The sequence below is a fragment of the Gavia stellata genome, chromosome 13 (assembly GCF_030936135.1).
Source record: "Gavia stellata isolate bGavSte3 chromosome 13, bGavSte3.hap2, whole genome shotgun sequence".
In the NCBI taxonomy this organism is placed as follows: Eukaryota; Metazoa; Chordata; class Aves; order Gaviiformes; family Gaviidae; genus Gavia; species Gavia stellata.
The window spans coordinates 8,373,389-8,618,967 of NC_082606.1; the positions used below are offsets into that span (position 1 = coordinate 8,373,389).

General features: G+C 38.9%; 5 protein-coding genes across 9 annotated transcripts; 1 reads left to right on the forward strand and 4 right to left on the reverse strand.

Moving 5' to 3' along the window:
• Positions 1–13,643: 13,643 nt before the first annotated feature.
• CHRFAM7A (CHRNA7 (exons 5-10) and FAM7A (exons A-E) fusion) lies at positions 13,644–55,334 on the reverse strand. Its single transcript, XM_059824031.1, has 10 exons — positions 55,280–55,334; positions 53,979–54,118; positions 32,147–32,191; positions 26,794–26,903; positions 20,411–20,490; positions 19,048–19,215; positions 18,462–18,656; positions 17,046–17,132; positions 16,264–16,373; positions 13,644–14,162 (listed from the first exon to the last, which is right to left on the reverse strand). Exons 1-10 carry the CDS (start codon positions 55,332–55,334, stop codon positions 13,644–13,646), a joined length of 1,509 nt encoding a protein of 502 aa, XP_059680014.1.
• An 18,644-nt stretch (positions 55,335–73,978) lies between these two features.
• On the reverse strand, positions 73,979–86,302 carry FAM81A (family with sequence similarity 81 member A). The gene is made up of 8 exons (XM_009809069.2): positions 86,256–86,302; positions 84,739–85,012; positions 83,841–83,959; positions 77,731–77,860; positions 76,408–76,514; positions 75,106–75,241; positions 74,534–74,729; positions 73,979–74,118 (listed from the first exon to the last, which is right to left on the reverse strand). The coding sequence occupies exons 1-8, from the start codon at positions 86,300–86,302 to the stop codon at positions 73,979–73,981; spliced, it is 1,149 nt and encodes a 382-aa protein (XP_009807371.1).
• Positions 86,303–96,722: 10,420 nt separating this feature from the next.
• On the forward strand, positions 96,723–191,873 carry MYO1E (myosin IE). The gene is made up of 29 exons (XM_059824116.1): positions 96,723–97,063; positions 126,218–126,224; positions 133,267–133,410; positions 136,118–136,207; positions 137,115–137,209; positions 144,790–144,877; positions 146,501–146,590; positions 147,549–147,680; positions 149,100–149,234; positions 150,412–150,544; positions 153,679–153,875; positions 154,911–154,991; positions 155,381–155,467; positions 156,624–156,710; positions 157,864–158,031; positions 158,778–158,863; positions 159,460–159,541; positions 160,331–160,437; positions 164,315–164,413; positions 168,277–168,421; positions 172,041–172,155; positions 172,863–173,032; positions 173,498–173,643; positions 178,753–178,899; positions 179,492–179,649; positions 180,490–180,582; positions 183,474–183,678; positions 190,212–190,381; positions 190,897–191,873. Exons 1-29 carry the CDS (start codon positions 96,723–96,725, stop codon positions 190,971–190,973), a joined length of 3,675 nt encoding a protein of 1,224 aa, XP_059680099.1. The 3' UTR covers positions 190,974–191,873.
• Positions 191,874–193,505: 1,632 nt separating this feature from the next.
• Positions 193,506–198,639, reverse strand: CCNB2 (cyclin B2). The gene is made up of 9 exons (XM_059823977.1): positions 198,570–198,639; positions 197,372–197,500; positions 197,171–197,296; positions 196,596–196,766; positions 196,364–196,522; positions 195,791–196,027; positions 194,784–194,924; positions 194,076–194,186; positions 193,506–193,783 (listed from the first exon to the last, which is right to left on the reverse strand). The coding sequence occupies exons 1-9, from the start codon at positions 198,597–198,599 to the stop codon at positions 193,682–193,684; spliced, it is 1,206 nt and encodes a 401-aa protein (XP_059679960.1). The 5' UTR covers positions 198,600–198,639; the 3' UTR covers positions 193,506–193,681.
• Positions 198,640–202,355: 3,716 nt separating this feature from the next.
• RNF111 (ring finger protein 111) lies at positions 202,356–243,539 on the reverse strand. Of its 5 annotated transcripts, none has more exons than XM_059823680.1 (14): positions 242,648–243,535; positions 230,977–231,103; positions 224,623–224,786; positions 221,670–221,867; positions 220,455–220,774; positions 219,350–219,605; positions 218,223–218,580; positions 216,533–216,556; positions 215,075–215,200; positions 214,153–214,279; positions 205,242–205,334; positions 204,208–204,303; positions 203,225–203,328; positions 202,356–202,652 (listed from the first exon to the last, which is right to left on the reverse strand). In XM_059823680.1, the coding sequence occupies exons 1-14, from the start codon at positions 243,522–243,524 to the stop codon at positions 202,535–202,537; spliced, it is 2,988 nt and encodes a 995-aa protein (XP_059679663.1). In that variant the 5' UTR covers positions 243,525–243,535; the 3' UTR covers positions 202,356–202,534. The 5 variants fall into 5 exon arrangements, with proteins under 5 accessions (XP_059679663.1, XP_059679660.1, XP_009814114.2 ...); XM_059823677.1 differs by having other exon boundaries at positions 203,225–203,352; XM_009815812.2 differs by lacking the exon at positions 216,533–216,556 and having other exon boundaries at positions 203,225–203,352; positions 242,648–243,539.
• Positions 243,540–245,579: the final 2,040 nt, after the last annotated feature.

The window sequence follows — 245,579 nt, forward strand, 5'->3', positions numbered from 1 at the left end:
ATACTTTGGTTTTGGTTTTTAGAAGAGGGAAAGAGAGAATGTGCTCAGATAACTTCTTTAAAATCTCTTACAAGAAAGAATAATACCCAGACTAAAAAGTCACTTCTGACTTACGAGGGCTGGAGGACTCTCTGAGCTCGGGGGATCTGATGCTGGTACATGAGAGTAATGACAAGACACAAGTAAATTTATTGCAGCTTTGATGTTTCTGAAGGATTTGCATGCCGTATTTACACTTCAGTTGTAAAAGTGTGCCTGAATACATCACTTGCTCAGTTGATAGCAGCCACTGTCACAGCAAGTAATTGCACCTGTGCTGGTATGATGCAATTATAAGGGTTTTCTAGTTCTGAAAATGAGGCTCAAAACCCTTATGAGAACAGCACTGTGCTCGTACCCGGCCCTGGTTCCACTTCCTTTGTTTTAAATCAAGCACGTAATCCTCAGTGTCTAAACCAGAGTCAAAGCAGCTGAATTGAGCATGTCTGACAGAATTCTGCATTGCTCTTTTTAGAAGTAAGTGCTCTTGAATATGCAAAAGGAGTGATACAACACATACAATATGTTTTCTCACTTCAGAGTTATGAAAATCCAGATATTACTGTGCGGTAAATACTACAGGCATGGATAGAAGAGGAGAAGGTTAGAAGTTTGCAAAACATACAAAGCTTGTTCAGGGTCATGTAAACAGCTTCTGTAAACTATAGAATTATCTAAATAGATTTGTACCTCAGAAATATTCACTTTATTTTTCTTAAATGAGGAAAATAATAATGATGGTAGGTTTTAAGTTGTCGGGTCACACAGGTACCATTTAACCAACTGTTAAATTGCCAGAACAGAAAGCTGCCATTAAGACAGCAATGAAACAAACAGGACTGTAGACAGAATAATAGTGACTTTTCTGAAGACCTGTCAACTTCACAAGCTAAATGGTTTATCACTGTCTTGTTGATTTATTATTGGAGTGGGAGGGAGGGTTGGTTGGGGGCAGGAGGTTTCATAGTAAGCTTGACAACCTACCGAAGAAGATTGTCTCCCTTACTTGTTGCTATCTCTCAATCTTAATATTTGAGATGCTGTGGTTAAGTTTTCATCAAAGATCGATACTGACATCTTAATCGTGCTCCACAGTTCTTTTACAGTTGAAGTTTTGCCATTAATTTTAGTAGAGGACCCTGAAGTTTTCTTGGAAGGCACAAGGCTAGATATAATAATAGGACTTAGCTAACTTGTAAGAAAATTCCCACAATGATAAAATGATAAAAAGGAGAATTATGGGAGCAGATTGGGTCATACTGTAGTGTTTAGTCTGTCATCTAATTTGAAATTCATGTACTTTCCCAGCCTTTCTTTTATCTTCCTTTATAACTTCCGCATACTAGCTCCAGGCATGTCTTGTTATATGCTGCCTATTTGGTTGTGCAATGCTTTTCTGAGAGCTAAAAGCTGAATCTGCCATTTCAGTTGCTTCAGTACTAGGAGTGCTTCATAGATGTAGTACTCCAACAAGGACTGCTGGCACCTTTGAATCATAAAAATGGATAATGCAGCTGTAGGTGCAGGCAGAATTTTAAGCAGAGTAGTAAAGTAATAGTTAATGCCCAAATAAAATTTGTGTGTGCATAATAACAACTTTTTCAACGCTATAAATAATTCATATGTTGACAAAACAACTATTCTATATGTTTTAAGTATCTTCTTGATGCTAGTATTTCACATCATAGTTCACAGACGTTTTCAGGTTAATAACACCGTACTTGTACCATTCTGTTCCACCCCCGTGACGTTTCTTTTGCGTGCAGCGTGTAATATTCCGCATAATTGTTTAATGCACAGTCTGTATTTTCACTCTGAGGCATTTCAAAATACCCCAACCTGCAACCTTTCTTGGTGAAATCAGCTGGTTTCCCCAACGTTTTTTTAACTGAGTAAATTTATTTTCAGGCATATGTCAGTTTAGCTTACAGTAATAAATTACTATTATGAAGATAGCTATTTGTAATGCACTAGCATCTGGAAGCCAGTCAGTAACCGGTCTCTGCTAAATGTATTATACTGTATCTCTTCTCTGGAAGCAGGAGCACTCCTACTCACTTACTCTTCCTGTAAACAACGTGCTGAGAGTTACAAGAGCCTTACATGAAGTCAAACTCTATCCCTTTCTTTTGTATGATGGTATAGATACTCTGGTTTTATCAGTACACATAGCATATTTTATTAGGCTGTTCTCATCAGAGATTAAAAGTGTTTTCCTGGAGAGAAAGTAGGAGGTTTGATAGCCCAGCAGCTGCCATTTTAAATATGGATGCCAGTAACTCGCACAGGAAGTACGAGGAGCTAATAAATACCATCAGGAACCATTTATGCATTTCTTACAAATCTATGTGTAAGTACCAATCGTGTTAGGCCATATAAGGCTGTCAATTGCTGTGAAGCCACAGGAGGAAGAGGAGATACGCCAGGTTAGAGGATGAATCACTGTTGCCTATGAAAAAGAACTTGTCTGTGCTCACTGCAGGACTGTAGGGAGGGACAGGATGTATTTCTTCCCCAAAACCAGCCAACCCAAGCACTGACAATAATTCTTTACAAATTGATAGCAAGTGTTGCTCAGGCTTATCATAAGTATATTGTCCAGGAGAACATCTTTCTTGATACTGATTTGTTGCCTCTGCAGAATCAGTGGTCTGTCAGTTTGGCTTGCAAGTTAGACAAGCGTTTCAGTAAAATAAGAAAAAATAACTTACTTAATGAGTTTTAGGCACAGTCATATGGGCAATAATTGAAATAAACGTTGCGAATAAAAACCAAAAATACCTTCTGATAGTTTCAGGGATTTTTCCCAAAAATGTTGTGCTTCTTTTCATGGGGCAATCTGTCATCCTATTCACAAGCTCAATTGTGTAACTCTTCAGCAAGTTGTGATCATCGAGGTTGTTGGCTGAACATTTTTGCAGATACAGTTTTTCTGGAGGTTGCATATCTGTTTCTAAAACCCCTCATTTTCAGATCTTCACTGTACTCCTTCATTATCTTTCCCCCTTTCTCCTTCCTACTAAGGTGAACTCTTGAAAACTTACTGAGATCTAGAAATTCCATCATGTGCTCTTGAAAGTTTGACCCATAATTGGACATCAGTTTTGTTAAACTTGTGGTTTTCACAGTATTTTGAACTTTTGATAGAAACCATGTATAACTTACATGGGTATAGTACTTAAAAGATTCCAGACATCATACAGACCACTGGTCCTGCTGTCTTTCTAAGGCCAGGCTGTCCCCACTGTGGCCGGTTCTCATATTTCTAATTTCTGAGGACTTCCAAGTCACTCTTCATGTCCCCTGTGAAGTCACTTGTGTTTCCCAATGGGCACCACCCCATTTCCCTCTTTGGCCATTCTTCAGAGCAAAATATGTCCATTCTCATCTTGACCAGCTATTTTTTTAGCCTTTCTTCATTTCAGAGCAGCTCACAAGAATAAGTAATCTTGCAGTGAGTAACTTCTTAAAGCAAAGCTATTTTTTTAATCTGCTGCATTCTGGAGTCTCTTTAGCGTAATTTGAGCAATGTGTGTGCATTGTGTGAATAGTAGCTAGTCTTCCTGTCTGCTCTACTTCATATTCATTCTACTTCCTATTTAAAGCCAGTATCATGATGCTGGGGATTGATCTTTATTCAGTCCTGGGACATTGTGTGACAGGATCAAGTGAGGAACAAGGTGGAAATGCAGCATTACAAAGATGAGGCAGAAAGTTGTGTGTTTCAAAGGGGTTCTAAATGCCACAGGTTCTGCGTGTCTTTTGAACACAGGAAAGATGGCACTCTCTTGGCATGCATGTCATCTTCTGGAACCAAAAAGGTACACATAGAAACATAGAATCATTTAGGTTGGAAAAGACCCTTAAGATCATCAAGTCCAACTGTAAACCTAACACTAGACAAATGACAATTGTGTGACAGGGCTGTTGGGAGAGTTTGGCGTCTTTAGGTTTTTGTTGCTTGGTTTGGGTATTCTGGTGAAATTGGGATGAAATAGCTGCAGTCATTTTGCAAGTTTCAGTATCGGGCACATAGTATTACTTGTCCTTCTTGGTGTTTGCAGATCTAGTATACGTTACCTCAAATAATAAGTAATGACGTCTTCTTTCCATTTCGGTTCCCTGATCTTTTCAAATTAATTTCCTTATAATGGATAAAAAATGCTAATAAAGAGAAAACAGTGAAACTCTGTGTCTTGTGAACCTTACCTGCAGTCACAATAAATGCAGTTTATCTCTTCAGAGACCTGGGTCATCCAAATTAAAGTTCTTGAGCTATCCTGAAAAAACAGCTTCATTGACAGGGAAAATTCTTACCCATACATCTGGTATAACTCTGCCAGCATTTGCAGTGGGGGAGTTCATGTCAGAAGGTAAATGATCAGTGTATAATCAGTACCACCTTGCTGCCCAGCTCTGTTCATCACATGACACAGTTGTACATTTGCAGTTACACCACAACCAGTGATTGTGTGACTTTTCTTTTGTGCACCTAAGCTCTGTAGTATGTTTCATGTAGTGACTTTCCTAGTGGAAATGAATGTTCACCAGACTTCTGTTTTCAAAAATGTTTTTGATCCAAATTCTTAAAAGCACTCAGGTGCCTCTGAGAATATGAGCCCTTCAGGTCTAAGTGTGCAAATCTGTTTTGAAAATTGGGCTGAGGTTCTTCAGGCATTTAAACTGCTTTGAAAGTATTACCTAAAACTTACTTGTTTGAAAAGCTTAAAGCTTTTACAGTTTAGACAAAAAATAAACAAAATGAGGGGGGGAAAAAAAAAGGAGAAAGATTTTGTTCAATATTTAGGTAGTTTATAGTAACAGACATTAGAAAGTTAAATTTGCCTCAGCTCTGGTTTTTGCCCTAGACTCTACAGCCAGTCAGCCAGTGAATTACAGGTAAGCAAAATTCATCTAGAAAAAAATCTTTTTTCTGGCATGGTTATGTGTGCATATTTCCCTTTATTTAAAAAAAAAAAAAATCAGTTTTGTACATAAAGCTTTCCAAATACACTGTGATAGAGCGTTCTTCATCTGTGTTGTCAATCTTGTTAGCTGGATAGGCAAAGAGGAACAAGTCTTGGAGAAAGGGTTGAACTTCTTGTAGAGTTTTGCCTTTGCTGAAGTTCTGCCTAGTCTTTTCCTCTTCCTTGCAGATTATTGGCTTGTATCAAACAGCAATATGACTCACTTTGCCTGCCTGCAGACCAGCATTTCCACACTCGCACATCTTCAGCAGCTTTCTGACTCAGCAAGAGCTCGTGCTCTGCTCTGTCACAGAATAGCAGACTGAGTCCTCTGCAGTGTGGGAACTGAAAATTTACTGCCTTACAGTTTCCTTTGAACTACTCTTGTGATGAAAAATACATCTCGCTTCACTAGCTTCTTTAAGTACATCTGCTTTTCTAGCTTTGGTCTGCTATCACATATGTTGGGTTCTAGCTACTCTGTGATTTCATCGTTTAGGCTAGAGGAGAGTTTAAAAATAAAAAAAATCCTGTAATAATAGTTACAGTTTGGGCTATAATCTATTGCATTCACTCATGCTACCGAAGTTAAGCAAAGAAAATATGCTTGGGGCATAGGTTTGTGTGTCAGGTAACATGAAGGAAGAGTTTCTTTCTTAAAGTGTTTTATTTTTTGTCAAGTGAATGGGAAAATCAGTGCTGCTACTGTCTGGAGAAAAGTGGTATGGAGTACCTGTAACCTCATGATGCTCCCTAACACAGATCATTTTTCCAAATCAATTATGCCATTCATGGCATTATGGAAGGACTGTTGAATTTCTATACTAAGTCTGTTCAGGAGAAAACATTCACCACCCTCACTGGAGGTGAAGGCCCCTTATGACAGTTGTCAGTAATGAGAGCTCTTTGACCAGACAGACTGAATACTAATGAGAAAATTGAGACATGAAAAATGCCGTCTCTGATATCTCAAAGAACGGGAGAATAATTTAAGTTATTTTGGGGCCCAAATGGTCTAAATTAGGTGTATGTATCAAAGGTGGCAAATACTGCAATTCATTCAGAAAGTGCTCTGCTTTCATGCAAAAAGTTCTGACGTTGTTTAGCTCTGAGAAGACATCTTTCTGTTGCTGTTATTACTCTGCCTGCTGTACAGAGACATGATACCACTATTCTTGGGGCCTTTGGAGCAAGGAGCAGAAGATTTTGAACTTGCAGAAGCTGCAAAATGAAGATATGTTTAGTATATAATTTTGGGCTAAATCTCCTGTCATTTACACTGATGCAGGGTTACTGTTAAAATATGATAAAGCCAATGTCTGGAGATGCAAATCTCAGAATTTGCACTGTGCAGGTTTTATATTGCTGCAAGTAGATAGGACATTTTCCAATGCTCTAGGGAAAGTGCATGAGAAAATAAATGGGCTTTTATTACTGTATTTAGTGGGCATGAATCCAGTCTTTCAGAACTGAGGTTGGACGCTTTAGATCTCTACAGTGCCATTCATTACGGCTTGGCTTCCGTTGGGTGCACAGAACAATCCATTACATGATTGCAAATGAACAGTGAGCTTTTTTAAAAGACAAGCTATAGTGCACTAGAGCTAAAAGCTGTGCTGGCCGTAGGAGTTTTTACTTATACCCCATTCAACCCACATTGCTTCAGAATTTCAGCAAGAAGGTTGTTACCCCCATCCCATTCATCAGCTGGCATACTAAAAGCTCTGGCATATTACTGCAACTGAAAAACTACTGGAAAGCTATGAATTCCAGTATATTTTTAGCAACAGAAACAATGCTGGTTTCGAGCTAACATACACATTTTCTCTGCATACATTTTTCAGAATATTTTGCAAGTATTTATTTGCATCTTTGAGTATGTTTTCTTTTAACTCTGTCTCCCTGCAGAAGCGCACTTTATATGTACACGTAGCAATAGGGGGAGGGCAGTGAGATGTTCTCTGAGTTAGGTAAAAGGGACGAGAGAGCTTCAAGCTATGACCAGCTCTAGGCCTTTGCATATGTATGTCACTAAATGAAGTGCGGTTCAGATAAGTTGCCACAAATGAGGCTCTGTGCATGTATGTTAAGGAGCCCAATTGAAGTGTGGCCATCTGTGACTGGCCTGTCCCCAGTCAGCGTGACCTGCCCTCTCTCAGCTCCCGTCTGGCACAGACAGCACAGGCAAAGAAAATCTCCTGTGGCTGCCTGGGCTTTGGTGTACAGGTCCGGTACTGGATAATGAGTGAGTGTTGACCTCGACTGCAGAGAAAGATGCAGCAGTTTAACTTCAATAGCTTTTAAAACTGGTTTAGCGAAGAAAGAACTACAACCACTGTGCATATCGTTAACCTGGTTTCAGCTTAGTCCAGTTTAAGCCAGCTTCTGACAGGCTTAAGAAAAGACCAGCTGGGCTACATATTGCAGCCTGTCACTTCCAAGTCTCTTACATTATTATCTTGTCAAAAGAAAGAAATATCTTAAAAGCTGAGCTAAGCACTAACCAGTGAAGACAGCATATTCTCATTGTACCCATGTACATAGCATAGTCGGAAGAACGAGGAAAACTTACTCACTTTTCATGCCGCACAGTGGAACTGGCGAGCCTCCTTCGCCCTGCAAGTATGCTGCTGCCATCTGTGAAGGCTTCCTCCACTGTGACAGGCATATGTGCACCACAGCGTTGGCATGAATATTCCACTGGAGCATATTCCTTCTAGTGCGCAACTTGGCATGATTAACGTCAAATTTTGTGACTACAGTCTCTGTTGAGTCAAGGATTAAACTTACATACTCTTCCTGAACATTGGTCCTGTAACTTTTTTTCTGGTCAAAATAGTCTGCTAATTAAGTTTCACTTGGACAGAAATTGGAAGAAGGACAGGGAGCAATATCTGTGCTGTGTCAGCAAAAGCAGTCTCAAACAGCAATTCTTGTATAGTAACAAAGTTATTACAGAAATGTTTCACAGCTCTATGTAATCCATGTGTACGGAGAGGTAAGGTAATACTGTCTGAGGGATGTTGTGCATATATCTTGCTCTAGGATGCAGATTTTTGGTTTCTAAGCCTAAAGCCAGTTTAATATAAATATTTAATATTTGGCTTATTTTTAATTCATTTGCATGCCTACCATGAACCAGAGTAATACATAAATGATAGCTGTGAGGTTTGTTGGACTGAATATGGTCCTTATCCCAGATTTTTGGACTCAGTAGAAAGATTTCTCTGCCTTTTACAGGCACTGAGGCACTGGGTTATATCCTGAATTGTTTAGTTAAGAAGAAAACCTCTATAGATGTTATCCTCATGTACGCATATTCCAAAGTAGCATTCTATCATGTGATGGCTCTTAAATTTTTGTTGGGTTTTGGCTTGGGGGATTTTTTAAGGTAAAAATATGCAGATAGTTCAAATTATTTTGGAGTTTAAACTTTATTACAGGAACAGGTCGCTGCAGCTCTGAAAACCCAGTGATTTACTAGTGATATCTTTACAGTGAGGGTATAGGTAAGACACTGATGCTAAGTTTCAGACTTGAATATTTTCATGTTCTGTTAATAAATTGCAATTTTGAATGTCATCATTGGAGTGTGAGAGATTGTTGTTCTCTCTCTATGCCATCATCTGCAAATTGCTTAATAGCACAAATAAATGTTACATAAATATTAAGGTTTTCTTTCAAGCAGCAGAAGCAATGTAAAAAAAAGGTAATAGTGAGAGGCTTTCATTTGTGGTTGTAGTCCTGTTAAGAACCTGTTTGATTACCAGGTTAGATTTGCTGTAACATGCAGATTCTGTTCACAGCCTTTTAAGATTTACTGATATTTTCGTATCATGAGGTTAGGCTAAGAAATCAGTTTTGTTGAAGCGAAAATGCATTCTGATTGTTCTTACAGGATTAAAACTGATTGGCTGATACTGTTACTCTCTATAGCCACAAGACCCAGTGCTCTGGTGGATGTTGCCACCCACAGGGCAATGACATTGGATCTGCTCATGTATAAACTCCTAAACCATCGCAGCTTTCAGTTTGCAAATTAACCAACCAGACGCCTGAGAGTGGTAGCAGGCAGCAGTCCGATTTCAATCCCCATTCACAAACGCTTCAGAAATGGAGTATGTGTGATGGTAGGTTTATACACAGCGCCAGGAAACTGCCTGGTGTATGCTGAGCTAAACCTGTCTGACCATGTTGAAGTACAACAGTAAATCTGAGGTAGTACGTCCTGCTTCGCAGCACTCTAGGAGAGAGGGTAGGCGTGTTGGCTTGGAAGAGTGAGCAGCCATCAGCATGAGCCTCACCAGAATATCTGACATGGTGACCCGTGGCAGCTCTTATCCAAGGACAGGTTGGATTCAGTAAGAATTACATGCCTGTATGACTTGGTGTGTTGGCCTTGGCCAGACTGGTCTTCATCAGCTGTTCCTTACAAGCTTGTGGAAGCAATAAGAGAATAAAGTCTTGGGTTCAGCAGCCCTTGATTTTTACTACTGGCACATGCTCAGCATGATGTTGTAAAGATAGGAAGCTGTTTCAGCATGTGAGCAGTACAAGTCATCTGTCTGCAAAAAAACTACCCTGACATGTTTTTTCTGCATCTGGGGGATATTCTGCTGATGAGATAATTTTTCACCAGTAGCCAACAAACAACATTTGCAGCTGGCAAAGCCAACAGTTTATTCAGCTGGTATGGATTTGGTTTTTTCCTCGTTTCTCTCTTCTGCATTAAACTTCAAGAAATAAATTAATACTGGCGTGGAGGCCAGTCCAAAACTTAGATGGTATTTCAGTCCTACTTGGTTAAATTTGATTGCTTATGTAAGACTGAAGTAATATATGTTTGGTGTGGGACTGGTTTGCTAGGAGGATATGAATGTATTTTTACTTATCAAAGACCTTTGTCATCGCAGATTGATATATCCAAAGACATTTCTTTCTTTCTTTTATGGCTATTCATGTTTTCTACTGCCTGAGTTTATTTCCATCTTAGCAAAATGAGAAAGAATCAAAAGTCTCTTGATCTAAATCTTTTATTTGTACTGGACTGAAAAGGTATTGAATTGCTTATATGACAATTAGTACCTGACAGATGCAACATCTCTTTCTAATGCCCTTTATGCAATGATTCTTAATGTAAAAAATAGTACAACAAAAGGAAAGAAAACCTGGGACTTTGGTTTACCTTCTTTTCTTGTTAAAGAAGGTGAAAAGTTGAATTGTCATAGGCGAACTGAGATTACATCCTGCAGCTAGAGAGAATGTATAGAGAATTTAAAGAAACCTTTAAAAAAAGTCTTACATAGTATTATCAATTCCTATATAAAATAATTTAATATTTTAAATACTGTTTAAATAATTTATCTGTATTTAAAACTAACCTTTTAAAATTTTATGTTTGGAACTTTTTTGGCATTAACACTTAAATAATTTTTTAAATATTAAAAAGTCTTTTAAATATTCAATACAAGTCAATATAAAAACAGAAAAAGTAATATACATTGTTCACACATAGTATTGTACACAACAGCTGAGCTCTAGAGTGAGCTTTTGAATTTGTCAGACAAGTCATAGCTTAGTTATGGTGAACCACTTGCTTATCCTCTCTCTGGACTCTTAAGATTGTAACAGATCCTTACCATCAATATGTAGTCTTTAATATTATATACACATACTGTATACCATATTTCATTTCCATCTCTATGCCCAGAATTGTAAATAAATATTTTTCCCAGCATTTAGATCAAAATATTGTTTAGCGCATACACAAATATATTTAAGACACACACAATTTGACAAGAAACATACCAATTTTGCTCAGCTCAGTTATGGGAAAATTTAACTCATAGATGCAAAATAATATAACTGAGAAGTTGTCACTGTTGTATTTAAAATTTATAATATTCTTATTACCAGATGTTTACAGATTGTGTTAACAGTAGGAAAATTAGGATTCATTTGTCCCCTTGGTACACGTTCATTAATCCTGCCAACAGTAAAGGCAGTAGCGTAGGCATGGTGCTGGTGTCTTACAGCTACTTTGTCTTAACACCTAGTATTCGCTGACAGTATTACAAACTCAATGTTACAGACTTAGGCAGGACTTCACTAAAGGCCAAATACCAGTCTCCAGTTTTTAGGCGTGTCTGTCATTGATAATGAAGTTTGCTGCTTTCTCCATCCTTCTGTAAAGAACTCCTGTATTTAGCAAGATTATTTCTACAGATACTGTAAATGGATTCTGGTGGAAAGAGGGGTATTCTCATGCTTCTTATATTACATGCATTGTGTATTATGATTGCAGTAGTTGTGTTCTATTGTACAAGGCAGTGCCCAAAAGTCTTCATTTCTTCTTCAAAAATTCTTCTCCAAGAGGACCCCAAAACTTTACAAAGACTAAATGGAACATTCTACGTAGCTACTTGGGGATACTTGCAGAAGGAAAAAGTACCAATGCAAATCAACATTCGCATCAGGAAGCCGAGTCTATAAACATTACTCAGAAGAGCAGCACATGCCACATGATAAGTGTAGTTATTCACAAATGAACAAAACTCACCTTTCAGATTTTGAACTCATAGTTTCCTGTTAATATGCAATCTACAAACTAGAAACTATTTGCAGGAATTATTGCATGGCTAATTCTTAATAGTTGTTCCTGAAAATTTAACTTCTTCACAGATAACGCTGAGACATGGTTTCAAGATGAGCTTTCAAGAAGGATTTGAATGCTTTGCTCATGTCTTTGCAGTGCGAGGTTCTGCATGAACCTTCAGGAAGACAGAATTCACAAACTGTGAGAATATCCTGCCTTCCTTTCACTCCTCCTGCCCTTTTCTCTGGCACGAAGGTGCTTGAGCAAGGTGTTCACTCAGGTGATGAACTGTACCTGTGGTGACTCTGGGCTTGGTTTACACGAAACTTGATTCTCCTGCTTTCAGGGGAGCAGACTCTGAAAAGGAAATTGTTATCTAGGGAGAATAAGCATTTCAGTCACTTTATTTTAATCCGGTTTAAGAGATAAACTGAGGCCTTGAATCTATTGCACAGTAAAAACATGGTACAACAGGCCTCCATTTGTGTCTCTGAAGAACTCAGCCAAAAAGTCGGGATTCTGTAGGATAAAGCAAGCAGTCAGTGCTAAAGTAATCCTCCCCCTCATCTTTTACCACTTATATCATTGGTCAGGAACACTGGTGTGCCAGCAAGAGATTAGTTCTCAGCTGTTTTGTACACACGAGGTCTCAGGTCCTGGTATTCTCACCTCAGCCCTTTTCATTAAGACGTTGAAGTCACATGAAAACTAAGCATATTTTGATAGGAGAATATCAGAATCAGAAAGAACATAAAGTGATGAACTATTAGTTTTGCCTTTGCAAATGTCTCTCTAGACTTAAGAGAATTTTTATTTAAGTCTTAACCTTTCCTTGGACGTACATGCAGTGTGTATATATAAATATATATTTATACAGTTCATAGTTTGTATCAGACCTAAGAAAGCTTTATTATTCATTAGTGCTCTTTAGATGATAAACTGAGCAGAAAAGGTACAGTTTTCTTGTAAAGACATATTATGGTGACTCAACAGAAGGAGGTCATAAAAGGCTAAGCATACAACAGATCAAACAATTTTTAAACTAAAACCTTGATCTCAGGATTTAATGGCTTCTTTTTGCTTTAGATTCTTCATTTATGCTTAAGCCTGTACAAGACACTGAGTTACTTTTTCCACATTGGAATCCGGTTAACAGTAAAGAGACAAGTGTGTGCTGGTTTTGTTGGGGTTTTTTTTTTTTTTTAATAAGTGAGGATAAAGGCATCATAAATCCTTCATTTTCTTTTTGATAGTTAAAAAGATCATCAGTTGAAAGAGTGTCTTTCTGGGTAGAAGGAAGAAGTAGTAAACACTGCAAAAATTACTGTGAAGCCTGTTTAAGAATTCAGGCCAAACTTCTAGGTCAAATCCAGAAAGATACAGAAGGACAAGTTATGTGGTGTATCATTTTAACTTTCAGGTTTCTGCTGTCTAAGACAAATTCAGAATCCTGTAAATTCACATATGCTGTATCTAAAATGCATGGAGGGAGTTACAGGTCCGACTGGTTATGTGTGAGCTGGAGAGCTACACCACAACTCAGTAAGAAGCAGTAACTGAAAAGCAACCTATTTCTCCCTTTTCTCTCTGCTGTTTGAGCTTCCATCTATTTAGATTTAATCCTCTCTTAAACATAAGTGTTTACGATTGCTCATTCAAATAGTTAAGATGGACCACCTTCTATCTTTTATAACAAAGTCTGGAAGAAGTGACATTTCTGGCATTCCCTAACTGTTATTTTGTAATAGCCAGTTCAAAAATGTGTAAGAGACGGTGGTGCAATACCCTGACATTCTGAAGGGACTCGCAGCCCTTCACATCTCCCACAGAAGAGTGCTCAGAGGAGCTGCACACAAGCAGCCTAGGGAGATACCCCTTCTGAAATGGTGCCACTCTTCTGAAAGGAACTCAGGACCAGAGAGGAGGGCAAAAGAAAGCGGACAATGAGAAGCAGTATACTCATTAAAAACAAGCAATCAAACAAAAAACACAGTCTTATTTGCTACATGTCATATTTCAGAGAATCAGATTGTAGTTAGGAGTCAAGCAAAATCTTTAGACACAGCCTCTACAAAGTTTGGTGCTGACATTAAAATACCAATTGTACAAATGATTGTGAAGACTGAAAAAGCCATCAAGCAGAGCCGATCCACTACAGAGGCTGCAAACTTCCATTCATTGCAAATGGCTTCTTCTTCATCCTGGTCTCTGAATCGGTTTGCAATGTACCTGACCTCTTCCAAGATCTTAGCCAAATCTGGGTCACCTTCAGAGGGGTGGCCACTGTGCAGCAGGTTTTCTTCATCTGTTGGTGAGCAGGTCATCCTCCCACAGATCACCCCTGAATCAGTGGTAGGTGTGCAGTGAACCCCTTCCAGCCCCCTAAACCCAATGTATAGCATATTCCCATTACTGGATTGCTGTCCACTCACAGTGTTCATCTCCACACTTGATAGGCTACATCGACGCTGTTTATGTTGACAGGCAGGACGCACTTTATCTTCTCCTGGTCTTTTCATCCTCAGAAACCAAGCACACCAGTTGAGAAGGATGATTCTTGTCTGAAAGAAAATTTTTGAGAATAAGCATCGTTTCACACAGCCACTGTCTGTGGGTGCTATTGGTATTTTTGCAGGCTGCATGACTGTCTGGTCCATGGTCTCTGCTTAGTCTGCACAGGAGTTCTAGAAAATGGTGCCGGAGTTTTCCAGCTGATTAATTTGCCAATCACTGAGGCTGCTTTCTTATTATAGCAGTGCTGTTGATTGTCTCAGGCTAACTATCACTATTGGGAGTCCCCTCTCCTCTGATGGGAGTCTCCATAGTGTTGATTTTTCCTTACACTTGAACAGCTATGTGGCAGCCTTTTCCACCTCTACTAGAAACCACAAATTAAAAGAAAAAACACTTACTGAAGAAGAGTTACTTTTTAATAGTCTTAATAGCGCTGTTTTGGATTGCAGTCAATAAATTGCAATTCTTTCACTCATATTTGTGCTCTAACATTAAATTCACATGAGATTACTGTTTGAAGGGGGCTGCTAAAACAGATGCTATACTGGGCTGGATTGGACTGGACCACCAAGCTTTACAGTGTTTTGGCTCTGTTGTTTTCATGACAGTTGATTGCAGATTTTAGAAGACAGATCTGGATATAGCATGGAGAAAAGATGGAAAAATTACTTTGATTTTAAAAAAAATACTTTGCAAATTTAATCAGTGTGTATAATTTTACTGTTTTCCACATTGCCTTAATCCAGCCTTACAGAAGGTGCAGGCAAGCCAGACGCTGTTTGAGTTCAGATGCAAGCTTCTGTAATTTATTTCAATCAGATTTTAAGAGCTCATTCCAGTGTTTCTTTTCCAGAGCACTAATGAAATATTATTGTCTCATGTAATATGCAAATCTTACACTGTAATAAATATTAGATTTGGTCCATTTATTCTGACTGTGGATTGCCACTCAGAGTAGATACTATATCCAGGCAAACATCCCAACCAGAGACAGATCTTGCCCTGTTCCTCTACTTGCACTGCCAAGCTTCACCAAGAAGGATAATATTCTATTAACTGAGGGCCTGATCCAAAATCTACCAGTATCCAAATAATGTTTAATGGACTTCAACTTCTCAACACTAAAGCTCACTCCTCAACCTCAAGTACTCTGTTTTCTGAGGATGTTTGGCTCAGTACTAAATATTTGTCCTCTTTAGGTCATCAAACATGTGTCTAAAGAGATACACCTTTTATTCTCTTCATTGAAATTTATTTTGAAATCACTACCCCAGAATAGGCCAGGGAATATCTCATTATCTCTTGTCTGCAGGGCACTGCTGTATGCATATCCTTTTTGCCTAGTAAGGATAATAGTAAGTCATTGTTCTAGAGAGAAAAAAAGAGAAATGTCTTTCCATCTTCAGTAATGCCTGATGCTGTTATGAGCCGGGTGAAGTCAGGAAGAGCAGACAGCTGATGATACTCATCAATATTTAATAATCCAATATCAGTGTAATGTTCTCTGTAAAAACAATCACTCATAGAAGTACGTTATAAAGAAAGTCTTCTGTGCTTAGAAAGAGACTTCAATTTTTCTTTGCACTTTACAGGTGTTCTTGACCAGAGATGTAAAGATGAGGATTTTCAGAGCTAGTTTCACTTCCACTTTAACAACCATCTTTAACAACTGCTTTTGAGGCTACTGATGTTTCTGTATGCGCAGCAGCTAAATATGTAGCAGCTGCACAGTTGCACCTTGAGGCTAGTGTATTTCATGCATTTATAATCTCCATCAGCACCTTACTCTTTACTTGTACCTATTTCACTTCTGACACCTGCAGCTTATTTGAAAATCACCTTCATTTATATATTTAGGTTTTAGCAAAATCCTGAGGTGCTTCTAGCTGTTGTGAAGGAGATTTCTGAATATAGAAGCAAGTTGAGATATAGTCATTCTCTTTTGCACACACACACTCTCTAAGAAGCCAACCACACAAAAGGTATCTGGACATGTCATTTCTGGTGAAACTACTTTTCAAAACAAAACGTTTAGGAAGAATTCATATATTTTTAACTTCAGGAAGTAAACATGGGTCACTAGCTACTCTGTCATATCCCTGATCTGGACATTTATGCAACGGATAATGACTGAAAATCAAACCTTACCCATTTAGGCATTTTCCCCCCATCTGGATCATGATGATGGTATTGTAGAACAATAACAGTGACAACAACAGAAAGACCAACAATAATCATAGTGCTGGCAAAATACTGAGCTGCAAAATAAACAGATAAATAAAGCAATATACTTTGGCTGATACTGCTTTGTAGCTATTATAAGGGGTGTTTATATACATGCATACATAGTGTTTAGTTCTTTTTCCAGTGTAGTGATACACATGCTACTGTAGGTACTTGTGAAAGATGTCTCAAAAGCAGAAAGAGCAGCCATTATTTTGAGATGCTCGCCAGTCTTTAGTAATTGTCTTTGTGGAACTGAGCACCTGCCTTTTCTAACCAACCTTGAAAAAAATTGTCCTCTAATTTTCTTCCACCAGCATTGTAGAGACTGGTTAGTACTTCTTTTGAAAAGTCTCTCTTTCTGTTTGAGCAATTACAATGGGAAGATTTAATCATGTTTAGCTCTGTATTCCTAATGTCTGGCCAATTGTGTTGAAACTGCAACAACCTCTTCCATGGAAAACTGACTCCCTTACGCTTTCCCAAAATACACATAGGTTCTCTATTTTGTTCAGAGCAGACAGCACAGAAGTTGTATTAGGGGATCACACCCAACAGAGCCTCTCATCAATTGGCAACATTTTTCTAATTCAATTGCAGTAGGCCATTGTACAGGTGGTAATTTGCCTTACTGCTGGACTTCATGCAAAGTCACTGCACCTCGTTTGGCAAGAAATAAAAGTGAATAAAAACTGTAGTTAGCTTACCGATTAAAGGCACAGAATCAGATGTTGCTGGCATAATTTCAGCCACAAGTAACATGAAGACAGTGAGAGACAATAAAACTGTTATACCTGAAAGATAAACATGCAGTATGAGATTAGATCAGTCGCTTGTAATTACAAGGCAGTTAAGAAGCAGAAAATTAATCTGAAGGAGTGCTCTTTGCAAGCTGCATTCCCACCGTTACCCTTGCACCAGCATATTAGTGGTACTCCTTCTTTCTTGTACTACGTCAAGTTCAGGGTAGCAGTGCTGCCAAACTAGTACCAGTGCTTGCACAGACGTATATATTTTTAGATCCTGGCAGCTGTTCAGCTTTTATCACCATTTGTTAATTGGCTGAGGTAAATCAAAGTAATTCTTGCTGCTTGTTTGCTTCAGAAACATGGTATGATTTTGAGTATTTGAGCATATGACACTTGATTAATTGGCATGGAAGCTAGAGGTGGTATAATGTAGAATATTCCTGAAAAACAGATTTGCTTGGACAGACTTTGGTATCTTTTGATATGAGCTGTTGGATTCTGCACGTGGCTGTGCCCAAGCAGTCTTGACTGTTAATTTTTGGAGTTTGACGTCTATTGCTCAGTGATGAGTTCCCATCTTTCTGGAACAAGGCTTAGCTCTTTTTCTCAGGACTAGTCTTAAACAATAAGGAGTCATTGTCAGGTGGAAAAGGATTTAGAAACAAAGAATTAGGCTTAAAATATGTGGAGGGACTTCTTGATTAGGGAGGCTACTACTCAATTAAACCATGTTCTGGAGAAATGTCAATTTTGTTTCTACCTTTTAACAGCTACGTTCACTTAGTAGAAGCCAGTGCATTTGCAGTTTTGTATGGGGCAAAAAGTTTCATTACATATTTAGCCTCCATCTTAAGGATCAAGTACTTAAAGTCATCAGATTTGTTTCATGAAGCAATACTTTAGTTAAAATTCGCTATAAAAATTAGAATAGTAGCAGTTAGAATCTATCTTTCTGAGAAGGCACCTTAGGCTTTTAATACAAATCACTATTAAAAGGAAATATTAAGAAGAATTCCATGTTGAAGTGTTCAAACGCATATTTGTAAACTTAAGCTTTACTCAGTGAATGTGGGATTTTTCTTCAGCAAATAAACGTCAAAAATGAAACCCTGCTTCTTAAGGAAGGTAGTCAGGAATTGCCATGCTTCTGCTTGGTTGGCTGGAATTTCTCCATTTCACAGCTTCAGTGTACCCTAAGCTGAGAGCAAGGGTTGAACATCACACAGCTTTAGCATCAAACAGTAAAAATAGCTCTTGAGCCAGAATAGGGCACACAAGCTATTCCTCCTTGCCTACTAAGACTGTTTAAAAAACTTTAAAAAGGACAACTTCTTTTGGTTTGGTCATATTTACAATATCCTATTAGGGATTTACCTAGTGAGATCTTTTCTCCCGAGTCTGCTGGAAGCAGAAAAACCAACAAAGCAAGTGCCGATATCAGTACACAAGGAATAAGAAGATTGAGTCCGTAATAGAGTGTCCTACGTCTCATAGTTACTGTGAATGTTACATCTGGGTAGGGTTCTTTACAACATTCATAAAAACTCTCAGTTCTCTTTCCAGGAACTCCTGTGTAGGAGGAAAAAGGAAGAAAACCAGAAATTAATGTGAATAAACTGTGTATTATGTAGTGATTATTTTAAAAAAGGATAAATGTAGCTTTCTAAGTTTTACTGCAGGTAGAACTACTTGTTTAAGCTTAATTCCCAATTAAGTAATTTTTGTCTGATAATAAAGGAAAATAAACCAAAAGATACTTACTGAATTCAAGCAGCAATTTTGTCACCTACTTTTTTATGTCGATTTTCATCGTACATCTGTTCTCAGGTTTTCAAATGCCACTAGCTAGGTCATTTATTAGTTTAATTTCTGTCTTCATTTCCCAATCGTTATTCCATCCATTTCAGCAGTGGAGACAAGGCTCCAAGTTCACAGTGTAAATAAGAAATCAAGAGCTTACCTACTAAATCCCACTCTCCATTTGAAATATAGCCAGATATATCTGCTTCTTGCATTTGTAAGTCCAAGGACCAGCCTCCGTAAGTCCAGGATCCAAACTTCAGGTTACACTTCTGAACATCAAATGGAAACCAACGCACATCTATGTAGCATGAGCTTTTAAATATGCCTAGTTTGGATTTTAAACAAGAACACTTAATTTAAATGCTTGTTCCACATAATTTCATGTACATTTTGTAACCAGACCATGTTCTACATTGCGCCCTCTGTTTTTTACTTGTAAAGCATATTTAGTCTCAGTTGTGTCTTGACATGTAAATAGCAAAAGTCAGTCATAGAAAAGGGAAAGAACTGCACCATTAATGTATTGATGTTATAAACTATTTTTTGAACTACATTTCCATTTTGGCATCTCTTGGGAGAATGTTTAGAGAAGAGCTCAGATTTCTAGATACTGTATTTCAGAAAGAAATGAAGCAGAATACGCAATCTGTTTCTCCTATTTCTTCTATTGAATAAAATAAGAAAACCTGAAATATTTTGTGCTGTCTTATTAGATTTACATGATCTTGATTTATTCAGGAAAGCTAGCTTCTTATTTTTCACTTGTTGAGTCAGGCCCTGTCATTTAGCAGCTTTCAGAATTGAATTGAAAAACCCCTGCCAAATGGAACATCTTAAATCAAAGGAACAAAATCCCCTGAAATCCTCTTGGGATCTTAGATGGAAAAACTAATTTGTCTGGAAAGCACTTGGCTCTATTGCTGTAGTTTCTAAAATTCAGATTCTAGGAAGAGTTAATTCTAAGAATGATGCTAATTGAGTTTGGGAACAAAAACAGTACTCCACTGCTATACATCCAGAGAGTCAGTGATATATTTCTGATATCAACTAAAAATCAAACACAGACTACTTTCCTTTCAGACTAAAATTTGTTTTGATGAAGCATGCAGTGAATCATTTCAAATAGAAGATACATCCAAGATGATAGTAAGCATCTTACTGTAAAGTAGACGAAACAGCTAAATTAATGAAATAAATTTTTATTAAGATGCATTACCATGGCTTTAATAAACAATATATTTTTATATGAAGGGCTTTTATTTATCATCTTTTATACTTCCACACATTTGAAATAGTGCATTATGACAGAAGAATGTACATAATTGCAATAAAAAATATATATTGTATGGTGGTTTTCATGCAAAAGTGTTAACCATGTAATTCATGATGCATCTAGGCTTAAATCTATCAGATGATGCTAGCTAGATAAATAAAATATCAGAGAATTGATGTAAAATTTGAAACTGCACCATACATAAGTAGTCTGAGTTATCAAAATTTATGACGTGAAAACAGCATACCTGGTGGCAGATATTGGCAATGTCCTGAAGAATTGACTAAAACATTAGTGTGAAATGTAGCATCAAATCTTTCATCAGCACTAGAATAGGGAAGAAACAAAATGGGTTATATGCTCTTTGACTGGCTGAAGAATATCTGAGATGAATCTGTTCTTCATAAAAGGATTATTTCTCCCCAAAAACTTGACAGCTTTTCTCCTGTCACGAGTTTTCTGTGGCCTCAAAGTAACTGGACTGATACTATCGGATTTGTTCCTGATTAACAACTGTAAGTGAAGGTGAGCCACCTCATTCTCGCTGCTCACCTGTCCCACTGTATTCATTACAGTGCTTTGGCTCTATTGATTTCCATTTGGAAAGTAAGCACTTTTGAAAAACTCAAGCAGCTGTACAGGGAAATCTGTTCTCTTGCTGTCTGCATTAACAGCAGGTAATGAATACTGAGTAGATGGATACTCCAGTGTCTCATCCTACCCCTTTGCATGGGTGAACGTTACTACTACGTGTCATACATAAGACTGTTTAATGCAGCTTCAGCCTTCATTATCTACTTCAGACACAACCTGGGTTCAGCAAAAAAAAGAAACCCTATTAGAGGTGTCAGTGTAGTGGTGCTGGCCAGGACCACCCTGGTGTGCCGTTCTTACAAGACTCTAGAAAAGAATCATAATGTTACTTGGAGAGTGCTTCAAATTATGAATTGGCAGCTTCTGCCAAGAAACATCTCAACTACCTCTGACACTGTGACCCAGGAATTTACTAGGCATTAAAATTTTAAGAACTTCTAGATGGGAAACAACCTAATTTCAAATATATAGATGATGACATAAAGACTCTTTCCTATGAAAAGTTTAGTAAGTTTGATGACTTAAATCACTTTATGGAAGATGTTTAGATTACTTAGCATTGCAATGGGTATATACTTATATAGTATTGCGCCTTATTTCACAGTTCCCATTTACTACTGCAGGTTTTTGTGGTAAGGTATTACAGATTCTGATCTATACACAGCCTTTAAAGTTTGGGGCCTAGGTATTCAAGAAATTGTCATAGTTACTGAAATTGGTGCCTAGATTAAATTGCACAGAATATACTGGGAAGGTACTAGCAGTGAATGATCTTCGCGTCTCAAAATCATTTCAGGAACTGCTGTGTTGAGTTCATGTCTGATGGTTGTTGGCCCTGATTATAGACATAGGCTCCTTTCTTGGGCTTTCATTTGGGCAGGGGATAAGCAAAATGAGACATAGGCTACTGTACTTTATATTGTTTGTAGTTTCACCTTGTGGGGACGGGTTGGCACACAAGGCCAACCGCACACAGCGTCAGCCACTCTGGGGCAGGGCAAAGGCACCAGCCTCAGGGTCTGGCTTCTTGCTGCAGTCTGTGCTTTCGTTGATCCAAAACCCTCTGTTGTCTCTAGGCTGATTTGAACATGACAAGTCTCCGATGTCTCTTTGCCTACTAGTGGTTTAGTATCTCATAATTTTCTAACCCCCTTCTAAAACATCATCAGAAAAATACAGTAAGAATCTGAGATGGGGAGAAAGTGAAATATTCATAGTTCTAGGAGAAAATAAAGTGTAATAAATGGTGTATTTTTCCAGCAGGAAAACCTGTATTGAAATACTTTTTAAAAAAGAGGACTTTAACATTTGATCTGTTCGGAAGCAAATTTTGTATCTCAGAAGCTAAAATAAAGCAGTTGTTATTTTAGTTATTGTTACTTTGCATTTTATTTTCCCCTTATGTATTTGAAGAAATTACAATTTAAAAATATCTGGACTAGTCTGTGAAATATGCAGACAAGAAAAAACTAAATCCAAGTAATTACTTGCCCATCTGGAGTTGTACTTTTTCCTCTGGTGAGCAGAAGGCTCACAGTGTTGAAAATCTTTGCGACTATTTAATTTGAACTCTGAAAACAAGCAGAAAAGTCTAAATATTGTGTACATAGCATGAATGGATTCTAGCACTTTGAGGAGAAAAGGCAATTAAATTCTAAGGCGGTTGAACTAATGTAGGCCGCTCTCCTTCAGCTTCACAGCTCATGGCTGGATTCTCTTGAGTTTGCGTTGCAGCTTCTCTTCCAACTGGAGCACTCATTGTTCTCCCTCCTCGTCTTGGCTGCCTGGTTTCTTGTCATTTGTAAGAAACTGGTACTGCTAAGATTTCTACTGATTACACTGCTAAATTTGGCAGAAATAAATTTAGAGTGTGCTGGTTTTGGCTGAGATAGAGTTAATTTTCTTCACAGTAGCTAGTATGGGGCTGTGTTTTGGATTTGTGCTGAAAAAAGCGTTGACACACAGGGATGTTTTAGTTACTGCTGAGCAGGGCTCACACAGAGTCAAGGCCTCTTCTGCTTCTCACACCGCCCCACCAGTGAGCAGGCTGGGGGTGCACGAGAAGTTGGGAGGGGACACAGCCGGGACAGCTGACCCCAACTGACCACAGGGATATCCCATACCATATAATGTCATGCTCAGCATATAAACTAGGGGAAAGCTGGCCGGGGGACCGCTGCTTGGGCTGGGCATCAGTCGGAGGGTGGTGAGCAATTGTTTTCATTTACATCACTTGCCTTTCTTGTTTGTTGTTGTTGTTATTTTCCTTTTCATTACAATTTTTATTATTATTATCATTATTATTACTATTTTATTTCATTTCACTTTCTAAACTGTTCTTATCTCAACCCACGAGCTTTCTCACTTTTACTTTTCCGATTCTCTCCCCCATCCCACTGGGGCAGGGGGGGAGTGAGCGAGCGGCTGTGTGGTGCTTAGTTGCCAGCTGGGCTTAAACCACAACACAGAGGATATTGGGGAAAGGGGCAGCAAGAAAGACATACATAAACATACATGAGGAGGAACTTCTTTACTTTGAGGGTGGCAGAGCACTGGAACAGGCTGCCCAGAGAGGTTGTGGAATCTCCTTCTTGAGATACTCAAAACTCGCCTGAAGGCATTCCTGTGCAATCTGCTCTAGGTGAACCTGCTCTGGCGGGGGGGTTGGACTAGATCATCTCCAGAGGTCCCTTCCAACCCCTGTCATCCTGTGATTCTGTGAAACACGTATTCACGCAGGTGTGCACACACACACACGCGCGTAAGTCTCGTTTCCTTAGAAAACCAGACTTAAAGTCCTGCAACAGGTTTCTGTATTAGACATAGACAAGTAATTGCTTTGACTTGAAATTAATAAGGGCTACATGATGAAACTCAAACAAGTAGTCAAATTTAGGATGTAAAAATATCCATGCTGCACAAATTACTTGTAAAGTGGAAATTAATGACTAGAAATAAAAATTCTTAGCCTGCTAGGCTAGATTCTGTTCTCTTCCCCTTGAGTGGAGGGCAGTTAAGCACCAGAGGGTTGCTTCTAAGACCTTGCTGCTGTTTCTGGTAATTGGCAAAAATAAAATTTTTAAAAGGACACAAGTGATCAAGGAACCTAGGTTTCATTGCCATGTGACTTTGCCTTTCGTAAAACACATTCTTAAAAGAATATCAAGAGGTACTCAGACTCAAATATGAAATTCTTTTTTCTGAAAAGGGAGCGTATGTGTTTTTCTACACCATGGTTCTAATTGTTTTTTGAAATGCAGTGCTTCAATTGGGAATGCACCAAGTAGCTAAGCATTTGCTTGATGAGACTTCGCGTTCAAATGTAATGATAGAAAACCATTTCTGCTACATTTCTTCTTTAGGGTGTAACCACTTGAAAGCAGATATTGACTGCAGTACATTGAGATGACGAAGCTGCACCTAGCAAATATAATCCCACTGGGACCTATCTGGAGAATCTCAGGTTTATAAAACTGGAAAAATGAAACTGTTAAAATGAGACATAACTAGCAGAATTTTTGTTATTCCATGAACTGCTGAACACTGTGTGGCCATTTGGAAAATAATACCACTAGAAATGAGCGCTTTTAATAAGTCTAGTAAAACTAACAAAGTGAAAGAGAGCCATACATGACACTAACACAGTCAATCCTGGAATTTGTACATAGGCCAAGATTTTCTTCCCTCAGAAAAACTACAGAGGAACTGGCCCTGCTCTCTTCACAATAGACTGGTTGTAAAATTTAATACAGCTGCCACAAGTTTCTCTGTACTAGGCTGCAGCAAGATGCATAAGGACTCAAGACACAGTGAAACATGCATTCATTAAAATGAAAAATTAATTTATAGTTCATTAATTTCTTTGTAACTGCAGATGCATGTCCCTAGTGAAGTGTATAGAAATTGAAAACATCTATCTCAAAATACCATGTCACTATAAGAGAACATCATAACATTCCCAATGCAATTTCATACAGGAATAAGAATTTGTTTTAAATAGCTTTTCTCTCTGACTAAACTCTGAATAAGATTTTGGATTCAATATGTATTCAAAATAGAAACACTGTAGAATCATTACTTCATGACTGTGCCGTAGTTAACAATCCCGAGATTCAAAACCCTATATTAACAGAAAACTAGGGTTTTCAGTATTTCAGGTTATTAAGTTACCCTTCTCATTCTATAATGCGCTTCTGCTACAGTTAGCATGTATGTATTAATATTACTAATTTCTAAAAAAATTACCCTTTCATTTTGGATATACTTACTTAAATATTGAAGCATAGATCCTCAGACACATTGAAAGTCTCTCTCAGGTATGTGATATATGTGAGGAAGAATATTGTCATAATTCATTCTTTTGGAAACCTCTAAACTGCTATTGTAGAGTACCAATTTTATGGCATACACAGTGTGTTGTTATTCAGCAGAAAAATAGAAATGAATGCATGATTTGTCGGATTCTCCCAAGAATGCTGTCATTTACGGAATCAAGGTAGCTAGGAATAAATGCTCAAGAGAACAAATTTGCATTGAAAAATACATTGAGCAAGAATAATGTTGCAAAAATACCTGTCCAGGTTGCATGCTGCTCCATTTTGTGTACAGAGCACTTGAAAGGGTTTTTAGGCTGGTGTGTGGACAACTGAAGAACTAATTGCTATGCTTAAACTAGAAACAAGAAGTAATCTTGACAGGCAGTTACCGTAAATATGGTGAACTCTAGTGGAGATCACCTCAGATCATTTAGTATTACTTGTACCTTTAAGTGAAGCACTGCATCATGCTGTAATCAAAGCAGTAATGTAGGCCCCAGAGAAGAGTACTAAGTGGCTGACAAATGCTGTCACTGGGTGCTGTTATCACATCATTACAGTTCAACACCACCTGTGACAGTGACATTGATCATACAGGTGATCATCACGTGGCAAAAGGGAGCATAACTGCAGCTGACATATTGGATACAGCTATTCTCTAGGTCCTGTTGCAACAAAAAGCAACTCCTGAAGTGGGGAGAGGGAATCAGGTTGATAAACACAGCAGGGTTGTCTTCTTAGTAGACATATGGCAGAGAAACAGAGAAAAAAAGCCATCAGGAAGACAAAAGGTTCATGTCATCTGCATGGGCAAAAAAAATAGCAACGTACCCTGGCTACCACAAAAGAGCCAGTGCAACATGTACAAAGCAGATGTAAGGTCTTTCTAGTACCCGGGGAACAGCACACAGGCCCACAACAACTGCGGAAAAAGGCAAGTTGTTAAAGAGCAGAAAGCTCTCAGTGCTTTATCTTTTTAAACTAAATAAATTCCACAATGGGAACTACCATATAATGGTGCAGCCAAAGAATCTCTCAATGTCAGCCAAAGGTTCTGCAGTGGATTGATGGCAATCTGTCTGTCCCTGAAATAAGCCCAACTCAGAACAGATAGTTTGAAGAGGAGAGCAGCAAATATTCTAGCTATTTTTATAGCAGGAAGAAAGAGTGACACTAAAACTGGACGTGGGAAAATGCAAACATACTGGCATTTACCTATCCTGCCTCTAGTGAAACCCAAATTAAAGCTAGACAAGCAGTCAAAAGTCAGATTTGAATTTACCAGTAAACATTTAGACCAAACAAATAATTTAAGAGGAAATTATCACTACCTATGCCATTAAACACAGCCAGAAAAGTTTAGTTTTCTAATCTTCTCACAAAACCTAACTAGAATTAGTGGTAGGGAGGATGTTGTTGTTTACAAAGTATTTGCAATTATGACCTTCTCTTTTGTAAACAAGAGACTGGTAATTTTCCAGTATTCCAAAAACCTAGAAAGTTTTGGAGAAGTATTTCAAAACCTAGGTGTTCTGATGAGATGATTATGTCATTTGCCTTGCCTTATCTTTACGATTGGACAGGGTGCTAGATAATCTCATTTAGGCCCTCTTTCCCGCGAAAGGTTGGACCAGTTGATCTTTTGAAGCCCCTTCCAACCTGGGCTATTCTGTAATTCTGTGATCTTCTCTCCTTCCCCACATGAAAAGAGTGTGTCTACCTGTTATAGAGAAGAATATCTGGCTTCCAAATCAGTCCATCAGGAAAACGGACATTCTTCACTCCCGGGTATTCAGACACGTTCCACTGTAGATAATGATCTGTCCAGTACTAAGACATACACACAAAAAGTAAGTTAGGTCATCTCATCCACTGGTTTACTGTAGTTCTGTAGGGACTGGATAGTCTGAAACAATAGGTGTTCTCTTGTTAAAGAGGTACTATTTAGTATCTATGTTTGGAAATGGTGAATTAGGCCACCTAGAGCTCCATGGAAGGCATAAAAATCTCATTTTCAATTCACACAGCAGTGATCATAACAGCCTATAAAAGAAGATTTGGGGTGCTTGTATTTTATTGTTCATGCTGTCTCAGGTGCCAATTTGGGATAAACAGATTTTCTTTTACAATTCATACATCAATGATGTGTGTACAATTCATACTTCAATTATGTTTATCTTCATAGACAACTTTGTTTTCTGTTGTTGGAAATTCTCAGGTTGCAATAACTTGATTATAGACATGAGGTAGAGCAGCCAGCAGTCACGGCTGACAGGGAAAAGAGCTGAAATGGCAGAACGGTTAATACTAACTTAGCAGGTCTTAGCAGCTCCTGTGGCCTGAAGTTAGGCAACCTCGGGGGCAGAGTTCAGCGGCACTGCACTGTCCCACAGGCTTCCTTCCTGGCTGGCACTGACTACACTGGAGGCATCCGCTTGTGCTCCTTTCGACCTGTCCTTGACTTCCAGTATAGGCAGGAAGTCTGTCGCAGTCAAACCAACAGCGTTTTGATCTGTGTTTAGTGTTGCTAAATCCCAGATACTGTCATTGAAACATACAGTCGTGCGCAGTCATAAACAAAAGCACTGCCCCAGGCTGCAGGCAGCTGAGTACCGTGGCAGCCCTAGCAAGCTGGTTACCTCCTGGTCACCTGAGAAACACTAGCATAAGCTGCTGTATTTTCCTGAAACTGAGGTTGCACTTCACCCCTTACTAAGCAGATGACTTGTCGAGATACAAGGGTGGTTACTGTTGTGAGCAAAAGGTATAACTAAGAAATAAAGTTCATTTTATTTCACAAAATTAATTTTTTCTTATAATTTCTATGCTTCATTATATTGTGCCTCTCTCTATCCCCATATTATGTTATTTACATTAATTTCACATAGCTGTGGGCATCACATAACTTACAGTGAGAACTGCTCCAGATTTACAGTGCTGTTGTAATGCCAAATGTTAGTCTTTTAAATGTAAACTTTGAAATGGGTGAGTAAATGTGCAGTACTTACCCCTTCAACAATCTAGTGGCCCTTGTCAAAATCTTTGACAGACAATAAGGTCAGAAAAAATTTCTAGTGGGTGTGTGGAGGGAATGTTATTGATCATTCACATGGGGTATTCACATGAAATTGTTCTATATAATTCCTTGCATTACTGTCACAGGCAAGTTTCAGTTTGATACACCAATCAAGTCCCCAGTTAATCTCATGCTGCGGGTATTCAAATTCATTCTTGTACCCCTAGAACAGTGTTTGTAAGTGAGCGTTTTGCTGCATGCAACACATCTAATAGCATTCATCACACATCTTTTGTAAAGCTTTTACTATACAATTTCTTAGCCTGGGCTTCCATGTTTATCTCATTCATTTTTTACTATGAATTTGCAGTGCCTTGTCACCTGGACAAATGATCGGAGTTGTGCATTGCTTTTTCCTTCTGCTTTACAGATAATAGTTTTTTACAGAAATCTTAAATCAGAATATCTGATCAGCTCTGTTGATAGTTTTTCTTTTCCATTGCCTGCTCCATTCACGGTTCTCTAATTAAACTATATGTATTGCTCACCCTCATCTATACACAGCTTCTATAAGCTGATCAACTGCTTCTTATCTTTTTTTTTTTTGGAAATTTTAGATCCATTTTTACAGTAAATTGTTTTACATGAACTTCCCAATAGACAAATGTCACTGTATTTTTTACCATTTCATCTTTTTGGAATGTAGAAATACCTCATGATACCTCCTTTACAAAGTCCAGCAATGCAAACCAATCCGACATGTGGGTTTGAGGGATTTAAACCCGTGGGCTCTTGTTGGCTTTAGGCGACTCATGTTCAGGAGCTGACAGAACACTTTCTGAGTAGCAGTTGCAGGGCTGGGGCTGGTGGACTGTGGGCAGCTGCTGCAAAGCTGGCTGCCCACCGGCTTGGTTGTGTGCAGCAGGCTCTCCTGTTCATTCCCATCTGATTTGCATGACAATAGTTTACATCAATATACCAAATAATTTCTTATTCTAACTTCTTTTAGGAGTTATCGTGGCCGATGTGATGTAGCATAGGATTACACTGAATGATGTAAAGACAGTCAAAGGGTGATAGAAAACTTAATATTAAAGTCTGTATTAGAGATAATGTTAAGCAGATTGTACGGTTGCTCTGTTTAGCCATGTGTACAATGTGCTTACCCATCTGGCTAGACACAAGCTGCCTCATTTTGTTTTAACTTTAGAGCTGCAATCTCCACTGTAGCTGAAGTACATTTGATATGGATTAAAATAGCAAACAGCTCAGGGTGCTTGGGTTAGCATTAATTTGTGTGACTAGGCAAGGCTCCTGCTGTAACTTAGATCAAGTTAAGATTTTGATACTGAACAATATTGCCATGGAGATAGTGATCAGGGTCAAAGAGTCTGCATGTATAAATACTAGATTTATATTCCCCTTTCTCGCAGGTTGGTTTTTGTATTTAAGTATTTCAGTGATGATTAGATAAAATACATTTAAGATACATCTCTGATTATACACACATATATATCAAGAAGGGCAGTGGAGAGGGAAATTCAGGGAAAAACTTACTTCAGACTATTTAGCATATTAAAATGACATATGTTTGCCTTAAGCATACTTTGAATCAGTCTAGTAGACCATTAATAGACAGTTAATACGCAAACACTTTTTTTTTTAATGTGTACACAGGCCATGAAGAGCGCCTACATTTTTTGTAGTAATCAAGTGATCTGCTCATTGCAGTCTTAACATGCTCCACATACAGTATGTGCTAAGGTGAATAAATCAAAAGAAATACAGAATATCTAAACAAATCAGGAATTTCTTTAGGGGAAAAAAACCAAAATAATCTCGAAAAGGATAAGGATGCTGTGGGATAAAAGAGAAGGAAAATAAGTGATAGCTTCTTGAGTATGAATTGTCATCTGTTTTCCTGGTAAGAAATCATAGCATAGTTGTGATTGTAGCTCAAAGCCAAAAACATATTATATTTGACAGTTTTAATCTTACTGTACTACAAGGCTGTAAAATAACATGAGCTGAATGCTTCTTCCATGTCAACTTTTCTTTGTGAATAAATGGAATAGCCATGCTATCCTTTGTAGGGGATCAGAATAGTCTTTAATTTGTTTCCTAAGGCCTACCACAGTGCAAGAGAGGTGCTCTATAAAAAATGTTACAAGAAAAGAAAAAAGAATACATTTAAACTGAATGAGCTGGTTAAAGAAACTGAAAGGTGTGAAGTTTCTGTGGAAGCAGCATGCTTATCTTGAATAATAAAACTCTTCTGTAAACATTTACTTAACTCAAACAGTTCAGTTTCTGTAATACAGATGGGAATTAAACTACTGGCAAATTTTCATCCTAGCTGCTGTAGTATGGAGAAAGCTTCCCATATCACCCTGTCTTTGTAAAGCACAAACTTATGGTAGAAATGTTTTGTGGAAGCATTAGGAAGCATTAGTAGTCAGCATGGTAAGAAGCATCTTGTTAATTCTAAATCTTAGCATTAAACTAATGCAAAAAAAAATAACCAATCAAGTCAGAATAAATGTGGGTAGGCTGCTTTGCTCAGGAGCAGCTCTCTCGCTAGTTAACCTTACAGAGAAAAGAAATTCAAAATACTCTCACAAAGTTCTTGAATATTCTATTATCTGATCCATTTATTAAAAAGTGAGTGAAACTTACTCGTTGCTCAGCGATGCCTGCCATGAGTTAATGGGGGCAAAGTTCTCTGCTGTGGTATGTAGTGGTGGCAGTAGTTACGGATAAGTAATAAGAGAGGATGTGAAATTCTGTGACAACTATAGCAGCTAAACATTGCAACAGAAGGTAAAATAAAGCTACTGTTTGAAAAATGAACACCTTATGTGGGCAAAACAAACTGGAAAACCAGGAAAAAGTATATTGTTCCCAGCTGAACATTAGGAAACTGAACTGATGTTCCAATACCCATTTTAGTCATGTAAACTGGGGTTGTTCAGCCTGGAGGAGAGGAGGCTGAAGGGAGACCTTATCACTCTCTACAGTTACCTGAAAGGGGGTTGCAGAGAGGTGGGTGTTGGTCTCTTCTCCCAGCTGACTAGTGATAGGACAAGAGGAAATGGCCTCAAGTTGCACCAGGGGAGGTTTAGGCTGGATATTAGGAAAAATTTCTTTACTGAGAGAGTGGTGAAGCACTGGAACAGGCTGCCCAGGGAGGTGGTGGAGTCACCCTCACTGGAGGTGTTCAAGGAATGTGTGGACATAGCATTGTGGGACATGGTTTAGTGGGCATGGTGGTGTTGGGTTGGTGGTTGGACTTGATGATCTTACAGGTCTTTTACAACCTTAGTGATTCTGTGATTCTGTGACTGAGATAAGAATTTGGAGAAGTAATGTAAATAACCTCTCATGTTCACAGTTAACTTCTGATGATGACCTATGTTTAAACAACATTTTGAACAGCATGGGAACAGCATGGCCATTTTAATTAAAATCCTTTTGCGGTTTCTTAAGAAGATAGACAGAAAAGCAGGTAGGATGGCAGAGACATTCAGTTAGGAGGACAGTGGCAGCAGCTCTCAGGAGAAAATGAACCTCTTTGGATCAATTTTTCCCCTCTATCAGAACCATCTGGCGATTTTCAGAGTGCTGATCAGAACAGCTATTACAGATGAAATGCATTTCTTGCATGTATAGTTCTCTTTCACAATCAAATGATTTACCACAATGTAATGGATTTGTTGAAATGGGTGATAAGGCACTTGCACCTACAGTTACTCTACCTGGAACTCTTAGGACACCGGTGTCTTATGACGATCAAGAGTTTAGCGTGACTAAATCAACTACAATGAGTTAGTAACTTACTTAAATGCAGTGACTCAAATTCTTAAAACTTTTCAGAAATACCTGAAGCAACATCAAGACCTAAATCTCAGCCTTACAGTTTTCCATTTAGCTTAGCTTTGTCCGTTATGTAGCAAGAAACATAACAAAAGCTTGAAAGGTTCCTAAAATTCAACCTCCTCACCAGATTAAACTCAAAGACCAAAGGGGAGAAAACCCCACACTTTGTTTCAAAACTCACCATTTGTAGCCAGATGTTTGTTGTTAATACTTGATTCTTTTCATCCTGAGAGGAAGGAGAAGGAGAGGAAGAAGAAAAAACCAAACCACAGCTTAGTACCATACAGTTAAAACAACACTGGTAAATATATTTGACTATTATGAAATAGCCAGTTGTGCTAAGATACCTTTTAAAGCAAAGGGCATCATTGCCTTGAACTTACTGCAACAGAAGTTTTCACAGGTACTTTTTAATGTATTTCGTATTACCACAGTCAATCAAACTGTTTCCTGAGGGTATCCTTCTGTCAGACTCTTCCCTGGGGCTCCATCTTTAATAAAGAATCTCAAAAGGCAAAGCACATTACAGTAGGGGTTGCCTGTTTCACCTTTGTTAGGAGCAGCCCTCTCACTAATTAATCTTACATACCAGACATACACAGGTAATAGAAAAAATACTGAACAAAGGAAGTGTGACTAAGCTCAGATGATGTGTGTTGAGGCCATATTGAGTAGCTTCTTAACAGGCAAGTAGCACCACTGATATTAGTGGAATGATACAAAAAGTGGTGTATCAGTTTTACCAGAAAACTGTTGTCAGGGCAGAACATTATTATTCTGCCTGGAACAGTTCCAGTTTGAAGGTCTTCCCCCTTGCCTTCTGTGACTATTTGATGTAAGTTCATGTGACACAATAGGCATCTTAATGCTGCAGCCAATTAAAGAGTTTAATTCTTCACTCCTCAGACACAGGAAAACACTGGTGACCTTATTTCTGTGGAGGTACTGTATCAGTATCCACCTGGGTTGTGTGAAGCTAATGGAATATACTATATATACTGTTGGTATTACACATTCTCCAAACTGAACACACAGTCCCTGTCCCAACACCAGTCAAAGCTTTGTTTCCAGTCTACGGAAGTGTCGTAGCAAGTTTCAGTCACCGGTACAGCAGCAACTATCAGAGTTGCTCATACATCTAGACCTCTGAACTTAAATCTGTCACTCTTGAACTTAAATGTTGTTCCTAAATGCCCAAATGTGGCCCAAAAAAAAAGGTTTAATCACATTTCACACAACAAAAAGCTTTCTTTTTTTTTATAACTCTTTACTAGAGGTCAATACTCTTTACTCTTTTGCTGTTGTTTGTTGGACTTCTAACTGAACAAAAGTCCTGACAGACCTATAATTGAAACCATTCTAGAGCAGCACAATAGTAAAAAGTTACACAGCATGTAAAATCAAATACAGTGCAAGGGACAATGGCATTCTTAAAGCAAGTGAAGCCTTTTGAGGAGCTGCATCAGTAAATGTATGCCAGTGTTACTAGGTCATGTATAATCACAACTAAATGTACAACATACAGACAAATAAAAAGATTTTAGGTAAAGATCGCTACTGTGCATGAATAAAGTCTGCCCTCAAATGCACATTCCTACATTCCTTTAAAATGAAAAGTAAAAAAAATATAAAGCAGCACAGACCACAGCTAGTGATTCAACACTTTTCCTCTCTATTTTCTGCTTCATCACCTCCATGAACCTTAGTTTTTCAAAAGTATCTCAAGTGAACAACTCATTTAAATGGCAACCTGGGGAAACTGATCTCTTTAACCCTTTGGTTTCAGGAATAGTTTATTAAGCTGCATTGAATTAGCATACCAAAGTCATTGCTGAAGATGTCAGCCAGGCAAAGCAGTAATTAATTTGCAATAGTAGCTGTTATTCTCTAGCCATACAAACATTAATTTGGTGCCTCTCTCAACAACCTGCTTATGGTGTTAGAGCACAACAAAACTAGTTTGCATGGGATCTTTAATTCATGAATGAAGAAACAATCCTTAAGAGGTCATTCATATCGTCATGAACTAAAGAATACAGACAAGTGTTGCAAATTAAGGACCTGTAAAACCTATATATGTTTCTATTAATCATAGCCATTTTTAGGTTAGATGTAAATACCACCAATGATAACTTGTCATTAAAAGTTCGATAGCATTTTCTCAGAGCTCTGTGTGCTGTCCCAGATGAACATGACAGGTTCCTATAACACAATGTCCCATTTATTGTACCTGAACAAAGCCGAGAGCACCACAGCTGTGTGGTTTCTCTGCAGGACAGACAGTAGTTGTGTTGCTTTGCACAGGCGTAACTGGCTACTCAAAGGTGCAGAGCAATTCAGAATCCATTATGTTGTGGGAAGCTTGTTTCAGGACTGTTAGCTGAATGGCATGTACTCCTGCATGGTTAAATTCAGAGTTAAACTCACATTTTATTCCCAGTGTGATCTCTTTCTACACATGAATGGCCCCAGCCTTAGATTAGTGATGTTTCAAAAATTCCCTTTTCAGTAGCAGGAAAAGATTGTACTAAAGCTGGAGTGCTGCTGATGCTTAAGCTAATGATATACCGTGGGGATTTATTCCGAAGCCCTGAGCCCACAGTATAGTCAGATGAACTATTTTAGGAGTACAAGAAAGGAGCTCTACTATCAACCAGCACACATCACCGAACCAGGCTAGAGAGCCATCACTGAGCAGTCAGACTAGCAGAGCTGAGGGGGACAGTGGACTTTTATCCAGCTGTGCTGCTGGCGGAATGATTCAGCTGCCTGCCACACTGCCAGGCATCCGGGCACATGGCAGAGCCGTCTCAGGTTTGCCTGCAGGAGACTCTGCAGACATATTCTGAAAGCCAAGAGTTATTCCCAAGTGTGATCTTTCACTCCAGCCTAGCTCCAAGAGGGTATCCTGAGAGTGTTAACTCAAAAGTAACTGGTACAGTGAAGACAAGCCCTAAATGAAGATGCCTTATGCTGTTCTTCTGGTGTTTCTTTCTGATATTTTAAGCATTTAGAGCCTGAAAGAGTATACTTCAACAAAATAACTCCCACTTAGATCACTATATTTAAGGTTCCATCAGTGTTTGAATCATAAATCCTATTATTGCTCCTCAGCTATAAAAACTTTGGTGCATGCTGAGACTTGGTTTAGAGTGGGGTTTTTTAATAGTATTCGTTGGAGCAAATGGCTTCCAACATTTCAGTCATTACTGGATTGACTCACCCATCACTAAAGGAAAGATTCTGATTTTAGAGGGTTTGTCCCTCTCTATTGTCCCAAGTGAAGCTGGTGAAAGGTGGGACAGGAGATGCCCTGCAGGGTTTCTCCCGGCTAGGAGAGGTTTTTTGACACTTTTTTAAAAGCTTTACAGCAAACTGCTTTAATGCTGTTTTTCATCAGAGTTCTGTAGTACTTCCCCATAAAATGATGAGTGGGCTTGAAATGCTTCATGGAACTTCACCAGTTTTTGTCACTTTGCAATATTTTGTAAACACTTACTTACAGAAAAAGTGTTGAACACAAAAATAAGGCAGCTCCTATTACAAACCCCTTCTACTATAAAGGAGCAAAGAAAAAGAACTTCACAATATATTCTGAGATGCTGGGAAAATTGTCAGAGAATGAGATCAGAAACTGTATCATATTGTTTGGATTGGTGTGGTTTTTTCCCGTACCAGCTACTTTTGGTTACTTGCTGTTCAGACAGTACTGGCCAAGTAGCGCAGCTAATGAAGAGCTACGTTTCGTTCGCGCAGTGGGAGGTGGATGGGAGGTTACTCTCGTCTACTTGATTCGTAACTGTAGTCAGGATCTGTGAGGGCAGATGGCAAATTGGTACTGAACTGCTTATCACATTATTTTATGGCAGTGTAGCTAATAAAGGGAAAGTAGCTGACATCAGGAAGACTTGAATGGTCCTTCATTCATTTTTGAAGGTAGAGGTTAACACTTTCTGGAAGTTTTTGAAGGGAATTGCACTGTCTCCGTTCTTCCAGTTCCCATCTCTGGTTTTGTCTGTCTTTTCAATTTAAACCATCTATCAGACTGATCACCTTTGGAAACACACTATCAGATTCTCACATTATCCTTCCCTTACCCTGTGTTCAACAGAATAGATAAAAGAAGAGATGGAAATTTGACAATGCTTTGTGAAGGGCATTAACCTGGATATCACAAGCTTTGTAAGGAACATTATCTGCTGACTTTCAAAGGGATGTCAGCACACCTAGTATCCACACTAGAAGAGCTGTACAGCAAAAAGCAAGGGGAAAAGAAGTAAAATAAGCCTGCATGCCTATAGACTGGCATGTAGACAGTGACATGCAGCACCTAGCAAGAAACACATACTTCCCAGAAGACTTGCATAAAGTGATATCCTGACTAAAATCTATTAGCTGTAACTCTTGCACTTCACATCCAGATTCTTCATTTTTACATGATTGAATCTCACCTAAATTACAGAAAAAGTAATACCTCTTTGAACTGGGCTTCAATTACTATGAACCTTACTAAAAGAGTTTGTAGAAACATTTTAAGACATCCCTTGTTACAGCAATAATGCTGGGTTTCTGACTGGTACCCTGAAGCAAGACTGAAGTTAATAATTGTAGTCTGAAGTTAAAAATTGTAGTCTGAAGTTAAAAATGGGCTGGCAGCCACTGGCACTCCCTATTCAGATTTTCACTTGTTTGCTTGAATGTCATCCTACTGAAACCAGCAGGTTAATCAGTTCATTAGCTCTTATCTCATTGTCTCAGCACTTGCTCATTAAACATTCTCAATATCTTCTGATCCACAATGTCAAATTACTAGCACCTAATGATGGTTTTTTCCCCACATCATTTAAAACCCTGTTATGTTTAATTTTTACTTCACACAGCTTGGGGTTTTCTTTCTCTTCCTTTCTAGGATGCACTGAGATCACTAAACTGTATAAAGTGAAAAAGCCTGAATTCTTGTAGGATTAGTACTGAGAGAATGGGCTGGAGGGTGAGTTAAGCATTCATAAAATGGCCAGTTGACAGAAGATTGATGCCATGGCCATGCTTTAGGCAGCCACAGTGACAAGTATGAATCTGAGCTCCTCAAAACTTATGGAGAGTAGTGAAGGGGCTGGACTTCTCTGTTCCTGCCCATCGTGCTGGTGCGCACCAGCACCCTGTGTGGCCACCCTCCAGCAGAGGCCAGAGCAGCATGTGGTCTGGCTTCACCCAGCTGGAGCCCACCTGAAAACACCCTAGTGACCTCGCATTCTTTATAACACTAGGTCAACGTGGGGGACTATTGCAATTATCCTCTCCTCATGTGCCAAGGTTAATGCTAAACTTCTGTATTAAAGGTGGCTCAAGGATTCTTAGTGGTGCAGGCAGAATTGAATTTTGCTATCTCAGGGGTGAGGATAAAAATCAGTTACTTAAAAAAGCCAGCCTGATGCTTCTGCAAGGACACGGAAATGAAAACTGCAGCTGCTTGCCAAGGACTACCTCTAGTCATCCATAGGTGGGGGATGTAGCTGCAGCAAGTCTTGCTATTGAAGAATGTAGTACAGGGTCAGGCTGCCCCGTAATGGGTACACATTCATTACCCCTGAAGCATAAGGCATTGCCAACATTGCATCTGCCAAAAGGCAAGATTAATTAAAATGCAAATTTGGATGGAATTAAGGAATGCTTGGGTTTTTTTCATGGGAATAAAAAGCTACACGGAGAGTTGGCAATGTGAAACAGGTTTTTTAGGCAACATAAAGGTGAAGAAAAAGGCAGTGTACAGGATTTGTGAGATGAAAGAGATATGAAGTCCTGATGCCTCTTCCCCACCTGACTTCCCTTTCACCACAAAACGAATAGGTTAGTGCAATTACCTTTCACTTCTCCAGTAGCCAGCAATATGCCTTTTTATAATAGTAATTTTTTTTTTACTCAGCTTACAGCACATATTTCTAGTTATGCAGAAAATGCTGTATAAACAGGCATTACCAATGCATAATAATATTAATAATATTCCATGATCCAGATGTGAGGCCCAACACCAGGAACAGGCCACAGAATGTTTCTGATTTCTTGAAAATAGATGCAAAAAGTGCAAAATGATTCAATAAAAAGTCAGAAGTGGAAAATACAAATCTTCACTGTTTCACTGCTTTTTTCTCGAGACCACTTCAAATTTAAACACACATTTATATTTGGTGTTCTGACTTTTGCCATATCAGTGAGATTTTTATATAAAAACAGCTCTGACATCTATGACTTAATCTTGTTGCTAGGAAGCAACACTCCTGCAAAATTACAGCAACTGTTGCAAAGAGTTTGAACAGAGTTTAAGATGATGTGTTTTACTACACAGCCCAGTCAGCATGGTGCGCCAGTTCTGCATGACTTGGCCTTGGGCTTGTGCTTGCGTTAGGCCAGCTCCCTTTACATCAGCTGCTAATTTGCTCTGATTCTGTTGGTTCTAAAAACCTCTTCATTATTTTATACTCAGCCACTCCGCGCTGCTAGTGACCTTAGTGAAAGTTGAAGGCATTTAGGACATCACCCTTTCTTCTCTTCCACATTCCACTTCAAAGCCAAATTCAGCCCTGAGGCACGTGCACTGCTAGGATGATATGTGACTCCGCGACTTTCTCACCTTCCAACTCAGACTCTCTCTGGCTCTTTCAGACCTTTAGGGATAAGGTATTGCAGCTATGCTCGGTATTTAGCTAAATATCTCCTGTAGCATTAAGGTGAGTTTTGCAGTGAAACCTCTGAAATCCAGCCTGAAAATGTCTTCCTTACTTAGTGTGCTTCTTTATCTTTGATTTAATTTCTTCTAGCTTTTTTTTAATCAAAAAATTAAAATCTTAAGGCAAACCAAAATGTGAGTAGTTAATGAAAGTGAAATTTGAAAAGAAAACTTTTCTGTTGAGCTCTTAGGATATTAGATTTGTGATGGATGGCATATGAATTGCTCTTCATACTCTCTACATGCTGAAGGTCTTTGTGAAATAGAGAACTGCTCTGTAGAATTGCTCCTGACGGGGAAGGCAGAGTTTTGTTGCTGGAGATGACACAGACTGGCACAGATTGCTGCCACTATCCGTTTTTATTTTTTACTAAGGCTGACTTTGGACTGTAAATTCAAAGAGGAGCAAGGCAATAAATGGCTATTCTGGGACTAACTGAAACACATCGAGTTATATGGGAAAGAGACAGAGTTTCCCTGTAGGGGAAAGAGATCCCCTCCTTGCTCCCCTCCCAGTCCCTGCTTTCATTTGTGATACAGTGAGTGAAGTTTATTGAAGTCCCCTAAATCTCTAGCCAGGAACAATGCAGGGCAAATCTTTGGCATATTCCCAACACAACCTGCTGTCCTAAGCACTTTCCATGATCTTGAAGGACAGAATGGCAGTACCAGGCCCAGATACAGTGACAAATCCTCTGTTTCCTATTTGAATTAAAAAAACAGCCTCTTTGCATCATGTGAATGGTGCAGCAGAGCTGAACAAGAACCTATGCTAGAATGTACAGCTGAAAGAGAATGCAGCTGAAGAGTATTTGTGAAAGAGTTGAATCATCCATGCAAAGTGTTTGGGCTAATGGCTGTTGTATATATTGGCTCAATTTTATAAACAAATTTATAAATACTCGTAGGAGAGGGCCACTGTTAATCTAGTGAAGTTTCCTGCATGAGACAGGTGGGATTAAGGTCTGACTCTGCACTCTCGTTCTATTTATTTATTGTTCTTGTTTTGTTTTAGAACCATGACCTACTACATTCAATGATTCCTCTGTCTGGCCATATTTAGTAGAACTATTTCTTGTACAAATTAAAGAGTGGGCCACACTTGCTAGAAATAATGCTGGATAAACAAAACATTCCAGCTCAAGCTACCTCTCTTTAGCAGATAGTGCTCTGTGAGAGCCAAGACCTCATCTTGCTATTACTTCAATTCTGTGCAGCTTCTCACCTTCAAAATACGACCTATCTTCATAAATGTTTACTTAATCAGATGGTAATGTTTAAAGTTCAAGATACAGAAGATTTATTTCAAAGCAATATCTACTTATGTCATCTTCCTTTGAAATGCACACATCCAGGCTGGCCTACGTATATATGTGTAATGCCATTTTCTTTATTACCTGGGCTGTGGCGTAAAACAGTGCCATCAGAACTTAAAGCTAGCCAACTATGCTGTATTGGGTCCAGCTTTTGGGTATTACTCTTACGGCATATGATACTTAGTATCTGTAGAGCATTTTCCAGCGTTGACAGTTTGTAAGCGTGTCCCTTCCATCAGGAACATGTGTTCAGAATTTTTGGGGTTTTTTTTATTGAATTATTATAAATGTGATTAAATGACTAGAAAATCAACAAATGCTTTTTAAAAAATGACTGTAAATATTCCTTCTAATCTACACGCACATTATTTTCAGCAAATTAAACACAAGGAAAATGGTGCCTAGCTACAAATAACAATGCAACAGTGCCAAATGAATACTTTACAGTACTGTTACAAAACTATTACATAGCATTACAGATTTCAGCACTGCTATAAATATCCTTAGCAGTCTTTGCACACAGTTACACAGCTCAACGTGTAGCAGCGTAGACTGCCACATCTGCTGATATTAATTCCAGATGTTTGCATGTAGTAACAAGGACAAGCAGAAGAGACAGGCTGAGGAACAGAGCAGAAATAATGCAGAGTGTTACCACAAATGGAAACAAGCATCTGCTGTTGGGTGCAGAGGGGTCCTGGGATAGGGTATGCAGAGGCGCAAGCTTTAGCCATGCTGAAGCCTATGATGGTGAGCTCCTGGTTTCATGTAGTGGAAACTGCAGTAGGATGGTCTGCAAGTCCCTGAGCAACACTGGTGAGAAGCGTCATCCAGCAGCTGGGAGGAAGGGAATGAGAGAGGAAGAAAGGAAATCTCCTGGTGTGAATAGTGGAAAGATGCCCTGAGCACTAGACTAGCTACGGGTCTGATCTGTGTTTAATGCTTGAGCCAGCACGTATTTAATACAAGGTTTGCTGTGAGCTTACCCTCAGTTACAATTCAGACTTGGTGACTATAGAGCTTGACTTATGTGTAAGTCTGAAAAAAATGGGGATTGAAAATGTGTTCTGCATGGGTATTGAAGCCTGGAATTCACCTGTCCCATGCACTGTTCAGGTGCACAAGGAGAGAAACAAGAAAGCGAGGAAGTAGATAGACCTGAATACAACAAACAAGTATGCTTCTGCATCTAGCTAAAGCTCTGTGAAAGTTTTAAAGGTTTCTGGAGTTAAAATGCTAAAATGTTACTAAAGTATTCTGTACTGCTGGGATAGGAGTAGGTGTTCATTTTTGGCCATTTGAATGTCTCAATTTTTTATTTAAAATAAAAACTAGAAAAATGACATTTGAATTTTACCTGGGTTAAGGTTGAGTTTGGAGTGTGAGATGAGGTGTCTGATTGCTTTGCTTAACTTAATTCAGGTGAAATTCTGAGGGGGGTTGTTTGTTTTTGTTGTTTTTTTTAAATTGTGCCGTGTGTGCTCTATTTTTCAAGTCTGAAAAACTGCAGTGGTTTCTCCACACCAACTAATCTTATGTGCTTTTGCAAGAAGCATTTGCTCCCTCCCCAACTACTTTATCTGGCTTTAAAAGAACAGCAGAGTTTGCTCAAAACGTACACAGGTCTTCCCAGATGGATGCAAATCTTACACAGCAGAAAAGCTGCTGGAGAAAGAGCGTAGAAGAGCCATCTTAATTCTGGGCAGAGCATCTGTGCAAGGAGCCTCCTTAAAATGTGGGAATGTGTTTCTGTTCCGTATATACTCTGACGAGGTCTGACAGTTGTATTTACTATTGCCTGTAATAGGGCTTTGTCCTGGCAGTGGGCTTGAGATGTATTTTTGCTGAGTTTCACAGAAAAGAAGCGGAGATTATAAATATGTGTAAGAGCCTCATGATGCACCCTGTCTGTTACCATGGGGACATAATTGTAATAGCAGTCTTTTTTCTTCTTTTTTCAGTACGTCATTGTTAACAAGACATTGTATTCAGATTTGAACACATTCATCTTTGCAAAGACAAGCAGGGATCAGGCATATGAAATGAGCAGAGTACAGCATAGCTAATAACATACTTCAGCACATCTTGTGTGGAAAAAATATTCTTTTAAGAGCAAGAGGGGGGAGGTTGCATTTTTTCAAGTTATCTTATGAATTTATATGATTCACTGTAGGTTTCACTCAGTTCAATTATTAAATATAGTATAGAGCTTAAAGTGCAGTTACATTTATTGCAAGCATGCAAAGTAATAACTGTGTTCTGTTGCTTTATTTACAGATAATTCTTGATTCCATTGTATTCCACAGCAGACTCCCATTGAGAGGACTGAACCCTGAATTAGTGTTAAATACTGGCTCTAGGTGCTGATTATCATTGCCAGTCTGACACAGATAGGCATCCCAGCTCCGAACGCATGCTGGGATCTGGGAACTACCAACCATTCCACAGGCTAAGAGGGAATATTAGAGCCCTCATAGCCCCACTCCTTAGACAGCATTAAAACAAGAGGGAATCAAAGCTTTTGAACTTGATTTATTTGCCTAGAGGTTAGCTGCAAAACACAGAAGTTGAAAGGTCAGGTTGTTAACATCGGGATGTACCAGTAATGCCAGGACAGCATTATATCAAAGGGTTTGACTCTGGTTTTATTCTTGCTGATCTTAAAAAAGTCTTATTTGACTTTTTATTAAGCCTTTCTCCTCAAAATGTTCATAAGTCATATGGAAATGCTGTTCTAGCATGTATATTTAGCAAACTGAAGTGGAAGGGAAGTGGGTGATTTCTTCAAGGAGAGAAGAGAAAGTTATGAAAGAACAAGGAGCTGAACACAAAGCTGTCTCTTCCTCTCCCTTCATGTGATCAGAGTACACAGCTCCAGCACCAGCCTGCTGCTGGCATTCTTCTCTCCTATTTTTGTGAATAACAACAACAGAAATTTCCACACCTGACCAGAGCATGTTGTCCATGTTTTAGCATCAGTTCACATGCTGAAACTGCAGAACTTTTGAGGAACATCAGAGCCACAGAGATAGAGGCATCTGACTAGGACACAACCATGAGGAATAGCTCTGTCCACTACAAATGGACATAGTTAAAGCCAACTTCAGAGGACCAGTTAGCAAAGTGCCATTACTCATCCCAGCCAGTCTCTCTAACTATACTATCTTATCTCCATCTTTCCAAGCGTAGGCAAATTAAGCAAGAAGGAGTAGCTCCAAAATTCCTGTGATACATAACATAATCCATTATCCTTGATGTCTTGGGGTCTCTGTTTAATCTAGGATACAGCACAGACATCACCATGGCAATTAAAAAATTCCCTGAAGAAGGGTATAGTACAAAATACATCGCTTATCCTGCTGAACCTCTCTGCAGCTCTTGACACAGAAGTATTACAAACACACCTTAATAACTCAGGAAGAGAGGATGAATCAGCATTACAGAAATTCTAGTTATTCCTTACCCTGCATCCTCTGAGGGACAGGTTTGAGAGTCCTCTTTTATAGGGTCTTAATTTTCAACTTTCCCTAAAAATCCGTATGGTCCCCACTTCTCATTAATGCCTGTAAAGAATCACTGACAAAGGTACTGAGAAACCACAAGCTTGGCTGAGAGAAATATATTGATGAAAATCAACTGTGTCTTTTTCTTCACAAATGCAACAAGCATCGTGACTGAAATGTCAGCACACCTACACAGTCCTTCAGGCTGCTGTTTTCTGCAACACAAAAGAGCAAACTCCCACCTATGAAAAGAACGTTTATGTCTGGTGGGGTCAGAGATGGAGTGAGCACTCCAAAATCCATAAAAATGCTTATTTGAATTTCTTGAGCTCAGTTAGGGGTTCAGACAAACTTAGCAGTGCTCATTATTTTTTCTGTCTTCATTCTTGCATTTAGTGGCATTGGTGGTAGTGGGTAAAAGGCCTGCTTCTTTCCTCTCAATACTTAACTGACACAGCTTTGTAGTAGCTGGGAGTAATTATGGGGATGCCGAGCACAAAAATATGTTAGTATTCATGGCTGAACACAGAAAACAAGCCAATAGAAGTCCAAAGTAGTAGTGCTATATAATTAAATATGTGCGTGGGGTCCACCAACTCTGCACATGATTATTGGTCGTCTTCCCTTCCGGCTACTCCACTATGAGGCTCATATAAGCAATATAGAGACATGATTATAGGCCATGCAAATATGGCTTCACATCACTACAGAGGATTTTGGAGAGATGAACTGGATAAATATCATATTCTTATGTTGCTGCCAATGAGCAGCAGCATCATGGCTTCATGCCATGCTCTTAGCACGTCCCAGTTAGCTGTTGTTGAAGCCAGTGTTAACAGCCTTTCCTTTTTACAAATCAAATTCTGGTTTCAGATAACAGGCATGAATGTGCAAGCATAAGTGAAGGTTAAATCCAAATATGAGTTTACTTCAAGCTTTTTCTCGTTATTCTTGCAAAATAATTCTTTTAGTTTTGATTAAATTAAGAATTCAAAATACATTAGTTAACACAGTAAAAATAAATTATTTAAGTAATTAAAATTCTAAGTGAATTTTAAACAATTTCTTTCTCTATATAAGTGCTTGTACAAAAATGCTCCCTGCTGCCAACCCATTGTGAGATCTTCTTCCTGGTTTTTTTTTTTTTGCCTTTTTTGTAACTCAGAGATACATTTAGATTGGGAACAGTTGGATTGTTTAGTAGTCTATTCAGGCAAACATGGTGAGGAGTTCAGGAGAAACTGAAGAATTCACATCTGTATCATTTCAATTTGAAGTAATTAACATTTGAATGTTTCTATGTTAATACACTGTTCACAGATAGAAAAGTTGTTGCTTGCAATCCATTGACAATACTTTGTTCAACCACTGTCAGTGCTATTAGATTTGTAAATTACTGCAAACTTTTTATAGCGTGTGCTTTTCTGAGAGAAAAGCAGGCAATGTATCTGCACGGGTCTGAGCATACAGCCCTAAAATGAAACAGAGAACAGAAACAATACCACCTACTCGATTGTTGAGGAGCCATAGCCCATCAGGACTACCATTTAAAAATGTTAAACCACAACCGGTAATCAAATCTAGTCCCCAAGCTCCTCTGATAACACAGGTGCTCCCAAGGATGGTCTGAGAGGTTAGGTGCATTGCTTTAGCAGCACTTCTGACTTCCCTTGCCATCATCCCTGAAATTGCTGCAGCACCTTTCCTGCTAACTTGTGGACCCACACAGCTCACGTTACAGGAGCGGGGCAGAAGCCGTGATGGTTAGGTGTGGGTTGCTTTTCCCCAGATAATTCATCCAGCCCACAGCATCTTCCCACAGCACTTCCAGAAGCCTTCCCAGAAAAGAAACGGGTCCAGCAGGGGCAACCAGCTGCATCTGAACTCCTTCCTCAGTGCCCGTTGACACTGCAGTCAGAGGCAAATCAAATCCAGGAAGAACCAAGTCAACTCCCATGTTTATGTGCACAGTAAAACAAGCTTTCCCAAGAAGCACCAGATTTATAGAGCATGTAATTAGTCTGTGTGTGCACAAAAACCGCAGCAGGCAAGCAGAGAGACTAGACTGCGCACGCAGGGTGCATCAGCTCATGCCACGGCTGGGACTGAACCTGCAAGTCTCCCGGGAGCCTGGGAGCAGGGAAGTAATTTAACAGACAAAGAAGGTTTGACAATGCTGATCTAATACTTTACTTGTGCTTTATAGAGCCAGATCCTCAGCCGATGCAGATCAGTGTAGCTGTGCTATCTGAGGACAAGAACATGGCTAAAGAAAAATACGGGCTTTCAAACATTTCATACAAATTTCCACAGACTGTAACAAGCTGATCCATACTGGTGGAAACAAAGGATATGAACTTGGGTATTAAGTAGTGACATGATGTATTGTCTAGCACTTGAATACAACAGAAATATCGTCATTTTAACTGTATATAGTCTTTAAACAAAAGAGGAACAATTCTGAATATTACAGGGAGTATATTCAGTTCAGTCCCCAAACTTCTGTGAATTAAAAGCTTTGTGTAAGAACAGATACTAGTTAGCCAGACCTGACTCCCAGAAATTATGTCTTGTGCTGTAATTTTGTTTTATTAACTGATTACTGAGGACTATTAATAATTACTAGATGGTGTGACTTTGCAAATTCTGTTGTTCTAGTAAGAGGTCCTGTGTAAAATGTGAAAGCTTTACGTTCTGGTCCCTGTACTCTACAGCAACCTGCCACAACAGAATCTATTTTCTAGGACGTTAATCACACTTTTCACAGTAAGGATGCAAACATTCTTCCTCACAAGTGGAATACCTGTAGGTATCTACTCACTTTTTAAGTTAATGGGGCATCCACACCAATATACTTAGAAAACAAAGAAATGAAGTATTGAGCTTTTATGATACGTGCTGATTACTTATATCACAAAGGATGAAACAAATGTTAGGGAAACTGCTTTGCTTTACTGATATTAAAAACCAAACAAACAGAAAAACCCCAACTGGTTTGTATTGCAATTCCAAAGACCTCTCCTGTGGAACCAGAAAGCAGAACAGAAGTTCTGATGTTCACATACAATGAACATCTCTAATGTCCTCCAGTTAGCTATTATCAGTTTTTTTATAGCCTTTAGTCAGTCCTTTTTTCCTTCCTACAAACTGCCTTAAATTAGTTTAAATTCATTGCTTCCCATTCCGTCGTACAGAATATAGACTGTGTTTAAAATATCTTTCCAGATCTAATACTGTTTGAGAAGATTAGGTAAAAGAAAGATGCTGAAGGAAAAAATAGTCAAAAAAGCCAGAAGATACTTAGAAGCACAGGAAAAATGGACAAATATCACAGAAATAAGGTTGCAGTTTCTCTTAGAATATCAGTATCTCACCACAGTAGGGTAGGGAGAGGTCTTGTCTGCTTGTTTAAATAGATCAATTATCAGAATGTTTTAGACTGTTATTTGAAAAGATCTGTTCTTCATATTTCATGGGGAAACAGAATACTCTGTTTTCTGTTATAATCCAGTAACTTTCATAGGTATTAAACTAACTAAAAATATCGGAAAGCGTATCCCAGCACGGTTCCAGTTTTCTGATCTCTCAGGAATAAATCATGGTAGAATAGAAATGGCTGCAAGATGAGAGTGAAAATAGTTTCTCCTTTTAGCATGGAGGGAATAACAATCAAGCAGCAAAGTGAGAGAAAAATAAAGCTTGGAGAGACTTTTTCTAATGTACACAAATGAATGCTAAAAATTAGAAGAATAATGCTGATTTGATGAGTTTCTGCCACAAGCATTGTTTGCAAAGAGGCTGCTGAGGTTTGATAAACAGCTTAGGAACTTCTTTAGCACCATTTCTCAACAAGCCTCTTGATTTGGTTGTTCTATTCGTCTTTCGAGATTTAAATTTCCATTTTCCTTTTTTTTTTTTTTTGGCGGGGGAGATGTTTGTTTTATACTCTGTTTCTTTAGAGAAGCTGTTCTGCTTCTTTGAATGACAGCATAATTTTCTTTTAAAAATTTCAAGATATTTCACATTGCTATCTTGCCTGGTGGGTCCAGGGTATTTGGCTGCAAATACCAAGTTGCAGATTGTTACGCAGAGGCTTTGTTAAGCACTGTATGTAAGTCATTGAAATGAACTGTATCACTTACACTGTGTAAAATGAAACAAGGACGAAAGCCCTTGAATATATAAATCTTAGTCATACAAGTAACCAAGGGCAATGTAGGATAAGCAAACTTTGACTGAGTTCATATAAGCATAAAAAAGTTTGCATGCTTTCATTTTTCCTTTGGTCTGCACAAGTGAGTTGAACAGCCTAAAGGAACAAGATTTCTCTTGAGATTCTGCTGCTGCTCACTACATACAAACAACTATTCAGCACTTTTCTTTCCCCTAACTAGAAATTGAAAAAAAAAACCAGGAGAAACTGTAAAATAAGCGAAAACTGTTGTGTAGTAAATGATTTAATTAGCTAGTCAATGTCTGGAGGAACAATGAAAGATTCCTGACTAAAAGGTGTTATGCGACATAAGTAAGAACTTGAATATTCACATAAATAAATAACTAAATTCAGCTTCTTAAATAAATTATTAAATGTTGAGTCTTCTGCTAGTTAAAAAAAAAAAAAAAATTATGGTCAGAGTTGACCAAAACGGACGCATTCATACCCACAAAAATGTTTGTCACCATAAGTCTTGCTACGGAAGTCACAAGCTAAGATAGTATTGATCCAGCATTTTGTGTTTTTTAGTGTTGTTCCCAAGTTGGAACATGGGAAGTTCTGCTTAGATGTTAGGAAAACAAGTCTACCATGATGACAGTTAAATACTGAAACAGGTTGCCCAGGGAGGTTGTGGAATCTCTCTCCGTGGAAGTGTTCAGTATTTGACTGGACACAGTCCTGAGTAACGTGATCTATTTAGACATATTTGGAGCTGGAGGGTGGACTAGATGACCTCTGGATGCCCCTTCCAAACTAAAATAATACTGTAGGATTCTTCTACTTGCTTAGATAGCAGTAAAAACTGATTTTGAACTATCACTGTTTATCTCAATGTATTCCAGTTCTTCATGTCTGTGTCTCTAAGCAGTAATTTGCAGTGTAAATATATGATCATTTTGCATTCATTTCTAAGGTTTCATCTTCTGACTTTTGGGGATGGAATTCCCTCAGATATGTTTCTCTTAATTATGTTAACTTAGAGTAGATACAAATATGTCTATTGTAAAAATGTCAGGCTAGGCACAAAACTCATACCTTTGTGATCACTATATTTGTTTATCTGTGACATTCACTATTCTGCATGAGACGTAGCAGAGTAGGAACAGCACTGCTGAGGTGTCTATTCCTAGTGTTCGTTCTAAACCCATAGGTAGCAGCTGAATATTCTCCTCTGATGCTATTATTGGGATGGATGTGACAAGAGAAAATAAGAATGTTAGAAGGTGTTTGCCTCTACATAGTGTTTAAAAAAGTGGTGGCTGTCATTTCATCCAGTGTGGGAATTATAGAATATCAGTGTATTTCAAGAATCGATTTCTCAAAAATGCATATGCTGGAAGTTTTTCCTAAGCATAAGTTAAGTTCATACTCCATGCCAACACTGAAATACTAGACAGGTAGAGGCCAAAGACTAGCTTTCTGTGCAGGTAGTGAGGATTCCATGAGGTGAGCTGTAGAGGAAAATAAGTAGCTTCTCTACATCATGTTCCTTATTTTTTTGACATTGTACTGAAGCTATGACCTTGACCAACTATGACCGTCCATTAACCCCTCTTCCTCTCCTGCCACTAAGGTATGCAGATACCCTTAGTATTTGTCTGTTAAGATTTTTCCTTCTGTGCTCTTTAAATTTTGTTTCATTTTCTTAAGTCAGATATTTCCAAACATTTTCTGATCCAGATCCAGAGAGATGTTTATTATCAGCCTATTCGTTCAATATACACTGCTTTCCTGCACGGAGTTTTGAAACAAGATTTCAGCAAATCAGAGACGAAGTAGGTTATTTTTCATTTCTTTCATCAAATTGCTTGGCATTTCTCATTTCAAGAAAATTGAAACAAATCATCATAAAAAGCAAAAGAAACCTCTTATTCCATCTTCTGATATTATAACAACTCAGATGTCCTTGAAGAGCACTTCTGGCCAGTTGGCTGTCTCCACTTTGTTTTCACTTCAGGTTGATTTAATTGCAAGATTGTTTGCAAAGGTTTAAGAGCAGTGATTTTTCTACTAAGGAATGTAGGAATAAAGCGCACTGGAAGATACTTAGGATGTCTCTCTTGAAAGTTCTTACTGACTTGACACAGAAACTTTTTTTAAATCCACTTCTTTCAAACCTCTATCTTTCCATTTCACCCCCCATCCTCTTCCACCTAAATTCCACCTTTCTTCCAAACTCCTTTGCTGCCTCTCAGGTCTACCATGCATTCCCACTTCTCCTCTAAATACTCCCACAGTTACCTAGCTCTCTTCTTCATTTATGTGTCCCCAAACTGCATTTTTCTCATGCTGCCACTCTTTTCCCTCCCCATTTAGCAAAGCTTTGTATAATTTATTGTGCCAGCTTGCGTTCTCATTAGACAGTTCATTAACTCTATTTTCTAGTGGACTAAACTAAGTTGGGGCAATCGGCACTTAACAGGTCTCTCATTATGTAGTCCTGATACTAGCATGCATATTAATATGCAATACCGATAAAAAAAAAAAATGTGCAAGCATAGGGTAGAAATAATTGCTAGTTTTAGAAGGAAAGGGTTAAACTAAAACTATAAGGTAAGAAACATCCACTGTATTTGGAAAAGGTTTCATATACTGTCTCCCCCTTCCTATCAGGAAAGTCAGAGTGGAATGGAAGAGACTTCAAGTAAGGAATAGCAGCAGCCAGGATCCAGCCTTGCTCAATCTGTTCTGGCAGGGATTTGACATATCTGCTCTGGATAGGTCTAACTCCCAGTACAGCTTGTATCAGCTGAGAAGCCATTAAATTGAATATATAAACTACAGGAAAGTATGATGGTGACATGTTTTGTTTCTAGCTTGTTAAACCAGTAATTGTTATTGCAAGTAGCTGTCATTCCCACCAGCATTTACTTCTTGTTGACAATGAAGAAAACTCATTTGTTTTATAGTGTGAAGCTTAATTTGCTTCATGGTTGGTTTCTTTCTTTGCTTGTCAATCCCAGATCTCTGAGAAAGAAATGCAGTCAGTTTTACAGCAAGCAGAATGAGCTGTAACTAAACTGCCAGTACAAAAACTATGGCTTCTTACTGAGTATGAAGGGATTTTTTTTGAAAGGCACATAGGATCAAAAGCTCCTTTTTGAATCATATTAGCCAAGACTGCCAGTCATTGACTATACCCAGCCTGGCTGGTGATCTGTGGGTATTTGCCCTTCAGTTTGTATGGTTTTTAATTAAACTTGACAACTCCAGAAGAAATTAACTCTGTGAAGTTGACTGTCTGCTGGCCTTTAGCCATTTGTGTCTCCAACAGCCAACTGTTCATACAGTAATAAAAGACATGGTTATAGCCATGTCAGGAGTGTGGGGAAGAGAGAGCCCCACTATTAACTCATAGAAATGCAAAGGAAACCTTGATAGTATAGATGCAATTTAAGTAGGAAAAAGTCTCATGGACATTCAGCTTATTCTATTCAGGAAACGTTTTTGATAATGTAAAGAAGGCTTCTGTAAGCTGTGTCATCACTAGGAGGGTTTGGCCATACAACAAACCTTTTCCAGGGTGGACAATACTTAAAAACATGTTAGCTTAACCTATTTAGGCCAAATGTGTCTATATAGAATGACACCAGAAGTGCAATTTCTGAAAGCAGGGGAAAAAATTGGGCTGTTCACAGCCCTGTTTTATTTTGGATCAAAGTGCTTTTTTGAGCTCTCCTGTTCTGAAATAATTCTGAAATGAATTGTATGTAGTGTAGCGCTAACAATAACAAAGCCAACCAAACAACAAAAACCCCACAGCATCAGGCTTTTTACCCTGATTATCAAAATAAACCGAGCACTAGAGAAATGTTTCCTGAACACACAGTTGTACAAAAATCCTTTGAAGGGAACTGTACTGTCCTGTACCAAAGCAAAAGTTCCTCCAGTAGCTGTGAGAAGACACATACTGCAGCAGGAGGTCATTTCTCAAAAGGGAGCTACAGAAGAAGGCCTTGTAAACTTAAGCCTATGGTTGGGAAGGGGTTTTATTGAAGCCTGGTTTAAGATTCAGTTGAAGCACCATGTACTATGCTGAGTTCTGCAGAGATACAATCACAATGTGGAGTTTTGTTCAGGTGCTCAGTTTGAACAGGCCTTGAAAAGACTGGCTAAGCTTTCCTGATCATACTGGCCTATTACTACCAAAGATAAAAACCTAACTAAACCCAGAGATGGACAGAATGTATAGCTACAACTGAAGACTGTAGCCAGTCTGCTGCAGAAGCCACTAAGGGGCCTGATGCACTGGATAGAGGAGCTAGACCAAAGCTTCATCACACAGATGATACGGGGCCAAGAGAACCAAGTGGTTATTTCTGTCCTGTCTTCCCCATTCCCTGCTGTATGTGGCAAGAGACCCATGAAGGTTTGAGCCAGCGAGAATAGCTGCAGCAGTAGCCCAGGTGGGGTCCTTCAGGCATTCAGACCTTTGAAGCACTGACTGTCCCATGCTGCCCTTTGTTCTCTTCGCGTCAGCTTCCTTCTTTTACTTTCCTCTGACCTGCTCTGTCCTCATGATTCCCACTGCCCTTCGAATGCCTCTTTCTTTGTGTTACCTTGACACATTCTAAAGGAATCCAATTAGAAGATGAATGCTGAAATTAATGTATCCCTTATTAACACAGTATCATTTATTCCTTTTGTGTTGTTCCTCGCTTTTACGCTTTTTTTGTTGTCTCTGATTGTCCAAAGGCATTCTTGCTTACTCGTCTATTTAGACTGACTCTTTGTGCCAGGAGTCACCTACTACTTGTGTCTGCAGAACATTCAGCGTGAGGAGATCCCCTTTTTTCAAAATCTCTAAGCTCACCCATAATGTACATCATCAATAACAAAAGCATGCCCACATACAATTAGTGGGATGTTAGTGTCATTTGTTATATCAGCCCACTGGTACCGGCTTTTGTCTCATGTCAAAGTTTTGGTCTAATGCCTGGCTCTCCTCTCCTAGCTCTCAGGTGCCCGTGCAGTACAGCTACAGTCTGCATCGAGTTCAATCTGCCAGCACCTTTTGAAATTGTTGTACTCTACATAACACATATTCTTCCCTTGCCATCATTCAAAGAATATATGACACTAGATAGCTTCTGTTCTGCTCGTTGGTATCATATATATTAAAACTCAACTGCCATAGACAAGGATAGAACTGGCATATTTTGCCTGTTGGCTTTAGTGGCACTGACACTGAAACAGCTGACTGACTATGACTGCCTACTCTCACTGTAGCAAATATCACACTGGAAATACACATTGTAGTTCTCACCTTAGGTCTAACAAATCTAAAATTGCAAAAATGTGCATAGAAACTGTGAGCACTTAAACCTGCAGGGTTCTCTGTGTGTGCTGACATTTAGATACTAAATGAACAGCGTCTGGGTTTTGGCAGTCGGCAGCTTGTAAGGGAACAGAAAGCACGCCACTTGTCATGAATAATCCCATCTTTCTTTCTTTTTTTAAATTTTGTTGTGCCTCAAACTTTCAGCATCTGATGGAAAGATAATGGCATTTTGAGGTTAACTACTAGCTTTAAGTAGTTATTAGTAGTTACTCTTTATTAGTGGCCATAGCCAGTCGAATTCAGAAAAAATTAATATTGTAAACCCAGTTATATGTAGAGTTTGATCTCTGGGCTGCTGTGACAGAGTGAAGCTTAAATTACTCATATTTGAACCCAAAAGATCCTACAGTATGTTTTACAAGCCTGCCAAGCACTGCACAGGAGTGTCTATTGATATACCGAACAACTGTGGTTGCAAATAGAGCAGCTAAAATTTAAGCATATAGAAGTAACAATCTTGTCTAAACAAGATAAGAAGCAATATAACTTGGATTTCGGCCAGGACACCCCCTTCCTCTCCCCCCCACCCCTTCCAAAAGTAAGATCTTTAGTGACCACTAGAAAACAAGAACTTTGGTTTTGCATGTCCCGCCCCCCCCGCCCCCAACTACACTTTTTGTTGATTGTAAGTACAGTTAAGGATTCAAAAGGCAAAGTATGCAGTTTGAGCTTCACTTCAAATATTTCATACTGCTAAGAAGGTTGGGAAATATTGACAAGAGATCTAAGAAAGAGGCAAACTTTACTTTTAAATTTACGTCTTTAAAACGGCAGTCAAAGTTTGGTGTCGTGTCTTGAATTATTTGTGCTTTCCAGTATCTTGCAGTCTTCCTTCGCTATCACAAATCTCCATTCTAGGAAGGAAAAATCCACCCTTTTAAAGACATAGTTTCCTAGAAGGTTACAGACTCACCACATCCATGATCTGCATGAGGCTGAGAGTGAAATAGACAGTGAGTGGCTGGGAATCATTTGCAACTGGTCGCTCCAGAGGGTTGTAATTTTTCAGCAGCTCCTTGTAAAGCTTCCTTTGGAACTCTCCCTGCAGAGACTCTTCAGGCACAGGAATAAACAGATAAATAATTAGAATAAGCTAGGACATATGCTCTTTTCCTGCTATCAGATATTACGTATCTATTATTTCACCTGCTGCATTCCCAGAAAAATGCCACTGTAATTCATATAGTTCATTAGCTACTACAAAACAATCTCATCACAAATGTATCACTCTTTCTTTTCATCCCAGCCTGTAAAGGGGATTCCCTCTTTGATCATTTCTTGGCTGACCAGGAGTGATAAATTCTAAATGCTAATGATGCTTTGTCAACATATGCACCCTTTGGTCCAGCAGCAAGAAATGATGAAGACGAAATACACTACCTGTATTTTGACACCTGTCCTGGCATAGCTATAACCAGCAAAGCAGAACACAGGTACGGCAGAGGGCATCAGCAAGGCAATGGGAGAAAAATGGCCACAGGTTAGACTGAATCCTGCTCTCAGACTGCTTCAGATTGAGAACTCTTTGGGGCAAGTACTCTATGCATGCAGCTATAAATAAAGTGGGGGTACAGGGTCCCTGCAGAGATGATAGGCACTACAGTAATGCACGTGATCACATTCAGGGATTTCGGCCCTTTTTTACACCTAAATCCAAGGGAGGCTCTTTATTCTGCCTTTTTTCTATGGCGGGAGAGGGAGCAGGGCTAGAGCAGAGTAGACCAGGGACAGAGGCAGTTTCAGAATGAAAGGAAATCTGGGTCTGGGTAGGATCAGCTCCTCCGGATGCAAGCCCTCCCTGTCCCCACTCCAGACGGACTTTCCTCTTGCCTATTTTCTAGTCCTGAACTCCCCCCACAAAGAGCCACGGGCTCTGCCCTGAAGCAGCGACCATTTAAGTGCCTCGACGGAGTTTGCTCGCCCATCCCCGCGGCTCTGTCCATCTCCCACGTCCCTTCCCGGCAGCTCCCAGCGCTGGCCGGCCCGCAGAGCGCCCCGGGACAGAGGACAGCCCCCAGCCGCAGCGGCAAGACGTGAGGAGAGGGCTGAAGCGACGGCGAGGTGCCGGGGACCCGCCGTGCCGTGGAGGATCCCGGGCAGCTGTCGCTGCCCTCCCGCCCGCCCCTGCCGCGTCCCTCCCTGGCTCCCGGCGGCTGCCCGCGGAGCTCGCGCTGCCCGCAGCTGGCAGTCCGCGGGAGCACGGCGTTCACTCACCGCGCACGAGCCCCGCCGCCGCGAGCAGCCACACCGCCAGCTCCTGGAGGCCCATTCCGCGAGACCCAGCGCGGCGAGGGAGGGTGACAGCAGCAGCGGCGGCTTCTCCCGCCGCCGAGCCCCGCCAGCCCCGAGCGGCGCGGGCAGGCGCCGAGCAGAGCTGCGGCGCGGGCCGAGGCGCGGATCCGGGCCGCGGAGAGCCGCCGGGGACCTCGGGCAGCTCGGCCCCTTCCTGCGCCCGCGCCGGAGCTCGCCCTTCGGCGCTGCCGGCTCGGGCGGAGCGGGGGAACGCTGACGGCCCGCCTCCGCGTCCTCCCTCTCCGCCTGATGGATTTCCCTCCCTTCCCTAATCCTTGAGCGTCCCCGGGCCGGAGGGGAGGGAGTGGAGCCGCTCGCGGGCTGTTACCGCAGCCGGAGCGATGCGGTGCGCTGAGCAAGGCGGCCCCCGCATTATAGAGACGAGAGCGGGGGCAGCCCCCTCCCCTGCCGGGCAGCCGCCCCCCGCCCGCCCCCCGCAGCCCTCCCCGCTCCGCAGGGCCTGTCCCCGAGCCTTGCCAGCTGCCGCCCTCCCGCAGCGGCCTGGGCTGTGGCGGGGCGCGGGCTGCCGGCCAATCCCCGCCCGCGGGACGGAGCCGCGGCGAGCGAAGGCTGCTCCGGGCGGGGCAGGGAGCCAGCCCTGCCCGCCCGCCCGGCTCCCGGCGGGGCAGCTGCGTGCCCGGCTGCCGCGGGGATGACACCCTGCCCGCGCTAGCTGGAAAGCCAAAGGGCATCAGGTCCCTGAGGGCCATGGAGCTGCCCTTCCAGCTCCCCTGCCCTCCTCAGCCCGAGTGCTCCGTCATTCTGCTTTGCCATCAGCAGTGGCTGCTGGTGCGAAAGGCATGAATTAACCCAAAGGGCAGCAGAGGGACCTGGGCAGGACAGCCTCTGCCTGGGGCCGGTCAGGCAGCGGGATGGGAAGGCAGCCAGGCTGGGGATCCATGGCAGGGCCAGTCCCTGCTGGCCTTAGCCAGGAGTTTGGCTTCGGTCACATTTTGAGGAGGAGGGAGATGGGCAAAATGGTCTTGCACACATGGCTGTTAAATCCCCAGCAGAGATGCAGGGCTGGGGGGGCTCAGGTGCTGGATGTTATGTCTAGATACAGGAAACACAACCATGGCTGAGGGCCATTGTGTTTAGTGCTTGACAAACGCGTGACTGAGTAAAATGATGCCTGAGCTCCTGCCCGGTGTAGGTATAATGCACCACAGTTGGAAAGCAGGCCTAGAAAATTCAGTGCATTTTGTTGATTGTCTGGTTCCCATTTGCAAGTTTAAGCACATTTTTGAGATCATGTATGGGTTATTTCTTTCAGTCCAAATCCCTGCCCTTCAAATCCAGTTGCTGCATTAAATGAATGTCCTAGGCAGCAGCATTTAAGGGAGAATGGTGTTGGAGAGTGTCCTCATTTGCAAGGGGTAACTAAATGCTTGTTTCTCAAATCACCCAGCAAACAGCAGTTTATTAGTCCATGTTATTTCTCAGCTTTAAAAATCCAGGCAATCTGTTTTGGCTGAAGCACTGATCTAATTTATGTAGTCACCGTTTAAATACTTTTAAATGTTGAGCACAGGACCAGACAAAACTGGGGGCAATCTGAGTAGCCCAGCACGTCGGTGCATCTTGTGTTCCAGTCGTAACATAGAGGAGGACCGAAACATTCCCCTTTGCAAATGAGCCAACATGCTGAACAACTTTACCAAGTTTACCAAGTGGAAACCAGCAAGTGGCAATGGTACCTCTCCAAAAGCCAAGCCATAGCTGATGTAGGAGCACATACACTGTCAAAGTTCTCAGGTTTTGCTTTTAACAGTCCCTCTAGGTTGAGTTTATTATTTCTCTGTTTTGTTTTGTGGTGGGTTTTTTTTCTGCGAGTTCTAGACCTTTTTGGGCCAGCTAGCAGACAGGAGAGGGTTGCTAGGGGAGCTCTGTGTTATTCACAGAGAAACCAAGTGTTATTATCCATTTGTACTTCAGACCTCCCATGGCAGTGCTCTTAGTACCCGGATTTTTGCCTTGTCTCATTTTGGGAAGGAAACTCATTTTCTTTCCTCCTGCTCCTGTTATCCCCTGCTGTTTTGGCACAGGTGCCCCACATCTCTCTGGGTGTACAGTAAACAGCACGAATTGTTCAGGGAAGAAATCTGGAGAGGAAAACTACAGTTCATGGCTGACCTCTACTGTTGGCTCATTTTTTTGCTCTGCACAGTGCTTTGTTGACCACAGCCTCACCCCGGGTGGTGAAGGCAGGGTCAGCAGTGAAAGCGCTGTAGAAGTGTGCACAGCCCAAGGTCCTCAGGGCTCTGTTACAGGCCTCAAAAGGTAAACCCTTCAGAGGATGGTACTGAAACCCCAAATTCCAGTAGTATAAGCATTGAAAGAATAATTCGTAACTATTTGATAAACCTTGACTTATTTTTTGTTGGTGGCAGTCTCATTTGTTTTTTATGTTAGCAAATTAAATTTTATAGGCACTTCATAAGTTCTCCTCTTTAGATATTCTTTAATAGCAATCAGCAGCCCAACTCCTTGATTAATCCATCTTCAATCAGGTGCATTCCTTCTAAAGGGTTTACCTTTCTAGACAGAGATTCCGGTGTGAATGCACTCAAACGGCAGGAGGGGGTTACATTTGCTTTATGTAGACATCCTGGCTAATAAAAGTTAATTTCACAAATATTTATATGAGTTGATTGTCTAGATACTAGCAAAGAAAGATTAACAAACACTATACTGAAGTCCTCTAAAAGCCTTCATTTACGGCACAAGTTACCTTTGTAAAAGTCTATTGTTTACACCTTAAAAGCAAGCTGTACAGTCTGTGGCCAGCAGAGGCTCTTTTCTTTGCCTCCAATGCCCACCAGAGATAAGACCCACTCTTCTCTGAGCTTTAATTCTTCTCTCTGTTGTACGCTGTCCAGCCAGGTCTTTTGGAAGGAGCTGTTTCCCCTCCCCAGATAATAACTTTTTAGACACAATGATGAATGCAAGTTCATTTTACGATTACAGACTGTAGAAACTATTGTGGGTCTCCCAGCCCACCTCCCACAGTTGGGTGTTTACCAGAACATACGCAAGCCCTTAATACCAGTCTGTTTCTCATATACATTGGACATAATTAGACATAGCCAATTGTGTGTCTGTCTATTTGTGAATACTCAATATATTCAGGGAGATAACAGTATGCACAGATCATATATCTTCACATGAAGCTCAGGCGTAAGAAAACGTTTATGTTAATCGTATGTATCTAATACCAGCATGCTGTCTATTGTTCCTTTCTCTGGTAAGCGAAGAAGTAAATATAGCCTTGTACAAAAGGCAAAAGTCCTCACTCAAGTATTTTGAGAGTCTGACTGAGGCACAGAGCTATTAGAGAAACAGCTACAGGATTCTGAATTAATGCATCTGTAGAAAAGACCCTCATCATAATTGTAAGATGTTTGCTTATACCCACGGAGTATCTTCCTAGTTTCATGTATAAGGCTAATCTCATACATTGGTCAGGTAAAAGAACCAAGGACGGAAGAACATTCAGAATGACTTGTGCAGTCATTGGAAGATGTTGCAGTTGTCCAGGGGTTATAATATCCCGGAGTATGAGGAGTATCCTCTTTTTCTCTTTGCACAGATTTACAGATGAGCAAAAGCGTGCACCTTCCTAATGTGACAGAAGATGATAAGATAGCCCTGAGATTAGACTGATAGTGAAGAAGTGACCATCTTATGCTATATGCAGCTAAAGTGACTGCAGCGCTTTCTAACTTTGATCTAATTATTGTGCAACTGTAATGACCTGGGACTTCCATATCAGAAAAAAAATTGCTTTTCCTTCTTTTTAGAGAAGAAGGTAGAATAGGCCCGGATTTTAAACGGTAACTTACAGCATATGTTAGATGAGACACGTCCATATTTATTTGAATGTTATTCAAATTAAATTACTTCTTTAATTGTTACCTATTTTTTTTATTTTTATGTAGCCTTAGTAGTTGCATCTCATGTTATTAGTTAATTTCTGTTGTTTATTTTGCACAACTAGTAGTCTCACTGATGAAGAATGTATATGTGATAGCCTTGATTTTTCTTCTGTAAAATGTCCTGAAACAATATATTGCTTCTTTGGCAAGAGGTAGCAGGTAGTTTTGATGTTGAGTTTTCTATTGAAGGACAAATTAGTGATCTGAAATCTGGTTAATTTTGTAATTGAACTTTATATTCTGTACATCCAATCTTGAACAGAGGTTCACAAAGATAATCTCTTCCCAGATTCTTAGCTCCTACACCAGTATGTGATTTCCAGAAAATGATCCATTCCCCAAATGGTCTTTTGTTGGGAAGGATAAAGAAGAGCACAAGCTATTCTGTTGTTTAAAAATAGCAAAGCTGCTGCCCTCCCACTTTGTAAAAAGTAGCTACAGAGAGACCATTTCTGAACAGTGCTCAGAAGTAAAGAATAAGGATTTGTAAAATTTGCCTAATGAATTTGCGTAACTAACGAATAGGGCCCATGGTCACTTCTATAATGCCAACATCTTTCAAAATGCATGCTTGTCTTTTAGTACTCTTAGCATACACTCACATTAAAGTGTGAGCATAGTTATTAAACAACAGTGGCAACACCACTGTGGTATTGTGAATGAAATACCTCAAATGAAATAACTGCAGAGATTTCTCAGCATATCTACTCTACAGGTGCTTTTCTCTGTCAAAAAATATCACAAGTTTTCATTGACGTCATGCTTAGCACATTTCCACTTTGATTTCTGTATAAGGAATTACTTGTGCCTCTCATTTCGGCCTCTGTTAGGTCCTTCTGAGTCATTTTGTAATTCCAGGGGTTGGCATTCGTTTCTCACTGACACAGATTTCACAGGATTAGAGTCACTTTGCCATCTTTTTGCTTGAGTGCGAACAAGAGAAAGCTGGCAAAACTGCTTTTCTTCAACCTGGTTGATTTAAAATAACTACATAATTTAGGGTTCACAGAAGCTAATTAAAGTTGACAAGAAATCTGCATTTTAGGCCTGCAGCTTTAACAGATCCTCATCTATAAGCATCTGACAATCGATCTTATTTATCTTGTCCTAAAGCAGCACACTAGAAATTTTTCTGTGCTGAAAAAATTACCATCTGCTACAATTTAAATAACTAGCATGAATTCCACAAAAATGGTCATTTGATCTGTAAAGACTGTGTTCATAAGGCCTTTGACCATAAAGCTAAGCTCTAATCATGACTTTTTTTCCTGGCACTGCTAAATAATGCTATATCAAAACTGAGAGTGAATTCATTTAAACTTCGGAGTTACAGTTGAGGCAGGGGATATGAAACAGGTCAGTCTTACAAAGCCAAATTTCTACAGGTAAGGCTTCTTTAAAGAAAAGTAGTCAGGGTGCACTCTCCTGCTAGAGAATACTGAATTTTGTCCTTTAGAAGTCTAGTGGTTAAGTGTTGGTTCATCAAGTACATACATTTTTAATATGGCTAAGGGGAGAAAGAATTTTTTATTTTTTCAGGTCTCTGCCTTTTGTCTTGGAATGCATGGATTGCAAATTTACAGCTGTATTTCTTACACTGCATCAAACCAGTATTCCTTAATATTCCCTCCCAGCTTCTCCTGCAAAGTCTCAGTATCACTCCCAAAGTAAATCAGTCCAGTCCATGTATGATTTATTTTAACTGATCATTGGTGAAGGTGAAGTTGATGTTTTTCAAGCATGTGGAACAGCAAACATCATGTATCATCTTCTGTTTTGAATGAGATCTTGTCCTTTCGCTATAATTGCATCCTTTATACTAGCACAGCGCACTGATATCAACAACAGGCTACAAAGGGGCACATGCCATGGTGAGTTGCTAGAGACAGGAGAGGAGTTCATCGCTCTCGGCTCCATAGAATGGCAGCCAGTCATGGCTCAGTGAAAAATGCTGTTTGTCTCCAAACAACTGGTGACAGCTCCTTCAAGGAAAGTGTCGCAAATGGTAGCGTGCAGAGAATGGAAACAAAAATTAATAATTTTTGCTGTCGGAATACAGCATATTTGGAGGCCATGGATCCTTTGGAGACAGGGAGGTTTTCAAAATGCGATTCCTCACTGAACTCAAGGGAACTCTCAAAGCAGCTACCGGATTGTTTCCCTGATGAAGAGCTGTAGACCTCCTCAGGGAGGAACTGAAACTACTTTAAATATATGTTTTGATGGAAAATTCACTACAAATAATTGAAACCACTAGATGTGATCGGTTTTATCTGGATCCCTTAAATAGAGAAATACAGACGTAAGTACTGCATGTGTAAAGTGCTGAAGAAGACCGGTTGTGGTTTTGCCATATTCAGGAGTGCAGGCCAGGTTTTCCGCATGGGCAGCACAGCACAGAGCAGACTGTGCTCTGACTTTCCAAACGTGGCAAACCAGCAGCAAGCGCCTACTGGTTCCTAGGCTTGCTGAAAGGGCCAAGTGTGTGGGACTTTTCCCTACGCATTCCTGGTTTAAAAGAAGTCCAGCCACTCTACCGATTACATTGACTGCAAAGCCAGCGACTGTAAGTGGGTGTACTAAGTGTCAGTAGCATAAATCACGAAGCAGAGGAGTGCACTCTGGCTGTTACAAATGAAAGTGAAAAAGCAAATCGTCAGCCCCCGGTCCCCGGCACTTGACTAAAATGAGGCCTTGCTGAAGAGCTGGGTTGATCACCAGGGTGGGGATGGCGTATTTGTATGAACGATGTCTTGTAATCAGATACTTAAGTAATACATAGAAAATATAGCTCTCAGTCAGATGTGATTCATCTCCTCAGCGCTGAAGAACCTGACAGAATAAATGACCGACTAATGGTCCCAGCATAGAGATCTGAAGTAACCAATTTATGAGCAAGCTGTGTGGTAGCAATGAAAACAGACACATGCACAGAGGAAAGACTTTTCCAGTAATAAACCTGCCTTTGATTTTAGTGATAGTTCTCAAAATAAAACTTCCCTGTTTTCCAGTAACATCAAAAGGGTTTTGTTAGTCACGAGTGAATGCAAATCGCTTTCAGTGTGTTTTTCTTGAACTAGATTTAAGAGACCACAGTTGGTTCATACAGTTATTGTGGACATTTTTTTCTAAAACTTCCTTTTAAGATGACAGAGAGGATGAAAAAAAGGAGAATGGGGCCATAAAGTAGAGAGGAAGGAACTGCCTGGTTTTTTCAGTGATTTTAATTAGGTTGGAGGATTTTTCAAGCTTGGATAAGCTTTCAGGTATTTGCTTTAGCATTTGTTTTGCAGGAGGACTTTTAGACCACTGGTTGTGTTAATGATAATTATAAGATGAAAGGTATGATAAAAATAACATAACAACCTGACCTGAAATTTGTCTACTAATTAGACCAACGTACTTGAAATGTCTTCTTACATTCAGAGATAATCTTGCTTCACACAGCTCTAGGACTTTCTTCTGCATGTCTTGCTAATGCAGACACAAGAAGCCAAATCCCTCTACTGGAATTGATTTTGTTCCATTTGGTATGTTACTAGGGCATGAGAAGAATTATCACGGTTACCTGAGCCAGGCAAATAAAGCAAGAAATTTACGGGAGCTTATTGAATGTTTTCTATTTTCATATTTCAAGTTGATTTTTAACCAGAGATGTTTGGATACCCAGACTTCTTTTAGTCTTAGAAACTAAGCTTTCAGAGATTTGTCTATTTTTGCTCTATACATAGAATGTCTGCCTAACTAAAACATTGTTCCTGCTTTTGCTAATTTACATAAGTGAATCTTAATTTTTAATTGAAGCTATTGCTCCTAATAAATCCTCTGAGATGCCTAAATACAAATGCTGTGGGTCTCTTTAATGGCTGTAATTCAAGGCTATTTTTTATCACGGTCAAATTTGTTATTCTGGATTCCCGCTTAATTATGAAGATAATGCAATGTGGCAGGTCAGAGGCAACAATGACATTGCTAATGCCAGGCTGCAAGGATAGCTTGAGATGACTTGAATATTTTAAGTAATAATTTAATTTATCAGTTTCCTGATGCATTGTCTGTGTTACTGATTTTTATAACCCAAACATGTCAATGTTTTCACATGATGATGAACAGAAGGTAGAATATGTTAATAATAATACAGTTTTCAAAAGCACTGCAGTGATTTAGAGCCTATGTCATACTTTTTAAAGAGATTCTGATCACCTGGGAGCTTAAGTCTGATGGGAACCCAATGAGTTTATATGCCTAAGAGTGGGTTTTCTAAGCAGGCAGCTGCATTTTATTCTTAGGTATAAAATAAATAATTAATCACCAGAATGTTTTTGAAAATTTTACCCTATCATTTGTTTTAATTTTAATATTTAAAGTTTAATTACTGTGTAACAAACTAATTTAAACTGTTGATTTTGAAAGTTGTGAATGTCAAAGCCCAGAAATCACCAATTAAATGTGTTGCAAGAACACAATTTCCTCAAATTTCTGAGCTGAACGTGTCTTGTGTAAGCCATGCACAGGTGCTAACATCCTGCTGATTGCTTTAGGGTATTCTGTGACAGAGGACTGGTAACTAACTTGGCAGCGTGAGCCTGATAGTTCACTGAACAGCAGTTTGGCAGTCACACATTTTTCCTCACTGTTGACCTCACTGGTTTGAAGTTGAGTCACTCCAGTAAATCATTCTGTTTCTCTAATGGGTTCTGTGCTGCTCTAGGTTTTGTGCTGCTTTTTTATCCCCATGTAGCAGTTTGTTTGATTTGTGCATTACATTGCCAGATTGAGCCCCAAATCTTAGTTTCGTTGTATCATTTTTGTAGTTTTTAGGAGGAAGTGGCAGGATTCATTCAAGCAGGAGGAAATAGAGTTGTTCTGTGAATGTAGAAGTGCCCAGGTGATACAGAGCAGGATGCTGATAGGGTTCCCACCTGGGGAAGACTGACTGGGTTTTAGGATTAAGGACAAGAACAGGAGAGACAGAGGTGCTTTGAGAGCATTGGCTTTATTAGAGTGCTAGTGTGCTCTCTCTTTATACATAGATATTTAATTTTTTTTTCCTTTTTGACTTGAACTGGTATTTGCTTAGACAATATGGCTTACTTTTAGTGGGAGGATTAACTCAATTTTGAATGAGATTTTAATATGATATTTGCTTTGTTAAGGAAGTGAGTAATTGTAGAACTGCTGGTTTTGGGTTTTTTTCTCTTTTTAATGAAGCCTGGGGATTCATATAGCATCTTATTGTTGGTGCTGGCATGCATTTCGGTTAATCGTTTAAGAAATGTACTTTTGTAATTCATAATCCAGTGGGGATTATTGAAATATTTCAATGCATCCAGTTTCTTCAACAGGGACTGCATAGACCGTGAAGAAAACAAGAATATCATTGTTGAACTGATGAGGCTGAAACCCAAAGCAAGTTGGAAGAAGTTGACAGCCAGGTAAGTTTTGAGTTTTTCTCTTTGAACGTCTTGCTAGAGCCCTATGATCCTAGAGAGGCTTCCTTTAGGAAAATTCTGTTAAATTCAAACAGATAGGATTAAAATGAAGTATGGCAAAATATTCATCAGAGCTCTGCTTCTGAATCTCCACTTTCTTAGGCCTGCAAGGCTTAACTGCGTCTTTCCAATGTTACCTTGAGTTATGTCATTTCACGGAAAGTCCATTGCTTTAACGACCAGGAGCTAACAAAAGGAACCCAGCCTCATACAAAGCTGTGGTACTAACCTGCAAGATCCCCAGCTTCATTGAGATGCCTAGTAGGTACATGTGGAAAACTTGGAGTGGGCTCTGTGAAGAGCAGTATGTGGGTAGAGAGCCACCCAAGGCAAAGCGGTGTACCTTACAGAAAAGAATTCAAAATTCATTATGAAAAATTAGTATGATCGTTTCAATTGATGCTTGTATTACTGGTGGAATTGAGTCTTAATTGCAAGGCATTTTTATGTGTATGACATAAACCATCACTAGTTAAATGATGCCATTGCTAAGGCAGTAATATACTTTGTGTTATTTCAAACTGCAGATTATCCTACGTAGAATAATTTTGCGGATGTTTCTGAGGGACTTCTGCAAGGTTTAGGCATCTGGGACAGAAGCATTTCCCTTCCTGAATACTTTTTTTTGTAAGAGTGACCAAAGAACCTGTTCTTTCAATAGGTTAAAAAAAAAAAATACTGTCTTTAAAAACAGTTCTTTCCCCTGGGAGCCAGAAGGTTTCCTTGTCACAAGTTTTTCTTTTTTTTTTTTCTTTTTTTAACATAGTGCTACTTATAAAAATTCTTGGCGTGAATCACTGAATTCTCAGCTTTGAAATTCTTTGCAAATAGCAGCAATGAAACTTGCCTAAAGTGTAAACCAGAAGCAATTTAAATATAAACTATCAGTTGATATTTCACAATGCTTCCCACATACTCATTTATGAAACACTCAATCTGCAAGCTTTGTATAAATAGCATTTATTTACTGCCATGGTATAATTGAAAGTTTGATGTTTGAGGAAGGTTAACACTGGTAAGGGGGAATTAGTAATGACTGTTATCTACTTGCTGCGTCATGTAATCTTGCTGTGTAATCTTGAGAGGTGACTTAAGTTAATGGTGTGCCGTTTCTTCTAACTTGAATTGTTATAATCCCTATAAGGCCATTACTTGTCTGGAACACTATCTTGTAATGGTTTTGTTTTCTATCGGTACCAAAGTGGGAGCTGAAATCGGTCACAGTTTGGAAGAACTAGACCATTGCATTACTTGTGGTTGTTTATACTTTCGCTTTTTCTCTCTTGCACTAACTCCATTAATGCCTCTCTATGTACTTTTTTTTTTACCTTGCACAAAGATAGTGATTTGGCTGATGTTAGATTGCCACAAGAAGCCTTAGCATGAGTACAAACTGTTCTGGGATTCTGGGATATTGGCTAATGGTTTAATTGAAACCACAGTCACAGAAAGATGCATCCCATGTGAGCCAAGCATTTAAAATATGTCTTATGTGAAAACCAGGTTCATCATGCGTGAAGCTACAAACTTGTTTCGATTCAAAATATGAAATGTATTTTAGATGCCACATATTTATATGTGTAGGCATTTCAGTATTAACCACTACATCACTTGCAGGTGATCACGCCACGTGGCATTGGGCTGAGAAGACCCTGAGAGTCAGATCCTCTGCCATTTATTCCAACAAGCCTTTCCTTGTTTCTCTGACCGCTCGTGAAGTGAAAGGCTCTCAAATGAGCATACCTGTGCATTCTATTTATTTCTCCTTCTTAAACTTCTGAATGATAATTAAAATATCTTCTTAGGGAAAATCTTGCTGTTCTGTTTTTAATACCATAATTTCCATTGCCCTTGCCAGATGTGAACACAGATCATTACCTTGCTGTAGAATAGATGACTCTCTTCCTGTCCCTGTTGCTTAAATCTTGCCTTGAATCCTCAGTTGTTCCCCTATCAGCTTGACGAGGACTATTCTGAGGACCAGTGACAAGCAGGAAGAGCTTCACAGTCATCGGGAAATGTATGAGGTTCTTTGGTCTCTGCTTGGGCTTAGATCTTGTGTCAGACAACTATCTTTTATTCATGGAGTTTCTCCTACTTCTTTATGCTTTATTGGGAACCAAGCTGTAGTAATGCAGGTGGAGGAGGGCTTTTTTCCCTGATGCGGTGTCTGCCATGCAGAGCTCCTGCCCATTTGTGTGTGCACAGGGGTCAGGCAGTCCCAGCCTACCCCCAGCAGACCGCAAGGAAACTCACGCTTAACTGAATCTCTGTTTTTGCCTTGGTCAGTGGATTTGTCTTAACAACTGCCGTCCATATGCATGATCTTTTGACTTACTGAAATAATTTGTATGACTTCCCTAAGTGCTTCCTACCTGCTGAAATCTTTTCCAGAGCTGTCAGTTCTTGCAGATAAGCAGCCAGCCTGCTGCCTGCCTTCACCTGACAGGAATAGAGACATCAGGTGGCAGTAGGGCCTCAGGGACAGAACAATACTCAATTCCTTCCTCACTTTTTCCTCCTTATTGTTTGAATTTAACATGGTGTGGGAGTTACTACAGCCAGGGCAACCTAATGAATGTAAATAAACAATTTACCACTAGGTAGTTTACTGAAATGAAGAGCACAAAGCTATAGGTAATGGGCCCAAACTAGCCCCAAATCAATCGGGGAAATCCAGTATCCCACCACTGTGCTCTGTCTTGTGGTGTCAGTATTATTTGGATTTTCCTAGTCTCCCCTCACTCTGGATAATGGAGATACATTACTACAAATAAATGGTAAAAATACTACACTATTCATTTTTTGTCTCATTAGTCTATGATAACTGGAAACCCAAACCGTTAAGTAATGGTTGAGATTTTGCTATTAATGCGTCAAGATACCAGGAGACCGTATCACAGACCAGCAATCCCTTTTGTTTTGCAACATAAATCATTATGCGTGTGAAGAGGTAAGCAAGCAGTTTACACTGTGAGCTCCCACATTCATTTTAGGGAGATTAATCTCAGAAAGGAAAGCTTATGCAGAATTGGGTCACAACACTTCACATATTCAAACTTGCATAACATACAAAGCGATCAATCACCGTAAGATCTTTGTAAAGTAAATAAGATTTATTATTTATGGTAGTAAACAGGTTAGCATTTATCTTTTCAAAGCATGGCAGTAACATAAAATATGTTTTAACTTCTGTTGTTTTCAGTTATTTGCATTTTAAATGCTCTACTTTGAACTATTATACCTTCCTAGAATTTAATGGTTTATATAATACAATCTACTTGCAGTGTACTGAAATTAAAATTCTCAAAGCTAGTGAAGAAGAAAAGAGCATGGCACAACATGGAAATTCAGTGTTATATATGCAGACGTGTATATATATATATTCTAATATGCAATTATTGAACCTTTTAAGTTATTCTTAATGGAGATAGTAAGATCACAAAGGCCACCTAGCAAAGTGGATGCCTACCTTGCAGTCCTGATATCATCAGGAAATGGTAGCGCAAGAATGAGACAGCGAAGTCAGTAAAATCTGTCTTCATTTATAGTCTGCTTCAACTTCAGTTGCATATAATGGAAGCCTTTTTACTGCAATGGCATTTGAAAATGACCCTTAGCAGAAACTGAAGTCAGGTTTAATGACGGTAACTATTTGGAGTATGTGCGGCAGTGGATGATGTGTGTTATTCTCATTCCTGTCACTCTACAAGAAGCAAATCTTTCTCCTTTCTCACCAGTAATTCCTACTCATCCTCTCATACAGTTCAGGCTTTTTGTATTATGACAATTACTACTTCAGTCGTCTTCTTAAACTAGGTCCTGGTTTGGTGTACATCACTGATGCTCTGCTGAGCTCAAAACATTTTTTTCACTGATCTATGCCAGCAAAAGTCACAGCTCTCCCACGTTATTTTGCAATGTTTGAGGCTATTCCACTGTATTATGTATCGAGATAATCTTTGCATGGATTGAGAGCAGCCTTTTGTGGAGGCCCAGAGCTTCATCTCATAGTAACTGTTCATATTATCCTGGGGTCTTTCAGCCAAAGTCAGTCTTGGAGGGGGAGACAGTGCTGGGAGAGGAACCTCTCCTGCATGTCTGCAGCAGCTCCTGGGACGATCAATGGGAAATGCATGTTGCTCTTTGAGCTTTGCTTGATTTAAGATCTTGCGCTTTAGAAGAACTGCCCCTGATTTTTCTTCTGGATTTGGGATTTGGTTCTTTTATGCTTTGTGTTGACCAAAGTTCTGCTGGCAGAAAAGGTAGCAGAGAGCTTTGGTCCCCACTCAGCATTCCTCGCACATTGTCTGAAGGACCATCACAATCACTCTGAGAGAATTTTGCTTAACTAAACATCTGCCTTTATTGAGATTTTTAGAGTGATGTCTTTAGAATGTTCCTTTTTTTGCCTTTTGTCCAAATGCATAATACTGTTAAATACTTCCAGACCCATCTCAGTGGTATTGCAGCATTTATGGATCACACAGCTATATTGAGCATCTTCCTCTATTTGCCAAGAGTAACAGTGACGCCCTGTGGCCAATTCAATAGAGGACTTGCACCGAATTTCCATTATTGTTTTCTTTCAAATATGCCTATGAATTTCTTACACCATGAGGAGTATCACAGGAGGAATCCCTCCTCTACACATAGGAGTGCTTCATCAATTTGTCATGTGTCTCTCATTAGACGTTTCCATTATTGGAATACATGTCTAATGAATACTTTAATTCTAAGATACAGAGAACATTCTCTAACTCTGATGGCTAAATACTTGAGAAGGTAGAGCAGGAAATGTAGAAACTGAGAAAAGAAAAACAGATTATGTTTCACTTTAAACTGATGTTACAGGAGTATACGGCTGTTCACTTTCTTTCGTACCTGTTTTCTCTAACATGGAAACTGTCCACTGCACTATATTGGTATGTAATGACGAAATATCCACAATGTAAAACTGTACTACATAAACAACTAGATGTTGAAGTTGGGATCATTCTTTTAACTTCTTACTTGCATCATTACTTTGGTTTGCTTAATGAGTCTAAATTACACAATTGCTCTGTAACTACTGACATAATTTTGTTTCCAGTTAAGTTCTTTACTGCATAGTACTATAGTTCTACTGTGTTATCACATGCTAATGTAAAAGGCATGTACCCCAGTTAAAGGATAAACTTATTAAAAATTTTTTGACACTTGCTGTGTCGTTCAGGCAACATAGCTGACTGAATACTATGATCTGCACACTGCAAGTGATTTAAGCCTCATGCATGCTAAAGAGCTGACAGAAGAAAGATTTTAAAACTTTTTGAGAGGAAGTCTGCTTTTGGCTGGTTTTGGTTTTGTTGTTGGTGTGTTTTTTGGGTTTGTTTTTTTTCTTTAGGGATGAAAAAAAAAAAGTTTAAGAAATATTGGACAAAGATCCCTGTGAAACTTCATCTGAATCTTCTGTAAAACACAGATTGCTTTAAAAAATTAATGGACATGCAGGGAAGAATGTAATAAATTAGGTTTTATGTTCTCTGTGTGTGAAGTTTAAGTCCATTATGTCTTGTCCTATCAAGAGTCCGTTTAGGTTAGGAGTGTGTTCTTTAAGCACTGGAATAGATTGCATTAGTCAATGGTTTATTCTTGAAGGATTTTTGTAAGCAGGTTAGACAAGTGACTATGACAAATATTTTGGGCAGAGTTGGCCCTATTTTGAAGCGGAGAGATGGAGCAGATGGCTTCTCAAGGCACCTTCCAGTCCTTCTTTCAGTGAGTTTATGGTTATATCAGTGTACTTTGTGTTTTAAATAGTATTTTGTGCATATTCAGTGTTACACTGTCCCAAATACACTAAGCCTCATTCGGTTTGCTTGACGGTCATACAGAAAAACACTACCTCTTCTCACTACCTTTTTCCATTTGTGGGCTCTGGCAGACCTGTGTTTGGTGCCGTACAGATAGTGACTCATAGCATGACTACTTACATTGAGCAAAGAAAGCACATTACTTCCACCATCAAAAGCCCTCTGTATCCCTGAAGGACTGGCACACAGGAATGCCACTGGAGACCAGCATGGAAAGAAAAAATAAAGGGGCAGCTCCACTTTCGAGCACAGCTATTTCCTTCCATCTGGTTTTACAGGATCTCTGCAGGTCAGTTTTCAGAATCAGTTTCTGCTTTGCAAAATCAAGCTTTTGTAGACCATAGTGTCTGTAATAATGTCTTCCTGGCTTCATAGTTACTCCCCTGAGGGGACGCTGTTTCTGAGGAGAGGATTTTGCCATACAACTTTAAGATGATTGAAAGATACAGGGGCTCTCATTCTCCCTTGAAGAATTCAGCTGTAACTTATCAGATATGAGCACCCCCTGACAGACTATGCAGACAAGACATTGTTGACTTATTTTGTGCAGAAAACTTAAAAGAAAAAACAAAAAGGAAAGTAACTGAAGGGAAAACAAAACAAAAGGATTTACTTTTCCAATTGTTCAAGCAAAGTAAAATGCAGGGAGCATGAATTGTAATAAATCAATGAATGTGTCCATCCTTGTGGGATCTGTGTTTTGTATCAAATATATTACTGTTTGTAACTTTCAGCTCTTCCTAAAATCTTCAAACCCCTTCTGTGCTTCATCAGCAGGTAGCTACTCTGCCTTGCCTTTGCCCATGCAGCTACAACTCCATTGTGCCGCTCTTCTGACTTACTCTTTTTCTATGTTACTTCTCCAGATTTTTCAAACTTTCTTCCTATATTTTTTCCATTCTGGCTTTTCCTCAATTTTTCTGCAGAACTCTCTTGGTCTGGAATATGTGACTTCCTTTCACAACTGACTAGTTAAAGCACTCTGTGAAAAGGATGGACAACGGGCAGGCTACACTTGTGTGTGTGCGTGTGTACATCTAGGTCTAGCCCACTGTTTCTGTCTCTTCCCAGCATATGAGTCCCTGTAACCTGTGCCTCCCTCCACACAGCACTTCATATAGTTGGAAGGCACTGGTTGACAATAAATTGCATTTCAGTATTGGTTTATTTGGGCTTTTAGTTACTTGTTTTAGCTGAGATTTGGCAAAAAATATTTTCAAAACAACAAAAGTAAAATTGGATGGGGTTTTATGTGGTGTTTTATATCTGGATGAATCACACAAGATTTTTACAAGAGAAACATTTTATTAAAGTCCTACGTAAACTGTTTCTCTGATTCCTTGTATGCTCTTCATATCGTACCAGATTCTCTCAGGTACAGATTTCCAATTACAGGAGAAAAAAACTGTTGGGTTTTTGTTCCATCTCTTTTTGCTTCTTTCTTTGTTCTGTTCTTTTTTCTTTTTTTTTGTAAAACATCAGTGGTAGCCACACATAGTGGAAAAGCTGAATATTTAGGAATAGGTAAGAATACAGACATGAAGAAAGAATAATTTTTAAGACTACTTTTAAGAAATAGCTGTAAGCATTTCATTGTCTCCCTTCGGTGAACTGGGCTTTCCCCTTAGCTGCCATTGTAAATATACTTCACAGCACATGGATGATACAAAACAGGAATAACAGAGGCAGTTCTGTTACTGGAGTGCACTAGAAGCCAGCGTTGCAAACACTTCATGTATCTTTGATACATTCAATTACTTTCAACTATATACGAAGTGAATATAAACTGAGGTGCTAATCCTGTAAAGATGTATGCATTTTTCTTGATTTTGACACACTACGCTGTCCTACTGAAACTAATGAGTTTAAGGTTTTGGCGCAATTTTTTTTTTTTTAAATATGGTGACTGTGGGCCAAACCTTCTTTCATGGAAATGATGAGAAATTGGCCACTGATTTTTCCAAATAGGAATATGGTTTTGCAATACTGGCCAAAAGACAGGTCCATTAAAGGCAGTGCAGAGATATCCTATTAATTTATTTACGTTAGCAGTAATGCTTGTGTAAATTAATAGTATTTTTGTATATATGAATTGCTGTTTATAGTATAAATTAATAGGATACTGGATGAAGTCTTTTATTCTTACTGAGTGCTTAATCCTGCATGACTTACAAACATGAGCAGCAATATCAAGCTATGAATGAAGATATAAAATCAACACTTTTTTTTTTTTTTTCCTATCTAGATTAATATGCCATATGGGTGCTGATTTTCATTATGTAATCTATTCTGGGAATGGAAATAAGCACCATTATTATTTGGAAATACTGTGAATGCAATTAGCAGTTTGAATCTACTAAATTATAAAGTATACTTAAATTTGAAGAATCAGTTGTGTTACTTCAATAAAAATTTCTAAGCAGATCATAAACTGCACTTCATTTTACACGACATCCTCTGGACTATGTTAGATTATCACCTTCTCTTTTGTTTTCAAACCTTTCAAAGTTTTTACCGATATAATGAAACAAGTCACAGGAACACATGCCTGGTTATAAAATATTCTATATACATCTTTTACCTTGTCTCAGTTCCACTTGGTTAGTCATTTAAAAAGGTCACAATACTTAAGACCACATGAGTTAAGTTTCTTACGTTGTTCATGAATCATCTTAGTCTACAACTACATTATATAACACTATTTAGTTTACACACACACACACACACAGGATATTTGCAAAACTAAACGAAGATTTTCTGACCGCATCTAGGTTTTGCAAATTGGTCTGTTTAGTGCCAATTCTGTCTCCCCAGGAAGTCAATAGTAGAGAAAGTCACTGTAAAAATGTCCATTGACTTCAACTAAGTAATTTGTATTAGGGTGGAGAACCTTGCCAAACTAATATTAAATGAATGATAACGACTTGTTTTGGTGTTTTTTTTAAAAAAAAAAAAAAAAAAAGCAGGGGGTGTGCAGGTGCTTTTATTTTTATATATATAAAAAGCATATACCTGCCTGCTCAAGCCTGCAAAACTGGGGAGCACTGGAATGCCTTTAGCAAATTAGGTGCCAGCTTCACCAATATATTACTCTAGTTTTACACTTAATCTCCTGAGAGCAACTAGAGTAGTGCAGCGGCAAATCAGCACCTCAGCCCTAAAACCTTGTGTCAGTTGATTTGTGAAGAGCTTGCATTTACCGCTTTGAGTAAACATACGGGCCTGTGCAACAGCAGCATGTCGTTTGGCACATGCAGTTAATTTGGATTACAGACTGGAACAAGATTAGTCTGCCTATTTAGCCAGGTAAACATTAACCTCTCATACAAAAGCTTGCAGTCATGGTCCAGTTTCTCCCCATGTTGGAACCTCCTGCTTCATTTGGTGGATCTGCTTCTGTAGTTCATCTCTGTCCAGCTTCATTTTCGCTTCTAGAACTTGCCGTAGGGACCCAATGCTCTCATAGATAGCGGCAAATCCTAATTGCAGGTGAGAATTAAATTAGTTCATACTCAGAAGCAAGAGTATCGCGTAATTACTATCAGAATGGGCTTCCTACCATAACACTGTGCTTTACACTAGGAAGATAGCAAAAGTTCTGAAGAAAAATAGGACTGTAATTGTGTGCTGATGGCAAAAATGCCCCCGATCGCAGCAAAGCTATACCAATGTATGCTCTGGGGAGAGCACTTCTAAGCTAATAAGATGTCACCTCTTGTTGCTGTGAATTTCACACCTAGTGAAAATCCTTTTTAATGCCACAGATGCAACCATTGCATCTGGTCCAAAAGTGTTTAAACTGCTTCGATACAAGCAAAGGCATTTTGCATATTATTATAAGTCAATCATTGTTACCACAATTCAGAATAAAGAACTTGATAACTGTGGTCTTACCAGCATTAACTTCAGCTTTCATTTCTTTTATGTCTTCATTTATCTCATCTTGAAGTTTGCCAATGCGAATATTTATCTTTTCTTCAGTCTGTTTTGCTTCATGTGCTTCCACGGTTATCTTCTGTATTTCTTCTATTTTGTCAATTTTCTCTGCCATTTGGTTGAATTTCACCTCTATAGCTCTTTCACTCATTTCCTGGAGCCGGGAAAAAGATTTTTTAATTATTTACTCTGCATATGAAATTACAGTGGTCTTTCCCAAATATGCAATAGAGATTGATTTAATCCTCCGTTATGTGGAATTCAAAGGTGTAAGGAATTATAATTTTTTATAAAATGGTTTAAACTGGCTCGATTACTGTAGGCTAAAATACTGATCTATTTAGAAGTGATCAGATTTATTTGAAAACTCTCAGGCTGTGGGGATGTTATACTTGACATCAGTGAAAACAGTTATACAAATATTGAGGAGGTCTGAAAACCTCAATATCTCAATTACATTATCTTAGTTATTAATAATGCTTTTGAATACTTCCTGAGAAGAAGTATTAAGACATTTTAACAAAACTTACAGTGTTTTCCTTAAAAGTCAATGAGAGTTGGTCAATTTTTTGCACAAGCTCTTTTTCAGTCCTTTCATGCTCCTGTTCCAACCAGCTACGTGCAGACAAAATCTGGCTGCTGAGCTCCTCAATAGCATTTTTTAATCTAAGAGCATAATAGAAATTAGCAGATACAAAAGAGCAGAACTTCTGGTCATTCAGCAGTGACTTTCTTATGAACATGTTCATGTTTAAAAAAAAAAAAATTACTGACTAATACATTCTTGACACCATATTAAGGTGACTCTTTGAACTTTAAAGCTACTAAACTGGATAAGGTAACACTGTTGTAGGAAATAAAGATGAAAGCACAACAAAATAGCAGTTACTTGTACGAAACATATCACAACATTTTGAAGCATAGTAGATGCAAATTCTTTGCAGCACTGAAAACGGAATAGGGTCATCCATTCAGATTATAATCTTTGTGTCTGTCGGTCTTTGATCTGAACAAAGATTTGATACACCATTTATTTTGGTGGCAATGCTGGTTCACATAGCTCCACTTACATTGCCTATGCCCACCTGAAGTTTACACCAACCAATTGTGCCAGTGAAACTGTTTCTTTAGGCAGTCTTTTTTCCAGTGAATATATGAAATCTGGATCTATTCTTTCATCTGGTTTGCAAACAGTTTTACTGACGTAACTGATGGGATTGCATGAGGATGGCAGTAAGGAGTAAGAATGGGGATGGTTTAAGACAGGACTGCCACTGAGTGAAATACCTGGAGAGAAGTTATAGGGATATATTCAGTTCAGATTATATAAAGTCTAGTAGTAGCACAGTAACTTATAATTAATAATTTAGGTAGTTGAGTAATATATTCATATCTGAAGCCAATTGAAGGCAGTAACACTGTGTGAATGCTGTGCCTCGCTTCCTGGTTGCTTGAGTTGAACTCTTTGCCCTGCTCTCGACAGCCACTTCCAGCATTCGTTGCTTCGTACAGTTCTTGCAAAAAGGTACCAGGCCACCCTTACAAAAATCCTTAGTTGTCTTCTTTAATACAAGTTGCCTGAATACTTAACTAGGGACTTAACGGGCTTTTCAAAATTGCCTAACCACATTAGGGGCAGAATTTATGTTGAAAATGAGTCCCGCTTGACTGACATCTGTGCTTTTGTAAGCTACCTGTTGAGCACACAGAGACATATTTAAACAGGTTCATGCTTTTGTAGACCTGAAGATTACAACAGTGAAACTTGGAAAATTGAGGCCCTGTTAATTTTGCGGGGCCCATGGCAGCAGCGAGGTTTCCCGGGCACTCACTTCATATCCAGAAGGTGGAGCTGTTGGTTGCTCTCCTTATAGGCAATCTTCAGCTTTGCTTCTTGTTGCATTATTGATTGCTCTACTCTGCTCAGAAGATGAGAAATCTGAAACGAAATTCAGAATTTACTATTTTTCCACAGCATTTTGTCACAGTCTCTTTTGGGATGTTTTCATAACAGTAGAGGAGATCTTAAAGAATGGCTGTTTTTGCTGACATTTCAGAAATTACTGAATCTGCACATCTTACTTTATCGTGAAAAATACACTATTTCACAAGATGAAGGTATCAACATGGTGAAAACTATAATTTTTCAGCCATAAATAATTTGAACAGTCTTGCCTTGAAACCATCTGCCTTCTCCCCCCCTTGAGACAGCTGAATTACATCTCCATGTTGCCACAGAAGCAGAGTAAACAAATGGCAAAGCAGTCCACCAACACTGAGTGATATTCTTCATCACTTCATGTATAATGGCTACAGCAGTGATAAAAGTGCTGGATTTAACTGGGGATAGGTCATTCCTAACAGAAGATGTTTCTCACCAAAACAATCATCCCAGTTTTGTAAAACATGCTGTTCTGTTTTACAAGATTCATGACAATATGCTTCTAGCATGCTAATACACTATACTGAGCCTTCTCAGAAAGGTGAAGTGGATTTTAACCATTTACCTACTGCAAAATGAAGATGTAAGATACTTTTGTTGCCCCAAGAAAATGGAAAGACCTTGAGATGGAGATTTGAAGAATCCTCTTCCTTAATGTCCTAAGTCTCTGCTTGTATCTAGTGCTCACTTCCATTCTCATACCCAATGGAAGAGAAACCTGACAGACGGATTAATGGATTCACAGAACCCAAAACCAGTTTTGTTCTGCAGACCTTCAAAAATTGTGTTCAAATACATACAAAATCATCGTGGGAAGGCCAAAACATACAGAGAGAGACACTGATGCTTGCGTTGTTCTGGTAGTTTTGTAGAGCATCTCTGTCATGTTCACATTGCAACCTCAGGAAGCCATTCATTCAGGCCAGTAATCACTGACTTTTGTTCGTTCCTGGAGTCCTTTCAGGTGCCTTTAAATACCAGCCCCTTCTACACAGCATGCTAAAGGCAGCAATTTATGGACCTTTTTTCAGTTAGACCAGTACAGTAATGCAGCTAGGTACCAGTGTTCAATCTAATAAAGACTGTGAGCAGATACATGTCTCCATTTGTACGTCTGTGACCTCCCAGGATAATAATTAACTGTAACGGAGTCTGTGTCAATTAGACTATAACTCTTACCCATACATGGATTGCTTTGGCCTAAATACTATACCTGTATTTCTGCCTCTTTGATTTTAGATTCTAAGATCAGCTTGGACGTGTGTTGGTCTTTACTTAGGCTCTGAAGTCTTTCATACGTAATTTTATGCTCTGCAGACAGTCTGGCTAACCCAGCATCACACCTGTTTGAATAAATAAATAACAAAGCACAGCTGAATATAAGGTCCAGGCTTTTTAATTACCCATTTTAGACTGGGCATTTCTGTGAAATTGCTGGCTGTCTAGCAAAACAGCGTCTTATGAGACTGTAAGAATGGGGATATATCTCATAGTATTCAGGAAACTGCTCCCAAATGGGACTAGAAGTCAAATAGCCTGACACATACATTCCTGTCTTCTTGGCACTGACATAATATGTGTAGGCTGTGTTGTTATCAGTCGGGGAAATCACATTAGAAATGCAAAGATGCAGAATTTCAATACCTTGTATTTTTTTCATACCCCAAAGATATCTGCTACGGTGTGTATGATTTTGCCTACATGATTAGAAGCCTAAATAATTGAGGACCATTTTTTCATTATTGTAGCTGTGTTCCTCTGAGTTTTACATTCTTATTTTTATTTTTACTTGTGAAATAGTAGTAGACAATTAATATGTGTAATAAACAATGTGGGGCAAATTTTACAGTTATTAGTCTTCATTTAGGTAAAACTGTCATTGAAAGCAATGGCAATTTTGTCTCACAGAAGACTATGAAATGCAGTCCTGGAACATAATAATTATTGTTTCCTTTCTTCACATTGGAACATTTCTTGATGCTGTAACATTTTCAGGATAAATGTGCTATAGAATATGTGCATTTTCTACTACATTTAAAAAATATTTTGGTCAGGTGGATTTCATCTACAGTAATACAATAAGGACATTAACTGAGCTGTAAAAATATAAGTACTGTAATTTCAGGAGTAAGACCTCTGTGAAGTATGAGTCATGTATATTTTTTTACTAAGGGAAATACGTAATTGGCAATGTTACCAAACTTGATCTGTGAAACTGATGGAGAACAGACAGCAGTTACAATTTGAGGGAGAAAAAGACAGTAAAATGGAACAAGTTAAGGCAAGTTAAGTCATTACCTAAACCAATGACACATTTTAACCTCTTTTTAGTCACATTTCAGTTCAAAGGCTTTCATTTCAACATGCATGTTTCATCACCTCGGTTACAGTAACTACCATTATCATTAAACATGAAGGGAAAGTAACAGCTAAAATGACAAATGGATCATCTGCTTTGTGCTACGGTACAATTTCAATATGAAAATAATCAGTAATGCAAAATAGCACATGGAAATTATAAAACTTGTGGAAATTAATTTATAGTTTAGCAGTTCAGCGTTGTGAAACCAATTACTAATATCTGTAGGAAGACCAGCTAAGGTTAACATAGCAGTGAACCATAGTTGCAGGTCTTACAATCAGGCAGTTTCTTTAAAAGATGAGAGAAGCCACATCTCTCCATGTTGTTACAATCAGAGAGAATCAGAGGAATGAAATCATCTTCTATCTAGGCACCAAAAGCCTATGGGCTCAAAAAAATGGTTAGTTTTGTTTCTCTGAGGCATGACAGAAAACAGAAAAAGCAACAGCTTTGACACTACTGTAGCAAATGTAAACAGAAGGCATCTGTAATTGTTTTTCAGGCAAATTAGTGTTTTGGGTTTAATCACAGTGCATCTCTCTTCTTTGTGGAACTCAGTTACGTGATCAAAGGGATCATATAGTTGCGTGGTAACTGAAACAGTAAAATTCTGACTGTTAATTTAGCGTCGGCCTGGTACGTATTAATCAGATTATTTTGGTTTTCTACAGGGATACTGTAATTGTCACCCTTTTAAACAAAGTTGGAAGAAATTTAAATTCCATTGTCTGTAGTTATGGAATGTTTATCCTGCTATTTTTTTCTAAACAATACTCTATATACTGAAGTGCTCAAAGAGAAGTCTCTTTGCTATATATATTGTACACACTCACAAACACCTGATTAGTTACCTGATTAGTTTTGACCTGGAAGAAAACATTAGTGCGCTGCAGACAAAGAATGAGATTTTGATACTAGTTATGTGAGTATACATTTTGAGTTAAAAACTTACAATTAAATAACTTCAGTCCATGCTTCCACTAGCTTTCAAATGGGGGGGAGGCAATAATAAGATGAACATATGGAAAACCACAGGCTTTCTAACACTTTTGATTCAGGTTTCTCCTACATGATGGGTCAGAAGCATTCTAAACAAAAGGGCACATTATAGTTCGGAATTTTTTCCGTGTTTAAAAAAACAGGAGAGGGAAAAAAAAAAGCACACTACAATCCCCATTGAATTTCCCATGCCTCTGAAAGTTCTGCTTTGATACTTCTTTGTAGATTCATGTTAAAATGACAGTAGAATTCTTCTTAAAAATAGAAATAAATATTTCTCAACACTGAATTTAAGTTCCTGGGTAATTTAATCAGACTGTCTATCTAAATGAAACCAGTGGACTATGGATATAAAGACAGTTGAAAACAACTTTTGAGGTTTGGTCATCTTAAAAGCACAAGGAAAGAAGTGAGAAATAGATTAAGATTTCTAGGAAGAATACTAGTTTAAAAATAGAAGAGCTGTATTTAAAACCAGTTTGTACAAAGAAATGCACAATAAATGATTCTCTGTCTTCATGTCTGAAATGCTGAAGCTGGCCACACAAACAACCCAGTGCAGTTTTTCATGTGCAGTTGCACACGTGCACTGTTGAAATTCGGGGCAAAGATGCACTAGAATGTGTTCGGTTTACTACTGTTTAATTTTTGGAGGACGTTTTCTTAACGTTCTGGTTGCCAAGCTATGTACTTATGTGCAATTAGTAAATGAAGACTAAATGGAGAGATTTCATAATGCCAAGTATTCTTAATTTCAGAATACAGTATAATTCTAGAAACCAGTAATGTTTAATGTAAACAGTGAAATTATCAAACAACTGCCTTCCAAGTCGTGGTAAGCAAAAGCAGTAGTTACTTTTTCTGGCGCACTGAAGAGCATTTTTGTTGTCTTCGATCTCTTAAGAAATCAAAACACAATGGGTGCTCTATTCAGTATCACCAGGGACTAGATAAAGCTGAGAACTACACCAGTACTCTGCAACAGCACGCTATATAAATATGCTATAATGGTACACGCAGATTTTTAATGTTCCTCATTTTTTATAACAGGAGATGTTTCAATTAAAATACCAGTGTTTCAGTGAAAAACAAGTATCTGAAGAACAAGTAGTGAAAAGCAAGTTGATCCAACCAGGGGATCCACTGGGCAAGAACAGCAGAGCTGGTAGATTCTGAATAGCCTGGATCAGGGAGCCCAGACCAGTCCTCACTGTGTGCATCTCCTACAACAGCCAGAGTGCAGCAGATTTATTGTACTTAGGAAGTTCGTAAATGCAGTGCATCCCAGATGCATCAGACTCATTTTCTGTGCAGTGTAGGAAAATCTGCCTACATGTAATGAGTCCAGGGTGTCTGAAATGAATCAGATCTATAATGTATATAAAAAAAATCATCTATATATGCAAAGTAGGCCCAATTTGAACATGCATGGTTGCCATTTCTCTGTTTCAGCTATCAGGAAGCTTCTAGAGACAGCTACTGCTATGGTTCTGACCAGGCTGCTGATTTAAACTTTCCAGACAAATGATCATAGTCCATAAGTTATTCTGTAAATAAATGATAAGGCACTACTCATGAGTTTTATGATCTAATATCACTAGAAATAGAATTGGTAAATACGTGTTACATAAAATTGCCAGTATCAGGGACAGGAGGCTGGAGTAATGGGTCTACTGGCATCTGTCTAATTTTCTGCTGAGTACGTCACTAAATTTAATAGAGGTAATATTTTCCTTAAAGTTAATGCTGATTCTTAGGAAAACGTACAGCATCACTCATGGTGAACCCTGTAACGAAGCATTACAACTGAAATTTGGCCAGAATCCTGAGACTGACACTAAAATTATTACAGGACCAAAAGGCTCAGACTTAGGTGATTTACTATCACGTGGCATATATGAACTGATCTGCACTGATTGTCCATCTGCACACTTCTAGGCTAGAGTAAACGTGGTGTACGTAGAGTTAAATTAGCCTACTGTCACTATAGCCTGAGCCATACATAGTACCTTGACTGTGGCTGAGAGCTGATGCACAGTAAGTTGGTAACCCACAGTAACTTGATCATGTTTCTATGGTTTCACTCTTTGAACTCATCTGAAAGCTAGCAGGGCTAGATGTAACAGTAAAATTACATTAGGCGAGTACAGCTTATTTTCCATAAGGAACATTGGCTAGAGTAATCAGAAAGCGTTTATCCCAGGAAAAGTTTCTGGTAAGTATCTGTACAGTGCTAACAGCATAACAAACTGCCATCTTGACCATGATCTCCAGATATTACTATAATCATTATTCACAGGAACACTAATTTTCAAAGTAGAATACATCTGTAAATAAAGGCAAATAGCTTTCTCCCATGGAACACTCTTTTAACTTTATTTCTGGTAAAAGGAAGCTTATTTTCTTCTTCGTTCAGGGAATATTTTTATGTAGAGAGCATAATGCTGAATAGAAGGAATAGAAAGTAACAGTTAAAAGACGGTAAACTGATTGTCTTACGGTAATGAATACAAATATCCAACATTCATTGCACAGTCTGACATACGGCAGATTGGTATAATCTTATACAGTTATCAGATGAATTGCAACCCAGACACAGCACAAGGGCGTTGCCTTAAGTAGATCCTGGCACAGACTGTGCTAGTCCGCCACCAATCCCCATACCGAGTACTTGGGACAGGCACAGGCCCCATTGTGAAGCTCATGCTGGCACGTGTTTATTCACTTGAGTTCTGTTATTGAAAGCAAAGGCACTATATTTTGCTTTACAAGGTGTCAGTAACTGTGTTGCTCCAAATATAGACCTCTTTCAGGATATAGTGTGATCTCTGAGTGGACTTTTAATATAAAGAAGCAGGAAGATGCAAGTATGTACATTTGTCAGGGATTTCTCAGTGAGATAGATAGATAGATAGATAGATATGCGTGTGTATATCTCTCTACATTTTTCAATCAGTTTTCTGATTTGACAAAATAAACTTGTGTGGTTCCTTCCTGTTTACTAAAGGATAGTGCATAACCTGCTAATTTTTAATTTTCTTTTAAAACCTCTCTAAAGTAGTCTTTACAAAATGGGCTATGAAAGTTACAGTGGAAACTTCAAACAATCGAGTAATTTATAAGAAGACTTTAGTTCAAGAAAAATCCCTCCCTGATTATTTTTGTAGGCTCTTGAAGGTTATCATGAAATCAGTTGAAGTACAAAAAAGAAAGAGAAAAATTATCTGTACAATATAGACGATAGGTCAAATTCAGGACAAGTATAATTCCACTGAAGTTATTGGCCAAGCTACTTTAGGCCAGATTAGGTCCTTTTTCTCTAGCTGTACATATCCTCTGTCTTTTGTCCTCAACTTTACAGACACTTAAGCAAATGTTGTTGAACTGGGGTTTGTAAATGTGTCATTGATGGCACAACCAGACGTCTGTGTAGTTGCACAATTGTAACCTGGAGTTTCAAGTAGCCTGTAAAAACTCTATTATTTTATAGTTTTCTGTTCCTTACGTGTCAGGTAGCCTACATAGTTTTTAATATGGCTAACCAATAACTGAATGCACAGATTTTTACTTCTAAAATATATGCAAAAATGTGCAACTATTCTGTTCTTTACAAGTGCGTGCATATTGTTCCATGCTGCCTTTATAATTGTGCTAATGAATTTCTTTCAAAGATAGTCTAACCATAGTACTTTTTAAAGCTGAACCAAATCCAAATTCCTAAGGAATTTGAGGTAACTTATTAAAAACTAATTTCAGGAATTTCAGGAATTAAGGGTGATATTAAGTTTAATATGTAGTACTGGAATGCAAAGGATTATTATTCATTTTCTTGAAAACAGCGAGCAAAACTATCCTGGGAATTTTGCCAAAGTTGAATTCAGCCCATTATCATTAACATTCATATGTCGAGATTAAAACAACACTAGCTAGTCCCCAAAATATACTTCCATGTTGACTTTTACCTTGCAACTCTTCCCCGAAGATCTCCTAAACCAGAAAGCTGCCGCATTTCCAGACTCTTCAGGGTAGAATTTGTTCCGTAGCTGAGATTGTCTCTGACACGAATCTGTTCCTGCAGCATCTACAAAGCATTCATATGCAAATATAAACTCAGTATGTCACATTTAATGTACGCTTAAAATGTCACTCATTATTTTGTAGTATTTCAGTAACATCAGATAGCATTTTATTATTACTTTATTAAAAGCTTTGTCTTGTATCGTACTAAGCCAGAAACCTTTCAGGTCATTTATTATTTCTTATTCTTAGCATCCAATCTGCACATAAATGCCATAATATGTATAAAGTATAACTTGACAATGGAACGGAGACTTAAATATTCCTTTTTATCCTTTCGTTTTCCCCACCACACCCCTGCTGCTCATTGCAGCAGAGGTCAGACGAGAAGTCATGTATCTGCATATGATTAGGTCATACAAATGAGCACTTGGGTTTGGCTACTTGGTGTCGTCAGTAAGTCGGAAGTTAAAGAAAGTTTATTATGGAGCTAAAGCATTTCCTAGTGTTTATACAGCACAGCCTTTGGACTGAAGTTGAGCTGGGTATTAGTGTTGCATTAATTCTTTTTTTCCAAGGTTTTCCAGTGCAGCTTTTGAAAGCAAGCTTATTAGCACCACAAAGGTTTCTGTGTTTATATGCTAATATCTGTGCTATTTTCATAGCCACTGAAAGAATTATGTAATTTGCAAACAGTTTTTCAAGTTACAAAAACAATTTATAAGCTTACAGGATCTTCAGACCTTGTCTGACCTTTACATATCCTGTGGTAAACTTTCTTATTAAATTAGAAGGAATGAGTAGCTGAGACGGCATTAGTCCTGTCAAAAATTCTTAACATACCTCAATGTCCCGATTAAGCTGCCTCACTATTGCCGTTATGTTTCGGATATGTTCTTCCAAGAGTTGCCTAGCCAACCGGTCACCCCCCCCTTTGTTCTGCATTCTGTGCAGAGTGGAAACAATGTCCTCCTTAATGCGAAAAGCGTGTTCCACAAGAGCCGCCGTTGTTTTCTCATGGCTTAGGATTCTGTCTTCCAGCTGATCCACCAGGCTTGCAGATGCCAACGGGACCGCTGTCAACGCCTGGCTATGCAGCGGTATGTTTCGAACCCGTCTAGTGAAGAAGAATATCCAGATATTGTTAAGTTCTCACACAAAACTCTGCAGTGTCTTTCCACTGGAGACAGTGTGATACTGTCTTAGTAGCCATACTGGGGAGAAGCACCAAAATACTCACAGAGAGAGGGCCCAGTGCTACAAATAAGTGGATGCTGTGTTGGCTACTGGGTTTATCTTGTACAAAGGCAGGTCAGGCTTTTTTTCCTACTCTTTAAGGAAGCTTACAAAAGCATAGGATCTTAAGAAAAGGGCATTAGCATTATAAAAGTAGTTACAATTCAGAACTATAATTTGATTAAGAAGCCGAATTCAAAACCCTTTTATTGAGTTTCAGAAGTAATGCTATCTGTCTCTACAGTTTTCAGGCTTAATCAAAGCAGTAACTGTAGAAGGTAGATACTGCAAATGAAATGGAAACAGACTGAGATTATAAAGGAGTAGCTTGTGCCCATTCCTTTTATCAGTCTCTATAGCTATCCCATAATACCTTACAGAAGCTTGTTCCCCCATGAACTGGACAGGAGCATATGTAGATGTAGAAACTGAGGAGAGACCAAAATTATGACAAGCTTCTCATAGTCTTAGAAATCAAATTTTCCCCCAAAAGAGCTTACATTTGGGTACCTTGAATAATTGTCTGGATTTTTCAAGAGAGCTCTGTATTGCATAGCTTCCATGGAAAGCGATAGAGCTCATGGGTGCTCAAAGTAAAAAAAAAAGGTTGCTAATGCATGCCATCTTTTCCTGCTGCTATATTCTGTAAAGAACAAAGAAATTTTTCAGAAGCATAAGTAGCAGATACAAGTTCAACCCCACTTTGAAAGAGGAGATCTTTTTCTTGGAACTCAGTTATTTACTGTGTATTCTCCATGTTGTTTCCTGTTAATGAGCCAAATTAACAGTTTACTTTCTCCATGATGATATTGATAGAGATGTATGAGGACTCCAACAAAGGTTACTTCTGGCTCTGAGTTTCAACACTCATTCCATGCTATAAGTAGACTGGCTGAAGTATAGTATTCTTGGACTTCTACTCATTAATTTCTTTGGGAAAGGGTTAAGTAAAAGCTGAGTAAGGAATTGTGATTTGGGCCATGATTTGAATGAGTCTACAGTATTTCACTTTGCTTTGCATACAATGCCGAAGTCCCAAGTCACAGCATTACTATATATAGGGAATTGAGAGACACATAATACTCTGCAATATGAAGATTTATTTTTTGCATTCCAAACTGTACCTTTCAGAAGGGGCAAGAGTTGGGAAGATTGGGCTTCGCTGGGCCATTTTCTGGTCAATAATTTATGTCTGTTGAAAAAGTACACATTGAATTATTTAATAGTTTATATCTGGCACTGAAATGACTTAATGCTTCTGCTTTAAGTGAACCTTTAAGTAAAGTTTAAGATTACACTGACAGTTCTGATCTTGGGAGTTCATATATTGCTTATGGAATAAATGCAAATAAAAATAAGTACAAAAGAACAAAAGAATGAAAACTAAAAACTGTTAAAAAGCTTTTTATAGTGAAAACGATACTCCTGAAAAAGGCAAGGTTGACAGCCTTGAAACTGAAATCTGCTGTTGACCCACAGAACTGGTTTGGCAGGACAGAGGCAAACAAACTTCTTGTCCCCAGTCTGTCTACTGGTCTCAGACATCATCAATCAATGACTAAAAAGTAAGATCTACAGGTTATCATAAAGCTTAAGAAAGTATTGGCTAGAGAATGAAATTAAAGTATTTAATGACAGCAGATTATTAGGGGTAAGGTGTTTTTCAGGTAAAAGCATTGGCAGTCAGAAACCTAAATGAAATGTCTTAGACATCAGCATAGTTTAGCAAAACTGAGTCTTTTATTAATTTGTCTTCAAATCAAAATGACCACACTTTATGTTGTAAGTAATTTCTTCTTCTGTGGTAGAGAATATAGATTCTGTTTCTAATTTTTAGACATAGCCAGCCAGACTGTGACAGATGTTGCAGCAGGGTAGGTCTGTTAAACAGCTTCAGAAAGACATTTTAGATATCTTACTGTAAGTGAGACCAGTACCTGACTCAGTAGCTTTTTCTGCTGACAGTAATTAAATTAATGAAAAAGATGGTAGTCTCAATCAGATCCAACTATTCCACCCTATATAAAACGAACAAACATTTTTAACTAGAAAAAGAATGAGCATGGCCTGAGTCTGAATTCCTTGAGAACCTAAAATCTTCACTGAAAACTAAAGACTGATTTATGAAAAGAATTTTGCAATTGCTGATGACATCCGGTGCAATATGCTGTACAAACAAAAAGAGAAAAATAGGGTTATTGAAGCAAAATAGTCGAATGGCGATTGTAAAGTGGTGATAGGACTGTCCTCCGAGATCTCAAAATGCAAAGCATGTTTGTGCTTTAGAAATGTGTGAAAGCACTGCCTAAAAGCAGAGAGCAAACATTGTCACAGTATGTGTGTTCTATTTATAGTACGCTGCTTCAGAAACTACAAATTAGAAAAAAAATAGTTTTAAGAGAAGCTGGGTTGCTGAGCAGCAATGACACTAGACTGGAATTCAGAAGGTCTGATTTTAATCCCTTGCTCAATCTCTGATCCTGAAGACTTTGGACAAGTTATTTCTGTGTCTAATGACTCCATTTCACTATATGGAAGACAAATAATGATAGCTAACTCCTTGTTTAAGTTCTTACATGCCTCTAAGTAAAAAGCACGGTATAAGAGCTGGGTATCATTATGATGACTTTGCATACAAAGTCCTGCGCAGACACTGAATGTCCAGTCCTGCAATGTTCCTCACACTCGTAGTTTCCCTGTTGTTGTTTTCTTTTTTTAATAATGCCACCGCTCTGCGGGGTGTCCCTCCTAGCTGTACCACGAGGTTCTACAGTAACCGGGCACCCAGTTCTTAATAGATCTGAGCTCATTTACTCTTAGTCCTCTGGGCCATAACACGTTTTAATGAACTTGATGCAGTGAAGCATTTAAACACAATTTAACTATAAACACAGGAATATCCCACTGATTTAAGAAGAGCTATGCGTATCACAGCAGCAAAGCACTGGATGCTACCTAGAAAAATGAAGAACAAATATTAAAGTCTGTACATTTAGCAGTATCTTAGTGAAATACACCTTATAAACACCAGCCAAACAAAAAATCCTCAAGTGTTTTAATCTTACGGCCTTCAGAATCCATTTATTATTGATTGAAAAAAATGTTTGCAGCAGACTAAGTATAAGATTGCTTTTTACTTTTTCTGCCAGACTACCATTAGACAATCAGCTAAACGCAAACGTCTGGAGAAACTGTGCACATGAAACAAAAGTTACACAGATGGACTTCTCATTCATTTGTTATTGCTAACTTAAGCACATCACTTGACACACAGTGAGATACCTCATCATCAATTATCAGATTTCTTGATCTGATCCAACATCTGGAAAGGCTGTGTTAAGATCTTGGTCAGCAGTTGTACAAAACTTTTCTGCAGTTTGTAGGTATTTGCGGTAAACAAGAACAGATAGGTGTCAGAACTAATGACAAATTCCCTCTCTATAGGTGTGTGCAATACCGATTTAGAGTAATAAATATAAAAGAGAAAATAAGATGTTCTGATGCTTACATTCAGAAGAGTGTAGTTTCACGTGGCTCCAATTTTAATGGCGGTAAACTGGGATCAACTTAGATACCAGCTGAAATACTAGCTTCAGGTGCTTAATTTTTTTTTAAATGATGTTGTCTCCTGCTTGATACTGCTATAGCAATTTAAATCATGATATATTAACCCAGTAAATTTTGGTTGATTGGTTTAATTTATTGAATATTCCAAATATACTTGTCACATGGATGAGATAAAGATTTTTCCTAGTTGTAAGTGGTATGCCTGATTGCCAAAAATAACAGTTCACTTGATACGTAAGGCGGCTTTTCCATACACACATGGGGTACTTCTTTATTGTTTCTTTAAGTCACTGACATCAGACATGTAAAAGCTTGAAAAAAAATCAGACATGGGACATGCTGAAGAAACACTTTTAGCAACGCAAAGTTCACTCCTTGCTATTTGTAGTGCGGCATCCCTTCCTCACTTCAGCATACTGCCTTGCGTGTTTATTTTCTGCAGGTTCTCCATTTCTCCTGTTTTGAAGGATAACCACATCTGTAGTGTTCAGTTCTCCATCTTCCATTATAACCTATGTTTAATACTTGCTGTTTTCACATTCATTTTCACATTCACAATACGCCTGTGGGGTAGGAAAGCATTATTATCCCTGAAAATACTATTTTCCTTATGTTGCTGGTAGGGAAATGATGGCGGGGGGGGTGGGGTGGGGTGTGTGCTATGTGACTTGCCACAAGTCACACAGGAATCAAAGCAGACTACCTGCCTGGGCAAACACTTTAATCACCCTTCTCTTCTTAAAATAGAAACCGCTTTGGTTGCTATACAGGGAGCATACGACAGCACCACCCCAGGAGCCGCAAGATCCTAGTGTTACTCTGAAGCGTTTTGGGGCAACACTTCGGAGTAAGTGGAGAAGTCCCTGTGTTGCAACTCAGCAAAAAGATAGGTCAAAACCTGACGGCTTCAGTGAGTCACAAGAAACAAACCCTTGCAAAACCCCTCGGCACTAGTGTGACAGTTTGCGACCCCGTCCGCGGTGCGTGGGGGAGTGCCGGGAGGAGGCTCCCCACGGGGAGAGAGGTGACCATGCTAGCGTGGCTCCGAGCCCAGGCTGAGGGTCCTCCTCCGAAACAGGTCTGAGCAGCTCAGGTGCTTGGTTGTGCTAATGCGGCTATGCAGCATTTGGGATCCGCGCCGGAACCCGTGCCTGTGCCGTGCCAGGCGGATGCACCGACTCCGCCTGCGCTCTGCCTTGCCCGCGGCTCTCCGCGCAGGCGGGCCCGGGACCCCGAAGGGACCGCCGCGCTCCTTGGCGGAAGGGTTATCGGTAAACGTGGCGAAGGTTGTGGAAACAGGGGGCATACGACAGCTGACAGGACATCACAGCGCAGACACCACTCTATGGCCATGCAACACGGAGGGACGGAGCTGGGACAGACTCTCCGGCGGGCGCAGGGCGCTGCGCTCACTCACCAGTGCTGGATCAGGGCAGGACGGGGCTGCCCACCTTCCCCCTGCATCCCAGCGGCCGGCTGAGCCCCGCTCTTTTAACGCGCTGCCGCCGCCAGAGCAGCCGTTCGCGAAGCGTCGTGACTGCCTCTACGCAGCCGGGGCGTCAGTCCGTCCGCTCGCCCGTCCGTGGCGCGGCGGCCCTCCGTCCGCCCGGCTGCGCGGAGCGGGGCCGCCGCCGCAGGCCGGGCTGCGGGAGCGGGAGCGGTTGCCAGGACGCCGTCACCATGGGAACGCGCTCGGCGGGGGGCCGCGCCCGCAGCCCCGGGCGGGGGGGCGGGGGGGAGCGGCTATTCCAGCCGCCAGGACGAGCCCATTTAATCATCGCTTCCTCGCAGGTATTCCGTAGCAGTGTCCGCTCCTTGGGAAGGAGGGAGGGGAAAGACCCCGCAAATAACAGCCGCGTTCCCTGCGGCGCGGGGGATGAGCGATGGAGACGCGGAGCGGGGGGCCATGCCTGCGGCTCCCGCACCAGCAAATGTCGGCCTCCGTAAAGAAAGTTTGGTGGTGGCAAAACAGCAGTTACTCTGAATTTCTGAGGGTGCAAAAGAGCTGAGAGTGTGACCGAAAGTACCGACTTTTCCAGAGCATATAACAAGTCCTGGCAGAATACAGCATCGTTAAAATCAATGGCGAATAATAGTTTTGTTTGTAAGGTGATATTCTCAAACAAGACCTAAAATGTAGCTTCAGTAAAACTTCATATATCGCAGAAAAGACTATCTGTCCATTTGCACAGCAGAGGCGTGTGAGCTAAGAGAAAGTATTACTGGAAAAACAAAGTCCAGAGAGGGTGTGTCTGCCTTCACTGCTGTTTCCTGCTTGTGTCATTCTTTGGACTTTGGTACAACCACCTTGGGTAAACAAAGGGCAAGTGCAACCAGAGACAGACTTACTGCATCAGTTCACTCTGAAATAGCAGATTGTCTCTGATTTTGGTTAAAATATATCCAACATCCCATACTGCTGCATAGGCAAACCATTGCAGGACTGGGTATCTGGCAGGTGCGAAGGATAAAGTGCTATAGCATGCAATGCCATTGCAAAAAGCAAGGCGGGATCTGAATCCACGCTCTGATTGACCTATTTATTTTAAAGTAATTCCCACATCAAAGGACTGGGCCAGAAACAAAACATGCCGTAGGTGCTTTCAAAATGGGATAGTAACCAGCTGAGAGTCATAGGATTGTGGGATAATTCAGGTTAGAATGGACCTCAGGAGGACACTCGGCCAACCTCCTGCTCCAAGTGAGCTCATTGATGAGGCCAAATGCAGTTGTTCGGGGTTTTACCCAGCCTGCTCATGAAAACCTCCCAGGATGGAGACAGCCCAACTTCTCTGGGCAGCCTGCTCCCATGCTTGATTGGCCGCTGGGGGAAGAACGTTTTCCTTACTCCCAATCTGAACCACTCTTGTTTGCATTTATGTTGTTGTCTTCCCACCGTGCACCACTGTGAAGAGCCCAGCTTTGCCGTCGTGATGACTTCCTCATAGGTACTGGGGGGTCCTGTTAGGTCCCCCCCAGTCTGCTTTCATCAGGCGGAGCAAACCCTGCTCTGCCAGCCTCTCCTCAGGGGCCGGGGCTCCAGCCCCTGACCATCTCACTGGCCTCTGCTGAACGTGCTCTGGTTTGTACACAGCTGCATTCTCTGACCCGGCAAATATCTAGACTGACTTCATGCACCTGTGTAGTTTTTGTGCATCTATCTAGTGATTTTTCTTGCTAAAAGACTGCTTGGATACTCAGTGTTTTCTTGAGTATGTATGTCTACAGGAATGGGGCTGGAAAGCAAATTGATTAAAGTTATTTTAATTTAAAAACATGTCAACATTTGTACCTTTTACTGCAGTCTTGAAATTAACATTAAAAGGTACCTCCGTACTAGCTCTCAGTCTGCTTTCTCCCTCTAGCCCTTGTCTGACAGCAGCGTTCAGCATGACCGGGGCTGAGAGATGGGCAGGTGACATGTAAATGCTTGTCTCTTACGCTCTTCCCTAGGCATCCATACTGGCCACTGTCCGACACAGGATATTGAGGTGAATGATCTTTGGTTTGACCCACAGAGATGTTCCTTTCATCCTGTGTTATTGGAGATCATCATTTTTGTACTTATGTCACTTCCTTAATGTTTCTAACTATTCAGGTCACTTTCCTTATCAAGGCACAACACCAACAATAATGTTAACTTACTCTGGAGTGTTCAGCTGTCTCACTCATGAATTGAACCCCATTTTAAATAATCGTAGAATTACAGAGTAGAGCAATTTAGGCTGGAAGGGACCTCAGAAGGGAATCTGGTCCAACTCCCTGCTCAAAGCAGGGCTAATGTTGATGTTAGATCAGGTTGCTCATCATAACACGAAGTTTGATCTTAAAAGCTTGTGTAATGTTTCAAAAAGTCTCCCTCTGAGGGAAAAAAATACAATCCTTGTACTTTTGTTGACGTGAACCTACATAGCCTAACTGATGTCAGTCACAGGAACATAGGAGGCAAAACTCCTCGGTTACCAAGTCCGTGTGGACTTCTTCCAGATTTATACCAGCTTTGCAAATAACAACATTATTCATACACCTTGGTTTGCAGTTGGAGAAAAATTCAACTCCATGAATTCTGAGTATCTCTTACATCTGAGGCTTCTCTTAATCAGATCTAGAGTAAAAGAGTCACATGCTGTTTTTCCTCAAAAAAAACCCCAGTGGGTGTAAAAGGGCTGTTGACTTTGTTACTGCACTTTTTACTCTAGTGGTATTTTAGATGGACGTGTTGAGCATGTTAAGAAGCATGTTTTCTGAATAGGTATGCTTCTCTAAGGTAAGGCCAACAAAAGAGAGGAAAGAAGGAAGATGCTGTCTTAGATACAGAGAAAGGGAGTGAAGGAAAGCTACAATTATTATACTGTTTTCCAGCATGGAAACCTGTCCTAATCATTGGAGTGATTTCATCACATTTGAAGTCATAAACTTCTGCCTTTGTTTTATACATGTCGTTTTGTTTCTCCCTACATTTCACAAGAAGAAATTGCTGAATCCATTTGTTGGTTTCTGTAAGTGGAATTCTCCATTTGCTGAGTGTAACTGAAGGCAGAATGTAGCCATCTGCATTTTAGCAGAAAATGTTAAGATTATAAAGTGTCTGTTTATTCTTTGGAAAGCAGATACAGCAAAAATTGCATTGAATTTTTGAAGTTTCCTTAACTTTATACCATTTGTTTTTCTATGACACAAATCCTTCATCTTTCTAAGAAATACCAGATTGTGTGGTTTTCTAACTAAAAGTATGATGTCCTGTTAAGGGTATTAAGCCTTATTTTAGTGGCTTTCAGGCATTGATTAAATTATTAATTAAATGATTCTGATCAACAGAAGACAAATATGTGTCTTATAAAACTTACTCTAAATATATTTTGTAAGTAAGAGAAAAGCAGTAATGCCTTTTTTTTCTTTGCTGTCAGTTTTAATCAATTAGAAAGCAGTCAGGGCAGTGCCTATTACATTAAAATTTCTAATCTTGTCCAAATTGACTGACTTCTCATAAGAGTTATTTCTTTCTGAAGCCACAAGAATGTTTTTAGAATGGAGGGCAAGGGAAAGTTGTATTCTGTGGCATTTCCAGAGGTAAGGACCATGTTCTTTTTGCAGACAGTTCAGTCTTTCAGCATCAGCCTGATTGCTGTTTGGTGCTGGCACACGGTGTCACTTAGGCAGAGGGGAGGTGGTGGGAACACACGCGTGAGTTGCCAGCCGCACTACGGGGGCAACAGCTTCTCTCTTGTGGCACTGCCTGGTGCGGTGTGGGCTCCTAATCAGGTGGTGGCAAAGAGGCTGTAGTCGCTCCCCTCAGCGCTGAGCCTGTACCCACCTCTGAAATGAGTCCCGAATGCTAAGTCAATAAACCTCCTCAGGCACTGAAGCGAAGCTTGCCCTTGAATGTTTTCCTGAAGCTTAGCACTAGTGATCAATATCAGGAGGATCAGGCCAGAACATATCCTCAAAATAATTCTTGATGTTAGCACTTCTGTGCCTGAGCTAGTAGGTGTTACTAACCAAACACAACGCTGTCAGACAATACCTGCACTGAAAAAACTGACGAAAGTTCTTGATGCAGAGAATTTTTCTTAAATCTTGTCAAGTCAGGTCTTTTAAAGGCAACCTGTCCATATGAATTTTATGACAGAAATGTCGCCACATCTAAGTTTTGTGCATCATGTAAAAGTACAGAGATTCCTTTTTACTCTGCCGGAGCTCCTCAAGACGGAAATGTGGGTGCTGCCTTTCTCAGAGGTGGCTATTACACATTGTTGCCTGGAGGAGCTCAGGCATGCAGAGCGTTCAGGCCCACCACACTGACATTCGAAGGGAAATGCCTTCCCCTGCTTCTGAGCATGGATGTTGACTAACTGTCATTCACTTGATATAGTCAGCTTGGGAATTAGATGTTTATCATTAAAACAAGCAGAATTAAACGACTATGTTTAAGTGCATGAAAAGAGTTCATTGTGAATGAGACTGCGCTCACTGCACACAGTGCTTAGCAAAGGTTCATGCAGATGCAGAGCACTGATGCCGTCGGCCCTAAAATTTTTGTTGAAAGTCATCTTCTAGTCCAGCTAGAGTAGATGGACTCCAGTAGCACATGTAAAATGCAGTGAACTCGGGACTAGTTTTTCAATTAGCTATCCAGCATGAGTGCACTTCTTTACTCTTCTTCCACAACCTAGTTTCTCTACCTTTTTCACAACTTGTTATAAAGATGTTTGTATGTATGTAAACACACATACATACCAATATATGTGGCTTAAGAAAATGAACCTAGGCATTAAGAAAGACCCACATCCAAAGCAAATAGAAGAACCTACAAAACCTGTATATATTCTGTTGTCGGCCCTATATGTGCTCTCTGGGTTCTTACAGGTTTTTTTTGCTGCTTTTTATCATGGTCTCATAAATTTATGTAACATTTCCATGTTCAAATGAAATACTAGGCAAACTATTTTTGTCCTATTTCCATAAAACTGCTGTTACTCACCTTCTGTTGGGAATCCAAGTGTGAAACTCATCTCCTGTGAAGTTCTGCTTACTTTTAGCACTATCAGATACATTTTTTTGTTAATAGCTGTTGCAGCTCATATTTACCACCCAGCTACTTTCTCAATGAAAATATTTCCTACCCCTCGTATCAATGTCAGTTAACATCCAAGCAATCCGCTATGGAAATCCCAAGCTTTATGTGATCAGTAACCATACAGCGTAAACCCAGCTGGGCTGAGGAAGTGTTTTGGTATTCTTCAAAACCAAGGATGAAACATGGCCAAGGGGCTGTTGTGTTTCATCCAAACCACCAAAGTTCGTGGGACCTAAGAGGGGGCCAGATGAACCGTTTAAGTTTTGCCCCATTTCTGTGTTGAGCGCATCAGGGTGGTTTGAATTTGTAACGCTTCACCAGCCATGTTTAATGTTCACAAACCAGCATGCGGATCCTGCAGCCAGATCCATGAGGACGAACCCCTGTGCCTGTGCCGCGCAGCACTGCCCTTCCTCGGCACCCACAGATCTGGCTGCGGAACCAGCACCTGCCTCGCAGCAGCCAGAGCGGTGCTCTCCTCCGAGAAGCCGGAGGCGAATCTGCTCACACCTCATCTCTAAATTAGTTTGGAAGCGAGTCTTTATTTTGTTTATAAAAGCAAACAATAAAAATTGAATAAATATATTCTGTATAAACTACTCCCTATTTTTTCCAATAACTGCACTTAACTTTTTAATCAGAGATAAAGTAAAAAACAGTAGTACCTAATGACGAAAACCAGGAACTGTACCTATGGAGAGTGCTTTTCTAGGTAGTTTGGAAGCAGCATTGGCATGTGACTCCGGCTCCGGCTGTTGTTAGGATTGTTAGCTTATGTTGGTTCCATGTGATTTCTGTTCTAGCTCAGAAGTGGTGGTTAGAAGTCCATTGAAGTCAACAACAGGGCTTCAGGCCTGAGGAGGAGTGTGTTAGCAGGACTACAGTCCTCAGCTGTGAATGGGTCTACTTACTTGGTCCCTTGGAAAACACAGTCCCTGGCAGTTGCATTGATTGTATTCCGGTCAAAACGACGTGAGCAACGACATAGCGCGGGTGCCCCCGGCCAGGCAAACGCCTGGGTTTTTTTGCATTGGTGGGGTACACCTAGGGCTTGTTTCAGTATCCTTTTGGTGTCGAGATGCTTTGTGCTGTCCGGCGTTTCCAGGGATTAGAAGCATCTTAGTTCTGTGGGTGCTTCTACATGGGAGGAGGAAAGGGCTGGGACGGTGCGAAGCGCCAGCGCGCTTGCCGGGGTGTTACTGACACCGGTTTGCTTCGAACGTCTCATACCCGACCGCAGCAGTGCAAACCCGCCTGGCCCCAGGGCCAGGCCGCGCTCGGCGGTGGGGTGCTTGCCCAGCACGGAGCGCAGGCGGGGGCGGAGGGGGCGCACCAGTCAATGCCGCCAGCAACGGTAGCCGCCCCAGAGCGCTTGGCCGCGGCACGCGGGCGGGAGCGCGAGGGGGCGCAGGCCGCGCGCGGCGCCGCGCCGGGATTCCCTCAGGGAATGACGTCCCGGCGGTGCGCGGCGATTGGCTGCGCCGCGGCGAGTTCTCCATTTATGGACACATCGCCCGCGCAGCCGGCACGGGGCAGCCGTTGCTGTCGCCGCGTTCCTTTATCCTGCCCCCGCCGGCGCGAGACCCAGCGCTCGCGGGGCCGCCCCGCCCGCTCGGGGCCCGCTGCGCCGGGGCTGCCTCCCGCCGCCCCGCCCCGCCCCGGCGGCGAGCTGCGCGCGCGGGGAGGGCGGGCTCGCTCGCTCCCTTCCCTTCCCTTCCCTCCCTCCCTCCGTCAGTCCCGGGGCGCCGGCGTGTCTGGGCAGAGCCGCGGGCAGCGGAGCGCGGAGAAGCCGCGATGGTAGGCGCGGGGCTCGGCGGGGCTGCGGGCGGCTCTCGCGGGCTGGGCTGGGGGCAGCGGGGTGGGGGGGGGCGCCCGGCGGCGGCGGCGGCTCTCGGCGAGGAGAGCGTGGCTGCCTCCGCGCTTGTCTCTTGTTTCCTCGCGCTTTGCCGGGAAGGGGCTGCGGGCAGCGCTCCCCGCCCCGCGCTGTGGAGGGGCCGTGGCGAGGGGGCGGTTGTGTAACCGGCGCCGGCGTGTGGGGAGCGGGGCCGTGCCAGGCACTTGCCGGGGAGCAGCCGGCCAGGAGCTAGGGGCTGCTGGCTCTGTGGACCCCGGGTAGGTGCTGCCGCCGGGGCACGGCGGCTTCGCTCTTCGGTCGCGTCCCGAGGCAGCCCGGGGCCGTCCGTCCCACCGCGCGGGGCTCGGGCAGGGCCGGCGGCCCCCGGCGCCGTCTGCAGAGTACAAGCCTCGTCTCTCGCCGTTTGGGATCTAAAGAGGTTTTGAACGTTGGTGTCCTCAAGTAAGAAGAGCCTTGTGGGAAGGTAACGCGACGGCGCTGTCGAACAACAGGTGACGCGTCTCCGCTTCAGAGGGTGCTGCTGCGGGGAGACTGCTCCTCCCGAGCTGGTGTTTTCTGGCGCCCGTGTCCGAGTATCGGTGTCTGCTCCGCTCCGCTTGCGAGCGGATGGCCTGGCGACAGGCGCCGAGAAAACTTACCTGTTGTGCAGCAAATGCAACTCTTGGAGCTAGAGTATTTGGGCCCTGCAACTGCTGGCTCTGTTAAATCTCTGGTATGACAAGAGGGTATGGTATCAGTAGAACACATCAGTGCTAGGTTAAGGAAAAACTGAGGTTCAGCAGCTGAACCTGGTTTATCTTTAGCAATTGACTTCTGATGATTGATAATAACTTTCATCCTGACGTAATCCAAATAATGGTTATGACTACCTGTTACATGAGAACTTAAGTAGTGAAAAATCCTGTGTGGTAATAAACTAGGCTAAAATCCATAGCCCTTAAACAAGTAACTTATTAAAAAACTGTTCTAAAGTAGAATACTAAAGATCAGAGAGTTGAGATACTTGAAAAACTTTTGCATTATTCCTACTGAAGCTTAAGTAAGGTTAAGTTTTAAAGATTGACCAATCTAGTCCTTGTGTACTCAGAGCTTTATTGACTTACATAGAGTGTTAGCTTGGGCCCTTCACTCCCAGTATCTTTTAAGGGATGCCCCTCTTATTACCAGTGCCTGTGCTTTGACTTCCTGAGGCAAGTACAGTTGTGCCAGGTTATACCTACGTTGAGCACAAATCTTTGCAGTGCTTTATTTAAAGCAGAGGTTAGGAAGCTAAAATTCCTGTCACAGTCTCAGGGATAGTGATACCACCAGCTCTTAAAGTTCTGTTATTGGTAAGGAGCTTTGAATGAGGTAGGTACATGTGTTTCCTGTGAGTTGATTGTTTAGCCAGGTGGTTCAAATCAACTCTTTAACCATAACCTTTGCTGCTCAGTACTTGCTAGGTCACAGACACCTGTGGCACTTAGGGACTTCCTGGTAGAGATCATATATCATTGTGTAGGCTGCTGCTGTGTTAAATGGGGTTGGAAGTCCTTGGTGCAGGTCTGCCAGAGATACCTACCTGTTAACAATAATACTTCGAGACCAGTGAGTCTGTTAGTTGATCTGCTGCGGACTCCATTAATTCCTTTTTAATGAAAGGTTTTAATCAAAATACAGGTTTTGTAAATACACATAACTAATTGGTGACATACTCAATGAGCTTTACTTTATCAAAGAAAGAACTAGTTTCTTCCATGATACATCCTTTTCACGGAGCTATTCAGGCAGTTATTCTCCAGCTTTTAATTTTATACTGAAGTAGTCTTCAATTAATTTTTTCACTGTGAGATCTCAAGCTAATGTAAACTGCATTTTTTAAGATTGTCTGTAAGTAATGATTACAACAAAACCAGAAAAGGTTGTTTCTAAAAGTACTGCTTTTTCTAAGAATTGTGCCCAAACAATTGTTTGATAATCATCAGAAGGTAGTATTTTGTAACTTAGAAAGCTGTCAGAAGGAAGGGTTGCCTGGCAGGACTTGCAATGACTGCTTACGAACATAAATCACACTACTGATATCCTGAAACTTTATACTTATTCTCTGTGCTGTATAAAAAATTCACATCGTTTCCCTTATTTTTTGTCTTGACAATTTTGATTTCTGTGGAGGGGGAGAACTCTAAGTTAAGTCTCTTCTGCCATATTGTCTCTATAGACCTTAAAGTGAACTTGTCCTGTCCCGAGAGGGCCCACAGTGCAGGAACCCCACCACAGTGCCAACTTACAACTGACATCAGTTGTAGTTGTTTCATGCTTCTCAGGCAGTCTGATACAGCAGAGCATATAAAGGTGATGCTGGTGTAAATGTGCCACCTTCTATAGCCTGTGTGCCATGGTGCCTTGCCCTGCTCAGGTCTGCTGGCAAGACTGTGTAGCTCTGTGGAACTTAGTAATAAGTATGCACTTTTTTCCTGGTTTATTCTTAATCCAGATCAATATCCATATCCAGTTAACAGTGTGGTTTTAGGAGGAGATCTGCAGACATGGAATGGGTGACCTGTTTCATGGCTGTATGCTGCAGTACAAGGTGGGAATGAGCAACAGTGGGGCAAAATAGCATTCAAGCTGACAGTTTTAAGGAACATGTCACAACTTGACTTTTTTTCTTGAAATGTATCTGTCTTTAACTTTACATTTCAATTTTTTTAAATTCAAAATTAACTAGAGCCTTTAACAGCTTAGCTACAACTTGTAAGTCTTCAAAAATGTGTATTATGTAAGTGAAGGTAGTCTCACTCCAGTGAAGGACTGGATCCTTAATGTTCAGGAAACCTCTCAGCAAAACTAAGCTGAAACTTGCTTGAAGTAAGATGTAAGGTCAGGTGAATGTTATGCAGCTCTTCCTTTTATACTCTGAGTTTGGATCTTCATAGTGTCATTAGGTAGTTCATGGAGATGCATTGGGGGATCTTATCTGGAGTTAGATAGAGGATCTGCATCATATTACAAAAATAACCTGTTAACATTAAGGTGACAATGTGATCTTGAACCTTTCATGTAAAGTAGCTCTGTAGTCTTCAGGGAAAGGTTGTTCCCCTGGGTACTCTCAGCTGGCTTTGACTCTCTTAAGGATGAAACATTGAACATTAACTAGCAAACATAATACTGTTTCTAAGGCATAAACTGCTACCATATTTATTAAAAAAAACCCCAAAACACAAAACCAAATAAACATCCCAACACAAACCCATCTGTGATCAACTTCACCTGCTTCTGCATAAGCTGTTCTAGATTGCTTCTACAGAAGTTTTGTACCACTTCGTCAGGGAGAACGAGAAGGGAAGGCCCCAAGAGAAAGCTGGTTCAGCAGTATCTGGAGTAACTCACAAATTGTCGAGCAAGCCAGGGTTGTCCAATTCACTTATGTTAAGAAAAAAGAAGTGTTCATATGTTGCCTTTAACCAGCATTTCAATGCTAAGCATTTTTCTCTAGCACTGCAGTTGGTATGTGCATTTTATCTGGGCCTGTTTGGTGTCTTCCTGTTTCTACCTTTCCAACAGAGATGGAAGGTTGATTCTTAAAAAGGAACCTTTTCATAGACATTCAACATAGCTTGCCATCAGTAGAGGTCAGATGTTTATAGCCCGATCCAGCAAGATGCTGGGGATGTCTTGATTACACGTAATGCCTATGAGAGTTTGCAGAAATGAAAATAACTCAGTTAGCCTGAAAGGACTTGCTAGCCTTTAGGATTTGGTCCTAAAATTGCTAATGTGTCATGTGAGCTGGAACCTTAACTATATTAAGTCTTTTTCCTGTAAGGAAGTCACAAGCAAGGCACTGATGCATCTGTGTTTGAAGGGTGCTTTTCTGTCTAGTGCTGCAGACAGTAGCATTAGCTCAAACCTTGCTGTCTGCCAAATGTGGAATAGTAGAGAGGGCAGCAGCATGTGCTTTGCATTATGTCTAGAGGTGTGTTAATGGAAAAATCTTTCAGCTATATGGTGTTTCTGTCTGGCTGATAAATATAATAAAACACAGTAGCATGTTCAATAGCAAATCTAGTGATTTCATAATTCATGTGTTTTGTTTAGGTTTACACTGCGTGTGTGTACTTGTCTCTGTTTATGGATATATTGTGTATGTTAGAGCACTTTTTCAGAAAATGATAATGTATGCAGAATGTTACCTAAATGCAGCTTTTGCAGCTGAAAACTGAACATGTGATTGTGTATGTATGTACATCTTAAGCATTTTTATTATAAATTCTTTTACCTTCCAGAACTGCTTTTTTCCCCCTGCTATAGATAACTAGCTTGTTGTGAAGGAAGTGGCATGACCATGTTAGTAGTTTAACTAAACTATTTACAGTGACTTTTTCTGAACTTGAAGGGATAACTTTCCCCAGTCTTAATGCCTTGTCTTAAAGCATTGCTGCATGTGTGGAATGGGGGGAAGTTAAAACAAGCTTTTTAGAGCCTTTGTGATAGCTAGTCAGTGAAATGTTGTCAAGCTTTTACTGTGTTCTCAGTAAAATCTTAGTAATATTCTCATCTTAACATGGAAAGTATGTTTCCTTGCTTGAAACACTAGGAAGTTGCACATCTTTAAAGAGAAGTCTTCTCAGCTCCTTTTGTAATAATTTTAAATATTATTCCTTAGTAAATACCAGTTTAATCTCTTACCAGTTTTAGGAGCTAGTGTAAAAGTAACATCGATCTAAATGGTGATGCACTGCTCTATCCAAGTTATACCAAAGAATAAAGGTTTTTGTACTTTTCTATTCCCAATTTCAGCATAAGGGATCAGAAATGCCTGCATGTTTAGATTTGCCTTCCAATATAGTATACATGTATTAGTAATGTATAGAGAACATGTAAATAAACATCTTCAGAGCTATAGAAGAATACTTTATATCAATAAAACCTAATTAGTTTTAGCTCCTGCATCTGAGGAAGGGAGCAAAAAGGTAAGAGGTAATCTTCCCTTCTAAGCTCCTAGCTGTTATGCTTACCTTGCCAAGGACCCTGGTAACCCTAGAATTGAGCTTACTGTGGTTACATGAAGAGTTCTGACAGATTGTTATAGTTCTGCTGATAGAGACTAGCCTGGGATCTGGCTTACCTTGTTGGCCTGTAAGTTGTCAGGTTTTTGCTTACCTCTTGGTTCTGGTTGTTGCCACAACACATGGCTTATAAATGACAAATTGATCTGCTTTCCTTTTCAGTTTCCTAAAATGTTATTGTAATGCAATACTTAAGTCTGCTTTTTTTTTAGGAAGCTGGATTCTAGATCTAGATGGGGTGTGGCTACTGGAAAGCATTAAAAGCTATGTTAGAAAGGGATTTTGCACTTAAATTAAGACAGGTTTTGTTCTGGGAGTTAACAGTGCAAGAGTAGGAGGAGTAAGATCAAAGAAGCAGTTCTCAGAACTGGGAAGAACGTGTGTGTGTTGCAAAAATAAGGATTTTGAAAATAGCGTAGTCCCTCTGCAAACACAGAAATCACCAGGCATAGGCTTTGGCAAGAAAGGGTTTGCTTGCACTGTTAACTTTTTGAATGATGCCGCTTTGTACTATCTAAAGCCTCACCTTGAATATGAGCAACAAAGATTTACATCAGTGTAAAAGGCTAAACCTTTTGGGCAAAATCATATAAAGGTTCTCTTACACATTTTCTCATCTGTTGGAGGTCATTAATTTCCTCGCTACCGGATTGTCTGCCAAGGAGTTTTTCTGGTCGATGCTGGTCACTAGCAAATGACCAGCATTCCTATTACTCCTGTGGAAGTGTCTTTTTTACTGCTTGTGTATGGAAAAATATTACAGGTGTATGGACTGCTTGCTAATTTTTGAAACTGCTGTAGCCAAAGGACTCTGTTAGCTGTTGTATGTTTGGCTTTTATTTCTACTACGTGGGTGTAAAAGTACTTAGAAATATCAGAGAAACATGGCAGAAAGTGAACAAGAATTTTCTCCCTGTCTTAAGATCAGAACAGAGAGCTGTCTCTTACTCTGACAAATTGTTTAGACATTCACCTCACCTAATCGTTAGGACTCTTGTGCAATTTTAGCTGCCTGTTGCACTCCTGAGGGAGCTTGGGTGTGAGGAGCTATATTTCAGTCAGACCTTCCTGGGCTCGATTCAGTCTTTTGCATCTCCTGCTCCCTTCCCCCACATTCCTGAGATGCTGATCATTGTCCTGCCCAGGAAGTATGGCTATCGCTCATCTCCTGACTCATTCTCATCTTCTAGCTTTCCTATCCTCCACCTACTGATTTCTTCCCCTTCTCCTACCCTCATCTCTTTAAAAATGTGAATACCCCTTGGGGAGACCAGGTGTGCAGTCATGTCCTGGCAGTGCACAGGATCCGTTCTCTCTGCTTGACTAAGTTATTACTGTGGTAGGAAGAGGTTTCTTAGTCTAGAGCACTTCCACACACTGAAGCTTACAGGTGTTTTCTGCTTATATTAAATGTTTCATACAAATGTGTAGATGGCTTTGGAGTTTGACTGCTTCATGTACAACAGCAAGTACATCTAAGCTCAAGATTTTTTGATGCAAACAGCCTAGGAAGGGGGGTGTGGTCAAGGATCTCTTTCCAAAGACATAGCAGCATTTAATTGGCATTAAAACCATTGGTGGATTGGGTTCAGAAACTGTAAAGTGTATTTCTAAAAAAATTTCTGAATTAAAATTTTTTAATTGAAACTGAAAAGGCTTTTTTTAAACAAAGCCAATGGGAGAGCTGACAGGGAAAGCAGTATTGGTAGTTGGAGCATGAGTCAGAGTTATCATCAGAAGTGATGCTTATTAGGAAGTATATTTAAGAGGTGCTTTTAAGTATGGAGAATTACCTACTAACACAACTTCGTAAATTCAGCAACTAAATGTGAATTTTGATGTTTAAGCCAGACATTAGCAGATCTCGAGTGTGCTTCATGATCAACACCATTCTGGAAGTGCAAAAAAGGACTATAAAACAGGTCCTGTGTTCTGCTGTCCTGTCATCTGGGTGATTCTTCAGCTGCCAGAAGTGTCTCTGGTGAAAGCCGCTTCTGACTGTTAGAGGAACAATGCAAAAGGTGATGGCTTGGGGTGGGATGATGATAGATCTCTTTCTTCAGTCTGCTTCATTTAAAAAAGGAACATAAATGGTTTATGCAAAAGCCTGTGCTTTCAGAAGCTATTTTGATGCTTTGTTCAGCAATCTGAAGTATAAATGAGAGGTTTTTGTTGGCATCCTTCAAACGTGACTAGCAATGTTGTAGTGACTAGCTGCACTTGTCCCTGTACAGGAAGTGTGAGGGGTTTTTTCCTTGCCAGCTCAGAACCACTCACTGAATCACCTTCATCAGCTGAGCCTGAGTCTGTAACCAGTTCTCAGTCAGCCTTGTCTAATTTAAGTGTTGAAGTCATAGTCAAGTCTGAACAATGCAGCCTGATGTCCTTTATAAAACATGTCAAATGATCTTAATGCTCAGGATTTGAGTCTTTCATGCTTGTGTCTTATGAAGTAATATGCTGCCAGATGTTTGATCCTGCACCTAGGACCGTCTTCTGTTTTCAGTCTGACATTCCACAACCTTTGTGAGGCTTTAAATTCTAGGCAGTTTATCAGTGTGTGCTGTTATCTTTTGTATGATTTATGTCTTTTCCTGTGCTTTGAGTTGTATATTGCTAATAGCAGGAATACAGAAAGATGGAAGTTGGGGCCTCTTGTCAGTAATATACTTGCAGTGCCAAGCAGTAGTCAAGAATTTGTCTCATCTTGTTTTGGTTTTTTTCCTGCCTTGAAGGGTACAAGTCTGCACAAATGCCTAAGTGCTTCCAAATTTGCTTTTGTAGTAACTCTTAACCCTGTGTTATTCCCAGCTTTGTAAAGAAGTATGCTGATACAAAGTGTATTTGAATTTCTTTTAACAAAGCTGCCAAAACATTTAAAGTCCTTTGGTTTGTGATCCCTGTACAGTCTGATGGCTCGTTTGGTACGAAAATACTACTGGTCTGGGGGGTTAGTAGGAAGATTTCAAGGACAAAAATTTACCTAGGTATTGTAAACATGTATATGTACAGCATTAGCATTCTGTTAGCTGTTGGCCTTTGAACTGTTTTGGTTCTTCTGGAATGTATTGAACACCTTTTGATCACTCAGGTTTTGGACTATCTTATTGCAGAAGTTTTGTTAGAAACTGGTATTTGGTAAAATACTTCATTTGTTAAGTGGAAGCAGGATTCTTGAGGCATATTCAAGGAGTACTGTCATCAAACGTAATATGAAAGGCCATTTCATGGTACTCAAAAGCAAGTGCATGCTTTTGAGTGTTTGTTTTTTCTTTCAGTATTTGAGAAGAACTTAGGTTGTCTGTTTATCATTCATGAAAGAATTTGTTTTCCTGTACTGCATCCCCAACTGTATTCAGTACATACCTAAAGAAAGGGAAATGTGCAAAAGTATTTATAACAGTAATTGAAAACAGCCATAGTACAGATACACTTAAATTAAATGAGGGATTTCAGATTTGGTGAGGTTCATTCCAGAAAGGATATAAAGCTGCAAAACCACCCATCCTTGCTTTCTGAGCATAGAGGTACTAGCTGTCTACATAGTCTGAATTATAAATAATTCTACAGGATCTTCTGGTGAGGCCAATGAAACATGGATTTTTGTGTAATTAATTCTGCTGTCTTGGTATTGGCACTTAGACATTGCTATTTAAATCTAGATCATGTTTTTGAAGGAACTAGTGATAGGATGCGCTGATCTAGGGGAAAAAACTAATTAGTCACGGGAATCCATCATTGTATTAACTCTTGTATCATATTTAGTTCTACAATTATTGTTTATTCTTAATTGTGCGGGTTTTTATGGAAGGAAGTTAAACAGTCCCAGTACTCCTGTCAGGAAACTTCTGATATCTTTCCTACTATAATTTGAATTAAAAAATTGGATACTGTGGAAACTGATGGTATTACAAAGCATGATTGTATTACATATAGCTTCTATACCATGTAATATTCTGCTGACAATGTTCTTGTTTAAACTTGATTTGTTCCTGAATTCTGAATTGCTTTAATCCATGAAAACAAATATTTGACTTTACCATTTAAAATACAGTAGTCCCACTAAGAACATAATTACTTCAGCTAGATTTTTCTCCACGTAAACTGTGCCTTGTGCACAGTCACATTTCCAGGACTTGATGCTGTATTGTTTGTAGTCTCCAAAGCCTTTTTCAGTGCTTCCCCTCAACTTTAAATATATGCTGGGAACTACTATATTTGTCAATAATTGCTAGATTCAGCAAACCAGAGATTCCTACAAAAACATTCTGGTCTTTGCAGTGGAAAAGTCAAAATAACTTCTCAGGGTAGGGCAATTTAATTTGGATGTTTTCAGTTTTTGAGGGTATCCTGGGTGTTCTTTTTGTAACCTGCACGACTTGAATAGACTGGTGCAAGGTGCCTTTGGAATTGATTGGCCCTGGTGGAAGGGGAAGTATAGGCTTACTGCTACAAAGTAGCAGCCTAAACCTGCCGAGTTGTCTATGGCAAAAGAGCTAAAAATGCATAAATCTATCCTGAACTGCATCCACACTGTTAGCCATTTACTTGCTTTGCAGTGGCTGTTGGCTTTGCAAGGCATCTCTTCTTGCTTCTTCCTTGAGTGGCTGAGAGTTCCCAATTAGATACATAAAGCCCCCATTTGCTAGTGGCACTAGTAAGGGGTGGTGGCATTAGCACACTGCTTGTGTGAGGAGGAACACTTTTCTTCCAGGTAAGTGATGGGACTCTGGGTCCCTCAGGATTCATATTTGATGGCCAGTGTCACATTCTACTTACCAATGGTTGAAGGCAAAGTTCCTGGAGGAACAATGTTTTTAGAACCCTGTAAGGACCAAAGTACCATTCTGTTGGTGATCCTAGGCTATAGGAATAGACTATCAGCAAATAGACCTTGCTCTTAAAGTTGGAGTTGCAGTAACTTCTACAGACTGTGCTATTTGTTGTGGGTTTTCTAAAATGAATTAGACTTGACACAGGGGAAAAAGTGAACTCAAATGTTGTTTGTAACAAATGTAGGTCCTGTTATGATGCTGCTTATGTCTATGGAGGTCTGATTTGAGATTTGGCCTTTAACGAGCAAAAACTCGAGTTCTATTTAAAGCGGGGAGGGGAGCGCGAATGACTTCATTGTAGGAGAGGCCACTGCTTTTGCTATTTTGCTGTGTTTGACTTGTTTTTTGTCTCTGGGTTGCAAACACAGAGTCAAAGGCATGATCATTTTCAGATGAGAGGATAGGGATAGGTCTTCAGCAGAGCAAGTCAGATTAGAAGTGTACCTAATCAAGTGAAAGAGGACTTGACAGTGCTTGAATATCCAGTATGTGGAACTCAATAAATATGTTGAGTACCTGTTTCTAGCAACTAAGTCTGGTTTCTTAAACAGCTTAGATATTTGTCTATAACTGTATTTCTTGTCTTGCAGCACTATGTAATAATGTACATCTGCATGGCAATAAAGGACTAGATCCAATGTATTGGAGAAAATGAGAATTTGCCTGGTTTCATACTTGCTTTAAATAACAATTAAATCAGTATGTATGATGCTACATGGTTAACAAAACTTATGTTTGATACAAGTGGAATGGCTTCTGTTGTGGTTTAAAAAAAATACATACAATAATGGAGATTAATCTGTTCTAGCTTAAAGCTTCCTTCAAACACACAGAATACGTATTCTCTACAGAATTTACTACAGTCTCCACTGACCTTAGCCTCAGTCTCAGGAATGTTTAATGAAGTGTGTGGGCTTCTTGTGAGGCTACAAAGTGGTTAAACTTAAGTAGCACCCAGTAGTAGAGAATGGATTAATTATTTCATGTTGGTAGTACTATTGTTAACTGACAGTTTTAATATTGAAAGGAGTACTTGGTTTACTAATTCCTAGTGTCAGTTACACAGCTGACTTCTCAACAACTCTTAAAGCTGTTCCCATGAGTACTACTCTTTAAAGCTTTTCTAGTGGTAAATAGGAATTCTGGTTCCAGGGCTCTTAATGCCTGAAATACCAGCACACCCAGTCCACAGAGACACTATCTCAATACGCAGAATAAGTTCATGACCAGCAGTGGTTTCTTCCTGCAGTTTACTTGGTGTTTTTATTCTTGGTTTGTTCTAGGAACACTTGAGAGGAAACAGAAGAATAGTGGCTACTTATTCCCATATTTGGTATTGTTCTAGACAAAATGAACATACTTCTTCACTAGAAGAGAGGGGTGATACAGTGTTTCTGGACAATTTAACCTTCCTCAAACCAGGAGTTAATCTTGGCAGGGTGACATTGGGTCTATTTTCTTTATTGCTGTGTATGGTGTGGTTTCCTACATGGAGTTACAGTGATATTAAGCAGTTAAGTGGCACTAATGGGATGGATTAAGAGAAGTGGGCCTGCATCTTCACAATACTAAAAGCTTGTCTTTATGTAGTTATAAGTCCTTGTTATACAGCAGAGCTTCCATTGGTCTATACATTAGTAGTGATGTATTTTAAATTATAAAGGATCGGAATTAGTGGAGGTTACAAAGTGCTTTTAGTGAAATGAACACTCAGCCTTTAATTGCTGATAGTGGAAGAAGAGAGAATAATTAGAACATCAATGTCAGTTGTACCTCCTAACTTGCTCCTTGGCTTTTTTCTTGAGACCTGTACTTGGATGGGCTTGTGTTGTATTCTGTATTCCCAGTACAGATTCGGGGAGGGGGAGGACAGGACCCCAAACCCTAAACCTGATTTCTTAAACAGTCACTAATAACGCCATATTGAGAAAGAAGCAAACACAATGTACTTCAGAAAAGCATTGTAATCACTAGTAATGTACTTTCTACTTCCTGCTGAAATAGCCAGCTGCCTTACCTGCTTCCACACAACTCGCCAGTAAACATACAAATTAATTCTGTGACAGCAGATTTTGATCTTTAGTTTAGGAGTCCCGAGTTTGACCTCTTCTTGTTCTTAACTATTGCACTCTGTGCTTTAACTCAGACTAAAAGTTCAGCTGCATGTGTCAGACTGCCCAGAATTAAGCCATTATGGATGCAGTCTTGACAGAACTAAACTTCCAATTCTGGATAAGAAGGGAATGTCTGAAATGCCTGCAGAAGAGCAGAACGCAATACAAAACTCTAAATACCTCTTCCGGTGACATAGGATAAGTTTATAGACTTAAACAACTTTTTCCTGTCTTGAAAGTTTCTTTTGTGGAAAGGAATTTAAGAGCTGTTTATTCTGACAACAGTCTCAACTGTGTGAAAGATGGCAAGTGCTGAAGCAAGTACATTTGGGCTGTATTGACAGTACAGCCTGTACCCTTAGTGTATAGGCAATACTTGTTAAACCTTTTGCTGTCGCTAAGGATGTTCTGATGAATCTGTTCTGAAAGTATTAGTTTGAATGTAATAGAGAAGCATGTTGTTACCACAGTTAATGAATTAGTCATGAATAGCTATTTAGTTTGACACACCTTGAGAGTGTTCACCTACTGAAATCAGGTTTTCTTTTGTTCAGATAATTTCTTAATTATACAGGCTGAGGCATTTTTGCACCTGAGGCCATTAGGTAAGTTTTTTCACTTGACTTGTCCAGTATGTGGGTCTGTTCTCAGACCAGAATACATTTAAAATTGAACAAGTGGTTAGCAGGCTTATCCTGCTACTATATAGCAGAACTTTTCTTTGTGCTGAGTGTGGCTAGAGTCCAGGCTGGGACTGCAAGGGACAAAGCAAGCTGAACTTGTCCCATCAGTTTGATTGTAAGCTGCCTATTGTGGTTTGTACTGCATCTCTGATACTCAGGAACAGTTAAATAGCTCATAACTTAGTATGCAGGAAAAGAGACTTCAATCAAAAATACTGGTGGTAACTTTCTATTGTTCTAGAATGCATTTAAGACTTTGGGGAGTTTTTCCTAGTCTGCACTTCAAAATATGTAGCTGGAGAGTCAGTAATTGGGATGTTAACTACCTGTTGTGAGGTAGCTATGGTCATGAATTTCACATCTGAAGCAGACACTATTTTGGAAGAATATCTATTTTTATTTCAAAACTATTTTACCTGGGGACCACAACTAGATCTTAAAGTTAGAAGTCAAGGTTATTGGGTTTTTTCCTAGGGCTTTGAAAGTATTTTGTCATTCTGCTGTCTACAGATGTAGAGTAGTAGGCTAACTATAAAGTACTAATCCTGTTGCTGTTTGCTCATTGAGAGTGCAGGTGTACAAACAGGAAAAGAAAAAACAAACGGGAAGTTAATACTGTCTGATTGCCAAAACAAAAAAGTCCCAATTCAGTAGCTAAAATTATGTTCAAGCTGGTAACAGGATACAGTGAACAATGAAAAATGTTTTTTACGTTCTGTAGCTAAATGTGTCCTTTTAGGGCTTGTTTTGCAATTATTCTTGACCAGTTGAAACTTTTGAGGCCAGTAGAAGTCTACCTCATTTAAATGAACCCTCTTACTTTTTTGACATACCTCAATGAGATGCCTAGTCACTTACTTTTCATTCTTGGGATTTTTGAAGACTTGGGAATATACTCAAGAACTAAAACTACTCAGTTTTTTAAAGACTTTTAAAGTCAGTTAGGGCAAGTCAGGATGTGTAAATAATAGAACTGGCAGGTGGGGGAGTACTTTCTGTTGTTCTATCCATTTGCTACTGTAGCTGTAATAAAACCTACTGTTTTCCCCTTTATTCCTGTTCCTGTCTTCCATTCTCTAGTGTGACAGTGTGAGAGAACCTCACTGAAGTACCAAAGCTGTGCAGAGCCTCTGTGATCACTCTCTCTGTGGATGCTGTTTTGTTCTGGTGCTGTTTTAATAAGGAAGTACGGGGGAATATATCTAAGGGGCATATTCCTAACAGCTGTCATGGTCTCTGTGTTGTGGAGCTCTCTTAGGAGCCTAAATAATCTATAGTGTGCGAGAGGGCTGGAATCCTCTGCTGGTTTTCACAGACAATGTATCCAAACTACATTGTGCACTCCGTGATGGAAGTATGACTTGGTCTGCAATAGGCTGAGTGACAGATCCTACTTTCTCAACTAGGAAAGAGAATAAGGGGAATAAATCTAAGAGGGAATGGTCTGGGTTGGTGAGATGGTGGGAGCCTAGTCTGATCCAGGCAAGCTGCTTCCAATTTAAATGTGAAGATCTGCTCCTTCAGTTTGACCTTATACTCTTTCCATCTGTTTATAAGCCTTCAATATTACTGATGAAACTGGTTCAGTCTAACATTTGCTCTGATTCTAATCTTGTATAGGACACCTGTGCTTGTCCTCATTCCATTTATCAGCCATGTGACTTTGAAATACTTGGCCTGACTCTGTAATCTTACCTCTTGGCTTCTGCAGTTGTCTTCCACAAGCTTTCCCTTCTATATCTTACCTTTCAGCAAGCCTTTACAGAGGTCCTCTATCTTCAACTGCAAATCCCAAAGGACATGCTCCACTTCATTACAGAATTCCAGTGTGATTTTTGGGGTTTGTCCCTTAAACGTTACCTGTCATACTATGTAATGTGATGTATAAGTTATGCCTTTATTAGTAGTTCTAAACAGGTCTAACCTTGCCCAGCCAATGGTTTTCTTAAATGGTGTGAGTAAACATTGGAACATTTCTCTGGTCCCTTTTAAAGTGCAGATTTCTATGGTAGTGCATACTAAAGGGAAACTTGCAATGAAACGCACTGTATAAAGGCAAAGAAGTTCTATTTTTACTTTGCAATAAGGTATGGAGATGAAAATGGATATACAAATGTTATCTCTGTTCATGAACCTGGTTACCTGAATAAGTCATGTTATTACTTAAATGCCTGTACATGAAACATGTGACTTCAAAAGTAGATTAAAAATTCATTTTTATCTTCATAGTACTCCTTACAGTTACTGCTACAGGGTGTTTGGGAGTGCAATAAATCTCCAATAGGAATAGTTGGTGTTAGATACTGCCAGTATTCCACAGACCACAAGTGTGTATTAAAAGATGCAGGAAAGCCCTTCTGTCATCCTAGCTGTTACTGTATGACTTAAAATGCAGAGTGTTTTTTTTCAAAGCTGCTGTCAATGCTACCTAAAAAGCAATACAGCTACTTTACAACTGGACTCCAGAGTAAAAAAAAACCTGTTCTTGCAAAATGTTCCATGGTACCTTTAATCACTACAAATAACTGAAACCTCTTTGACGCTTTATTTGAAAGGTTTTTTCATTTTGCTAGCCCTTCTGCTGAACTAGTGGGCCGTTACTGACTTATCGATGACTAAATTACTAGTCGTGCTCTCATTAGAAACTCTGCATTTACCTGATGCTCTTCCATGCAAATGCTGTGTAAATCAACCCTTGCTAAAGACTGAGATTTGACAGCAGCAAACTCCAAAGCAAGATAACTGCAGCTGCCTCCTGTTCGTTCTTACTGTGTTTCTGTGGAAACAAAATGATTCTGGCAGTCAGACATTGCACAAGGAGTATGCAGAAGCACATCTAATGGTCTGATTCTTTAACCTACAGATTTTAAGAGGTGCTTTCATTAACTGGCTGAAGCATGCTTAGCTGCACAATATAGTTTTTCATACAGTTGTTCAGATTAACGTTTTGTAGGGGAAAGAAAGGCACAGACCAGGATGGTTGAAGATCATGTGCCTGATGTGTGATGTATTTTTCCACTATTGCTTTACTAGATGATACATAGAACTTTGCATGTTAAAGGAACCTTGTAGAAAACAAGCTTTTCTCACTATACTTCAAATAAACCAGAGCATGTAATGGCATCAGTGGGGGTTTTGAGTGGGAGTGTGAATCCCAAAGCTACATTGCTAAAGGACCAACCTTACAGCTTCAAATCCCACCTCATTTCCTGAAATGGCTAAATCATTTCATGCTTTGTGTCTTTATCCCCTTTTCCATCATATGTTTTAAGTCATATAATGGGATAGTGTACTGCCCTCAGGTGACCTTGATGGGGGTGAATGGCCCACACCTTATGAATACCAGTATTATACCTAGTAGCATTAGAAGTGGTAGGAGGTGACATGGCTGTGAACTGTGTACTCTGGCCTAACTTCACTCCTGGTCTACAGCTACTTCTAAATGCTGCAGTAATGTGAGGAAGTGTTACGTGTTAAAACCTAACAGTTTTTCACTGAATTAAATTGAAGTGACATCAATAGACATCTGAAAAGATAGAATGAGATTTTATGGTACTGTGTATAAAACCTAAAGATTTAATAGGAAACTGTAAAGTGGATTATTCATCTATGTATTTAAAAACTTAACTGGATGAGGCATTCTAGTGTGCACAGACTTTCAGATGCATGTTTCTGCATTTAAATGCAATACAACATACAGGAGAGGCATTTTGTATTGCTTATTATAAAAAATTTACAAATTTTACTAAAGAACAGTTTCTACTACTGTTGTCTTTTTTATTTTGAAAAACTTAAAGAAAAAACCCTGAGGCTTTCCTTAATTAACATATGTGATTCTAATAGCTTCTGTTAAGTGGATGTATAAACAATGGAGTGAGTCTAAAATACTAAAAATTGTATTCTCAATAGCAAAATAGCAAAGACTTGCAGATATATTTCAGTTGCTGGCAGTGCTGGCATCTTGCTTGTTTAAAAAAAAAATCTGTTTGCATAATGAGTTACTTTAGTCTTGTTGGATTTGGTCTTATTAGAGTTAATTTTGTTGATATTCTTTTGTGTGTGTTTGTGAAAGGTTACCTTGGAGGATGTCTGAAGCTCCAATTCCATAAACAATGAAAGAAATGTCTTTCATTTTAGTGTGGCAGACTAGCTGAAATCTGTAACTTTAGGTTTCAGCTAGTCTACTGAAATGTGCAGGCAAGGAGGAAGACTTAAGATGTGTGGATTATGTCCTCTTTTTTTTTAAACTTAAAGAAAGGACACTATCTATAAAAATGGATAGGCTACCTCAGAATTGTCTTTCCTTACAGTCCTGCAGGGGCAAACATTCACAATTGGACTAGATACTTTTCTCAGAAGCAAGGGGAGAATGATTTTCTTTTCAACAAAACCTAACTAGTGTAAATAAAACTGGCAGAATAGGTTGGCAAGTTATTACAAATACCTGGATATTTCATGGTTCTTTGTTCTTTTTTAATTATGTGTTCATAATTAGAAGAATTTTGGTTTTGAAAGCCTCTGAGTTTCACTATTTTGGGTATTGAATAATTCATGCTAAATGTTGTTTACGCATGTTTATGGCACCGAAGAACCTCAAGCAACTGATTAAAAAAGACTTACCGCATTCCTTTATTCACAATTATCCTCTGGTTAATAACAACATTTAGACACAACTATCTTGACAAAATCTTAGCTATGTTTACGTAAAGACTGGTACTATGCTGACCCTCAGCATTGCATTATGAGGGCTGCCCAAATCTTTCCCATTCCTGGATTTTTTTTTTAATTCCATGGAAAAATGTTCCAACACACTTTAAGTTTGTTTCCAGTTTGGCTTTTTCTTTTTTGTAAGGGCCCTTTTCTTTCTTTTCAGGTTTGTGTGGATGCTATGGCCAAGTACAAGCAGCTTGACTACAAAATGAGCTGTGCTGGAGTGTTTTATTAGGTTTATTCATAGAGGTTAAAGTGATGTTTGTCCTTAAGAAACTTTCTGAGCACTGACTTCTTCAGACTGTGCTAGAGTGATAGTTTGTGGTAGTATCAAAGAATAGCTTAGTTTTCTGTAAATAACTATTAAATCCGGTAACTGATGTTGGTCACAAGGAATTGTCTGGGATTACATAGAGAAAAAAATCTCACCTGAAATTGCTTGGAAGAACTTGGCTGTAAGTTGATATCTAAATTTTTTCAAAGGAAGAAAAGAGATTTTCATAAAAATCTATCTCATAAATGTAGAAACATGTACTGCATCAGTGCCTTTGCTTCTCATTTGTATTCAAACATCATAGGTCAATGCTCCAAAAGTTTATGGCATTGACTTAAATTGTTGGTCATCTAAGAATCTCACATAATCATATTGTCATAAAATCCAGGGAAAACAGCAAGTACACAGTAGTAAGAAAGGGCAGTAGTTGTGGTCTGCAGACCACGGCAGTGTCTTTGTTGCTGTACATATCTAGCTTTCTGAAGTAGCCGAAGGTTGAAAGTCTGGCCTGCTTCTTAGCCAGGACTTAAAGCTGCCTGTTGTGAACCATTCTCAAGAACCAGCTGAGCTACAGATGTCTGCTGCTTCAGAAACCAAAGGTCAGCTGAGACAGGAATGAGTGTTGCTCACAGGAAAAAGGGACAAAACCAGGCAGCTGTGTAGTAGCAGAATTAGAGGTTGATCTCAGACAGTATGAAAATGGAATAAAGCTCTTTGTCCCTTCAGCAACTGCAGTGAAAGCCCTGAAAATGGACCAAAAGGCTAATACAGCATGTTGAACCCTTAGTCAGCACCAGGGAAGTCCATAGAAAGTGTCAATATTTCTTTCTTAAAAAGTTGGCTTTTGGTATTGCTTCTGACACTTTATTTTTTTCCTTCTGGTTCTCGGTCTAACTTACAGGTGCCTCAGTTTTTCTAGGTGAGGTGTGAGGTAGGCAAAGAAACTGCTGTGGAAGGAGAAATATATTGGAAGGGTTTGTCAAAAGTTCATGACAGCCCCGCTGGAGTAATAGGAAATAACACTAAGCTGAACTTTTAATGGGTGCCTGTTCACTGACTACTTCTGTCCATCTGCATGCCTCACTCATGATGATGGTGCACAACTGAGGGGTGCGTGGCAGAATATGCTCTTACTGATGAAGTACAGGCTAAAGGTATAGCTACTGGTATTGCATTTGGGTCACATATTTTTAGCACACCACTTTAAATTGTATTTGTGTTCAGCAAGACAAAATCAAAGGCAGCATTTATAGCACAGCTGAAAGACCCTGAGCCACCCCTGCAGTCCCCACAGGGTCATAAGGAGTATGTTGCTTAGCAAGCTGACACGTAAGCTTAGAGGAAAGCTACTTAGAGTGCAAGTTGGGTTTTGAGCCAGAACTTGATTTTTAAAGGACCACAGATCTTGGGTTCAATATGGAGTGTAGAAAAAGGTAAAGCTGCCTCTAAGGGCTTCAACAGTGTAATGAATTGCAGCACCCAAAAGCTTTAGCTTTGGATATTGAGGGAGAGAAACAGTATTCACCTAACAGCTGTCTTTTCTGAATCGGAATGCTATGCTTAGATGAAAAGTCATTTAGATGGTTTTAGTTTACATTCAAAATTTATTTTTTTAGTTTATGTGGGTTTGACTTGGAGCTCAGAGTTTGAATGAGTCCAGAAATTAAAAGCAAGGCACATCACAAGCATTTTAGTGTGGTTTTGTGTTGAAGCCCTGCAAGCCAAAGTCTTCAGCCACAGTTTAATATCTGAGACTTAATGTTTTTTGCTCAATTTCCCCTCCCCCCAAATTTTGAAACTTGGTGTTTCAGCTTGAATTTTACATGTTCTGAGTTTTCATTATGAAGTTTAGCATTTTGCTTAGGATGATAAAAGCTAGCTAGCCTTCTGTTTAGGAGAGAGGATGCTAAACTGTTTTACTGTTAAGGAATATAAAAAAGTAGTTGGGTTAATTGTGTTTAAAGTTATCTAGCAGAGAAGTTCTTTGAAGACTTGAATGAGATCTATGAGTTGATGGGGATGAAGGGAACCTGATGTAGAATGTAAAATCATGCAAAATACAGGTTTGCATCAATACGATTGGGGGAGAGAGAAACACGTATTTGGATTGGGCTTCAATTTTTGGATGCTTTGCATTTTTTTGCTATACTTGAGTGTTTAAATGAAAAAGACCTTTAGTTAAATGGGTGTCTTCAACAGCAAATGTTAATAATTTTCTGACAGGAAGCCAGGATGAGACATAGAAATAGAAAATTAAAGGAAAAAGAAAATGCAGCATCACACTGCCCCACTGCAGAGATTCTTTTAAATAAAATCAGGGTAACTTACCTGCTGTGGTATGCAGCAGTTTTTCTTCAAAGCTGATACTTGGCTTTTCACTTGGTTTCCCTTTAACAGAAATAGTTTGAAACCTATGTGTATTTATGATGCTGATATTGAATTACAAGTTGTAACAGAAATTTAAATTTGGTCTTTTGCATAATTCTGCAAAATTGGTGATAAAGTTACAGGTTTTGTGAAACAGCAGCAATTTAAGCCTATAGGAGTGCATTCAGAGCTTCTTTGGCTCGCATCTCTGCTCAAAGCATAATTATGCCAATATAACATCTGAATGAGATGACATTCTGACATATTAAAAAAAAAAAACTGGGAAAATAGCTGTGTCTGTGCTAAAACCTGCCTTTTGTAGACTAATAGGAGCTATTACTTATTAAGTGAACTTTTGCCTATAGGTTAATAAAGATACTATGGATGGAGGGATCATACACATGTATTGGTGCAGTCTAGATAATAACCATAAAGACCCAGTCTCCTAGCTGTTGAAGATTATATTAAAAAATGTTGGGCCAGACATTTCCCTTACATAATTCAACTAATAACCGTGGTGTTCCACTGGAGTAGAATGAACTCTTCATATTCCCAATGCATTTCTATGCTTCCACCTTTTTGGGGCATCAGCTTCATTGGCAGAATGCAGTGATCTACTTAGCCAGTAGAGATCATGTATATTAATTTTTAGTTTTATTTTGTTGGGTGCCTTATGAATTATAATGGAAATAGGAAAGTCTGCAGAGCCAGGATAGGAACTTAATACAAAATCGAGTAAATAATTTGAAGCATGGGATCTGACAGGAAGAAGATGAGGTCTTAAGGAGGCTGGGTTATTCAGAAAAATGTTCAAAGAACAGCATTCTCGTCACTGACTAGGAAGGTACTGTAATAAAAGCCAGTGAAGTAAAACTAACATATTCATTAAATGAAAATAAGCTAGTTATTCTATACAACCAAATTGTTACATCCTGTATTTTTACTGTAGCTTCTTCACTGAATGGAGCCTGCTTGCCTTGGCATTGTGTAATTATTGGTTAAAGTAAAAATCAAACCCTGATAAAGGCTGAATGAACCTGTGCATGAAATTGTCCCCTGACTGTTAAGCACTTTAATTATCCATTCACTAAGTTCCCACTTTTGTATCTTTACTTTGAGTAGCTTAGACTTTTCCTGTTGTCACCATGTACTCTGCAGAAGAAAGATCTCTTTGCCCGTGGATTGGTCCTTACATGCATAACTGAAAACCTGGAGTGGTCTACAAAGTTTTGTGTATTGGGTCTGAACATCCTTGCTGTAGAGTGAGGGGGGGAATTGGACTGTCAGAGTGGCAGGGGAATGTGCTTTCTGATGGGGCTCTTGTGAGCTTTCGAAAGCATGTGCTCCTAAACTACAGTGTAGTTGTGTAGCTGTCTTCAACCCTTATGCTGAAGCAGATAGTAAGCACTTTACAGATCAGGCCGGAGATGAATGTACACCTGAGAAAGTGAAGTAGTATCTGTTTGAGTCTCCTACACAGTGCGTGAGATTTGTCGGGTCTGATGTTTACGGCTCCTCCCAAGATTTTGCTTCCTCTTGCTTTTTGATTAATAGCAACTTTTTGGGAGTTGATGTGAACTAGCAGATTTGGTCTGTGGGAAAGATGTGTAACTAATTCCTGAAGGGGAATGCTCAAAGGAATTCTTGTTTGTATTTATGTAATAATTAAAGAAGGAAGCGTTTGTATGTGCATGCACTGAAATAAATACTGAGGTTGGATTCTTTTAAAGAGTTAAATTAAAGGTTTAATCAATGTGTCAAATAGTCTATCTACCACAGTGTCTGAAGTCAAATCTGGTTTCTTGCATGAATATCCAACTTGAAAGTTAATAAAAAGGAATTTGTGGGTTGAGCCACATGGCTCTTACCACCCCGGTGTCAGCTCCACCATAGGTGAGTGAACACCACTCCCTGAGCCTTTCCCCTATGGCTCTGAGTCAGTAGTGCGGAGGTAAACAGGAAGCTGCTCGAAGTCCTGGAGCTTTTACTCTGTTTACTCAGCACTCTGTGAGATTAAAATAAACATAGAAAGCAATTTTTACTTCGGAACCTCCCCCAGTGTGGAGCTCCTTCTGGCCCCCCAAACAAGCTCCTCCAGCTACTGTCAGCAGTGAGAGGAGTTGACAGCTCACATGTGAAATGGGGATATTGGTCTGGGGGAAGCACTCCTGCTTCTCCCTGAGTGGGCAATAAAAGCTTTTCAGCTCTTCACTGTGTATCCTGCCTCCCAATGCCACAGCTATCCAGCACTGCAGGACAGCAGTTCCTAGGGCTCTCATTGTTCAGGTAGTCCTCCCAATACAGTGGCCTGTGTAGGAGTCAAGTCATCCGAACACAGTCCAAGGACAGATTATGCAACTCTTAATCCAACATGAAAGTAGATATTCTTGAAGCTGCCTAACTGGGGAAAATCCCAGATAAACCTAACACTATACCTTGAAACTCTGCAAGCAGGACTTTGGCAAATGAACTCTTACCATGCAGCACCACCCTGGTACAACACAGCAGTCATTATCTTGTACTGCCCTGCTCATCCCAGTTGAAACAACACTATGCATACAGGAGGGCAGGTCCCAGTTACAACAGTTGGGAAGATCAAAGCAAGTATCTCAAAAATAGGTTAATTTGAAACCAATGACTATTCCAGGGCCCACGTTAAGAAATGAGCAGTTGACTGCATGTCTTATTTTTTGGCATCTGAGCAGTTAAATGTTGTAACTCTGAGCAGTGCATTATACTAATAAAGTTTTGTGGTGTCAGCACAAAGGTGCTTTTTGGTACATACTGTTGAAAAACCAATCTTCGCCACAGTTATCTGCTGTGTTGCAGCTTTTGCTGTTTTATCATGCCTATTACAACAGAGTGTTTTTCTTTAGCCTGAACTGCCATAGGCATGTGACTACATGACAATTTCCACTTCAGGGGAAAAAAAAGTTTATATTCCCTGTGGTTTGTAAATAAGCTCAGAAAATGTCTGTATTTATACTAAAAGGAAGGGGAAAAAAAAGAAACACCAAAAGAGACTCAACTGTAGTTTTTCTAAATTTTTTTTAAATTCAGATGTGATTCAGGGGCATGATTTAGCTCATGTGCTTATTTTCTAAATCAATCTTTCAGTTTTTGCGGAATTGCCACATACTTTTACTCAACTAGATGAAGCTGTTGGAATAAAAACATGTAGTTTGATATTATTGGTTAAAAACAACAGTAATAAAACAAGGTCCATGCTAACTTCTGTAATCTGCCTAACCTGTTGTATTCTTGCTCACAGTCTATTAGCAATTGATGAGATGAGGACAAATACACCCAAGAAAACTGTAGTTATTCAATAATTTATTGAGAAGACTATCATATTCCTTATTAATGCTGGAGCATGTTAGTGCATCACATTGGAATTAAGTTGTTTTGTATCCAGAGGTCTTAGGAATATGTGCTAAGCAAAAAAAAAAAAAAAAGGTTTGGGGTGATAGGCAAGTAGGAGCATCTCCAGGGGTAGTGTATTATTAATGAAATGGGCATGTTGTGGCATAGGTGTTTTTATTTTTCAATTAAATCTCTAAGCCAACCAAAAGTAATTTGTTTATTGAGATTGTTGAGTTTCTTTACATATTTGGGAACAATAGTTTTGCTCTTTCTAAAATAATATTAAAAAAATTCATTCTGTCATCTGTGTACAAGAGCTGGTACATGGTATTAAAACTGTATTTTTAAAGAGGTTTTTTTTACTGGACTGTTCAGGCAGTAAAAAATGGTGTTTGTAGATCAGAGTTCAATACCCAAGAATCTTAAAAAGGGCATATTGAGGTAAAATTTTAGAATGCATAAAAAGAATAAAAAACAACACTGAAGTTATTTTACTGCAGTTACAGTTCATCCTTTTCTAAGATGTACACTGGACACGGTCTTAAAAACAGAATAGATAAAAGCAGTCTTGGGCTAAGCAGTAAAGGCCGTTGCAGGGTTAGAAAGGCTGTCATAAATAGTTATTTGGTGACATTTGGGTTTGTTATTCATGCCAAGCAGCTCCCCTCGGTCAGTTGTTTCAGGAAAGTTTAGGCAAACTGAATCGCAGCAGCTGAAGAGCCAGTACAGCTGGTGGGACAGGGCAGGGTGGGACGCCTCGCTGGGCAGGTCTCCCGGGGTGTCCCGGTGACTGCCCTGCCCCAGGGCGGGGGGCCGGTGGTCCTCGCTGGCCTTCACGTTGTGGGCCGCTTAGGACTTTTTGTATGAACTGCTTTGCTATTAACTAACCAGGTAACAGCAAGTTACTTAGTCTTCATCTTCTAAAAGCAGCGGACTACAGATTGAAAACAAAGTACTAGATTTTGATTATTTCTGATTTCGTTAAGCTCTTTCAATGCTTTAGTAATTTTAATGGCAAAAATAGAGCTGTCTTGTGTGCAGAAAGAATTTGAAAGCCTTAGCAGCCTGGGAAGAATAGGTTATGACCCAAGTTTAACATACCCAGTGTGTTAAAATGTGTAGAAATATATTATGATCTTAATGAAAAATCAAAGCCAAAGTTTTACTGGTAGACACATGGTTCTTAATCCAAATAATATTTCTGTGCAGGACAACACACTATTTAAGATGCTTACTATCATTTTATTATGTAAATGTTTCCTTTGGCAATGTTGTTTCAATAAAATTAGTTGCTGAAAAGTAAATACTGTATGACAAGAGAATAATGTTACAGGTAACAAAGTTTTATACTAAATTCAAGGAAAGATTCAAAACTGTAATAGTTTGACACCTCTCTTTTTGTCATGCTTCATGATTCCTGGCGGTATTGCTACTGAGAATGTTTTTCAAAGATAAATCGCAGTTCATTGGGGTGTAACTAAAAGTACGAGCTGTAAGTTTTAGAGCTATAAGTTTTAGAGTATAGTACCCTCCTGCTTATAATTAAAACATTGAACTGTTTATGTAAACGTTTGTTGTTGGGAATGAGATCTTTTCAGTCATTTGAAAGTGCTAGTGACATAATTGGAAATTGATTCAGTAGATGCAGAGTGGATTTCTTGTAACTGATACTCTTCGGTTGCAATGGAGTAGTAACTAAATGGTGTTTTCACAGGAGCGGTTCTATTCCCTGGAAATTCTACAAATACTATAATGATTTCTACATCTTTAATACTTGCAAAAATGTATTGATTTATCCTTTCATCCTTCAGTGTTGCCTTGTTGACTTACCAATGTAAATACTAAGTAATTAATTCGGAAATACTGCCGTCCTCTTCATTTTCTATTCTGCATAGATAAAAAGAAGCAAAACCTGCAGGTAAAAATAAGGTTAAAATAATTGTTTTTCTTCTCTTGATGTTTGCTAGTACACCTGAATCCAGTAAGCTTTCTACAGAAAGGGAAACCATGACAGAAGGAACAGGCAGCATTAAAATGCAGTCAGAGACCAGGTCTTCCAGAAGGCATAATAGCAAGTGTTTGGTCGTCTTGTGTAGGTAACAAAGAAAAATGGTATCATTCAGTTTAAGATTACTGAGCTTCTGTGTCCCCCCTCGCCCCCCCCCAAAATTTTGTATGCATTCATTAAATAGCAAAGGCAGATCCTCAGGTGCCCAAAGGAGTGAGTGAGAGCAGTTATCTACTGGTTGTGCTACTAAATGCACACTTGTATGCCAGGTGATTGGATCTGAAGAGATGCTGTAGTCATCCTCTCATTAAGAGCTCTGTATCTTCGTGGAAAATAGATAATACAGGGGGGCGATATGTGGAGAGTCTGGGCTAACCAGCCATTAAACTGCTTTCACCAGCTAACTTGGTGAACTGCAGAATCAATGTGCCCTTAGTCTGCTGACGGAACAGCCATCCTTGAATTGTCATTGTAAAAGGATAATTGGAGGCTCCAAGAATAGTCAGGCTGCACAGAGAAGTCGTTTTCCAATAAAACCCTCTGTCACAAAGTCATCAAGCAGGGGTTCTGCTGGGGACAGACTTTGGGCTTAACCTTTCAGGTTCATGTCTTAGCAGTCTGATGAAGACACAAATACTTTCATTTTACCATGAAACAAAAGGGTCAGTAGAAGGGGGGAAAGGAAGAGCGACTTCCGTCTGCTGTTCATGTGGAGTCCTACAAAGAGGGCAGTGACTGAGCAGAAAGGAATTCACTGGGGTGATTGTGGCCTGTGCGTATGGTTTGGTGCTAAAGTCTGAGATTCCAAAAGCTGGGAGATGGGGCAGGGAAGTGAGCACTGACATCAGGTAGAACAGGACATGGCTGAGATGGCATTATTGTAATATGCCACTGGTTTTACTTTCTCCAAAAACTTCAGCTGGCACCAATATAGCGTGTACCACACAGCATCAAAATGCTGTCTTCTAGCAGTGCATATGCGAGACGCTGGTCCATGCGTAGAGCTTCTGAGTCATGCTGTTCTGAGATTCCTCTCTCTGGAAACCAGATGGTAAGCTCCTAGCTGACTTCAGTTTCTTACTTAGTTTCAGGATGATGCTATAGGAGAGGCAGTGGCATTTTGTATGAATTTACTGATTGAGTTTTCAAACTACATATTTCAATTGAAGACCGTGATAATGTTTTTTTGTAAATGTGACACACGGAGGAAGACTCAGAATAAATTCATCATAGACAAATTGTTTTTGTTGTTTTAAAAAACAAGCAAACAAAACCAAAAATCCAGGGTGAAATCCAGCTGGCAGCCGGTCACAAGCGGAGTCCCCCAGGGCTCTGTTTTGGGACCGGTCTTGTTTAATGTCTTTATTGATGATCTGGATGAGGGGATAGAGTGCACCCTCAGCAAGTTTGCAGATGACACTAAGTTGGGCGGGAGTGTTGATCTGCTCGAGGGTAGGAAGGCTCTGCAGAGGGATCTGGACAGGCTGGATCGATGGGCTGAGGCCAACCGGATGAAGTTCAATAAGGCCAAGTGCCGGGTCCTGCACTTTGGCCACAACAACCCCAGGCAACGCTACAGGCTTGGGGACAAGTGGCTGGAAAGCTCCCCCGCAGAAAAGGACCTGGGGGTGTTGATTGACAGCCGGCTGAAGATGAGCCAGCAGTGTGCCCAGGTGGCCAAGAAGGCCAACGGCATCCTGGCTTGTATCAGAAATGGTGTGGCCAGCAGGAGCAGGGAGGTGATCATGCCTCTGTACTCGGCTCTGGTGAGGCCGCACCTCTTAATACTGTGTTCAGTTTTGGGCCCCTCACTACAAGAAGGACATTGAGGTGCTGGAGCGTGTCCAGAGAAGGGCGACGAAGCTGGTGAGGGGTCTGGAACACAAGTCTTATGAGGAGCGGCTGAGGGAGCTGGGGTTGTTTAGCCTGGAGAAGAGGAGGCTGAGGGGAGACCTTATCGCTCTCTACAACTACCTGAAAGGGGGTTGTAGAGAAGTGGGTGTTGGTCTCTTCTCCCAAGTGACTAGCGACAGGACTAGAGGAAATGGCCTCAAGTTGCGCCAGGGGAGGTTCAGGCTGGATATTAGGAAAAAGTTCTTTACTGAGAGAGTAGTGAAACATTGGAATAGGCTGCCCAGGGAGGTGGTAGAGTCACCCTCCCTGGAGGTATTCAAGGAGCGTGTGGATGTGGCATTGTGGGATGTGGCTTGATGGGCATGGTGCTGTGTGGTGTTGGGTGGGTTGGTTTTTGGTGTGTTGTGGGGTTTTTTTTTTGTTTGGTTTTTGTTTTTTTTTTTAAGGTTGGACTTGATGATCTTGCAGGTCTTTTCCAACCTTAGTGATTCTGTGAAAAACAAAGCAAAAAGAAAAAGAAAAAATACGATGTTCTTGTTCCTGAAGGGGTGGAGGAGACTTTGGGAGTATTGCAGTTGTGGAAAATCTTGTGATCTTTGGCCTCTGAGATCCCAGTTGCTATGTAGCATTTTGGGGGGAGGTGGTATGCAAATCATTTCAGACCATCTCTTTTCCAGGGAGATATCAGGAGGAGGAACCAGCACCCATCCTTTTTTTGTAATGATGGTGAAGGAGGGAAGAAGTTGTTCACATATGCATATATGCCCCTATATTGTACAGGTGCCAAAATGAATTTTAATACTGTATGGAAAGGTGATAGCAAGTTTGAGTTGGAACGTACAGTATTTTGTAGTATTACATGTAAGATGTATGATTGCATAAACCTGTTTTTGATGGAGAAGAGTGACAGATATAAAAGCTTTATTATACATTAAGGACTGATACAGCCAATGTGAAACTTGTTTTTTGTAATTGTTCACTTGCATTTTCGTAACTTGCAGAATAAGTATATACAGATGCAAACTGCGTATACAATGTACAGATCAAGAGTTAGCGTGCATGGATGCTGCTCAGTGAAATGATTGGAATGGTGCAGGGGGGTGTTGTTGACTAAGTGTTGCTATTGCAAGGGCTATCCTTAATCCACCACAGTCACAGGAAATTTTGCTACTCATGCCATGAGGAACAAGTCAAACTTAGAACAGCTCTGGTGACTGCTTAATAAGTCTAGTAAGGCAGTTAATGTCTAAAAGCAAGTCAACCATATTAAGTAGTTAACAGTATTGTATTTTCCTGAGAAGATTATTTCTTGGAACATTGGGCCACAGCCACCCAAAAAGCTGTGGGGTAAGCAAGCGTGAATTTACAGTTCATTAACTACCTTCTGGTATCTGCCTACTGTCTCTCTAAGTTGTGTCAAAAACTTATGTGCGTTAGCACAATCTGCTCTTAAGCTCGTTCCCGTCCTTATTTTGTTCTGTCGAATAGCTGTGCCTTTTTAAAAATAACCTTTTAAAATATTAGTGAAAATTAATACTGATGCAGTACATGATCCTCACAGTCAAACACTGAAGTTACTTTTATTTTGGTAATGTTCTGTTATTTATCTTACAAGAATGCTGATGTCTTTCATGACTCCTGAAAATGAGCATAATGTGTATACCCTGTAGACATCTCGCGTTCCCGTAACTTGTATTGTGTTCCAAGCATGAGTTTGCTGTTCAGGTAAGCAGGCTCTAGTTTCTGTCTCTTCCCCTCCTCCCGGCTGCACTGGTGCTGGCGTTGGCTGCAGGGAGGTAGAGCCATGGCTGCTCCCTGGCTCCAGAGCGAGCGTGATGGTGGGGAGCTGCCCTGGGGCCAGGCCCTGCTGGGGCAGGCAGCACCCGCATGGGGGCTGATGGGAGCAAGTGTTTGGGCAACTGGGATCTCCCGCAGCCTGTAACCAGCTCTGGAGTCAGACCTTCTAGTCACATAGGGCTGAATCCACCCCTGTCCAAGAGCAAACAGTGAGAACTGATGACTTTTCCCCCCAGAAATTTTTTTCTCAGTATTTTATTTGCATAGCTGTGGTTTTGGGGATATTAACCTGCTAGTAGTTTCCATTCCTTAATACATTTGTGGTATTTTTAGTTCTCAGTATAAAATGTCTGTCCTGCTGCTAGATGCTCAATATTTTTACTTTGCTATTTCCTCAAATCTTAACGCACTGCTTTTTGTCTCCCTTAATATTTCCCTCATGTTAAATTTAAATAATTTGCCTTTTATCTTTGTCCATCTAGCTGCTTCTGCTCTCTTCCTTTAATTTCCTTTCTGAAATATGGTCACATCATTGCAGCCAGTATATCTATTTTTTCTAACATCAGATATACAAGAACTATTCTGGAGCACTTCTGTCTACTATGGCTTCTCAGTTTGGATTATCCCAGTTAAGGACCAAAATTACCATTAAGTGTTTCTGTGATATTCTCTACCGAGAACAGCAGACTCTTTATAGAAATATGTGAAAGATTCCTTGTAAGTGGATTATGAAAGTTTTCTATTTTGATGAATGGTATAAATGAAAAAAGTTGTGTTTCTTTTTTTTATTTTCTTGTTAGATGGAAAAACTGGTACAAAATATGCATGTATGAGACTAGTGATATGCCTCCATTGGTAGAAGCATTGACGCCAGATGTAGAATAAATGGTATGCAGCTTTTTCAGTTTTGTGGCATCTTTGGTTAAGATGATGGCTGTGTATCATCTAGTATTGTATTCATAATACTAATCTGAGTAGATAGACGCATTCCTCCAAAACTACAAGGATTTTATGCAATAGTACTCTGTCGTAGTTGAAAAGGGAAAGAAAAGGTCGTGCTTGTGATCGTTTGACACTCTTACTCCCTCATGGAGGCCGAGAATCCCTTCTGCGCTGTGATGGAGGATTGATGTAAGCTACTGAAAAAAGCTGTCAGAGATTCATGATGGCAATTTTTCCCTTTGTGGGAACCAAGAATGATTATTTATGGCATGTAGGTTGTTGTAGTTTAGACAGAGTTCTGATGGAGAGAGAGAAACAAGGCTTTTTCTCAGGGGCAGAATACACAGTCTCTTCTGATCCCTTGTTTTCAGTGTGTTATTTTTAGACGTACTATTTTTAAACAGCTTGAAATACAAAAATATTTGCTTTTTTTCCCCAGTTAAAAGAAAACCCTGTTGTGACACAGCATGACTCAGTCTTTTTATAGCCACATAAAATACGTGTTGCTTAGGATAATGTAAAAATATACAAACAATAATAAAGGCAAAAATAAGAAATCAACATTGCTATTGTGACACAAAGTGGAGGGCGGCAAAAAAATGATATGTAAATAAATGTCTCATCAATCTTTATTATTCATTCCAAACAAAACAATAATATGCTTTAACCATATCATACCAAAAGTAGTACAGAAAGTATAGACAGTATTTAGTACATGGGAAGTATTTTACATCCCCTCTCTTGATATTAATGTAGTAATTGTCCTGATCTGTTAATGAGTGGGTGTTAAGGGAGATGTACAAAGTGAAAGTAGAATCTCTTTTTTAGGTTCTTTAGAGTCTTGAGTGTTTTGATGCTGAAGATAATAAAGTTGTGGAGGTGGAGAGGACGGTGCTGCCTAGTCCGTAGCCAAGTGGTAACTGTGTATGCACTCCTGAAGCAGTACAGCTGGGAAACAGTAGGCTCCTAGCTCACAGGGTCATCTTGTGACTCAGAAATATTCCTGTCATTGCAAAGCAGATCTGATTTTGAGCCTAAAACAGCAACCAAAGGAATAATAACAGCTGACAGCAATGCAGTACACGCCTTTAATTCCAGCTTCACCAGCTCAGCCTCCATTCCCTGTGAAACATCAGGTGCTGGGTTTGGAGCTCAGGGAGAGCCTGAAGGAGGCCTGGCAGCCAGGTTGTTCAACACTCCTCTTTCCACTTTTGTGGCTTTTAGCAGGCTGTTGATGTGTGTTTGTTTTTTGTATTTTTCCTAATCTGCTAAGCTCATCTTTTTTCAGCTGCTTAGGCATTGTTAGTGCTGACACAAAGACTTTCATTTGCTTATTTATTGTACAGTTAGATCCCATCTTTCACTGAGAAAACCTAAGAGAAGCCAAGTTGCTATTTGCTGACATCCAAACTGCATGGGTAGGCCTGGGGATGGACTGCAAGCTCTGAGCCTCTCTGTTCACCCAGATCTGACCATGCCACAGGGGAGCTCTATTCGAGGTACTGACTCCTCACTGTGGCTAGTGCTGACATGGGGGTGCTGGGCATCTCTACCACAGGCCCTTGTTCTGCTGGCTCTGAAGTTCCTGGTCAGTCCCAGGAGACCCAACCTGTCCATGGAGCAGGTGGAGAGGGGTGGAGGAGAAAGCATGTGTGAAGGGCAACAGAGGACAATTAGCAGCTGAGTAAATTAGTCTGAGTCCTTCCTGCAAAGCAAATTCAGGTTAAGGTGGACACCAGGTAACTAGCTCAGGTGTAACTTGTCTCCAGATTAGAATACTGCATTTTTACGTGGATGGTAGAAAGCTCTTGCTAAAGTAACGGTTGAATTCTCAAGAAGTATACAATAAGAAAAGAAAAAAAATTAGTCTTTGCAATGTGGGCAATTGAAAAGCATTGTAATTTTTAAATATCTATCCTTGACCTTTAGGGAATATGCAGCCTGGAGAAATATGAAGAGTTGCTTTTACAACTGCGATGATGTGGAGTTTTTTCAGATTATTTATGACAGGAAGATTTTCTTTAATTTCAAAACTATATAAAAAACAGTTAACTGTTAGCGTGACATGGTTATAGTATCAGCTGGAAGTGACTGAAATTGATAATTAGGTTAGACTCTGTAGTCATCACTCATGCTTGGAAGAGCAAGAACTTGAGGGTAGGTGGTATCCTGTAGAAACAGCACTGCCTGTTTTGTTGCCCAGACCAAGGAGGTGCTAGCCACTGCACATGGCCATCCTACTAGTGTTAGGCTCCTGGAGAAGGGAGAGTGAGAGCAAAACTTAACCACAGATGCAGTTAGGCACTACTAAAGCTTGGGTTTATTTCTAGATCCTAGGGAGAAGCCTGACAATAATCTGGTGATGATTTACTGCTTCTCGGTATATTTGCGTGTAAGGCCATGCTTTAAGGGAAAAAAAGTAGTCCCAAACTACTGATAGAAACTGCCATTTAAAATGTGATATAATATTAATGTGAACTACTTAGTCCTACCACTCTCAGCTGTCTTCCATGCTATTGCTTTCTTGGATATTTAGGCTGCTGCCTTTGTTATTAAATCTCTCTGCATCCTTTTCCATTTGACTGTATGTGATACCGTAGTACTCAGACTTGATTACAGCTGCATGTTAAAGCAGTGTGTAAGTGCTGCGGAGACCTGCTCTTAGGACAAGCTGAGCCTTCCTGGTGCTGCCCCTCTTGCTTATGTGCTGGTTCGCAATGCTTTTGGGAGAGAACCCTTTGGCCTGGTAGTGTGCGTGGCTTAATCACAGTCAACAACAGTCACTGACTTTTATAAAGCCTGCTGTTTTGCAGACTCTGTGCGTGTTTTCCATATGTGCCATGGCTTTGTGACCTTTGTCCTCTTCTCATTGAATTTGCTGGGTCTGATGCCATAGCTTCCAATGGGAAGCTTGATTGTTTTCCCACTCATTTCTTACACGTTTTCTGTAGCTTACTCTATTATCTGATACTAAACCACATTCTGTATAGCTTTGTGAAGAATGTAATCATCTGTATTTATTTTGATACTGTACCTTTTTGTCCATCTTGCCAGTTCCTTTTTCCAAGTGTAATATCACAAGTAGCTGATGAGTACACTGAAAGAAATTGTGGACTGTTGGACTTCTGTTTTCTCCAATAACCTGACCTTCAACTGATTTTTTTCAGTCATGTGGTTGTGGAATTATTGCTGGAGGTGACTTAGAAATTAAATCTATATCTGCATTTTAAGGAAAGGTACAGCATTGAAGAAACTTTCAGGGTGGAGTGTGGCGGTCATGCAAGAGTTCCATCCTACAAAAGTTCCCTAGGCAACCTTAGGTGTTGGCAACACCAGGGGAGCTTGGTGAGCTGACTCTAAGAGAAACTATATGGAGGGTGGAGCGGAGTGGAGGCACTGCGGCCAGGCTCTGTGATAAGATGGGAACTGGAAGGTACTATGGAACAATGAGGTGGAGACTCACCCTGATAACTAGGATACATACCTGGTCAAAGACAATGCTATTGTACAAAGATACAATAACCTATTTAGTGTGTGTAATGGTGTGTAGTGGAGTACCTGGGAATGGGCCCACAGTTTGTCACCTTTTGACAAATACTTATTATAATCTCATTATAATACTAAAAAACACACCTCCATCCCAAAGCTACAAGGTCGCTCCAAGGTGTGACCACCCCTCACTGAACCTGTGCTCTAAATTTTTCTTGGTCTATACCTTTAAAAGCAGAGTGAAAAACTTCTACACCAATTACAACAAAGAAATATATGACTAGAGTTACTCAAGCTCCACCTGTAAAGTAAAAATAGTATAAAAAGTCTTAAGAGAGGAGGGGTGTTAGGGCAGGTAACATCGCAAACCTGCTCTGACATCTGGGATCAGTTAATGGGCTGAACCTCTCTTCCCCCCAATAGGGACACCTTTGGGTAAGATTCGAACACTTAGCTATACCAAGTGTCGTGTGTCGTGTCCCCCCCCCCCCCCCCCCCCGGGAGATTTAGCAACCTCTGTAGGGTTGTTTTGTGATTTAATGCGCTGTAGCCAGCTATATTTCTCACGTTAACACCTGGCTATACTAATTGTTTCCCCAGGAGATTTAGAAACCTCTACAGAATTGTTTTGTGATCTAGCGTGCTTGTAGCCAGGCTATATTATTCATATACTTGCTATTTGTACCATCTTTGTGGGCAGTAGTTCTATCACCGGCAATCCAAAGAACTTGTGCATCTGTTGCTTTAATAAACTACACTATTAGTTAATCCAGCCATAAGAGTTCTAATTGAACGCGACCAAATTCCTTAAGGGTGGCCGTGATAGTTCACGCAACGCGGCTAGACTGAAAGCGTATGGAGTTACAAGTGCATTCGTAATCGTTAGGATTCTATATATATACATATATGTGTGTACATGTGTATATATGTAGAACACAATCGGACTTGTAATACAGGAAATTGGGCATCACTCAGAATCTAAGCCTAGCCACCCCCAGCCCCTCTGATATCTGAGGACAAGCTGGAATGCAAGGGGGTTTATTTTCTGCCAAATTGCTCAGTCCTTTAACGTGACAGTGTTTTATAACAATTTCCAAAAATTAATTGGTTCCTTCATTTTCTTAGTGCTTCCAGATCACTGCTTCCATTGTGCAAATATAAAATTGACAAGGTTCACGCAAACTAAGCTAGTTCAAGATTATTATTTTACTTAAGCTCATGTAAGGTTGTGGATGTTCAAGAAAATTGCTGAGATTGTGTGTTTTCAGACATACTTACCTCTGCTGTACTGTATTTAAAAGCATTTATTTAATTCAAGTTTGCAACTGTTCTTCAGTGTTCTTAGCAGTGACAGAGCTGCATCACTGGTAGTAACGGCTGGAGACTGAATAGAAAACATGTAAAGCCTACAAGTTCTGTATTGTCTGCAGTAGTAAAATGGGTCTGGTTTTAGCAAAAGTTAATTTAACTTGAGATAAAAATCGAGTTGGTCCTTGGTTTTTATGCCAGTCAAGTTGAGATGAGGCTAACCTATAAGCCTGACTCCATTTGCTAATATACATTATGCATTAGGTCTGTGTCTTCATTAGTTTTTCTTGGGTTTTCCCCCAGTAAACGCAGTGAAGCTTGTGAAGAACGTCATCTGAGACTAGTTTAATGAACACTTTTTAGCCAGCCCAGCTTAAAATAAGAACCTTGTGCTTGCCTGACTCCCTTTGTATTTCCCACTCCTATGCCTGGTGTTGGTACAAGTGCTTGACTATTTACATGAGGAAACAATTCGGCAGACGAGCTTTTGTGGTAGTACAGTTACACAGGTCATTTGCTAGTGTGGAAATACGTACACACACAAGTTGCACCTCTGTAAATTGTTGATGTCCCATTTCAAAATGCTTGAGTGCAGCCAAAGCGTTCAGAGTACCTAAATTTTCTTATTAGATTTCAAATCAGCTGGAAAAAAACCATATTTTGATTTCAAGTGGTACAGCTTGAATGTCACAAATTTTCAGTAGCATCCTGAAATAGTAGTCTCTAAGTGTAGGGAGAGAGTATCTATTTAGATGTCAGTTAAGCGTGGTGACTAACAGATCAAAAGGGACTGTTAAAACGGGCAGCCAACAAGCTGCGTAACATAATCTGCAGAACATCCCTGAATACTTACTGCATCAGGCTCACAGCTTCCGTTTGAGTAACAGCATATGTGCAGGTTTGACTTAAAAAACCATAAAGGGTGGAGAATCCACTGTACCCAGTTTAATAGTTCAGGTGGTAATTATCCTCACTACTAATAGTTGCACTGTAGGAGTGTAATTTTTGCATCCTTAGCTTCCAATAACTGCATCTCAGTTGGAATAGTTTTTTTTTCTGCTAGATTTAGAAATGTCTCCCTTCTGAAATCCCTTCTGTGTAGACATTCACAAAACCCAGTGGAATTACCTTCTGATTTTTGAGAGCGGTGCAATTCTTTAATAGTTCAGAGGCAAGTCAGTTGACATAGTTTATGTATGCTTTTTTATAATGCCTGGATCAAGGAATAGAATTCAAGGAAAGAAAAGTATTTTGGAAGTTGGAGTTTGAATAGATTGTTTTCAGTTATTTCATGCTAATGAGAAATGTGGTAACCTTTTTGATACTTACTGTGCTTTCCTGCAGGGCAGCAAAGGACACTACAGATATCACTGGCAGAGCCACAATGTCAAGCACAGTGGAGTGGATGATATGGTCCTTCTTTCCAAAATCACAGAGGATTCCATAGTGGAGAACCTAAAGAAACGATACATGGATGATTATATTTTTGTATCCTTTATAGTGTTGTTTTTAGTGGGGCCTGTGGACTTGCTGAGCCAATGTGAAACTAATTATATGTATGTATTCTATTTAAGCAGATTACTCAAAGATGCTGAGCATTTTATGTGACAGTTCACCTGGGATTACACAAAATGCTTTGGAAACTGAGCTAATTATGAATGTTGAAATTAAGATCTGAAAAATTATTTTAAGGTATTCTTTTTGATATTTGGAATTGTTCTTGTCATTGTTGAAGATAGGCCTGTGGTTCCATATATTTATATATATCCACCTGACCCCTGAAACTACTGCAGTGATGTTACTTCTAAGAGCAAGAATTAATAGGTTTAAGGCATATATATGTGTCTTGATACCATGTTGTCTTCTGTATGTCCCAAATTGTAATGCTTTCAAAATAGCATTTCTTTTGTGATATAACCCCATTTACAGCTTACTCTGGAATTGTTAATACTGTGAATCATGGGCTGATGGAAACAGGTGAACGTGTGAACATCTGTAAATCTACAGCGTTCACACTTTAAAATTTTTTTCTATGATTAATGAAAACATGAAAGATTTAAATACCTGAACACATAACCTAACAAGAAATACAGATTTTGGCACCAAAGGTTTGCTTTTTTTTTTTAATTTCATATGAAAGGAATTTCTTGAGATAAGAATAGTCACTATTTCATTTTTAGCTTTCACAGTGTAACATGAGTGGCAATAATGAATTTGGTAAACACTAGTCAATATGATTATTTACTAGGAAGTGATACTGTTTCTTCTGCTGTGGCCAGGTTTTCATACTTCCTAGTTGTATCTGGAGAATAGTTTCCTTGAAAAGTTTAACTTTTTTTTAGCAGAAAGGGTAGGAAATATAACATCTCCTGGCTATTTCTATATATTCAGATAGTTAAGAGCTAAGTAGCAGCTCAATTTAGCAAGGACTGATAGAGGAAAATTAATGTTGCAGTTGAGCTGACATTTCCATCCCAAACTGCAGAGTTTTTTAATACATGTGTGCACGTGGGTTTGGATGCTCTGTGCAATAAAGTACCACACCATTATTAAATTTGCCTTATAGAAACATAATAAAGTTGCACAATATTTGTCAAACTGTACTGTTGGGGTAAACTATAGCACTCTTCCTGTTAGTAACGCGAGTGCTTTTGTCCCTGTGGAACGCTGCATCTTCTGTGCGGTACACTTACAAAGTCTTCCGTGCTCTGTGCTGAAGAAACTGGTTTATGCTTTTTTCTGATAAAAATAAGTGAGATTAACATGGCAATGGTCTTTGTACTGAAGCAGGAATAAGTATGTTTTCCAAGCGTACTTGTGGTCATGTGAGGGATCAGAGCCTTCTTTTTAAGCATTATAGTTCCTTTGTGTAGGGAGAAAAGATTCCTTTTGCAGTTCTGCGAAGGCTTTTCATTCTAAAATAGAGATCATCTCTTGAATCTTTCGATTGTTTGTACGTCCACCCATGAATGAACATTTCTCTGCACTACGTTGCATAGAGGTTACCGAATCATCCCAGAAAATGCTGGTATTGTTTACCAACAGAAAACTGTCACTTTATGCAGACACAATGAATGCTTGATATATTATATTTGAGACCCAGATGTTGTCACTCTTCTTTGAATTAAATTAAAAAATGTATGAAGAAAGCATTGCAAATTAACAATACAGAAATTATGTTTACTGAGTGAGTTACACTTCTCTAACATGTTACCGTTTTGTGCTGCAGAACCACAATAATAGATTCTTATGTAGGATAATCCAGCAGGATAAATTTGTTAATTTTCCGACTTCTGCACGGAAAGCTTAGATAGTAAGTTTGCCTATGAATAATTCCATATTGTTACATGAAACCTGCAATACAACATTTTGGACTCATTGACATGGGTACACTGCTAACTCCCAGCTCAATGAACTAGTCCTGCCTTTAACGTAGTATCAGTTGCTTCATATATGTAGTCTGCAATTCTAATTCCAAAGGCTTCTAAAGTATTTTGTAAATGTAGGTACATGTGCAGCTGAATGCAGAATGGTGAAATACTGACATTCAAAATGTTGCAAAAAAGCTTTCTGGAACTAATAACAGCTTGAAACTGAGTGTCTTCTTACAGGGAAGCCTGCAGGATAAGACTCCTAGGGACTGTTAGTAGTTACACTAATAAAATAACAGCACATACGGAATTACCTAATTCCCTTAGCTCCCCACTAGTACATGCAGCTGAATAATTGTCCAATTTAGCTCAGGAGTGGCTGTTTCCATCCGACTGTGCATGCTCAGCAGTATCTCTGAGAGATCAGAATGTGTCACTGTACTATATTCTGCAAAGGTCAAAACAGTCTTTCTAATACTGACAATATGACCTCCTCAGTTACAAAGGAGTAAAACAGTTTAAATATGCTGTTTCCTTTCTGTATTTTTATTCAACGTATGTCATGTTTGGGCCTCTAATACATGTTTAGCTTGTCCTAAAATAAATATTTGGATAATATGAAAGTATCCCATTGAATGATACGTTTATATTCCTGTAAGCCTGCTCATTTAATTTTTATTAACAATTGTTGTGACCTGTAGGTTTTTTACTATTATTTGAAGCTGTGCTGTATTATGTAATAGATGGAAAAGTCATTTGGCAGTCACTAGTGGTAAGATAATACTTTACAAAACTGTAGTTACCTTAACTTCTTTTGAATACAGACATATATTGGTTCTGTATTAATCTCTGTGAATCCTTTCAAGCAAATGCCATATTTTGGGGAAAAGGAAATTGAAATGTACCAAGGAGCAGTAAGTAAAACAGTCTAAAATGTACTGCAGTATTCAGGGGCATGTAAATATTCTACATGGTTAAACTCTTGGAAGCATTTGTTTCTGGGTTTTGGTAATGTTGCACTAGCCTGGGAGAACCTGGGCTGATATCCATTACCATACACTGAGTCTTCAAATTGAGTTCCCTGGAACATAGGATTAGTATTTCAAGAAAATACTTGTATTGATTGACTCTAATCCATATCATGTCCCTCCTCCTCCTGCAAAGGCAGTTTTTAAGCTATTGTATGCTTAAAGTGGGGTGCACAATACCAAATGGCCATTAGTGGATTTAGAGACTATGACTTGAGAACTGTCAAACTGGACAAGAACAATAAAAAAATTGAGATGCCATAATTAGATGTAACTTTTAAAAATATAGCTTGAAGAGTGAGTCAGCACAAGGACATTAGGGACTTAAAATTCAGTTTGCCACTCTGCTTGAGTTGGGCGTGTCCATAGATTCAGGAAACCATTTGGTTTGAATGGACTCAGTGGATGAAAATGAGACATACAGCACCAGGCTCTGTGTAGTGGTTTAGGTAGTTTATTGTTAGCATATGACCACTGGTGGAATAGGCTTAAATTCTGTGAGTTTCTCTTGGACAAGTAATGTATTTCAAGCTCAGACCATTTTTGGAACAGGGTGTTTACGATAGTTTAGGAGAAAATTATAGATGAGAGAAAGATCAGTAACAAAACCTAGAGACTTTGGTTTGTTTTTATTAAATGAACAAAAAAATTCCTGGGGAAAATGCAGTATAAAGTGGGATTCGGAATTGTTTTCCCAGGAAAATAATTCTTCCAACTGAAATAAAAATTTATATTTCTCTTTCTGCATTGTTTAATGCTGTGTTGAAAAATTATTCTCTGTTTCCTCTCCTAGGCACAATATGAAAACCCACCACATATTTATGCTCTTGCAGACAGCATGTACAGAAATATGATTATTGACAGAGAAAATCAGTGTGTCATTATTAGGTAAGAAAAAGAGCTGTAAAAAAAAATTTTACCATCTTCTTTCGGTGTTTTAACTTCAAGCAGAAAAGTTTATTTTTTATTATATCAATAAAATTCTTCTGTGTCCATGACCACTGAACATTTTGGGGTTACCTAGGATAACTAAGTACTTTTTGACCCTCCCTTTTGTTTCCCAGTGAAATCCTGATGATAGCCGAACTACAAGAAATCTCTTTCTCACATAGCCAGCTTCATGCCCAATACCAAAACCGTAGTAGCTTGAATGACTACATGAGAGAGATGGATTAACAACTGTAGCAGCCACAGATACTGTTAAATCCAACATTCTCACATTGACTGCATTTACCATATTCTGTTTTTAGTACTATTTCTTTTTTTTTCCCCCGTTAAAAATAAATGTACTTTTGTTCCTTTTGGAATTTTGCTTGCATTCAGTCAGAGACAAAAGGAGGAGAGAGATACTGGAAAATTTTTTTTGTCTTCATTATTAATCTATTTTAATTATTAGGCTGAGGGAATTCACTGTAGAATTATTACTGAACTTCTTTAATGACAGGCATTACTTAAGTCACAATCAAAGTGAGTTTTGGGTCCCGAGGTATGCTTCATTCTCATCTGTGGGTTTATAGACAGTGTATGATCAAAGAAAGTGTGCAGACAGCAAGAACTGCAGCATATTTGAGCTGCTACACTATACCTCTTCTGACTTTCCTTCTTGCTTAGAAAACTTCAGAGGTTCACTGTAGTGCACCTGGAACTGCAGTTTACCTGTGGCAGTGGTCTCCAAAGTGGGGTGCATGCATCATAGGGGCTGTGCAGTGAAATCCATTGGGATGCAGGAAGAAAATATTAGACCTTCAGTACTAGATGTATGTAATTTATAAGTAGATAAATGGTATACGTACATTGGGAGTGTGTGCTCAGACATATTTTAATGATGGTGTGTGTGATCAAAAGACTTTGGAGACCACTGGCCTGTGAGACTTTCCCAAGAACTAGGGAAAAGAAAGAGGAGAAAAAGAAAAAATAATTTGAAGGGAAACTGATGTTATTTTATTAATGACAGCTTTTCTTAAGCTTTCTGTCATTTCTCTGAGGAACATGCTGAGAGGCAGCACTATGAATTAAACCGCTGTTGAATTTAACAAAAGAGAAATTTCAAGACTGAATGTTTTCTTTGTCCAGGGGACCCTCTCTGGTCTTCTCCCTGGGGTGGCTGTGTGCCCTGCAATGTTACAGCCCCAAGGGGGCAGGATGTCAGTGGTGATCAGATCAGATGCCATGGAACTTAGTGGGCTCAATCCCTTAGGCTGGAACCTGCCAGGAAATGGTGGATGGTCACTGATGATTAAGCTTAAATGCCCTTGCACCAGCCATTTACTAATTTAATGTTGCTGCAGGAGTATTACAAAGAACTGGGCTTAGTATGTTGGTGAAAAGATTTCATATATTAATATATCTCACTGATGAGCTGCTGTGAAAGCTTGTGAGGAATAATTGTTTGAAAGTTATATTCACTGTTTTATTTCTTTGACTCTATGCCTGGGGGTCGTCCAGGAAGAGCTTTCCTGGGCAACATGTTATAGTAGAAAAGTGCACAGCAGTGTCCCTCTTAGTATCAGCAAAGTATATGCAGGTATGTGGAAACTGTTGATTTTACGTGTAGGAAGGTCAACCAGGCATTAACAGTGTGCTACACTGAGCTTTACTCCTGTGAGGGCTTCCCTATTCCTGGGCCCCTGACTACAGCATGGTGCCATATCAAACAAAATGCCCAAAGCTCATATTCCTGTCTCTGATATATCTGAATTGTTCCCTGAGCTCAGTCTTCCTTTTTGGAAAACTGATGCCTGTTGCCATGCTGAAGGTACTAGTCCTATTTAGTCAAATTAAGACATGTTAGGAATGGGTAAAATTGGGATTTATTTTGCTTTTTGAACAAAGTAACATCCCAGAGCCTGGGATGTTTCACGTGAAGCTAAATTTATAGTGAAAACCTTTAAACTGTGGTGAGCTGTGATTTTAAAAAACATTTTTTGGTCCATTGCTAATGCCTCAAAGTGCAGTGAATGCAGAGGGTCACATTTTCAGACAGCTGAGATGCAGACTTCGAGGTTTAAATTCATGTGAGAATTCTTGTGCTTGAATGATGGATGATGCAGTCTTTGGAGTGTCTGTATTTTGTATGTGCAGAGGGAATTTTCTCTCTGTGTGTGCACAGCCTGTTCAAAGTATGCTGGAGCTATTTGAAATCTACTGCAAAACTGAGACAAGAAAAATCATGTTTGCCAGGGACCTTTCAGAGAATTCCTCTTCCTTTCTGCACATTTATTTTTCCTATGATTATTCTTATTACAAACACTGTAAAAACTGCGGACTAGACTTACAGGTAGTTTTCATGATGGTATTTGATTTTTTGGGACACAGAAATTATTTTTATGAAATTAAGTAACTCAGCCATTCACAAAATCTATTTTGTTTGATTGATATTTTAATCCTTTTGACCACATTTTGTTTAAACTGTAATTTAACATACCCTGTATTTTCTGATTTTAATGTCATCGCTATTTCTAACGACTAGAGCTGGCTTAAGAATGAAGTTTCATGACGTTTGGAATTTGTTTGCTTACGTTTTATTTCATAGACCAGAAGGCACTGAAATTGCTGGCAGACTAGAAGCTCCCAAGATGCTGCAGCTCTTAAGTGAAATGAATGTTCTAGCTATTTTCATGACTACCCCCACACCATCAGTTTCACTTAATAGCTGCCAAGGACTTTACCAGTTCTGCCCCTAAACTGGTGATTCTCAAAAAACAGAGATATGGTTCTGTCTGACTTCGGTACCACAGAAGTTGGGTAAACCTAAGCAGTTTCAAATGAACTTTTGCGTTCCACTGAACCATAGTTTTTGCCATAAAAATTTGTCCTGTGGAAAATGAGTGATGATAACAATATGGTTATTATGAGGTGCCTACTTGCTTCTCTACTCCACAACTAGTCTGAATTTGGAGTGACTTCACTGAAAATCCCTGGTGGAACAGAAGGAACAGAGCAAGCTAGTACAGAAACAAACCCAGGTTTTTCCTTCTTTCCCCATGCCACCTTCCCCCTCCCCGATGGCAGATTTCACCACTAAAGAAAGGTTTGCAAAGAGAGCAGGTAAGAAATAAGGTTTAGACTGGACTGATTCACAGTCAGATCAAAAAGGCTAGGCCTGGCTTATGGCGCACATGGAATCTCAGGAATGGAAACACAAGGATGATGGCAAAGGGGTTGGTGCTCACCTGCGTCTTCTTCCTACAGCATGTGGTTTGGGCACCTGTGGCATCTATCTACCTCTGGACCTGGGAGGGGACATGCATTCCTAGAGACAAGACCTAGATTTCCAGGCAGGTGAAGAAAGGTCCCTGCAGTGTCCTGCTGTAGTCAGGACCCTGTGTGTGTGTGAGGATCACACACCCTTTTGCCAGGACGTTTAATTCCAGAACTCCAAATAATGCATTTAGACACTGATAGAAAAAGCTCATACTCTTCAAAGTCAGTGAATGAAGTAGGAAAGCAAATCCAAAAGAAAATACAGTTCTTTGGAAGGATGTGTAGATAGCAGCCAAAAATAACCTTTTTGTGTGATAATACTAATGTAAAAAGAAAAACTGCTACCAAACAACCTTTCCAGGGCCAGGGAAGCCTGTTTCATTAGTGGAATAATTGCAGCATATATGCGTATGTGTTAAGAAAATTACATGTACGCATGTCTAATTACAGCTGAGGAGCCAAGAGCTATTTTGAATGACTGTTAACAGTGTAAACAATGAGGTTATTCATGGGATGGATTCTGGCTGGGCCGAACGCAGATGCAGAGTGTGTGCTTAGGTGGGAGGAGGGAGCAGTACCCGCAGTCATCTTCCCTCGTTTTGTATGCACCAGGCAGAATTACAAAGGAAGTTTACTCATATGAGTAACGCAGTTACACTGGAGTTTGATTTCTCATTAAGTTTATGTTTTATTGAGGCATGATATTTAATTTAGGCCTCTATTGAACCAAGCTCATAAATGTCTGCTATAGAAGGCTGTTCACATTTCTTTCTCACTTGAAATGGCAGCCCTTCCAAACTATCAACAAGTTGTCCAACCAAGATTTTAATTTTGAAGGATTGTCTGTTGTGGCTTTTAATTCCTTCTGAACTATCATTGTCCTTTAAGAGAGTGGAGGTTATGATTAGTATTTTTCTATTATGTAGCAATAAATGTGTTTCTTAAGAGTGTTCTTAAGGTTTTACCTTTCTGTAAAGCTGAGGACTTTATTTTTGCTTTCTTTCTGTAATCTCTGCCAGATGTTTTAGTTGCTTTAAAACAGTTTTTCAGTCCTCCTTGTTTGTAATTTTAGTTTACATTTTACATCCATGTGGCAGTGTTTGAGTACAGTAAAGCTATGTATGATGATTGCATACCTGAAAAGACAATACATCTTAAATACTACAAATATATGTTAATGGAAAGATCATTTACCATCACGACTGTTTTTAGTGAACAACTCCTCTCTGTCTAAGGCCTACTAAGTTCGAAATTTGATATGAGCTTTCTAGTCAGCTTCTGTATCTCAACTTTCCAGAAGACTCAAATGATTGATCATTCTAAAATGTCTGTACAGAATCTGGTTGAATTTTAATGAGGAAGTGGTAGAAACATAGGTCTAGTGCAGTAAGGAAAGTTAGGTAAAAGCTCTGTTTCAGAAGGGAAAAATATTTCATTGAAGTTATGCTACTGAGGTTTCTCTGAACATAATTAAAGAAAGTAAATTTTCTATGTAAACAAACTAAAAAGCTTATCCAAACACATCAGTGGATTTTACATATGCAGTGTGTTTTACTGGCAGATCCAAGAGTTCTTTACAAATATTTATTATTAAAATTTCTACATTGTCCTGGCGATGTAGATGAGTATTACTTGTACTGTTCCACAGCCAGGGATACTATATTAAATTCACTCATACAATTAATTTTAGAGAGAATGATGAGGCTATGTATCAGATCTTGCTTCTCTACTCTAATCACTGATTATATTTCCTCTAGGAAGGAAGGAGCAAAAAATTTTCCCTCTGTGTTTGTAGTCTTATTCTGATTTCTGCTAAGTTTAATTGACTTTGCTGAACAAAATGTCACTTTTCTGAAGTAGCAAGCAGTGCTAGAAGAACAGTATGTCTTTCAAAGCATTACCTTTTTGTTCGTGATTGAGGCTATGTAATGCTTTTATTTTTAGTAAGAAAAGTCTCTAAGAAAATTGTCAGTACCACAATCCACTTACTTTAAGCCATTGTAATAATTTTTTCAACCTTTAAAAACCTTCCTACTTCCAATGTACTTAAAACTACCAAACTAGAAAATTATTCTTACATCTTATTAAAATAGTTTTAATAGCAGCAGAGCAGTAAGATATATGTAAAAAGGCTTCTGTGTGAGAATCATTTGGCAGGAATGCCACAATTTCCCTGTTACAGTTGACTACCTGAGCTTTTCTGGGGGCAAGATACCATCCCATCAGATAAAGTTACTTCGGTTCATAAATAATGCATTATCCTGTTTTAGTCTAGTTTAATTGGAGCAATTTACTGGTCTCTGATCAATAAAAGCATAAAACTGAAAAAAAGCGTATGCATGCATAAATTTAAAGCAAACTCTGAAAGCCAGTCTTTTGGCCAAATTAATTGAATATGAAGGACCACTTATATCGAAACAGAGACTAACAGTAAAATGGTACCATATTCTTCCAGATCAATTTCCGTGGCAGACACTTGGAATGAGAAATGTAAGCCACACTTAATTTGAACAAAGAGGAGAAGGATGATTTATGCATCAAAGAAAATCTTACAGAAATGTGTTAGATTTTTACCGTGTGATAAATAATACCTGATCAAATTAATTCAGTGTTTGGCCTTGGATCCTCCTCTATATTCAGCTGAAAACCGCATATATAAACTCAAGAGTATGATTCGGTTTAGATTGGTTTGTCTGTCTTGTTTTACAGCAGGATGAGCAAATTTACCGTGAGAAAATTTTGAAGAAATGTTATTTTAATTATCGAACTATTGCTGATTTGAACTTCTAAATACAGTTTGCCATCCAGCAAACTCCCGCCCTGTGAATGTAGTAGATACCAATAATACAGTCTTTCTTCTTGATGCTTAGGAAAAGATGACTCGGAATAATAAAAATCATGGTCTGCACTTCACAGATGAGATGATCAAGAAGTATTTTTTTCACCTTTTCAGGTTTCCTATTTGATCTGTAAAACTGCAGTCAGGAGAAGACAAAAGCATGAAAACATTTCGGGGCGGGTGGGGGCAGGCGGGCGGGGGCGGAAAAAAGCCTCTCAGTATTTCTGTACTGTTTGGAAGCTTTAAAGATGTAAAATGATATTTGCAGCTTGGCAGTTCGGGGAGCTTTTTCTGAATTAAACCTTTGGAAATGACTCCATTACTCATGCTGATAAGGAGCTATGAGTTGACATTCTCAGCAAGTCCTTTTCCTGTGCAGGACGTGCTGATGTTTCTCTGGCAAATGTAGCTAAAATTTGTGCAGGAAAAGATGTGCATTTGATCCATATCCAGGAACAAGTAGGCACAGGATAGAAGAGTCAACACCATTTACTGAAATTACTCAGGAGCTTAAAGATAGCACAGATTTTCACACAATAAAAAAAATATTTCAGATATCTTCATGACATTGAACTAACATCCATGTGTTGTTTTTTTGTGTTAGTATAGTTGTCCAGGTCAGGGTAGATTCATTAAGGTCAAAGGTGACTTGCACCAAGATTTATGTAAGTCTGGAGGAATTCTGTTGAAATGAGGTTAGCTTTAAGGTATGAAATAAAGCATGATGTTGGATTGTCTGTCATGCCAATCTTCTTTCCCTGTTGAGAAGCTTACTAATTGCGAGAAGGCAAATCTACTGATTCTGTAAACATTATTCACCATTGAATTGAAATATTATAACAGAAGGAAGAAATTGTGAAAGCTAGTATGGAATATTAAGACTTCTTGTACCCTGTGTCAAGAGGCATAGGAACAGGAAGGTAGCTCTTCCGTCATTCAGGATGTGATTAATAATGTCTCATTATTTCATTCAGGAACACCTAAAACAAAAGACTCCTGAAATGAAGTAGGTATCTGGCATGGCATTCAAAGCTTGGATTTTCAAATGAGTTTTTGTGTTAAGATCTGAAATCCACTAAATTTAGATGGGAATTGAACACTTGTTCTCTTTTGAGCATCTTGGTTTAAGTATATTTATTTCTCAATCTACATAGTTTTCTGACTTTAAAGTCCCATAGAAATTCTGGTGTCCATGCAAGGTGATGTATTCAAAATTATTTATTCACAAACATATCCAAGTACCATGCTACAATACTATATCACAGTGTCTATATTACCAGCTTATCCAATGTAAATATGGTGTATATTTATTATTATTCATTGTTAAGGTTCCTAGTCTTGGTTGAACAAGGTAAACCTCAAATTACTCCATTCTAGAGTTATTTAAAAACTTAACAGGTACATTTTTGTGTTCCTTTTTTTGTAGTGGGGAAAGTGGTGCTGGAAAGACTGTAGCTGCTAAATATATTATGAGTTATATCTCCAAAATTTCAGGAGGTGGCCCTAAAGTACAGGTGAGTTCATATAGTAGAGTAATACTGAAGCATAAGCATAGTCTGAAGATTTACTTTAGAAGTAGAATGACAAAGGTCTGTCTTGGCAGACACTGGCAGCCAAGAGGCACTCTACCAAAGAAGCTTGTGGGTGAGCAGCTAGAAATACATACAGGCCCTCAACAGCACAGAGACAACTGAAATGCTTGCAGATTGCTGGGCTGCCTGTGTGATGAGAGCCATATGAGGGAAATCCACAGACCCAGAATCATCAGTGCTAAAATTTTTGTACCTGTCACGTTGAATTATGTCCACAAGCATTTTTTTTTTTAGTTAAGGGGTAAAAGGTACTTCAGTTATTGTTCTTAACCAGATCAAGAACAACAACCAATCTCCTTCTAGTAGATGTGTGGCTCTTTTTCTCCTGTGTTGCCATTCTGTTGCAAACTGAACTGGCTTTTCGGGTTTTTATTGCTTCCATTAAATCTCTGATTTGTATGCATACGTCAGAGAGCCAACAGCAGGAACATCGTCTTGTTTTATGAGGTTATCGAAATTAGAGTATCTGGAAGCTAGCTGAAACAACAAATAGTTGCTTTTGTTAGTAACTATACTACCAATGTCTGCTCTATCTATCAAAACCTATTAATTAAAGCTAATTGAGTGAATTAGCCATAAAAAATCTCTTAATGACGTTGCAGTGTCATTCATTGACTGACAGGTCATGGTAGGTAGGACCTGCTTTTACCAGTCCACTCTTTTTGAGTGCTTACTGTTGTTTTTTGCTTTATTGCAGTCTCTGATGTTGAGTATGTTCTTTCCGCTTAGTTTTGTGCAACAGTGATACTGGGAACATTGCAGAGAATAATTCAGTAACCGAGAGAATGATCCAGAAAAAGTATGCATTGTGTTGTTTTTGGAATAAACATAATCATACTTTAAAAGTAAATATTTTGTTTTAAATAAAAATTCCAGCTTTTTGTACAGAATTAAAAAATATTCTCAGTGATTACAAAGTTAACAGTTGATGAAGTTGGTAAGTTGCCTTGAGCATTTCTTTTGAAATAAAATTAAATCTTTTCTTCACAACCCAGCATGCATTGGGTTTGTTCCAAAGCTAGTATCTTGTCCATACTTCCAACTTCCAGGATCAGATAAAGAGACAGTAGTAACATACTTTATTGCTTTATAAGACAGCTAGATAGCAGCCTCATTGATCCTGCAACAGGTTGCTGAAGCACTTGCAGATTCTTAAATTTCATGCTGCTCTGACTTCACTGGTTGTGGTTCCAGACCCCCAAAAAGATTTAAATGCTTATGTGCAAGTAGGAAATTGTTTAAAACCAAGATGATTAAAAAAACAGATCAGTTTATTCACTGTGTTGCAGAACAGTGAGCAGAAGGACCAGGTTTTGGCCTCAGGCTTTTTGTTCAATTTTGTAGGGTTGTCTTTAAAAAATAGGAACTAGAAGCTCTGAAAAAAATATTCTATTCCTTATCTGATCAAGAGGATTTCTTACAGATGCAGGCTTTCTTGCCTTTTTTAATATATAATTTAGATGTCATGGTTTTCTAGAAAATCTGTAAGAAATTTAAAAATGTCTATTTCTGAGTCTCTATTTCTCTTGTTTCCTAAAATTTTAGCACGTTAAAGATATTATTCTACAGTCCAACCCTTTACTGGAGGCCTTTGGGAATGCAAAAACTGTACGGAACAACAACTCCAGCAGATTTGTAAGTCCCCCTACCTCAAAGATTACTTTATTCTTCCAGCTTCTGTGCTGTTACAGAGACAGTATTCAGGAGTATAATATAAATTGACTACGAATGAGGTAAATCAAAATACAAAGTGTGTTTTAAAACATAAAGTACATGTTGAGAGGCCTCTATTTCATTCTGTATAGGTTGCGCATTTGTTGCTCTTAAAATATGTACTGGTCGCTATTTATAAAATGTTCAGTCTGCAAGCAAATAACTTACCAGCAACAAACTGTCCAGTTTTCCAGATCAGTAAAATATACGCAGTAATACGTGTTTAAAAAAAATATAAAAACTGATAGCTTTTTTAAAAAATAGATGAAACAATCCTTAGAGTTGTTTGATGGAAAATGCCTTCACAGAAAGTAGGCAGGACTTATTTTCAGTCTTTCATTATGAAATACTCAAGATAACATTGTGAAATGACTGTTCACTAGGTAACATACTGTAGGTTCTGTTTTTAAAAGTTACACATAGGCTTTGCAAATTTGAGATTTGTTCCTCAGCCAACATGAGTGTTAATGCAATTAATGTCTCCCTAAAAGAAAAAGATAATTGCTTTACCTTGCTTCCAAGCAGAACGCTATGTTTGCCGTTGGTTGTAAATCTGTTAAATTTACTTCCCATATAGGTGAGCCTTAGGGTTTCCTTTACACTAACCAAGAGTCTCAGCAGTGAAAAGAAGCCACTGACTTCCTCTCTACATTTTCATTAACAGATGAGGTATTATTCAGTCTAGTGCTGTGTAAATGCAGAAAGAAAAAAAGATACGTGATAGTTCAAGAATCTAAGTTTAGGTTGTATCTTGAGGCAGCTGTGTCACTGCATCCATAAAGATTAAATATCCTAGTAACCTTCCTTGAGATATGGTTCAAGTGCATGATTTTGGATCTGTATTTACTAATGATTCAACAGCTTTAATTATGTATTGCAGGGGAAGTACTTTGAAATCCAGTTTAGCCCAGGTGGAGAACCAGATGGAGGGAAAATCTCCAACTTTCTACTGGAAAAATCTCGAGTTGTAATGAGGAATCCTGGAGAGAGGAGTTTTCACATTTTTTACCAGGTCAGCAGTGCACAGGTCCTTTCTGAGTTATTTAAAATAACTAGGACCAGTTTTTCCTTTTGATTGAAAAGTCGTTCTCAACACAGCGCGATTACTGAATGCATACTCAAGAAGGTAATCTGGATGTCACTGAGAAGCTTGATAGCATGTTAAGACACCATGTAACATAGACCTACCTAGTTGCCTTTCAGCTCCAGAACAAAAATACTTCAGTATTTGAAAGCCCTTGCTTCACTGTGAACTCCTATATGGAAAAGTCCAGTGGAATATAATAGAAAATGAGAGCTTCCCAACAGATTTCTTCTTCAACTGGCCTATATAATTATACCTTCTCCTCTGGAATTCCATAGCACAGCTGTGAAAGAGAGATTTGATTCTCAGTTAAGTTTTCTAGGACATTTAGGGTAGTATCTATTTGTTGAATCCTCCAAGAATCCCTGCTTTTTTTGTGTTTCAAAAGGCTTTTCTGGCCTTCACTGGTCCTTGACATGGGAGTTCCTTATCTGCTGAAGTGCTGTTGATCAAGCTCTACAAAACTAGAGTAAAGATAGTGGATTGTAAGTGACTGTAAGCAGCTTCACATAAAGTTGTAGTGCCATTGCTGGGATGGAAAGCTGAGTTGGAGCTGGAATTGCTCCAGGAGCTGTACGTTCCCTTCTTCCGAGGTATATGAACAATTTGCACTGTCCTGCTGATGTTTGTCTGTGGCTTGGAGAGGCTTTTTGACACAGGAGTTAAAAGACTATGGGGTTTTGACTATTCTCTTCTGAGGTTAGTTTGTTCATTCCTTCCTGTTGCAGCCATGTCTGTGCACAACTGTGTAGACTTTAAATAGGTCTGAGTAGCCTCTCCTCTGGCATCACACAGAGTACAGGAACCTTTTTTAACTACTTTGTTATTTATTCTTGGCCCTGTTGGCCTAAATGATGCAGAGAGGTGTGAGTTGAGCCATGCTTCAAATCAACATAGTATTGCTTAACATAATTCATTATGCGCATAAAGGATGCTTGGCCTCACAATTAGGGTCACAAATAGTGCTTTCTTGGTGTGTTCTTTCATCTCTGCCTACCTTTCAGTAGGCATGGAAAACGCACTGCTCCTGAGTATAATACGTTGCAGATTGGAAAATCTGCTTTGCCTTATCTTTATGAGGTAAAGATAATTGAAGCCATTCAAGTCAGTCCCCATTTTTGCTTTTTATGAGATGTGGAAGTTAGAACTAAACCATTCATGGGAATGGGAATGAGAATCTGGTCTTTTGCGTTAAACAATTAACAAAACATAAAAAGGATACATACCTGGCACAGCACTAGCTGTATCTGTCCCAGTAATTTCAGGCTCAGTCACCTGTCTCAGACCTGCCTCATCTCTGCTGAACATCACTGTATGTTACCTAGTTTGGGGATTTTTATTCTGCAGCTAATTGAAGGGGCCTCCTCAGAACAAAAAAGCAGTCTTGGCATTACCAGTATGGACTACTATTACTATCTGAGTCTCTCTGGGTCTTACAAAGTCGATGACATCAATGACAAATCAGATTTCCAAGAAACACTGGTGAGTTTTTTACTCTTATGATTTGCATAGTGGTGGATGTATGTTCATTCCACTGTCTATTTGTAGCAAAGACATTGATGTATTAATATGGGAATGAGAAATTAATATAGATGTAACTTATTTTAATTGTATTTTAGCCTGAGGAGGAGGTATGTTACCCTGAAGAGGTTCTATGTCGCAGCCTAATAATCCTGAGAAGATAGATATTTTCCTATAGAAAGGCATTTTATAGAAAGTATTCTGTTTGTTCTTTTTCAGAAGGGTGCAAATTTAATGAGATTTAATTGAGTGCAGATAATCTGCAGTATGAAAAATGTGAAAATGCAAACACAGTGAGGAACTTCCATTAGAAGAAAATACAAAAGAGTGCAACTTGAAAGGCTGGAGAAAGGGACTTAGAAAGCATAAATCAGAGATCTTTATCCAGTGCTGTTGCCAATTCATTGTGTGACCCTTATGCAAGTCATGTCAACTTGCTGGTCTGCTGTTACTAGAAATTTACTATTTAAAATAAGCATATTAACACATCATCTTATTCATACAGGTAGCACATTTAAAGGACTAAAAAAAAAAAAATCGTTACTGTTGTATTCTAGCTAATTTGGTATTTTAGAAAAACAGTCAGTTGAGAAGACACTCTGTAAGTTACCATGTACTCTAGACTCTAAAACCCAATGTTGTCGAGGATTATTTTCTAGTAAGTGGCTAAATTCACAGCCTAAGCCAGACAGACTGTGCTGCTTTTTAGAGTCATTCAGTACAGCTTCACAGTTCTTAGTCTCAGTGGATAAACTTTGTCGAAGGAATAAAATCGTTGTCTCTTAAGTTCATTGTTTTCCATTTTGCAATGAAACTATTTATTTTTAGTGTGACACTTAAGAGCAGGTGCTTCTTTTTCAGTAACTTTAATTTTTCCAGAATTTATTTTGCTAACACATCTTCTAAATGGTGTAGATGCTTCTGTATTTAATTAAAAAAAAATACAAAATTGCTGAAGTAGGACATCTGGTACCTTTTGAAATGTCCCTGCAGGCTGTAATGAAATTTGATTGCCTTAGGTATTTGAACTGTTTTCAAAAACTCACATTCTTAACATCAAAATTTTAAGAGGACTTCTATGACAAGAGTCATTGAACAGATTCTTTGACTGATTCAATTTTTTTTTTTTACTTCCTAGCATGCAATGAGTGTGATTGGGATCTTTGCAGAGGAACAGGCATTGGTGCTGCAGATAGTGGCAGGAATACTGCATTTGGGAAATATCAGCTTCAAAGAAGTTGGCAACTATGCAGGAGTGGAGAGTGAGGAGTGTAAGTATCTCTGGAAACTGTTACAGAATTAGCAGTGCGCCAAAACCCAGATGGCATAAGGTGAACTGAAATCTTGAGCTCCTTATCTAAACACAGTGCATCATTTCTTATAGTGCAAGGCTGCTAATTTAGATTCTCTTCCAAAACCAATGATACTGAGGCCCCTGTTTTGTCTTGTACAATGGCACTGACATAACAGGAGTGCAGTTTTGCATTTTGAATTTAAGAAATTCTTTTCCAGCCTTTGAGTATGAAATAATAGAAACTGAGAGAAATGCTTTCAAGCAAACTTGAACTCTGCTTCTTTCAATGTATCAGCACGCATTCATAAAAACACCTGTTTGTACCTTGCATCTAATGTTAATTTTATACTGCCTTGATAGTTTAAGGACGGAGTGGATAAGCACAACATATGTACTATCTTATACATATCTGTCTGTTCTCTTAACTCTTACTTCAGAATGGTCCTTATGTTTAGGAAAACCGCATTTGTTTAGTTTTAGGTAAGTTAAATATGAATAAAGTATTTTATGCAGTTTACCACTGTATTAGTACTCTCCTGCTATTTTTTTTTTTAAGAAATTGGGAAATAAAAATTAGTAATTCTTAACCTTGATTAAGTAAACCCCAAGAAGAACATTCTGTGGCATTTTATACATCCGGAGAAAAGTGTAGGAATTTTTATGTGCCTTACGATTCCAAATGAGCTACCATGCTTCCATTTAAATCAGAGTATTAAATCTTTCAATGAAATCAAGACATTTAATAGCCAGATGAGATAGATACAGTGTGTTGCATCAAAAAGTAACAAACTGAAAAGACATGAGTTGAAAATAAGTTGGTAAATGTGAATGTGTTTCTATGATGAGCCACGTACACTGTATTTCTCTTGTTCACTGGGATATAAATACAGAAGTTGTGTATGAATAATACATTGAAAAAATTAGCGGGTAGAATGAATATAGAACTTACTCATAAACACACTGCATTTTAAAGAAGCCAGAGAAGAAATAGCAGTGTCTAGTACACTTTCTGCAATATGAAGTTGAAAGTTGGGTTAATTTCTCTTTTTCCATTAATCCTGCCCCCCACCCCGAGTTTACTGTTTGTCTTACTGTTTGTCCTAGCCAGCTAAATAGTAAAGCATTTATAGCCTGGATAGCCACAAAAGATAAAGCACAATGAAAGACCACTGATAAGTCATGCTTTGCGTAAGTCTGAAGTAATAAAAAGTTTAAGAATTTGGTCAATGGTGTTCTTTTTATTATATAGCCAATTACAGAAAAACATGCAAAGGCCAGTCTTCAAGACACCAAAAACTCTAGTCTCTTACTCTGAGTCAGAATCAAATTTATACAGACTGTTCTTGACAGACATTTAGACAAATACTTCTTTAAAACTGCTAGTGATTACTCTACTGTCTTTTACAGTGCTTGATTATCTTAATAGTTGAAAAAAAATGTTCTCATTATGCAACATCTTCCATGTTGCAGATCACGCCAAATACTACTTGTTCTCTCCTGGATGCAGAAAACAATTTAAACCGTCCCTCTTTACACTTGCATTGTGTTGAAAGATTTGTTATACACTTTCTGAAAACCGATGAAGTGAACCTACTCTTTTTCAGCTTTTCTTCACAGATTGCATTTAAAACTATTCCACAGAATGCTATTGATTACTCTTTGAGGATCATTTTTTCAATTACATGCATATCCTGCATTATAGTAATTTCTAAACAGTAACTCTGTCATCCTTAACTAGGGAAAATAATCAGGCATCTTAAGAATGTGAAGTTATATCAAGTTATGTCCAGCTATTCTTCCTTTACAGTAAATCATTAGCACTGTGAAGGAAGAGTTTCTGAGGTATGCATGGTAGTTCTTATCATTATACTGTCTTCATAAATTCTTACAGTAGTGTTGGCTAAATACTTATTCTGGCATCTTCACAGTATATGTGAGCATATTTGGTCTATAATTACCTCCATTCTTTTCCATTTTAAAGCATATGATATTTGACCTTTCTATGTGCTCTTCAACCTGAGTTCTCAGTGAGTTACCAGAGGTGTTGCCAGTGACTCAACTTTGGTTAGTTGTGTGGTTCCTAGTACCCTAGGATAAATTTAATCAGTTTGCTGATGGTAATAAATCAGATTTCAGAAAGCTGGCAGTTATTTGCAGTTTTAAAAATAATTTTGGATTAATGTACTGAAGGGTTTAGCAAAATCATGCTGTGACATTAAAGGTGTGTAAAGCACAAGTGGCTGCTGCCTTAGTGATTATTTTACATCCTCCTCACACCAGTAAAGTAGATCTGAAAGCAATGGAACATAGAGAAAACACTGTCAGAGGATTATGTGGTTTAGTGGAGCTGCAATACCAACTCCAAGAGCTGCCCTTGGGAGCTGTTTCCATATGCTTTCAATCCGTTTCTCTTTTTCCATTCCTTAAGGTGTGTGACACCTGCAGCTAACATCTGCACCATGCGCTAAGAATGCAAAGAATACTAGACTTGTGGCTGCTTGTTGCACAGATGTATTTTTCTGCTTTACTTTTAAACAAGGGAAGGGAAACTAGAATTTGCAAAGTACTTCCCGAATAAGGAATTAAATAACCAAATAAATGGCAAGGCAATTGAAAACTTTTTGCAATACCTTAACTTAGAAGAAGAAAAGGAAAGAATATTAGGAAGCAGATAGCATATTCTTTATTATATTTTAAACATTCCATGTTTTTATAAAGCATTTTCATGGTATCAGTTTTAGTTAATGTGTGAGCTCTATGTTTTATTTCCATCTCCTCCAAGAGTGATTTGTTTGAACCCTGTAGTCCAAAACTATGACCTAAGCCAGCTTACATGTTTGAAGGACTGAAGGTACAGAAATAGCTGACTATTTTACTTCAAGGTGGTTTATCTTCATTGAAATCCATGTAAGTAAAGAGTTGAAAATGTCCTTAGGGAGCTTAGGGAAATTTTAAAGACATAAATCCCTCCTCTTTTTCTTTTCAAGCTGCATGCCCCATGAGGTTTATTACTGCTGATTGTTACTAGAGATACAGCTAATTTTTTTTTCCTTCATTCTGTATTGGTTTAGTCTGTAAGTCATAATCCATCAACCCCGATCTTTCTTGCAGTTTTGGCTTTCCCTGCTTTTCTCCTGGGAATTAACCAGGACCGCCTAAAGGAAAAACTGACCAGCAGACAGATGGACAGCAAGTGGGGAGGCAAATCTGAGTCCATTAATGTAACGCTAAATGTGGAACAAGCCTGCTACACCAGGGATGCACTGGCCAAGGCCCTTCATTCCCGTGTTTTTGATTACTTGGTGGATGTAAGTTGGATTTGCTTGATTCTACTGAAGTATCAAAACAAGTACACTAGGAATGTTCCTTGCAGTGCTTTCCTTGTCCGTCATTTCTTTCACCCAGTGTGTTTCTTTGCCTAAACCTGAGCAGTGCAGTGGGAACATGACCACAGATATCAAATACAAGGCACTGTTTATATGACAAGTGCTACATTTTCTTGGAAGCAATTGAGCTGTGCTTTCAGCACTGTATTTGCTCAGTCTCCTGCCACAACTGTCCCATATGATATTCTGACATCTCCTTCCTGTCAGCATCCATACTTCTCTGAGTCTTACTTTCTCCTACATAGTTGAGCATTTTCAGATGAGCAGAATTAGTGGGTTATGGTCCCCTGCTCTCTTACCCCACTCTCCTGCAAAGAAACTCCTTCAGCATCCTGATGTTGTGGCATTTGAGCAAATGGTCAAATTCCATTCTCCATGCCTAAAGTACTCTCGTGTTCAGAATGATACCCTGGGCTGGATTGGTGGGGTAGAAGCCTTACCTTTGGCCAGAGATGCTGGCTAGATGAAGCAGAAGTCTCCTCTGTGGTGGCACTGCTAGTGTCTCAGAAGTCTCCCTCATCATGACAGCTCTGTAATTCCCACCGATGTGCCTATACCAACACTGACGCTGCAAAGTAGGGGAATACAGAAATAGGTGAAAAGATTCATGGTACCATCTGCAAAATGCATCGAATATCAGACTTAAAACTGTTCTTTTTTTGTTGGGTTCTTTTCTTTAACTGAGCCAGTTACACCAAAGGGGAAAGATTTTAGAAAACAGTAGATCCAAAGGCTCACTAACCTGGAAAACAGGATAGTATACTGTTCATTTCCTAGCTGTTAATAACACTTTTTAATAAAGTGAAAGTAAAATACCCTATTACATATATTTGTGTTCCATTCAAATATGTTCATTTTGAAGGAACCCAGTATTTTTATATAAAGATTTAAGCGTATGAATATATCCTTTAATATATAAACTATACTTTCTTTTACATTTTGTTTCTGTTTTATTAGTCTATTAATAAGGCTATGGAGAAGGATCATGAAGAATATAACATTGGTGTCCTTGATATTTATGGCTTTGAAATATTCCAGGTAAGGCAATGCAGTACTCAGGGTTTGAGCTGATCTGACCTGGGGGAGAGCTTTTTGTTATTTAGAGGGGAAAAAAATCCAAAACAAAAAAACCCAAATCCTGTGGTCAGAATAAAAAAAAAAAAAAAAAACCCACAAAAAACAACCCAGCTTCCTGGACATTGAGTTCTTGCTGGTAACATCTCACTTAATAAACACAAACTATTGAAGAAACTTCAAAGAAACTAGGTCACTGATCTTAAAGATCTGAGATTACACAGAATGTCTGTGAAGTCAGCAACCCATCCATCATTGACAGTGTTTCTTTGAAGTTTATTGCCAGCATCAGAACTAAGAATTATTGTATATAAAGCACGAGACTAATTTTTAAATTGTTTCCTTTTCTATAGAAAAATGGATTTGAACAGTTCTGTATCAACTTTGTTAATGAAAAACTACAGCAGATTTTTATTGAACTGACACTGAAGGCAGAACAGGTAACCAGACATTTATTATTTTTGAATTCATAAATGAGCTATTGGCTAACCCTAAAACTGTAAACCACATCAGCTACAGACACTTATTCTCTAACACAGTGGTACAGAAGCGAGTCCATCATACGGTGTACTAATGCAGTCATATGACTCTGCCCAGACTTGCTGCACATTCTGACTCATTGACAGAAATGGAAAACTGCAGCTTGGTTCCATCCCTGTGCTTTCGTTGGACATGACACACAGTTAAATGGGAATACTTTTCTTCATTTCCTCCACACCCTATTTTTTTAAAAATACATATAGGAATAGATTACTGAGACAAATGCAAAAATACTTCTGAAAGTATTTCCAGTTCTCTACTCACAGTCTTACTGCAAAATCTCACTTTACATGAATGTGAGCTTCTGCATGGGAGGGCAGACAGAATGCAGCTGAGACAGAGCATTGTGTACAGTATGAGCTCAGGCCTGGCACCAACTTTATGACAGTGTTTTCAAGAATGCACATACACGATTGCCTTTGTAGAAAAGTAACTGATTATTGCAGTTGAGCACACAAATGACCTGCTATAAGTGTCTAGCTGAACTCATATGTATTCAACTGAGTGGGTCAATGTAATTGAATTTTAGTATTAATTTTTCCCCAGTCAGTCTCTAGCTGTCTTTACAGTTACAGGAATTGCATACAGAAATAAAAAAATAGAGCTGTGTCTCCATGTGCATTTCTAAATGTGTTGTTTTGGGGGTCTGATCCTTGAGATGCCTGTCACAATCTTGATTTTTAAAATAGGTTAGGATGTGGATGCTTAGGTGCACTGTCAAGATACTATAAAAGTCACTTTGTTACTATTTACGAAGTGCTTTGACAGCAAATGCACTGATGAAATATTCCTGCTCTTCTCAGTAACTTCTCAGGGCTATGAATGACCAAAGAATGTGTGGGGAGAACAGAGAAGGATTCAGATTCACCTCTTAAGCAGTAGAGAGATGGATTTAACTATTATTAGGGTCATTTCTTCCACCTCTCCCCAGTCATCCATTTGACAAGTCTTTCTGAGCATGAGTAGTGCAGAGTTTGTGTATATGTAGTGCATTGTAAATCTAGTGTTACATCCACAGTGCTAAAGAATATTTGCATCTTTCTTTTTACTTAACAGGAAGAATACGTGCAAGAAGGAATTAGATGGACACCAATAGATTATTTTAACAACAAAATAGTGTGTGACCTTATAGAGAACAAAGTGGTAAGTATTTAGAACAAACAGATGGAAAAAACAACAAGATTTTTCTCTAAAGTATTTGAGCAACTGCTTTGCTGTCAAGAACGTTCATAGGAAAAATGCAAATACTGTTGTTCAGTTACTGAGTCATACTAAGCCTATATATAAATCTTACATAAGATGTCTTATAAGAGCACTAAGATGTATGTCATCTAAGATAAGTTACCTAAGATCTCGACCAAAAAGAGAACCATAAGATAGCATAATTGATGTGTGACTTAAAAAATACAATGATCGAAATTAAAATTTTATCCATCTAAATGTATCATGAACTTCATAACATATTGTGCTGTACATCAGATGAGGCTCTGTAGCTGGGGGATGTATTTCAGTTTGGGGAAGCTACAATACCAGCTTCCTTTGAGGTACCGTCGCAAAATAAGCAGAAACAAGTGACGAGGAAGTATTAGGAAGTGTTGTAGATAAAAGAAATTTTGTGTCTTTGCTCCACAGAATGTTCTGTAGTTTAAAGTCTTTATGTTCTGATTTGGGGTGACAACAAATGTTGAGTTGTCGTTTAGGACAGATGTAGGTTGTTTTCCAGCTAGTTCTTTTGTCCTCACATAAGCCAGATAATTTTAAGAGTAGTTCAAGTACTGTAGTGACTTGTGCTTAAAACGCGCATCAGATTTTGCCTATCTCCTATCTGTGTCAATATAACTAGGAAGAGGATAGGATTTCTGTCACGATCTTAGCTATTTAGCTCTAAGTTCGTCAAACTAGCATGTGAGTTTAAATACATACCTCAGACACAGGCTAATTTTTTGATGGAATGAGAAAGAAGATTGCTTTGTGAAGGAATTAAAAACTAAAGCAAACATTGGGCATTCTGAGGTTTTTGTTTTGTTTTTTTAACAGCAATCATTGTTTTCCCCATCATTTCCCACTGTTGCTATCATTACACAAGGTGGCATCTCTCCTTAAACTATTTGCATGCTTGTGTACAAATTAATCTCTACTGTGAACTCTGCTGATTGGGGGAGAATTCTTCATGCTGTGGCTTTGCTCTGGTGTTTTTGTAGCAAAGACAATTTCCTGTTTGGGGGGAAAAACTGGCACAGTAATTTTTTTTCCTCACTTTTTTTGCTGGTTTTGTTATTCTTCTCCAATGCATTAGAATCCCCCAGGGATTATGAGTATTTTAGATGATGTGTGTGCCACAATGCATGCAGTGGGAGAAGGAGCTGATCAAACACTGCTCCAGAAACTCCAGATGCAGATTGGGACCCATGAACATTTCAACAGCTGGAACCAGGGATTTATCATTCATCATTATGCAGGAAAGGTAACGTGGAAAATCATCACTGAATTCTGCTTAATGTATTTATAAAGAACAGTAATGAAAGGAAGGGGGAAGCCCTGGAGAGGGCTGTTTTGATTTTAAATAGCCAGATCATCTCAGGAGACAGTGTCCTCCTTTTTACAATGTAGGGAGCTTAGACAACATGTGTCCCTTACTTAGGAGAGTTGAGCCTGGGCCTTGCTGCTATCAAACATACTAACCAGAACTTAATACTAAGTATGATAAATAAATGCCCAATGTCTTTTATTAATTGTAATCTTAATTGTTGGTTATAGTAGCAGTAAATTTAAAGACTTCAGATACAAAAATGATCCTTAGGTGATGATATACCAATAAAACTGGGAATATAATGTACAGTTCTATCTTCTTTGAGTATATTTCTCAGACTATTCATTATTTCCTGCAGTTATAGTTAATAACAGTAAACCATGCAAAAAAATGTCTTCAATAAAATTCAGTATTAAATTCATTTGTGTCGTATTCCATTCACTAGCGCCATAGCAGTCTTTTTCACTGAATTTAAATATATGGATAAAATTCCTTCATGTTTGTTGTGAAAGAGTTAACTAATAATATATGTAAGGATTTAGTGATCATTGTAGTATCTTTAAGTTATATCAGACTAGCCAAAAAGTTCAGAACAGCTACTGATGAGGACAGAATTTAAGTTTTCTTTAATTATTGGGTTCTCAACTTACCACAAACAATCAATTTCCACCTTGGCCCAGGTATCTTATGATATGGATGGATTCTGCGAGAGAAATCGGGATGTTCTTTTCATGGACTTGATTGAACTCATGCAGAGCAGTGATTTGTACGTAAGCAAAACTTGCTTAAAAGTTAGGATTAATGTGTTAGTTCGGATGGATGCAGAGGGCCTGACTACTTTGCAACTTCTGAACTCATTTCTGTAAAAGTGGAAATAAAACATCACTGCAGTAGAACAGTATCACTTGCATTATAGTGACCTTTATTTTCTGCAAATCTGAATAAGTAAGGTACTGCAGTGTCAGAATCAAATGGTATAATGACAGCCATTTGTTTTGGCCCCAAGCAAGGCCATCAGTGATTTGGCATTCTCTCAGAACAGGCACTGTTTTAACATATAAAGTAACACTTTTTTATTATGTATTTTAATTAATTGATGCTTACTTTTTAAGAAGTGTATGTTTCTTCGAGTCTAGAAGTCTGGTATCATGTCTTCCAGGGCTCTCTAAAATAGCAAGGAATCTCTGTGAGGAATGAAGCTCATGGAAAATGCTAATCTTAAAATAGATTTGATATAACTCCAGATTAACAGAAATAGCTATTTATATTCTACTCAACTATCAACTTTTACAGCATATTCCTTGACATTCCTGCATTGAATTGTCTTTCTATGCCAACACTATTTTATTAATTCTTTCCTAGGCCTTTTATAAAGGCTCTGTTTCCTGAAAACCTTCAAGTGGACAAGAAGGGCCGTCCTACCACTGCAGGCAGTAAAATCAAAGTATGTCTAGTTTTGCTGTGTTAGTATGTGCATATGAGTGTGTGTTTGTGTACAGATACCTAAAAAAAAGTAGTCTCTGTTGTTTTTTACTGTCCAGACATTTTTAAAGACAGACATCAGAAGTACCTTGATTGCAAAGTGATAACATTGTTTCAGCTGCTAGAATCATGTTTTATTCAGCTGCATTCTACAGCAGTAAATTTTGCAAACGAGCGATTGATGGTACTGATAATAGTACTTGCATGTGCATAATGAATGAGCCCCTTCACTCAGTCACTTGATGTCCTACAATTTACTACAGGTAACTGGTCTCTTTATAGTGCAGAAATGCAGTGGGGCCTGATCCAAGGCCCACTGAAGTCAACAGAAGTCTTTCTGCTGCCCATAATGTGCCTTGAAGAAGGCAGCAAGTGTTAGAAGTCAGGCATCTTTTTAGAGACTGCTTGTAAAATACATGCTTAAATTACACACTTGCAGACTTTGGAATTCAATATTTTATCAACCTCTTTCCTCATATTTCACCCTGACAGTCAAGTTCACCTGATGCATTCCTTGTCACTCTATATTTTTATATAATAGTTTAAATATATTACATAGCTGGAGGTAATGGTGCCTTCTATTTACTGATAATTTTTTCATGAGATGCATGTTATCCCAAGGCACTTTGGTTGCTCTGGAGAAAGACCAAAGTCAACTGAATCATCAGCAGATGGTTGATAATTTTTAGACTTCTCTCACAGAATTCACCCTGTTCAGCTCAGATCCTATTGTTTTCTCTCAATTTTACAGAAACAAGCAAATGACCTTGTTGGCACCCTGATGAAGTGTACACCTCATTACATCCGCTGCATCAAACCAAATGAAACGAAGAAGTCTCGAGACTGGGAGGAGAGCAGGTATGGATAAGCAGATTATGTGATGAGAAACAGTGCTGATAGTCAAAGAGTCACAAAACTCCATAATTTGCAATCATACAGCCTACAAGCAAGCAGAACTAGACACTCCAAAACCTTCAGAAATTAAATCTGGCATGACCTTTCCTAAACTTTGAAGATAAGCTGTGGTCACTTGGTCTAAATCAGCAGTTAGTATATGCAGTTCTTAGCTTTTGTCTATCAGTTATGAATAACCAATATTTGCATAACAGTAACACAATCGGTATATTAAACTCAGTTTTCCATGTAGAATTTGCACACCAAATGCATTATACATCAATTCTAACTTTTGCTTTATGCTTTGAAAACAGTTTCTATTAGGTAGCTGAAAAACCACAGCAAGATGTCTGTATCTGCTTTAATGTATCAAACTTACCAAAAAGTCTCTATAGCCAGGAATGTAGAAGGTTCCTTGCCAGCTCTTTAAAAAGAAATCACTGGAATATCATATCAGGGGATTATATAGACATTAAATAGATGTCTAAATTATCAGTTTGGTTTATTGAGTCTGTTTTGAGGCACCTTTAACTATATGATGCTTTATAGGATCTTCCTATTATCTGAAAAAAGATACTCTTCTTTTTTGCACAGAGGAAGGTGATCAGTACAGTATGTATGCTATGTGACATCCTAATATACGTAACATTTATTACTATACACCAAGTACCTTTGGTATTGGTAAAAGTGCTGATAAAGCAAGTGGTTATTTTTATCCCAGTGAAACAACTTGCAAAGTGATAAAAAGCATCCTTGACCATATCAACAACACACCAGAATTCACTTCCTGCCATTTGGCATGCAGACTAACACAATTACATGCAGATGTAGAGCACTTACAGAAGCCACAGTTGGGACTGCACTTGAAAGTGTCATTTAGGTCTTGGCAGTAGATGTAGACCCTCTCTCTCTAGCTTTTCCACCCCTGAAAATCCTACTATGCAGCATTTAATTTTCCACTGACGCTGGGGACCGAAGGAGGAAAGTAAGTGATCCTGGAAGTAGTATGTCTAAAACTTTTAACTGTAAGTTGAGGGTCTTTAAAAAAATAATTTACATATTGGAAAACAGGCCTATTATTGTGGAAGGTGTTGCTAGGAAACCAGTGAAACAAACAAACAAAAACCTAGTCCTGAGAAAAGGCCAGCTTTCAGGAAACCCCTTTTGGAGCAAAAATGGGCAAGATTTCCTCTTTTTTCCCCATAATGAGGATGGTATTTGGCAACTGCAGCAGCTACTGATAAGAAATTAAATACAAAGGATTGTATACTATCAAGCTCAGACACAAATGGAAGTAGTTCTTATACTGGTAATCCTTCATCCCTGCTTAAAAATGCTAACATTCTCTCCCATTTCAAACTATGATTTCCCATATATTATACTATGACCTTACATAGGATACATATGCTGTAGCAGTTAGTGACATGTCTGGGGAATAGAAATTTATACGCATATGACAACTCAAACTTAAGTTTAATTTTGTTGTTTCGTTATTTTACTGTGAGAGAGTTCTGTGTTGAAGGAAATATAAAACATAAGACTTTGTGATATTTTGCTGAATGTTGGTTTAGGATTTTTTTGTTTTCTTCTGTGATCACATAATGCTGTATCATACACGTGCTGTCATAGTCAATGTGATGGAGGTAGTATATCTAATCTGCTTATTAGTAGCATGTTACTAAACGCTGAAAATGTTACTGAAAAAGGAATAAAAACCTTCACAAAGCCTGGCTTATTTCATGCTCACAGAAGCCATGTCACTCCAGCTTTGTACTGCTGTTGAATAATCCAGAATATTTAGCACTGAAACGTAGACCTTGTGTAATACCTAAATCTTGTATAATACCTTAGTTATTCCAAAAATTGGGGTGTTCTTGAAATGTGTTTTTGTTCAGGTCCTGGCACAGCCACTTGGACTTGTATTCAAAATTGCTGCATTAGCTGAATTCCCAGACCCTGACCTGCTTGAGGTTGATGCCTGGACGGAGATTTTCAGTGTGCCTTTTCTCAGAAAGAAAAGGAAAAACAGAAAAATGTCTCAAATTCTTTGTTGCTGGACACTAATACTGGCAGGACAGTACGAAAATGGGAGTAATACTGTTGCTCCAGTACATTATTCCAGATGTGAACAGGAGGGAAAGCTATAAACAGGAAAATGTATTTTAGTCCACCAACTTTCTACTGTACCAGAATTCTTGGAGTGGGTACAAAATATACTTTATTCCTTGAACACAGCAAGATTAAAATGAGCAGTATTCTTCATTATAAGCTAAAAGAACAGTATCACTCATCATTTAGTAAAATACCTCTCAAGTGTTCTTTAAAGGAAGAAATAACTGAAGGGCTTTTGTCATTTGTAGCATGGGATTTCAAAAGTTTTTTCCCTTTATACTATGAGTCATATGAAAAGAATGTCTCAACCAAAAAAAGGAAAAAATTAATGGGCAATACATTTTATATTGAAATTTAACATATCAAAATAGCTAGAGAAATAACATAAAATTAACTGAGAGTTTTTCAGGATTTGAAAAATCCTTTGTAAAATCGGAGAAGTAGTAAGCAAAACAAAATTAAATGGCTCCTTACAGGCTCACTTTTTTTGATTATAATTAAAGAAATGCTCTTTTATATACTGTTTGTTAAACTTGCATGACTAAAATCTTAACAACTCCGCTATTTCTGACTGAAAGCTGAAGCTTCTGTAATTTGCCCTATGAAAGAACAACAACAGAAGCCCTTGAACACAACATTTCAGAGTTAAAACCTGACATTGCCTCTTACAGCCACATGACTTAGATGAGGAAATTAAGGAAATGCAAAGGAAAACTGCAAGAGTCATACATTGTTAAGGAGGAATCTAACTGAAATTCTTCAAATGAAATCTCCAAGCATTAAATAGTAGACTAGCAGGATACATAAGAAGGAACATAAAATAATGTAGCACAGCTCCAGAGAAAGGAAAAAGTGCCCAAAGGAAGCTTTTTTTCTTTTGCTGTTTTTCTGCTTTGAGATTCATGGGGGCATATTTGTTCCCTGTTTAGAACCTCAATGAACATGTTTTGCCTGAGGGAACCATAATGGTGTTAGGATAATGATGTTTCAGTTCACAAGTGCAGCGGAGTCCCTCCACAGCCATTAACACTTTCTGTGGTACTGGTACCAGCTCAGGTTTTGTTTTTGATTAAAGCATGCTATGAACAAGCTTACCAGGCATGCTTCGGCCAGTCTTACCCCTGTTCTCAAATCCTTCCTTTGCAACATGGTAAAATTAGGAGGAATTCTAGCTTTTCATGAATATACTGGCCTGGCTTTCTTCTTTCTGATTCTTTGTGTAATGAAAGTGTGTCATCTGGGGCTTTCTCCAGCCATCAGATTTGGTCCTTTCCCTAGAACAACTGGAAAATAGCTACTGTGTGCTACTGTTGATGTTTGAGCTATGTAAAACATAGGTGAAACCTACAGTAAAAGAACACAAAACAATTTACCACTTCCTTGGATACCAGCCATATAGTTGTATAGGTAATAGTTACTTGGCCTTTTATGGGTAACAACATTAGTTAAGAAATTGATACATAAATGAGTTAGGAGGTGGGAAGTTAAACTTGGAAAAAATCTGAAGGTAAACTTGCTACATGTATTTCAGTAATGTAGTCTACCTGCCTTGAATATTTTTCCTACCATGCAATGTGCATGGTAATGTGCAAGAATAGATTAATATACCTGTGCATGAATTTTAGAAGTCAATAGTCTGTAAACATGATGTGGACTTCTAAGAATACCTCAGTCCACAAATATGCTGAAATAAAATGGATTGTAAATCTTGCATTGTTTTTGTCCACAGGGTAAAACATCAAGTGGAATACTTAGGTCTGAAAGAAAATATTCGAGTAAGAAGAGCTGGCTATGCCTACAGGCGGATTTTCAAGAAGTTTTTGCAGAGGTAGTGTAATACTCATTTTGAAGTATAACAGCACAGTTGTTTACATGATGAAGAGGAAAACAAGAAGTTGCAAGTTTTGAAAGCTTCTCATTTCCCACTTACCCTGTCCTTTTTCCCCATTTACCTTGCTCACGATCTAGGTTACAGAGAGATTTGAAAGTGTCTTAAAGACTGGCTTTGTGTCTTTGAAAGTCTTTTCATTTTTCTGTAAACCTGCCTAAGGCCTTAGTTCTTTTTGTAATGCTATGAGAGGGTTCCTCAAAGTTAAAAAGAGTTAAGGAACTTAGAGTTATGAGCTGCAGAGCCTGGAATCTGAGTGTCTAGCTGTTAGCCTTTGTTTAAAATGTTACTGCTCTAGCTCTCCCAACTCTTCTTTTCCCAATGACAGAAGATAGGTAAAGAAATACATGTCTGCCATTCAGGTGTAAAGAGTAACCTTAGCTTAAATTACTTGTTATAGCCTTCCACTGGTGTTCAGACAGCTGGGAATGGTTACCACTCAAACCACTGCAGCTGCTCACTGAATGAAAGCAAGTCAGAGCTCTGTAAGACCAATCCTTTTTTCAGTGTCTCAGGACCAGCTGTTACGATGATTAACTACCTCCACTAGCTAATGAAATCCTCTTAAATAAGAGCAATTTCAAGATTTATACAACATTCAGCTTCTGTTTTTTAGAAAATTGAGACATACAGCTAATAAATGCCCAAACTGGGGCATTACCTGACAAATCAGCTTTTGTTGGAAGTCTTTGTGTTACATTTGAGAATATAAAACAAAAAACCCAGTCAGTTGTTGCAAGGGATGGAATGTAATTAATCAGACAGCACAGAACAAAGCCACTGAAAATACTTCCTGATAATACAGAGAATGTTCTAATCATCTAGTAATATACAAACCTAAAATATCTTGAAGTATGGACTGAATTTTCCCTATGGAACAATTTTAAATCCCTTTTTTCTTCATGATCTTCAAGCCCACACATATAAACATGAATATGCTTCAGGTTGCATTACTAACACAGAGTGTTGCTGAGACAGAATAACAGATTAATAATGTGTATTAAATCTAGCCTCCACAGTTGTTGAACACTTGATTGTGAGGGCTGTGCAGGTCTAGAAATCTGCCTGAGAGGTCTGCACAAAGGAAAGCTATATGGTACTTCTGGAAGGTGAATAGATTTCTATACTTCACTTTATGTATAGAGATCGACAGGCAACTGAAACCATTCTTTATGGAATTCATCTATTTGTTTCAAATTAGTCTTGTTAAATTTAACATTTTGTTATGAGTAAAACTCTTCCTGCAACCTTTCCATTCACAGTTCCCTAGCATCCAGAACAAGCTCTGTTCTGACACCCTGAGTCAGTGTGAGTAAAAGTGGGTTGAGGCATGGGATGGACAGGAAATGCATGCTTGTACACTTGTTTTCATTGGGTGTTCCTTGGCAGCTCCATATAAGTGGAGATTTCTGGGCTGAATAGACTTTTATGTACAAGATTTACATTTGCATGCAAAAAGCCACAGTCACTAAAAAGGCCTATGTGTTTCAAAGCATAACGAATCTGAAAGCTGAACTCCATACTCCCATATTTAGACATAGGGCCTAACTGCTTACTGTGAATTTAACACAGATAATTTTGGGGGGCAGACATGATTTGAAGTTGTTTCAGAAGCTTTTCAAGAACACGCTTACTACTTGTGCCGATATCTTCTGTAAGATCAAATTACACAAGCTTGAAAAACCTAGATACATGGATATTGACATGACCAGTTTCATGGGAAGCATGCAGAGTACTTTAGAGGAAAGTGCTATTTCTAAACAGCTGTGAACAATGATAGAATTGTCACATTATATTGTGAAATGCTTAATTGGTGCAAGTTCATAGAATAATCTGTTTCTTCTGTCCTGTAGACTTGTCAAACCAGTAAAATACATGGTTAATGTGAGTTTATGAAAAAAAGAGAATTTCAAATGTGTTCTTACTTTGTACCTGAGAGCTTCACTTATATTAAAAGGTCTTAAGTCATGTTTTTCCCTGTGCCCTCCTTTACAGCTCAGAAGATGTAGGAAAGAATTTGTAACATGCTAAAATGTAGTGTCAGATTCTGTTGTGCGGAAGGTAGCAGTTTCAAATGCCTTTATCAACATCAGCTCCTTAAAATTTAGACTTGCTTAGACCCACCTATACAACTATACTGGTAGCAGTACATGATGAACCTGCAAAAGAGGCTGTTAATTACATAAGCTGGGAGTTACTTTAACTTACAACTCCTTACTAGGTTGCATCTATTTATCCCATAATACTGATAGGTTACATAAATACGTAAGTGTACACATTGTAAACATTGATTATGTATAATATACTTATATATTTAAGATGGTACAAGAGCTACTTTGTTATACCATCATGCATAGTACCTGAGCATTTGTTAATTAATAATAGATTGGAACATGATAACATCAGTAGACGTTTTTGAATCCTACTGAATTATTTAGTTAGCTTTCTCTTTTCATATACTTGCTATTCAGGGGTGTTTGCTTTTTGTGATATGTTCCTTTTTAACTGATTTGGGGGGGGGGCGGGTTGTGTGGTAGTGTTAAGTTGCATGACACTGTTTCTGCTTCCTGGCTGGATAACATTTTAGGTAATGACAAGAATGAGTAAAGAACATTCCCTTAATGGATTTTCTAACAATTCCTTCTGTGATTTTTGAGAACGTTTTATTAGGAGCTGCCTAAATCTTCTTAAGAAAAAAGAACTTGGGAATTACAATAAACTGAACTCCATATTTAATCACTTTTTTCATTAGTCGAATAGTTTTACTAATAAGCATGATGTAGTTTATATAACTCAAGTACGCTTAAGACATTAAAAATAATGTCAAGGACAAAATATTTGGGGGAGAAATTTGTCACAACATATTTAGCTGTTCTCCAGTCTCATTGTCAAAGGAGTCTAAATAGCTGCTGCTAGAGAAATTATTTATCCACAAACATGCTGAGGCAGCTAAAGCCCATCAGTGCTCCTTGGTGGGCAGTAGAACAAGGCAGCTTTGTAAGTCCAGCCTGGCAGTTCCAAAAGCCCAACTTAAGCCTGAAAAAGTGGACAGTTTAAAAGGGGCTGCAACCTGGCATCCACCTCATTTTCAAGGCTTAAAGAGAATACCATGAGACAAAAGACTACTCACCTCTTCCTATCAAAGGCATGGTATTACAAAACTTCCTTGCCTCCTTCCCTAGCCCTTTGTGTGGTCAGTTCCCAGTGTTGCCTCCAGGTAGCACCAACAACATTAATATCTTCCCCCTTGTACCAGAGCCAAGCCGAAGGCTTTCTGGGATAAAGCCAAGAGTGGTTCCTTGCTAAATGCAGACCAGCTGTTGAACAGGTGGGTTAGGAGCATGGGCTGGCCACTTGCTTAGAAACACAACAGGCCTTTGTAAGAATAAGACAGACAGAGAAGGCTTGAGTGGGAAATTAGACACGTGCTTGGGAATGAATCTAGAATACCAAGGGTGTAGGTACTTAAATCTGGACCATAAGTCATTGCTAGTAAATAACCTTGCCCTGGAATTAAGGAGGTCATAGCAGAACTTTCTGTAATTAACTACTGCAGTTACCAAATAGTAACTTAGCATCTAGAAATGGGAGACTCCTGGACACTGTTGCTCTTCTCATTCCAGTTGTTTGGTCTTGCTAAACAAGTAACACCTTAATAGCGTGCATCTTCCCCCACTCCAAGCTTCTGTAAGTCCTGCCAAAATTGTCAACCCTCCCCCCAGGGTAATACTGACTAAGATTCAGTGGTATCCCGCTGCTGCTGTTTGATGTCAGGTTTTAATATCTTCTCCTTGATGGTTAAGGTACGCCATTCTGACCAAAGCAACCTGGCCTTCCTGGAAAGGAGAAGAGAAACAAGGAGTTCTCCACCTGCTTCAGTCAGTCAACATGGATCCTGACCAATACCAGCTTGGTAAATCCAAAGTCTTCATCAAAGCTCCAGAGTCTGTAAGTGTGGCAGACATGAGTCTGTAAATATGAAACTGTTTTGCTGAAATAAAAGGCCTGCCCACTCAGAAGTCAAGCATGATATCTGCTAAGGTGGGAGAAACATAAGAATGTAAGTCAGTCTGGGCAGGTCTGTCACAGATGCCTCGAGGCTGTACAGGGGTTCTAGGCATTTTTATAACAGGCACAGTACATGAGGACCCTGCATGATTTTGACACTAATACAAGGAGCATTAAATACATCGAGAAGAGGAGAATGGGGTATGAAGATGCATTGGTGTCAGGTTGCACATAGTGACATTCCATCAGAGAATGTCATATGAAGGAATATCATAGCATGAAAACATACCTATGATGATTAGCCCAAGAAAATAGGTCCTCTTCTCAGTAGAAGAACTACTGATGAAAGTAGAATGGCTGTCAGTTATAGTAAGGATATGTTATGCATCATTGATTTAATCAATGTTCCAGAATGACTGCAACTTGAAATCCCATTCAAAGAGAATATTAGGGAGGTATCATAAGGCTGTTTTTATCCTGTGGCTGCTAAACTGCACAAAATCTGTCAGAAAAAAGTTTTCTTATGTCACTATTCAGGACAGTTGTCAAGGAAAAAACTATGCTCTACATACCTTTATCAGAAGCAATCAGGCCTAGTTTGCATAGCATACCTTGTAGTTGAGCATTAGCTGGTTTCTTGGTGCTTTACCTGAAGTTACATGACAAAATAAAAGCAGAACACTTCTATTGCTATCATTGTCTTTTCCAGAAACATACTTTTTTGCTCTGTAGAGCAACAGTAGTTCAGGCAATGACACTGCTGTGCCCAATCACATGGGAAGATCTCTGTTAAAGGGAAAAAAATAACACCTCTCCAAGCCATAATAGAAATTGTGTTGTTTCTACCATAAATAGGATAAGATAGTATCATCTCTGTTCAGGAATAATGGGACTTCACATTTCTGCCATCTGAGAGAGATGGTTATATAATAAAGCATATAGCGTTCAAGATTTAGGTTATTAGAATACTTAGGTGCATGTTGGCAGAGCAGGAAATTCTAGTATAGGATTAATCCTACTTAGTCATTGCAAGCAACACCTTAGCTAGCCAGTTATGGGGAAGTGTGAGCTTTATCTGCCTTCCTCTGTAGCACAGGCCATGATTTATTTCCTAAGATTATTGGGGAGTTTTGTCTTACAAAGTTGGTGCGATAGCCTTGTGTGATTGCTGTTTTCTCGATGTTATGCTACTTTATGGATAAATTAATCCAAAATTTTGAAGTATTTTTATTTTCAGTTTTATGTAATAAATCATATAAGGAACTGTCTTCCTTTCCTGACTGCTGAAATACCCTAAGCTTGGTATGTTTGCCCCTTACAAAAGCACAGATTTTCAGCAGACATATCTTCACAAATGGGGTGGGTCTTACTCATGGTTTTTTTTCAAAGAAAGAAATGAAATCATTTGGTGGTGTCTGTCTTCTGTTTAATAGCCAAGTGGCAAGTGCTCAACATAGGATTGATGGATCTAGTTCTCCTTCACTCTGAAATGGCCAAAACGTTAATATTCTGTACCCCAACATCATATGCTATTAGTTTGTTTCCAAGAGGAAGAAATTGTTTTCCAATGGATGAACCTTCCCATTCTAACACATTTTTGTAGTCCTGGTTGTATGTATTATGCTATTTAATAGCATATCTGAGTTTTACTGAAGGGCGGTTCTGCAGGTTAAGACAACATGAGGTTGGTTGGAAATAGTAAAACTTTTCTTGAGTTGCATTTTGAGTTTAATTGAAATTAATGCTTTCAATTGCTGTATACATTTTCTTTAAAAAATATTTTTTGAAGAAAACATGAAATACATTTTTAAACAAGTACTAAAAATAGTCTGGACCTTTTTCATTTTAAGTTGAAAAATTTTATATGAGCTGAATATTCTAAAGCTTGATTTATATTCTTTAGTATCAGAGACAGTCATCTCTCATATTACCAAAGTATTAGCTAGGCTGATACTATTTTTGAGAAAAATAATCTTTTAGATGGTAAATGAAAATTTTTCTTTCGACCACCAAAGAGAGCATCTCTTGTGGTTAATCAGATGAAAAATGATTTGCTCAGGAGTGTGAGTAGAGGCTTTATAATACATATTTTAGGAAAGAATTTATGCAGTATTTTTATTTTATTACTTATGAACCATATTTTACAGTGTTTTCATTGAACTTCCTTAATTGTGATCTTCAGCTGCAGGTGATAGACTATTTTGCATTGAGATTTTGCAATTAGCATTACTGTTAGAGAAATAAATGGTGAGTGCTTACAAGAGACAACATCAATATTGTTACTGTAACCTGAATTGCACAAGGGCTTGATTATGCCCCTGCTGAAGCTGAGGAAGTTTTTGCATCAGGAGCACTCATGCCTGTGTGCTGAAACCCTATTTAGTGCTTGTGTGTTTGTGAAGAGATTCCTTTTTTTTTTTTAATAAGTTTGCTGTAGGTGGAGAGGTTTTATGGGTGGCAGAAAGGAGGCTTCATTATTTACATTTCTATCAAACACCTGAATAAGTAACTCTGTACAAGAGCGAGGTTCTGCGGAAATGGTTTGCACTAGCTCAAGTTTCCTTTTTAAGATCAATATGAACAACAGTATTTTTCTAGATTTGCATGATTCAGAGCAACAAATTAAAAAAAGGATCCTAAAGCCCAGGTTTGCTTCTTGATATACCTGGTTTTAGTAATTGTATCTCTCTGGAAAGCTAGAAGGAAAGTCCTCAGGAATATTTAACACACAGTAGAGAGAAATAGTAAGCAACAGTCATGTCAGTGGACTGATCTAGTACTGTAATTGTTAGCCAAATGCTTGTGCTTCTGATGAGACAAGAAAACATTTAACTAAAGTATGTAAAAGGCTACAGTGAAATATGCTGTATCCTACAATAGTTGTGAAGTTGTTCTAATGCATTAAATTTACATATATTTCAGTTGGACCTGGGAAATTCTCAAAAGAGGGGATGCACCTTCCATTTCTATTTTGATAAATCAGCATTTTCTCCTTAATTCTGACAACGTTTTAGACCCCAAAATCTTATTATGTCATACTGAAATACAAGATCATAGTTGTAAATCCTGCAGCCAGCCAACAAACTTCACTGCGGGAAAAGAATGGAGCCAATGGACATGAGCGTATGAAATTCAGACAGGGGAGAAAGTTGCATGTGAATACAGTGTGTTATGTTACACGTTGCTCAGACATGGTAACATTCTGACAAGAGAAATGTGAATTTTGGAGAATGTGAAAATGGTGGCTGGATGGATGCCCAGTGGCAAACGTTGAGTTGCACTAGTAGAATATTTCGGGGAGAATCCATATTCCTCTTCCTTCATCATTGAGTATCAAGATTATTGGGTAGACTGGTAAGAGCCAGAACTATTCAAGCATCAGAGATGTCTTCCGGAAAAGGTTACCTTAACATTCTGATTTCAGATCCCATAGTTGTGGTAGAGGCACCAGCTTGGATCTAGAGTGAAATGCACTGGAAAGTTGTTGAAAGTAAAATACAGCTTTTTCTTGAACTTTTTGTGTAAAATAATTGACCCACCATACTGTCTCTTTGTACAGCTATTTTTGTTAGAAGAGATGAGAGAGAGGAAGTATGATGGGTATGCCAGGGCCATCCAGAAGGCATGGAGGAAGTATGTGGCCAGGAAAAAATACGTACAGATGAGAGAAGAAGGTAGGTCGTAACTTCTGATAACAGATACTTCACATATTTCACACATGGTTCCAGGAACAGAAAGAGTGCCACAAGAGATGAAGGAAATATCTCCCTTTCTATAGAGCAAACTGTTGCATTGCAGATGACTGTCTAGGAATGACTGAAAATTTTTGGACCCCGAAGGTACCAAGAGGTGGCTGCTCTGCACACATGGATTTCTTGGACTACCTAGTGTTTTGCTCTCAAAACAAACCAGACTGAGTAGGACAGAGATCAGGGATGTTCCAGGGGAAAGTGAAAAAGGAAAAGCTTCTTGCAGTTACACAGGACCTAGATGGTCTGTAGATGATACAAATCAGTCCAGGGACTGTAATGCTTAGTTGCATGTGTGACCTGGGTTATGTGAATGAAAAACATTCTGGGTTTGGAAGAGTTAATCTTTGATTTCCAGCAATGAGTGAGAAATTGCTTAGTTCCAGAAGGGCTCCAGATTCATCAGAACTGCTGAGCTTGCTTAGTGTATTTCATTAGGTATGGATTTAATAATCACATGGATCCTTATGTAAGGGATTAGTAGCAGTGCTTCACTATTTTTTCCATATTATAAACTATTTGGTTATCACTTCTTCCCAAAAAGTTCTGCTTGAAACAGTTAGCTCTTTCAGATCATGAGTTTAGAAAATTTAGTAAATACTATTAGTCAATGGTTTTTTTTGGTATTTAAGCATCAGATCTGTTGCTGAACAAGAAAGAGAGAAGACGGAACAGCATTAACAGGAATTTTGTGGGAGATTACATAGGCATGGAGGACCATCCAGAGCTACGCCAGTTTGTGGGCAAACGGGAGAAGATTGATTTTGCAGACACCGTAACTAAATATGATAGACGGTTTAAGGTAGGTTTAAGACCAACATTCATTAACGGTAAGTTCTGCTATGGAGTTACAAATGTCTTTACCATCCTTTAATAGAAACGCCACCACGTTAGTGTCATACTATCTAGGATACCAGCTTAAAAAAAAAAGTCTTTGACCCAAAAGACACACAGGGAAGTAGTTACACCCTTGTGATTGGAACATTGCCATTGTCAAACCTGTTGTCCCAGGATAAAGGCTTTATGGGACTTGCTGGGCAGAAAGCTACATTAGTTAGGAAATGGGGAACAAAGCTACTTTCCTGTCCTGTGCAATCTGACTCTGAGGTCATGTGATTAATCACATCAGTATTTTTTTTACTTGAACCAAAGACCAACAGTATTGCCCCAAATCATAGTACATTATCTATCTTTGGAACAGCATCACAGCATTAGTTCATTGATCTCCGCATAGCTATGTATTTTTCAAACAATTTTCGTGTTTCAGAGTGTGAAGCGAGATCTTGTCCTCACTCCAAAGTGCATATACCTGATTGGGCGTGAAAAGATAAAGCAGGGTCCAGAGAAAGGCCAAGTGAAGGAAGTCTTAAAGCGAAGGATGGAAGTGGAGAGAATTCTTTCCATTTCTCTAAGGTCGGTACCTTGAAAATATCTTTCCATTGACAGAGAAATTTGTGTAGGACAGGGGGGAAATAAGTTGATTGATGAAGAGTGAATTTCTTAAGCTGTATTAATTGAATCTTGTAAACAAGGAAAGCTGAAGCCTTATTTTCACTCCCAGCCCTAGTAAGTGTGTTATAGCAATAGATGTTTGTGTTTATAGCCAACACTCAAACATTTTCTGACTAGTTGTTAAAATGTTTCACTTACACTGGGTCTCACCTATCTGTTACATCCCCCAAAATGTATTCTTTGAAGCATATATTCACCATGCACAAGCAGGTTCTAGTAAGTTTTGGCTCAAGCTTGTATCCTGGAAATAATTCTTACTTACAGAAGTACACCTTGTACATGTCCAGTGCTTCCTAAAGGGGTGTTCTTTCTCTGGTGAGCTACTAAAACCTTTATTTCTAGTTGGATTTCACATCACTTCTGTTGTCTGAATGTCAAGCCAATCCCAGATTGCAGGAGACATTAGAGTTGTCCACACAGAGCTGAGAAACCCAGTTAGGTGAGCAAAACCAGGAAAAAACTGCTCGTGAGACCAGTGGATTCTTGGCTATATCATTTCATCCCTTTGAAGATGAGTGAACAAAGTCCCTGGATACCTCTGCATTTGTTACTGCAGTTTATCAGAGCTGGTAGCTGAGTGTAATTTAAAACAAAAGAATACTGATTCAGGGTGACAGGTGTACTTTCAATATTGAAATAAATTACTATTTTAGTGGAATACAAGTCTACGCTTGTACTGTGTAGTGATACCTACTGCAAAGGTTTTTTGGTATATGCTTATAAATTGTTCCCATTAGCATAGCCGGAAATCTTCTCACAGACATTATCTAGTATTTAAAACCAGCAGATTTCACATTTTTGCAGAATTCTTCACAGCCGTTTCAAGATTAGGGAAAGCTCTGCAAGATGTGTCTGCTCATAGTACCATTTTCAAAACTTGTGTTTTATTTATCATACATCTTTATAACGAAAGCTGCAACAAAATAACTGTAGCAGGTTTAGGTTAAAGGTGGGAGTGGAACCTGTGTTTTTAGTGCTCCAAGTTTGGACTGTGTGCTGTGCAAACCTTGAACAGATTGCAGCCAGGCGCTTGAATTGGGCCTGTAGCATTCCAAAGGCATAGTCACATTGAGTCAGCTAAAAGGATGGCTGCCTGCCAAGTTAGTGAAAGCTGTTACACTCCTCTCACATGTAAATAGCAGTTCCACAGAACCTTCTGAAGCAAAATCAAATGTGCTTAGTTCAGAGGAAGTATGTATGTTACATTATGTCTAATAATGTTTTGAACTTGGCTTATTGATTTTATTTTGTTGTAAAAAACATGGGGTTTTTTATGTGCTAAAAATAGATTCAGAATTACAAGCTATCAAACTGTCCAGGTATTCCTCCAAAACCAAACCCTAAAAAACCTATGGGGGCAAGAGGGCTTTTCCCTGTTGTCATGATAGTATGGCCTGAGTTCAAAATGGGTCTTAATCAAGGGATCTCTCAACTCTGTATTGAAGCAGCTTAGTAGTAATACAACACTCTGGCTACAGAGGCTGTAAAAGTAACTGCTTCTCTCTAATTTGAGGTAATCTTGTCTCCATGACAAGACTTAGCACTTGTAATATTTAAGTCTTCAATTAGTAAAACTAGAGTCAAACCTTTATTTGGTATAGGTATTACCTACTATGTATTTTTTGGGGGGAACCCCAAACCCAGCCAAATAGTTCATCAGACATCAGCCTCAAAGCAAAAATTGTGTTAGCTCTAACTTGCATTGTCTCATGTGTTTTCAAACTCCAGTTTGTTGTCCCTGTAGTTTAAATTTTCTACACCTCTAAGATAATTGATTTCTGACTGGTTTCGAAGTGAATTTCAAACCTCTGTGCTGGAAGAAAATAATTGCAATAACATTCTTCATGAGCTTACCCAGAATGGATTTAGCTCTATTCTGTATTGCAGCCTCATAGTTTTAAAAGTTTCAATTCTTATTTGTTCTATTTTTCATGCAATATTAAATTTTAACTAAATTAATACAAAATGAAATATATTTTAAATGGAAGGGGGAGAGAGGATAACTGGATTCTTGCATTGCTATCTAAGCAATAGCTCTCAAGAAACCCATGCACAATATATTGATGTAAGCTGGTATCAATACACTTATACACAATAAAGGCAGAATAATCAGCACTACTGACATGTATTAACATCAATTAACACTACGTAACAAATTACTAAAGGAGTTGCAATTTAAAATGCAAATGCCCAACTTGGAATTTGTTCAGGGTACTGAGAATGACAACCCCTACTCTCATGGAAATGTTCTTGCATTTTTAGTAACAATAAATAACTGAGCTTTGTAATTCATCTGATAAGGAGTGACACAGGACATCCGAGCAGTATTGTGAAATCAGACTCTTTGCCAAACCAGCAAAAATAGGACCACTGACTGAATATTTACTGTAGGTCCTGGTCTTTTCTTACACGTCTCATTCAGAACCTTGCTGAGGCTCTAGATTTGCTTGATGATAGGAAAGGAGATCATGCTCTTACTCTATTTCTATAGACTTCTTATTGCTATTTTGAATATTAATAAGGTAAGTTTGTAGTTTCATACACCCTTTTCCAAACTGTGGGAAAGACTTCAGAATTTGAAAGGAGATTATGGAGTGCATAGGTGGTGGGTAGATTTTTAGAAGAGGAGGGAGTGATACAACTCATCCTTTACCTAGTATCTCAAAGTGGATTAGAACTGTATTTTCATACCTGACAGTCAAGAGCACCTCTAGCAGCACGATGAAGCTATTTTAAATTCTGCATAAAAAGGTACTTACAGTCTGTAGAGAGAGTCATAGTCTTTAGTAACCAGATGAAAAGTGAGGATCAGAAACCTAGGCCTGGTCCCCCCTTTCAGATTTATAGAGTCAGCAATCAGGCAAACCAGCTGGGAAAGGAAAAGGGAAGAGCATGCTCAAAGTGGAAAACTGTTGATTGCTAAGGAATTAGGATCAGAAAGCAATGATGAGGGCAAACAGACCTAATTTTGTCTCTAATAGAAGGTGGAGGTTTTTTCTTTCTGAGCTGAATGTTCTTTGAGTTCCTTTACGTGCTATAATTAATTTACTTTTGGAGTTACTCTGAAATGTTGAAGCAATACATATATAGATTTAGGTGAGATATCAGCACCTTCTTTGTGTGATGTGTTGCTATGCAAACCATTGAAAGAAGCTGTTTCTTAGTGATAGGTATGTAACTTTGGCTTGCCCTTCACCTGGCTGCCAAAGCCACCTTCCTGGTGGCCACACTTCTGAGTTACGTATACTGTTTTTTAGAAAAAACAGTGAAAACTTGTCATGAATGTTTCTAAACCCATGTTTCATGAATTCTAAATCCAACAGGATTTGAAAGGTTCATTTCTCCAGAGAGAAATGCAAACTGAGAGTGCCTTTTTCATTTAGTAGGTGATATCTAATGTATTGAAATAAATTGCTGTTACAAAATAGTATTTTCTGATATTAGTAATAGCAGCAGAGGTTTGACCAACAACATTGGACAAAAAAGCAGAGCTTTGGCTTCAGACTCCCTGCAGTGGACTAAACAACCACGAAAAGGAGCCACACATTTTCTGCGAGGAATACTTAACAATATCTTACTAAGGCTCCTTTCTTCATTGGTTGTACTCCATTTTGTGAAATATCAAGCTAGTGATGTGATAAGGTTAAGCAATTCTCAGTTCTGCACAGTTGTCAAAAGTCCTGTGCTGTCTCTTCTCCCAGCCACACATGTTCCTACACTAGCTAGCACCCAGGTGGCTGCATGGGGATATGGATGAGACATTGAAAAGTAAGGGAAGCAGAAAATTATTCTACCAGGAAAGGGCAGGCGATGGATTCTAGCACGAGGGAAGGAACAGAAATGTGCATGAATAAAAAGGGTGAGGGGTAGAGGGAAGGCTGCTTCTTCTGACAGCACAACAATGTTAACTTGATTTGAACTGGTTATGAAATCACACATGAAATTAGAAGTTTCTTCTTACATCTAATCCAGTGCAAATGTGGCTGGCTGCCCAAGGGGGACTCCCCTCCCTCTGTCATTATGCACCCACCATTTTCTTGTGTCTGATCCAGCATTGCGCTCCCATGCAGTGACCGGTTCTGTAAGCTCATCCAGTGGGATGCTAACCGGCTTCAAAATACAGTTAGTTTACTGTGGGATCAGCAAATTGAACCAGAGCATCCTATGGTTGCTTATATGCTATTCAAGTCAGGAAATAAAGGGAGGATCCATGGCCTCCATTTTCAGATCTCAGTTTTATTTGGAAGGCTTTATACCTCCTCTTTTTAGAGAGGATGCAGAAGCAGACAGGCACTGATACAGCTAGGAAGTATGCCAACATGCTGTTAGAAGGAAGAACGATACACATATAAACAAATCACAAGCATGCTGGAACAATAGTAATCCTGGCTAGGACATGACAGAATTGTTTTTACTGTGGGGACTCTGGAAGGGCAGAAATCGGCCTTGCAAATTACTGATGTGGATATAATTTTTTGTGAAGTAGTTTGCAGCATCTTCAGCAGGTATAAGTAGGAGCTGATCCAAAGGGGGCAATGGAACCCAACATGTGTGGTAGGTTTTTTTATACTGTGATAAACCAATCCAAGCTAAAGCCAATGGAAAGTTGAAAGCTTTCATTCTGAATTTGCTTGCTTTGGGTTTCAGACTTACTTTAGTAACCTTCAACTTTTCAATTCACCTCTAATCACAGGTTTTGCTGTTATTGAAGAGATGGACTTTAATTCTAACTTTAATAGCACGTGTTCTTTTGATAACAGTAGTTACTGTAAAATTACTAACTAGTATTCCTGTCTCCCAAAAAGGATTGTTTCAGATATTCCATTATCAACTCCTGGAAAAAAACCCCAAACTTGTTCTCAGAAAGCAAGACTTTATAATTAATGCTGCTTGGACTGTCTTATGTTTTTAAAAATTAACCATGAGTACTCTGCAAATGTCATTATAATGCTGACTGTATTTGCTAATGAAATTTTAATCTGAATGGAACATGTTCTGATTTCTTTTCAGCACAATGCAGGATGACATTTTCATTCTACACGAACAGGAATACGATAGTTTGCTCGAATCGGTCTTCAAAACTGAGTTTTTAAGCCTCTTATCAAAACGATACGAAGAGAAAACACAAAGAAAACTACCTCTGAAATTTAGCAATACGTGAGTTATGTTTTTTCCAATGGGTTTTTAAGAACAAATAATCTTTGTTCTTGCTGCTAAGCAGATGAGTGAGTGCTAGTTGTTGAGCTCCTGACACTATGCTTTGTTTTAAAATAGTAAGAGGCAGCACAGTGTAAAAATCCATATGTGTAAGGAGACCAGAATTTCTGATTAGCTCATCAGAATAATAGGTTAGGATTGTACCTAGGCCATCTGCCACTTTCCACTGCAGTAGAGTCTGCTGCAGAGGCAGTGATGTTTGATGGCAGACACATCTCTTACTCAGACCTTTGCACATTTTTCCTCAAAGCTTGCTGTACTCTCCATCCTCTCCAGGGCATCTTAAACTTCCTTTGAGTAGCTCTACCAGGAAAGTTAAAACATTTTAAGAACATTTTAAAAAGCATGAAAAAGATATTTAATTAGGTGTTCTATGTCAGGTAAGTCACTCAGGGAATACAGATTCTCATTTAAGCTTTTTATTTTTATATTTCGAAGTTATCTGCTGCTTCTAAGTTACCTGCTGCCAAGTGATACTGTCCTGATTTGACATAGAAATGCTTTCTGGTTTTTGTTCGTGTGCTTATATTAGACTTGAAGTGAAGCTGAAAAAGGAGAGTTGGGGGCCCTGGAGCAGTGGTGGTTCTCGACAAGTGCAATTTATGCAAGGTCAAGGAGATACAGCCATTCTCAAGCCAAGTAATAAAGTGCTGCAGATCAGCATCGGACCAGGACTACCAAAGAATTCCCGTAAGTATGAATTTCCTTTACAAATTGGTGAATGGTTTAGAAATTCAGAGAATGGTTGAATCTTTCTCTCCTTGCTTGCCTCTAGCCTCAGCATGTTCTTTATTATTTCTCTGTAACACCTAAAAGAAGATCCAACTTACAGATCCTAATGATACAGCAGAATTCCCTGCTCTACAGTTGTGCTGGAATTTTGTTACTTTCACTATATACCATTTCTGAAATGTCTGAAATTCTTTGCCCTGGGGCAAAAGAAATGAGGGCATTTAATCACATGACATAGTATAAATGGCACGATTAGCCAGGCTTTTGGGGAAGAGTCTTTCACTCTGCTCTGAGGTCCTGCAGTTCCTACAGTCTTGCTGATGAAGAAAGGTCTGCATCAGGACAGGACAGGTTGTGATACAAGGAAAGGTAACCTCTGTACATCCCTGAAGACTGAGCTGCAAATATACCAACCTCTCAGATTTTCTTGTTCTACCTTTTTCTCATACTAATTGCTGATCAGAAGCAATATAGTCAAAAGTACTGCTGTGCCCCAGCTATCCATGGTTTAGAAACAAGTTCATAAAGCTAAGTCTTTTGGGCCTCGTTTACTGTAGTCTTGAGACAGCTTTACTTTATATCCTGTGGCTGAACTGGACCACAAAAGGGAGAATATGCCTAAGTCATCCTTGTTGCACCTAAAGCTTTAGCACAACCTGGCCAACACTGTAGGAGTCAGATTCATTATTCCTGAGGATCAGCTCTTTCTGATCACAGAGTAGAGGTCTGGCAGCCAGAAGGACTTACCTAATTAATGTAATCGTGAAGGGATAACAAAATGTTGCTGGTTTCTTTTAGGTCCTACTAGACGGAACCTTACCCACAGTAGAGGGTATTCCAACAGGTCTCAAAGTCAGACTTATCCTATGAGAGCCGCACCGCCACCTCCTGGTAAGTCCTCTTAGCCTCAGGCAAAAACAAAATTCCAAATTCAGGCTTTCGCTTTACTTCTGTCATCTGGTAATTTTTACCTATTAAAAAATCATAGTAAAGGTTTAAAATCCTCTTTAAAAGATCCTGTCTGGAAAACATACATGGTAGGCATTTTATAAAGTGTATTGGAGTCTACAGATAATCAAACTGGTATTCCACCAGACAGATCCTGGTTGTCATGGATGCTGGCACATTCAGCCACTTAGTATAAGACACTCAATCTAAAGCTAACCCCGTAGCCTTCTTCTCTTTCCTTTCTAGGGTAAAAGCTATACACTTACCAAGCCGTAGGCAGTATTCGCAGTGAAACTGCTTTCAGTGCCAATAAACAACAAAATGCAATTTATGTCTCATTGTCCTACCCTGTTATGTAACAACTTTTGTGTATGCTGAATGCTGAGACATATCAGCTGTGCCAGTAAGCAGCATGGCAGTTTCTGCATGGGATTGATGTCATTAGGGTGTTTCACTTCTGCCCTTGAGAGATATGATTAATTTAGCCTGTGAACTCAGAGGGGAGAACAATATTCCATTGACTCAACATTTCCCAAGTGTTTTTTTTTTACTTACACTCCCAGAGTAATTTTTTTTTAACAAAGGGTTCTCTTTCAGTCAGCTGCTGTTTATTGAGAAGCACAGTGCTAATGGTGTAAGTTGGGTGTGCAGTCAGTCTTGGTCACCAAATTAACTAGACAATTCCCAATCCTAGTAAAACCTCATAGCTGTATGAGTCAAACTAAGACTGCATGATCTGCAAGAATTGCTTGTAGTAAAGTGGGAGATTACTGTAATTAAAGGCGTTAATCTGTCTGCAAACACGGATAGTAAATATTCATACAGGATGAGTTAAAGCAAGGAAAGTATGTTTGAATATTTTCAAAAACACTTTCAGCAGTTTTATAGCTACATGAAAAAGGCAAAAACATTCGTTGATGAAGGCTTGTGCCTGCAGGCCAAGCCCAAACTTGCCTCACGTAGGTAAAGTAGTTTGGATGTAGATTTGCACGCAAGTCCAAGACATCGGTGGATGCCTATACCTACAGTATGGCCTTTTGTAATCATATATCCCCCACTGCTTATGACAGCTCCTGAACAGACATGTCAACAGGGAGTCCTAATTAGAAGAGCCTGGCTCTGTGTGCAGCAAGACACTGGGTTAACTTTCTGCCTGGGATTGCTGTCAGGGTGTTTCACCTCTGCCCTAGAGAGAAAAAATTAATTTAGGCTATGAACTCCAAGGAGAAAACAATATCCTATTGCCGACCATTTCCCCTGTGTTCAGCTGTGGAGTTGAACTAGATGTTCATGGACCAGTGAAACCACACTGTAGTGTCCAGGCAGGATAAGTATAACTACTGAAGTTAAATGCTGACGCTTACTCATTAGGTTATCTTGTTTAAAAGGTGAGTAGAAGTCTTTCATACGGACCTCAGATCAATTACTGTAACATGTTTTTGGGGTTTTGTTTTGTTTTTCTAATTCAAACTCTTTTGTAAAGTAGCTAATTATAGCTGGGAAAATAAGATTGAAGACAGCTGTTACAAAAGAGTTCCAATGAGATTGTCACGCATTTCAAGGAGTCTGAGGCAATTGCATGATTTGGGCACATTCCTCCTTGCAAGTCACAAACAGTTCTCTCCATCCTGCTCTTATAATGTGGGGAAGTAACACTGTGGGCCATCATCCTTGATCATTTGAAATGTATTCTGCTATTTTCACATCTGTTCTGAAATTAATGGTCCAGTAGTTGAACAGACATTATGTGTATGTTCAGAGTAAACCAAACCTTTATTTATATAACCATAATGTATGTGCCATACTAGCTTGGGTCCCAAAGTGAGTTTTATGTATGAGTTTATGACTGCTTAAGCTCTGCCACAGTATCAAGAAAATATCAGAAGCAAAGACCAGCTGTTGAATGCAGTAAGGTTTTCCAGGTGTCATGATAATGAATTTTCCTTTCTGCACAGCTATTCATTCAGCTAATTTTCAATAGGCATAATCACAAGGGAAAAAGGAGAGGATCACCCACAGCATTAACCAGTCTGATTTTTAATATAAGCATAGCTCCCATTTTATTCAGTGGGGGTTTTAGGAATGTAAAGCACGCAGAATTGAGTTTCTTAGGCCCTGATCCTGCAAGTAGCTCAGACATGGGTGGGTTTGTTTTAAATTCAAGTTAGAGGCATAATTATTTAAAGGCATTTACCCTTGTCATCACCTAGAAAATTCAAACTCCATTTGAGCTATCAAAGTAGCAGCAAGGCTTTTTTAAAAAACAAAACAAAACCACCAAAACAAACAAAAAACCACCACCAAAACAGAAAAAGAAAAACACAGAAAAAACCCCTTGCTTGTTAAAATAGACAAATACTTACAGCAACTTAAAAAACCAGTCTACCCAGTATTCAGGGAGTTGGATGGAGTTTGAACATTAAAAAAAAAGAGCGCCCCCAGCAATTCTGGCTAGCTTTAAATTGACCCTTATCTAGATAAAATTTTATGCACTGTTTTAAATAGAGGTGTGGTCATTACATGCTGGCTAACGTTAGTAAGGTTGAATTCAGCTGAGAGCTAGTCCTCTTGCTTGCTTGTAACATTCAAGGCAGACGTCTCAAACTTGAGCACAAGTCCATGAAGACATGAACCCTAAATAGATTTCCAGCAGACCTGAAACTCTGTATAAATAAATCACACTTTAAGATTTCAACATTATTTTAAGTTCCTTGATAGCTAAGTCTCACTGACAGCTGAATCTAACTGACAGCTGAGCCATCAACACAAGGAAGAGGTTACCTTTATTGAGCTGTAGTTTGGACTCTATGTGTTCACACTTTATTTACTTCTAGGTCAGCAGCAAAATGGAGTAATAAATCCCCCACAGTTTGTACCACTTCCCCATGTCCCAGGAAATCAACGGGCCAATCAGAAAAACCTGTATACAAGTATGACACGACCAACTTTACCACTGCAACTGTCAGGAGGATCAGGCAAGATTTCACAGCAACCAGAAAGCTTGGATTTCCTGAAAGTACCTGACCAAGGAGCAGCTGGGTAAGATTTTACATTAAATCTGACAAAAAAGTGTCAATTTCTGTAAACAGCTACACACACTCAAACTGTTTATGCCTGATAAACTTATATTGTGTACATAGTTAACCAGATTGCATTATGGAGTTGTACTCAAAGGTATCATTATTTTCCATAGGATTTCAACACACATACTCCATCGTAGGCCTTTAGGAATGAAGATGAACCAGTTCTAGTTTAGTATCTTAAATTTGCATGGTACCTTCTACTTAAGGATATTAAGAAACTTGGCAGAGTTTAGCTAGGCCTTCTTTCCCTTCTGGTTTATAGATCATAAACAGTAGATGTAGTATTTTATGGCAGCTGTCATGCCCAGAAATGCTGGCTAATACTCTTTTTGTTTCAGCTTTGACTCTCAACTCATATACCAAACTTGCCCTTCTTTTTAGGAGGAAGGCTTGGCAACATGACTATTGTTCAGCATCATTTGGACTTCTAAGCTGCAGCCTTCCAGAATATGTTACTATGATGATCCTACAGGATTTGGGGGTGGGTGGGTCTTACTGTTGTAACTAGGTATTTCCCAATAGCCAAGAGTCAAAAGCATCAAAACAATCACCAGAAGTAGCAGAAAGACAGAATCAAGAAATCAGGGCCTTTGTACAGGGAAGCAGAACAAATTGTTCTCAACTCTGAAACTAGCTGTTCCAGATCTTGACTGAAAATCCAGAAGCAGGCAAAAACTCTGATTTGTGGAAATCATGAAGGCAGAAGTCTTCTGTCAAATATTTATGGGACCTTAGTGCTCCAGAATGTTAAAGGCCTTGCAAAATTTTAAGTTTTTCAATGACTGAACAGTTCCTACTTTAACTCAGCCCTTATATTCCACTCTCTTGCAGAACATGAGTGGAGCTTTACTATAGTGGGAATTTCAGTGCCACTTAATTGTCAAAAACTGCTGCCTATTCAGCAATTCTAGCAAAAAAGAAATAATCTGGTTTTGAAAAGGCAGTTTGTGTTTCTCCTTGCTGATGACTTCCTATTTGTGTGATTTAATTCTGATGTAACCAAGTTTCAGAGAAATTACAATTATTAGTAACAGCTGGTTGTCTGAGAGCATATTAAATCAACAAGGAATGTTACATTAGCAGATAGAATAAAAATCCACTGTGGTAAGGTGTAATAAATACCTTTGCATAGTAATGGTTAGTGCAGACGCAATTCTATAGTTCACAGCTCTTCAAGTAAACATACATGATAAATACCTCATTGTTAAGTAGGAAAGCCCTGCGTATGTTGAACAAGCCATCATTCTTAAATCTCTGTCCAAATAATACGGAGGGGAAAAACAAGAGGAAATTCAGACTTTTCCTGCTGAGAACTGTATTTGAACTGTAATTTACTAAGAACTTGCAGTGTCCTCCTCAGTGTCTCTTTCTCCAAATGGCCTCTCTCTTTCCCTCCCTTCCAACAGATTGTGACCTGCCGCTGTAGGGAGATAGCCTCTATAGCTGAGCCTTCGCTTACCACAACAACTAGAGCACCACATATCCCCAGAAAGTGATGTAGAAGTTTGAAGTAAAACGAAAGATACTGCTGTAGTAAGAATTTTGCCTAAGGAAGAAGTGCCCTAGTATTTCAGAATCTGCCACGATCCCATTCTAATATTGCATTCCTTCACCCTTATCATACATTGTCCACTGAAGTAATGCAGCAGTGACATGCCACATTCAAGGATTTTTGTTATGCTTGCTAACACTTAAGCAATCATGATATTTTTACTCTGAGCTGTCAGTTGTGACCCAAGCTCCCAGGACTGACAGCAAATCATTTTGCCAAATATGGAAGAGCATGCACATGGGGTAATCTGGGAGAAATCAAGATTAAGTCAACCTTTCACCAGGTTTCCAGTTCCACCTTCTGCAGCCCCTTAACATATTTGCCCTCAGCCCTGGAATATTCTGAGGGATTCGAGGGAACAGCTCAGTCCCCTTCTCCAGAGATCCACATGAATGCAGGTTCTTAGAGGCAGCAAAAAATTATTTCTTTTTAACTATATCAAGATCAACTTTTTGTACTAACAGACCCTTCTCAGCTGTCAGACAAGCTCCTTAGCAGATGTTCTGCACTAAATTCTCTTGTTGGCCCAAGCATGCTTTTTTGTGTGTGATCCACCTGGCTACAGTACTGATTTAGCATATTACTTACAATGTTGCTTCTAGGGAACATTAGACACCTCATAGAAAACAAATATATAATAAGTGTACACAGAGTTGATTGATTGATAGATTTTTCAGTATCAAAAGAAGTGCACAGGGATCCTAAGTAGGGGCTTTCCAGTTCCTAAACACGAGGAGAGATAGTCAGCCCTCCAGCAAAATTAGGCATGTACAGAGTGTCTTTTCAGTTGTGCTAATGGCAGTCCTTTTTCCCCACTGTGCACCAGGTGTTAGCCATAAGATATAATAGGCATATTTAAAGCATTTTTCCATTTAAGAACAGTCTTCAAGCAAGAAAGAAATCAGAAACAAGTGGCTACTACTACTTTAACAGTTTCAAAACTGTCAGCACACACTAACACGTCAAGACACATTTCCATCTTTGTAAACTAGAACTTCTGTGCCTTTAAGTGGTGAAATTTTCTCATTGCATGTCAACTTACTCTATAAGCTAATATTAGACTTCTGCTTTGTCTTGATACTACGGTTCATGTAACAACAACAAAAACCCATAAGCCATAGGATAAAGCCATTGTGATTTCTGTCAGACAACTGTGACTGTACATGCGTTGCTGTAGAATGTAGCAGCCACCAAGTACAGAATGAGATAGGGACTACCATATTGGATTAAAAAGATCAGTTGCACCATACCACAGTTCCTAACTCTACAGGTACACCCCAACAACCCCATCTGTTTCAGTCTTACACGTTTACAAGGATGATTAGCACTTACTAAAGCTTCTATTACTTGGTTACCATTTTAAATGGCAATTATGATCAATGTAGTCCAAAGGAAGAAGAAAAACAAATGACAAAACACACTGTATCAGAATGACATCTTTACTGTCTGCCCCAGTTTTCACTGATAACTGTATGCTCAAGAGCGGTAGGAAAAAACCCCAACAGCCACAGCAGTAATTGCAAGCAGAACACATAGGGAACAGGCATCCATCACTCTTCTCTGGATGGATTTTTGCCAAAGTCAGGCTTTTCTATAGGAAGGCATGAGTAAGACAGAAGAGAACTTAGTAACATAGCTTATGATTCAGAGGGAAGAGGATGTTGGGGAGCAAGGGTTGTTTGTTGTGTTCTTTGGGTTCTGTTGTGGTTTGTTTTTTTCTTTCAAAGCAAATCAAGCCATAGCTGTAGGCAACATGCAGCAGCAATATGGATGCTACTGTGCAAGGTAAGGGACCGTGTAAAAAGGGCCTGGCAAAGTAATTTCTTAGACCTTAACATTCCACTACACAAGTTGCTGCCTGTCCAGTACACCCTGCCAATTCATGGAATTGCGTTTCCTAAAGTGTAAAATAGTATTTTTGTCAGAAATGGTGGAAAGCACCCACTCCGAGAGGAATAGAGTGCAGCCCAATGAGGATAACTTCAAGTAGGCATTGAAACAAGTAGGTAGTAATTTGATTTTACATCTGTGTGACTTCAGAAAGCGGTAGGCTAGTCTAGGAATTGGAGTATTTTGGCACAGCAGTCAATGCTGTGTTAATGCCAACAATACTGTATTCTGAGCACACAGTCAGAAGACCCATTTCTAATTGCCATAATATTAATACAACACAATTTACTGTCCCTGCCAGTACTAACCGTTTTTGAGGCGTGTATTTCAGTAGATGTTTCCAGGGCCATTTTACAGTCTTGCTTCCAAGCAGAAGAGCGTATTGCCTGCCACACTATCACCAGGATCACTTTGTAAGCGGAACTTCTGTGAACAGCTGTTGCAAAGGCAGTTCGAGGACAAGTTCCTGGGGGTAAACGGGGGAGAGAAAAAAAAAAAAAAATCCCAACCACACAACCCAACGGCCGCGGTTCCGGAAGCGCAGCGAGAGCTCCAGCCCGAGGCCGGGGCCGCCCCACTGCCCTACTAGAACCGGGTCGCTGCCGTCCCGGCGGCAGCCCTGCGCTGAGCGCGCGCCGGCCGGGGACTGCGCGAGGCGCGCGCCCTCTGCTGGCAGCCCCGGGGCGCCGCCCACAGCCCGAGCGGGACCTGCCCGCCCCGAGAGCGGCCTCGCGGCCGCTGGGCACACGCGCCCCGCGCCCCGCACAGGGTCCTGCCGCAAGCGGCAGCACGAGCGTGCCACGGAGGCTGGGCAGGCCCAAGCGTGCTGCCGCAGTCGGGCAGAGAGGCCCAGGCCGGGCACGTGCTACCGTCATCAGCCCCGTCGGGTCAGCTCTCCCCTCCAGCAGATGACCTCTAAGATACCTCAAAAGAGTTGACCTGGCAGCCGCTTAGTCTCTCATTTTCCTAGTCCTGTACATACATACTCTTGGGGACTGGCAGCGACCTCAAATCCATGCCACTGCATGGGAACGACATGGATTCATGCACACGGGTTTCTGCACAGAAACCTGTGCAGAAGGGAGCCAGCTAAGCACCACAAGGCACCACCATAGGTCAGGTTTTAATGTGCTGAATACTAATACCTCACCATCCAGCATCACCAGCAAAATACATGGTGTTCCTTTTCCATCACCTTACTTCTCGCTTCCTGCAAACTGTTGTCGCCTTTGGCCAGCACAAGTATCAGGGACCCAACTGGACCCAGCACTAACCTCGCCAAGTTAGCCGGTCATTTTTCACATAGATCAATTCCCAAAGCCAGTCAGAGAGTCAGGCTGACAACGGAGTGGAGGAGGCAGCTATGCCTGACCCCTGAGGGGTTGTACCTGTTCTTCCTCCTAGTTCTTCCTGTTCAGCACCATTCCCAGCATCACTAGCCTCAAGTTTCTTTAGCACATTCACCACTATGAAAAACAAGACATCCGAGAGGAGTTTTACAGCTGTAGCAGACCAAAGGAAGTACTCATACAGAAGCGACATTTGCAAGGCTGCCTTCCTGAGTATTATGATGAGCTCTTTTATTAACGTGCTAAAAAGAAACAATATTACTATATTCAGCAGTGGGTTTCAGATAAGTTTTTCTCTGTGGCTGTTCTTTTTTCAAAAGGGAAAGCTCTAGCATTCCCTATACACAAGGCATGAGCTAGAAGAGTTGTGAATGTAGTACTTCAAAACCACAGCCATTATAGATACAATTTTTTTAAGGAGGGTTAAAATTAGGTTTATTTTTAGCAAAACTGCCAAGAAAGACACACTAGTACTATGACAGCTTTAATTTCTAGCTATCACTACACTACAAGCCCAAGTTTAAAAAAAAAAAAACAAAACCAAAAAACAACCCACCATGCTCTTACCAGCAAAACTATCTCATTTAAGATGTTCTTGTACTACTGTAGTTGCAAAAAAGCCAAGCTACTTTACTTTTCTAAGACTTGTTCTGAATTCTTTTATTTCCATACCTAGGTCTCTGCTTCACAACATAACATATATCCTATCCATCCCAAGCAAAGTCAATTCATGCTGAACAGGAGAAAAATCCTCTCTCCCAGTATGTAAATTTAGAACTAAAATGTTCTTAACCCCTATCTCAAAGCTCATTTTCTGGTGCAGTTCACTACACAAACCTAGAACTAGACAGAGACATATTGACAAAAATTAAGTCTAGGACTTTGTGTAAGCAACTATAAACCTTTTCTGGAAGAGCTGTGCAATGTTAGCATGGCATTACATGACATGATCACAGTTCAGTCTCCTCCATACATCACTGCAGCATTGTAATCATTCAGCACATTTACTTACTTATTACTTACCTTAAACTGACATATTGCATCTAATACCTGTTCTCTCTTCCAGCCTTTATTATCTGATGAGCTGGCAAAATGCGTTTCTTCCCTCTTTCCCCTTCCCAATCTTTGGAGTGGTCACAGCTGTGACAAAGAGTTTGTGCAGCATCTCCCCTGCTGCTTCAGAGTTGACTATAAGAGAACAAGTCCATAGACGGCCCTGGAATCTGAGGCAACTTAAAAGAGATGCTGTCTCTCTTACAGCTTAGTCACAAGAATGGTAAAGTAGCAAGCCTGCGAGCTAGACCTTTGGGGTTTTTTTAATACTGGAAACTGTATCCCTGGTGAAGTTGGGGCAGGGGAAGAGACAGACTAAGCTGTGTAGATGCCAAGATATGCATGAACTGCATGTGCATATTTGTTTACATTCCAGCCTGAGCACCCAAGTGTCTTCTATGTATTTGAACCGCTGTTTGGAAGTACCCATTCATCCATCAGGAGGAAAGAAACAGCAACTCACTGTGTCCCTTTCACAGGGAAGCCTCACATTGCTGTTTCTAATTGTTGTGACATTTAAGCAAATCCTTTTTCCCTTGTTCTGTGATACTCTTTAGAATCAATTCATTAGGACAGAGGGGTTGATAAAGCTTAGGTTCAAGTCATAAGCATTGAAGCACATTAACACTTTTTTTCTCCCCTTAGTGTTCGAAGGCAGACAACAAACCGACCCCCACCAGCTGGAGGAAGGCCTAAACCACAGCCGAAACCTAAGCCTCAGGTACCACAGTGCCGGGCACTGTATGCATATGATGCTCAGGACACAGATGAACTTAGCTTTAATGCCAACGATGTGATTGATATAATTAAAGAAGGTACGTAGGTTGTTACTTCACTACTAATCGCGAAGGTACACTGTCACAAGTAGTTAAGACACAACTTTTTGAGCCACGCCGTAGTTATCTTCCCTTATTAGGCTTGCAAATTTCTAGGATAGCCCAGGGAGCAGAGAAGTCTCCACACCCACACCAATTAGACTTGTTCACTTAAAAGCATGTCAGAGACAGATCAATGACACATACATTACTTGGTACTGCAGATCCGTACATTTAGTTAGGACAGTAATTCTGTCACAGGCTCTGGCTAAACCACAGCTATAGCACAAGAACCAGAAAGCAATAAAGCAGTTCCAACTCTCTGGGTCTCCAAAGCAACCTCATATAGCATAGTGATGCAGCCAAAAGATCAGCAAGCTCAGGTTCTCCAAATCATTTCTCCTCAGTCCTTCACACAGGCAGCTCTCACTGTGTGGAACAGCTTTGCAAGACTGCCTCAGAAAGTATACAAAAAAGGTTTACAGAACCTCACTACTTTGCTTTCTTTGTCATAGATCCTTCTGGCTGGTGGACAGGAAGACTACGAGGGAAACAAGGTCTGTTTCCCAACAATTATGTCACCAAGATATAAAAGACTGTCAGACAGAAATTGGCATGAAGTTACCGGTGGCTGAAGATGTTTTCCCTCGCTTTCAGGTCACTGTTCTTCAGAGATCTGTCCTTCTCAGCAGTATTTTCACCAGTAAAGTTGTGTATGAGCAGGAAGAAAATTACCTACAGCACAGACTTTGATCTTTTGTCTCAGAAGCATACAGCAATGGACATACTGACCCATTATTTATTATATTTAAAACCTGGTTTTAACACCTAGTAAGTGAAGAACGCTCAAACCTACCATCTGGTGCTTTGCAGTCCAGGACCAGGGACTTCGAAAGGGGTTTATTTAATAAGTGCCTTCAGCTGAGTATCAATAACCTTTTAATTATCTACTGAAGATAATGTTAAATGTACATTTCCTCTAATGCAGATCATTCTGGGGAACATGTTAAGTATGCTGCTACGTGTCAAAAAGATTTAGGCACATGTGGGATATTACCATCATAAAAACCTACTGTGATGGTATATTTAAGTAATTCTGTACAGAGCTGTAATGGAACTGGTTTGTGTTTGCCGATGTGCTTAGGGACTCCAACAGGCACTGTAAGAAGTTAAAACAGAAAACCATATAGTACTGTATGCTAAACAATGTTGCCTTCTTCAAGATTTATATTATAATATGGCTGGCCCATGTTGGATTTATGTTTAATGCTCTACTTGTTATAAGAGGTGTCTTTATGCAGAGCTGTACATTTATAGAAGCAGATCATATACTGTATATAAAAACTAAATATAGTAGAAACATGTATGAATGTATAACGTAGTATTCCACTGTTCTTATTCATGAAGTAGTTCTACTAGAATTTTTATGCCAGGTACTTACAGATACGCACTACTCCTTTTAAATGGCAAAAGCGTTATTGCTTAAGTCTGATTGCCTCCCACACCAGAGTGGCTGTTGCTTGCCATACAGTTATCAGCATTCATGCTTTGCCTTCTGAACCTCCATAAAATAAAACACAAGAAGCAGTTAGCCGAACAGGTCTGTTCTCTGTGCAGTTTGTTGTCAGTTACGTATACAAACAGATCCCTTCACAACAATGTCTCTTGGATTTTGCTACACTGATTTCTGTGGAAAAAATCCCTTTCCTTTGCTCCAAACCAAATCATTTTCACTATACCCAGCTGCAATGCTGCACATTACATTTTTTCTTAAGAGCAGTTAAAAAAACCTGCCTATGTTGACACTAAAAAGTTGCATAAGCTTTAAGATACAGCTAAAAGTCTTGAATCCCCTTCCTCCTAAACCATTGCTAAGCCTAATTTAGGCATACTTAAACTCCATCTCCATTAAGAGATGACTGACCACAGAACCTGTTTCTGGAAGCTAGAGCCTCAGTCCAGGGGGGAATCACATACACAACAAGGGATCAAGCATGTTTTTCAAAAGACCATTTGCAGTAGGTGCTACGCTTACCCTATGGGAGAGAAAAGTCTGCTTGAGAAGATAAAAACCAGTAGCTTCAAACATCCTTCCCACAGGGGGAGCAGAGGTCTAGGCTATTTTTGTAGTATTAGGTTCTTGCCTTCTACATCAGGGCCAGCACACTCATGAAGAGGAGACACTAGGAGGTAATGAGTTCCGTGTAACTAACTTAGATAATACCTAAGAGTGTGTAACTTAATATTACTTACATGTGACTAAGTTAACAAACAGGCTTAAATGACGTATTGAGGCAGAAAAGCTGCATTACTTACATGCTTGTATTCCTTGAGCATACAGATACCAATGGTTATTAGAAACAAAGACAAAAGAAAGCAAAATGTTAAATGATAAGGAAGACTCTTCTTACTCTGGGTTTGACTGTATACTCCCAGGTATAGAGGGTTGGGGGTGGTGGGGGTTGGGGAGGGTGGTGTGAGTGAACAGGCAATGAAAAGGTAGGGGTTTTTTTGTCCAAGAAGCAGAGCAGGTTTTAAGAGCTGAGCTGGTTCAAAAGGTCTCATCCCTATAGTTTCACACCTAAAGTCCCTGCACACAGTGATTAGCAACACAGGAGACTGACTGACTTAGAATTTTCCTACCTTAGCTCCCTTTGTTTAGGTACACAAAGGGAACACATTGTCTTACGTTCACCAAAACACAAAGATTTACAAGGCTAGTATCTGTTACAGCCAGCCTACTTCTTTCCCCAAACTTGAAGGCAACAAGCTACAAAAAAAAATTAAGTTCCTCTATACTTCTTTGGGACAAGGCACTGAAATAAAATACATATTTAGTATCCTTTAAGGTACACCAAGAAAAGATGACCTGCTCTTCTGCTCCTTCTTACCTTAAGAGCAAAAACAAGTTACTAAGTACAACCCACTGTAAAGCCTGGAGATTCTCATTGGAAACAACTACTGAGAATAATCATGCACATCTTACTGCAAGTTGTATCAATCACCTATTTAGTCAAATGTCCTGCTTGGACATTAGACTGCAGACATGTCTAGGTAGTGCCTTAGAGATTCACAGTCACAGTACTTTTTTTTTTCTTTTTTTTTTTTTTTTAAAAGAGAGGAGCTTTATTTCTAGGTAGAGAGTTGTATTACAAAGCAAGTTTAAAATTTCACCCTCTGAGCCAGTCTGAAACATCTGTGGTAAGGCTAGAACGCTATGTACAAAAAGCGGTAGTTTTGCCTCAATAGACAAATGAGGACAAAGTCCATATACCATCAGTGCTTGGCTGCCTAGGGTTATCATAAGAGCGATAAAGCCAGGTCCTTGATTATCTTGCCGCTCAGTTGAGGGATTGTGCTGATCGTCAGTAGTTTGCTACTTGCATACTTGTTCTTTATAGCCTGCAGAGGTAGAGGAACAGTGTTACAAAAGATTTACACATACAGTATTTAAGTTCAGGCAGATAGTTTTGGGTTAATTAGCCTGACAGGTTGGAAAACAAGCAAACAAACCAGGTTAGAAGCTAGAGAAGAGTTTGTCTAAAATGTGTTGAAGTTAGTACTAATGCAACATCCTCTCACAGGCTTGCCAGAATAGCATATGCTGTAAGATAACGTACGAAACGTTTTACCTAAGGAGCCACAATAGGTATTTCTAAAACACTAAGAAGAAGATGTAAGTAATTATACTTACAGTGTATTTTGTTAACTTCTCATTTACTTTGACCACGTTCTTGGCCATATGTTTCATAGTCAGCACAAGACTGTCTTCTGTATACCCACTGTAGTACTGCTGCTTTGTATCCTGCACCATGACAATAAGAAATTTGAGATTTATGAAGTGGGGATTTGCTGCTCAAGGCACAATCACTTCAGGTAGCAAATGCCCTAAGCTTCAGGAGCTATCCTTGAGTGCTAAGATCTGTAGTATGTCAGTTCAGGCAACCGGTCCAGATTAACTTCTGGTGTGCAGTAGAAGTTTGGACACATCAATGCCAAGCACCACATTTCTACACTGCACAGAGGATAAAAGAAGCAACCACTGCAAGAGGAACCTGAACCTAGCTGAATTACAATTCACTATTCATGGCCCATGATTTCCTCGCTCTACATGCACTGCAAGAATTATGAAAACCAACCTTTCTTTACAGTGTGGCCTTCTGTAACTCAACACTTTCAAGAGAAAAATGCTTTCATACCACAGTGTTCACATAGAAAAAGATAGTAAGTTTTTAATGGTATGTTCCTTTTTCTACCTGCAATGATGCATCAGGCTGTCCAACTGTCATTTGATCACCAGCATTATTACAGACCTAAACGCAATTTTCTAAAGTAGTTGTTTTAATTGTTCAATCGACTGAAGGAAAAAACTACTAACAACGAGTTTGGTCAAAACACTTACCCATTTGTTATATCCCAGAATCTTTTGGGACAAGCATAATGCAGCAGCTGCAATCTCTGAAGGACGATGGTGAACCATGTCATAGTCTACCAGTGTCAGCTCCATTAGGTATTTTGCTAGTGTATGTTGCTTAGCGTCAGCCTACCAGATTGAGAACTTGTTAATCCACAAAAAGTTTCACTTCACCTTATCATAGTAATTCAGGATTGTTTATTGTATTCATTAACTGACAAAGCAGAAATAGTCAACGAAATCTTTATTAAGGTCTAGGGAACACACTCTCTAACAGGCACTCATCTCAAAACCAAGACCAGAGCCCAAACCAGTCTAATCTAGCAGCCATTTAGAATTTAGACACAAAGTCAAGTGAGGGATTTTAACAGAAAACTGCAGTATCAGGCACTGCTGTGCCCAACTAGGGATACAAGTGCTCCCTCTGTAACACACTAGGGGGGGGGGGGGGGGGGGGGGGGGGAATGAAATATAAAATGACTTTAGGAGATTCTTATTAAATCAGTCAGCTAACTTCAAAAGTGGTCTATTGAGGTAATTGGGCAGTTCACTCAAGTGTAACTACTGAGGTGGAAAAAAAGGGTCAAGTCAAAGAAAAAGCTTATCTTTTGATTCTTAAATAATACGAGATTTCCATCAAAAAATTATGAGGAACTGCAACACTGCTCCCCTTTTACTAGGGAATACCCTGATCACCAGACAAAAGATTACTCTAAAAGCCAGGGTTCTGCTCTAGGTATGTTTAGTTTAACAGTAAAATTACTGCCACTAAGACTGAACACAGGCCGCAGTAAATACAAACACAAACTGCTACTGGGTGCCACAGTGATGTTGTCCTATTTATTACTCCACATGGTGGAGTTTCATAGCTGAGTATTTCTTGATCCAGCGTGTAAGCAGAAAGTAGTAAGATTACGTGATAAAAATACCAGAAGCAATCCTGGTAAGACTTCACATATACAGGAAAGTTCTAGATAATGATGACAAGTACTCACCTCGCCAGCTTTTGATGCTCTTCTTAAGAAGTGAATTGGAAGAGGTCGTCCCAAATCGAAGTTTAACTCTTTAAGAATCATAATCTCCATTTCTCTGACTTCATCACTGGTGTAGGCATTGTCAGTAATGTAAACAAAGTCTGCTACATCAGGAGACAACATCTCTTCGTATTTTGAAGCTAGAAACAGCGCTGTTACACCCACCAGCTGAAGCCTCTTACGAGGTACTGGATGACTCTGCAATATAGGAATTTAAAAGGCAAACCCCAAAATGTCAAACTCTAGATAAACAGATTCTAATTTATCAGTTTAAACCACCGGTTTGACAGTGCTCATTCTTATAACATAAATGAGAGTTTCCACTTTGAGTCAGAAGCATCCCTGTAATGACAGGCTCAAAGAGGACCGCAGCCTCAGAGTTAAGACGCTACATTATACAGAGCTCCTACACAAAGAGCAGATTTCATAGTTTCTTAGATTTATAAAGAAAGGATAAATCCTAAACTCCTTTAAAAGCGTAGCCATTGAACAAGTCTCATAATCCAAACATGAGTTGAAAAATATCTTTCTTACTTGTAAGAAGCGATCCATAATTGCAACACACATATACAGTGTTTCCTGCAAAAGCTGGAACCTTGAGTGGACCTGGACAAGCCAATCAACTAAAATTGCACGCATACGTCCATTGATCGTCTTCCCATCAAGGTAATGCGGGCGGATCGATTGCTGCAGCTGTTGGAGAAAGAGCTGTGTGAGCAACAAGATAAACACTACACTGCAGAAACACAGACTCAGTATGTCATACCTCAAGCTCCCTCAGATACAGGTAGATATCTTTTACATAGTCACTACACAGCTGGGGATTCCCCCAGTCCTCAGCATCAATGTCTTCTACATTGTTGAGCAACACATCAGAAAAGGCTTGGCACAAATCCTCCTCTTGCATAGATACATCCATAGGGACAGGAGACAGAACCTAAGGAACAGATCATAGTGCTTACATATCCACTGTTTAAGCTGCAATGTTCCTTCATTTCCACATTTTTCCCAGTTACTAATACAATTGCTGAAGATAAAAGAAGTTGAAACTGAGCTTACATTCCAGCACAGCAAGCTTTCACCAAGATGCCATACAGACAGAATCAGAAGACCTTCTAGTATTTGCCTGCTAAAGCAGAAACTTCATCCAGTACTTCAACAGCTAGTTCCGTCACTTTAATGTTAGCCTTTAAGCACAACATGCATTAAATCAAAACCTCAGTAGGGAGGCTTTGCTTTTTCAGCAGGGAAATGAGATACATCTACAGATAAACTATTCTGAAGTTAGAGCTCTAAGTTGCAAATCAAATTAAGAATCAGAACAGTATCATTACTTCCTACCTTTGGAACACCAGTTTCTTTGCATGCTCGATTTGCAGCCGCTGGAGGTTTAGGCAGTACAATTCCATTTGTCGTCTTACTAGGTGCTTTTGTAGGCTTTATGGATGCTTTCAAGCATTCTGTTTTCTGTAGTGAAACAATTATTATTAGTACAGAGCTAGTAATCCATCTTTTCTTTATGGATTTCAAATGTTCCTTTACCTTAGCTACATGTGCTCCTCTTGTTGCAACTTTATTTCCTATTTCTTCCAAAGCACCCCTTTTGCCAGTGAGGTGAGTTTTGGCTTTACTTTTAAGTTCAATCACAGCATTCTCCGTCCCTCTAGTGACCTAAAACAATAGAATTGCAGCTTAAGAGACAGAGACCAACTTTATTTAGTTTTCAGATGCATAACTCCATTATACAGTTACTAGCAGTGTACCTCTGTGTGTGCTATCCATTAGTCAACCAGTTTTTATTTCCTACCCATTCACACATACTCTGAGGAAGAACTCTCCTCTGCATAGGTTTCAGACAGTATTGTACTCTCTGAAACTGTGTTGCAAGATTAGAGTGATACACCCTATCTCGTTCTTCCTCACTGACAGCTTTTTAACATTAGAGTGCTTACCTGCTACTTGGCTATTTATTGTATCTACACACTTTGTAACTATAGCAGTATTCCCATGAAGACAAACAAAGCCATTTCTTTGTTACATACATACCACGTAAATAAAAAAGTTATGTTATGCATACAAAAATAAACATCCTTTGACGTTTATTTTCATCCTTGAATCCACTAGGTTTCAAGATGTACATATCGAGTTTCATTTAAACCATTAGAAAATGGTTTAAACGGTAGAAAAGTGGTTCTTGTATTCCATTCCCGCACTTTCCCGTTAAGTAGCTTTAATTTTCTCCCTTCCTCCCACAGACCCTCCCCACACTTTGAGGGGGAGGAGCAGGCGGCCAAGGCCAGGTGCAAGCTGAGGGCAGTGCCAGGTGAGGTGCCCATGCCCTCCAACCCCAGAGGACGAGGGCTGCGCGCGCACACACCACCCCCCTCCCCTCCCCCCCACTCCCTCAGAGCTTACCCCAGCTCATCTCCTCCCCGCCCCCCGCAGCCCAGCCGCACGCCCCGCTTCACTCCAGCTGCTGCTCGTACCCGCATAAGCACAGGGGGGCTCCTGGCCAGACACAGGGCCGAGAGCCGCCGCCACCTCCCGCCCTTACTGCAGGGCAGGGCCCTCCCCAGCCCGCTCGCGCCGCGGCCCCAGCGTTTAGCTGCCTGAGGGGAAAGAGCGGCAGGGCCTGCGGGCGGCTCGCCCGCTGGCTGGCTGGCTCGCTCGCCCGTTCTCTCCCTCCCTCCTTCCGCCGGACCGACTCCCGTCTCCCACCCGCGGCGCAGGCAGTACTCACAGCGGCGCGGCGCGACGCCGGCAGCGCCATCGGCACAGAGATAACGGGAGCCGCTAGCGCTTCTCCTCACAGACCCGCTTCTGCCTCGAGCGACACCGGCGACTAGTATCTCGCGCTGCCGCGGCTGCCCTTAAACCCCCTCCCGCTCTCCTATTGGGCAGCTTCGTACGATGCAGGTGCTCGATTGGTCCACTTCCTCAGGCCCCTCCCAAAGAGGAAACGGTTTTAACAACTTCCGGCAAGGCAGGCCCTGTGAGGGGAGCGGCGCATGCGCCCGAGCGCTGAGGTGGAGGGGGCAGCGCAGCGCAGGTGGCTCAGCTCAGCTCGTGTTTAGGCGAGCCCAAGGTCACGAAACAAGAGCTTTTACCTTGAGAAGTAGATACAGCTGTGCTGCCTGTCGCGAAAAACACTTGACGGCGAGAGTTTGGGCAGTTAAAAGCCGTGCTGCAACCGCCCCCGCGCTCTCAGCTGTTGAGAGGCAGACGAAGCCAAGGAGGCGGCCGCGCTTCTCCTCACGTTCACTGAGGGCGGCTGGCTGGAAGCGTAACCGCCTTCAGGGGCTTCTGCCCGCGGTGAACCAAACCTCAGCAACGCTGACTTACATACTACAGAACCAGTCAAACAGAGCACGTGCGGAGGGGGCTCGCCTCATTCAGAAGAGCAACTCGATACTCTGCACTGTGGGGAAACTAGGTCTGAACAGATGCATGTTACAGCTTTTACTTTAAATTTCACCTACGACTTTAGGAAGGCATGTCTTCCAGCTATTAACAAACTAGTAACAGTCACTTTAATAACCAAGTCCTGAGATTCAGGAACTTCAACTCCACAGTAGCTGCCTAAACTGACAGAAAAGTCTAATTACAGCTATTCTGCAATCTCCCAAAATTGGCATTATATATTTCCTCACATACACACAGGTTAATATTTTTATATCCTTCATAAGGGCAGTTTTCCTGAATTCCTAAGTTCCAGATGGTTCTGTTTATCGTATTTAACTGTGGCTAAATGTTGAACCTTCACTGAGAATTTTTTTTAGGCAGTACCAGTAAGAATACATGTATGCAAAAGAATTTACAGACTTACAAAGGCAAAACAAGGCAAAAGGAAAAAAAAACTTCCGTAAGAAACAGATTTTGAATGATAGCAGTCTAACATTTTATTTATTGCATACAAAAGGATTTCTTTTGACAATGGAATTTTATATGAAAAGTAATTTGATGCATACTGTTGAGAATCTTACCTTCTAAGTCAAAGATGCTGCAGAAAACTTAAGGCAATGCATCGAAGCATATAAAGCACAGTAAGTGGTGGAAATTTTCAAAATCAAGAGCCTATTCTTTTCCCTTCCCTTAAATTATGGTTAAGTCACAACTTTCTGGAATAGGAGGAGGCTGCAGCTTTATTAGCCCCTGCAATAGCATGTAAGATCAGCACACTGTGATTCCTGGAAAATACCTAAGTGTTCAACATCACATTACAATGCTATGCATACATTTAAAAGCAAGACAGTATCAGTAGCAGTTACAAAACAAGTCAATTCATGGACCACTAAAATACCTCTAGTACCAGGCACCCAAATCAGGCGCATAAAATATTTCCTAAAAAAAAAAATAAAATCCCCCAAACCTGTGCTTCTTTGTCCTGTAAGAAAGCCAAAATAGATTCTATCACATACCCAGGGTCTCAATTATTGCAGAGGCCCTGGGGTTTTTTTTGTCCCATGTCTCTCAAGTACCTTTTTGGAAACTTTTAACAGTGAGTATCATCAGACTTCAAGCATCAGTGGTCGACTAACCTCCCTCCTTTTCAACAGTCACTGAAGAACAGAAAGTGTCTGTTCAGCCCTTCCAGTTAACTTCTATTCATTTTTACCAATGCAGCTTCAACTTCATACTCACTTTTCTGTCTCCTACAGTCACAATGTTCAAGAAGCTTTAGCATAAAACCATGTCAGGTTTTGAAGCAGTCAAATCATGTGTTGCCTCTCTCCCATAGCCCCCATCATATAAGCACAAAGTGGTTTTAAGTTCAGTTTTAGCAATGCAATTAAGCTTGAAAATGTCCATTTATCACACATGCTGGAATAAAATTTCTCTCCACTTAAAGCCTCAGTGCCAGAGGTGTTAAGTTTGTTGCCAGCAATAGACACTGCACTGGCAAATGCTACTCCTAACAGATTAAAAAAAAAATATATATAAAAGGGAAGCAGCTTTATCCAGACAAAAACAGGCATCAAATTAGATAAGGTAATATTTATAAAGGGATCACTTTTTTTAGTGTAAACATAACAGTTCATCTTCTAGGTTTACTGTAAACCATTTTACACTTAATCTGATGATGAAAGACAAAGACAAGAGAAACTGAAGGTATTTATTATTCAATCCACTTACAAAGCAGGTGGCTTAATGCAAGCTTATTGACATGTTCATATATGATCCCCAAGGAACATCCTTCCCAAAGCGACAGTAATACTGTCTCAATGTTTTTGCACATTTGCATTTTGCAATGTTGAGCACATTTAAATAAACTATAATCTATTATATGTGAAAGAATGTTGATGAGCAACTTGAATCCTGATGTGGATTAAAACCTCCTCCAAAGGCGAAATGTTAGTACATTATAACTTAATTCTATATACTATATTATGCAGCAAATCTTAACTATAGAAAATATTTCAATCAGTGATGGACTGTTGGTAATTTATAAAGAGGGAATCTATGATCAAGGCAAATACTAGGTAACCACACAATTTGTCTCAGTTTCTACAGAAATTTACAGGCTTTCCATTTACTAATGAAAAATAAAACAAGAGACAGGTGGGATTTAGCTAACTTTATTAACTTTAAAACTAGTAAAAATCCCAAGGCAAGCCTGGAATCCTTAAAAGTTCTACGAATGCATGTATATCTGCCAAAAAAAAAAAAAAACCAAACCAAAAAAACCAAAAACCCTGCAGCTCTAAGTCCTTATTGAATGGGTTTATATTTAAACAAAGAAAACCACGAACCAAAAAAAACCCCTCAATGTGCGCAGATACTTCAACTTAAGTTAGAAGACGACCAAACAGATTCTAAGCTCTTTTGCCATTTCCCTAATAATTCTTTCAATCTCAAGTATCTACAATCCAGCTAACTGAAATCAACATTTAGTGTTCACTAGAGCTGTTTCACAGCAGCAAATATTTAAGGTAGGGATTCAAATTTCTAGACATAGGAGGAAAATGATAAATACAATCTGAACAGCAGTCTAAATGTTTAATATTGACATTCAAATATATCTGCATTGTGCTGAAATTTTAAAAACGAACACAAAAATCTGATCAGACAAAAACTCTGGTGATGAGTATGCTATATGTATCAGTCAAACTGAATATAGTTCATATTCTGTTCCCAGTATTAAGGATGTTATTTGACTCAGAACTGATATTGTAAATATACAGCAGCCATTTTTTCCTAATTAAGGAATGTCTCAATACTTAATATTATCCTTTTCTAGATGATCTTTATACATTTAAACTAAAATATATGATCGATTAAATTAAGGAATCCGAGGTTAGTAATGAGTGAAATCATACTTTCAAAGCTCGATACTATGTAAAACAAACCAAAAAAAGAGACCACACAATTCTACTTACTAAAGCAGCTAATCTTGCCTGCAAGTTTGGGGTCACAAAGCCCATAATATGTGCAAACAAATGCAATACAAGGAACCATGCAAAAATACAGTAATGAATTAAAAGAAAAAAATGTAAAACCTAAAAAAAGTTTTATAAATACACTGAAACTCAACTGTCTTCTACATAAACTGTAGGTCTAGCATTAGTTGTACCATATAGCAGAGCCAGCACTCTAGGTTCAATGCTTCCAAATCTGCGCAGGTAAGTCATGCCATCTTTGGTTGACTGCAGTACCAGGAAGGATGAGAGGGAGCAAGAGGGAGGACAAGAGTTCTGGAAAGCGCTGTCAACTTTCACTAGGCAGTTGAGCCTCAATGTCCACTCTGCAAATGGGGCACTTCTTGTTAGTAATCAACCACTGATCGACACATACTTGGTGGAAAAGGTGCATACACGGAAGGCGCCTGTCATCAGAACAGAAAAACATTAGTGTTAATAAAGCATTTCCATATCAACATACCCACTGGAAAAACAGTAATGTGGGTTTTGGACTGAGGTGTCTATTCTTTTTGCATGTGCATGTTTTTCCACAAGTTTCACTAGCCTTTCCAGTTAAACCTGCATTTTGTCTAGTTCTAAGAAGAAATGCATATGGGCAATGAAGTCAAGCATCAGCTAGCTTCTGCTTTATTACACTGATTTAAACCTGTTACAGCTTAAGTAGCATTACTCCAGAAAAACTAAAATTGACAGTCCTGATTAATTCAAGGTATCAGCTTGGGCTCATGTTATCAGACAGACAGTCAACTTATGGAAGACCATAAGAAAATAACCTACGTTCTACCCAAAGACAATACAGACTGAACAATGTGTGTTTTGAATTGCTATTTGTTTTATTTACTGGTTCAATGACAGATAGCCTTTAACTATAACTGTTAACCTAGGGAGTATTGCAAAGAATAGTGTACCATATTCAAGTACGGTCTCAAAGCCAGAACATTAACATTATATTCTAATACTCAGTGGTACTATTTACCTGACATCTTCACCCTCCTCCAATATAGACAAACAGATGGTACACTTTTCCTCTGTGTCTTCTTCTGTTCCTTCCTCCCCATCTTGTTTGCAGTGCAGTTTCCTCTGTGAGAACCAATCAGTTGTTACCTTATTAGTAGAGATGACATTATTGACAAACTGAGTAAAATCTGTTTTTAATACATATTCAACACATTTCTTTGAAAACATTTCGTAATATTTATTCAGATGGATCTGAACCAAAATGAATCAAGAACTAGCACTTGGAGCAAAATCACAGAACAGTTCAGATTTATTTAACTATTGTTAATTACAAAAGTCTACTGGTCTGTGAATATATTAATTTCACATTGTTGCAACCAGTCCTTTTACTTGTTGTCTATGTATAGATATCTTCATTTCATTCATGAAGAGGCAAAAAAAAGAACCCTTTCAAACCTAATATCTTAAGTCACTATTTATCAAGCGTGAAAGAACACTATGTAAATACGGATGGGATTCTATACTATGATATAATAAACTCCAGTTGAGAGACAAGTTGCCAAAATTCTGTACCAGGTTCAAAACTTCCTAGTGTCCCAGTCTTCCTCATGTGATCAGAGTAAGGGTTAAAATTATACATACCAAGCAGGTAAGCATCATGAACAATTTATTGCAAAAATAAAGTCTTACTTTATTTGATGAGTTACCACTGAAGTCTGTTGACAATTTAGCTATTACCAATAGTTATTTCATTGCTCAGAAGGCTATTCATAACCGCTGGACAAGTTATTAAATCATATCAAACCACTTGTTTATCACATTACAGTAGCTCTTTATCTAAGGACCAAATATTTCACTTTCTTTGCTTACAATCCTTGAAATTGCCAGATACAGAAAACACACTCTTTGAAGCTGACATTTCTGCACATTTAAACTAAACATAAATGTTACTACATTTTCAAGGAAATATTACAGACAGGCCACAACCTGAGAAATCCTCACCTTTTTGTATTTATGTGGGTATGTGCATCTTTCTATAGTTCCCTGTGTTGCTCCACGATTAACATTGCCTAATCGTTCCTCCAAGTGAATCAGCTCCTAAAAAATTACCAAGGAATAAACAGTGTAAGAACTGTTATTTCAACTACCTTGAGTAAATATTAATTTTATTTTAACCCATTTGCAGAATGACAAACTCTAAATTCCCAACGTATTCAAATACAGGCAAAGCAAAAAAGGGTATGTTATGTGGGAAGTGATAGGTTTCTAAAGAAAAACCCACAAAACACTGCCTGGTATTTTAAGTTACAGGGCAACACTATTTTACTACTAAAAAAAATTAGAAATTGTTTGTCAGCTAGGAATGGTTATCAGTATGTTCACACATACTTGCATGTCTAATGAGGAAAATGCAATTAAAATGCACTACATAAATATTTGCTTTTTAACAGTCATTAAGGCTTAGAAGAAAAAGAAGTTGCTTAAGTTGAAATAAAATTACTGATTTATTTTTCTCCAGCAATGAGTTTACTAGAACCATGAGATGTCACTGAAGATGTTTTCAGTGGTCTAGATCATTAACTCTCTGCATCTGATACCTTTTACTTTCTCCCTCTTTTTTTTTTTTCTTCCCTCAATTTCAATTCCTGCACTACATAACAAACAGGACGGCACTGTTAACATTGCCAAGTTTCACCCTCACTAGGAGGATGCTGGCACAGTTATTCAGACACACCACTACCTTTTACCAACATATCATGTGAATACTACATCCTACTAACTGGGATGGTGGGCAGAGCAAGATGTACTGTCAAGTTAATAACCACCTAAGCCTACACTGTCCAGGGTACCTTTTATTGACTGACTTTTCAACATGCTTTTATCCCAGTTCACAATAGTGAGGTCATTCTACAAATAAAGGGTATTGTCTTTATGATTCTTTTATATCTATATATAGAACTAGCTCTACCATACACCCTCCCCATGTTCCCTCATGACACATTTTGACATATATCTAGTTTTATTCTATTACAAACCTCAAAATTGCCCCTGAAAGGGCCTCTGAATGATGTTCCATCCAATCCCGATGAAATGTAACGGATGTGAGGGTAGCCCGCCATGTCTGGTACCTATTCAAACAGCAGACGTTAAGTTAAACCTATTCAGAACAGTTTCAGTATTCTACTGTTCACTTTGTAAAATTTAAGATCCTTTTGCTTTTATTGAATCACTTATTATTTATACTCCTCAGCTTGAGCAGACAATTCAACTAATGGCATAACACAACACCACTCTGAGCTCTCTAAACATAACCAGAAGCAAAACAGAAGTGAGTCTAGATCCTCTATTATAATCTCTCCACATCTGCATTATGTATCGCTTGGTCTCACTTCCCAAGTCTCAAAATCCCAACCTATTTTGTATAGATCGCCATAAATATCTACCTATTTTTTGTAAACAAAACACCTAAAAGCCACACATGAAGTTATGAAACGGGCTTGCTATAGATTCTTAAATGTAAGTTTTTGGTACCACAGAAGAAACAAGGCTAATACTCAGCCTGGAAAAAACAGCCAATATCCTTATCTTACCCAAGAACAAGTGAACATCTTCAAACACACTCCAAATTTATAGGCAGATTAAAAAAAAGTGACACTCAAAACTCGCATCTAAAGCCACAGGCCACTCTGTATACACTCTATATTCAAGCACCCACTGACTTCCTTGCATATGAAGAGATACAAGCAGTGAACAAAATACCAGTGTCCAGTGATTAACCCTACAGGCACTTCAAGCACCAGCGCTTTTCATACAGGAAAGCAGAAAGGTAGTTAATATACTAATAATGAATGAAGGACCACCTTGACAGCAGGGCTTCTGTGTTCCATTTTGACCCCCACAAGATGAATGAATAATGGCATTGACTTTTTTCCAGAAACATATCAGCAGCAATTTTTAATGATCAGGTGAAAAAAACCCTAAAGTGATCAGCAGATTCAGTCTACTTAATCACGTGGAGTGCACGAATATGAGGACTGTACGCAGCAGTTCATTTGGAAATAACGTTTAGTACTTGAGAAATACTGTCTTCCTTTCTGTGCTATCAGCTGGTAAGGTCTACGCTGCTGTATATGACAGCTCAAAATTAATCTCATGAGGCTGTAAACAAGTCAGACATCCCAGGTATTATTCATGAAGTCAGGTGCTCATGTGTGGCTTTTCTTATTTCCAGCAGACATTTCTAAGCTCAGCATATATAAAGGTGTAAAACTGAATTAATGCATTGTGAGAAAGCATAGGCCTAGACAAAGTTACTCACATAATATAACAGACCAATAAACTACCTATATTTATCAAATCCAGTCTGGTAACTCAAAACTGACAGGGATAGAAAAGATTTCTCTGCCCTAAATATTTTTTTTTCAGAAAAGAAAAACAGAATCTGATTATTTTAAAGCCATTTACATGGTGCTTGTTAAATGATGACCATGTAGTGCCAATATAAGCCACAAATACAGCCACGCTATTACTATTAGATTTTTACAAACCAGAGTAGTAGAAGATTTAACTTTCAGAATATTTCCAGAATCCCAATACAGGGGGTCCCTCACTCATAAGCAGCCATATATATCTGTTGGTCTGGTACCAATTAGAGCTGGAGATGGGAAACAAGCAAGACAGTATGACTGCTGCAAACTCCAACAGTGTTATCAATTTGAAGATCTAAGTTGTTATGCATTATGCAGAGTGTATTTACAGAGACTATATACTAAGACATGAATTCAATATGATTGCAAATACAGAATTCTATATCACGAGATACATATATTCATCTGCATACCCAAACATTTCATGTAAGTAACCTCTGTTGATGTCACATGTCTTACTGTTTGGCAATATAAACTGCGACTCTAACAAAGGAATTCGGGAGAGTTCATTAATAATATGGTAATTTGTAAAAACTATATCATAAGAAATCTGTCTCAGACAATTGGTGATTTATGATCCATTCTCCATTTAAGCGTGTAATTCTACTTCGTCTCCCAATTACAGAAAACGCTTTTAAAGAACTAGGTCACTCATCCACACTACGAACATATCTGTTGTCCCAGGTTTTCACTAGGCATAGACCTGTTTGGCATCATTTGGAAGTTTCCATTGCCTGTTACTACATTGTGAATGGATTGCCTCCACTCAGAGGAAAGGAAACTCCTGACAAAACCTAACCCAAGACTCAGAAGTGACTTTCACTCCTTGTTTTTTTGATTCATCAGGATTTGAAAACAGTCTGTTGGAAAACAATGCATCTGATAGCACAGATACTGCATCATTACAGGAGCTGTAAAGTCACAGTGTATCAGTGTAATGCAGTAATTACAGTTCCAATTGCCCCAAAGGTCAGAGTTTACCAACTGCAGTGACATGCACCCAGACAGGTCTCCCATTTGGAACAAATTCTGCTATTGGAGACTATCTATTTAAGAGACCTACTAAATTTAATTTTAACACTATAAAACCAACCAAGAATTTCTCACAGTACATACCACAACAAACTACTGAACATAGGCACAGAAATACTGGGTGTGACAATACATTTTCATGCTAATAAATGGGCCTTCATATTATCCTGATGGGGAATGGCATAATAACCTCTGCAAAGTTATCTGAAAATACATTATGTACAGGGTCTTTTATAAAATACTGTGAGAGCGCAGCTTACATTTCTGGCCAAGTAAAACACTATCTTGAAAAACCATCTCTGTAAGAAAAAAAAAAATAGTTCTTTTATTCCTGCAGAATAAGCAGTCTGCTAACATAGCAAGATTTTAATTAATTACGTTTGTGACTACAAGCTGGAGAAATGATGTGCAAGAGAGAACTGTCAATAACGCCTAACTAACAACAGTCTAACTAAAATCCCTTTGACAGTTACCATCAAGCTTCAAATGCAAAGACAGGATTTCAGCTCTCTTGAAACAGCTTCACGCACAAATGGAAGTGTTTTTTCGTTCAGTTTTCATATTGAACATAAGAAAAAAGAAAATGCTTAAAGCTAATGAAGAAAGTAAAGAGTGAAAGGCAATGCCAGTCTGCAATCAGTGCTTGTACATATTCCTTTGGATACAGCCAAATTATAATATATACTTTAAAGCAATACACTCTGGACCTGCAAATTCCAGTACAAGTTTGCCAAGAACTGTTTGTTTCCTGTAGAACAAGTATCATCTGTTTCTGGTTTTGTACTTTGTACTGATACTTCCCAGCACCACAAAAATTTGCAGCAACTAAAAATTCAAGGCTAAGTCTGAACCATTTACAACACAAACATTCTGGAACAGTTTTAAACAGCTAACCTGCAGGAAAGATTTTCTTCCTTGCTACCTTCCTTTAAACACTTTCCCTCTTTCCAGGATCTTTTTGCCTTTCAGTTGCCACAGTCAGTGAAGAGATTCTTCCATTGTATGGTACTACTTATCTCGTCCACCCCAACCTTTTTTCAGTGGTTCACATTAAGTATGATCTTCATACATATTAAAACAAATCCCAACAACAAGCTTAACTGTATAGGTCCACATCAATACTCAAAAAGAAGTAAAGCTGATCAATTAGTATCTTAATAAGCCAAATTCAAGCAAGGAAAAGCTGCAGTTTTCATAGAGAGACACTGTGCAAAGCAATAAGTAATGGGTGCTGCATAGTTAAGAAGTAACTGTCTCAGTGCCTGCGGGGAACATAAAATGAGAGCTCTTCAGTAGCCTATATTCTACAAAAAACTGAAGAATAATAATTCATGTTTATATTAAGAAAAAAGTAGCAGCTGCATTACAGAAGTCCATTTCTTATTTGAAAAAGGCAGTTAAATTTGATGCAGCCAATCAAGGCTATTTCAAACCTTAAGTTCACCTTGAAATATTACAGCAACATGAAGTTACAGCCTTAAGCTAAGTGTTCAGATATTTTACAGGAAGTTTGTTAGCTTTTTTTGTATGGAACAGTTGCACCTCTTAGAACTGATACCTGTATAATTACACTCGGAGTGGTATTATTCTGACCAGCAGACATCTACCATCATGTCCTGGGACCTACTGGCCTATACCTCCAAATCCCACCCAATTTTTACAACTAAGTGTAAAGATGGCCTCAACCACTCTGAGTCATGCAACAGTTAAAGGAACAGAACAGTAAGGAACAGTAAGGATCTGAAATAGTAGAGAAAGGGGGGACAGCATATGAAAGCTGGATGTGTAACACCTGAGAGAGGTTAAGTTACCATAGGTAACTTTTTTTATTAATGATCCATAGAGCTCCCTCTGACTGGCAAGCTGCAGTCTAGGTTCACAGATAAATTAAGGAGTCATCTCAAAGCTTGCATCAACCCTATAGAGATTTATTACATCATAGCTAGCAAAGCATGAAGTCCAGATAATTTCCCCCCCCTGAAATTCACAATCAACAAGACACTATTGAAAAGGGCAGAAGAAGCTGGAGTCAAGAGACTGGAACAGCATATTCCAGGAATTTCTTTGATTAACAGGTAGCTGAAACAATTTGAGAGGCATGTAGACAGCCTCCATTATTTAAGATAATGCATAATACGATCTGAAAATTCTATCTATGACAGCCTTGTGTGTTTTAAAAACAAGCCAAATAGAAAGTCTACCAGTGGCAACTTTGTTGCTAAAGTTTTAAATAGTCAAAATCCCAGACCAGTTGTAGTTAGTTATTCACCTATAAAAGAGTCAAAGTATACTAAGTTAAAAGGCACAAAGGGAACACTGCTCACTTCAGGTCTATATTCCATTTAAAATTTAGTTATCAGTTTAAAGCTGAAGAGATTTTGTTTTTCTTCTTTCATCATGAAGAGAAGACGGAAGGGGGGAGAAACAAGACCTTCTAGTTTTAACCTTCCACCCCAGCACCCATTAAAGGACACAAAGGAACAAAACCAATTCATAAAAATAACCCTTTCTTTAACAGAGCAGATTTAAAATATAAAGCACCGATTTATTTTTTTTAAGTATCCTAGTAACAAATTCATATTCAGAGCAAGTTACTGTTTCAGAGCTGAACTAGATTACAATTTCTAAATGAATGTCTGCAGACTTTTGAAACTTTATAGCAAGTAACACATTACTCTCAATTTTTCTAATTGTTTCTTATTTTTTGAAGCCTGAAAAACGTTAGAAATATTCTCATCTTTGCAATTAGCTGTAAAATCGGTTACTTTTTGTAAACATAGCATTCTGGTCATTCAGGTAAATGAATAACATCTGGAAAACATGAGACACAGGAGGGCCAGCGGTATAGAGAAGGGGACCATTTCAGGGTGCCCTCAGGCCAAATTTAGAAACATCTTCTGGAGATTTCTTTCTGGACTTTTCCCCTTCCAGATTTCACTACAAACTAGGATGCCTTTTCTTTCCTGAAGCATTACAGCCATAAGTATGGTTTGGCTAGTCAGATTTATGGCTGGGATATAGTTCATTGTGAAAAAGTCACATTCCTTTTACCATCCATTTCAGCTTATTAAATTACGGAAATTCTCATCCTGTCCATCCAGACGTGATAATTGGTGCTGGGCACTCTGAGTCAAAAAGCCATTCATCAACAGTGCCAAAAGAGCAGCCAAAGTCACTCAAAGTCAACAGAAATTCAAGTGGCATCTAGCAACAAGCACTGGCATCAGAGAAGAACAAAGGAACAGATAAAGCCTGTCTCCTATGTCCTTCTTGTCTGCTGTTTCGTAAGTTATGCCATGCATTGATCTTCAGTTAATTCTTCCTAAAAATGTTGTTCAAGTTTGCAGAATAGATATTTGTCCAGAATGGAATCCACTGTAAAAATCACTTTGACAGAAGATCTTTCCTCAACACACACACTGCATTAAAGCAGTAATGCTGGGAACACAAACTACTCTAAGCCAGGGTCACACTTAAAGTAATTGTGTTAAATCAATGAGGGAAGCAGCCTAATCCTTGTCTACATAGATAAGAAGGAAGCTCTATTTAAACTGCTTTTAATCTAGGATTCCTCCTGAGGCAACATATAAACAGTTGCAAGTTTCTTTAACCAAGTTAATAGAAAAGGAGATTTTGTTTCCCCCATCCTCTATTTGGACTGTCAAAGCTGCTGAACACTGATTATCTCCCCCAACATATCTTCATCATTTTCTCTTCCTGCGGATTAAAACTTCAGTCTACATTCCAGCACTGACTAGATGAAGATTAGATTATCTGCATGCAATTAAAATCTGAAATTGATGTATCAGAGTACTAGTGTCATTAAAGCCCAAATATTCCATTATGCCCTTTACAGTGTGGTAGTAGTTTGAAGGGGTTTTAGTACTCCAGAACAGAGAGAAAAAATGCACACTGCCTATTGGGTAGCATGCTATTTCACAAAGTGGATTCAAAACAAAGGAATTTTTTTAGTTGAGCTGCTGAATGAGTTACTTTAAAAGATTCCCCCCCCAATAAAGAATGGTCAACATCAACATTTGATGACATCTGCATCAAAAATACAACTAATGAGCCTTGTAAATTGCTATTTAATACCCTCTGTACTTACTGAAAGAAAGCACTCCTCATAACATTAATCACTTAGCAGAGGGACTCTCATCATAGTTCAGCCTCTCCTCCCCTGCCCCTATTCCTAAAGTTACAATGAAAAAGCCCAGGTGACAGCTGCAATTAATCTGTTGCTCTTTAAAAAAAAAAAATGGCACTTTTGTTTAATGTCCAGTTAAGTTTGTTCGATGAAAAACTTCACTGCTTGCTCTATATTCAAAGTAAATTTTGCTGACAGATCTGCTGTACTCTCACATACATGCAAACGAAAAAAACTTGGCTTTCATTATTGCCATGGAAGGGGTAGAATCATCAAAAGGCATTTATAATACTTTGAACTCATTGTATATAGAACTTCTAGCAGTGGTCTAACCTGCCTTTATGTTCTTCTAGTGCATGTAAGCTGAAAACACTTCAAATCAGTCAGAGACTTCAGAACACAACTTCAAAGTCAAAACACTATCTGATCACAGCAAGGTTCAAAACAGACCCCAAACATTTGAGGACGTACCGCTTACAACAGGCCACAAACTGTAAAAACGTGTGTACAAAAACTCAAAATACAAAAAACTTCTAATTCCATTTCATCCAGAGATTCATGAATTACTGTTATGAGGATTAGATATCCCTACACAAACACATGCACAAGTTTCTATAAAGAACCCTATTTCATCTGACACTTTTACCAACTAGTAACAGCAGTTACTGAGCAAAGGGCAAAACTCCCTAAAATATTTTATCACACATTCAGGAAATACTTCTGAAGATTCTCTATCACAGCTTTCTTCCATTCTACTGCTAAAAAGAAGATAAACAGTGGGGTCCCAACTACTTGCTGTGTAACATTTTAGTTGTAGGAATATGCCTATGAAAGTTAAAATACAGTTAAAAGCCTCTCATCACACTGTAATATAAGGATCAGCTGAACTCTGAAGTTTCTAGAAACTTCACAGCAATAGTAAAAATAAATCCCATAATTGACTTATTAGCCCTGATAGAAAATGAGATAAAATAGGTGTATGTTTAACTTAGTGCCTCCTACTGCAATTGCAGTTCCCTGAACTATTAGGAGGGCCCTTTCTCTTTGAGAATCTAAAGCAACTGATGTTATCCGTTACAGTAAAACACATGAAATAAATGTGAGAGAGGCAAACCATTTTTCATCCACTTGAAAAAACAGACACCTAACTGAAGAAGAATGCAGAAAAACTTAATTTGAACAGATGATGCACAGGAGAAGGTTATGAAGCAAGAATCTTGTTGGCTACACTAAAATGCCAAATTCTACAGACTGCTCTAGAAAGTCTGTGGTTAAGTATGCAAGCTGTGGATCAATGAATTACCAGCCCTGATGTATCAGGGAAGTCCTTGAGATTATCACGTTTGTTAGATAGCAAGGAACAAGCAATGTAAGACCAGACTCTGAAGAGACAGCTATTACAGTATTGGTTATAAATTTACAGTTCAATCCCAAGATGTCAATTCTGGCTAGTAACAGAGGAATTCTGGATGGAAAAGACTCACAGGTGGATTTTTAATTACAGTTTTAACACTCATTTACAGATGAGTCCACAATTTTCATTAGATTATCTAGCTTTAAGAGGGTTAAATAATATGGGTTAGCCACACAGAATACCACACAGAAACACTAAACATACTCCATTAAACTAAATGTCTCTGGGAATTTTCATTAAACAAAATTAAGAATATTTTAAATAGAAACATTCTTTCAAAAATAATACTCTGTAAAAGTCAGAGAGTTATGCTGATTTTCCTTGGTTTTCTACTGTAGATTAAAAAAAGTTATGTGTAACAAGGGACTAGTTTACCCTCACACTTCCTGTTGCTTATAAAACTTCACACTACAAAATTATACACTTCATCACACAGAATTAGGTTGATGAACACCAAATATTGTTTGAAAACAACCAAATCTCTAGATGGAACTCTAGGTGTGCTGTATACACACCTTAAAAATAAAGCACCAGTGCTAATCCTCACGCACTGGGTGGAACGTTGGTACCTTTACAATCCAAAACTCATTAAAGAAGAATCTGAACTTTAAAAATCAGATGCAGAGGGTCAATGCATTGCAATGCAAATGACAATTTAATTCAAATATGTTTCATTTTACAAGAGCTGAAGTTAGAAATATTAGTGTCCTAAACTGTTTTCTCTTATTAGATATGAGCCTGTTTTAGCTCCCTATCTGGGAGCAACACACAGAAGCACTGGAGTATTTTCTTCTTCAGTTGAATGACTAACTTTTGCAGCAATGTTACATGTCCAATTAAATGCAGTAAACCTTAAAATAACTTTCCTGACAAACAAATAATTACAATGACCAATGATCATCATTTTTCATAAGCCATCTTCTTACCATTAGAGGAAGAGCCCCTATTTGCAAGTGATGAAGTCGAGGAGGTGCATGGTAGTGGGCCAAGTGAGGATGCAAGGGCCCTGGAGGGTAAGTAGCTGCAGTCACACCAGCTTCAATTCCCAGTTCCCTGTCACATGAATGAAAGTTACATTACAGTAAAGGTACATCTTGAGTCCCAGATACAATTCCACTGCTTTGGAAAGCATACAACACAGTACGGCTACCATAACAGTTTACATAAGATTTTTTTTTTTAAACTTATTTAAACTTTGCTAAAGAATCATCTTAATCCTACCATAACTAAAAGTTGTTTTTAAATCAGCTGTGATGATTTAGTATGATAAAGCAGTAGAGACAACTCCACATTTATTGTGCCCAGGAATATTACCAGTGTGGTATCTTCTCTGTAGCTCACACTGTGGGAACAGCAGCTGTCACGCATGCACGTCTTCCCTAATGGTCAAAAGTATCTTTTTTTAATAATAAATATATTGTGGAACTTAAATGTAACCCTCATGAGTGGGCCTGATGCACTTTTAAATAAGTTCAGACAAAGAGGAGAGAGAATAAATTAGTTTGTAACTCAAATCCAAACCTCTATTTTACAAAGAGCATAAATATAAGGATAGTCTTCAGCAACGTTTTACTCACCTATTATTTTAAAATCAGTTCTTGAAATAATTACCTAGAGTCAGTAACACTAAATTCCATTTTAAAAGCAATGGAAAAAAACCCTTGAAATATATTTAAGATATCGAGTACTCAAAGCAGTATTTCAAAGCTGTATCAACATCTACAAATCTTAAATCACAGGTGCATGCAGCACTTTTTAAAATAAGCCAGCATTATCAGAACTGTGATCAGCACATTATGGTCTTTTGTCCTGAGTCCCAAAGAACTAAAATAGTATCTGATTACTAACCAGGCAGATCTCTCTGGAGCTTGTCGAGGATGGGAAGACATTGTCTGAGGCACATGAATGTGATGCCCATGACCATAATTGGGATGCATTCTGTGAGGATGTGGAGGAGGCCGTTCATGAGCACGCCTAAACAACATAAAACAGCAACAGTTAGTTTCACATACTCGTTAGTATCAAGAAAGCAACATCCATAATCAAAACGTTACAGACTGAATTACTGGAATGCATTTAAAATAAAAAAATGAAACTCCCCATACAGTCTTTTCATTTCAGCTTTAGATGCAAGTGAGAAACTAATTATAATACAGATTTCATATTCAGAGACAAAGCCAGCTTCAGCTACTGTGATCTGCCCTTCACTTGGCAGACATGACTACAGAAGGACTGACAAAAATGTTTAATCGTAACCTCAGACTGCAGATAGGAAAGCAAAGGCCACATGATGGTCAAGTTGAGATTCAGAGTCATTCACAGCTACGCTGCAGTTTATTTCTAGTAAAACTATACCAGCAAAAGTAATTAGGGGAAACTTAATACACTAATCAGAGGACAGTTTTCTTGAAACATGTTTGCATCATAGCTCAAGTAATAAAAGCACACAGTTTTTTCCACGCCAGCTGGTATAGAACAACTACAGTTTTGGAAAAAGTCTTCTAAACACCTGCTGGCTGACTTATGTTACTTTACAGCTTCCCAGTTACAGGAAGAAATGGATTGGTATTTTTCTTTCCATTGCTTTTGATGCAGGAAGTATCTTATTTTTTTATTCAACCTAGAAACTTGGATTTTGCCAAAAGCAGTAGTACACTCTCTTCAGATTCAGTACTACCTTAAACTACCTGACAAAGTAGACTAGACATTTTGTAAATTTACATGTCTAGAGAAGTAAAAATTTACTTAACAGCACACTATTCTAATCAGTGTAAATGACACTTCTCCAGAGAAATCTGTCAAACTTTTATAAATTACGTTAGAAGTATTCGTTTTCTGCAATGGTACAGACCAACATGGGAACAGACCTATCAGCAGAACCTACTCCTAGTCTCACCTCCGTTCAGTTTATCAAATTACTATGGGGAAAAATCTGGAAGAACATATTTTAATAAAAAACATAGCAAAACAACTTCCATAGTTCCATAAAAATTGGGTATCATGTATGCACATTTTTCCTAAAATGAGTCTTAATTTTAAAGGAACACATTTGAAATTATTTCTATGAACGTAAAACTCCTAGGCTGTCTGTTCCACAATCTTAGTATAAAGTGGGTGATCAGATTCAAAATAAACAGAAAATCCATGTTATACAAATGCAGTAAACCCTCATACACTGCCTTTTGCACATTTTGTGGCTGATTCCAAGACCATGAGAAAGTTATAGGTGTTGCACCCACACTTGAGATGTGACAGTGAGAAGAGAACTCTAACCATTCTCTATTTCCAATACTGCAAAAGTCCCACATTGTTAGGCAGAAGGTATACAAGCTCGGCTATCCCATATGCTATTTCTAGAAATGAAGGATGAAACATCATCTTAAGAACACTTTGAGATGCTGGGACAAGGAATGGAAGGAACCACAAGTCTGCTGGCAGTCTCAGTCTGTGTATTAAATAACAGAGCAAATATATACAAGTTTCTGGTTGTCAGAGTATAATCTGATTTATATGACGTTGGGCCAAGACACCTACAATATTGATTTTGCATGTAATTTGTACGAGTATTAGAGGGGAAGAGAAAGACCAAGGCTGGAACAATTTCGTAAGATTACAAACCAGAACTATAGAGGAGAAACCTCACTGAGCAAACAGTGACACTGTCTGACCTGACATTGGTGACTTCAGAGAGAATGTCAAGGAAGAACCTCTTATCAATATTTGACTACAGTTTCTATAAATACAAAGAAAATTCACTAGGCTAAGAAATGACAATATTCACATTTTCAATCCCCAAAATTCCAGAAAGTTTCCAGAACTGATAGGATAGCTACCACTATTATTCTTCCTTAAAATGCTATCTTGCTGTCTCACATTCACTGGCTTGAATGTTCCAAAATTAATTTTTGGGTATGACTGCAAAATCACGGGCATACACAAGCTGTATGCTTGTATGTTTAGGTTAGGGTGTTCAGAGGTTATGCCATTTGCATAGCAAAGATAACAATAGAACAGGTGTAGGTTCAGACAGATCAAAATTTTAATGACTGAGAAAGCAGGGTTATGTTTGACTTTCCTGGGGGACAGGGAAAAGTCTGTCATGTACCACTTTGTGAGCAGTTACTGCCTATAGATATTTTTATGAATTACCTGGAAACTGCCTCAAAAGTTGCAGCTAAAGCAAACTTTTGTTTAAGCATTAACTTCTAAATCACTTTTAGGTTAGTTACCAGTAAACTTAGTGTAACAAAGTTAGGAGCAACAACTAGAGAGCCCATTCTTGGATATTTAAAAGCATTATCTCCAGAATTAAAATAACTTCAGTTACTTTGTGATTGAGTACTACCCCAGTACTGACCTGATTTCTGTTGAGACTAGTGTCATGAATCTAGTTTAGCAACAACAGTAGCATCTCAACCAATATCACCAAAGCTACATCTCAACATCAGTCACATTCTCATACAGATATTATTCAGTCTCTTCCTTCTCTTTTAAAAGGCATAGCAAATCTAGATAAGTATCTAAGGTTAAATCTGAATTAAACCTGGTAAACAATCTCTTATGATAAATTGTTCATTTTGTTTTAAAGCATTAGTTAGATAAAAAGAATCTTAACAGCATCATCAAGGCAAAACACACTGTCAAGGAACACATTTGAAAGGAGCTTATGATATACTTTCTAGGCTGTCCAGCTTGAAAAGGAATTCCTGCCTGTTATCTGAAGGATGAGTAATGGGCAAGAGAAACGTAAGCTTCCTTTCTCTTCCATGCCCCATTTGTGCCTTACCTGGAAACACTGTTGAGAGATGTAACCGGACAGGTTCAGTCTTAATGCTCACACGACTGTGATGGTATGTAAAGACACTTCTTACCACGGTTTATACTAACAGTTCCTAACCACGCAATTAACAGTTGGAGATTCACACGCAACATTTTACAAACCTGAGGGAAATGAATTATATGTTTAGATATTGTTCCGAGTACATTTGTAACATACGTTGGGTGTTGCATCATTCTTCTTCTCTGGACCTCCATCCTCTGGATCACTTCATGAGGATGTAGCCTCTGCGCTGGAGGTGCTGTTGCAGGGATGTGATGGGATATAGGCTGGTGTGTTGCGGGAAGATGCTGTGGTATTGGAGCAGCTGCATTGGCTAAAGGATGAGTTGGTGGTGGAGGCGGAGGTGGAACAGGATGAGAAGATGCATGAGAGGATATTGAAGGATGGAAGGGATGCACTGGATGAGGGATAACATAATCTACTTGAGGTGGAGGTTGTGGCTGTGGAGGAGGATTTCCATGAGAGTGAGGACATGCAGAAGCTTGATGGTGAAGAGGTCTGGCCAAAGAAGCATCTGCAATGAAAACATCAGGTGCTTTTAATTTGGTCAGTAGCAGGTTTTGACTTAATGTATTTTAAAAAGTATCTTCACACAGGTGCTTCAATATTATTACACCAGTGTAAACATTAGCAACATGGGAATATGTGTTTATACAATTTTTAAAGTGATTCCAGCAATATACCCTACAAGAAACCCACACTTTCTGCAGCCAAAAGTATTGCACTTGCCAATGCTGGTAAAAAGAAAAAATAAATAAATACCTGTGTGATGCATGCTGAAAAAGATATATATGGTGAGAAATTTTACTTCAAGTTTGCTGTTTATTTTTTTAAAAATTCAATCCCCCCAAAAGTCCACTATTCTGTAGAGACAATAAAATCCAAAAAAAGAAATCACAATCAAACAAATGAGTTGACTCTTTGAGCTTGCTCGAGCAGAACTCATTGGGGGGACAGGATGGGGGATGGACTAAGGAAAAAGAAATAAAAAGGCATTGCTAAAATACAAAGAAAATGAAAAATAATTTCATAGTAAATACAGTTTTTGAAGTCTGAATGTTATTAAGGTCACTCAAAAGAAAGTATTTTAACTTCACCTTGATCCCGTTCAAATTCTCTACACAAGCTGAACTGTTTAAACACATTTCTTAGTAAGTGTTTTGCTAGGTCAGTTCTAAGATCAAAGCAAGCAGATAGTACGAGTTTTCATATGTTGTCAGGGAAGCTTTTTTCTTGTTTGTTTGAACCCTCCCCCCAGGTACCCTGTACTGATCAGTACTTACAAGGAGAATGCATATAATGCCGACAGGAAGAGAGCGATGCCTGAGGAGGAGGTTGGGGCTGTGGCTGCGCAACCATACTTGATCCATATCCGTCTATTGTTATTGACTGGCTTGGGCCAGCACCAGCCTGATGCCCATAAATTGCAGTTCGAGATGAAGAACCAGGACAGCAGGGGTCAAAAGCAGATGTTCCATGAAAAGCACCACTTCCATGACTTCTTATACCACTGCTGCTTAAGTCTACTGGCAATGCCTGCTGTGTAAATAAACCATCTTTTTTCAAGTAATTCTTCAGACATTGAAAACAAAGTCACCCTCACACATAATGTGATAAAAATAAATACTATCACAAGCAACTGGGATCCAAATTTTTACGTTTTAAGGCTCAACTCTAGAACATTCTTTAGATATCGTTAACGTTTCTTATTCCTAAGTTCTTGAAGCTGGTGAGAGCAACCAAATTCATTACACCAGACTGTGTAAAAAACCCAAAACCCCTATGATGGATAAATCGTGATTATATTGGAGCTACATGCATTGAAATATTTGGAGGCAAAAAACAATCTTTAGCATTTTCAGTTTTGCTTAATGTATTACACTTAAAACAGAAACCAGACTGACAGTTCTGCATGTTGTAAATTAAGTTTGCACAGTATTGTTCTTACTTAAAACTGCAGAGTTTAGTTACTTAAAAAGTCTTAAAAAAACCAATGCTTTTCGAAGAGCAACTCTTTTACACCTTTTATAAACAGAATATTAGACTTGATTTTTTTTCTTCCCTTAAAGCAGCTCAATTATTTGCGCTGCAAAACTGCTATGATCAGCAGAGTATATTTCAAAGTATTTATGTTTGGTTTACTTAAACAGCCACTATCATCTTACAGTCATCAAGAGTATGTCAGCTGTCAATGATTACTTGTTGGATTATGAATTTCTGTAAAATTTCTATTTTTTGTGTCCATATAGTATAGATCGAGTTTTCCTTTTAGTTCCCTTCTATAATGCCTGCTATAGAACAAGAGAATAATCCACAATTCAGCATCTTATTCTATTCTCTCATAACAACTTCACATCGCAAAGGGAGAGCCACAAGAGTTAAACATGCCTGGTCATAGTAACCGGTGCCAGAACTGCTGCTTGCTCCACAAGGTGCAGGCACTGGAGGAGGCCTTTCAACAGGGCAGCTGGAATCACTGAATGAAGGAGATAGTGGAACAGCTGGGTGAGGGTTGTGGTGGTGGTGGTGGTGATGTTGAAAGTGGTGGCCATGCTGCTGAAAGCAGTTTGTATGCGGGTGCCCCAATGCATGGTGAGTCTGTGAAGGTCCTCCACAAGGAGAATGCTGAGGGCAGCAGGATGGTAACCTTGGCATGGCCGGAGGGCCAGTTTCCAGTGTCGTACTAGATGCAGTTCTTCTTATATCATCTTGAAGATAAAGAAAGTTAATATTGAAGCAAAAGAAATTAGTAAAGCTGATCACCGTAACATAGTGCCTTAAATAGAAAAAAAAAAAAACACTGTCCTTCACGATTAAATAATTAACCTATTCAAAAACAGATCTAGACTACAACAAAACAAACTGGATACAAAAGAGAAGATTTAGCTATGCCTGCCAAATGAACCAAAACTGAATGGTTCAGGTGGATGTACTCATGGGAACCACTAGAGGACATGAACTGACACTTGCCTTATTCCACTAATTTAAGACATGTTATCAGTAGGGAAAGGAGGAAGGATTGTCCTTGTGGTTAGTGTGCAGAGACCTCAAATTTTAGTGCAGCTGTGGTCAGCTCAGGTTTTTTCGTACCTCACCTGACTTGCAGATGGGGGCAGAGCACCCATGTTTCAGATATGTTATGAGTGCTACCTGTATATAGGGCTCTATTATACGTCAGTATCTATACAGGTCTGTATAAATGTGCTTCCAGCGAAGTAATATACAGGGAGAGGTTCAAGGAATCTATACACATCCTTCACTTTCTTATAATACACATTAAAAAAACACCCCTGCAACACATGGCAATGGGAGACTTCATTCCCTGTGAACTACATTCTACCTCCTCAAAAAGCAAGGATGTGGTTCATTAATTAGAACCAAATCATTCCAATAGCCAAAAGCAGAAGGCTCCAGCACAACTTTCTTCATCTTTGGGGAGAAATCAATGATCTTTTCCAGATTCCTGTCCTCTCAAATTATTACTGTTATGTTCAGTACTAAAAGTTCACATGCCATTTAATCTAGAGAATGCTGATTAACTTCCTCTACCTCCTGTGTACCAGGAGGCAACACAACAGTTTAGAAAGCTCTCTTATTCTGTACCTCCAGCTGAAGTACCAGCAGTGCCGCCACTGGGAAGACTCGAAGTTGTCTCTGGTGCTGCAGAGGGCTGGCTGTTGGAGACGTTTGGAGCTGCATCAGAGGCCTGCTCTGAGGTAGACGTACTAGAACTGTTACTGGAAGCAGAACTCACAACCTGTGGCTCCACTCTAGCTGATGAGGTTGGCACAACTGTCGGCTCTAGCAAAACAAAAAAGCTTTCATGTTCTTTAAGCTTTAAAAGCTGCTGTTTTTTTTTTTTTTTTATTGTTGGTGCTGTTTTTTAATTATTTTACAAGAAATTCTTGATTCTGGTCTTGCCAGATGCTAGGAGTCAGACCACAAAAGCCTGACAGGTACAAAATACAGAAGTTAATTCTGTTTCATTCAGATTTTAAGAATTAATATAAAATCAATTCCCAACCAAGTCTGACATATCGAGTTTTATTTACTGAATAAAATACTACTATAAAGGAAATTAAATTACTTTGGTACTTTATGATGAAAACACTTGCTGAAATCTTCCATAAATCCACAGGCAAACTACTCTATGACTAAGTACTACCCTTACCATTTTTTTAATGCCTACAAAGTGCAGAAAAACTTTTAGATAACTAATCAATAGCACCATAATAATATCTAAACTAGCAGTACTACTTTACAAATGTCAATCATTCTAGATGCATAGTACTAAAGGCTACAGCAAGATAAACTTGGTTTCTAGTCTCAATACACATTAAAAGCAGATTCGATCAGTATTTGAGACTTCTGTTAAAAGTACATACATGTTCATTTTGCAGATTGTAAAGGTAATAGTCAGCAATATATTTAATTAGATCCAGGGAAATACATCAAACACTGGATAATTCTTGTTCTCTACTAGACAATTGTAAACAGATTAAAATTTAAGAAGATACCTGGTGGAATAATTAAAATTTAGTTTTTAAAAAGTCTGCCTTTGACTGTAAATTTGAAATTTCTCTCTAATTACTGACAAGGCAATGACATGACTAGGAATATGAGATACCATAAGAGGGAGTATCATCAAAAACAGCTCAGGTTTTTTTAGTAAAAATGTCTGCATGGATATCAGGGGGAAAAAAAAGCATCAAGACACTTCAAATACTTCTCTTACACAAAGTCTCAAAACAAAGTATGACTAGTTTTCAAGACTTCTCTCTATATCTAGTAGGTATATCAGCAACTCAGCAAGTAAGGGAATAAATATATCTCCCTTTTTGAAAGTCTTCCAACTCATCACATTAAAAAAACCACGATCTGATATCTACATTTCAATTCCTTCGTATTTTAATGTGGCATTCCAATATTCTGATTTTATTTAAAGGAAAACATTTTGGGAGAAATGTAGTAACGTTTAAATTCAGAAAAAAACAGCAAGTATATAGGACACATATAGCCTAATATTGGTATGTGATCACACAGTGCTCAAGACTGGATGCTAATACATTCTGAAAGCAATCCTGCAGTTAGACAATTCTCAATTCTATCAGCCTCAATCTCCCTGCTAGCCTCTTACTCTTTTAACTCACCATCAGCAATACAGACGGTTCTGTTTCTCTGCCCCAAAACCAGTAAAAGCCATTGTGCATGGTCAATCTCAAACTACTAGCTAAGAGAAACTTAATTTCCACACACTTCATAGACATTAATCCAGAAATACAGATGGATATATGATCCTTATGCTCATGGAAGTAGCTAGCAAAGTTTTAAGACCAGTATCTTTGAAGAAGACATCAGCAGAGTTATGATAAAGTGCATAGCTACCTTGTAACAGTGTTAATTCAGAATTTTTATCGGTTTACACTAGTTCATGTGTGAAATTCAATGCCTAAACCCAAAAATATCATCCCTGAAATCCTGGAAGACTCATCTTAGAAAGGTATTTCCTCAGAGGGGGCAGAAACAGCTAGTCTTAAATATACACATTACAGAAGTAGAAGTTCATTCAGCAATAATCTTTTTTACAATAATTTACTTCCTGGATTTAAGGCTAAATTCTATAATTTGAGTTTAAAGAGTAAATTAAAGCAACAGATGCCTATTCCCCTTCAATGATAAAGCTGTTGTGATATTTCACAGTAAATCCATAAAGAAAAGAATCTGTAAATCAACCCATCCTCTTCCTTAAAAAACATCCAACAGCCAAAACCAATTCCAAACCAATTCTCCAACCCACCCCAAAAATCAAGACAACTGGAACGGTAAGATATTACAAGATACTAGCTTGCGATGCACTCAGGGATGGAACCACAACAGGACAAAACTTCCGTTAAACATTACAAGTAGCATGCACCTAAGAAATCCCCAAACCCACCACCTCCAACAAAAAGATAAACCTGCAAAAACATACATGAGCTTTAGTTTTTCCTTCTCTCAACTTCTGACAATACCTGGAAGTTGCTCTTATGATTTTCAGCAGGAATAGACTTAATAAGTGCCAGTAGGTTTTAATGTTAGGAAACAATGAAAGGTTACAGCTTCAGAAACCTAACATACTTTACTAGTTTGGGGTTGTTTTTTTTTTCTTTTTTTAAAAATATTTTTACTCCAAGGCCTGAAAGAACAGTAACTATTCCAAAGCATAGGCAGCGATACATTTTCCTTTTATAGTGTGGTATTGAAGTAAGTGCATATTTTTAAAGTAGTTCCAACCTGTTCTGTAATTTCTGCCTGGTGAGTCAGTCCTCAGACACACACCCAAATCTGTTTTGGAAGAAAAATTAGATCTAGTAGACCCCTTGGGAATGGCTAAACTTTTCATTTTAAAAGGAAGGCTGCAAGAGGATTTTCCGACAGGCTTGGAAACTAGTTTGTTTAGAATTGAGACTTTTTCATAGAATGGTACGTTATAACCAATGCAATTAATTCCACTTCCCTTTCACTGATCATCCAGCCTCTGGAAAGAGAAGCAATTTCTCAGACCAATGCAACTTACCATCTTCATCCACTGTAAGGTCCACTACTTCCGCTGCATTCTGTCTCAGTGGCTGTATGACTGTGGAAATTCTACTGCGGTTCCGCTGTTCTTGAGGTCGTGCAGCATGAGAACTAGAGCTTTGTCCCCAGTGTGACCTTGCGTGTCCAAGTGTTGAACGAGACCTTAAAAAAGGTAACACCTTAAGTATTGACCTAAATTTTGCCATTCTTAAATTTTTCTCCTCACTGTTTGAGAACCTATTTAAAAGTATCTTTTTTATTGTTATTAGAAAAGCATTTTGTTATGTTGAAACGCACCACTACTCCACATTCACTAGATGCGTACTTATAAACATTACTGCAGCCTTTACCAGGTAACATAATGGCAACTACCCAACACGTAGAGTTTAAAGGTCTTTAAACCATGTTCCTATGAAATACACACAGGTAACTTACAAAAAATTCACTGTGAAACCCTACAACCACAGTCACGCATCAATTATATCTGACCTTATGTTTTAACTTTCTTAATACTAAATGAAGAGTCTCCAAATCCTATACTACTCCTATGCAGTCTGAAAGAGCAGATCTATGAATGATGACCGAAGAGACAATAAAAATTTGTAAACATTAAGTTCTTTTGCATGTTAACTTGTGACAGAATATTTTCAGAGGATAATTTCTATACTTGAAATTTCCAAAATGTCCTGAAAGTGCAAAATCACTGGACTTTTCTCTCTTGAATATTATTCCCCCACCCCCCCCAAGAATGAACACAGCTTTGTGTAACAAGTAAATGAAATGTGGCTTGAGGAGAGGAAATCATAAGCCTGTAACCATACCTAAGGAAAGGGATGGTTTTATCTCTGTAATATAACACTTAGCACCCGTTCTATTCAATTCAGCCACACAAACCCAAAAGCTCAGATCAATGATGCTTTGGAGTTTAAGTTAAGAGGATATTGTCTTTAATTAAGGGAAGAATATTTTTACAGTATTGTATTTACCAGTTCACTCTCGAAAACCTTTGACTGGCCAGTATTTACATAAGTCAAGTGGCTCTTATTTTCCGATTTGGAAAAACAATGTACTCAGACTTCAGAAATTCAGAAGAGGAAAATGTGAAGAACAGGGAATGACTTCACTAAAAACAAACAAAACCCACTGCACAAATCACCACGGAGCTGTCTACATTTCTGTTCTGCCTGTACTCCCTTTACCCCTATCTGCGTAACTCACTAAGAAAAAAAAATCAGTATGTTTCGCTGTAGTGCAAAAAGCATGCTTGCTGCAGTCTTCTCAACTGGCTTACACTTCAATTCCACTTCCGTAGTCACTGCAATTTAAAGATCGGGTTGGTTCAAAAAAGCACATTTTCTTTAAAGGTTGGATTTACATAATGTCCAAATTGATTTGTGTGTACTTTATGTATGTCCTACTACACTCTAGAATGAAATTTACCTCCCAAGCCCCTTACAAAAACTTTACTGTTACCCTCTGGTGACCCAAGGTGCACTTTGGTAATACAAAGAGAGGTTAAGGTCTCACCTCCTACTTCATCTTCCCCTCCCCTTCAGTTAACTAAGAGTTAAGGTTCGTGGGAGCACCTTGAGTCTGGTAGTAATTTATTCTTGCACAAAAGAGCAAGCAGACAACATGACAAAGCATCAAACTAGGTACAAAGAGAAATAAGGCCTAGCATACAACTGTACAGTAAGCTAATAATCTCCCAGAGTTTTTGAATCAGGTATGATTTCAAGCAAAGATGGAGATGGAAACAAAGGACTACCAAATTGAAACAGTCTTAAAGTTAGAGGTCTGAGTCTTTATTTCCTTGTTATGATTAAATACATTTTTATTCTGAATGACTAATGAATGTGTTAGCTATATGGTGCTGTGTATATTCAGTCTGTGTCTGAGTCCATGTAATTTCAAAATCACTACGTTAGTCCATCTCTGAAGTACGTATGACCAAATTGTTTAGTCTGTTTAATGCTAAGATGACTCTCAACCAGCTCTTAATAGCTTTTTCTTAATCAGAAAAGGACCGTCAGTGAAGGCTTCATAGCATTTTGGTAGATACTGTCTATCTCATCCTCCTAGCTATGATTCCAGCTGCTACACTGCTGCTTCAGACTGCAGTTTATTTCACATCAAAAATTTACCTTCTCTATGCTTTGAAAGTGGCCCTATCTTGATGGAGGAGGAGGGAATAACCATCACTACATAACAATTTCTTGATGGATTATGGCGCACTGGACAAAATGAAAGACATCAAGGAAGAAACTAACACATGGATTTCTGTATGTAATTTTCTCAAACCTGAGACCATGTCCAACATAAAAAAAAGTGACAAATTTCTATATACATGTGGCCAAGTGAGGATTTAACATGCTACCAACCGCATCTCACCAGCAACCACTCAGAAAACAAGCAGAAAAGCGTTAGCATCTTGATTTCAAAAAGCAAATAAAAATCAGACAAATCATTAACCAGCTCTGGTAACTGGGTTTAGTAAGTTTCAGAATAGTTTCTTCAGGAGCGAATGCAAGTAAAGAAGTGTTTTTCACGTGCACTCTCCTGCTTACTTCTAGGAGAGCAAAATGAGTGGCTATCCACTGGACAATTTTACATTGATGTTACTGATAAAATAGACTACATGTGGTTTAGGATCAAGCACTATGTATTCACTGCTAAGCAATATTGTCCCATTACTGCCTTTTCCAGAGTCCACTGCCAGTTTTATCAGATCTCCTTACTGTTAGGAAAATAGCATTCATCAGAGTAGGATTTCACTAACAGAGGGGAAGAGGATGACATGAAATAAATGCTGTAAGGGAGGAAAAAAGAAAAAAAGAATTCTCCAAGCCTATACCATATTAAGACAAGAGACAGCAAAGCTTAAAAGCGAGCACAAAATTGTACTATTTGCTGTCAGGACAAGCAAGGCAGGACCTGTAGTTACCCAAAAAGTCTGGTTGAAGTCACTGCAGAAAGAAACCCTTTCTCTTGCACCAGTCTAGCTCTCTAAAGCTTTTTCTTTATCTTCTCCCTATTTAGCAGTACTACCTTTTTGTTTGAGAGGTTTTTCCTTCTTAGAATATTCCATTTCTATGTTCTTTATCCGTTCCCTATCTTCTCCTGCCCACAATACATCAATAATAGTGCGAGATGATCTCATGCCCACTAACATGTTCTTGGTTCTACATGGCAACAGATGCTTTCTTTGCCTCAACATTTTCAACACAAAACTATTTTTTTTGTCTTTAGCTTTTCCCAGTCTAAACACAAATTTTGAGTTTCTAAGGGATCCAGGTGTGTTGTCTGAAGAATGCTGGCTTCCTTCTTCCTTCCAGTAGTTTTCTTCTCTCCCACAAAAAAATCTGTATGACTGAAAGGAGGATTCAGGAAGTGACAGATTAAACACCTCATGAATTTTCTTTCCTTCTTTTTGATCTTTAGTACTAAAATGCCCAGTAAGCTTGTATGCACACTTAACCACAGCTGACCTTCAGGTATTAGCAAGTTCATTCATACAAAAAACCCTGTATTCAAGGGCATCAATTCCTTTCAAAGTATGTTTCACTTGTAAATTGTAAAAAATTAAAATATTCCTATTATCTATACATGGCCACTTGTTTAAAAGTATTTTTAAAAAAATAATGCTTTTTATCTTCCATTTAGGAACGTAGAGAAACCAGCATTAATATGCTTAAATATCCCAACCATAGATTCTTACTGCAGCTTAAATTTAGAGCCTAGTATTAGATTCACCTTTTATTTATTAAGGTCAAGATTAACACTTCAGAATTTTAGGTTTTTTGAAATTGTCAGGTGTAAAGTTGAACTTGCCGACAGAATGCTTTGTATAAAGACAAATGTTGAAGTGACAGCCTCCAGAATTTAAGTAAACTTTTTCAAATCTACAGTCTTTTTCACTACTATTAATTTGTATTCTGTAAGTCCATATATTACTATGGGGATATACACCGCTACTCAACTAATAATTGAGTTTTGAAAAAAATAAAGTGTTAGTTCTAGAGTATTCAATGTATGTAAGAAGCATGAAAAAGCTTAGCCTCAGATTTCACAGAAAAAAGCTGGCAGTACTATGAAATGTCAAAAGAGGTATCTTCATTTTTTTATTTGATTTTTTTTTACTTCCATCCAAAAATACACTTTTGACTTTTAAAAAAAATACAGTAACCTCTCTCATCTATACACAAGTTATAAAGAATAAAAGCAACCATTTATTTAGCTCTGAACAGTATTCTGAGTTTGATAAATAACCTTCATAATGTTCAGTTTGCTTACAGCATTTATATTTATAATCTTACACTGAACTACCATTTAGGTGTCCAAGAGCTGCCTTTGTTCCTTACGTTGTGGTTGGCAAAACTAATATGCTTGAAACACAAGAAAACCTGCATAGGAAGTGCTCTATGTTCAAAGACTAGTTTAGACGTTCCTGACATTTCAAGCTAAGATTTGAATTTAAGACTCCTCCCCCTCATAGCAAACTTCCTGGAATTGTTTTCTTACTGTAATTTTTTTTTTTTTAAACATAGAATCATGACTTCAATACAAAATAAAACTCAATTATTTCTTCAGTCTTCTCAAAAAGTTTTCAGCTGAGCATTTTCTGAGAAAAAGATGACTGAGAGAAGACGGCTTTTCTTAACAATTGAAAGCAAGCACACTAAATAGTTAAAGAGCAAAACTTAATTTGACCACTCTGTTATGATTTTAACAAAGATAAATAATCAAATGCCTTTGAGAAATCTGCATGTTAGAAGGTCTAACAAACTGAACAGGACACAAATTTAAATTCACCAGGAAGTGTTCTTTGTTCAATCTCCTCCTCACTTAAATCACCAGTAAAGACACCACTGACATCAATAAAAAGGGGGGGTGGCAGTGTGGGACGGGGGGGGTGGGGTGTGTTTGCTGCTGCTGTTTTGGCTGTAGCATTGCAGAAGGTAAGGGAAGAAAGAATTAATTTTTTCATCTTTTATGGCTACTACACAAAACATTTCTTACTGATGCTAGGAAGAAAGTTGTTTATTTTTTAAAAGCTTCTTATCTGTTTTTAATCAGGTTTGAATTAATGTTCTATAAGCACAATCACTTTCATCTAGCCTAATTTTTTACCCTTTAAAGCTTTACGTGAAGTTGTAAGAGGCTAAAGCATTAATCTAGCTCAAGTCTTTTCAAGCATACACGTTGTTTCACAAGTTGTAATGATTATTCTCAACAAATACATTCATATGGAAAAATCAACTATTTCTAGAAACATGTTTCTAATCACCTCCAGACAGAGCATCTGTTGATTTTGCAGCTTTTTTTTTTATTAAATAGAAGAAAATATAGAGAAACATATTGTTGAAGAAATGAGTTTTTAAAATGTTGATTTCTCTCATCTCACCCTACTTCCTTTTTGCTATAGATTTGGGATACATATTTTTGTGAGTATGACATCCTTTGCATGTCAGAGTTTAAGAAAAAATTTAGTTAGTTCCAAGTGTTCATGAAATCTACATTATGCAGGCATTTGTCTTAAACATAAAATTGGTTTGTTCAATGTGATATTTATTCCAATGAAAGTGATTTTTGCAGGAAAACTTGCCTGTTACTTTAAATTTAAAATTGCATTAGTGAAAGCACTATCTGATGACAAACAGATGGAATGTTTTCATAATTTACTGCCTGTTGTTCCTTTGTCATTATTTTATAAAAAAATGGATAGTTGTTCTTCATATTCTATAATTTTGTCTTTATGTTCACAAATATGAAAACATGTGTAATAGGCAGCCATCTCCAGCAGTCCCATGCACATGACAACTTCAAGTTTTCTTCTTCAAGGAACTTCACTTTAATAGAGTCTGCAAAATCTGACAAATATGGAACAAAACTTCCAGAGAGGCATGGAAGAATGGGAAAGCATACACAGCAGCAGCTTCAAAAGAGTAGGATGCTTTCCTGAGAAATGCTCAGCTAATCCCCAGATACTCAGTTCAGCCTAAACTTGCTCTCTCTAGGATCTCACTGTAGTGCTTTGCTTCCCCAAAATTCTGCCCATCAGTCACAATAACTACAACCACCTCAACAATTCCAGATTAGTTGAATCGTCAAGCTGTGGCAAAGCTGTGGTTTGGGGTTTTTTGTGTGTTTCTTTGTTTGCGGTTTTGGTTTTTCAGGTTTTTTTTGTTGTTGGGGTTGTTTGGGTTTTTTTTTTTTCACGTCAAAAATGCATACTATGCAACCTGGTTAGAATTTCTCTGACATTACCTTATGAGCTTTTAATGATACAGAGCCTTGTAACAAACTTGGAGTCAAGCAAGATCGTATTAATACCAAGAGATGCAAGCCTCACCTGTAGCTTTCACCAACTGTGACAATCTCCACTTCACTATCTGTTGAGGTAACATTTATTTCTTCATTAGCAGTGACCTGGGGAGTGGAGGATGCTTCAATCACCACAACATCTTCATCAATACTTCCTGATGAGGAAAAAGGAAGAATAAAGTTTGTATACTTCATCTATCTCAGGAGCTGTCATTATAAGAGACTATTTTTTTCCTAGACTTAAAATATATGTAGGTAGAGAATTTCATAGTGTCTGTCAAAACTTCTAGTGCAACTGTGCACTACATGACATGCAATACATGACCTAACTATTAAAGGGAGCAATTCTGCTGTAAATATTGAAGTAAAAAAAGGAAGGAGACAGAAGATGGGGGGCAGGGGAGATATACAAGCTTACATTCTACTGTGTATTGGAAGCAATTACGGTGAATTTTACTAGCTGTAACACCAAAAAAATTCAGTCACTTAATATAAAAACAAACTTCAAACTAGCAAAGCAGTGGTGGTTTGTTATCATTAATAGCTTGCCTTTTTTTTTTTTTTTAAAGTTTTTGCAGGTATTAAAGTACCAAGGCTAAACAATGGCAACAGGAGAAAAATCATGCACCAACTAATATACGTTATTTATTTCTACAACAAAATGAAGATCACAAATTCATTGGTGTTTATAAATGTCTTTACATCTACACTTTCAGTGGCATTCACAATCATACTAGACAGAGGAAGTTAAAAAGAAACTATCAATGGTAAAAAACAACAACACAAAATCAATTTAAAGACAAGTTTTGATAGGAAATAATTTCCACTTCAGGAAGAATGATTCAAGTTCCAGCCTAATAGCCAGACTCATGGAAACACTTCTCTACAGCTGTAATACTGACAGTGACAAGATTGAGCTATCTACAATACATAAATTATGCTATGGATTATTCACTATATTAATACCACTGAGCACCAAAGAACTTACTAAATAAATGAGCTAGATAACTTAGAAATAGCAAACTACCATTTTGAGATTTGCAAATTTCTTAAAGAAAAGTTCTTCAAGAATTTGGTCTCATTCAAGTCAATACTTAGATCCTGTATGGACTGATTGTTCTCAGCTGCTCTACCCAATGACGAGGTGGGCAGGTTATTCCCCCCCACCCCCGCAAGCATCAGCATTTTTATATTTTGAATAAACAAGTTGCATTACTTATTTTCCAGCGGCCTTTCTTTGTTTCTGGTCATACTTATCCCAGAGAGACTGCTGGGTGAAGACTGAAAGAGTGATACTTCCAAATAGTGATATTCATCAAATTCCCACGATTGGAAGTAATATGTGACAAAATTAATTCTCAGAACTTGCATGAAAATTTTGGGAAAAACTGAACATGTTACAGTGTCTAAAACAAAGTCACATGCTAAAATTGCAAATACAGAGAGGCCAATTACTCAAAGTGAAGAAAGGCAACTGAAGTCATCACCACATTTGAAAGAATATAAATCACATGCTTTTGACAACTTGCAAATAATGGGCAAATAAGCAACAGCTTCCTTAAACGAAACTGTCTTAGCTGCTTCTCAGACAAAACCAGCTAGCCAAGCAGCTGGTGAAAGGTCAGTTAGAAAAAAAACCTACTATTTTTCCCCTATGTCTGTGCTTCTAAACATGTGCTTCTCTGAATTACAGGAAGTTTGAGAACAGTCCTGGCAGTCCACATGTCCTCAGGCTCAATATTTATTGAAATTTATGACAGGTGCAAAAGCAGGAAGATTTAGGCTTAAGTATGATCTCATTACTTCTGAAAATAGATAGCACCTCCTTGAGGACAAAATCATATGCCATGTAATTCCAATGTGCATCTCTACCTAAATTCTGACACAAGCTTATCTCATGAAAACAAAAGGAATTCTCAACTGAATATCTACACAATTCTGATACTCACCTTTGTCATGGTTTGAGAGTTCATTTTACTTAACCCTTTTTTTAAGCAAATCTTTAGTCAAGATGTGATTTTACAGACACAAGTCAGACTGTAGAAACCATCAGGACTGTTACTGGATGAACAGGTTTTATGACTTCCAAAATCATAAAGAAAATCTTTAGGAAAATAGTCAAAGTTGCTATAAGTAGGATATAGCGTAAATATAGTTCAACCGTATGCTATTTCCTACTGCTTATGCTTTCTAATAGCACCCTCCAAGTCAAAAGCACAAACTGATTGGGTTTTCCTCCCATGGAGTGCTTTCCTATACAAGGAGCCAATAATACACACTTTCTTCAAAATGAAGTAGAAAAACAACTCCTCTAAACTATGTAAATATTTGTAAGGCATTTAGCAAGATTATATTGCTAGGAAAAAACTATGAACATAAGTTACGACCATACACAACTTTGTACCCCTTTTAAATAAAAAGAGCTTTCAAGTGAGTTCCATTAGAAGCACACCAAGGGGAAAAGTACATGTATGTGAACTTCGCTTATTTCAAGAACATTGCAGTACATACACATTAGACTATCGGCAAATACAAACTGGCTTCATTACATTTATCTGAACAATAAAAACTCAGCTGAATAGCAAAACTTCAGTAACATAAGCAACACTGAAGTAATGTTCATAATCCTCATCAAGTAGGTCTTCCATAGTCAGACACTAGCCATAGAGCCAGTAGTAGTAAGCGGTATGAAAACCCGATCTTTCATTGTCAACAGGATTTACTGTTTCTTCTTTGCCTCTCCTCATGTATTACTACAAGGCAGAGAACACAGCTTTTGAAACATCACAAACAAAACCACACCGGTTTACTCTGATTTAGACAAGCTCCTACAAAGCAGAACAAAGGATAGTGTTAAAACAAAGAGAAGTCCCTGAAATAATCTGTCAAAATGAGGTCTCAGAGGACAGCCTCCTTGACAGACCGACAGGAATGCAGGGTGCCTGCAGCCCATGAGCAGCAACACAGCTGTCAAGGAGAGCCCCCTGAAACTTCAGCAAGCCCATATATAAGAGATTTATGCTAGCATTAGAGCATTTCATTTACAAGGCAATTAAGAATTAAAATTGCACCGATACTAAAGAACTAGTGAAATTTAAGATGTCTTTTTGAATGTTCTGCAGTATCAAAGCTGAAAAAAAAAGTTCTCTGACAAACGCACTTAAAATTCAATTCTGCTGGTTTGAACTACTCCAAGCCTAATCCTAGCAAAGCCATAATGTTTTGCAGTTCCACACAACATAACTTTCCAGATTGAGTTAGAGTCTGAAGGTGAACTTTACTGGTATGTCAAGTAAATTCAAGATGGTTGACTTGAATTTTAAGAGTGCACAACCCTGTAAAGCAGAAGGAAACTTTCTTTAGCGAGAAATAAACAAATGGATTTTCTGAGGTTTTGCTATATTGTTTCTAAAAATATTAGCTCAAGACAATTTTGAGGTACTTGCACACCTCAAATATTCACCACATACGTAACTCTTGGGAGCCATCTGGTGAATTCAAGACTACACATTAGCAGTAAACAGCTGAACATATCTTTAAGGTGTCTACATCTTTAGATCTACATGGGACTAGACTTGGTATATGCACACACATGTAAAGTACATTTCTTAGGAAGGGCATGAAACCAACAGAATGTGATACTTCAGTAAATCCCAGTTCTGAAGTACTGCACAATTTACAAAACAGACCAACAGCCACGGAAAAAAAAACACAACAAAACAAGCAAAAAATCCAAATCCAGAAATACACCAGATGACAAAATACTTGCACATCTTTCTCAGTATTAATTTTCACCCTCCAGTCCACTACACAGTATGTTTTCATGTAGTCCACCGTGACAAGGTATACTTCATTTATTTGCTTTTGTGCACGTACCAGTCACTGACCAGTCATCATCTGTCTGAAATGAACTTCAAGAAAATTTGATCTTAAAGTATGAATATGAATATCTTACTCATCAGTGTATCGTCTAATGATTGACCCTGTAAGAGAACAGTTAAACCTGTATAATGAGAGTGTTACTATATTAATCCTATACTTGAAGGTAATCTCCCTTCAAGGAGAAGGGTCACTGGACTGTTGGCAGCAAAATAGTTATGCAGATCTATGAGAGGTACTTTATACTACTTTCAGCATAATACCAACGGCTATAAAACAAACAGAAAATCATCCTCCTGCAGGTATACACTACTTCTCTCTGTCATCTCCTGAATAACAAAAAGCAGCAAGCAAATTATACTCTAGTTGTTTGTGACTAAATTAGCCTTTGGGCTACCATTGAAAGATGCATTCTACATTTTAAATGAGCTGGTTAAAAACAAAACTTCTACTGAAAGTTACAGCAAGAGTTTTATTAGTTTCCACTGAATTTTGGATTTTCCCTACTCACATCCACAAATAATGCATGCAAAACACCAAATTTTAGTTTGCAAGTTTTGCATATCCCAACAATTCAGACCCATCAACAGCAGTTAGTAATTAGGTTTTGTACATGACTAGTCAGTAATAATCAGTAACTTCTTTACAGAAGCCTCTCCTCTCTTTTAAAAGCCTGGGTTATGACAGAAAGCTAGTGCTCAGCCAGCCTAGAGGAAGGGATAAACTACACTGTCTTGAATCCAAATTTGAACATGCTCAAAATGATAATCATCCCTTAAACAACAAAACACTCCCTCCTCCAGGTCCTACATCACAAACAGAGTAAATCTGTCAGACTGTACTTTATTAAGCAGAATATAACTTTTAAAATAATATAAGGCTGTGTAGTCCCAATATTTACATCAGTAAATGAGGGTATCTTTTTGCCAGAAAGTTGTAAGATTATTTCAGAGCTATAACCGCTAGGTACTGTTGATAGACCACATGCAGTTCTGGCAACCAAGTTTTAGAATCAAATACTTTAATAATCTAGAAGTTATAAGCAAGAGACTAAGCTTTGCACAGTATAACGCATATAATACATACAATTATACTCTGTCTGTAATAATTACACTATTAACTTAACTCTGAAAGATCATGGCATAACTCAGAGATTAATCAATCATCATCAACACAAGTACCCCACCAAGGACATAAATAACACTGGTATAATATCCAACTTTATGTTTGGCTGATTGTCATCCTTCCTGGAGGATACTTTACATCCATTTTGCAATTAACGTGGGGTTTAACTAGTTTAAATATTACATGTAAGATAGTGAAGCAGTTTTACAATACACAATTTCAAATGAGACAGTCTGACCAAGCTGTAAGTGAAAACAGAAGAGATTTAAAATAAGCAGTCAAGTTCCAGTGACAGAGATGACTATTTTGAGTTCCAAGCTTTCACTGGATCAGACCAAGAGCCTGCTGAGGCCCACATTCTTTCTGCCAGCTGCAGCAGGCAAAACTATGCGGTCAGAGTAGAAACTTTAACTGAAACTTCTCACACCACCCAGCATCCACTAGCGTTAATGAGTACTCCCTTCTTCAACTTTCAAACTTTGTCAACTAGATGTGACCGGTACCCCCTGCTCCTGACCCCTGGTAAATACGGTTAGCATAATTAATGCCATTTTATTTCTGGAACACAAGTCTTATGAGGAGCGGCTGAGGGAGCTGGGGTTGTTTAGCCTGGAGAAGAGGAGGCTGAGGGGAGACCTTATCGCTCTCTACAACTACCTGAAAGGGGGTTGCAGAGAGGTGGGTGTTGGTCTCTTCTCCCAGGTGACTAGTGACAGGACTAGAGGAAATGGCCTCAAGTTGCGCCAGGGGAGGTTCAGGCTAGATATTAGGAAAAAGTTCTTTACTGAGAGAGTAGTGAAACATTGGAATAGGCTGCCCAGGGAGGTGGTAGAGTCACCCTCCCTGGAGGTATTCAAGGAGCCTGTGGATGTGGCATTGTGGGATGTAGCTTGATGGACACGGTGCTGTGTGGTGTTGGGTGGGTTGTGGCTTGTTGTTGTTGTGTGGTGTGGGTGGTTTTTTTTTTCCTTTTTTTTTTTTTTCCCAGGTCGGACTCGATGATCTTACAGGTCTTTTCCAACCGTAGTGATTCTGTGATTCTGTGATTTATGAGGCAAGCAGCCATCCTCTGTGACTGAGCGGGTCATGTATTTGTTCCCTTTCCCCTCATTCTCAGGCTCTGAAGGTCCTGTGAACCACGTAGACAAATCAAACAGATTTCTTCTTCCCCTCCCTATCAACCTCAAGATTCCTGGGCACCAGGAAGATTACTCCCTTCCTTGCTGGCCTTGAAGGTCCCAGTCCCAGGCACCTGGCCAACCAGGTGTTGTTGATGACCCCATCAGAGAAGAGGGAAGCATAACAACACACAGAGCACTGCACTGTCTATAAAATCAAGCAGTTACAAGTCCTAAGTGGGAACCTGGACCAGAACTGCTGCTGGACAGTGAGAACTGTGATCCTTCTGTGGGCAGGGATGCCCCCACCATCGTCTGCTTCCTCCAAGGACTGAGTAAGTGACTCGTATTCTTTTATATGTTTTTTTTTTAGTCTAGATTATAATTGTTATATTGATACAGCAAACCACATATTAAGATTTGACCTGATCTGCAGGGGGTCCAGGCGATTAGAAATTGTCAGTTAAGTTGTATTATAAATTCTGTATGATGTTACTTACAGCTTGTACTGTATTGATTCTGCTTGTAGAAATCCTGTGCCATTCTAATCATAACTTCTGTGCTATACTAATCATAATATCCTGCTAAGAAAATAAAGCTTTAATTAAAAGTACGATTCAGTGCCATCATCATTCTGCCAAAAGATCCCTAAAAGAACTTGCCTGTCCCCTTAGTGTCAGGTGACACTAGGTTAGAAGACAACAGTTTTTCTATACCTGAGACTCATTTGGAATATACTTTGAATAGCTGTGCATGATGGGAGAAATTTTCAAAAACACAGAAATTGCTTAGGAGTCTGCACCCTGGTGGAAAAGACAGTCAACAACCAGAATTTAGGGGATCTTGTCCAACCATGAGCCATGCTAATATGCACTAGTCCAAAACCCTACTACCTGTTCTTAACTGAGCACATAAATCTTAGTCCTCTCACCAATGCTACAGCAAGCCAATTCTAGAAATAGCATCTTTTCAGCACAGAAAGCTGCAGCAGCTACAGGGAAGTGAAGTTAATTCCACGCTAACTTTTATTACTGTACCTATTTAAAGCTCCAATTCACAGCAGACAGATACAGCAAAAATGGTTAATGTCGACTGCTTACCAAGCCAGGTGCTTCTTTCCTCACCACTTCCCAGTTCCTCCCCAAGCCCCCTCTAGTAAGAGGCACAGTAGAAAGGGTATGTATTCACTTCCTTGTTCACTAATGCTATTGAGATAAAAGCTCCGAATTATGATCTGCACCAGTTACTGCGAGAGAAGGAGTACATGCTGTAGTCTTAGGAGGGATCAGGTAACTGAAAAATAATCAACTCTAACAACTGGCAGCTCATTTCCACTTAATACATGTTTATCTTGAACCTGTTAAAATAATCTGAACATAAAGTGGTATATGTTAATTTTCACCAGCCTCTGGCCTTTAAAATATCGGATGTCTATATTCAACACTTTTGGGAGACAGACAACAAATACATTAAAGGAATCAAGAGGACAGTAGTGAATAAACTCAGTCTTATCATTCTAAGCAGTTTTGAACAAAAAATTGAGCAGCTTCTCATCAGCATTACATTCTAAGGAAAGAGGCAAGGCCTGTCTAGCACTAGCTGCTCAAAAATATAAAGTTAACATGTCAGACCCTGAAAGAATTTTAAGTGCTACTAGATGAACAATTTATGACAATGCAAAATTCTACCCAGCTTTTTTTATAACAACACTTTCCCATCTGCCGGGGTCCAGTTTTACTGCCAAATCAGGAGTATGTAAGGCTAAAAACCTTTTCCAATTTTAGCTTTTGCTTGATTTCCCTCCACAGATTGGCTGTCTCTAAATGGCACCCCCAGCCCTTTAAATCCAAGCTGAAAATCAAATACCTGTACAAGCATATCAGAAAATTTGCATTACGTTAGAGATCCAATTACAGTAAAAGCTGAAATTTTGCCACCTTTGACAAAGACAGTCGAAAGAGGATTATTCCTATAGGTGTGTATACAGGTCCTCCAAGGGTTAGAGAAAGGTTTCTGAGCTACCTAAACCCAATCAAAATTTGCGTTTCACAGCAAAAATGTTGCTGCTTGCAGTTATTTTAACTGTAAGTCCCGTATTTCAATTAAAACCAACTGATCAACATTCAGATTAGAATATATACCCCTGAAAGCACCTGCACCTTCAACTGTAACTGTATCAACTACAGTTATAACTACATATAGTTGTTTCTACATTGTCCTTATGCCCCCAACTCTCCTCTGTCTCCTGAATGAGCTTCATCTGATCATTCCAGATTGAATGAGGACAACTGCCTTTTATGGCAAACAGTTGGTAAAACAATATAATCTATTCCCAGGTGTCAGGATTTTGTACTCATTGAATACTCTCCCACTCCAAAAGCACAAAGTTCCACCAGAAGAATATCTGAAGCCCTGATAGAAAAGGAGGAAAAACCTTATATGATGTCATTTGGGTTTTTTTTTGGTAAAGGTTTTGTTAAAAAAAAAACCAAATAACCACACACACAAACAAACCCCCCCAATCTCCATTCATACAAAATAGCCAAGTTAGTTTTATTAGCTACAAGAACTAAGCTACTAAACATTCATTTTTGTTAAAAAGATCTGTTACTTTAATTTCTTGCAATAATCAGAAAGAAACATTTTCCAGAACAGTATACACTAATTAAATTTACTGGTTCTTTAAATGCACTGTATCTTTAGATAAACATCAACATTCAAAGCAATGAAGTATTTTGTGACATATCCTTAATAGAAACTGCTATTAAGTAGGCTACAAGACTAATCACATCACTTTGATGCCTGCTTATTAAAAATTCAGTTATTACCATATCTTCTTAAATTTTATTTTCTTTTATGATTATTATTATTATTCTCCTCCTTTCTTAAGTCTATCCTGTAGTACTTTTACACATATGCTGTAGGCCTCAATATTCTAAGAAGTTTTGTCCTTCAGTGTATTCTGTAATTTCAGCAGATGCATATGTAATCTTCACATGCCAATCTAGAGCAAAAAAATTTCTTCCATAACATTAACAGGCTAATGTAGCATTTCTAGCAATACGACCCTTTCCTCATATAGAAACACCATCATGCTTGCTTGCACACAGAGAAGTTGCATAGCTATCTTCCCAGCTGGCCTCTTTTCTGTCCCAATTAACTCAATAACTAGAAATGCCGTACATAAACAGCAGAAAGCTACACAATCATTAATCACACTTCTACTTACTAAAAATAGGACAGTTTTATACAGGAAGTCTGCTCAACTTCCCATTTTATCTGCAATGTAAGTAAAATGCTCAAAACCTTCCCATCAACACGTATTTCTACTGCGAAAAAACCTACAGTATTCACATACTCTAAGCCAGAATTACTTCTCAGCTCACTCCAAGTGTTAGTCCTGAAGTACGGCCACCATAATACACATTCTTTAAAGCATACCTTATTTCATTTACAACTGATGTCAGTATTTTAATCTAAAATTAACTGGTGCAGAGCTAATTGATTTTTCATTCATGAAAGGAGAATAAACATAATTTCTTAAATGAATTAGGTGTGCTTTTCTAGTAGTATAAAAATCAAACCATTGGACAATGCACTTTTCCACATAACTAGATGAAAAAAATCAAAAGTTCAGTCTTCCTACCATCAAAATAACATCTCACTGAAACACTGAATTATCAGAAGTTACAGCTTGAATATTCACTGATCATTACATCAATTTTTAAAGACGTGTTTCTCCAAAAAGATTCTTTTGAAATGGGAAACCTCACTATGGAAATACTTGTTCTGCACTTCAAGGGAAATAAAAGCACAGAAGTGGTATTAATTGAATTTGTGTAAAAAAAGGGCAGTGGCTTTTACCAGTTCAAATATACTAAAAAAAAAAATCAATTTAACATTCTCTCTTTAAATACGTTTATCATGGTTAGAAATAGATGGTCGCCTAAGAAGCTGTAACCTACATTTTCTCATCCTCATATCAGTTTCACCATTGCATGGTGCTCTGTGTGGAAAGAGAGTTGTTAATGGTCCTACATTTTACAGTTACATAAAACTCCCTCCTCTCTAAATAGTTTCTTCTCATTTTAACTGGGAAACAGAAGTGTTAACACAGTAGCTTCCCAAATTGATTTTTAATATGAATGTACGCATATCCCCATACATTAAATATTTACAAATCATACCCTTCAATATGCTTGAACATGCATGTCAAATGTAACATTTTTAGGCTTAAAAAATACATTTCTGTCCCCACAAATACACATGAAAATAATTAAGACTGTGCAATAATTCTTCTATTTCAGACTTATTTATGCAGCCCTAGCACTGCAAATGTAAGATTTTTGTGTTACAAATTTTACTTATTGTATTTAAATAGTACATTAAAGAACTTACAAATTATTTCCTGCTTCAATGGATAATAAGCAATAATCTAGTCTTTAGTACTCTGGTTCTGTTCAAGCATAAATCCTGCCCTAACATGAACATACACACTTTTTTTTTTAAACCCTGTCCTTGTATTTTCATTTTCAGTAATTTTTTCTTAGAGGAATGATCAGCACAGTCTGAGATATGGTTTCACTTTCTAAAACATATTTGTCACTAGGCAAAAAGCACGGTTGCACAGATTAACACTGTGCTGTGGTCTATGTATCTACTTCCCCATGCTCTCTAAAAAAAGCTGAAATGATAAACAGAAGGCACAACTACAACACTGTGAACATTACTGGTCCCAGTCTTGGGACTGCCTTTCACTTGGCAGATTTAAGATGAAAGAAGTCCAAGAAAATTGGTAGATTGCAAAAAACAAACAACCAAACAAACAACACAACCACAAAACACCAACCAAAAAAACCCAAAAACACCCCCCAAAAAACCCCACTCCAAACATTCAAATACCCTCAAATACTGTGTCAAGACATACTAGAGAAACATCTATGTAAACCAACTGCAAGATTATTACATAGAGTTTATCTAGGTAAAACATTTGGTATACATACAATACTTTGCTTTCCATAACGTCAGGCCTTAGAATTTTCTCTTATTACTGCAATACTAAAGCTACCTTCAACTGAATCTTATTTCAGGCTCTTCTCACAATGACCCATTTTTAATTTTTTTCCTTATTTTTTTTTGTCAAGTGCAGTTAATTATGTATTAGCAGGTATTTGTACATTCTGAAACCAGACAGAACTGTTATTCCCACAATCAGTTACCAAACCGATAATAATTTTAATACAATTTAACAGCTAAGGAAAAAAAAAGGAGCAACTCCACAGCATGTGACTAATCAGATTCAGCAACCTTCCAGTAGGTTGTTTAGAAACCATTAACTTTACCTTTTACACTGAAGTTAAAGATTCTAGATTTGCTGTAATTTTACTGGAAGCTCTGAATGTACTTTTCCCATCAAGAATTTATTGTGTAATGTTCACATTACTTGCAGTAAGTCTATTTGTAGTATAACTTCTATAAAAATGCAAAAACAAATGGTCCAAAGCACTTATAAAAAAAAAGCATATTGTACATGATGAAAGCTCATTAATAAGTAGTACCTCAGGAATTTAGTTTTACCTGAAGGAACAGCTGTACTGTTCTGGTGGTTTTCACCAGGTGACACAAATAAGTCTTCCTCCCCTTCAGTAGATGAACTGGAAGAAGATTCACTGCTGAGATCATTCTCACTGGAACTGCTAGAACTGGGTAGTAAAGCATACTTTCTTCGAGCTAACACTTCCCGCTTTTTCCTCTGCATTAAAATTCTTTCTTTTTGGTTCTGTGTCCGCTGTGACGAACTTGTTTTCACAAATCTCTTCCGATATGGAAGTCTTCTTAAAGAACTGCTGTGAAAACAGGGCCTTTTCATTAATAACCCAGGTACAGAGTCTGCCTCAGTCCGAGGCCACTTTTGTGACCTTGCGCTATGAGTTCTACTTGTAGTATTCAACACTGCCTGAGGGTGTCTTACAGGAGCGTCTTTTTCTTCATCAGATGTTACTGTGTCGGAGTCTCCAAAATGTAGGCTAGACGAAGGTGAAGAGATACAGTCACTAAAAGAAGAATCATTGTCTTCACTCTGTGTTTCTAGATGCTCTCTTAATCCTAAGATTCCTTGGTTTTCTTTATCAGGACAATTTTGAGTATATGAAGGACCAGCCTGCTGGCTCTTGCGTTTTTTTCGCACCACCATACTTTTGTCTTGGTCTGTACGGTTGCCATTCATGTCCTTCTGCTTTTGAGAATCACCACATAAGTGAGAGAACTCATTCCCTACTTTACTGGCAATCATCTCAACTTCTGCAGTGAAGCTTTTGTCTGCCCCAATAGGCTCAGGGTTCAAGAGGATCCCCTTCAGACTCTCCTGTCTCTTTGGTGCATCAGAAGGAACTTCACTCTTCATATCCGCTTTTAGGGTATAAACTATATTACATTCAGGAGTCCATTTAGACATGGAAAGTTTTAGGAAAGGCCTAGAAATAAAGAAAGATATGCATCAAGAAAAAGAAGCATCAGATTTTTCGAGCGCAAAACTGAAATGAGAGAAAAGCCATTTACTGCTAACACTAACCACCCAGTGGGAAAAGCAAAACAGCAGTAACTGAAATACAACTGTTTCATAATACTAAGAATACTGCTTGACAAGGTAATTTTGAATTAAGACAGAACTCTTACAACTTGCATTGAAGGCAAGTTCTTATAGTCAGTGAAAACATTATCACTTTCACAAAGCAAATATTGATGTATGTCACCTGCAAAATGTATGGACGATGCTTAACCGTGAGTTTTACAGGCTACTGCTTATAGAAGTTACCTAAGTCTCAGCTAAATAGCTCCAAAAGCCATCAACTAAACTGCATGTTTAAATAAGGCCTATATCTTCCCCTATAGCTGTATATACAGATAGTAAATACCTTGAACACAATACATGGTACAGTATGGTGACAACTCAGCTACAAAAATCAGTTACTTAGAATTCATGGTTCTTTTCTGGCATGAAAAGGAATTAAACAGGAGAGATTTTGAACCTTATTATTTTGGGGTAAAGTAATAGAAATCCATTTATTACCTAAAGTTTCTTAAAAAAAACCCCACACCACACATTAATAGATTAGTGTACAAAGCTATTTTCAGTCCATGTACTTTTGACTCTATCCTGTGACAGAAACTGAGCATATCATACCACATGTTCCCTTAATAGTTGGTATTAGGCAGGTTCCCCTCCCTGTCAAAATATTAGGCTGTTAATATAGAACAATGCAATATTAGCCTCAAAGACTCTTTCAAAGAAAAACTTTTGTACTAGAAGACTGAGAGACACAGGCAACAGTAAGCTCAATAATATATTCACCTTCAACCTGCTTCATCTGGCATCCCTGCCTTCTGTTTAAATTCCCAAAAGGAAGTGACAAAAGAATTTGTTTCCCACTGTGATAACCACTGAAGCACTCTTTACTGTAACTAGTATAGCTTTTTTGTGCCTCAGATGAATAAGGCTGTAGTAGACATTTGACACTTGTACTACTTAAGCAGTTAAGTGCTCCCTCTTTTCTCCCTCCCTCACCACTTGCTTGAAAGAACATGTCCTATGCTCTTCTAGAAGAAATGTTCATGCACTGAACCAGAATGCAGAGCTGACCAATCTGAAAAATAAATTTCCCAACCAGATCAGACACCAATGCAATTTATCACATAAGCACACAAACAGCTATACCTGGCTTAAAGCAGGTTGTGCTGAACTACCAGAAGGCTGCTTAAGAAAAGTATGTGCAACTATACCTTATGTGGAAATGAGGCTCCTTAAGCAGCACAGCTGGAATATGCATGAAGCCACAAAAAAAGTCTAAGGTGGCAAGATCTATGGCAGGTTAAGTAGCATTGCCTACTCAGGTCCATAATCTTCTGCCTGAACCTCCAAATTCTTCAAAACGCTAACACATTCTTACATCTGGTGCTAATATTTAAAGCTCTTGTTTATTTTGTCATAGAATGAATCAATACAAGATTGAGACTACAGAACAGAGTCAAATCAACATTTCTTAGATTGTTTCACAAACTGATGCTTTCAGGAGCAGCTGTGAGCTTGTCATTCCTAACAGACCCTGAAGAATGACTTATCCCAGTTTGTAACGGGTATAAACTGATGCATTATCCCAGGCATCCTGTGTTCTCTTCATAGCCATAAGCAACTAATCTAATTCTTCAAGCGATGTAATCTGGAATAAAAATTTTGCACAAGGCATATATGCTGCAGTACTAACATCTAAAGAAGCCATAAGTTCACTGGATCTTTCTAGAGATCAAGAATCTCGTGGATCCTAGAACCCCAGCTGAAAAGATCCATTTGAATGTTCTCACTGGAAATTCTACAAACATTTATAACAGTTACTGTTAAAAGTGAGGCCGATACGCTGTGATAACTAAGAAAGTGTTGCTGTTTTCTACTGGCATTACAGCAGATACTGATGAAAAACATACCTGAGTCAAAAGCTAATTGCATGCAAGTTGG

Bases quoted from the DNA above. Each gene is read 5' to 3' on its own strand.
- RNF111 (XM_059823677.1), bottom strand. From the start codon at position 243,524: ATGTCTAAATGGACTCCTGAATGTAATATAGTTTATACCCTAAAAGCG. The intron at 215,201-216,532 runs GTGGGACTTTTG...TATGTTGTTTAG, and splicing joins TATACCTTCTGCCTAACAAT to GCGTGCTCATGAACGGCCTC. The intron at 204,304-205,241 runs GTTTGTAATAGA...GTAATTTTTTAG, and splicing joins CTTTCAGGGGCAATTTTGAG to GAGCTGATTCACTTGGAGGA.
- CHRFAM7A (XM_059824031.1), bottom strand. From the start codon at position 55,334: ATGGGCCTCCAGGAGCTGGCGGTGTGGCTGCTCGCGGCGGCGGGGCTC. The intron at 18,657-19,047 runs GTAAGCTCTTGA...CCTCCTACACAG, and splicing joins TGGAGAGTGGGATTTAGTAG to GAGTTCCTGGAAAGAGAACT. The intron at 16,374-17,045 runs GTAAGCTAACTA...TTTATTTTGCAG, and splicing joins TGATTCTGTGCCTTTAATCG to CTCAGTATTTTGCCAGCACT.
- MYO1E (XM_059824116.1), top strand. From the start codon at position 96,723: ATGACGTCCCGGCGGTGCGCGGCGATTGGCTGCGCCGCGGCGAGTTCT. The intron at 144,878-146,500 runs GTGAGTTCATAT...CTAAAATTTTAG, and splicing joins GAGGTGGCCCTAAAGTACAG to CACGTTAAAGATATTATTCT. The intron at 173,033-173,497 runs GTAGGTTTAAGA...TTCGTGTTTCAG, and splicing joins AATATGATAGACGGTTTAAG to AGTGTGAAGCGAGATCTTGT.
- CCNB2 (XM_059823977.1), bottom strand. From the start codon at position 198,599: ATGGCGCTGCCGGCGTCGCGCCGCGCCGCT. The intron at 194,925-195,790 runs GTGAGTACTTGT...TCAATCTGGTAG, and splicing joins GAGCATCAAAAGCTGGCGAG to GCTGACGCTAAGCAACATAC. The intron at 193,784-194,075 runs GTAAGTATAATT...CTACCTCTGCAG, and splicing joins AGAAGTTAACAAAATACACT to GCTATAAAGAACAAGTATGC.
- FAM81A (XM_009809069.2), bottom strand. From the start codon at position 86,302: ATGGCCCAGCGAAGCCCAATCTTCCCAACTCTTGCCCCTTCTGAAAG. The intron at 83,960-84,738 runs GTATGTTAAGAA...AATGCTTTGTAG, and splicing joins AGCTTAATCGGGACATTGAG to ATGCTGCAGGAACAGATTCG. The intron at 76,515-77,730 runs GTATAGTATTTA...ATTTCGTTTCAG, and splicing joins TCAAAGAGGCAGAAATACAG to ATTTCTCATCTTCTGAGCAG.